The sequence below is a fragment of the Pithys albifrons genome, chromosome 5 (assembly GCF_047495875.1).
Source record: "Pithys albifrons albifrons isolate INPA30051 chromosome 5, PitAlb_v1, whole genome shotgun sequence".
NCBI lineage: Eukaryota > Metazoa > Chordata > Aves > Passeriformes > Thamnophilidae > Pithys > Pithys albifrons.
In genome coordinates this window covers 66,476,138-66,749,090 of record NC_092462.1, presented here as the reverse complement: position 1 = coordinate 66,749,090, position 272,953 = coordinate 66,476,138, and the positions used below count along the sequence as shown (strand labels likewise).

Sequence of the window (272,953 nt, the reverse complement as noted above, 5' to 3'; positions counted from 1 at the left end):
TTTGTAGGGAGGAGAGGCACTTATAGAACACACACAGAGAACACATGGCCTAGTCTGTCTCCTATACCTCTCACTAACCTGACTCCCTGCATTCCTTCACCACAAAGCAACCTTTGTATCTACAACCTCCTGCAACTCCTCAGCTTTAAAACAGTTTATTTGGTGTGCAAAAAACTGCGGTTTATGCATTTGGTAATATCCAAGTCAAAGTAATAATAGTTTGGAAAAAGTCTTGCCTCCTGTTTCCGAACCTCCAGGAGAAAGTGTTACAGGTGGTATTTGGAAGGGGGGCTGCTGTTCTAGGGGGCAGAAAATTAAAGTGCTTTTGAAGGGACAATAGGCAGCATGTCATAAAAGGTGAACAGATATCCAAACATTTTTCCTATGACAATAAAGGTGCTTTGTATCAGCAGCCAAATATTCCCTAGTTCAGAACATCAGTTTTTACAAGAATGTGAATAAGCAGCAAGAGTATTTGTAGCCTCAGGTGTTTCATCCGTCGGAACATGCAAAAGGGTGCTGAAGATTTTGGAAGCTTTAACTGTGATTATTTAGAATATGGGGACATCTGCTGGTCAGCCTGTTCCACACAGGCACCCACGCAACAGGATCCAGATGCTGAGCATGTGTGTGGGAGTCATTTGGGATAAATCAATCTTAAGTGACTTCAGATAGAAGTTAGAGATCAAAGCCAACTTCAGGTGGAAACTTAAAGGGATAGGTCTTTGAAACTTAAGACTCCTTTGGCTCATCTGTCTCATAAGTAGCAACGTTGTTTATCAAAACTACTCATTTGAATGTCTTTTAACTTAGATATCTGACAACCAAATCAACTTACATTTCTGTGTTTAAATTATTCTTAAAATATACTCTGAGGTTGAATTTACATAATGGACATCAAGCACCACCTAAATTTATCCACATCATGAAGCATTAAAGAGTTTTGAGCATTAAATACTTCACTTAGCAGCAAGCAAATTGTATGATGTTGCAATAGTTTTTATCTTATGAAATAGTCAACTCCTTGATGTCAGAAGGGTTTTTTTCCCTCTAGCAATGGGAGTGCTTAGATGCCCATGATTACAGGCCCTTAAATAGGAGAGCTTATAGTTCTTTTACTATAAATACTCAAAGTACCAAAATACCAAATACTACTAAAAGTTCTAGAGGAGAGAGCATTTGAGCTCGCTTTAAAACTGGGTGGGCTGAAGTGATTAAGTTCAGTAGGCTTCAGGTATGTAGTAAGCCTTGGAGGACAGCCAACTCCAAATCTATTCCTTCAGGGCTTCCATTCTTGTATCTTAATTACAGCATGGTCATTACTGTGCCACACTTGAACCTCCTTCCTTACACTGTCTGGTTCCTAGGAAGGGGGTAATCCAACCTCTTGGGTTCAGGGCATGGCCCTAATGGGCATGTAATCTTGGAGTCAATGTCATCTCATTCACATGTATCTCTGCTGGGGTTTGTTTGTACAGAAACGATGGTAGTATCAACCATTTGCAGGATTAGATCTCTGGATATGATAGATAGATAGATAGAGAGATAGATAGATAGATAGATAGATAGATAGGCATGAAATCTTGGAGCCAATGTCATCTCATTCACATGTATCTCTGCTGGGGTTTGTTTGTACAGAAACGATGGTAGTATCAACCATTTGCAGGATTAGATCTCTGGATATGATAGATAGATAGATAGATAGATAGATAGATAGATAGATAGATAGATCGATCACACAAGGGAAAGGCATCTAACACTTCTTTGAGTTACCACCTTCCCTGCCTTTTACAAGCCCTTTGTGCAAACTCCTCTCCGTACGATCTCGGCACAGTTGGTCCCTGCACTGGATGGGCACTGAAACACCGAACTGGAAAGCCTTTTACATGGATGAAATTCTGCACCCACATGGAAGGCCAGGGATGTGAAAGGGCCTCCACAGCAGCACAGAAAAGAGTGTTCCATGGAAACTTACTGAAGGGTTTTATTACAGGGCAAATATGGAAAGATGTACCAGGTGTGGCCTCATGAGCTGTATGTTTTAGGCTTCATTGATCATGTTGTGCTTTAATTTACACTGTGCTAACATTTATGCTGACTTATTTTTCCAAGGAAATGCCAGCCACACCCTAACCATGAGAGTGCTGCTGAAAATGTGCCATTTTAAAATTAAATATGGCTTAAGGGAATTAAAAATTTGATACTCTAGTATTAAAAAGCTTAATTAAAAAGGTTAATTAATTTTGTCTGCTATATAATAATAACTAAAATATTAACTACCTTAAAATATTTTTCTTATGCTTCTTAGCCCTCCTCATTACTTTGAACTTGCACTGGTATCTCTTTCCTTTCTTTGTTTCCCTCTCTTGGGTCTGCTTGTAGTTCTAAAGTTAGTTCAAAACTAACTTCTTTTAGAGATATTTTTTCCTTTCCTACTACTAAGGATGAAGATGTCATTAGAGAACAGCTAAAAACAGTTTCAGCAGCTCTGGAATTCATATAGAAGCAACTTGCAAGGACATAAAACTAGAAGGCAGACGATACTTAGGAAGTCATAGATGTTCCAAAGAATTGGATTTCCTTGGAAGAGCATTTTGGAAAAACAAACCCAAATCTCCACAGAGAATGTTGTAACATGAAAAAAGAATGCTGGTTGCTGGAGTTCCTTTGACTGAAGCAATCATTGCACCTTTGGTTGCATTCAACTGAAACTCTTATTAACCAGCTTGAACCATGTAGCTTAATTGACATTTCATCTCAGTCATGTGTAAAAATTTCCCTATGCTCCCTGAGCATAAAATCAATGTTTTTCAAACTTAAAGCCAAAGTGGCCTCTCAGTTTAATAGCTTGTATAAAATCTGGCAACATTTAGTATCAGCCTATACTGGCTGCTCTGTCCTTTTCCCACCTGCTGCTTCAGTTATCCTAATCTTTACTTTTTTCAGCTCAAGCAAACCTCCAATGTTTTTGTTTGGTTGTGGAAGGAAATGAAAGTAGACCAGAATACATTTTTCCCTCCATGTAGTTGTCCTATTGAATGTTTCTCATACATACTTTACACATTGTTTCTACATACGATTTTTGGTCCATTGGGAGAGTTCTCCCTCCCTCTAAAAAGCAGTGAAATTCAAAAAAGTAGCTCCCTGTGAAGAATATGAATTCATGTACTTTAGACATAGCTTTACCAACGCTGACCAACTTTAGTAATATTACACATAAACCATGAGATATTATTACTGCTTTTAATCACAGATGAAATTAAGGTAAGTAATATCAAAGACAAATCCCACATGAGTATTTCAGTAGTAATGTGGAATATGCATAAGCTCCCTTGTCCCACCTGCAGCAGAGTCCCAGATGTCAGTGAGAGAGACAACGTTTGGGGGCTGCTCTCAGGGTATTTTGTACAGATAATTTGTATTTGTTCACACACACCCTCCTGATGCTCCAACTCTGGTATGACCAGCCAGGGATGGGCTTTTACTTTGCTGGCACAAGGAAGTTCCTCTCCCTTTGCAGGCCCATGGGAAAAGCAGCAGAGAATTCACATACTGGCATTGTTTTATTTAGAGGAACCAAAATTTTGTCTGAGAAATGGAGTAAAAGGTCTGAGACCAAAACAAGGGATGACAGTAGGGAAGCAAGTCCTGCCCAATCAACAGATTGTCAGGACAGAACAGTTCTGGCAGGCCAAGAAAGACCAATCCTGATGCTATGATTCCCAGTTTATAGGTAAGAAAACTGACCTGGGACTGCTTCTGTGGAATGACTGCACCCCATATAAAGGAAAAGATAAATGTCCTCAGGCCAAATGTGTGACACGACCCTAGTGCTGTGCTTCTCTCAGGCAGCTGTAGGCAGTGGAGCAGCAAACAAGTCCTAATGCCATGTAAAGCACTCAGCTGCATAAAAACAATCGTATGGTATTATTTTTCTGATATCTAGTAAAGCCAAACTACAATAATTTGTAAATTGATACATTCACACTGACACTTCTATTTGAGACTGATTGATGTAAGTAGAGTCTGTTGTTGCTGCTGCTCGAGCCTGCTAAGAACAACTGACAGGGGATGAGTCAGCAAGAGGAACATCTGCACCACCTGAGCAGCACCACATTCTGACACCTCTGGGGGCACATTTTGCTGTTCATAGCATCCACCACAGTATTTTTCTACTTTTTGAAGACCAGTAACCATTTTCCAGTACAGGTGCAGATGGCAAGTGGAAACCTACTGGCAACAAGCTTGCCTTGGTCCTTTGCTCAGAGCACTCAGCAGCAGTGCAAAGATCTTGAAGGAGCCAAATACTGCAGTCTGAAAATGACAGTGTGGCTCATGTTATACCTTTTATTGTATCTGGAATGCTGCAAACCCAGCTGCTAAGAGTTAACAAAGACAAGTTCTTCATGTCTTAAATAATGCAGAAGTGCTTTTTCAGATTGTCTTGCCTTATTTCTGCAGCACAGTGTGCTACTTTTAGTGCATGTCACTACATAGGAACCCTCCCTTGTGTTTCAGCCCATGTAACCCTACCTGTGCCTTTGTAGTAGCATTGCCCTTCCTGCAGCTGGGTAGAGGCAGGGCAGGAACCTGGGCTGGCCAAAAACTGAACAGGGAAGATTAACACCATCATGCATCAGCTGTCACAGTCTCAGCCTGCAGAGTGGGTTGGCTGATTGAGCAGGACGCTGAATTGCCCCTCTCTCACTCCCCAGTTTTTCTCTCGCATTAGTCAAGTCAAACAGTATCTTCTGTGGCCTCAGAATAATGGGAAATGAGGCAAGGGGCAGGGGGAGGGCTGGAAGGGGACACTGGGAATCTGTGCCCTTGGGCAGGTCACAGAGTAGGACATGAGAAGAGAAGCGTAAAGGAACAGAACTCTGATGCAGCACAACAGCGAACAGGAGCTGATAAAGGCACCCTTTGATGAGGCCAAGCTGCTTGTGCCACTGCACCCGAGGGGTTACACAAACACGGTCAGGCAGCATTGGCAGAGAAAGAAATGACCCTGCCCTATCCCAGCCCCTGGGCAGTGCTGCTGCCCTCAACATCCCCATCCCTCTTGGCACTGCTGGTGTTACAGCCACGCAGAGCTGGAGGGGAACCCCATTCAGTTTAAAACAAAGCAGTATTTTTGCTGGGTTGGTTTTAACATGGATTCATTCTCCCATTTATTTTTCCAGACAAGAAGAGAGCTTTATGTGTTAAGTGCCATGGTGAGGAAAGAAAAGGAAGAGAGGTGCCCAGATGAGAGATACTCAAAGAGAAGACATTGCACAAGGCAGGTGACTGCAGCCTGCAGGTCCAGAGCAAGGACAAGAGTCTGCTGCCTGGTATGTACACACATCCACTGGGTTTAGAAGGGGTACAAGCAGGGAAATGAGTTCAAACTTCAAGGCTTACAGCAACAGTTCTTAAAAAATGTTCAGACATAATTTGCTAATCATTAGTAATTATACTAACACGTGTCCCATTGTGGGATGGTTTTAATTAGGCAGATCTATGTCCAGCAGGGCATTCTTGTCAGATGTGCCATAATCATTCTGAGTCAACACTTGAACTAAACCATCATTTTTAGTGGCTGAATTCACAGATAAGTTTATGCAGGGCCTATTTCCCACTCTGAACAGTAAACAAATGAAGATTAATTGCCAGAAAGGGAGAAGTAGGTAAGTGGAATGTTTCCTTGGTTGGAGCATATTCCACCAGAGGTGTGTATGGCTTCCAAAAGCACCCATCAGGTTCTGCCAGCTGGAGTCTATTTTTCTTCCCTGCTTCTGGATAACTTGGGGGTGGGAGTTCCAGACAGCAGAGGAGGAGAGTTCAGTGTTTCTCAGAGCACATTTCCGGATCCCGGAGGCAGGCAGCATTCTGTGCAGAAGTGCCCAAAAAGAAGTGTAAAGAAGCAGTTTTAAAATCATGCAGAAACGATAGTAAAAATGTACAGAAAATGACGACAGATAAGTTTACAGCTGGTGCTTTGCTTGTGGCGACTGTAGCAAACTGTGGGGTTATACAAGCTACACAGCTCTCCAAAGGATCCGGAAGATCTAAAGCGGTGATTGACAAAGATCTAATCAGGCTTCATATTTACACGATGTATCCGATCCATGCGCGCCGCTTGTTGTGAGCCTGGAATTCACTGCGACGCATCCCGCGGCTAAGGCAGCCCCTCCCGGTGTGACAGACAGACAGACAGGTGTCTGCGGTCCTCGGGCTCGGTCCCCGGGCTCGGTGCCGAGCGTTTATCGCACCGCGCCGGGCACAGTGGGGCCTGCCCGCCGCTATCGCCGGCCCGCAATCGCGATAAGCGCCGCAGGGGACGCGCCGCTCCTCTCGCGGGGATGCAGCGCCGCGACAGCCCCTCTGCCTGTGCCCGGAGATCTCCCCGCTCCCGGATTCCTTTCGGGCCCTCTTCCCGTTCCCGTTCCCTTTCCCTTTCCCGGACCCCTCCCGGCCCCTCTCCCCTTTCCCCGTTCCCGGATACCTCCGGGCCCCTCTCCCCTCTTCCCGTTCCCAGACCCCTCCCGGTCCCTCTCTCCGTTCCCGGTCCCCTCCCGCTCCCTTTCCCCGTTCCCTGCCCGCTCCCGCTCCCGCTCCCGCTCCCGCTCCCGTTCCCTTTCCCTTTCCCTTTCCCTTTTCCAGCCGCTCGGGCACCCCCCGGAGCTGCCGCGGGACCCGCCGGGGGCGGCCCGTCCGCACCGCTCACCGCCCCCACCAATGGCAGAGCCGCTTGCTGCGGGGCGCGCGCCCGCCCGCCAATGGGCGGCGCCGTTGTTGTGCTTGCGGGCCGTGGAAGCCGCACCCTGTCGGGCGGGGACCGCGCGGTGCCGGAGGGGGCGGCGGGAGCGGCGGAGGCGGGGACGGACGGGCAGGCAGGGACAGCGACAGCGACAGCGACAGCGACAGCCTCGCCAGGGGACCGGCCGCGGCGGCCCCTTCGCTCCGGCCCCTTCTCCTCTGCCCTCGGGTGAGCGCCGCGGCGGAGGCTGCGAGGGGGCGACGGGCGCTGCGGGAACGGTGGAGGGGGCGGCGGCGCGGCCGGGACGCGGGGCAGCGGCGGGGGCTGTGCGCACCTGGAAACCGGGCCGGGCTGTGTGCGGGGAGCCCTTTGCGCGTAGGGTGTCTGCGGAGCGGGGCTGCGGCGGGGGCAGGAGCGGGGGCTGCGCTGCGGGCGGGGCTGGTGCCATCCGTGCCCGCCGGGATGCTCCCGGCGCCGCAGGAAGGGCCGCTCGGCTTCGGAATGCCCATCGCGCCCCGGCGCTGCTGCAGCTGCCGGTGCTGTCCCCGCCGCCGACCCCTGCCCCGGCCGCAGCTCCCCTTGCCCCGGCTACGCTGCCGCTGTCCCCTTGCCCCGGCTGCCCCTGCTCCCCCTGCCCTGCCCCGACTCCGCTGCCGCTGTCCCCTTACCCCGGCTCTCTGCCCCGGCTCCCCCTACCCTTGCCCCGTTTCCCCCTACCCCTGCCCCGCGTCCACTTTCCCCCCGGCTCCCCCTGCCCCGCTCCCCGCCCTTGCCCCGGCTGCCCGGAGCGGCCCAGCCTCGGCCCAGCCGAGCCCGCAGAGGCCGCAGGAGCGCTCGGGATGCGGTGCGGGGTCTGGCGGGGCACCAGCACCCGCAGCAAGCGGGCAGTTGTTTTGCTCCTCTGTTTTAGCGTTTGCGGGGTCTGCTTTTGATACAGACTGTCACATGTCGTGCTGCACGTAATTACTGCACACTCTCTGCGCTGCTTTAAGGCTGATTCTTAATCAGTGTTGGCTTTACTTAAAACTAGCAATTAGGGAGGGGGAAAATCCAGTCAAGCTGGAAAAATATCCATGTCCGTGCTGAGATGGGGGCTAGGAATAGCACTGCATTTAAATCTTTCATGAGATGCTGCTGTAGCTCAGTGGTGTAAGCTCGTTGCTGGTTTTGTTTTATTCTCTGCTTTTTGCAAAGTTGCTGCATATCGTACCATTATCATATACCAGGGGCATTCTGTTCTCTTGCACCATGACTTAAGTCTTCATACAGAGCTTTACAAAACGTGTCTTGTCTTCAGCGTATGAATTTTCAAACTGCAGTTACTGCTGGATAATTCCTGTATGCTTTGCTGAAAGCTACAGGTATCTCCATGCACACAGGCTGTTTACAGCTCTGGTTTTGGTATCGTGGCTGAATGTGCCACTGGAATTCTTGACAGGTCTTAATGGCCTCAAATTTGTTGTTTGGGTTTTTTAGTGTGTTTTTTTTTTTTAATAGAGCAAAATAATTTATTTCTAAAATAGACTTCTATTTTTAATTAAATATATTGATGTAACAATTCTGTATCTCCATAAGGAAATACTCTTTTAAGAGCAATTGTATAATAAGTGAGGGAAAAATGCAACTGTGGACTAGACTTCTGGAGCAGGTGCCTTTGGTATTTCTTTATAGTCAGTAAGCAGGTTTGATGCCATCTTGTACAAATAGTCTTAAGTTAAGGTCATGATCTGTATAATTTGCCTGTTACAGAATTTAAGCTTGATGGTTTTCTTAGAAGAGTTTTGAGGGAGAGGCAACTGCAAGATTTTACATCTTTGCTGTAGCAAGATAATTATATATGCATAACTGTGTTTGCATGTTGAAGTATCTCATAGTTTTACTGGAGATCTGTTTTCCATATGAGGTTCTATGCTGATAATAGTGTTTTTTAGCCAAAAACTGTTGTTGATTGAACGTTTTCTTCTGTGTTTGACTATTTTAAAATGGTGTGAGAAATCTGAATGTTTGTGCTTTATCTGAAGCAAGTGTTTCTGCTGCGTGTTGTACCAGTGAGTTCATTAGAGTGTGGCTCACTAATGCTGTGGAGTGAAAAAGGTCATTTACTGAATCAGTATTTTCTGTGACAGCTCTTTTTAGATGGCTCCAATAGAAGGTGACTCAACTATTCTTTCTGGTTTGCCATCAGTGTTAAATATCCTTTGCATGTGTTGGTTGGGGCTCTGAACAACCTGGTCTAGTGGAAGGTGCCCATGGCAGGGGGCTGGAACTGGATAATCTTTAAGGCCCCTTTTAACCCCAGTCAGTCTGTGAATCCACGCATAGAATTGGATCATTTGATGATCTTATGTAGCCAAAACCCATTAAAGCACTGAGAGACTGAAGAAGGAAGGATAAAATACTTCATTCAAGTTTTGGTTTTTGAAGGGCAGTTTCACAGCATGAACTGCCTTTGACAATGCTCATCCAACATTCTGTGATTTGCTATAGGAGGAAAAAACCTGATTTTGAGGTATATTATTTTGTTAATAATTAGAATAAAATAATAGAACTGGAGGTTTCCAAGTGGAAGGCTGGTTAGCGTGTTGATGGTACTGTGCATGCAGCTGGAACGTGACAGGTGCTTTCTGGGGAGGCCAGGCAGCAAATCTGGTACCCGCTGCTTTTCTGACTGGTAGAAATAGTTTTCTTTATTATTAAAGAACTGTAGCAGTTGTGAATAGTGTAAATCCCAAAGTGTTGCTATGCAAATGAGCCAGGCTTGCTTTGAGGGAAAAATGCAGAGTAACAAAACTTGCCCAGGACTTCTTTGAAGGGGAGAATGTCAGTGTCACTTCTGCCATGCAGCGGAGACACCTGAGGCAGGAGGACATGAGGTAAAAGTCACGGTGAGTTTCTGACCTCGCTGGCTCCTCAGTTAGAGCTCACTCTTAGACCATGCTGTGTGACAGAAAGCAATTTCTGAAATAGCACCGTGTTAGTAATTCAGAGTAACTAAATATTTCTGAGGAAATAAATTCAGAGAAACTAAATATTTCTGAGTGATATGTGCTATACATTTGAAAAGTGATTGTAAGCAGATGTGAACGTAAGTTTGCTCTGCTTATTCCATTGTCCAGGTCATTTCACATCTGCTGAGGAACCTGTCACATCTGTTCTGTTAAATCATATGTCTTCTGTAGTAACAGATTCAATAGCAGGTATATTTTAAAAATAGTAGAAGTTCCCAGATTATCTGAGTTTGGCAGTTCCAATTCATACAATTTAGTCAGCCTTCTCAGGGGAACAGGAAATTATTACCTAGTCTTGCAACTTGTGAGCATTTCTCTTCAAAAGTACTGGGTTTGGTAGGGCTGAGAGCAGTAGCTCTGCAAACCTTTTAGTAGAGAAAGGTATGAAATGTGAAACATGTAAACCAATTTATTTCCTGAGGAAAGCTTCTTTTCACTAGAGGTAGTCTGCTTAAAAAGTACTGGTGTACAGATGTTTTGATCTATGATAATTTTTACCCTGAAATTGCCCTTTTCTAGGGTTACTTTTTCTATAACTTCGAAGTCCTGTATGTACAATAACAGGATTCTGTAATAACGTACATTAACATCTGTTGCCATCTCAGCAAGCACCTGTTGTTTATTGAGAATAGTCTTGATAATCTTTAGTCGAATTGGAGCAAATAATTGATTATTTCCTCACCACTCAGAGGATGTTGTTGACTGCAGTCTTGTCAGTTCAGGAATTTTAGTGGTTGGTGGCTGCAAATGTTGTAAGGGAAGAGGCTTCAGGAAATGCCCTTTTTAGAACTTACTGCTGTTCCAATCAGGTACCAGCTGAGATGATAAATAAGCTGAGATGATGTCATTTGCCATGAGGGCTCTGTTTGAACATTCTATCCAACGGTCCTGGTCTTGGATAAAGCCCAAGTGTTGCTCCTGCTTTGGGGAGTTTTAAAATCTGACTTGTTCACCTCAGCGCAAATGAAGTTTCAGTGCAGAGCTGGATTTGGACAAGCACTGCCTGTGGGGGTGGCTGAGCAGCCCCTGAGATTGCTGGTGCTGCTGGATTGACTCTGTGACTGTTCCCAGAAACTGAAAACGTTGTCCTTGAAGGTGTAGCCAAACAGGAGCAACAACTTCTCCAGCACCTTCCTCACCTCCCCCCTTTGACCTTGCTTACTAGATTGCATTCTGAGAAATGATCTCGGCCTGCTCTGCTGGATGCAGTTCTTATCTAGTGAAAGATCAACCTTCCAGCCTCACATCAGTTTTTCACTGTCACTAATTTGGGTGGTTTTCTTTGCGGATTAGTTAAGACTCAGCATACCTGAGAGCAACTCTGAATTCAGTTTTAAAATTGCGATGTTAAGAGCTACTCTTTTAAACTGGGATTTGGAGTTTCTGTGCTCTTCAGACTCATCAAACATTCCTTTGCATTTTTAATTGACTCATGTATTGGGTTTTGTCCAAAATTACTGAATTTTGCACCACATTATGGATGATTTTCAGATCTTGACTCATGAAGTCTGAAAAAATTAGAAGTAAAATATTTCAGAGTTTGGATATTTATTTTTCATTCATAGGCCTAACTGACTTGCTGTGAAGAGGTCATGCAAACAGGGAATAGTAAATGCAGTTAATCAGTAACACTTTATGGTATCTTTGATACTTTCACATCAAATGAGTAGATGAATGTTGTGATACGGTTATGCACTAAAGATTAAGGGGAAATAGAATTGCTATACCTGAGATCTTTAAGTTTTTGTTTGGAATCAGTAAACTCGTAAAAGCAACTTTGGACTAAGAACTGCAATTTGACTTGGAGCCATAGAAACTTAGTTTATTTGGGGTTTGTTTTTGTTTTGTACCTACAAACTTTAAATTTTTGTTGTGGTGCTTTTTATGCTTTTCATTCTTATCTGTTTCATATCTTGATTCTTAAAAGATCTGATACACTATTTCATCTCTATTGTGACTAATGCCAGATTAAACCAGAAAGTGCTGAGGGAATCCTTGACCCATGAAGACTGCCTTCTGTTGTGAGGGTTTTTTTGGTTGAATGTTTTATTTGGGTTTGTTGTTTGGGTTTTTTTGTGTGTGTCTTTATATGCACATGAGCATAAAGTTACTGTTACTGCCTTGTGGCTGTGGAGGTGAAGGATAAAGCATACTGTGATTTTAGTGTTTTAACAGATGAAGCAATTTCTTCTGGTATTGTCACTGCAAAACACTGATCAAAAGCTATAGAGTATGTATGCTTGTGAAACATCTATTCCATCAAAAGTTCACTGAAAGAAGACATTGCTGCTGTTCTGCATTAACTGAGAGATGCAGTATACTTGTTTTTTCTCCAGAAAATCTTGTCTAGCTGAGCTTTGTGTACTGATCTTGAGTCAGCACAGCTTAAAGTATTCCAGAGTTAGGGGGACTTATTTTATTTTTCTCTTCAACTTCTGAACCTGTTAGTTACATTCAGCTGAATTTAACAGGGAAATGGTGACTTCAAACATAAAAAGTTTCTGCTAGCAATGAGATAATTTGATGGCCAAACTTGTGCTCTCACTAAGAGGGTTGTGGCTCCCGATTTGTTTGGAGAAGCCAGAGCTGTGCAGGTGTCCCACACTTGCCAGCCAGGGGTGTGTGGGGAGCTCTGATCCTGTCAATGTGTGTTTTACCTCCTGTGTGGTTAACCTGGGTGGACCAGCACTCAGGTGAAGGGAGAAGAAAGAATGGACTCATGCAGGATGTAGGGGGGAATATCACAACTTGGGATAAAAAGGATAAATAGGGAAGCATTGGAGACTTCAGTTCACAGGAGATGATGTTTCATTAGTTCTACCATCTCTCTCTGATTGCTTTCAGTTACTGGAAAGCTGTCCATGATTTTCAGGTAAAATTCTACACAGCTCATGTGTTGCTTTATTTTTAAATGTCTCTTCAAGTTTCCATAGGATGTGAGTAATAGATTCAGTGTAAAGCACAAGATTCTATTTTACTTCCAAAATAAATTTTCTTTTCTTACTTTGAATATAATTCCCCCCCCCCCCCGCCCCGTCCTTCTTGGGCTTAGAGTATAATTATTTAGATGGTGAATATTCAAAGATACTCTGGTAATTTTTGTTATAACTGGTAACTTAGAAGCATTTCAGAATAATTTTGTCTTTTATAGTTGAATTCAGGTTAAAGTGGTGTTTGTTTTTGTAAACTGTTTTTCATTAAGTGTTGGTGGCTAGAAATATAAAGTAAAAATTTGTTTGGTTATGTAGAACAATTGTGGTAAAATATTACATTTGAATCTTATTAATAAGCAGGTAAAATTAATAATTATCTTTGATGTTTGCTTAGATCTAAACTGTACATAGGAAATTAATGTTTTTTCCCCTGTTTGCTTATGTAGCAATTGTGGTAAAAATGTAGTAAGTTCTTTAGAGCTTTCCCAGAGCAAGTGAGTCACACATGGTTTGGATGGAGAGGGAGATGAGGTGTCTGTCCTCTATCTAAAGGAAAGCTCTTCTGTGTCAGGGAAGGTTTTTGCATGGGTTTCCATGCCTTGCAGAGGACCATTCCTGTTCTCTTTCATTGCTGCTACTTGAAACTGAATGTCTGTCCCTGTGGTTTTCCCACTTTGCTTTCAGTCTGTCTCAGAACCTGCACTAATCTTAAGGCTGCTGAGTTGTGTGGATCATCTTATACTGAGCTTCTTACCCCTCTCCTGGAGGGAGTGTTTGTGATTCCAGCATGGGGTAGGGATTTTTACAGGTGGGATGTCCACTTCAAGATCTGCCAGAGTGCCCTAGATCAAGAATAAATACTTTCTTTGACTCAATTCCAGTCTGTTAATGGAGATGTTGATTTAAGGCCAACAAAATCCCAGCAAAGATGCCTTTGCTTCACAGAGGAGGAATGTTAGTCCTTCCAGTATCCTCCAGGTTTCCCTCACTGCAGAAACTTGTGCCAAAGCCAAGAGCGGAGAACACAGTGAACAGTTTGCTGCACAACTTGGAAGAAGGTAGTCTCTCAAACTGTCCTCTGGCCTGCCCAGCCACCAGAAAATAAAGAGCATTTTGGCAGCTTGTCAGCGAAAGCCAGAAGTGATGAACAGAAGGCTGGGCAGCAGGGCTAAAATCTGAGTGCCAGCCTGCAAAGCTGGACTTAGGCAGTCTTGCAAATTATGAGAGCAACCTTATTAGTTGGACATTCTGGCTGGTGGAGAAGTTGCCTGAGCCTTGGAGTCTTCATAGGTCAGTGCTTACCCCTGAAGTGGGGAGAGACCCCTCGATGGCTCAAGCAAAGCTTGCAGTGTCAGAAATAAACCTTTGTGGCTGTGTTTGCCACTTCAGCTGCATGTTCAGTGGGTTTAGGATCCTACCTAATGTGAGTGTGCTAAAATACGAGATAGCTGGTCCCCCAAAAAGGCTGACACTACTGTTCTTCTTGTCTTCTTCATTCACTCATCAACATAAGTGTATGTATCTATTTTGTATTTAAGCATTTATTAAAACAACCCCAAAATACAAAGAATGTTAAAGACTGCATCATGAAAAAGTATGTGAGTAGTTCATTAGTTAGGATGTCATGGGTTTATGTTCAAAGTGTCACCTTTTGAAGGTGCTGAAGCTGATTTTTGCATTCCCCAGCTTTCAGGTCATTAAGTCTTTGCTCACATATGTTGTTGTAATATGTTCGTTCTGTACCAACTCTATTTTCAGAATTTCATTACACCCCCAAGTCAAATGGGGGCCCATTATTGAATGTTTTCAGTAGTGTGGCTACTGGTGTCACTTAATAAGGCAGATTGCAGATGCCTCTTTTTCTTTGCAAGGCACCTAATCAGGACTAGACTCCTTCCTAAGTAACACTGTTACCAGATACTGGTATGAAAACCTGTTGTGATACAAATATTTAATGGTAGGAGGAAAAGGTGAGGTGATTCAATTTGAAATTTTATATTTGCTATTTTGCATGTTTAATTTAGTCTTTAATTTGATGAGTTAATCATTAATGAATAGGATAAATTCAGTTAATTTGCCTGCAACTCTAGTCTAAATTTATTCTTTCAAGGATTTGATGTTCTGACAGAGTAATCTGGTAATTTTTCCCCTCCCTCTTCTCTGTTGCTATAGTAATCCTAAATTTGAACCTTATTTCTGTAGACTTTTTTAACCTTCAAGTAAGTTTTGTAATAGCTGTGCAGTGTGTTCTCAAGCCAAAATATTGATAATACAGATTGCTTTTTTTTCAAGGGGATGTGTCATCTGAGGTGAAGCTGAAATTAAGCAGCTTTACCTTGCCTTTTTCTGTCTCTGGAGAGGCTTTCTGGCATTATTCTTTTTATTCATACATTATTTAGAGGAAAAACAAGGAAAAAAGGGCTCAATTAAAGCAAAAAAAGAGCAAATATGTGTGAGTGTCATGCAAAGTTGTTTATAATTGTAATTACAGAAATGGACATTCAAATTGCAAAGTCCATAATGTAGTTTAGCATCCAACTATTCCTACAGTTCCAGTTTTACAGCATTATTCAGGGCTTATTTGATGAAGTGCTTTCAGCTACTTTTGGCATGGCTGAACTTCTGATACAGCAATAATAAATGCAGATAATTCTGACAACTGTGTAAAATATTTATGCTCTTACTAAACTTGGATTTTTTTACATATACAAAAAGGGGAGCTGCAAGATCTAACGAGGTTAATAGCAAATGGAAGAGGAGCATCAAGAGTAAGCAGAAAGCCTGAAGAAGACTGTTTATCTGTCTTGTCAGGAAGCAAGAGGGCAACGAAGGAAGAATAAAAGTAGTTTAGGTACTTGTGAAAGAATACGTGAAAAGTTTCCCTTGATTTCCGGTGAAGGCAGCTTTGAACACGTGCACACTGGCAGAGAGGTCAGCTGAAGGGAGGTTACAAAAATGATTTCTGTAAAGATAAGGTTGAACTTACAGGGTCCAGAGCAGTGGGACAATATAATATTTACTCATGAATTTTGAAGTGGGTGTTCTGTGTAATCGAAGGCTCAAATGCAAGAATTGTTCCTGAATGTCAAGGCCAGAAGTGCATTGGATGGCTGGGGAGCAGTGAAAGTAGTCACAGCATGAAGAGGGAAAGGTGATTTGGGATAGTTACTGCATCATTAGTGTGATCTTAGTATAGACATTTGTTTAAATTTAGAAAGAAAGGCTGTTCTGTGCGGAGTAAGATGAAAAGGATGTGAAGGGATACAGCTCTTAATAGAGAAAGATGTTTTTGAGAAATCTAACACCTCTTTTTTGTAAGATCCCTGACTTCTTGGAGAGGATACATGGTTAGAGCTGACCTCTTTCAACTTAGAAGTCATGTAATGTGAAATATCATCCATATGAAAACTACAGTGATGAAAATTGATTTTAAATGGTGACAGGATGTGTCAAGTATGGCTAGAACTGGGTGACCAGAACATGTATTGGAGCTATGTAAGCAGTGGAATTTGTCAAGGATCAGTTTCAAGATTTAGGACCTTCATTAAAATCCCTGATCCTTCTGGCAATCTCATGTTTTCTCATCAGACATCAAGAGTCATCAATAGAAACTTTGTTCTGTGCAAAACTTTCTTTGAGACCTTAAGACATGAACAGTAGAAAAAGAAGTTGTATTAACAAGTTGTAAAGGAACAGAAAAAGAAGTTGTATTAAGTAGCATTAAAAGAATTATAACACTTCAGGATGACAAACCAATCAAGTTAGCAACTGAGAACAGTATTAGGGTAACAAGTATACTGTTGTTGTCCTGCTAATATTTTTCTTTAAATAAAGTGGTGTTGACTTTTTCTGGTACTTGTGAAAGCGTATCTGAAATGTTGCATTCATTTCCTATCGCCCATCATCAAGTAAAAAGGACATTTGAACTGAAAGAGGTCTGGGAACTCATTCCTGGAACTCAGAGAGTGTCTTATTTAATCCAGGGAAACAAAGTGTGAAAGAGGTGGCTCTTCATAAAACTGAGTGAAGCAACACAGGTGGGTAAAAAGAGCTTTTTTTGCTTTAGGTATAAGAACAAATGGGTATAAACTATCCAAGAATAAACCTAATCTGGAAATTAGAAAAGATGGTTCCTAAGCAACGAAGGCATAGAAGTCTGCAACAGCCTTCCCTCAGGAGCAGTGGAATAAGCTCCCTTTAAGATGGAGCTGGTTGCTTATATAAGGGGGAGGGGGAGGGGATACAGTGTAGTTTTCCACTGTACCTTGGGGTTTGAACTGCTTGACCCAGGACAGGACATCCCTTTGTTCCCATCATTCCTGTCTCATTAGTTAAAGGGGATGGGGTGACTTGACCAGATCCTACCCAGGCAGCAGTGGGTGTGTGGGTGGCTTTCCTTGGCAGATACACCAGTTGTGTTCTGAGATACACAAATGCACATACCAAGGAATAATAGGAGTGAGACAAGGAGGATGTTTTAAGTCCTGTTTGATGGAACACCACATTGTATGTTTTGCTGTAGCTGCAATACTCTGTTTTGCATTAAGAAAGCCCAAGTCAACACAGAGTAATTCAGCAGATTTAATAATGAGCACTGTGTTGTTGTTTTCTCCTTCTGCCCTGTGTGATTGAAGGAGGCTGCCCCACAGCACGTGCACAGCTGTGTCACTGTCTTCTTATTTCTCTGAGAACGCTCCTTTGAGCTGCTTACAGAAAAAAACCCTGATGCAAGCTGAAGGGTTGATGTGGTGGAATTGCTCTACACCACGTTGCTGTGTATTGCCCTGCTGTTCTGTGCATTGTCCTAAGACACTGTCCATCTAATAAGCTTGGAATATTATTTTTTGAGGAAGGATTGTGCTTTTGATTGCACTGAGACACACTCCTATATCTCTGTCCTATAGAAGATTGGTGGTTTTAAAAGAAAATTGACTTGAGAGAAAAAGATTCTGGTGTCTTCTCCCTGACAGAAAGACAGTAATTGGCAAACTGAGAAATTAAAGTTGCCTGAGGTTACAATATTTTTCTAATTTATTCAGTTGTTAGGACATGTTAAATCATGATTTAATTCCTGCTGAGGTATTTCAGACCCAGGAGGGAACTTGTAAGCACTCATTTGTGCAATTGTTTTGTCTGTATTGGTGGCTTGTAGTACTGGATGTGTTTTCTGTGTGTGCAGTAATTCAGTAACTGGTTTGTATTTTTGTCTTCTTCATCTCTGTGTTACTTGTTTGTTCTGTGTATTCATATAGAAAACTTCATTTCAGGAAGGAAGTTCAAGCATGGAAAGTAGTTTGGTTAGGACGGGTTAGAAATTTTATGAAGTTTGAAAGGTTCCTTCCTGCCTGTGTTTAATGTGTTTTATTGACTTCCCTTCAGCTGTTAGTTGAATTTCCTGTTGATTTTTGGGTCCAAATAATTGCCAAAGCAGCATCTAACCCTCTGTGTGCTTACATTGGTTTTCTTTATTCACAAATGTAACAGTATTTTAATGTTTTCAGAGCTAATGTAGAAGACTAAGGACTGGATGTTATCCCTTTAAATTGCTTTATTCACACATAATGATTAATATGAAAGGTAAAAAATTACATAGCATCAGTTACTTAAATGTCACTTTCCACATACCTCAGTGTTAGTGTTAGCTGAATTATGTTCCAGAATAAAAATGATTAACAGTTATAATTTTGAAAGCTGATAAATAACAATTAATACTTTAAAGCTTGAGTAAGTGTTCATTGTTATGACTAAATTGCATTTCATCTGTTTTATTATTTAGACAGTCTGTGGAACAGGTGGGAACTCGAGTGTCATGTATTACAAACAAAAAAATCCAAAGTCAGAAACTGTTGGTAGTCTCCAAAGAGTGGATGACTTAGCAGATGTCATCCTAAAGCTCTTGCAATGAGGAGAATATCTTTATAAATACTGGTATTTTGAAAAAATGTATTAATGTGTGTGAAGTAAGAAAATTGTATGAGGTGCTTATCTTGACTTTTTGTTCTTAAAGTCTGCTTTTCAATTAGACTGTAGAGGATTTGTGGTAACTGGAAAAGTGTCAGATTAAAGTAAATAATGTTATTGCCTTGGAGGAATAGAAATAATGACTGAAAAGTAAAGCAATTTTTTTTCTAATTTGGTTCATGGACATGACATTGGAAACTTAACAGTTTCTCCCTTCTGGTGAACCAGGTAATATGTTTGTTAACTGAAAATGTACTATTAAACACTGGAGAGGAGAAAATGCTTTCTGGCTGTATATGCATGTTTTTTTTTAAAAAAAAATTCTTTTGTCTGTCAGAATTGAAGCTGAGTATTGTTCAGTTGTCTTGAACTGAAATAATATTTTATTTATTGTGTAATCTAGAACAGCATCCCCTGCAGATGTGGCCTGTGTTATTGCTGGATCTGAAAGGGATCTTGGAATAATTTGTATTTTCAGCAGAATATTCAGATCTGGCATTTTGGTCTCTTATTTCATGAGAGTAATTTGCAGCCACAGACACAGTACAATGATGGGACAATAAATTTATGTTACCATTAATTCCTTCCTAGTTATGTTTGAGGTAACAGCCTTGTGTGGCTTGAGAGTTGGAGAAGAGCAAGGAAGTTGAGGATGACATAAAGAAAGTTCAGGGATAAGGTTGGTAACAGACTCATAAATAAGAATAATTTAAGCTAGTGAGATATATTGCTAATATTTCATTGAACATCTTCGTAAAACCATCTGAATTTTAGTGATCTTGACAGAGATTCATGAGATTAAAGGGGGGGGGGAGGGGAAATTTAAAGTATTAACCTGTTTTGTATTACCTGAAATTCTGTAGTGACTGGTACTAACAGGAAATAAAATAGCAAACCAGTATGAGAAAAGAGAGAACATTGAGGTTGGTTTAATTTTGAGAAGATAGATGAGAAAAATTTGAGTAGAATAGAAAAATATGTTGATAGACTAAGCTCTGAAACAGTTTTAAAAATCTGGATTGCATTGCACAGAGGATTTCTCTAGGACTTTTTTACACATAATATGTTTAAAAAACACTTAAAAATAGAGTCCCATTCTGTATTAGCCCTCGGGACTTTCTGCTGTGAGGTATTGTTACAGTCAAGGATTTAGCTTGAGTGCAAAATAAGATTACACATTCTATATTGGTTACGCTTGGAATACTGGAACATAAATTGATAAATGAGTGTGTGTGTTATTCTGTTCTTAAAACTGCACACAGGAACAGAGTTAATCAGGATATTTGGAGGGTTAGACCACCAGTTTGAGTATGACAGTTTTTGCCCCTTTAGACAAAGTTTTGACATTTACATATAAAACGCCAAATGGTTTGACTCTGACAGCTACAGAAACTCTTCTACAAAAGGGAACACTACAGAATCTATTCCTTATGAAATCAGAGCAGTTGACTAAATGAGCATCAGGCTTAATATTTGATCATTAGAATTTTCAGAGGTTTTTTTGGTTTTTAAAAAAGAGGGAAAAGTTTAAAACCTGAATCCACTAATTTCTGGCTTCGAAGGCTGCTGAAGTTGAATGGCCAGTGTAAACTACATGTATCTTGTGTGGGGACTTTTGGAAGAGCTGTCATGGAACATGTTGGTTTCTGGATATGCACAGAAAGGTGACAGTCTTAAAAGTGGAACAGTAAATGTCATTTATCCTGTGGCCCTATAGAATACATTTCTGTAGGATTTCTGTTGGCTTTCATAAGCTTTGTCAGATGCTTTGTTACTGAGAAACTCACACAAAAAGTGGGAATTGTTTGGGGCCTCACAGGCATTTAGGTATGTGGACATGTTAGATCCTGTTGAACTCCCTTAAGTGCAGTAACTTCTGTGACCGGATCTGTTGCAGGTTTGGATTGGGGCTGTTTCCAGGCCCCCCACCCTGGTGTGTTGGGCACATCACTAAGGGGCCACACAGACAGTGTGGAGGCTCAGCCGTGTGGCCACACAGTGTGGGGAGAGCTGTCCAGGAGAGTGTGAAAATAACACTGTGCGCTGGAGAAAGCGTGATACATATATATGTATCTATGGCCAAACTCCATGAATACAGATTTGGGCAGGGCTCTCCCCACATGGGTGTGCCCTTCCAGCCTGCACAGTGGATTGTTTAGGTGAGGCACAGCATGTGCAGAACTGGCCCCACCGTTTAAGTCCCAAGGTCCATCTGCCACGGCCGAGCGAGCTTGGACAGTGACAGGGAAGTCCTCGGGACTGTCACAGCACCCGGTACTGACCGGGGCTGACCCTGCTGAGCATCTGAGATGTGACGGGATGGGATGGCAGGGAGGCATTGAACTGCCAGGGGACTGTCCCTACTGAGACTGGAACTCAGGTCCTTGGGATTCAGAGTCCAGAGTGCTCTCCTTTACACCACGGGACCGCCCTAGAAAGCATGATAGACTGTATGGAAATGACGACTTATAGAGTAGATGTTTCTACATGTAAAATGTAACTGTTGTAAAACCAAATACCACCGTACAGCTTTAACGTAAGTGATTACTGTTTCCATTTCACCCCGTTGTTTTGCCCATCCCCTTGGAGAGCTCCTTACGGATTTCTGAGGTTTTGTTAAGATCAGTTGGACTCCACATGGGCAGGAGCTGCTGGCCTGTATCCAACTGCACGCTGTTTGGGAAATGCTTTAAAAGCTGGGTTCGGAATTCTGGCTTTGAGTACCACATTCACGTCACCGGGTTTTACCATTTCTGATGCCAGTAGTCTTTCAATGAACTTGAAAGAACTGCACACACCTATTTTGGCAATAAAACAGTGGCAGTTGGGTTTCTAGGAAGAGTTCATTTTATAGCTTGAGTCAGGAATGAAAGTACTTAGTGCCATGTGAATTTTTCAGGACTCCTGTCTTGACTTCCAACTGATTTGACACATCTATTATATCCCCGATGTTCATTATTTTAACTTAAATTTCTGTTTCTGGGTTTATAAGCCCCACACTGGCTGGGTGTAACTTTTATAACACAGTGGGTCTCTGGTTACTACTGGGCAAACAGAAACAGGTGTATTGATGTGGTTTTTTTAGTTTTCTAGCTATTGGTAGTGGTAAGGTTGAAAGATGGGAGCATATCTGAATAAAAATTAATAATGAAGGTGATACTATAGTCAGTGGAGTTGTTTTTAGACAAAAGACAGGTATGTAAAAATGCTGGGATTTTTTTCTTATTAATCTTCAAATGTTTGTCAACTAAAACAATCCCTGCCTAAAGAGGTTCGTCTTTAAACTGAACGCTGTCTATCCATAATCTGGAAGTTTGGGTACGTGTGGAACAGGAGCCTTGCATGTTTTACACTGGTACTTGAATTCAGTAAGTGCAGAATGCCCAGAAGCACAATTTCAATTCAGTTCTGTTGGTTTTAATAATGGTTTTAATTAGTTTTGTAGAACACTAAGGCCATGCAAAACTGCTGTGACCTTTGGATACTCTGGTGTGCATGTCTGTCTTTAGGTAATGTTTGGGTTTGGGGATGAGCCTTAAGGAGGGCGCACTTGTGTGCTGGGGATGGGTGCCCTCCAAGCTGTGTGTGAGAGCAGTGGGGAAAGCTGATGTGCTTCCCCCAGGGTTTCAGAGTCGTGGCTGAAATCCGACCCAAAATGGAAATGCATCCAGCTTGGCCTCTTCAGGGAAGGCAGCCTTTGTGATGGACTCGTTTTGCACCAGCAGAGCACGAGCTGTTCTGTCAGTTGGACTGGATTGTGGTGTGCAAGGCTCTACAGACACTCTAATAATTAAGTATCGAGCTTGGATTAGTCCTTGTCCTCCTTCAGTGCAAACAGAATCTTTACGCCATGATTGGTGCATGTCCTTTTGTGTTTTGTGCATGCTGATTTATTCTGTTCAACCTCCAATTGAATAACCATCTGGAGACTAGGAGGGTACTGGTTAAGAAATAAAGAAATAGGTCTAGCAGAAAGTGTGAGCGTGGCTGTGATTCCTGACATGTTGAGGTATGGACTGCCTGTGACTCTGAAAGTGGTTTCACTAAAATGGCCATTAAACTCTGTGCTGGCAGTGACGGGAGGAACTTGGACTACTGCACTTCTCCCCAGATACAATTCTGAAACCCTGTAGAGCAAAGTAAATAACATCTTTGACACTGACAGGTGGAAACAGTGAGAAACTGAGCTGGGAGGGAAGTTCTGGGATTGTGTGATGTTGGTCTGTGCAGCCACACTCAGCTGTGTCATACTTGCCTGACAAGGGAGTCAGCTCCATCAGGGAGATGGTTTTGTCGTGGTGTTTCATCTGTTACCGTGTGGGTGGGTGTGACCCTGGAGGTTTACCCAGAAGAGGAAACTGCATAATTTTGGGGTGGGGAGCATATTCACACTCGCTTGGGGAAAAGAGAAACAGGGATGAGCTGTGCCTAAAATAGAGTTCATAGGGATTTCTTGACATACTGTTTCCTGATACAGAACAAACAACAGTCTAATGCAGGGAAATGAGACCCAGTAACACTTTTATCCATAGTTGTTGTGTTTTAATTGACAGATTAAAGTCATCCAGGAGCATTGTGAGAGCTGGAAGGGAGAATGCTCCTGACTTTGGGAGCTGTGCAATGGCATGAACTTTCTCACTGTCACTTTTAAGAATTCTATGAAGATAGTGTTAATATCCTTTATATAGGGCATGCATTTTAAACACTCTCCAGAAATTTTCAGTGGGTGTAAACCACTTTGTCTTCATCTACCTGAAGGACTTACAAATGCCTGATTAGCCATCATATGAAGTAGGTTTTTTGAATTTGAATAAGCCTGGCTGTTGGCTGTCTAGTTTGGAAACAGAATAATGCATATGCAGTATTCACATTTCAAAGCTGTTTTTATGTGCAAATACAATATAAAATCTCTCATGGAGGGCTTACATCAAAATTACTATTTAGGCTTGCATTCTCCAAAGTTTTACCTTCCTCCTGCATGCAGGATTTTTAAACTCGGACCACTTCTACTGTGTTGAGAGACTAAATTGGTCCCATAATTTGTGTGGATTTCCCTCCTTCCCTCTGTACCCCCATCAAAACGGGGAAGTGCTATGAAAGAACTGGGGGAGGTGCCACCTAAGAGAAGCCCAAGTTGAACATGAAAGAGAAATTAATGAAAAATTCAACACCCCTTCTGCCTTCCTCTGCCCCAAATCAAGTCTACTTGAAATCTCCAGTCTTCGTATTAGTCTCTACCTCGTTTATGCACTTTAATTCAGTGTCTTTTAGCTTGAACTGGTAACACACCCATCACAACATTTGTGCTGCTTTTATATCAAACTTGCTGGTTCCAGCATAATGCCCACACACTCTCTAATCACTGGAGCAGTTTCTGAGTTACTTGGATACTCCGCCAGAAAAACATGGTGGAATTCATGCATCTAGTCATGAATATTCAGTTTAGTTCCATCTTAGAAATCTCATCCAACCAGTCTTATAATAATGAAGGATTTTTTTCTTGTGAGGCATGTGCTGTAGGATCTCCAAAGTTGTAGGTGTATCAGTCATGAATTCACCAAGAAACTTCACCTTGTGGCTCTGGTGCCAAGTGCTGGCACTCTCTTCTTGGTCAGCCTCTTCATCCTTCTGGTTTTGCACTTCAATAATCTTTTGGAGCAGCTACACTAATTCTTTATAACTTTCTTAACATTTCCTGAAAAGCACAAAGAAATTCGTGTCCTTCTTAAATTTAATGGTGGGGAGTTATTAGATAATTTTGAGTAGCCACAAATGCTGCCAGAACATGGTTACGATTTATGATGTCCTTGCCTAAGAAAACCAGCGACAAAATGAGGTATTGTATAAAAAAGACAGGTTAGTCTACCTCTGATTCAAGTAAAAATTTTATTGTGAAATGTAAGATCTTTAAAAAGGAAAAAAAAGAGGAGAGAGTGTAAGCTGAAAACTAATTACCATTGTTGATGGACAGGCAAGTTACTTTTATTTTCTTTCAAGACTGTACTTTGGAGCAGGAGCAGAGACCAAGATAAAAAGAGTTAATGAATGTGGTGTCTTAGCTTAACAAAATTAGATATAATTTATACAATCTTGCATTAGGGACAGTGCTCCTTATTGTAATATATAATGAACATACTAATACTTGATTTCAGCCTGGAGAGCAAAACTGCTGTGCTTCAGCTCTTTTAGTTTGCCCTTGCTTGAGTAAGAAGTCTTGTCTCCAAATTAGGAAGTGTAAGAGCTGTCATTAAGGTTTAATAATTTCTGGTGAATGAAGGAGTTGAACGAGAGTATTTCGATTTTGCAGTCCTTTTTCCAGAACTCCTTCATAAATCCCACTATCAGAGTAGACTGAAAAGCAGAATCTGACAATTCGTGTGCTTGGTTTTTAGCATTTCAGTTTGTTAGTAGATTTTCTTGATTAAAAAAAAAACAACAACAAAACAAAACCCATGAAACAAACCCAAGAACTCCACTATTTACTTATTTAACTCCAGTAAATGTAGACTCCTTATTTAGATGTCTTGTGGATAAAATACCTACAGAATCTTTTCCTACTATCCTATTTAAACATTCCAGTTTCAGCTTCATAATGAACTGTAGCAGTAAATGGAATTTTTTCCCTTTAGGTGTGGTCTTTTCCATACAGGAGGTGAGATAAACAAGGTGGGCCTTGGTGTTTGTGTTTCTGTGTGTCCGTGGGCAGCTCAGAGGGGTCCTGGGCATGGACCTTCCCTGTTCCTGCTCCGTGGGGTTCGTGTCCTCGGGTTGTCCAGTGTGGGGTTGTCCTTTACAGTCTGGTGTAAATTCTGTGGCTGACCTGAACCCTTGGGATACAGTGCTTTTAAATTTGCCCTGTCATTGTCCATGCAGTTATATTTAAAACTAAAATGACCTGGTTTGGAGTTTTTGTATCTAATCTGTTTTAGTGTTTACCCCAGGACATCTTCTGTTCCAGAGGGTAGTACCCAAATGAGTAAGTCAAGAGATTCTTCATCCCAAGTCCAGGGATTTTTTTCAGCATCTAACAGAAATTAACTTTTAAAAAATTCAACCAAACCCCAAAAATATCTCTCATGCTTGCATAGAGTGAAATTGTGGCTTAACAAGTCAACGGTGGTGTCTGTACTATTTATGTGTAACTGAGGGAAAAGAATCTGACTACTTTTCTCTCCTCTGTAAATAAATAGTGTCATGCAGCTGTTGTGGAAGAAGTTACTGTTGCAGAGGAGTTCACAGGGTTAAATTTCATTGTTCTGTTCGTTTCCAACTCGCCTCAGGAATCTCATCCCTTGCTATTCAGTCTACATGAAAATAACTGGATCCTGGCCAGAATGGGGCCACTTTGCCTGTGCACTGCTGCATTCAGCTGATGCTTTATGCATCACCATACTAATAATTTTAGATGTGAATAATTAAAGTTACTAAAATTTCTGGCATTTTTAAAGTATCAGGGAAGTAATCTATGTTCCTGTTGAAAAATGAGTTTTAATTTCTTCTGTCATTTGTAGGAGCTTTTGTTAGTCACAGCACTTTTTGAAAGCTTCAGCAGTGGTGAACATTATTTTACATTTTAAACATAAGTTTTTCAATGTTTTTTGTATCTGTTATAGCATTGGGTTTATGTGTGGGATCTGTTTTTCCACAGACACTGATCTAGTATGTCCTTTTTGAAAAACCTAACAAACATTATAATAAAATTGGATTTTCATGTCTAGTTTTACAATGTCCAGTCTCCTTTATTTAAAAGAAGGGCAGTGCTGGATAGACAGTACCATCGGAAAATATTAACTTATAAAACCTTATGGGTAAAGTGAACCAAGGCTACTGTGGTCGTATTGCATAGTGGAGGGGTCTTGTTCATTTTGCTGACCTTGAGGTGAAAAGAAGATCTTGAAGGCAGAAGGAAGCTTTTCTCTCCTCTCATCACTGCACCTACAGCAGTGTGTGTGTGACTGCCCTTGGGACAACGTGCCCCTCACACTGTGCCGTGTTCAAAGGAGCTCTGGTGTTTGCTGCCTTCTGGTAAAGCTGCTTATGAACCCCACAGTTCCCCAGCAGTGCTGCAGCCTCCCCATTGCTGTGGGGAAGAGTCTGTGCCGTGTGCCCTTCCTCAATAGAATCACAGAATCGATTGGATTGGAAAAGACCTCCGAGATCATCAAGTCCAACCCTTGGTCCAACTCCTGTCCATTTACCAGATCATGGCACTCAGTGCCACAGCCAAGCTCAGCTGAAAAACCTCCAGGGATGGGGAATCCACCACCTCTCTGGGCAGCCCATTCCAATGCCTGATTACTCTCTCTGGAAAGAATTTATTTCTGATCTCCAACTTCAATTTCCCCTGGTAGAGCTTGAGCCCGTGCCCCCTTGCCCTATTGCTGAGTGCCTGGGAGAAGAGACTGAACTGCTGAACTGCTCCTGAACTGCTGTGTCAGGAGCACCCCCAGGTTACAATGGAGATGGTAAAACCATGTCCTCGGTTGTGGGTCCTGACCTAGTTCTCATTTCTGTCTAAAGCCCCCGGTGCAACCACTGCCCCGCTCCGTGAAGCAGCCTGAGGCTCTTCTCTGGTAAGGGCAGGTGGCTTTCCTTCTGGGGACTCTGTGCAGTACTCTTCAGGCATCTGGGGACTTCTGTGGCTTTCAGTGTGTTGTTTTCTAGAAAAACATGATTTCACATGCAGGTATGTGGAAATGGTGGACGCTTTCTCTCCTGATTAATTACACTGGGAAAATAGACATCTAATTTTGCTTCAGTACACTGGTGGCTCTTTGTTTGAGAAAGTGATTGTGTGCATTTGTGCTTTTCACAAATCCAGTCTTGGAATTAAAAGTCTAGCAGCTTTTCTGTCTTCCTTTTAAAGACAGTGTTCATGTTTGGGTCAGACATGCTGATCAGTTTGTCTCAGGCTTTCTAAATACTTGTTGGATAAAGCTGGGGCCCTGCCCTTGGAAAGCTGGTGATCTGATTTGACCTGTGTTCAAAAATCTCCAGGCACTGGCTCATTAGCCTGTTTGGTGTGAGGCTTGGGAAGTGCATGTGGGTTCACAGAAACCTAAAAATAAGCAGTATTTGGGTTAAACCTCTTTATTTGTATAGACTTGTGACCCTGATGGCAAAAATAAATGTCCATTCATTTTCTGGTGCTGCTGCCACCAACCATGAATATTAATAGTGGGAAAGTACTTGAATTTTACATTGTCTAGGCCTCAGATACTTTCTACACAATTAAAGGATGAAGGGGAAGATGAGTGACTTGACTGACTCTCGCTCAGTACTGTCGTGTGGCACCTCTGTGACATCGGAGTGAAATGTCGCAGCAAAGGAGGCTGCAAAAACACTTTACACCAATATTTGCTGTTCAACAAGTTGTCAATGAGGCATGGAGCGACTGCTTCTCTAGTGCAGCCCTGTTCTACATTCTGTTTTTATTCTGTTAACTTTAAAAGACATTAACCTAAGCATGTCAGTTCCCGTGGAGTAAACTGCTGAATGCATCAAACAAGCCAGTGAGACAGGCTAAGGGATTGTGGAACTTTGTGCTTGTCATAACTGAAATTTCCCAGGTCAGGTATGTCTGAATCATTCAGGAGTTTGCTCTTTGTGCTACTGAAGATTATTACAAAATAGTAAGAGATCCTACCTGTTCTGACAGAAAATTTATCCTGATTGCAGGTCTGATCAGTTTGACCTGAGTGTAGGAGAAGGATTAAGGAGGATTTTTGGTTCTGTCTCTGAGTCTGGCATTGTCTCCAACTGTCACCAACCTGCAGCAGATGAAGGTGCTATAAAAAACCAAACAAAACCACAGAAAGGTGCTGGAAGACTGGAAGTGCTTCGGAAGCTGCAAATAACATAAGCATGTTGTACACGCGGAACTTATTTTTCACAAAGCCTGAGAAGCAAGGGCAGGTTCATAGATTTGAGAGGCAGACGGGGCTCTGATCTCAGTGCAGACAGGTAGTAGAAGGTACTCTGGAAGTTGGATTAGAACTTGTGTGTTATGCAAATTTTCAAAGCTGAGTTATTGGCTCAGTATTGTGTGTGCATGGTTAGGAAACTTCCAGCTCTGTTCAAGGGCAAACGTGTCTGTTATTTGCTCCCAAGTGCTAAATGTCTCCATGCTGTGGTTAGCAGGACTGAAAAGGCCCTGTCACCTCTATGACCTCTTAATCTTTCTGGTTCACTGAATTTTCTGATTCTGACTTATAGTCTCCAGATCATGTTTGAAGCCTTTTCCTGAACTCTGATATTTCATGTCTATGATTGAAGCATGTTCGTGAAAAACAGAAATAATGTTCTAGTAGTGTTCTTCTCAAAGTGAGAGAAGGTAATTTTTATACTTGTGGGTTGGTTCTTTTAAATTTATTTTACTGTTGCAATAGACCACCTGGCCACAGCATAATCTTTGTGATACCAATATAGTGATTTATTACAATTTTTGAATTTACTTCTAATTATGCCTTTTCAGCACTAAGTAATTCTGACTTAATTTTTGTCTTCATTTGTACTCCCTTGCATTAGCTGTATTAAAATGAGTTTTGTGATACTAAACTATTACTAAGGGAAAAACACAGAATTAGGTGACGAACTTATTTGAATTGTGAGTCAGATTTCTGAAATAAAATTCCAGGCAAATCAGCTTCAGTGGCATTTGGCAGTGTAATTATGAGGACTCACTTGGAGGGTTCTTGAAGTTGAGGTTCAGCGTGCGGGTTTTAATCTCAGTGCTGGAGTAACTTCATAAAATAAATTTATCTGAAAGTCATGATACTGCCTTGAACTATAACACACCAAAGCCCATGTTTTTGACTGAACTGTAAGGAATTACTCCTGGGGCTAATAGGCACTGAAGTGGAGAGAAAAAGTGTCTCACTGCAATTACCACGTGTAACCATTGGTGCTCCACTAGTGTAAAAAGTGGAAAAATATATAACAGCTTGCAGAATTCATGCTTGCACACTGTGCCTGGAGAAATGCAAAAGACACTGGTGAAACTCCTGTTTTGTCATTTGCATGCAAATTTTCTGATACTTTTGTGAAGAAGCTCTTAAGGTTTCAGCAGAAAAGCTTAAGGCATCCGAGGTTTAAGGTACTTATGTAGAGAGTTTCTTCCTGTTACATGAACAGTGTGACATTTTGTGTTATCACTTTCCCTAATCTGTCATTCATTTAGGTACTGAGCTCTTGCAGAAATGCTGTATAAGAAGGGTATGGAACAAGTAGGTTAAGTTACTGAGTGAAAGAAGGGAAAAAGCAAGGTAATTTTGATGCTGGGTTAATGAGCAGGTTTGAAGCTGTTGGTCTTTATCAAACTCTTGGAGAAATGGCTGTTCTGTCGTTTCTCCTGTAAACTGTTTAGCAGGAAAATTAGAGAAGAAAGGATCTGAAGAGGGAAAGGGAATTTAGCTTGGAATTCCTTATCATTGTAATTAGCTTGGAGCAAGCTGTTTCTTGGAAATTTCATCTTTCCAATTTAAATTAATAAATTCTGTTAGAGAGGATTTGACATGAGAATGGTACCAATGGTGAGCGTGGGCTGCAACTGTACCTTGCAGTGAGGGGAGGAATAGCACAGTGTGCTGTCCTGTTCTCCCTGTACGTCATTCTCAGCTTCCTGCTGAGTCCAGTCTCTGGGATACAATGCTTTTCCAGGTCAGGGAGGAGACGGGAATGATTACTGTTTCTAAAAGTTTGCTACTCTTGGCCTTTTGAATCAGGGAAATAACCTCTCTGTATCTTAGCTTCTAATACAGTGTTAGTGCTGGCTTCTCTCCTTTTCTGTTTGCAAGGACTGAATTATGTATTCTGAGCCATAGATACTGAAACTTCTGCAGAATTTAGACAGCTATATTTAACAATATCCCAGCTGAATCTGCCCACCTAAATTCTGGCATAAATTTTAGGTGGGCTTGTGCTATGTAGAATCATACGACATAGAACAGCCCAGGTTAAATATTATCTGAGCCAGCCTGTTGTGGGAAAGGGAGCCTAGGTGGCGTTATCTAACACCCTACCCTGTCATATCCTGAAACCTCCAGGTGATGGAAATTCCACCATTTTCCTGGGGAGGTTGTTCCAGTGGTTGATTGTTCTCAGTGTAAAAAAGTTCTTTCCTGTATCAAGGTGAAACCTCTCCTGGTGCAGCTTACACCTGTTGCCCCTTGTCCTTTCCACGTGGCTCCTTGTGCAGAGGGAGCCTCCATCCGTTTTGTAGCCTCCCTTTAAATACCATAAAAGTGCCATGAGGTACCCCCAGGCATTCTCTTCTCCAGGGGGAAAGGACCCAGTTCCTTCAGCCTTTCCTCACAGACCAGATTCTACAGTCTCTGGTCATCTTCATGGCTCTCATTGTACCCCCTCCACTCAGTCTGTGTCTTTTCTTGAACTGTGGAGACCAGAACTGGACACAGCACTCCAGGTGTGGCCTGACAGGACAAGCACTTGGTAGACTGGGCTGGTCACATCTCTGTCTCTGTTGATGTCCCTCTGGGTGCATCCCAGCACCTGATTTTCCTTCATTGCTGCAGCAGCTTCACTGCTGACTCTGCTGTCCCCCAGGAGATGCTGAACAGTGGGTCCTGCTGTTGTTTTCTGGGGGTCCCCCACTTGTGCCAGGCTGCCAGCCTGAGTCAAACCCATTGATCAGCCCTCTCTGAGTGCACCCCAGTTTCCTGCCTGTTCTGCACACCCCCCATCCAGTCTGTCTTGCTGGTTTGTCCAGGAGAAGGTGGTGGGAAAGTGTCAAATACTTTGAAGTTTTGTTAAACTTACATCTGCTGCTCTCCTCTCACTGACAGATAATGTAATTTTGTTGCAGGTGATCAGGTTGGTCTGGTATGATTTGCTTGTGGTGAATCTGCTCTGGGTTTTCCCATCACCTGCTTCATTTGACTTTGATAAAGCTGAACAGCAATTATGTTGTTTTACAACCTGATGTAGTTACATGGTGGCTCCTTAAATGTCCCGTTAGCACAGCAGCCTGGAAAGCCTGTTTTTTGTGTAACCTTGGGACCACTCACAGGCCACTGTGCTGGGTCTCTGATTTCAGTGTTTTAGAGAAGGTGAAAGTGGGAAATAGTTGCTTATGGACTCTGTGCCTTTCCAATAGACTTGGTCTATTTTTGTCCCACGTTCTCTAACACAGATTGTTTCTTGAACTGTTGTCATAGACACTAAGGCTTGATATTACAAATGTAAAATGCAATACTTTTGGTCAGATAAACTTACTGTTGGATTTCTTTAAATTTCAGAGTCTAATATTTAACTTGCAGCATCTCTTTTAATAAACAAAATGATGGTGCCTGCATTCAATACTGTTCTTGTTCATGAAATAATCTTTTCCTGTTTGAACAGAAAGAGCAGAGGAAATTCTGTAGATGCATGAGCTGGGAACATTTGCTAGAAAATAATGTAATTGTTCATGATATTAAGTACGTTGTCTAGTAAGTAGTACAGTCATGATTTACTTTCTTTGTTCTTAGACTTCCTAAGATAATGCCAGCTTTTCCTTTTAAAAGTTCAATAGGAAACATTTAAAATGGCAAGAACAAATTCAGTGTCATCAGTGCCAAAATGCTGTCACTGGAAATGATGGAAATTTTAGTGCGAATCATAAATAATTTCTCTGTTACAAAGTTGTATTAATTTTTTTAATTAGAAAGTCTGGCAAATGTTATTCTCAAGTAAGGAAAAATTGAAAAATTACAGAAGGATTGGAACATTGAGTGAAGTGCTAACAGTGCAAGCTTACAAATTTTTTCGGAGACACCAAGTGATAATGAAACCTTATTTTCTGTAGAGGGACGTTCTGCTTCCCTGCCATCTCCCCCCCAACTCGATTGTCACGCTAACTCCGTCTGTTTGCAGTGGCTCCCTTACCCCTTGGCTTTCTTGCTGCCCCACCCCAGTGCTGCCCGACCCTTTCCCTTCCCCTTCCTTCCTCCTGTCACCCCATGACTTCCCCACTCAGTAATTTCAGCTCTGCAGCTTTCTGCAGTCCCCTGACTCTCCTTCCTGGGCCATAAAATTACTCTTTTTCAGTTCTTTCCCTGTCCTGCTCTGTTTGTATCCAGCACAGAGCTCCCTTCCCTTCCCCTGCCATCACACTGCTCGACTTGTCCCGTGCATGAGATTTTAGGTAACTTTTACTCCTCAAAGGCTGCTGGTTGCACAACAGGAAAGAAAACAAGTTATTTTGTTTTGTTACCTCCTTATCCCTTCCCCAGTAACTTCTTGTCAAATCTATTTTCACCTCTGTTAGTTCTGCATAGTTCTGGTGTGAGAGGAGATCACTTCGTGACAGAACTGTCAGAAAAAAATGGATACAAAGGAAATTAGTGTATCATCCTCAGGATAGTCCTTGAAAGCGACGCATTCTGCAGCTGAGTGTCCTGATCATTGTTGCTGGTGACTGGGATTGTATCAGCAGCTGCAAAGTTTGCTGCTCACTTACTTGGCAAATTTGGCAGAATTGGTCCTGTGCAGGTATTTTGCTTCCATGTTATTTTGTACAGAGAAACTGTAAGGTACCAAGAAGAGAGCAGGTTTGGGGTTTTTGTCCTTCTCTGAAATGACTGGGTTTTGTAAGGTTTTGAACAGATAACTCTCCTGAACTTAAAAGAAACCCCACAAAACTGTTGTGTGTTCTTGTTTTGGGAGTTTTTTGTGGTTTTCTTGTTTGTGTTGGTTTTTTTTGTTTGTTTGGGGTTTTTGTTTGGTTTGGGATTTTGTTTGTTTACTTTTTTCATGTGGTGTCTTGTGAACTGACAGTGTATTTTGATTCTTTCAGATGTCTCTCAGGTTCCCTTGTTGCCTTAGCACAACCTTCTTCCTGATTCTCAGAGTGTGTTTTTGTTCTGACCTGGCCTGAGCGGACCTAGAGCTGTGTTGGTGTGGAGAGCTGTGCTCAGTCTTTGGTGGCAGGAGCCTTTGGGTCAAATTCCATTGACTGCAGCCCTAGTGAAAAACAATTTCCTCAGGGTGTGGGGAGGAGCAAAAATAACACATCACAAACTTATTACAAAACAAACCCAACGTTTAAATGGTTGCAAAACTTCATTTTTTCAAGAAGTGTAGTTAGCTGATCCCTACGAGTGTACATGTTGTGAGACATTTTAGATCTTCCCAATGTTCACACAATGTTCATGATGGTGGTTCGATGAGAAACACTGAACCTACAAGCTACTGTGGGCAGAAGTACTTAAATCTGTCCCAACATCCATGTATCAAAATGAGTTAATATTGAAGTTTTGAGTATATTTATTAACTACAATAAAATCCCAACCCAAATCCTTTTTTTTAAATTATATAATTGTTTAAACTTAAGGGTGGGGGTTTTATGAACCTTTAAGTTATTGTGGATTCTTACTGAGTGTTATTCACTGTTGTACCTGTTTGTACCTCTTTGACTCTATGTGCGTCATCTGAGTACTGAGAAATGTAAGTTGTTTTAAAAAAATTGAGTGTTTTCTTCTTTTTGAAGGTTAATGTTAAAATTTTTATGGCATTTCTGTTCTAAAACTTTATTCTTTTGTTTAAACTCAACTCTGTAAGACCACTCTACATGATTCCTCTTAATGGAATTGTTGGGTTAGAAGAGAATGGAGAGGGAGGGGGTTTTGAATGATGGAAGTAACCTGAAATACTCATACCAATTTCAGATTTTTTTCTTGTAAAAAGTGTTCAGTATCTGTAAGTGAACTATAAATATTATCAGGCTGTTTTCCTGAATGTGTTTCACAAATAACCTGTTTATAACACTTGCACACACATCCACATGCCCCGTGTGATAAATACATGACACTGTCAGGCACATGGTGTGACTCCTGGGCACAGTCCTGTGCCAGGCCAGGAGCTGGGATGATCCTTGGGGTCCCTTCCAGCTTGGGATATCCTGTGGATTGGCTGATGGCTCTGGTTTGACCACCACAGTGTTTGTGTGTACGTACATAGAGAAGAGTGGATGCCATTGCTTCTGTTGGTGCTGTTGGGATTTTCTCACAGATGTTTATTTTTCTTTGCCCCACCCTAGTACCAGTTGCTGTTCCCCTATCTGTCTGTGTTTGACAAAAACTGCTGCTGACAGAAGGGGTTTTGTGCACTTATATTTTCCAGCCCCAGCGCTTTCAGTTACGGGTGTGGCTTTTTCTGACACGGTTGTGTCAGAGCTGCCTCTCACACAAAGCCCTTATCGTGGCAGAAAGTCCTTTGGCACTGCAGCTTATCTGACCTGGGAGCTGTGGTGCACCACCAGAGAGAAGCTGTCTGTACTCAAGTGGGTGTGAAGACTGCCTTAATTTTCTTCCCTTTTTTTTTTAAACTGCCTTGGCAGCCCGTTGTGATTTTCAGTGTGACCTTCCAGTTTATGGAACCATTGGCTGTTCCCCAGTGTGTGTTCAACTTCACTGTCCAGATTCCTTTTATTTATTTATCGGTATCCGTATTACTGAAGCTCTTACTGGAGAGTTCATCCTGCCTTACTCCCAGAAGATTTTTCAAGGAAAATCATAAATATGTTTCAGTGGCTTGCGCAAAAATATTCTTAAGCGCATCTGCTTCTAATCCCAAAGCCAATACCTTTAACATGTGTTGCTGACAGACATTAAAACAAACACTGTTACAGTTATGTTAAAACAATTAATTGCTAGACCTTGGTGAGGGGATGCCACTTACTTGGGTGTCTGCAAAACTGAGCAATGAAACTGATATTTGACCTTAAGATATAAAATGACCACTTAATGTTAAACATTGTAGTGGCAATAATTTCACAAGAAAATCGTACTGGTGAAGCAGTAATAGCTTCCCAGAACCTTCTTGAATGTCACCTTAATGCTTGAATGGAAGAATAATGCAGCTTTGGCAAGACACTGATCCCATTTTAATGTTGCCTGTACAGGCTGTTATGGGCCAGCTTCTTCCCAGTGTGAGAAACAGTCAGGTAATTGTGTGCCATTCATTTGGAAATAGCTCTTGGTACTCTGAGAGTATGGGATTAGTGTGAATAATTAAATGCAAGATTATGTTTGCAGATGTGTGTACAGTTTAATGTATATAAGACTGTGCATGCACATACACAACATGGCAGTATAGTCTGAAAACTAAAAGCCTTAGCAGGCAGGAGAGGCCACTGTTCTCTGCTGGTGCTGAGCTCGAGCTTCATAGTTTTCCCAGACTTCCCTTTAAAGTAAAGGCACGTTTGGGGCTCCACTCAGCAGAATGCAGTATAAATTCTGATCTACTTCAGTGGTCAGTTCATCTTTATTTGTGGTCTTGCCCTTGTATTTGTTCCTAAACTCCCTGATTTTTTGTGATGCGCAGAGGCTGGTGAAGTTCAGACTTCTGTTGGCCCAAGGGAGGTGTTACTGTAAGAGAGAAGACATGTTTGGATCTGCAAACTCGTTTTTCAGCAAAACCCTGGGTGCAGAGATGTTAGTATGTCTGATGGAGCTCAGAGGAGGGTTGTGAAATGTGTCAGTGGGCCTCCAAAAACGTTTTTGAGGTAGGAAATGGCAGATGGTGCAGTCTGGAGGTTGTGAGGAGGAAGAGAACTTAGAGGGGCTGTGTTGAGGCATCTGAAGCTGCCAAAGAAGAGGTGTCTGCTTTGCTGTAACTTCACTTCCTTAAAACCTTCTAGGTCTAATACCTTGAAAGGTTTTCCATGTGGATAAAAGCATTATTTCTTCTTGCTATGCACTCTGTTTCTTCCTGAGTGAAGGAAAGATAGTAATGAAAAAATAAAGATGGGTATATGATCCTACACAGATTAAAAAAAAAAGAAAAGCAATCCACCTTGATGTTTAAAGCCTAAACTTTAAATACTTTAATCAGTGCAGAGGTGTCTGTGTGTGTGTTTATTTAGTAACTCAGTGGGTGGAAATCACTGAGTGCCTAAAACTTGAGTGTCTTAAGTGCTAACCTAGATTTTTGTAGTAGTTTCTTCTGCAGAGTCAAGGAAAATACTTTTATTTTGCTTACTGTGTTCAGCTTTCTCAGTTCAGTGGTTTGTTCATTCTGAAATAAGAAAAATGTTGAATTTTGAAACTTACTTTGTAATGTAAGAATTAAAGAGGATGAGACCTGATTCTGGGGCCTTGAAATAGATAATTTTCTGCATAGAGATGATCTTATTTAATTTGCATTTCAAAATAATTATTGTGAACTTGCCTTTTTTGTGAGTGTCCACATCTAAAGTGGTTTTAGCTAATAACTATGCAAATAAATTACTAAGGAAGTTAAAATCCACAAGCACGTACAGTTTAAGACAAGTTCCTAATAAAAATCTAAAAATAGTGAAAGAATAGAGATGTGCATCAAAATTTACTCTTTATAACATGTAGAAGATTAATGATTACTTGCATGAAGACAGTCTTTCCTACTGCATAGCAAAAAGAATTGCAGTCACTTGATAATATCAAGAGATTTTTCTGGTACTAATCCTTGCAGAACTCCAGGTGTGTAACAAAACTGACTGTTTAGATCAGGGTTCTCATTGCAGTGTGACCTCTGACTCAAAATCTGTTATTGAAATCAGTCTGTTTGCCCTTCCTGGGACAGAGAGCTGGATTCTCCTACTTTGTTCTCTTTATTTAGTCTTCCACCTTCAGGAAAAGACCTACTAACTTTACTCAGCTCATTTTCTTAATGAAATTGTAGAATGTTACGATGACCAGTGGTTTCAACCTTGCTTGTTTGGTGTATAGTGCAAATAATTGCAGTTTGCTGAACTAGCACAGCATTCAGAGTTAAATATTCCCATTGCAGCTCAGTGAAGTAGAGTTTGTGTTAGTGACATTTGTTTAGTCATGCACAATATGCAAAGAAAACCAAACTTTACTGCAAAAGCTTATTTTTAATTTGAAGTGCCAGATGACCAGGAATCAGGCTTTTGAATCTCAAAGTGTTGCAAGGGTGGCTTTGTTGAACTGGTTGCTTGTCAGTGGAGGGATTCAAAAAATAAAGATGATTTTGGAATGAAGGTTGTGATATTGTGCCCAGAAAACTGGGATGATGTTACACAGGGGTGGTTGTGAGTGGGGGAAGGTGGTGTGTGAGCAACACCAGCTGAGCTTTCAGCCTCTCACCTGCGGTCACTGACTGGAACGTGCAAAAATGAAACGAACCTGGCCGGGGGTGGGGGCTGTGTGTGCCTGTGCTTCCAGATCCCCAAAACCACTTGCTGATACACTGATGTGCATGTTGTTAAATGGGAAAAGCAACACCTCGGGTTGCACAGTCAGTATTTTTGAATTTGTCTCCAGAAACATGTTCACAATCTGAGCATGTTTTGGTGGGGGTGACTCTTCCTATTAATGAACTTGTATAATATCCTAATTTCTGTAATTATTTAAAATCTGTTTTATGCAATATTCTTTTTTTTAAAGTCTGCTTTAACTTTTTTAAGGAATAAAAAGCCAAAAAACCCCTCAAACTAATGAGTTTAGACCTCATGTGTCTTGAACTTCTGCAGTTGTCTCTGAGAAGGTTGAAAGGACTTCCTTGGTTCTGAAAATCAGGCTGTTTAGACAACTTAAAAGAACTGGGGGGAGTTTAAATGGGAGCTTTTATATCAGTTTTGTGTTGCATGTGCACATGTATCATATTTGACCTCTCACATACATTAGCCTCCTTTTCTGATCCTATATATAAAAATCTTTTTTCCTGCTCTAGAACATTGTTGTCCAGTTGCACAAACAGTTTGTGTTTCAGAAGCCGTGCTAATTTTAGGTGGAGTCGAACTGTTACTCTTAAACAAGAAACACTTATGTAGTTCTAAAATCAAGCAAGCAAGGAAATAATTTTCCTTTTTTCTGCCCCTCTTCATAGGTTCCTTAAAACTGTGCTATGAATGGTGATTCTGGTGTGGGGGTGGTGACTTCACCCCCTCCTACAACAGCCCCTCACAAAGAGAGGTATTTTGATCGAGTTGATGAAAATAATCCAGAATATTTGAGAGAGAGAAATATGGCCCCTGACCTTCGCCAGGATTTTAACATGATGGAGCAGAAGAAGAGAGTCTCCATGATACTTCAAAGCCCGGTAAGAAAAGAAAATTCTCTGACTTTAAAGTGATAAATTTAATATCTCTGTTTTCAATGTCAGGATGGAGTTGTAGAATTTTGTGGCATCTTAGATCCATTTGTGCTTTTTTCTGGTTAGCTTTTCCTGATTTTTTTTCCTCATGCTTTCTGGTTGAGTTTTTATTGTCTAATCATGAAGCAGCTCCTCAGTCTTGTTTTCAGAATTCTCTGTATATTCATCAGCTTTTTTTTTCGTATTTTCCATCTAGTCCTTGTAAGTAATTTTTTTTTGTTTTCACGTATTCATTTAAATGTCTAAATGTAACACTTTTTAAGAGTAGTTTATACAAGATGGGTCTGTCCTGTACTTGTTTTTTCATGTGTGATTCAGAAATAGGAAATATTTTTGTATATCTCTTTCTGAAAAGGTGCACAGTAATGAACTATGAATGACTGACATTTAATATTGAAGACATTCCCTTGGGGGAGAAAGTACACAAACCAAAATTTCTCTCATACCCTTTGTTCCTTTTGTAATAACTGGTGGGTGACTTTAGATACAAAACATTTCATGACATAACTTCATTAAGAACAGCGATGTAGTGGTATATTTACAGTTTTTCTGTGTTAAGGCAACCTATTTGACGAAAACAAGTCACTAAAAAAATGATAATCATCTAATGGTATGTACTTCTCTTTTGGTACAAATTGCACTGTTTTGGTTAGAAGCAGGAGCTGTCAGCAATATCAGAGATAAATATATCAGAGAGAAAATAAATATTAAAAAAAAATGAAGAAAAAAACAGGAAAAATGTGCGCAACCCCTTGTTTAAGCATGTGTTAAAAATTCAGTGGCCATTACTGCTCAGGTCCCTGAATGCCTTCTTGGCTCTCAGTTCCTTGTGAGCCGTGATGACAAATCTGCTTTTCCTTTCATGTTTTGTGTTCAAGCCGATTGTACATTCACCTTCCAGAAATTCATATTCGTAAGTTCAATGAGTTTTGGTGTTATTTGAAGAGAGAATGCTGGAATTTCCATTAAATACCCAAGTGACTCATATAACTGGAGCTCCAGAGGGGAATGTTTCCAGATTACATGTGCACCCAGTGGTTCTGCCCTGGGGTGTTTCTCAGCAGAGGTGTCGGATGGTTCCATCTCGGTGCTTAAAAAGAACCTGAGTGTGAAAGGTTGGAGTTCATTTGAACATGCATTACAACATGCAATGTGTGTTGCCAGGCCTTTTGTGAAGAGCTGGAATCGATGATCCAGGAGCAGTTCAAGAAGGGGAAGAACCCCACGGGTTTATTGGCTCTACAGCAGATTGCGGATTTCATGACAACGCACGTACCAAACGTGTACCCTGCGGCCCCTCAGGGCGGGATGGCTGCGCTGAACATGAGTGAGTGCACCTTCAGCCATCAGAGCTGAATTCTTCTTCCTTTTTTGAAATGAAAAGTACTGTGAGGCTCAAATGCTGCCCTGCTCTGCTCACAGAAACATTGCTAACATGAAATGAATTGATTAGTTTCTGAATGCCACAGTGGTATGTGATGTGATTCATGTATATAATTTATACCAAAAGCTATTTCAAGTGTGGTATCTTAATTGAAAATTAAGCCTAGTAAGTCAGTGCTAGTAAAAAATTTAAAGATTTAAATATTGCTAATTACCACATGGTTTGTCTGCAGGAAAGTAAAACGCTCATTAGTAGTCTGGTAACAGTGAAGGTCTTTAGAAACTAATTATTTTTGCCATTGAAATCCTGTTTGCAGCTTTCTCCTGTGAAGTGAAGCTTTAGACAAGAAACATAATCAAGCAGAACAAGGAAGGAAAACAAAAACCAGAATGTGCGATGCATGTACACACAGGTTTTGTGTTCAGATAACATAAATCCTTGCCTGTGCTCCAAAATAAATCTTTAGTTTAGACTGTAGCATGGCCTGGTTCTGCTTTATCACAGTTACTGTAACCACATTTCTAATTGCACTGTAAGTAGAACTACAGTATTTGTGTTATTTACCATGATGTTCCTCTCTCTGGCTTGTACTTAATTTTCTTAATTGAGTGAACCTGTGTGTATCTGTTTAGATGTGTCATTTTTCTTGTCAGGAATACCAAATCATATGTCTCAAAAAGTGGAGTATTTGGGGTCACATTTTTCTGTTAACAATGAAGGTGTATTTTACACAATCATTGGTTTGAGAGAGGAACAAAAGTGTTTTGCTAAGGAATGCACTGTCACCTTAGCTCTAATTAATAGCAGGGAAGGAAATGAATGCTGCATCTACCAAAGCTGAATAACCTTCCTCAAGACTCATTATTTTTGTGGAATATGAATTATTACATTATAGTAGTGAAAATTTGCTGTCCATTTCTTAGGCAATATGTTGATATAAACTAGTGAGAACAACTACTCTAATAGTGGGGCCTGTTGGTAGGTTTGAACTGATGCTGAATGCACCACCCCTTGTGCTTTTTCATCCCTTCTCCTGTTCAGGTCTTGGCATGGTGACACCAGTGAACGACCTGAGAGGGTCGGATTCCATCGCGTATGAAAAAGGGGAGAAGTTGTTACGATGTAAATTGGCAGCTTTCTACAGATTAGCAGATCTTTTTGGCTGGTCTCAGCTTATTTACAATCATATAACAGTGAGTATTGAATCAAAGGATAACTAAACCAATTGTTTTCACATACAAGAGAATTGCTCCCCTCCCCTGGCATTTTCTCTTTGTGTGTAAGAGGAGCAAAGTGGCATTGAAAGCAGTATAATAGTGAAGAGATTTGTCATTGCATCTCAAGAGTAAGAGCTGGAACAGCTTGGATGTCAGTTACCACAGCCTGAATAGAGTCTTGAGAGAGTGTACATGAAACTTCTTATGAGAAAATTAAGATTCCTGAAAGACTCAGTCTTTTAGTATCTTAAATGCTTTAAATAATTGTATGCATTATTCTGCAAGGTCATTTTTTAGTTTTCTTCATTTTCTTGTGAAGTACTAAAATATCTTCTTAGTCATTCAGTTGAGTTTTATAATTCAAGGTACCAGCCTTTCTGAAAAAAAGCCATAGTATTCCTGACATGAGCGAGCGACTTTGCTTAATGCAGCGTGCCAACAGTTTTCCTTGTGACTGAGTAATCATTGGCATCCATAAAAATAATGACAAGGAGGTCAAATCAAGGAGGTTTTGTATGCCGGAAGAATGATCAACATGAGTCTCATGAGTAGAGTCACAGCTGTGGTGTGCAGCCCAGTCAATTGTTGTCCTAACAGAGCTGAATTGTTGGGTTTTTTCTACATGGTAGAGGTTGTCCTTTATGTATTTTCAGTTCTTCTGATTGCAATCCAAACGAATTATGGTAATCTTACTACTGCTGCTTTTTGTGATTTCAAAGCATATTATCTGTGAACAGATGAAGATGATAAATGATACATGTAGGCATAGGATGAAGGCAGTGTTGGTTTGATTCCTTTTGTAAGGGAACGTATCCAACATAATGGTTCTTGTAAATGGCTCTGTGCCACCCACGGATTTTTCATACGTGACAGGAGAATTGATTTTGTGAAGGGGACATTAATGCAGTGAAAAGATTACTAAGCAAGCAAGTTTGGAGATGGCTTTCTACTGTAGAGTTAAGCCCTGGGAACGTTTGTGTGTGTAGATAAAAAGGTAAATGCAGTGAAGAGTGCCACGCCTAGGGAGGGGGCTGGGGCAAGGGTATATGACTGGGGGGGAATGCCTTGAGTTTGCTTTTTTTGGGGAGAAGCACAAGGAAGATACAAGTAGAGATGATACCATTTGAGGTGGAAGACAGTCAAAGCACTTGACGTTTGAGATTCTGAAAATGGTTAGACAGTTTTGAATGGTAGAGGTCCTGGAAAGCTCTTGGTTTGTCACAGCAGTCCCAAGTCATAGTCCTCCTGTCTTTTGCAAACTCCTCCAGTGAACAGCATTCTGAAAGGTGACTGATAGGTGTAATTTATCTTCAGAAGCTGATACAGAGCAAGGATGTTATATTTACAAAACAAGTCCTGTTCATGTACCCATGCATTAAGTAGTTGTAAGACTCTCCTTTGGAATGTAGTGAACGCCTACCACTTGATGCAGAGCTGGAGTTTGACTCCAGGATTTCAGATTTTTGTGAGCGGATGCTGGAATTGCTGGGTTATTGCATTCAAGTTAAAAGCTGCCAGTGCACTTCTGAAGTAAAAGAAAAGATGCAACAGGAGAAAGAAATTGTGAGGATATGAGAGTATATATCAGTATGGGCATATCAGATGAGGTATCATTGCTTTTCTGGATCCTTACCAATCACTGACAGCTGCTGGTGTGGAACTGCTCAGACTGGTGCAGCCCTGATGGAGAAGCAGAATTACAGAGCATCAAGAGCTTTCACATCAAGTATAAGAATGTAGAGTAAACCGGAGTACCTTCAGGGTTTTCATGTCAAGTACAATAGAGTGAACTTGGGTGCCTCCAGGGTCAGGCAGAATTTGAGATAACAGGTTTGCAGAAGGTACACATCATTCACCATTGGTGTGCTTTGAGGGCAGGTGCTGTTTATTGGATCTATTCCTGAAACAAGGTGGTTTATGAGTCTTGTTGCTTGCTTATCTTGCATTTGAGCCTTCTTATTAGCTCTTGGGGCATTTTGAATAATACCTGTTCTTTGCCTTGCATAAATAAGTAAAAGGTTTTCTAGATCATTTACGCTTCTGTAATGGAGAGCTATTTTGGTGGCTCATAAAAGTGCAGTTTAACTTCAACTGACTGATTCAGTTTAAGGTTCTTAGGCTGTAGCATGTTCCCAGCTTTTTTAGTTTTAAAGAAAGCTAGATCTGTACTAGAAGCTTTTGGATGACTGATCAACTACTTATTTTAGGATTGCTTTTCCCTGCAACATAATTATACCAAAGCAATATGTATTTAATGTTGCAAGTAGTAGAAGACATGAGGTAGTAGCAGCATAAAGTAGCTGCATCTCAGGGAAATGCAAAACTCATAAATAACTTTTAATTAAAAATCCCCAAACAACAAACACACAAAAATACCTAAACTGAAACACAAACCACCCAAACCTAAAAGCTGGGTTGACTCATAGCAAAGTAGGGAGTTGTCTCTCGTGTCCAGTAAAACATATGGAGCCTTTTAATTCTCCATCGAGAGACACCTAAACTACCTAGGTGTCCTGTACTTTTCATTTTAGAGACTTTTAAGAGATGCATTGCAAGATATGAATGAATTGAATCCAAAATTATTTTGTGTTACAAACTCTGATTGTGTGCATGAGATGAGAGTGCAAAAGCATAAGTGAAGGTTGGGATGCTTGGTAGAAAACCTGCAAATGTGCCGTGCTGCTCACAGATGTCTCACAGGAACAGCATCAGTGATAAAACCCTGCTCAGCATCAAGATGTTTTAGTTCTGTGGGCCAAATTCTTGCATTTTCTCACACACTTCTATTTCATGCCTTGTATCTTACTAGGATAGAAATACAGTTGGAGTGTAAACTCATTTTACTAAAAAAAGTCACTTTTTTCCCCATTTCTCCCAGTATTGTTCCTTTTATCCATAGTAGGTGAGTTATCCCAGCCTGTAAGGATTTACTACATTCCACCACTATGAAGGACTCTGGCACGTACCTGCCATCTGGTTTTGTTCAGCATGAGTTAATTAACTGTGCTGTGCTGTGTGTTCATTATCTGTAGTAGCATACATGATATGTGTGTGTTACAGGCATACTTGCCCATTCCATACTCAGGAAGTGAGTGAAAGTAACTTCAGTGGTTTGGGGCCTTCTCATATGCTTTGCTAAAATATTCTTAGTAACTCTTTCTCTGGTTTTATCCTTAGGCCAGAGTAAATTCTGAGCAAGAGCACTTCCTCATTGTACCTTTTGGACTCCTCTACAGTGAAGTCACTGCATCTAGTCTGGTAAGCAATTACTGATTCTCATAGTCATAAAATATCTATATCTATCTATCTATCTATCTATCTATCTATCTATCTATCTATCTATGATTATATATGTCTGTATATATATATCTCACTGTTTAAATTCTCTCCTAGAACATATTTTACTCTTGTGTAACATGTTTAGAATAGTTTTTATTGAACATGGCTGGTTTTGGTACAGCTGAGGTATCTCAGAGAGATTTCTTTGCCCATGTTCACCACCAGGTGTCCTCCCATTGATCTACCTGTAAAAAGCCAGGTCATTTGGACAGTGAGTCATCTCATGCCCTTGAAAGCTGCTGGCTGTTGAGTCAGGCTTGTCTGAAATTAGGCATTTCAGACATAAATGATGACATGGTTTTAGAGCCTCAGCAGTAGCTGCTGAATTAAATCAGATTTTTGTGAGTATTGATTCATGTGTGAAAGTATTTCTTTTCGTTCCCAGGTTAAAATCAATATTCAGGGAGATGTAGTTGATCGTGGAAGCACTAACCTGGGAGTAAACCAAGCTGGTTTTACCTTGCACTCTGCAATTTATGCAGCTCGGCCTGATGTCAAGTGCATCGTGCACATCCACACGCCGGCAGGAGCAGCGGTAAGCACAGTGCTGGTTTGTCATCAGCCCTGTTCCCCCCACCCCTCCCAGCTGGAAAATGGCTGGCTCCCCTTAATCATAGCTGTACTTCCTTTGTGAAGGGCAGGAAGCCTTTAAGTCTGTCTTCAAATATGTGGTTCTGTTGAATCAATCAGATCCTCCTTATGTGCGTGTTGTCTAACCTGAGTGCTTAGACAGTAAATTGAGCTCTGTGATTGGAAAATACAGATTTCATTTATGTGTCCTTTACCATAAAAGACCGGATCTTTTGACAGCGACTTACAAAAGCTTTAGCATATTTTGTTGGTTTTGTAAAGCACAGTTTATCAAGGTTTTCTAAAATATGTGAAACTTTTCCAATGTTTCTCATTGGAGCAACTGGGTACAAGTCAGTTCTCTTCTTTGGAATGTTTTGAGAGAATGGCTTTGAATCCACATTTGGATTATTTTTTTATAATTAATTGATTAATCACATTAGTGCAACCATTTTAAGGATAAATGATCAAATTCCTAAAATTACGAACTATAGAGTAGCCTTTTAAAGAATATGCTTTAACTTTTCCTGCAGTGCTGCAGAATTACCTGTGTCATAGTTCATCAATGAAGTTCTTTAGGCAGGGAGGCAGGAAGGGGAAATAACTGAGTGAAGTGAAAGGAATGAAGAGTGCACTTGATTTTGGGGTTTGGTTTGTTGTTTTTTTTGTTTTCCCTGAGTCTTTTTGTATTGGTGTTGCTGTCACGTAAAAACAGCCACATTGAGTCAGACCCAGATCAATGTGGCTTTTGTATCCAATCCAAAAGTTATAAAAAAAATAGAGGTTTTAGGGATGGATTCTAAGACCACTAGATATCTACCTGTACGGATAGATTCATATAATATATAAAAATATGTATTTTTATTAGAATTCTTATATTAGTATCTTTTTCCATTTTTCTGTTGCAAGAATTTAAGTCGGTTGTTTTAATATGTCTCAGGTTTCTGCAATGAAATGTGGTCTTTTGCCAATTTCTCCTGAAGCACTTTCTCTGGGGGAAGTAGCTTATCATGACTACCATGGTATTCTAGTGGATGATGAAGAAAAGGTGGTTATTCAGAAAAATTTGGGGCCTAAAAGCAAGGTCAGTATTTACATATGGAATTAAAGAAAAAGATGGGGGTGACAGTGTGTGTGTGAGAGGTACATTGTTTATTCAAGAGCAGATGTTCTTTAACCAAGAAAATACTTTCCTTACTGCTGTTTACTTACTTTGAATGTCTCTCTAGGTCCTTATTCTCAGAAACCATGGCTTAGTATCAGTTGGAGAGACTGTTGAGGAGGCCTTCTACTATATTCATAACCTAGTGCTTGCCTGTGAGATCCAAGTAAGAACTTTAATATGTTGTGCAATAATAGAGCCTACTATAGTAACCTTCAAACAGATTAAAAAATGTGCACTTCACTGGTTAAGATCTTGATCGAAACTGACACAGTGATGTGTGAAATCATTGCATTGTGTGAGGACATCCAAAACATTGGCTTCATCAGCACTATTGAAATACAGTATTGGAACCATCAATTTGATAAATGCTCTGATTGGAACAGGTATTTTGAAAGACTGAAGACAACTTTTATGCCAGCATAGTAATTTATTGAACTTTAAAATGAAGTAGATTTCTTCTGGATTTATGACACGTTTTTAGGGGGGGTTTGGTTGTTTTCACAACATCTCTCTCAAGAAACCTAAAGATGACTTTCTTGTTTTTAAGGTACGTACCCTGGCCAGTGCAGGTGGACCTGACAACTTAGTGCTTTTAGATCCTGGGAAGTATAAAGCCAAGTCTCGTTCCCCTGAGTCTCCAGCAGGTGAGGGTACTGTGTCCCACCCAAAATGGCAGATTGGAGAGCAGGAGTTTGAAGCTCTTATGCGAATGCTCGATAATCTGGTAAGGCAGGAGTTTTTGTCTGATTGTTTCATGTTATAATGTATAAATCTATTTGGGATAGTTTATGCAGCCTGCAGTTTGTTCTTTCCCAAAGATAAGAGCCCTCAGGGGAGGAGACAACATGAACAGCATCACAGAATGCTTCAGATGTTCTTTGTGCAGATAGCAGATTTGCTTTTTACTCATAATCTGGCTGTAATTGGTGAGATCAGAGGGGGTCTTGTGGGATTTGGCACTTCTAAATCAGAGTATTGGAGTGCTTGCTGCTCCTTAGTCCATGTCCCCCCAGAATGGGTAAAACTGTGTTAATGTTTTATCAGGTGCAGAGTCCAGCATGATTTGACTTTGTAAGACTCCAGTAGAACATAGAAGAGCTCAAAAGACAGACTTCAAGTAAATAAATAAATGCCTTCAGATAGTATGGCTGCAGTAAAATCCCATCTGTAATGAATGACCAGATACCAACATTTTCTGTCCAGCTTTAATGAGAAAGATGTGTCTGTGCATGGCAGACTCCCTCTGTCACTGACTGGTATCTTCAGTAGATACAGTTGGATTTCACTTTCTCTGGGAAATACTAGTTTTATGTTTCTTACTGCAAACAGAAAGAACGTAGGAATAGAAAGGAGTTTTCAGTCATCCAGTACATGCCTTTACTTTTACAAGTAGCCACATATTGGGTAGTTAAGTATATTAGGTAGTTAATTATATTAGTTGATTATAGTTACTTAAGATGCATTTTGGTCATGGATGGAGCAGCAGCCCAGGTAATGCTTCAGCAGTGCTTAGTGCATGAAGATTAAAAAAAGCTGCATAGCTGGGACTAAAGTTTCATTACAAATAGCTTTATTGGTTAAAGAATTTGGGTGCTTTAGGAGGTACACTATTCGTTCACACTATTTCTTTGAGCCAGTTTGAAAATCTTTTATGAGTGGAAATTTCTTAGAGAAATTATTAAATGTCCTTTTTGTATGTTAAATGCTGAGCAGAATATGAAAAAAAGCAGGAGGGGACATGACTAGTGTGAATAGGAAAAGCTAAAGTTGGATCAAAATATAATTCAGAGGAAGTGGGAGGAAAAAATGACACAGAGAAGATAAGGGAGAGGAGTGAATATGGCTTTAAAGGCGGCATTCTCAGAGTCTTCCCTGGTACACAATATTTTGATTTCCAGATGTTGAAATGCAGAAGAGACCTTTTTATCTGCCCTACATTTTGTATCTTGTAGGTGCTTGTTTAGGTCCTTGATTTAGACTTGTGAGAAACAGTCAATACATTTCGTTGCAGTTTAAAAAAAAAGGTGTAAATGAGTAGTTGCAATATAGTAGAAAAGTTATGATTCTGCATTTGGACGTAAATCCAGCTCCAGAGACTTGAACAATTACTTGAGGATTCAATGAAAAATACCTGGAAGCACCAATATATTTTTTTTCCCTAAAAAAGACCGGTCTAGTCAAAAGGAATTATTTTTAATCTGCTTAACATAATTACACAGGTGGTAATTTTTTGCTTGACTATGAGAAGAGGCAGACCCATAGCACTGCTCTTTGTGAACTTCTCAATAACCTCAAGGACTTTTTGCAGGGACTACTGTAAATTCTTCATAAAAGCTTCATATGATGTTTTTGAAGTTCAATCTACCAAAAATGCTGACTCATTATGGATAGTGGTTCAGAAGTTCATTAAATCAGGAAGGATGATAATGTAGCCTTCATTACTGTGTGTCATCCCCTTTGGCGTGACTTTGCCCACCATAACTGGTGAGCAGCAGGTAGAGAAAGGGCTGTGTTGTAGAATGGTTTTTGCAATCATGCAAAACTTAGTTGTCTGTTGAAAGACTTGAAGGTGTAGAATCCTAATTGTGCTGCTCTCCTTCTCCAGGGTTACAGAACTGGCTATCCCTATCGGTGCCCTGCTCTGAGAGAGAAATCTAAAAAGTACAGCGATGTTGAGATCCCCGCTAGTGTCACAGGTTACTCCTTTACTAGTGATGGCGAATCAGGCATTTCCTCCCCCCTCAGACACAGTTTTCAGAAACAGCAGCGAGAGAAGACAAGGTGGCTGAACTCTGGCCGAGGGGATGATGCTTCTGAAGAAGGGCAGAATGGCAGCAGTCCCAAGTCGAAGACTAAGGTGTGGACGAACATTACACACGATCACGTGAAACCCTTGCTGCAGTCTCTCTCGTCCGGTGTCTGCGTGCCAAGCTGTATTACCAACTGCTTGGTCTGTGCCTACCTTACTGTTCATAGTTAGATGATGTAGAGCAACTTGGGGTGGCTGGCACTCAGAGGCTTTGGGAAGGAAATGATAACTCTCCTGATTCTTCTCTTCTTTCTTATATATAAAAAAATTAAATGTGTTTTACTAACCATTTAATTTGTCTTTGATTAGATGTAAGCTGTAAAAATCATTTTGCTTATTAATGCTTAAAACTGCTTAAGACTTCGAAGCTTTTAGTCTTCTAGTTTTCTCCTGTCTTTTCAAGCTAATGACCAAACAGATTGAATCATAGTTTTGACTGAATGGATTCTGCATTTAAATGGTTTAATTAAGGGTAACTGTGTTAGGGAGCTACTAATTCTGTCTGCATGAAAGCTTTTCAGTTAAAACAAAAATTAAACTAACAGTTCAATGTACTTTTGTACAAGTATATTAAAAAAAAAATCACATTCTACCCTCTGTTACATATATCAACTAAATTTGCAAGCTGTTTTCAACCCTCTCTGTGTATGAGAGGGTAGAATTGTTCAAAGTATTTAATTTCCCCCCACACACACCTTAAGCAGTTTTTCTTGCCTAGTTTCTCGGCTCCTTTTCCTGTCCTGTTTACTACACTTCTGTCTACCCCAAAGCCTCTGAGTGTTCACAACCAGCTGCCTTCTGCATGTAGTGTTGCATGTAAGTAGATGGCCATAACTGGAAAATGTTTCCTGAAGTACAGCTGGGTGCGGCATGACTAAAGTGCAGCTCAGGCCATCAGCAGGCACTACTCGATAGATTCTGCAACCGATGCTTTTCTTTTGTTTATCAATGCTGCTTACAGTTAAATTTTGCACTGAAGGGTATGTGAATTGAAAAGCAAAAGTATCAAATGCTTTCAGATGGACATCGTTAGCTGTTGGTGTGTAACTGTGGGTTTGGTGTTTTCTTGGGCACAGACAGAGCGACTAAACTGAAGGCAGGGCCTTGCACGCGTCCAACCTTTTGTAATGGTTGGCCTCGAGCTGAACTGTAGGGTTCAGCAGTACTTTGGGAGTTGTACTATAATAGTCCTGTGGTTACAGGTGAGTCTTACAATATAAAGATAGTACTCTAGAAAAAGAAAAACCATCATGTTACTTTTTTCCAGAACGCCCCTTAATTCTTACTTATCCATACAAAACTTGGCCACACCTCTGAATACACTCAGAGTTCTCTATATTTTGAATATTTTTATGGAACAATTCCTCAGGCAATGTGTGTGTTAAAATACATAGTGTTAACATACAGAAAGTCCTGAAAAAACAGCAGTTAAATACTCTCTGGTATTTTTGTGGTGTTCCTTTTGGTTTAAGAAATTAATAAACACATATGTTGTTTGTACTATCAACATGGCACTAAACTAAATTATCGTTTTACCTTGGTTACAGATTTACCTTGATGAAACATAGTTTTATTATACTGATCTATTATGGTATAGATTTACCTTGATCAAATACAGTTTTACCATAGCTTAAAGCTGGGCATGTGTGGTGCTCCATCCTCCCCCACCCTCAGGCCACACTGATCTGAGAAATGGTGGTGATTTTTTGAGTGACCTTAAAACACTCGTTTCACAGCAAAATGTTTGGAGCAGTTTGTGCCTTTCAGTTTCAGCTCACAAAGTAGGTAGTATGTCATATTTGAAATTACCAGTGAAAAATAGAAGCAAAATTTCTTTCTCAGAAACTAACCTTGTTTAGTGATATACTGAAACAGTAGAAAATTTCATAGAGTACAACAGGTTTGTGTATTTAAATTTTTTAATGCTTGTTATTAACCTAAAGAAAAAGTAGCTTGTTATATTGAGGTTGTTTTTATATATGTTTTGACTAAAAACCTATCTTTAATAAAAAGCTGGAGTAGTTTTTATCTGAGAAGATAATCATCAGTGAGTATTTCACAGCTCCATGTTCATTCCATTTTTTACTTTACAGTTGCAAAACATTTTAAAATTCTGTTGCTTTTTGAAGTCTGACAGTTTCTGGCTACCTTATTATTTCTTGAAGTTACTCAGGAAAAACGCATAGCATTTGCTCTATAAACAGGTTTGCTTTACTGTTCAGTGCATTTTCTATGCAATAGTGATTGGAAATTAGGGCACTAAAAGTAAAGTGAATATACCAAGATAAAGAGTTAACTGTGCATCAAACAGAGCCCCATACTAAATGCACGGATCAAATAAAGCAACCTTCTATGAAGAGCCCATGAAGCGCTTAAAGCTTGTGTTTGGGATATTTTTGTAACCTTCTGAGCTATGAGTTATAAAATATTCGACATCACCAAACTGTTCCTCTAGGTTGCTGTGCTGGTACAGCTCTTTGTTTGTGCAGAAACTAATTCTGGTAACAGAACATTTTGCTGGAGTAGCTTGTTTTAATGCAAAACTTTGGTGATGCCCACTCTTGCTTCACAGTACAGAATCATTCACTAAACCTGGTTAGTGACATCACATTGCTTTTCATACTTCTGTCATCTTATGCTTTAAGTTTGCTTTGGTGTTTGTTGGGTACCAGAGGATTGAATCAATGATCTCTATGTCTCTCTCATGTTATTTTGTAAAAAGTCCCCAGTGCACAAAATGAGAACAGCAGTGGCAGGGTTTTAGAGCTCGTGTCTTAGATCTTGCTGTGCTTCTGTTTGGGTAAGGAATAGTGTCCTTTATAAAAAAATATGAACTCATTGTGGAATTTCTGATAAAAATGTCCTTAAAAATGCGTAATTATATTGGCATTTTCCTGCTCCTGTATTAATATGTCAATTCATAAAGTGAGAAATAGATGGTTTTTAGAAACACGAAACACTGCAGCTGTCAGTGTGGTCAAGTGCACAGAAAACCAGCTGAAAACCCTTTGTCCTCTGAATTGCACGTAGCTGTAGTAATAACACAGTTCTGGGTGGAAGTTATTTGCAAGTTCACTGACTCTCTGGTTGTTGTTGTTACTACCTTGACTTATGATTCTGATCTCTGGAAGTGTATTTAAAGGTACAGTTTATTACTGATGAAGAAAATTACTTTATTAGAAACAACTAGAAGGATGCAATCATTGGTTCAGTTCTCTGCTCTGTATAATGCATGATCAACTGTGATGTGAATTTGCTCCTCTGAGTGTCCATAGCCATTACAGCACTTCTGACTCTGCAACTGTGCTTGATGTTACAGTGGACTAAAGAGGATGGACATAGAACTGCCCCCTCTACTGTCCCTAACCTGTTTGTTCCATTGAACACCAATCCAAAGGAGGTCCAAGAAATGAGGAACAAGGTTTGTAATAAAAGTAAAATAACTTTTTTTTGGTCATCGCTACATTTAAGTTGTGTACTTGTAATGAACTAACTTGGCAATAGTGAAATTTTGAGGCTTCAGTAACACAGTTCTGGTATTGTCCTGTCCTTTAAAATTAACACTGAAACAATCCCTAAGTGTTCTGAACTTACCTTAGCAAAAGTGATTATTTCTACCCACAACATGAAGACTTTCGTTTTTTCTTAGACCAGTTGCTGAGTTCCTCTGAAACAGCCAGCCCTAAAATTATGGTAGTAATTCTGTTTGATATCACAGCTTTACATTAATGACCTCTTTTGGTTTCACCAGTTGAAACTGTGGCCTAGACAAAGTAGTCTATGGATCTCTCTCCATATGTAACGTCAGAATCACTTGAAATGAGAATTACAGTGAAATTTCCAAGTAGTTTCTTGGTGTTTGAAACACAAATGTTATTTTAGTCAAAACTTCAGCAAAGTGACCAAGAGAAGCAAGACTTCAAATTTTATGCTTTGACTGTCATGAAAAGGGTGGTAAATTAGAAACAAATACAAATGGTGCAGGAGCTTCATGCTTTCTGAAATGCAAAGTTTTAATACTATGTCTTGTTGGTGTATTTGTGTGCATGGAGGGTTTTTTTATAAATTGAGTGTCCTTGGTTGTAAAGTAAAGGTCTTTTGGCTGCATGCTTTTCTTTATTTACTGGAACAAGAACAATATTTTAGAAATAGATTTCAAGTCAGTTGTTACGAAGTCTTTGCCGCTGTAGGATTTTTAATGTAAATAGATAATGCTTAGGTTTAAAAATCCCCTTTCTGTTCCCATCTTCTGTATGGAAAGAACTGGGAAGTATTTAGGATGCAATAAAAGGAGTGTTTTTGCATAAACTGACACTCTGGAGTTCCCACTTACATGGCCTTTTGAGAATATGGTCCTGACCAGATGCAAAACTGGGATATTGTGCAGTGTTTTACTGTAAGTTCTGCAGGAAGATGATGTTGTGGTGTAATATCAGTGACCGGTGGGTGATGGCAGAAACCTGTAACTGTAGACTTACACAAGTGTGACCTCTGTGCTTGTCTTCTCTGCTCACTTTACACAAACTGGAGTTGTCTGTTACATGCTCTCTAGAGTTTTACCATGATCTAGTACTAAAAAGCAAAGGGCAGCACCTGCTGTGGTACTTGAAGACTAAATTCTGAGAAATGTGATGAAACAGCCAGGAACCTGAACACTTACCTTGGAGTGCTGTTTGTGAGCTCAGCTGCATTTGATGTGTAGGGCCATAGCAATCAATGCTGGTTGCAGCCTGTTGGCAGGTTCACTCACCCCTTTTTCAAATACAGAAATGTGGTCAGCTTTTCTCTGTTGCTCATATGATTGTGTTCTGCTGCTTTCCTTTACAGATCCGAGAGCAAAATTTACAAGATATTAAAACCGCAGGCCCTCAGTCACAGGTTCTTGCTGGGGTAGTTGTGGACAGGAGTCTTGTACAGGTGAGAGTGTAAAATTCCTGAAACTTTTAGCTTTATCTACGATATCCTCTGCTTTCACCTAATATATCACTATGAAATTATTCTTTAATTGGCAGAGAGTAACTGTTTATAAGGTAAGTCTTAGAGGTAACACTGTTGTCTTTGCAAGAGTGCTCAGGGTCAGAAATGTAGAGGCTTCAGCCATGTAGCCCAAGCATGCCTGTGGAGGATGCTTTTTGGTTTTTTTGCTGAATGTAATGCATGAAATTCAGAAGGCTTATTTATATGGGTTAGATTCTTGTTCAAAATAGTTGGGCTTTGTGACAACTTTGTTTTCTGAGTTGATGTATCTTGAAGTATTAACACTGGGCACAGCAGGCTCACTGTGGGGCAGTAGTGTTTTGTGTTAAATATGGTTTTTTTCATGCTTCATAATATTTTATTTGAAGAGCAGTTTGGGAAAAAAGCTATATCACATCAATAAAACTTAAAAGCAGTATATCTGGATGTACAAAAGACTATAAATCATAGCTCAAACTAAAGTAAGAATTAGACCTGTACAGTTATACTGTATAGCTGAATAACTTTAAAGCTTTATATATGTGAGTGCTTCAACTGCCCCAGATAAGTATTTTCTGATATACTTTTTAAAGTTTGACAAGTCTTACCATGACCATAACATTACTCATGCTGGGTGTCATATCGTGTGCATGTCACTTCATCACTTCATTGTCATTTGCGATTTCATCTACCAGTTACTGTTTCTTTGCATGTTTTTAGCAAGCATCACAATGCTTTTGGTTGATGTTTTCGAGCCCGGGCTCGGTTTGCTCTGTTTACTCAATTTACTGTTGCAGGATGCTCCCCTCTCAGACTGTACGGAATCTATTGAAGGGCTCGATCTCACAGAGCAGGCCTTTAGTCCCGCTAAATCTCTGTCTGTTAGAAAGGTACTGCCCTGTCATACTGCTCTAAATACTGTTGTTCACCCTTCATTTGACCTCTCCTTACCCTGACCTTTTCCCTCTGTTAGCCAACGACTTGGGTAGAAAAAAGATGAAAGTAGATTGATCTCAAAAATGTGTATATGCAATGATACAAACGGTTACTTTACCCTGTTAAAGTGTCTTTTAAGGATTTTGATCTTTTTATTTGTCTGTAGGAGCTGGTGAGGAAACACTTTTGATGTTCAGGTGCTGCTGCATATAGTGGGTTTCTTTGTGCATGCTGTTAGTGTTGAATTACTCTAATTTGAGATCAATTTAGAGTTAGCTTAATCTCAGCCTGAGTACAGTAGTGTAATTCCAAGGATGCCACATCATCAGTGTGTGTTCTGCTGACAAGCACATCAGCTCTTGATGCCACATTGCCAGACATTTGGCTCCCTTGAAACTTCCTCCACTTACCTGCAAGAATTGCTAAGTAATGCCCCACACTTCCAAAATCAATTGGTTTTGATTGTAATCGTGCTTATGCTTACACAATATATGTTAAATACAGACTAAATTCCAGAGATGTGGGACGATGGGATCAGTCCTTGGGGGTGACTGAACAGGAGCAGCTCAGCTGCAGGCAGCATGGCCCACACTGTGTTTCTTTCCCCAGTTTCAAAGCTGTGTCACAGGTATGGCCTGACATGGAAGCAGGGTGTGTAAATAAGCACCAGTGCCTCCTCTGCTCCAGTATTTTATCTAGAAGACTCTTAAATCTTGGTTTTAGGTGGTGCCTAACACCTCATCAGAGCAGCTTTCCCATTAAAAATACCAGAATACTTTGAATTACACCATTGTTGGAGATCTCATGGTTTTGTAATACTTTCTAGTGTAATGAGCCAGTTTGTGTTACAGATACTTGGATCATACCGAGAACTGGATAATGATGGTTTTTAGACTGCAGTTTGTTTTGTCCATATTCCAAAAGGAAAAATACTCAAACACCATTTCCGGATTAAGATGGAAAAAAAAAGCCAAATTCTTACAGGAAGTTCATGCCTTTTATTCTCTGCTGAGTAATTTTTCACTTTGAAGGTATTATTTTTGGTAGTCACCCATTGGTTATCACAACACAGGCAATTTCTTTCATCAGTGATATATTTCAAGTATTATTTTTGAACAATGGCATCCCTTTTCTATAAAACTAATCAGATAATTTATGTGCCTTTTTATAAAGGGCAAAGAACCACCAAATGATCTGTTTGTTATCTGATTTTTCCTAGTGATATCATGTTAGAGTTTAGATGTTCAAATTATTTGTTTCCTTTTTTGTGGTGTCATGAAAGTGCTTTCTGCCTGAAATACTGTGTAAAATCAGAGCACAATGTAAATTACAGAAGTGGCCTACTTCATAGACTTTATTTTAATATGGATTGTGATCTGAATGCTTAATAGTTTCCTGTTCAGGGGGAAAACCAAAACTCTAAAACCAAACAAATAATCCCCTCCAAAAACAAAGAAACCCAGCCCAAACCAGAAAACCCAATGAACCAAACAACAGCAGCAACAAAAAAAACCCCAACCAAACAAAAAACCCCAACAACCAAACTAAAAACAAACCACCAGAGAAATTTCCTGGAAAGTCGTGTTGTGGAACAAAGGAAGTGTAAGTGATCTCATGCCCACATAAACTGCACCTGAAAATTTCAGTGCCACTTTGAGCAGAGTCCTGTACATCAAAAGCCTTACGGACTTTTAGGTACCAGATAATTACAAATTCTCAGTTGACAAATTCTCTGGCACTCAATTATGTTTCAAATAAAAAGTTTCATCGAATTGCAGTAACACTTAAAATGTGTTGTTTTCATTTAACATTGAGATTTATATCCAATACCAATGCACACTGTTTTGGGTGAAAAGATCCCTGTTTGTGTACAGTATGCATGTACTGCTTTGAGTCTCCCGTGCCTGTGGCTGCAGCAGTGAATATTCCATTGTGCCTGTCACTTGCTTTGTCCATGTCCTGAGAAGTCCTGGCCATGTTGCAACACAACCTCCTTGTGCATCATGTAATTTTATTCTTGTTTAGACTTTCTTAGCCAAACTTCTGCTGCAGTCCTGGCTGAATAAGAGAGAATGTTGGTTTTTCTTACTGATGGCCATCCTGTAGTTTGATCTAAAATAAAATAAATGCACATGAATTGTCAAGAATTTTAAGCAAAAGGGATTCACCCGTTTCGTGTCTCTTCCTTTATAATAGAAATTCTGTGGCTTTGTTCGTCATGAAGAGCCTCTCAGTTCTGCCCCAGAGGTGGCACTGGGTTTGAGTGGCAACTCCTACATGAACAGTAGTTCAGGAATCTTGGTGTTTTGGATAAAGGCACTGCATTAATGTCAGATTACGTTAGGAGTGATCATTAACTTAGGCAATTATTACAAACCTGCTGTCTGATTGAGAGAAGAATTGGCATCTATAAGGTGCCAGTTTTGGTCATATTTATCCCTGAGAACAAGGTGAGGTGCTTGCCTGTTAAATCATGCTTAGTTTTGAATTTTTCTCCAAAAACAAGATTTGGTGTAGAAGTTGCAAAATTACATGATTATCTAAAATTTTCTTGTAGGAAATGAAAGCATGAGCTCCACGCTTAATATGAAGGTATATTATGCATCATTAGCTATAAATTACTTTCTCTTTGGATCTTTGTGGGAGTGTATGCCCCTGCAAAACATGTCTGAGTGAGAGTACATGGAGTTCATGAATGTAATCTATGCAGTGTTTTTTACAGTGGAGAAAATGCTGTAGATATTTACGGGCTTATGTATGCAGTCACACTTCAAATACTATTAGAATCAAAATACTATTAGAATCATCATCAAAATAATACTGGTATCAGCATAATCAAGATGAAATCACTGTAACATTAGTTTTTTCATGTTATCTTGTGTTGAAACAGAATGGGAGTCTTTTTATGGGAGTTTATTCCCTCTCTGCAGGCTCTTTAATACTGGACCAACTCCAGACTAGTTTTCTTGTTCAGCTTTTCTGAACGTTCATGGAAATCTACAAATGGCACAGACAGGTTGATAGCTCTGCAAAATCTCGCTTATTTTAGTGTCACATTTGACAATTTAAAATATGTCCTGCACTGTATTTTTAGTCCTTTGTGCTTGTTTTCTTTCTGCTCCATGTTTCACTTTGTGTAGTGTATCTTTATTTGAATTCTTGGAAAGCTGCTTTATGGCCTATTCTGTGAGGTAAAATATCTCTGCATCTTAATTTGTACATAGTTTAGAGTGATCATATTACAGAACTTACTAACATATCACTATAATTTATTTCCCACATTGACCCCGTGCCTCTGCCAGTATAATTTTCATTAGTGACCTTTGAACTGCTTCTTCTTGATACTGAGTGAAACTGGATGTGTTAGTCTGGATCAGCTTTTAGCAGATCAAAAGTTTGCCTTTCTAGTCTCTTGTGTAACTTTCCTGCTTTTATGGTCCAAAAATCACAAGTGCTTTTTCTTTATAATATGTAATTCACTTACTGTTGTTGCCTCTGATCTCCTCAGTATTTGTTCTCTTGGGTCAAAGCTATCAGCAAGTACAAATACTGCTCACTTTGATTGTGGGTGGATTTTGTGTGGATTTGGTTTTTGTTTCTTCTTTTATCTAGTAATTGTGATCAGCTTGATTTGCGCCTTTTATTCTCAATAGTTAACAAAGATACTCTCCTGAGGAGGAGAACACACCGTGCCAGTGCATGAGACATCTTGCTGCAAACTGCCTGTCTCGCTGTTCCTCATTGTTAAATCAGCAGACATTCAGTAACATTCTCTTTCATTAGTTCTTCTACCCAGGCATTCTGGATTTAACTTGCAACATTCAAAGAGTCTAAACATTCCAGGGATACCAATGGCTACTGTGTGTCTTGTTCCTCTGCTGCCTTTTGTAATCCCAGCAAACCCTGGAAACTCCCTGAGATAGGGCTTTACAAACCCCTGCCACTTACTGCTGGGTTTCAGTTTAAAACTGTGTGCATGAGATAGAGAGGGAAATACAAACTTGCCATGGGCACCAGTTTTCTCCCATCGTTAAAAGCTGTAGTTTTAGGGGTGTTCTAAATTTTCTACGAAACAATTAGTATTTGTACAAAGATTGATGTTTCTGTGACCTTTTTAAGCATTACCCTCTAAGAAAAGCTGTGACTATCAAATTGGTGTTTCATGGAAAGAGTTGAGGAAAGGCTTTTGACATTCTACTGATGTTCTGCTTTGAAGATGAAGTTTTCTCCTCTTTTGTGGAGAAAGGGAAACCACCTGTTTCTCTCTTGCAGTTCCTTTCAGGGTTTTGCACTGGAGACTTGTTATGCTGTTCCTTTTTTGCTGCTTCTGGCTGGTGTTTGCTTCCTGAAGAGTAGCATAGATTCTGACAACCAGCTGTTCTTACCTCCCTGGATTGCTCTGGACCAGACTCCGGAGATCTCTCCCGAGTCTTTCAAAGTATCCAACTGATCGTGTCCTCATGGCATCTGGTCATTCTTGTCTGTCACCTCTTTGGTGCTGACAACAAGCCCAGAGCAGCTTTCGGCATCCAATACAGCTCTGCCTGATTTCTTCATCAGTTTTATAGTGAGGATCCTGAGCTTGTCCATGGAGTATGGACACAAAATGGAACATTTGTCTCTTGGTTCAGGCACTGGGTATTTGTGAACTGCGCTTTTTAATGCTTTCTTTAAATATTGGTACAAATAACATTTGACTATGGAGATGACCTGGGCCAATCAGGAACCCCATACCTGTTTGGTAACAGAATTCAAATACCTCTTTTCAATCATCAAGATAGTTTGGAAATCACGAGGTACATTTTCAGGCTGGTGTCAGTAGAATTCTGTGTATGCAGTGGAAAAAACCTAAATGCTTAAATAAGTCACTTGAGAGATAGAGCAGCTATCTCCAGGCAAGCATCTTCCATACAATGAAGAACCAGTGCCTTTAGTCTTTACGCTGTGATTAGAGAAGAAAAATAAAAAACTTTAATGTTAGAGAGTCTGATGCAGCTGCTTTTGTCCACTGGAACTTACTGTACTTAGAATTGCTAATGTTATATTTTTATTTGTATAACTTTTTATCTGGCTTATATGACCAATGTTATAATGTAAATATGCTAACTTGTATAAGATTACAGTTAACCTTAATTGCTTTAAAATGCCTCGCAATAAACTGTTAATCTGGCATATACAGAACACATACAAGATGGCTTTTTACTATAACATCTGTTAGGTGTTACGTAGTAGCTGCAAGAAATGGCTTCTCCATTATTAAAAAAAATACAAAGCAAAACAAAAACCCAAAGCAAAAATAATAATAATAATAATTTTAAAAGCCAAAACAACAAAACAAACCACAAACAGAAATATCTATAAGCTGAGTCCTGTAGTATTCTGTGCCCAGACTGCCATGCAGGTGGGCCTGGTATCATGTTTCTTTTGTGGGGAGAAAAAGAAACTTGATATACTGTTGTGACTTCATGTACAATTCAGCTGGACTGTTTGGCTTCTGTTTGATTTCCTGCTTAATGGTTGCTAATGGTGGAGACCTGTCTCCTCCTTTGTATTAACCTGCTGTGAATTAAATAAAAAAAAAATCTGCAATAGATTTTTTTTTAATCTAGTAGAGAAAAAAGTAGCATTTTTCAGATTATCTTTTTGTTTTGTTTTTGTTTGCTTTGTAGCCTCTGTACTTCTCAGGGTTCTGCAAGCTACTGCTTGATTGCAGATGTGTCTTGATTTTCTTTTGACAGGGAGAATTGGTGACTGCATCAAAGGCAATAATTGAGAAAGAATATCAACCAAAAGTCATAGTGAGCACAACAGGACCAAATCCCTTCAATAAACTCACTGACCGAGAACTGGAAGAATATCGCAAAGAAGTAGAGAGGAAGCAGAAGGGACCAGAAGGTTGGTTTCTCTGTGTGTATTTGTTCTGCAATAGACTATAATAACAGCAAGTTTATTACCAGTTTGAAGGTGGGTTACCTGCAAAGGCCATGGTTAAATTACCCAGGTTTCATGTTTCAGTTTTTCCAGTGTGAATTAGAAATTTGAAAAGCATATTGGGGATAGAATGTGCCATCTAAGTGTTAGTGGAATATTCTGTAAAACATGTAGATCACATTCTAAAATTACCTTAGTAGACCAACGAGGCAGTAGGGCCAGTTCCTGCTGCTATTAGGAAGTTGAAAACTTGAAACTTAAGTAAAAAAACCCACGGGTTTTTTCTCCATAGAGTTGCAGATTGTTCTGCTTTTGTTTCCCTTGGCCCTAGAGCTGGGCTGGGGACAGGCAGTGGTGGTGCTTTATGGCAGCAACACTGCAGGTTTCTAACTCACTGAAGTTTGTGGATTTGAGAAATCACACGAGGAAGGTACAGAATGACATTTGATTGCTGCTTGGAAATGGCACATCTTGGGCACTTTCCCCAAAATGGACTTTCTAAATCATCATAGAATTAGGACAGATTTGTGCTGTAAGAAGAGGCTGTTGCTGCATCTGAGGTGGCTCTCCGGCTTTACTTCTGTATGATTTTAAGGAATGATACAATGCTCATCTGTTGTGAGGTTTTGAATTTGAGTGATGCAGGAACCAGAAGTGCTGTTTCTCTTGCACCTGCTTTGTGGGACAACAATGTAGGAGCCATTGTATAGGTTGGGTTAATGAAGCCCTGGGTGGGATGGGGTGGGATGCTCTCCTGTCATGACTGTTTAACTGCATACCTTTATTCTCTCAGTAACAATGCCACATCCTTCTTAGATAAGGTGTCAAAATATGGAGAGACTGTGTTACTGAGACAGACACCAGCTGGGGAACAGAGTACAGTGCTTAGAAATCAGACCATCAGTGAGCAAAACACGTCAGATAAAAAATCTCAAGATTTGAAAGGCAGATCAAACACCTTTCAAGGAACAGATACGAAGACTTTACAGGATCGTGACGTATCATCACTGTCTAAGTCTTTAGATAACACTCAGTTTGCTGCTGCATGGGTTTCTTGTCAGACCACGCAGCAAGTCGTCACACATCTAAATGGAGAAGAGCCAGATGGGCAGAAGGCATCCCATAAGGAATTTCATACTGCAGTGATCAAAGCACTAAGGTCCGATCCTGACCTTTTGGCTGAGGCCTCAGGTATTACTAACATGGTTCAGCTGCGCTTGCAATCCAAGGAACAACCTCTTTACCTACACCATTTGGAGATTCTGTCAGTTGACTCTCATCTGTGGGACTGATTTCACTTTTAATTGTGTAGGTGAACTGGATGGAACAATGTTTTAATGTTGTTCCTGATACATGGTGTACTCCGTTAATGTTTTCCTTTGGATCTAGGCCTGTTTAAAGGTGGAAGCAAGGGGGACCCTCCTTACTAATAACAAATACTCAAACCAATGTGAAATCTGTTTGGAATCATATAATTACTGCATGTTTTTCTGATTATCTGTGCAGTCTTCTTTTCTTTCGGGATGCAATTTTGTTTACTCAGAGTTTCAGCAATACAAAGCAAGCAAAAGAGCATTATCTGGTGTAGGCCTGATAGCATATCCCCTCCTCCATATTTATTTATATTTTCCTTGTGGGTTTTCCTCACAAGTTTTCTTTAGAACAGTGCGATAATTCATAAACAATTACTCTATTCATGCCCTCTTAATAAAAAAAAGAAAAAAACCAAAACCAACACCAAAACAAAACACAAAAACCCACACAAAAACCCCCTCAAACAAACAAAAAACCAAAACCACAAAACAGAAAAAGCTACAGAGCACAACTGTGAGTGTTAGTATCAGATTATCACAGAATCACAGACTATTCTGAGTTGGAAGGGACCCACAAGGATCATCAAGTCCAACTCTTAAGTCAGTGGCCCACATAGGGGATTGAACCCATGACCTTGGCATTATTACAACCAAGTTTTAACCAGCTGAGCTGATCTCAGGGTCTATCGTTTAATATTCTTTTGCTTGTTTTGGTATTATTTAATATCCTGGCTGAATTTTGATTCAGAAAAATGTATTGGTGTCTTGAGTGCATGGAGCAAAAGGACACTTGTTTTCTCACATGCTGAGAGGTTTAGTCTGCCCTAGTGATGTCTCTTTGCCTACACCTGCAGAGCCCTCAGAAGATGGCAGGCCACAGAAGGAGAGAAGCCCCCCTGAGCACCCCTCAGCTCGCACTCCTCCCAGCACGCCCATTAAAATAGAGGAAGGTACGTTCTCCTGCTTTGGGGCTGGGGAAACCAGTAACTGCATCCCTAGTGACTGACGCATGACAGTACATGAACTAGCCTCTAATAACAGTAAATTATTTCTTCTATTTCATTGTTATACTACCTAAAATATACTCCACTGAACTGTGAGTATAACAGGAGTTATGTTTACAATAATAAAGAAGTGTGCATTAATATTAAGACAAATTTTCATTTCTTCAGAATTGCCTTGTCATCTCTTGGTGTTTCTCAACTGATTTACCTTTTTGTACATTTTCTGTAAGAGAGAATTGCTCTTACGAAATGAAACAGTGTCTGATGGTGAACCAGACACATATCTAGATACTTTGGTAAATCTTCACTGGTTGCACATTTCTTAAACATTATTGTACTTGGATTACACCTCAGTAAGTATTTTTTCTGACTCAATTTGAATCTAAATTTGATTATTTGCTCACCTTATGCAGTAGTTTTAACTGAAATGAGAGCAGGGCTGCCAAAGACAACAATTTCCTCAAAAAAGGACAAAATGACAATCTTGAACAGGTGTAATCCAATTATTGTCTTGTTTCCTTTACCTTGTACATCGTATATATCACCTGTCTGTTAGTCTGCCATTCACTACTTCATCTCATTCTGTTTTCTACAAGAATGGTTGCAACCATTCTTCTAACACAACACAATGGCTGTGATGAATGCATAGATTCTCTACTTGTGCTTTTTTCTTCTTGTGGCTGCGTTACAAACAGGAGATGGATATGCTAAAGAGTACCTGTTACCATAGTAAGTATCATTCCATACTCTGACCTGCTTTTGTGCTTTGCTTCACTCTTGCATCTTTGTTTACTAAGGCTTTTGTTGGTTTTGCTTTTTTTTTTAAAAAAAGCAGGCTTCTTCAGTTGAGGTGTTGGTTTCTTTAGTTCTCAATTTCATGAAATTCCAGATAGTTGCAGATGTCGTGTTAAACTGCACTTCCCCTTTGAGAGACTGTGAAAGTCACCTTACGTGTTTCCATATCTGTGTGTCCAGTTCCTCAGTTTGAAAAGGAATAGTCTGAAGCTGTCTGTGAGATATAGCTGAAATGGCCATGGGAGTTTCTGCCCCAACAGTTCACTGCTGCCCACACAGTTTGGGCCTGGCAATGAAATGGAAGAGTTCCTAATCCATTCCAGTGCAAAAGTGCTACCACTGACATGGATTTGAACTTACCCAGCAGACTTCTGCACGGAAGTGGATATGGAACTATTTCTGTTTTCTGTCAGCTGTAGGGGAATTCAAATTCCAGCCAAGGAATAACAGCAACTCCTTGGTGGCAGCAACTTCTACAGCTGTTTCAGCTATCTCTGCAGGCTCCTTCGGATTATGCTTTGGAGAAATAAAGATGTTTTTATGTCCTGTTATATCCGAAAGTCAGTGTGTTTGTCATAGGTATGAAAGTCAAAGTACATCTTAGATACCTGTGATGTTACTGATAAAGTTCTAAAATCTGAAAGTTCTTTCAAACAGAGAATTGTGTTACACAAAGTGTAATTTTTCCAGGACAAACATACAAAGCTTATTTTAGAGAGTAATTGAAAGTTCACACCATGACAACTTTGGCTGGGGGAGGTTCTGTTGAATGACCGTGTTCTCTGTCTACGGCCTCTTCTCAACTTTGATTCATCATATTCTTTCTATTTAAGTGTAGTTGAAGTCAGTCGAGTGTTTTGTGTTAACTCAGTTATAGCCTAGTTTGTATGTTTGTCCACATCTTTGTGTTGAGAAAAAACCAACCCCATAAACCTTTATTTTCATAAACAATGTGAACTGTAAACACACACCAGTATTGACATTATGCTTCAAATATCTAAGCCACAGTAAATGTATATAAAGTGAGAATATGGACATAGAGATAATTATTCTAAAAAAACTTTTAAAATGTTGAAGTGCTGCTGAGTTCTGAAGCTGTAAATAGGTTTTGCAGCAAGATGTATTTTTAAACCTTCCTAGTTACATTACTGAAATCCATCCAATAGAGTAGCAAAGTGTTTACATATTGTATGCCAGCTTTATTGAATGTGGAATTTGTAAATCTCCCTAATTCCAGTAAAATACTGCCTGTAGCAAACTAGATAAACAGATGTTTGCTTGATTCCAGCATCATGTTAATCCATTTAATAAGGATGATGGTAACTTGACAAACTGGGAAGGATTGTAGTCCTGTATTAATGAGTTATAAACCCATTTGTATTTATTCAATGCTCAGGCCAGCTGGCAAATGCTGTTTGAATGCCTGTAGCGTCCTATTCTTTAATTTGAAGGAATTTCTAATACCTTTTCTAAAACTTCAAAACTTTCTTTTTTAAAAAAATAAACCTGAGTGACAGTCCACTGTGGTGCCTGTTCTGAAAACTGGACCAACTAATGCATAGAATATAGTATTTTTCCTTGGAAGGGACATACAGTGACCATCTAGTCCAACTGCCTGACCCAGTTCAGGGCTGACCAAAAGTTAAAGCATGTTATTGGATGGCATTGTCCAGGTGCCTCTTGAACACTGACAGGCTTGGGGCATCGACCACCTGTGTGGGAAGTCTGTTCCAGTGTCTGAACACCCTGTCAGTAAAGAAATGCTTCCTGAAGTTCAGTCTGAACCTCCCCTGGTGCAGCTTTGAACCATTACCACACATCCTGTCCCTGAATCCCAGGGAGAATGGCTCAGCAGTGCTTTCAGTTAAATCCTGAAAAGTTAAATGAAATCCAAAAGCAGTGTAGTGGTAGTGAAAAATTGTAGCTGGTGTTTCTCATAAAATTATCTCCCATACCTACACAGGCTAAACTAGAGCTTCAGGAGGCAGCTTGTACTGTTCATAACTGCTTTCTCCTTTTCGCTCTGATTTAAATCCTGCCTGCATTATAACTTTTAAACTGCTAACTTGTGCATTCCGAGTGTTTGCCACTGGATACTAGTGTGTGGTGTTTATTTAACCTATTAGAAGCTCATGGTGCTCTAGGCAAAACGTGTTTGTTTGCTAGAATGTATTCACAGAACAGAGCCCTCTAAAATATAGCACAGAATTATTAATCCCCTCTGGCAGAATCAAAAAGAACACTGTTGTTTTCATGGGAAAAATGGGAAAGTATCGAGCATCTTCTGTAAATTCTCGTGAAAGCCCTCAGTCTTTTCAAATTAAAACAAACAAGACTTTGAAAGGGGGGCAAAAATAGTTGCCTTTCATTTGTGCCTGACAATGAGCATGGCCTGGATTTTGTTCTAAATTCCTCCTTACGTAACATCAGTGGGGATGGATCTGACAGCTTTACAGGGCACTCCACACAGTGCTCCCTGTTGAACAAATGCACTGGGAGCAGCTTTACACAGAACATCCCTAAAGCACCACGGAGGATGAGGAAAGTGTTACAGTTGAGGGGAGAGTGGGTAAGTTCCCCTTTGGACCTGCAGTTATCACTGGACTTTTGATGTTCCTTTCTACAGGGTGAGTTTTGCTCTTAGACATCACATACATTAAAAAAAACCAAGCTGTATCCCATAACCTGCTGAACTCATTTAGTTTGATAAATGACACAGATTGTACTTATAGGAATCCATAATATGTTACTCATATCTTGCAACAAAAAGTGAAGCCTTTGTGATAGGAAATCACATTTTGAAGCAATATCAATTAGATCTCATTGGCAATCCAAGAATTTGTAAATTAATGGATTTGCGTGTACCAGGTCACTGCAAACCAGCAATGACTTTGATTCTTTTTTCTTTTGGTGGGATGAAAGTGTGGAATTGCGTAAGTCTCTATTCAATGCCAACAAAAACCATAGGTTTCATTCCTGCTTTGCTGCACCGAAATCTCGTGTTGCTTGCAAATGTCACGAGTGAAATAGGAGAGAGATCTGAACAGTTACTTTCTTGCTGATGGAATTCAGCTGTATCTGTTTGTGCTGGAAGCTTAAAAACACACAGAACTTTGGAATATCTTACTTCTTCTGTGCTCAGAGCTGGAGGAGAACGGCCCTATTACAAAGGCTTTTATGCAAATTAAATACATTAGTTTTTATAGAGCGCACTCACCACCACTCGCTTCGCTTTCCCCGTTCCAGGGGCACTTACTAAACTGACTGTGTCACTGTCTGTCCGTCCACCAGAGACACGGCAGGACCAGACCTACAGAGATGACAGTGATGCTGCAACTTTCAAGCAAACCCTCCCAGATCTCACCCCTGATGAGCCTTCGGAAGCACTCAGCTTCCCTCCCTTAGGAAAGGAGGAAGGGAGATGTGACCAAGATGTGCCCAAAAGCCAAACAGAATCACCTGCAGTGGAAAATAAGGAACCCCAGTCCCAACCCGCTGAAGAGCCAGCGACACCAACAGCTGAGGAGGGGACAGCAGCCGATGCAGGTAGTGATGAATCTCCAGGGAAATCCCCATCAAAAAAGAAAAAGAAGTTTCGTACTCCTTCCTTCCTGAAGAAGAGCAAAAAGAAGAGTGACTCCTAAAGGCCAACCCACTGCAGAAACACTGTCATATTTTAAAATCCATTAACCACTAGAATGTACCAGATCGTACTTGAGTGTTTTGTCTTACTATGTAAATGAATGCCACAAATAATCCAACCAGCCCCTCAAGTCATGGCTTGATTGTTTAAGGTTATAACCAGAAACTAATGTCCAAAAAGGTGCTAAATCCTGTGTGTTCAGCAGCTGCCACAGATCTGATCCTAAATTTGTAATCAAATGTAAATGACTTCCATGTGGAAGACATTGGTTCACTATCTTTAATTTAAAGTCTGCACTGCTTTGCAAAAGGATATTAAGAAAAAATCACAATTAAAAATAAAACACCTGATGCTTACCACAAGAAGTGTTCTTTTCCAATATTCTCTCACAAGCAAATTTCTTCTTAAATTTTGACTTTCAGAGAGGATGCTTTTGCAGTGGTGTTCTCAAGGGGGGTGTATTCTTAAACTGACATGTAAACTTCTGCAAACTTGTGAGTACTGGTCATGTTTTGGCCAAGCTTTGAGGCTCTCAATTGCTTCCTCTCTCTCCCTTTTGACTGTTGTAACAAAATGAAGGTGTTTTTCACTTTGTTTTATTTTGTAACTGGTTGGTGAAATCATCTTTGTCTAGGACTGAAATGACCATGGTGTGTTCTGCTCACGTTGTGTTCTGCGTTCAAGAGCCAGTCTTGGTTTTTTTCTTTCTAGTGAATTATAGTTTAAGGGAAATCTGTCTTTTGCTCTTGCCTCCCTGAGTCATGTGGTGATTTGGCTGTTAAAAAAGGTTAAAAAGTAACTGAAGTGAAAGTGTTTTGGAAGTTTTTCAGCCGGTGGTGTGGAGCATGGGGAGGTGTATTTTGGACCTTTGCACAGGTTTTTTTTCCCCTTTAACAAATCCCTTTGGTGCACAGGCAACCCTGCTGTGCATGAGCCCCATGTGCAGCCTTTTGTGTTTGTTCCTTCCCACTTATAAAAATGTAAATGCATTACACTGAGTATTTCACCTTGTTTTATAGTAATTATTTTCACTTACAAAAGCTGGCATTTCTTTAATTTTTTGTTGTTGTTGCCAGCGGTAAAGTACAGAAATCCCAAGTAACCTTAAAGGTGTATTTTCACCGTTCACTATAAATGTTTGTTTAACGTGTAGCATGGCAAATCACTCTCGCCACTGAGTTCACTGTTTCCCAGTTATTGCCATGCTTCTGTCTATCACTAATTGTAAAAGTAGTTTAAGATCAGGTAGGTCGAGCTTGCGGAATTCTCCGGAAAGCGCGTGCCGTTTCCTTGGCCAAAGGCCGGGTGTCAGTGACCATTCCTGGTGTCTAGAATTTGCATTTTGGGTTAACAGCAGCAGAGCCCAGCACCCCGTGGGGTGAGGGCAACATACTGACTCACAGTAAGTGTCTGTAACACACCAGAACATGGATGTAACCTTTTAGGACAATATTCAATGTCGCAGTTGGTAAAATAGCAGAGAACTAATGCCTTACATTCATGCAGCAGAAAGCGCAGAAGGCCGGAGGCAGCTTCGGCCTGTGTCGGGATGGGAGGTGCCGATGCCTCGGGCTGGGCTCGGGCAGTGAAGGGCAACAGCCAGAGGTGGAATTAGAGCTGTCAGGCTTCAGGTGAGGAAAGAGGTTTTGAGGTGGTCCTTGGTACCGTGAGGAATGTGACGTGGCCTGTTGTGGCGGGCGCAGGGCGGGTGGGATGGAGCAGTCGGGCACTGGGCAGGAGCCCCGGAAAAGCAGCGTTCAGGCAGGACTGCATGGCACAAATGGCTTTCAGCTTCTACTCTAACCTTGTATGTCCTTGTACACTAGGAAGCAACAACACTTATTTTGCTAAACTGTGTTTTATTGCAGGGTCGTAACTAAATGACTAATTGCTGTATGTTTCAGTTCTTTACTGGAGTCCCTCCGTTTATCTTGACCACATATGCAATGACTCTTAATTTCTAATTTTGTAGTTTGTTCTTTTAGTTCTTTGTATTTACAATATGAAATGTAGTCATGTATGGTATGGTTACACACTTTGGGGCAGAATAAAGTCCTGTATTTTTCTTTCTTGTATCATTAAGTTCTACTCACAAATAAAACTCTTGAAAAAAACCATCCTGCTCTGCTTTCAAAACTTGTAGTTTTATTCTACAGCTGTAGCCTGTTTAATTCACTTTTTCTTTTAGTGATTAATGTATAGATTAATGATTGCTTTAATGTATTCTCAGAAAATACTCAAATTGGCTACTGCAGGTCTCCTTCCCTGGTGTCCCAGCTGAGCAGGGCTCCTCCCTGCACCCATTGTGGGGTCAGCACTGTGGTGTCATCTGTGGTTGGCTCCCTCAAGGCGGCCTTTGGCACCTTGGCTGAAGTTCTGGACCCACTTTGGCTCAGCCTAAAAGGGATGTTCAGTTTAGATGGGTGTGAACAACTTAATTAACTGACCATAAGACTGTACAATGTAACCATTTATTTGTTATGCAAAAAGAACAGTGCTTGGTCATCAAAAACATCACACAGGATTAGAAATATAAAACATCTCTCCCAAGTTGTGTATTAAAAACAGTCCATCTGTGCCAAAGTACCACTGGGGCTCAGGAAGCCTCTAGTGCTTCTTGCTTTTGTTTAACTGTCTCGTTTGAAGGCGCTGGTGCAGCACTTGCAGAGATCTTGTACCCGTTGTACAGAAACCCATCTGAGCAGCCCTTGGGGTTCCTTCTGTGCCAGCTGAGGCTTCACTCAGAGACAGCAGCAGAGCAGCACCTGGTGAGTGGGGATGGCTCCGGGCCTGTTGCTGTTGTGCCAATCTCTGCTGCTGTGATGATCTTAATGCCTTTCTCAGCTGTGTGGGGTGGAAGGGGGGGTGTGTCTGTTTTGTTTCATTTGTTCCCTTTTTTTTTAATTTGCCAAGCCCACCCATTCTGGGAGGTCACCTTAAACATAACTGCTGTATGTTGTTGCTGCAGCAAATGGTCATCTCCTTCCAGAAGATCAAAATCCTCTTTTTCCTATTTGCTCAGCAGAGTCAGGTGCCAAGAATGAGGTCTTGTACAGGTCCTTGGAAGCTGGTGAGAGTTTTGTGGCTCCCTCCTACTCCTCCTTTATCTGCTGTTTTATAGACCCAAGTAAAACGAAGGGGACAAGGAACAAAACTCCACAGGCGGTGAAGCAAATCTCTGCTCCAGCCAGCCAGTAAACTGCAAGGGAAAAGGGAATTTGGCTCGTTAGTGCCTTCATCCTTCCAGATGTGTAAATGCTTCAAAGCTGCTGCTCTCACAAGGCAGAGAGCACAGAATTCCAGGCTCTTTGGTTGGGTGAGCCAGAGCAACATGGGAAATGGCTGCAGTCAGGAACCAGGTTCTGGCTTTGCCTCAGTCCTCAAGCTCGGAGTTGCCATGTGGTTGCTTCCCCTTTCCCCTCTCCCCTCCTCTCTCCCTCAGCCCTACATGGCTCAGGGGAATTTCGCCCATGCAGGGGGGTCCTTGTGCTCCTTGGGCACTTGCACCAACCCAGCGCTGTGGGGCCAAAGAGGAGGGAGCAGAGGCCACACTCACCTGCAGCTGCCAGGACAGGTCCCAGGGCTCTGGCCAGCGCGCCCAGGCTCCGCAGGATCCCCATGACTCGGCCTTTCTGGCTGACAGTGCCTGTGCAAGGACAGGGGTGTGCTGGGTGGAGGTTTTGTTTGGGACAGGGCACTGCTGTAGTTCTGGGAGCCTTTCTTTGGAGGTGCTTCCCACATGCTTCTCCCCTCCTGTCATTTCACACCTGCTGCTCAATCTGTGCTTATTTGCCCTCCAACCAAGACAAAAACACCAAGGCTTGTCCCTGGACATGCACTTGTGACAACTTGTAGTGCATTCTCCTCCACCTCCCTGAAAATAGACCTAACCAAAAAAAAGCTTTACCTTGTACACAAGATTTTCTGAGGAGGCACAGGTGTATGATAAACACAGAAGTGTGAATGCAAATTAAATAAGAGCTACCCAAGTGACATTAATGAGCAAAGTTTTCCACCTCAGCAAGCAGTGCTGGCAACCAGCTGACCCCAAGCTACAGAGCTGTGTCCTCCACAGATGGCAACACAGCTACAGCTGCGTTGCAAGGTTACATAGCAACCAGGGCCAGAGGGTTTCAGGAGGTCCCTTAGAAGGTCTTTGCTAAGGAATTAGGAAGAAACTATTTCACTGCTGGCAGGGATGGCTGGTGTCTCCTTCAGAGAACCCAAGTCATTCTCTGCTCACTGCTGTCTGTGGCCTTTGCCCACTCTTCAGCTTCCTAATCACCACCTGCAGTTTGCCCATCACCTTGGAACAAGCTGCTTTACCCAGTACAAAATTAAAGTGTGATACTGATGGTCTCTCTGAACAGATCATTGCTGTTTGTGCTGAAACAGACATGAAGTGGAGGCAGTTTTCAGAAACAGCTGTCCAGGGGTGCCCTACACTCCCTTGCTGGATGTTTTGGAGTTTCCCAGGTCAGGACAGTGTCAGGATATGCCCAGCAGCCCCACTTAGCTTCCCTTCCGTGAAGGACACTCATAGAAGGGAAGGGCTGTAGCACCTCCAGCCTAACACAGCTGGTTTCCCTCCCCCCAGCCAAGCCTGGTGGAACAATATCCATGGATCTCACGCTGTGCTGGGACAGAACAGCAGGGACATGACTGGCTTTAGCCTCATCCTGCAGGGATGGGCATTGCTGTGGGGTCACACACGAGCAACATGGAGCAGCAGTTGGGGGAACACTTGAATTTCTGCTCTCCCTGTTAATGTCCTAAGGGAAACAGGCCTTTTATAAAGCCAAGCAGCAGCCCACGGGTCTAGACTTGGATCCAAGGTGGACCTGCACCATGAGCGATCCTGTTGATGCCTCACTAAACTTGAGATCAGTCCTGTATTTGAGCCAAGTGGAAACAAAGGTCAGTGATGTGGCCAAGGGTGGCCAGTCAGAGCAGGAAGGACACTCACCATAGCCTGACACCACTGCTGACAAACACGGGATAACAATGGCTGCAGCTGGAAAAACCCACAAAACAGACTGTTAATGAACAGCAGAGCTCAGAGCACTTAGAAGAGCAACAGTGAAAAACATGTGGCCTAAACTCGTTACCACTGCAGAGAAATATGCTGAGCTCTGGGGCACTCTACCAACACTGAGTCATCAGGTTTAATCCAGTTCAGTAATGAAAACACCCCCTCCGAGCCAACCTGCAGAGGAGCCCAGAGCCGGGAGTGCTCCAAGCAGATGTTTCTCATCAGTGTCTCTCACTCCGTGAGCCCCTGGGACAGGGATGGACAGGTCAGAGCAGCCAGCTGGTGCTTTTCCAAAGCACTGTGCTCGTACCAGGTGGAGCAGGGAATGGCTCATGTTCCAGACAGACAAGGTGGCTGTACCCAGAATGACAGTGTCCCTGTACATACAGCTTTACCGCATTCAGGGATGAGAGAGAGAGTCACGTTCTGTCAGGACAGCCAAGTCTGAGAATAAAAGGTTACAAAGTCTTTGGACACCAAATCCAAGAGCTGTTCAGCAATTGCTGCCCTCTTACTGAAATGGGAGCCTTTTCTGCCAAGAAGGAAGTGCCTTAAGTATGCAAAGCAGAATTGTTCCTGGGAAGGAAAGGACAACTGGAGAGCAGGAACAATCCACACGTTGTCTCAACTGCCCCAGCTGCTGGGGCAGAGGGAGGATGAGAGGGGGAAGAGGGCCCTCCACAGAGGCCTTTCTGGCTGGCTTGATTAGATGGAGTCTTCTTCACAAGTAGGGGGCTTAAGAATGCTCAGACACAGAGAGAATGAACACGTCCTCACCTCTCACCTGTCACAGACACAGCTGGCCATAGACAAACAAGCTACTCAATAGATGCGTTTTGTGGTTTACAGTTTACTCTTAAATCAAGCTGTACTAGGCAAAAGAGAAGTCTTCTACTTGTGTAATTAGTCCTATTTGAAGCTTCTTAACAATAGTTAGCATCACTGAGAATACCTGAAATCTCTTTTCAGACAGGGACTTCAGTAGATGGATCCAACTTCATTCACAACTGTTTCCCTGAATAACAGGTTAGATTGGCAGAGTAGCATTTATGTAAACACTTAAACATCTGCCCCTCAGTCTGAACTCTGGCCTCAGCCTCAGAGTGTGCAGGTCTCCAGCCCGAGGCCTAAGAAATAATGCAGCCACCACAGGGAGACAAAGACATGGGGCCTCCCTTCTAAGCTGAGCTATTTAGTGACTATTTTGCTTCTAGGGCTGATAAGGGGAGAAGAGCTCAAGAGCTCCCCAGTGAGACAAGACCAAACAGGAGCACTGGGGATGCTTCCAAATATCACCATGACAACTTTCTGTGATAGCAACAGCACCAGAAAAAAACAGATCCTGTTTCTTCCATATTTCATAAACAGAAACATCAACTTTCTGATACTTATCGTTTGAAATTAGGAGTTCATCTTTTTTAACACGGTGAATAAATGCATGAAGAAAAATCATTTGTGCTTAGCTGGCAGTGCCTTTTGATCAGCTCACCGAAGGAGTACAGCAACAGTCCAACACTCAGCATGGTCACATTTGCAGCCCATCCAATTAACAAGAAAGCTGGAATCAGCAACAGAATGGCCTGCAAAACCAATGAGTCACACGGTTACATCTAAGCCCTGCTTGTTAAAGGTGTCCTGCCAGTTCTCTGCCGCTGGTGGGACAACACAGAACTTAGGAGCAGAAAGCCCTTTCTTCCCAAGCAGACATATCAAAGTCACCTGGATGGCCACACACCAGCACAGTGCACTCTGCTGTTCCCTCTCACTGTCACATGATTGCAGACAACATGCAAGTTCTCTCTAGCACAGATCTACCGTTCTGGGGGGGGATTTTTCTATTGTTCTGTGTTCACTGAGACAGAAATCTACCTTTAACTCTTCATCTCCTGAACTGGCACAAGAGAACAAAAAGCTTGTGTGCAGCAGGACTACAGCTCATCTGCTTTTTCTCAGCAGTATTGGCTGATTTTGTCTTTAGATTTCAGATTCCATATTTCTGTAGCCAAGAATTAAAAATGGTAGGGAGGGAATGGCATCTGAAATTCAATCCCCACTGCACTGCCCATCAAAAAAATTCTTCATCTCCAAGAGCTGGACTTAAGTTCCCCTATGGTGTTCCCTCACTTACAGAGCACCTGCAGAAAAGGCAGATCAGATCTGCTGTGTGTTTGACAAAGGAGGGTATTCACTGCCACTAAGTGCCTCATTTTGAAGATTCAATCATAAATGACCTACTGTAACCACTGTGCTGAGAGGCCACGTTTTCCACACGCTGCTGATTCACCAGTTGCCAGAATAACTGCAGCAAAAAGGGGAACTCCCACAAAACCCATGGACAGCCAGCAAAGAGTGGGCAGCAGACCCCAGTGTGCACAAACCAGTGCAGTGCAGCAACACAGCAGGCTGGCCCTGCACACGGAGGAGGCTGATGTGGAGGATAAAGCAGCAGGAACACAGAGTGTTCATCACAGGGAGATGCTTCCTCTGTGACACAAACAGCATGCCATTAACTTTCTCCTGCCAGGGAGCAGGGTGGAGACTGTTCCACCAGCAGAAATAACTTTCAGAAAAGCTGAGTCAATTCACAGGAACACAGTGCAGTTTGGAAATCGTTTCTTACCACCACTGAAATCACACGTGTCAATGCATAAAACACTGATAGAAGCTTTCACAGGCCAAGCAAACTTCTTGCCAAGCAGCCAGCAACAGTTCAGAAACACCTGAAACCTGCTTTGTTTAGCTGCACACACCAATGTAAAGGACATCTACTTCTCCCACAGCTGCATAAGCTGCAGGGAACTGTTCCCTGACATCCCAGCACAGCAGCTGGAGCATCTCTGAGGAGAGAGCCAAGCAAAACAAAGGGATGTACATTTTTGTCAGTGAAACCTCAGTCTGAACATCGGTACATGTTTTTGTTACGTGTAATGCTGATGATGACAAACCAAAGACTGGAAGAAGAATCTATTTCCTCTGCCCACCAGTGAAATATACCCTAGAGAAGGCCTGTCAGGCACGAAGATGGCCAGACTGAAAATTAATTTCCCAGAAAGAGAGTCAGAGATCAGCTCTGAAGCAGCTTTAGTAGTTTCAATGTCTGCACTGCAAGAGAAATCACTGTAACAAAACATAATCTTCATAGCACTTTATGTAGCTTGCACAGATGGACAATCTGTTCTCACTCCTTACTGGAATTAAATATGAAGAACACAAAGTTTCAGTGATATTGTTGCTGATATTTTAAGAAATGGCTCTAATGTTCCACAGTTTAGGTAGGCTGGTAAGTGCCCAACAACCATGATCTTGAGCAGTCATTCAGCTGGATAGATGACACAGAAATTTCATTTGACAAACACAGTTATAGCCTCCAAGTACCCTCCACTGCACTTCAGACTGAAAATTAACATTTCGGGTTTGGGGGGGAAAAGAAATAGAAATGTTATTTTTGTTACCCTTTTTACAGCTCTGATTTCATTTCCTGGCTTGATGCGGCGAGCGTAGCCTCCCTGGACCACAGCCATTGTTATTCCAATAAAGAAAAACATCTTGCCCTGCTGCATGCTGGAAGTGAGGCAAAAACACAGAGTGTGGAGTCACGCACAGAGCATTCCGCCCTGGGATTCACCGGTCCCATGAGGAGCCTTCCCTGAGCCAGGGAAAGACAAAACTGGTGCTCACAGGAGCAGTGGAAGTTCCTTGCGTGCCCACACCAGTTCCCAGGGCAGGCAGACAGCAAGGGGAGACACCTCTGAGGTCCTGTGGGGATGGGACAACTGCTGGCAAATACTGCAGCCCCCTCCAGACTGCTGTGGGTGACTGAGTGTTTCTGGGGGACCCCACAAAGGGTCACCATGGAAATCACCTGTTCCACATGCACAGGGGCTGTTGGTTTCCAAGGAGCAGCTCATGCAGGGTTTGGTTAAGGGGCCCAAGGCACAACTTGGGCACTGCCATGATAGTGGATCATGTGTTGCACCAGGAACATGGTGACATCACTCCCTCCACTCTCCAGTATTTCTTCAGTTTTCCTTCTCACCTCTCTTACCTACTAAACTATGTGGCCATTCTCATCTAACAGGTCCCACCTCCATGCCCAGCTGCTGTCCCACAGCCTGTGCTGCTGGCACTCAGCTGTGCACCTCAGTCAGGGCTGAACAAAGTTTAATACACCTGAAAGCCCTTTCTTGACACACATGTATTAGTTAAGCCACAAACTGTAATGAAACACAGACAGGGAAAGATGAGACAACCCCCTGAGAATTGCTCGAAGGGAAGGCCACCACAGGAATCAAGTTGCAAGTTCACGTTCCTGGCTGGAATTCTTCCTATGAACTGTCAGGAAAAGTATTTCAAGCTGAGCTGCTCTTAGTGGATGCTGCTCCCTTCCTTCTCTAGTGTGAATAAAGGAAATGGAACTCTCTGACATGACTGTGCCCCATATGCAATGCAGAACTCTGATGAGCAAATATAATCACAGCTATCGCTCCATCCTTGGGCTCTTTGAGCATCAAGATTTGTCCTGATACTGAAAAACTGTTCTAAGCAAGAAAAGGTTTTACAATAATCAACACAACTAGCCCAGCTACACATATTTCAGGAGCTTTAATTTTTGTGTATTGATTTTCTCTAGTTATTAGGAGTTGTAGATTGAATATTTCCTCTCATGACAAACAGTGTGCCTGTATTTTCATAAGTTCTTCCCACAAAGCCCAAGTGTCACTGAACACAAGGGCTGATTTCAGAGTGGTCTTACGAATGTCATAAAGCCTCTCTTGAAAATACATGAAGAGATCTTCAATCAAGATTTTTGGAAAATATCCTAGACAAAACACACAACATTTATATTCCAAATGTGCTTTACCTGCTGAAGTGGAATCTCTGGTGAGTGAGAAAACTCAGTGTATACTCCAAGCCAGAAAACAGGAAGAGGTACAGGAAATAAGCCAGGCCCAAAATTTTGAGGTTTTGAAGATCTAAACAAATAAAAAAACCAAACACCAAGGAGGTGGGGAGTGGGGGGAAAAGACATGGTAGTGTTTTCCAAGCATAGCTTGAGAACATAACCACAACAGTACAGGAACATTTATCAGCTGTACAGGGAAAAGTTCTCACCTCAGATGCTCATTCTAAATATCCATACACGACACACCAGAACATGATTTCTGCCCACTACCCCTCCTTTCTTATGTAGGGAGGAGAGACAAAAAGCCTGATCTCCCTCTGGGTCACCCTGGTCTCACTCTCCCAGCCCAGCCCCTCTGCCTCACACCTTCACCTGTGTACAGGGATTGAGTGAGTGATACTAATCCATACTGTATTTCACCCAGTGCCTTGATGCTGCTCTCAGATGGTACTGACTAAATCACACTCTCCCTTTTTCCAGGCTACAAATGGTCTGTGCCAGGTTACCTTACTTATTTTCCTGCCACTGGAGGCTTTGACAGGTTTTCTCTAGAGAGGCAAATATTACACTTTTCCTGATGCAGCAGTGAGGACTGAATGATCAGCTGGTGTACCTGGCAAATAATGATTTATTTTCTACAGCTTAAAGAAAATCATATAGAGAATGAATCAAACCCTACATCTTCAAGTCCTGAATTCAGAAATAAAATTCCAGTCTGAAGTTTTCTCGTTTGCAGCTTGAATAAGAAAACTCACATCTCCCTTACTCATGCCTGGATCTATCTTTTCAAATTACTTCCCTTACTGCAGCCTGCCCTGTGCTGTCTGCAGAGAATGCAAGTATCATCATGCCTTCAAAACACTCATCTCCAAAACCTTCTTTGGGGAGTGACAGCACCAAGGTCCATGGAACTTGCAATTCCCTGTCCACAAGTTAGTAAGGTGGGTTTTAAATGAGCAGAGTGCTGCTTCTGAAATGGTCTGAGTAAAGTTTTCACTTAAAAACCATCCCCACAAACAAAGAGGCACACGGTGTTATTACAGTCAGTAAAACTGTCACGATAAAAAGCCAGGTAACACTTACTCTCCTCAGAAGGGGATTCCTTTCCTCGGGTGACCGCAGAGAACTGAAACAAAGCCAAGGGACTGAGCAAGTCAGCTGCTGCCTGAAATCCAGATGTCACAGAAGAGACCTGATCAAAGGCAGAAAAGGGGTTTATTTATAAAACTAATGTGATAACCACTGCAAGGCATTGACAGTAACTGTCAGTTGTGCTTCTACACCTGCACAAATCATCTGAGATGAAACAAGGCACCTGGCACTGGAACTGAGGGGCCCCCAATAACAACCCAGACCTGAACCCAGACCTGGCTCCAGCACTGTAACTGGAAAACAGAGCATTGGTAGCGCCTTTCACTGCAGACAGAAAACAGATTCTTCTCTAGGTCCTTAAAGGGCAGAAGAGGATTGTTCTCCACCTCTCTTACTCGAAGGTGACTTTATTTGGTTCACCTTTTGCATCATCCTTCATGTCCAAAGAACATTAACTGGGAAAACAATGACACATCTGCCTGCAAGCTCACAGGACACTGAGAACTTGTTCCTGTGCCTGAGACCAGCATGTGCAGCACATCAAACACCAGCCTGTCCTGGTACTGGTTGCTCTTTTAGCCAGCCAGTGACACCTCCTGGGGAAGAAAAGGAAAATATAATTTTAAGAGACATTCCTTGGAGATACTGTAGAGAGATTTCCAGAGAGATTCTGCCCAGCCACATTGTGTGCCTTTTAAAGAGAAAAAATTATTTTGTAGTGTTTCTGGGCCTTGCAGTCTGTACATCTCACCCTAATTATGCACCCAGTGTCACTCTCCCTGCTCCATATCCGCAGGCACTTAGGACAGGCTTAGTCTTCCCTCTGTAGGGAAGTTAAATTTTCAATTGTTCATTTGTTATTTCAAAATACGGAAAAGTAAAGAAAATACTAAAAGTAATAATGTCTAAATACTTAAGGAAACAATTCTTTTTCAAGTAGGAGAATTTAGCCTGTCACTTTACATGACAGTCACAGGAAAAGATAAGACAGATTCAGGAATCCTGAATAATCACACATAGTATTTCATGTTTTCAAAGCACTGCACAGGCTTTATCTGATGAGCTTCCTTCTCAGATAGGGAGGGAGGGAGTTATTACCCCTCTGACAGCAGAGATTAAAGGTCCAATTATCAGCAGAACTTAATCTGAGCGCATGACCTGAGGACTCTTATGGACTGGATTTAACAAAGCTGTAAACAAATCAACCTTCGATATGGTATTAACACAACCCCTGTCTTGTTTTGATGGCCAGAGCTTCTGTGTGTCTGACAGCAGAGCTCTGGAGCCCTTTAGTCACAGCAGGAACCAGTTCAATGCACCACGCTGGGCTTGTACAAAGCCATAAAGTTGCTGATCCACTCAGAACATTCAGGGCTATTTATTTCCCCTCCCACTCTGCATTGCAGGGAGTAAACAGACACGCCCAAGAAGTTTGCTCAGGCTTTGGAGAAGTCTGTAAGAGGATTTCCTGAAGCTGGCTTGTAGCAATCCTCAGCTCCTGCATTTGCTGGCACCACGGTGTTTGCACCACAGCAGAGAATAAAAATCCCCTCTAGTTTGTACCCATTTTGAATTATTATCCATGTCAGGATGCCAAGCTGCTTTGTACTGCAGGGTGATTTTAGTTTGGTCCAGAGGATATACATTATATATGTATACATTTAAAATTTTAAGTGTTTTATGAAATATACATATATATAAGTATTAGATCTTTTTAATATAGGTCTGTATGTGTGTGTGTATGTGCACATAAATTTCTTTCAATTTTTCCTATCTTTGCCATAGAAACAGTGGTCAGGAAGTGACTTCATCCACTGATTGATAACAAAAACATTGTCCTAAAACTTACTGAAGAGCTTCACCACCCCCAAATAACAAACACTGCCAATTTCAGTCCATGTCAGCAGCTCCATGAAGTTCAGATTCTTTGCAGGTTCAACATCTGCAACATCTAATTTGTATTTCATTTCTGTGCTTATGATTTATTCTCCAAAATGGCTCAATTTTACTTCATGATCCCCCCAAAAGGCACCTTGAATGGCAGACATTTTTCACAGTGTCTCTATTTATTCTCTTTTCCTCTAATGCAGAGACACTCAGGAACACGTCTTGAAGGCAGAGTTAAGTCCAAATCAGGAATGCAGCCTGGGCCTTCCCAGCTGCAGCCTCACCCTCCACACCAGACACTGTTCAGGATGCAGAGAGCACAGCTCTGTCTGCCCACAAATCTGCTCATGATGCTGCACAGCCCTGCACAGTCCTGGCACCATTAGCTGGACACCAGAAAAAAACAGTTGTAAGACCCTCCCTCCACCTAGGAAGCCTTGGGCAGGACTAGCTTAGCTAAAAATTAACTCAAAAGCTCTTGAAGGAGACAGATTCCACTAGAGACCTTTCTATTCCTCCCTTCTCCCAAACAGGTCACAGCAGGAGCTGGTTTGGCTACTTCAGGTAAGTCTGACAGGGTAAAGGGACAGTTCTCTGGTCTCTCTTTAACTGATCAACTCATGGAACAACTGAAAAAAAGAGGAAGGAGAACAGTGAAAATTCTATTCTCTTTGGATGAAAACTCATCTTTGTTCCCCCTGTCCCCCTTCACCTTCCCCTTTCTATGAGTTAATTCCAACATGAATCAACATGAAATACTTTTCTCCTGTGAAAAGTGGACTGATAGAGAAACAAGGGTACAATGAGAACACAGCAAATCTCAAGGAAACAGATGTTTGATCCCACTGGCACATCTTCCTACCAGCTATCATTATCATTTCCCCCCTTTTACAGCTTTGGCCTTCCAACAAATTCCACTCCTATATGGCAGCAGCACCTGCTCCAGCTCAGCTAGCCAAGTTCCAGAAGGGCAGCCAACACACCTGCCTTTCCTCTGTCATCCACAGGCCCAGAAAACTGCTCCCCTCCCACTCAGAAAGTGAGAGAACTACCCAAGAAGAGAGCAAAGCAGCCTGATAAGTGAAATTACAGATCTGCTGGAACACACGGATCAGAGAGGGCCACTGCAAGCTGAAAGCAGATGGCACACGAGCTCTGACACTGAGACCATCCACCAGAAGCCCCAAATCCAGACACACCACTCTGCTGTCAGCAACCAAACACTCTCTGTATTCTGCATGACTGGGACCTGGCCATGAGCAGCACCTCATGCAGTCCCCACTGCTGCTCAGGGACAGAGCCTTCTGTTCTCACCAAACTCCTGTGCTTATCAAAATTCACTCGTGTTGGCCAACACAGACCAGCTCAGAAGAGCTCTTAAGAGGATAGCAAAAGGGGAAGGGATATATTCAGTCATCTAAAGCCTTTTAATCACTCTACAGCAAAGGAGGAACTTTTTATAGAATTTGCTCTGCAGCACTTTGCTACATCAACACATTGCCACCACCCCAGAGTGTGCAGCTCTAACTAAGAACAGGATTTTATCCAGAATGGTTAGAAACAGCCAAATAGGAAAGAGAGGAAAGAGGAGCAGATGACACATAGAAAAATCGTTACAAAAAATAAAATAGCTGTAGTGTTTGGGAACACAATGTGAGACACTGACTTCACACAGGACACAACCTGCTGGGAAACACTCAGGGAAGGTCTAAAGCTTTGCCCTGGCAGGATCATTGCAGGGCAGTTTCCTGAACAGTTCCAGTGTCAGATGGGTTTGGCCATCCAGAGACCAAGCACACCAGACAACTGAGTGAGTGTGGCCTGGAAACCAGGGATGACAGCAAAGGCCCGATCCGTGAAAACCTCAAATCAAGCATTGCACCCAGATACCTAGGGCTGAATCCAGCCTCTCACTCTACAAAGGAGACTGTTCTAAGAGACTTTTAATAAGGTATCTCTTGGACAGTGTCCAATCACACAATATAAGTGTTAATAAATGTTTGCCCCAAAAATGCAAACAGTCCCTAAATTTTAGCACATGTCGGAATCTTTTATCTGTAGAAGAAAGCACAGCTTAGAAATAAGTAATTTGCTACTTTAGTGTTCAAAGGATTCAAAATGACAAAATCTTCTGACTTGGGAGGGACCCACAAGGATCACCAGGTCCAGCTCTTCAGTGAATGGCCCCTATGGAAATCAAACCTTGGTGTTATTAACACCATGCCCTAACCAAGTGAGCTCATCTCAAACAAAGACAAGGTAATAGTTAAGAAAATTTCAAACATGTCCTGACGAAATGGAGGAAAATCCAGTCTCTGATGCAATTCCTTTTAAGATGAGCTGAAATTCCTCCCCAAGGAATCCTTGTGGTCACAGTTTAAATTTTCACTGTCTCCCTCACATGCTCCCATTATGTTTTGAGGAATTTAAACCTAACACACCAAAACTAGCATTTAAGCAGGCATGTTAATTATATAGACTTTCTCATATTACACTGGGCTAGGAGATGGGACCATCCCTGGAATTGTTCAAGGCCAGGTGCGATGAGACTTTGACCAGCCTGGTCTAGTAGAAGGTGATCCTGCCCATGGCAGGGGGTTGGAAGTGGGGGATCTTTAAGATCCTTCCAACTCAAAACATTCCATGATTCCATGATCATGCAACCACTGACACCAGCCTGAACAATAATCCTAATCCCAGGAATGAGTTAAATTTCTGAGAAACTGGCTAAGCCTTTTTTCTTTGTTTCCATTATTTCAACAATTCTCAAATCCTATTTTTACAAAAAACCCACGATCTTGAGACTGGTAGTCCATTTACCCGCTTTTCCTTGGGGAGTGTCTCTGGAAGTAGGAGGAAGATGAAAATCAGATCAGCCACAGAAAACATGAGTGCAACCAGTGCTGAGCGGAGGTAGAAAACTTCTCCTTTCTGTGTCTCCATGGCGAGGTAGGCACCAATCATGGGGCCCAGGGTGAAGCCAAGGGAGAAAGCAACACCAATCATTGCCTGCAGCGACACAGTGAGCACAGACACAGGTTTCAGACACCAGATTTTTCATTCAGGTAGCTCAGCTCTACAACAATTTGAATTTCCTGACATTTGCCTTAAAGAAATGCAATCAGACACAGAACCTGGCCACCCCCACAATGCAGGGAGTGCACAGCAAAGAGAGCATGAGGTGTGAAAAACCTGTCATTTCCAAATCACCAATTTTGTCTTCTGTCCAGTCAAGGAAGTGGCAGGAACAGGCAATGGCCCATCACAGTTTGGGAGCAGCATCAGGCAGATGCAATTTGGTTCCCAGATAGCAGAGTGAACATGCCTGCTCTGCTTTGGAAAAGAAGAGGATATAGGCCATATGGATGTAAGCCATGCTGCACTGAGTGACTTACTCTTAGGCCCTAAAAATAGGCCCTGACCCATTTTATTTACAATGCTGTATGCCTATCTCTCTCCATAAATAAAAATGTATTTTGGCTTACCAGGACTATAATAAATTGCTTGGAAAATCCACTGGCTATCACTGTGAAATCTAAAGCTTTCCCCTCCCAAGAAGCAGCTGTCCCACACAGTGGCTTATAACAATCTGCTCAGAGAAGTTTGGGCCCCCACAGTTTTTAAAAGATATAACTGGTAATTCACAGGCCAAGCTCAGCCTGCAGGGTGTTTCCATCTGGGCCACTGCCTTCTGGAAGTGGACAGGGCAGCTACTCACACTACTTGCTGCTCAGTCAGCCCAATGTCACATCCTTTACCCACTGAGCTCAGCTCCTGAAGCCAGTGCAGCGTCCCGGGGAAGCCAGTGCAGCGTCCCGGGGAAGCCAGTGCAGCGTCCCGGGGAAGCCAGTGCAGCGTCCCGGGGAAGCCAGTGCAGCGTCCCGGGGAAGCCAGTGCAGCGTTCCGGGAAGTCAGGAGGCACACTGTGCTGTGCTGTGCTGCTGCACTTCCACACTTTGAGTAAAACAGGTTGGCCTGTAACTGGCTTCCAGCTACCAAAATTGGGTCATAAGACCTTTTGATTTCTATGCTATTATAACCAGAATTAAATTATCAGCAGGAGTAACAGATCTGACACTTAAGCAGATGGAGTTTTTCCACCTCTAGAGCATCTGTGTTTCACTTGTAGGTGAAGGTCATTGGCAGGTAAAGCCCAAGAGCTCTCACAATATGATCTGGCACTTTGCAGAAGCAAAGTAGCATGTAAAGCCATGTTTTCATTTGACCAATAAATACACACCTGGGGAAGACACAGTGAGCACCTAAAATCAATTAAAAGTTACCCAGCAAACCCAAGCACATCCCCCACACCTGTAACTCACCATGCCCTTGCTCCGTGCTTTTGGAGAGTGCAGGTCAGCAATGATGGCTGTGGAGAGGCTGACATTCCCTTTGCTTATTCCACCTATGATCCTGGAGAGAAGAAAAACGCCAAAAGTCCTAGAGGCAGCCCATAGTGAGTATGATGCTATCAAACCCATCTGCAGAAGCAAGAAAGGTTTTTTATAAAGCAAAGCAAAGGTGATACATGATTTCTGCACATTTCCCAGCCAAACATTTAATTTTTCTGTTTATTTGTTTTCAATGGCTGCTCCAAAACCAATATACTGAAACTGCACTATGTCCTGAACAGTGATATAAAAGATGTAGAAACAAGTCCATACAAACTTCACGTAATCACGATATTTCTAACAAAATCAGAAGAGCAAAGTTCAGTGAAAGTGAAAGCAAACATTTTTGTACATCTCACTTCATTTGTTGATAATATCAAGAGAAACCTGAATTCAAAATAAGAAAAATGCACAATTCTAGCTCTTAAATTTCATAATCAATCATAAGAACAAAAGCCTACTTAATGAAATCCCCACAAGCCCAGAGGATATGGGGATTTGTGTATCCTCCACACCAGGCTCCATCACCTCTGTGCTCAGCAGTGCTTCTGCCATCAGAAACCCACACTGACCAGCAGCAGAGAAACATCTTGGAGAACGTTCATGTTCATTAGAAATACATCCTGCACTGCTGCATAGCACTTCCTAACCAGCAATTCCCAGGCTCTGTGAAACAGATCATGGAGTGATCAGCCCTCATTAGTCACATGGGGAACTAAAACATACAGGGATTATGCCTAACATTTCTAAATGGAGCCTCTGAAGTCACAGTCCCATACACAGGGGAAAGGGATTTTGGAAAACCACAGTAAAAGGTGAGTGTTTTGGTGCCTTCTCTGTGCCATTCTGGATCTGGGAAACTCAGCTTAAGCACTCACATTTGGAAGTGGCCGAGTGACTTGGGCAAGAAACAGGCAACAACCAACAGATCCTGAACATTCAGTTCTGGAACTGGATGGTGACTGTCACAATTCACACACAGTTCAAGTTTTGTGCTAACCACAAGACCTTTCACTGTGTAGTGAGATGCCATGGCTAAAAATGTGACACGTACCACTGTCATCAGGATGACAGGCCTTCTGCCCAAGTGGTCTGACACAGCACCAGTGAGGGGAGAGGAGAAAAACTGCAGGATGGAAAAGATGGAGCCAATCAGACCTAAAAAAAACAAGATAAAAAAATATGTACCATTAGACTTACTGCCTTCATCACACATACAAAGACAGCCAATCTGTTCTAGACCTACCAGACTTTCTCATTAAAGGCATGAAATTAAATGTAGAAGAGCAGCTATGAAAAACAGCTTTGTCTCCAAAACTGAGCCACTCTCAAAACACCAACCTTGCATTGTTATTTAACTAAGGCAGCAAATACAGACCAGATACACAGACAGACCAAAATAACAGCCATGAACTGGATGATTTACTGGTTACTTCACTGGTGAGAAGGGGTTTGAAACCCATTGGTTATAATGGATGATTTTCCAGTGCTTTCCCAGCTGACTTCATACATTTTCTGTTCTTAAACTAGAGATAACACAGTCTTTAATAGTCACAGTTCTCTTAAGAATTCTTTGATTTTTTTGAACCTGATTCTGTCACAGTAAGTTTTTCTTTCCTTTTTATCATGGAAAGAAGGACTTAAGCACTGCTGTTGGTGAGGCACCCTAAGAGGTATAAGTGATTCCAGTAGACTCCAAAAGTCTTTGAAATCTGCCTCCAGCTTCTGTGATCTTTAATTCCTCTTTTCTCTTGCCATTTCTAGCTTCACACACTTAATAATTTGCGCTACACTCTCAACAAGCAGGCAAAAGATGCCTTGCTGTCAGTTTTTCTCTAAAGGAAAAATTGGGTCAGATGTCTCAGATCTTTCAGCTATCAAAGATTTAAAAGGCAGAGGAGAGAGAGACCAGAAGTTCTGCTCCCTTCAACTTTGAGGGAGGCAGAATATTGATACTGAACACCTTGTTGAGAACAGCTGCTTGTGATAACTCAGACCTCAAAAAGGCTGTGTAAAAAAATCTTACAGACTGGTACACTGGCAGTTTATGGCAGACAGTTCTCTTACTTGTGTTTCTAGCACTGTTAAAACACCCATTCATGCCAAATATTTCACAGCTGGCATGCAGCAAAAGGCCTGTTCCACATGGGGGAAGGAGCTGGGAGCTGATGGCGAGCACAGACTGGCAGTGCCTCCCCAGCCCAGGTCCCACCCGAGTGGGTGGGCTGGGCAGAGCAGGTGCTGCTGGCAGGGCCCACAGACAGTCCCAGGCAGGGGTTATGGGTCAGTTCCATCCAGGGAGTCCAACCTGGACCAGCACGAGTCACAAGACTATGGTGTAGGCTGGGGGACAATACACCTCCTGTGTAGGGCCAAGGTCCTCCCAAGAGATGGGACAGACAGCCCTGGAGACAAGGCCCAGGTGCCAGCTGGGATACAGCTCCTGAATCATAGGGCAGAAAACTGGTCACAGTAACTCAGTGCTGGTGCCCTCAGGGCCCTGATGTGGGCAGAGAAGGTTTCTGCCCTGCAGAGGTTGCAGTATAAGCAATGATGAAAGAGAGAAGAATATATCCTGCACTGGGAGACACAACAAGATGCTCCTGTAAGTACCTCCCAATCCTATGCTCCTTGTGGCAGACGAGGGCAGTGAAGGAGTACAGGCTGCAGGAAGACCGCAGTGGCCTCTGCTTAACATCACAAGTATAATTAAACTTTCCACTACAAACATTTAAGGTGCATTCAGACAAGATGGACTGAGACAGAAGCTGACTACAACTAAAACGCCTTGTCCATTTTCCCTTATTTCTGCAACCTTAGTCAACTCTCCACTGAGTTAATTCAACTCAATCTGGCAGAAAAATAACCCAGAAAAAAAAAGAAACAAGAGGAAAATCTCTGCTGATTTGACAAATCAAATAGCTCATTAAGAAAAGCTGTCAGAAAAGTCAGCAGAAGAGATAAAGTCAAGTATGAGAGACACTGGGTTAATTCAGCCACTTTGCACCCTCACTGACTGTACTGCCAGGTAATTAGTGAACAGTCTCATCACTACTCAATATTGCTTCTAAATACTTCCTTTTAATTCTTTTCTCCTAGAGAGACAAGACAGCATGGGATACCAACTTCCTTTCTGAGACAAGCAGTGCCTATTTTTTTTGCAGTTGGATGCTGTGTTTTCTTCAAAGGGCTAAACAGTCAGCCCAACCCCTCTGGAACGAGCAGGGAGGTAGAACTTCTCCCCTGGAGAGCAACTGAGCCAAGTCAAGGGATGCAGCACTCCAAAGAGTACATGATACAGCAGGTAAAGGGAAAAGCAACAAAGTGAACTCCACTGGGAGTTCCCAGCCCCTTGTTTAAGCAGTCTGAGATGGTGAGAAGGTGCAAGGCTTGCACTCAGGCCTCAGAGGAGATAGAAAGCAGCTTCTGAGGGGTTAAAGAATAATAATTCCTAGCATTCAAAGCCAGTAATTTGACTAAAAAATGAGCACAGACAAAAACATGCCTGCAAGGAAACTGTGGGAAAGAGGAAAAATGCTTATAAACTTTCTAATGCCTGTTGTACCCAAATAAATAACTTTAAATAGTAACAATACATTCACACATATTCTAATGAAGTTTTATGGTTTGTTTTATTTTAAAAGCCTTTTGTTAACCTTAGGGGAGGCCTCAGCTCATTAAAAGGAGAGAGTCCAGAGAGCCTAAGTAAAATTAACCCAGACACCCTCACATCTTCATACTTTCCAATCAGAGTTTTCTCACAACTGTCTAGATGGCAAGGAGCCAAAAGTCTCTGATGTGCAACATGACATATATGCTGCTGGATTCCCTCACTGCTCCTGCTGTAGTTCATCCAAACCCAGTGACAGCAAATGCTTCTGGGCCCTGCAAGGCAGCAGCTCTGCTGCTTTTAATAGGACTAATGAGATTTAGAAGCACTGCTGCACCATACCTGCCCAAGGGGGAGGCAAGGCTGGAACTCAGGAGTTCCTGTTTCAATGTTTCCTGCTGATTGAGCTCCAGTCATGTGCAGATCAGTTGTGAAGGGAGAGTAATTTCTGTGACTGCTGGGCCTGGCAGAGCAGGACCCTGACCCTCAGCTGGCAGTCTGACAATAAGGAGCAGCAGGACTGTATTTCTGTAACAATCTGTAGAACAAACTGAGTGAGATCACAGCATAATTCAGGTTAAAAGGGACCTCTGGAGGTCACCCACTCCAACTGCCTGCTCTTAGGGTCAGCTGTGAGGTCAGACCAGATCATTCAGGGTTTCACCCAGTCAGGGTTTGACAATCTGAGGATGGAGACTACAAAACCACTCTGGGCAGCCTGTTCCAGAGAACATCCTCATGGTGAAAACATTCATCCCCATCTCCATTCTGAGCCCACCCTGCTCCTACACCTGTGGCCTCTCCTTCTCCCCCCAGGCACCTCAGTGAAGGGCCTGGCTCTCCATTCCCTCCCCACAGGTGCTGGAAGGCTGCCTGGCTGCAGCACAGCCCACAGCCCCAGACTCTCCATGTCCACAGCCCTGCACTGAACTCCCCTCAGTGTATGGATGCCTTTCCTCATACTGGGGACCAAAACTGGCTGCAGCGCTGTGATGTGCTCTAACAGATGCTGAATGGAGGCAGATGGTCACTTCCCTTAACCCACTGCCTCTGCTTCTGTTCATGCAGCCCAGGAGCTGCTGGCACCTTTGCTGCCAGGGCTGGCTCACACTCAGCTGCCCTCCAGGACCCCCAGGCCTCACAGCAGAGCTGCTCCCCCCAGCCAGTGTCCAGGCTGTATCACTGCAAGGACTGTTCCTTCACACAGGCAGGACTTAGAATTTGTCCTTTCTGAATTTCATAAGCTTCCTGTTAGCCCATTCCTCATGCCAGTCTAGGTGTTTCCAAATGACAGAGATGTCCAGCTCTTCATTGCTATCAATGTGGTGAAAACAAAATCATTTATAGTCTAAGAGACACTTTCTGTGTTACTTAGATCTGAACCTAATAACAGGCAAGTATGCCTTCTGTATTTCTCATCATTCTTCACATCAACACTGCAAATAACTTCAAAAAAATGTTTTTTTCTTGGCTTTTTGTTTGATTTCCATACCTCCAAACAAGACACTGTTGTATTTCCTCTCTGGAGGTATTCCGGCCATCCCTGCAAACCAGTCCACACCACGTTGCAATGACAAATAGAATCCATCCTGAAAAACAGATAACAGGGGAATAGAAGCAGGAACAGTCCCTCTGTTTTATTTTCTAAGACAGCATCAAAGCTTAGTGAACTAGAGACAATTTTAGATGGTTCCTTCCCTCCTTCTCCCCCCAAGGGAAAATTTCCTCACTCACCACTTGTCATAGGCTAAAAATAGTTTCAACTGTGAATGATAATAGACAGCAGATAATTGGGTGTATGTTGTTTGGGTGGAGCAATGTCTGAATTTGAATATTTTTAAACTATCAGGCTTGCTATTTGCTAAATCCTGATCTGAACAGGCGTGCCCTGAATCTTTCAATTAATAAAGCAACATGAGACACATTCTATCCCACTGCACATATCTTATTCAGCCTGGGAGAACAAGGGGACTGTAGGTCCAGAAAGAAAAGGTGGTGCAAAAAAAGAAAGATCCCTGAAAGGTGGAGGAAGTCTTGAAAAGAAGAAGGGGACCCTGAAAAGAAGGCAAAAATCTTGGCTATAGGAAATAGACTGGAAGTGGGTGAAGACTGCAGATCACTGTTAGGGTTAGAAACAGGGGTGTGAGAAGGACAAAGCCCACAGCTGCAGTGGAGTGGGGTTAGAAAGGGTCTGAGAGAGAGATGTGGGCTGCAAAAACAAGTCACCCATGACAAAAACTTCATCTTGAGCAGTAACACCTGTGAAGGGTAAGGAGCACCTGCACAGCTGGGAACCAACAGGATTTTGTGCTCTGTGCTCCCAGATCAGCAGCCACCTCCCTGCTCTGAATGGAAGCCGAGATGGAACCCGACACTAGGGGTAGTATCAAGTGGGGTAAAAGCTCTCATCTCTATGGTTTTTAGACAACCTCCAGGATGCAGATCCATTACGAACTGTCTCATCAGTGAAAGACACAAAAGCACTGGTATTTACAAGGAGTAGTCCCTAAGAAATACCTGAATTTTCCTCGAAACAAATCCCTCATTTTAACAAAAAAGCAAGAGCAAAGAGTCTCAAGCAGGTTCACAAATAAATTCAGTCCATGAACCATTTAAATGTGTTGGATAATTATTAATCTGCTACAGTTAATTGGTTTGCCCCAAGGCAAGTGATTTTTCTTCCACTCCTCCCTAGAGATCCTCACATTTCTGTGGGCTGACTTTCTCTGTTGCTTACCTGAGTCTGGCTGTAATAATCAAGGATGGAAGGAAACAGTGGCAAGATGAGAGCAAATCCCAACAAGTCGATGAACAGTCCCAGGAAGACAATTGTAATAACACGATTGCAGTTCTGTTCTTGCTTGTTGTCCATGGAGCTGGTGCTGGTTCCTTTCTCTTGCAGAGCCATGTTCCCAGGTGCTCTGCTTCAAAAAAAATTACATTTATAGCCAGTCAACAGGAAGCCTTCTGCAGGCCTTTCATAAGAGTATCTTGCTGATTTTTCTTGCATTCTCCAGACATCACAAAAATAAATATAAGCTCTGGCTACATTAAGCTATCTGCTTTTCAAGGGAACAAGAACCTCAACTCCCTAGTCTTTGTTATCAGCTCAGCACCAAATCTGCTTGCATCAAGAACAGTCTACAAGTGCAATAAAATAACAAACTCTACTGTAAGAGAATCTCAAACAAAACACAGAACTAAGGAGCATCTGAAGTTTGTCAACATGTGAGCAATGCTAATACAACATTCCCAAATGTTTTCAAATCAGCATTACAGTAAAATAGGTAAGAAAGGGCACTCTACTCCAAATACTCACATTCAAGTAATAGTTTACTTATGCCGTCAGTGTATACTAGTAATAACCAAAACAAAACTTTTAAAAAGGCAGATTTCCTAACTATTGCACAAATACTGTCTTCAAGATAAATCACAGAGAGCAACAGCAACTCAAGAAACAACATAAGAAACTTTTGAAACTTGATTTTATTCTTTATTTCCATGAGCCAGGGCATCAAACAGTTAAGGCAGTATTTTTATTTTGGCAGAAATACCAGAACTATCATCTCTCTTTGATAATACTCTCAAAATCCTAAACAAGGATGCAGGCCATATATCACTCAGTATTTAACAAATAAAGAAGTCAGTCTCTATCCTGAAATAACACTCCATTTCAACATATATCAAAATCCAGGAGTAATACATAAACCATGGATTTCAAAAAATTCAATTTGTAAAACAAGACAGAATATCTCAGTCATAAACAATCAAATTTGCAGTACCTTCTACTGCAAAAATCCCTCAATGTTTGTAGCACTAAAAAAAGTAAAAAGTAGACAGAATTTAATCCAAAGCCAATTAATAAGAAAGTACTCACTGACTCTGATGAGTCAGGAGTGAAAACAGTGAGTAATTCTTGATATAAATTCTATTCCAGACCAGACATACCATATTACGTGCACAAGGCACCTGTGCATAGAACACCATATTACACTAATTGTAGGTCATAACACCTTGTCAAACTCAGCAATAAATATTATTGTGACATTTTCTTACCCGTGGATTCAGTTTATTAGCACTGAAGCATTGTTAAAGTTCAAATGCCATGAGGTAAATAAGCATGGAAGAGGCCCCTGCAATCCACTTATTACACTGCTGGCGTAATGCTCTTAACCAAACTGGTCTGATCACTGGCTGATTTACGTCCAAGATCCTTTTATTTAAAATGGTAAAACATCATGGCTACAAATACTCAGCATTATTTGCTTACCCAAGAGCATCTAGAGCCAAAATAACCATTCCTTTAAACAAATACTCTCGGGCCCAGCCAGCAGTTGAGAGATGGGCTCATTGTGGGAGATTCTATCGTTTATCCTCACAATTTGTTTATTCATCCACTGAACTGTATGACTAAGCTGAACTTTATTCCAGGGCTATTTGGAGCAGGTAACACCCTCACACCATCCCTCACGAACACTTTGGCCAGAGTGCAGCCTGAGCCCTTCCACGCTCCCACTGACCTTTCATTCTGCTCCGGTTTTGGCTGTGTGGTTGCAATTTCCCTTACGCAACATCCCAAGGCACTGCATGTTTCTGCCTGTGCTCCATCAGTTCTCTTGCTCCAGCCTCCCTGTAATTTTTGCTAGGCAGGAAGCGACCTAACACGGGCATCCTGTCAGCAAAACCAGAATTCACCTCCACCAGGACATCTGCTTTCTGTGAAGTGTGCTGGGAGAGGGCGAGCATTCTGAGTTTAGGGAAGTTGTTTCTGTGGACATGTGTGTCCCTGGCATTCGATGTCCCTGGCTCTGGCTGGCCCTGGCTCGGCTCTCTCCGTCTGTTTCATCCATCGCCTCTGCCCCCGATCTCCATCCGGGGGGCCGGGGGTGATGCCGAGCCCGCCGGGAAGGGATGGGCAGCACAGCTGGCCCTGCCCTAACGCACAGACCGAGATTTGTCATCTTCCAGAAGCATGAATTTCATCCTTCTGCAGCTTTCTTACCTCCACTTCTGCCCCTCTGAAGTTTCCTGGGCCGGCTGTACCTGCTGAGCCTCGAGAAGGCACCTCTGACTCCTTAACACAGCCCCGATCCAGGTCAAGGGCAGGCGCTTCGGGATGGGGAACAAAAACCAAACAGCAGTTTCCCAGCGCAGCCAAAGTGCAGAGGACGAGCGGGGCCGGCGAGGCTGAACGGGAACGGGGCGGCCCAGCGGGATGAGCGGGAGCAGCCGCAGGAACGGGAACGGGGCGGCCCAGCGGGATGAGCGGGAGCAGCCGCAGGAACGGGAACGGGGCGGCCCAGCGGGATGAGCGGGAGCAGCCGCAGGAACGGGAACGGGGCGGCCCAGCGGGATGAGCGGGAGCAGCCGCGGGAACGGGAACGATGCGGCCCAGCGGGATGAGCGGGAGCAGCCGCGGCCCCGTCCCCCCGGGATGCGCCAAGTCCCGCCGCCCCTCCGGGAGCCCTGCCCGGCCCTACCGGGGCACCTACCGGGCTCTGCGGGGCCCGGAGCCTCCCCGGGGATGCTGCGGGCGCGGCCGTTCCTCCCTGGCCGCCTTCCTCTTCCGGCGGGGATGGAGCTGCTCCCGGGGCCGCGCCCGGCGCCGCCGAGCAGGGAGCGCGCCCGGCCCGGGACACGGTGGGAGCGGCGGGGCTGGACAGCGACCAGCGCAGCCGTGCGGGCGCTGACCCGCCCGCAAACCACAGCCCGTCCTGCTGCGGCAGGGACAGTAAAAAAGACAGTTTTAAAGACTTGTTACAACAGGGGGATATTCGTTTCATTAGTTGCTACAGCAGCTGTACTTTGATATACGGAAAGTTCCTGGTACCCGGCAAACAGAAAAAGGGAGTTGCAAAAGATGTCACTGTTCCTTACCAAACTGCTCCCTTAACAATGTTTGTACCCCGGAGAACATGAATAGATTTGATACTGACAGCAGCATCGAGCACTCGTCCCTTGTGCAGCCCTGTCTGGTTCCACTTCCGCAATTAAACCCGGAGTAACAGCTACAACTGCACTTAGACACAGGCATCACCACCGTCTTAAATACGTGAGAATCTGCCAACAAAGTGTGTGAAGCAAATGAAAAGACTTGTGGTTCTCTCCAAGGCGATGCAGTCCAGTCAGTGGAGTGTGTGCACTCAGATACAGACCTTTCACTCAGTGACATCTCTGTCCTGGCTCCCCAACTGATTATGCTTGGAAGGATTAACATGCCAGTTGGATCAAATAGGGAGCTGCTACTCTCATGTTTACCTGAGAATTTTATGTACTTGGTTTGGTGTGAGAGAAGAAATGTGGCATATTCAGTACATACATTCCCTGAAAACGGAATGATTATGCAAGGATTGCAGCCCAGTTGGAGGCAAACTTCTGCTATGAGGTGGTCCAAACTGAGCAGGAATTATAATTTAGTGTCTGGAAAATATACATAGGTATATTCTTCTGGCTCCTAATCATCACATAAACTGATCAGGCACCACCTGAATTCAGACCCATTTAAAAAAAAAAAACAAAATAAAACAAAATCCAACTTTTCCTGTTGTTAAACCTACTGGCCTAAAGCTCCTGCAGATCACTGAGCCCAGCAGAGTTACTGCAGTCACTCATGTCATACAAACTCGCATGTAAACACATTGCAGTGTTTCTAGAACCTGATAGGTCATTGCCCACTTCTTCCCAGTCCAAAACCTTGCACATGTGACAAATAATAAATTTGGTTTCTAGGCTACGTTTATTAACACTGGCTTTTTTCCTGCATCAGTCTTGTTTTCTTACTGAAGTAATGCCTCTCTTACTCTGGCTTTTACTTCCCTGCTCTATTGTTAAAAAGCAATAGTGTTACCAGTATTATCAATATTTCAAAGGATTTAATGCCATACAGAGTCTTCATCTCCATCAGTATTTTAGACTCAGGCAGTGCTGAGATTGCATGAAAGATTTTGGTTTTCCACTCCAGACCTAATTTACCACAGAAGAAAAAAAACCCACCCAAACCCAACTCTTCCCCAAACCAAACCTTTACAGACAACCAGTCATTTTAACCAAGCAGGATGGCATAGCCAATGCATTTAGGACTGAAATTGTACTTGTTTAGCTTAGGAGACAAACTTGGAAGACTAAAAGGAACACATTCATGGAATGTTTTTGACTCCCTGAATATATAACACACCAATCTCAGAGTTATGATAAAGCTGCCAAACATTCTGTCAGAGCTTTTATCTTTTCCAAATGCCAAGTCAGACGAAAAGAAAGGGAGCCCCAGCAGTTCCTGTGGCTGACACAGCCTCTGCCCAGAGCTCCACTTTCGCTCTGCAACGCCAAGCTCAGGAGCAGCCCCAGTACGTCCATCCAGCAGAGCTGATGGCAAAAGGTGGAGGCTCACGCTGAGTACAGACACACCAGGGTGTATGAGAACTTCTGCAAGGCATGACTGAGAATATCAAACTCCATACCAGTCTCCAACTGACAACCAAAAGACCCAACACCAAGGGAGCTTCTCATGCTGTCATGAATAATTTATGCAGTTTCTAGATGAACAGCTTTGTTCTCACCTTATTCTTTACAGTATTCATATTCAGAGTAGCTATTCTGGGACAGCTGATGTTGGCAGATAAACTACCTGAACTAAGGGCAAAATGGTAATTTTCCTTTTTGTGACTTGATTGTAGTTACAGAATAGTTTCTTTTTTTGGCTAATTATATACAGATTTATAATTGGCAACAGATGTGTCAAAAGGCCTGTTATGACAAGTCCTGGTTTAAGAGCAACAAAGAGACAAGACAGTAACTGCTAAATGTTATTGTGTTCAAGAAACTCTACAAGAAAGGGTCTGCCAACACTCAAGCTTTTCCAAGCCCTTTGTATCCAAATGACCAGACCTTCCTCTCACATCAGAGCAGCAATGATGCCTGGTTACTGTGGCACTGGGCAATGGCAAAACTGTCAGACCATACTGACAAGCTGGTCAGTATGGTCTGAGGCAAGCTGAGGCAAGACTAGGTAGTCCTGCTTTCCTAGTCATGCAAAATACTATGTGTTGAGCACCACAGCTAGTCACAGGCTCACCATTTAAATCTGATTTTAAATATTGGCAATACAACTTGTAAAAAATCATTTTCATTCAACAGGATTTCAAACAGCTACTTTCAGTCTGGCATTCCAGAACAGTCATGTAAATTTATCAGGTTTCCCCGTCCTTTATCTTAGTTCATCAGCAGCACAAGATATTCCTGTTCATTTTCTTGTCCCAAAAAACATCCTTTCCCACAAACACTATTGTTGTGTCTCTACCCTATTTCTTTCTTAGCCCCCTTACTGAGGAATAACAAGCAGCTGCAAGGGGTATCAAAAATCACTGCCCCAGGATCAAAGTGCCTCTTTCAGCCTCCCTGTGATTCAAATACCCTGCTGGATAAATCGTCTGAAGCTACTTGCTGTTGGAAAAATAAAGTCAGATAAATAAACTATAATATTTTTAAAGAGTTTATGATACAGATACACACACACACACACACACACACACACACACGCACACACATATATATAAAATGTGACTAAAACTCCAAACTGAAAGCACTGATTTATAGCATGAAATAGGAAGTTAGCTCCTTCCTTATTACTTCATTTTTAAATTCTAGGCTTGAAATACGGAAGTTTTTGTTTTAAAGAAAAAAATCCATACTGTGCCAAGTGGAAATAAACCAGGAGGCATAACAATCTTCTGAGATCCCTTGAAAGTTTCAGAAGAAGGCTTTACTGATTTGGGAAAGATTAACTGAGGATGTATTTGTTTCAGAAGTGTGAATGGATTTCAAATACAGGAAGGAATCTGACTAGTTTTTACAAGACACAGGTATCTTCCCCAGTGTACTTAGGATCCTGCCTATTTTAAGACTTAATGCAAGTGCTTTTGCAAGCCAAAAAAGCTGATGAAAATCACACATTACTTGCATTGCTGAAGTCACACTGACAGTCTGTAGGAACTTTTTTCTTCAAATAAAATTCATTTCTCTTTTAAGAAACATACATAGATAAACGTTTAACAAGACTTACCTAACCCTGGTTTTGTCATTAGAGACTAAATGTAAAGGCTGTTTCAACTCATCCCCTCCTAGTTTCCGTCCTGCTTCCAGTACAAGTTTCATCTGAAAAAACCCAAACCAAACAAAAAAACAGGAAAAAGAAAACATTCTAAGCCAGTCTGAAATAATCAGGCCTAACTGTTAAATAAGATTTACTGACAGTGTTTAATTCATGAACAGCAGGTAGAGCATTATGATGTCTGAGCTCCCTTAGGCCAAAGCGCAAGAGATCAGATCTAGGAACAGTGTTTGAAAACAGGAGGAGCTTTGGGGTTTGCTTTCCTTTTTGTGAAGAATCATAGCCCTTAGCTCATTCTCTACACAGGTCTTACTTACAGTTTGTCCTTTAGACTAAAATCATTACTATAAAAGGGAATTTTATTTTTTAAGAGTTTTCCAAGAAAATATTACAGTTTTGTTGAATGTGTAACAACTATCACTGCACTTATCAAACAAGTAGTGAATACCTGAACAGTGAACCCGATTTAGACTAACACCTCTAAGTAACTGTGACGCTCTTTGTCTCATTGCAAGGTTTCTTCACAAAAATGAAAGTGTTAATAGTGTATTTTAGCTCTATTGGAAGAGCAGATGTTTTCCAAAGTCATGCTGGGCAGTTACCAGTAATTAGACATACATGATAAAATAAGTGGAAGACAGTAAGGATTTCACTGTTCCCTTAAATGAGACAGTTTCAAATACACTGAAGAATTCTCGTTACTCACCCCAGATTATTCAGAACTTCAGAGCTACGCTCAATTCAAAACTTACTGAAAAAATGAATGGACATACAGCTTTAATAAAGGACTTCTACTTGGAAGTCAAATCTATTACTTTACTGAATGCATGATTTAGAATGTTCTGATGCTACAAATTAAAATGTTACTGTTTAAATTGCAAATATATTACTATTATGAGAGCTGCCTCCAATTATTCAATATTAAAAAAGGTCATGGAATCATAGAATATCCTGAGTCGGAAGGGACTTACAAGAACCATTTAAGTCCAACTTCTGGCCCTGCACAGGACCAGCCCAAGAACCACACCATGTGCCTGAGAGCATTGTCCAAATGCTTCTCAACTCCGTCTTGCTTGGTGCTGTACCCACTTCCCTGGGGAGCCCATTCAAGTGCCTACCCCCACTCTGGGTAAGAGCTTTTTCCTAATGTCCAGTATAAAACTCCCCGACACACCTCCAGGCCATTCTTTTGGGTCCTGTCACTGGTCACTACAGAGAAATCAGTGCCTGTCCCTTCTCTTCCCGCCACGGGGAAGCTGAAGACTGCAGTGATGTTTCCCCTGTCTCCTCTTCTCCAGGCTGAGCAGACCAAGTGCCCTCACTGCTCCTCATACAGCTTCCCCTCAAGGCCCTTCATCTTCGTTGCCCTCCTTTGGACACTCTCTAATGGTTTAGTATCTTTCCTATATCGTGGTGCCCAAAATTGCACACAGCATTCAGTGTTTCAATATTCAATATTGCGGCCCCAGAGCAGAGCAGAGCAGGACAATCCTCTCCCTGGACCAGCTGGGGATGCTGTGCCTGATGCCCCCAGGACAGGGCTGGCTCTTCTAGCTGCCAGGGCATTGCTGACTCATTTCCAACTGGCCATTCACCAGGACCCACAGGTCCCTTTCCAGTACCTCATTCCCCAGTCTGTCCATACATTCGGGATTGCTCCATCCCAGGGGCAAAATGTGGCGCTTGCCCTTACTAAAATTCATAGGGTTGGTGATTGTCCAGTCCTCTTGTCTCTCTTCAGGGCCCCTCTGCCTTCGACGGGGTCGACAGCTCCTCCCAGTTTAGTGCCTTCAGCAAACTCAGCACACTTTCGAGTCCTGTGTCCAGGTTGTCACCACAGTGTTGAAGAGAACTGGCCCTAAAATGGAACCCCACGAGGGACTGGCCACCAGCCCAATGTAACAAAAGGTTTCTGCTGTACAGTTTTTTTTAATGTGTATGAAATTCAAGTTAGTCTAAAATGTGGTCACACACCTAAGAATTCTGATTACTACTAATAAATAGAAGCATACCACTTACGAAAGTGTTATTTTTATTTTCCATATGAAAAGCTGTGGATTTTCCCAATAAGCAGGTTAATTTTTCAGACAGATCTGATGGTGGTGTGTCCTCAAAGGGAATGCATCCAAAGAATGCAAATAAAATCTGTTCAAAAGCCATAGGATTGGGTATTTTATATGGCAGTAAAATTTGCTGTATACAGTCCCAATTAATTCTTCCATTTTTTCCTTTTCATTGCTTTCCATTCACCTTCCTGTGTAGCAAGGCTACCAAGAAGCTCTTTCACTTTTCTTTTTCTGGCTGAATCTCTGTAAAACAAACAAAGAAAATCAACATATAAAATAATTCAGAAAGATTATATTAGGCATAGTAAGTAAATATACTAAAAGAACAATTCTTAATTCATAAGAAGCCCACAACTCTTAAATTTCACCAACACACACTTTAAATAAAAACATTATGCATTTTCTTTAACTGGAGAAATAAAACTGCAAAGTTGAAAACACGTCAAATGATCTCTGTTGAAAATCTTTGGTTTTGCTCGAACTGTCCCATTTTATTTAAGTTTAGTGTGGCTGATCATTGTGCCAGCCTTGGCACGCAGCAAAGAAACGAACACACAGCAGAACAACCCCCAGACTGCTGCTGCAGCAATGGCCACATTACCTCTCCATGATTTCTGAAAGTTGCATTCTGGCCAAAAATTGATTATCTTTCCGAATCTCACGAATGGCTCCTTTAAGTTCACGTTTATGCCTCTGAATCAGCTGCTTTCTCTCTTGCTCCTTCTTGCTGCTTGCCTGCTTTCTCCCAAACTCTAAGCTGAAATGAGAATGTATGTGTGAGCACAGAACACCTCAACAAACACAACATACCCATGTTAATGAGTGAGGTTTTGTACGAATACTTAGTATTTTAATTCCTGCACATTATATAATTAACTTGCAAAACAAGTAGCCCCCTAATGAACATACTTGCAAAACACCTGGCAGACCCAGCTGCACATTTTCATCATGCCAAAAACCAGCACACAACATTTACTCTTCACTCCCCTTATATACAACCCACACTTTGAACAGACTTAAAAAAGTTAGAGAAAAAGAATAAAACATGTCTGGAGAAAGATAGAATCTCCCAATATATTTTAAATTTTTGCAGACCTTCTCTGTAGATGTATTTTACAGAAAAAGTCTGATCAGTTAGTGGAGGAAAAATGCGTATGGCAGAGGAAAGCTGTCTTCTTAAATTATTAGAGTAAGTAAAGCAGGCAATTTGTGCCCCTGCAGATAAACAACATGGCTAACTAAGTCAGCAGACAATATAAAGCAGAGTTCCTGAAACAGAGCACTGTCCTATTATCTATAAAACTAAACAAGTGTTATTAAAATCTGATTTCAAAACAGAAGAGAAAAATAGACATGATCATCGCAAGCTCTGTAAAAAAGGGGGAAGAACCCGTTTTTTGTCACTGCTCCTGTCAGAAGGTAGAAAGCTGCTTGACTTGGGGAATGAAAGGAGTGGGGCAAGAAGAGGAATGCTTCATGTGACTGATGGTCATGGCATGTGATGCAGAGTACAGGACTAGTCTGCCTTAATTTCTGCACTGAGGTGCAAAAGCATCCCTCAGTACTTCCACCTTCCATTCTTACCTTCATATATTTCATATACACATGAACTACTTACTCCTGTTCTGACTTGAGTGCCTGACAGAGCATTCAGTAAAGCACCTGCCTAGGTAATAACAACCAACTCATTGTCTTGAAATTTGCTGATTTACAATCAATTATAGAAGCAAGAGTTGATTTCCAGTGCTATTTTTGCCCATAGATAATGTTTGTTTTTAAAATTCCTTTTTCCTTTTCTTCCCCTTCCTACCACCCCAGTTGGTGGCTCCTTGTGAATTAGCAGAAAAAAATCTAGCAGAAAAAGTTATCTGTTTTGTGTCCAGTTTTCCAAATCCATTCTAGCTTGCTACAAATCTTAATGTTTAAATGCACTTTTCCAGTGTTCTTTACTTACACTTTCACAATTTTAGGTGTGTACTGTTTCAATGGCACTGGCTTCTTTTTCTCACGTATCAGTGGGGTATAGTGTTTTACTTTGTTCTCCAGCTCTTTCAGAGCACTGTGATAGCATTCCTGAAAATGCAAAACAAATTACATTTTTAAAATCATATTGAAGACACCATAAGTCACAAGGTACTGTAAACTGAATCAACAGTAGTGTTCTCCTCTTATGTTCTTTTCCTGGGGAAAGTCATTGCTATTTATTAGGGCACTGCTAACACTGACATGTTGGAATCCAGCCTGGGTAGTTTTAAAGCTTTTGGAACTCTATTAAGATGGTATCATGGACTATAAGAAAGGTCTATAGGTAGTTTCACCTCACAGAGGAAGAAGCAAAACTAAAGCCAGTGTAATTCAGACTCTGACTTTCGGGGTAATTTTAAGAATGATTATTTTTTTATGGTAAAAATTATAGGCCATTTAGCATCATTTATGCAATAAAACCTTGCTCTCTAAGGACATTTCATGATGCCTCTTTCAGCAGAAGACAATTTTAGTACATTTAGACGAGACTGATTGAAATTTTCAACCTCACTGCTGGAAAATGAGCAACTTCCCTGTTTTAAGTAAGGCAGCTGACCAGGTGTACTTATATTAGGTTTACTTAATCAGTTAGAAATTTTACCTCACCAGTTTGGTAAATGCATTTGTTTTATCAAGGTCTTACAGACTCTTCACAAAAACACAAGAGCAACCAGATGGCCAGACTATTCTTATAAATTATGTCACTCATGGAATGCTACATTATTACAAGCCAAGTACTATTCTCTTTAATTAGAGGGGCAAGACATGATACCAAATATAAAAATACCTTTTCAGAACATCCTCTGCTCTTTGGTTTTTCCACAGAAACTTCACTACTATTTTTGCCTGACCCTTGAAAAAATCTCATGATGCTCACACTTGTTTTTTTGTTTGTTTAAGCAGAGATGAAGATCACAGGATTTATTAATAAAATAAACATATCAATTATTTCATTCCTGAGGAATACCTACCTGCATTTTTTCAGGATATTCATTCACTGGCACATGTTGTGTAAGGAGAATTCTGACAGGATGCATTATTTCATGGAACGATGGTAAAGACTCATAGAGAGCTGCACATTTTTTAATAAGGTCAAAACACAGAGCTAGACATGATAACCTGTTAATGCACGAAAAATTAACAATTTCACTCACAAACACTGTAGTGGATTTTCAAATAAAATGAATTAATACATTTGGGACTGCTAGCAGAATCTATTTTAAGACTTCTTGACAGAACCATTTACAACTGGAAATAGTTGCTAATTCAGACTAAGAATTTCACTCTTCTAAGCAAATACCCAAGAAACCATTGGCAACAATTCCTTATGTCAGGGCACTAAGCACAAGCCAGTATTGTGTCTTTATCACTTAAGAGGTGTAGGAAGTTTTTATCCTGATTCTAAAAGTGTTCTGGTACTGGTTCTGAAGCTCTAAAACTTTGCTGAAACAGAATTAGTAATTTTGGTTTTCAGTTTTCTTTTAGAAATTAACAAAAAGCTTACTCATCCCTGAAGTACATTATACTCTTAACACATACTCCAGGTGAAAAATGAGGCTGGACATGGTTAATGAACATGTTTAATGATGGTCTTTGCCAATTTCAGTGTTTTACTATTTATGTTCTGCTTTCTAACATGGTGTTTGTACATACATACAGTTATTTGATTCTGAGGAGCTCAACAGTTCAAAGTACTGAGCGCCTCATCCTGATCAGTTCACAGCAGAAAACAAGTGGAAGGTCTGAGCACTCCAACAAGTTCTCTGCACAATGTTCTGGCAAAAGATTAGTGTGTTTTCTGTGCTACAAAGTAGTATCACAAAACCAGCAGAATTATCCACTACTCCTATTTTTACTCCTCAAGAGCACTGAGATTACCCAGCAGGTGATCTGGTATTTCTTACATTCACAGTTCCTACATACCTGATATGATTCATTTCTGTTCTGCTGGTTTCCTTTAATCTAGTGACAATACTCAAGGGCAGATTTTCCTTCTGCCAACTTTCCAGATCTTCCTTATCACACACCAAAAGCAATTCTAAATTTTTCCCCACTGGTGTAAATGGGTGCACTACAGTATAGCCTAAAAAAAGCAAGAACAACAATCATTAAAGAAGATCAATTCTAAGCATTCTTTCTGAAGAAAGCCACACAACTCAGTTTGCATTTTTAATCATACTACTTTAAAATATTTTTATGAGTATCAGTTTTTTCTAAAACAATGAAAAGCACTGGAGCATGGGTACAATCACAGGTCAGTGCTCTAGTCATGCTGCCCAAGTCAGAATCCAAAGGCAGGGACTAGGAGAACAAGATACTGCTCACCACAGAAGATCAGATTTGAGACTAAGGAACCTGAATGTGCTCAAGCCCATTGGACCTGATGCATCCAAGGATCCTGAGGGAACCGACCAGATGAAGCTGCTAAACCACTCTCCATCATATTTGAAAAGTTGTGGCAGACTGCTGAAGTTCCCAGTGACTGGGAAAAGGGAAAAACAACTCAGATTTTTATGAAGGGAAAAAAGGGAGATCCAGGGAGCTACAGGCTGGTCAGCATCACCTCTGTGTCCAGCAGGATCATGGCGCAGATCCTCCTGGAAACCACGTTAAAACACATGCACAACAAAGAGGTGATCTGTGACAGCCAACAGGGCTTCATTCAGGACAAATTGTGCCTGACCAGTCTGGTGGCCTTCTATGACAGGATCACAGTGTTGGTGGATAAGCTGATGTCATCTACCTGGATTTGTACAGAGCGTTTGACACTATCCCACATCCTTGTCTCTAAACTGGAAAGGCATGGACTTGACAGGTGTTACACTCAGTATGACTCAGTAGATAAGGAATTGCCAATGGCCAAATCCTGGGCTGCATCAAAAGCAGCGTGGGCAGCAGGACAAGGGAGGGGATTCTCCCCATCCAATTCACTCTCCTGAGACTCCACCTGAAGGAGTGTGTTCAGCTCTGGGGCCCCCAGCAGAAGGACACAGACCTGCTCAAAAGGGTCCAGAGGAAAGCCAGGAAGATGACCAGAGGACTGGACCATTTCCCATACAAGGACAGGCTGAGAGCTGGGGTTGTTTAGCCTGGAGAAGAGAGAGAGGGCAGAGGGGAGAGAAGGCTCTGGGAAGACCTTACAGCAGCCTTCCAGCATTTAAACAAGGCCTATAGGGAAGACAGGGAAGAACTTGTTATCAGAAAGTGTAGTGGTAAGATGAGGGATACCAGTTTTAAACTGACAGAGGGTAGATTTAGATTAGCTATAAGGAAGAAATTCTTCACTATGAGCATGGTATGGCACTAGAACAGGCTGGCCAGAGAAGCTGTGGATGCCCCATCCCTGGAAGTGTTCAAGGCCAGGTTGGATGGGGCTTTAAGTAATCTGGTCTAGTAGAATGTGCCCCTGCCCTTGGCAGACAGGGTAGAAACTAGATGGTCTTTGAGGTCCCTTTCAACTCAAACCATTCTGTGATTGTTTAACTCATTCTCTGTATGGGGAAAGTGAGGATACACGGGTTCACCTGCCCTGTGGAACACAGGACGAACAGTTAAACTGCCAGTGAGAATGGAGCACTGGATATGCTTAAGAGAACAAGGCATGCATGGGACTTTCCCATGGAGTTACAAGCAGAAAGCTTTGACCTGGATGTGGTCAAGAAGCACAGTGAGCTGGAGCAGGGAAAGCCTCCAGGTGCAGTTCATCACTGAGCCTCTCCTGTGGGCTCACAGCAGGGCTCCTCAGAGACACACTGTAAAGTCCTCTCCCACTCCAGGTAAGGAGGAACAGGAAAAGCATGGGAAGCAGAGTATCTACTGGAGCAGAGCACACAGAAAACACTAAAGAATTCCTATGCTTGTGATCATAAGCTGATCTGTGAAACTACCTATAGAGCAACACCAAAGAAGCATCTGAGGAATGCCATAGCTAAGGGACAAAATGATTTCCAGTCTCTGTGCTGGACCTTTTTTCTTCCCTCTTTGTTTTCCTTAGTTCTGCAAGCTTACAGTAGAATTTACTTTCAAACTAACTTCACATACTATACAACTTGAATATGTCTCTTCACTGACAGGCCAGAAGACAGCACATTTAAATAAAGGTTCTTTAGGTTTGAGATCCAAAGTTGTGAAAGATTATGACACACAGAGACTTATGCAAGATCAGGAACCAAGATACATGAGTTTTATTATCAGTTTTACCTGTGAGAGGATAGCAGATCTCATTAACAATTCCATTAGCTAAGGCTATCAACAGCCCTTCCCACTCCCTCCACCTACAGCTTTCCTTCTTTCAGGTAATAATTGAGGGGTTTTCAGTACAAATCAGACAATCAATCTTTTATGAAACTGTATTCTATGTACTTTTTCATGTGAGAAGCTTGCAGATCAAGCTTATAAAATTAAAGCAGTACGAGTTATATCTGCTGACGACTTCTAACTAGTGCGAAATAATTTACAGAAATACAAAGAAGTCTTTTTTAAAAGTAATGATTGATCATCAGTTACTACTAAACATTTTTCAAGTTTCTTATCTGATCTCGCAGAATCCTCTATTTTAACGGTACCAAAAACCTTTGTAGATCAAATATTCTTAAGAGAGTACACAAAGGAGAAAATACTTTGAGCACTACGTAACCCACCCACTCCATAACCTCTTCCCACCTCCTTCTAAGAGTTCAGCTGCTGGTCTTCTGAGAATCCAGGGCTTAGCTCTGATGTAGCCCAGCTGTGTAACCTTGGCTCACACTTCACAGGAAACTGCTAAGCTGGGAGAAGCAGATGGGGAAAAGTCTGTAGGGTACAGCCATACAAGAGAATAAAGGTGGAACTGCAGTGCTAGGCTTGTTGAGAAGAGGGATCATGAGCAGCTCAAGAATTTAAAAGAAAAACAATAAGGCAGAATGGAAAGGCATAAAAATTCTGAAGGGAAAAGAAGGGAGCTGCAAAGACTACCACTACTGCTGAAGATGTGATGGAATACTGACAGAAGGTGAATCTTCCTCATCAGACAGGTAACTCCCTAAAGAACACTCTTCAAATGTCTTATCAAGAGTGATGAGCATATTAATGCATAGTCTGTAGTTCATTAAATCCCAGCTGTCTTGTGAGTTTGCCAAATAATTGAATCCTTTTCACTTGATAGTATCATGCCTACAGCACCTCCTCCTGCATGCTGTGACAGTGCCCAGAGATACTAACACAGGAATTAATTATTATGCTCTAACAAAGTTCCTCATAAGTGAATTATTGTCACTGAACTTGACAACAAAGAAGCCCCAGAACTAGAATAACTTAAAAGACAGAAATTAATCCAAAATAAAAAGCTGAAGAGAAAGACTGGCAAAGATAAAAAAATTGCAACCAGATGGATCACATTGAAAGATCATTTTATCCTCATTGCTGTCTGTGCAAGCTGCTAAGTTTACACAGTTATGTTACTAATCCTGCTTGTGGGAAGAGCTGCCCTCTGTTACACTACAACAAATCCATGTCAAATAAATAAAAAGAAAAAATACCAACTTAAAAAATACCAACTTTGTGATGTGCTCGTCTCATTTATCTCAGTGACATGGGGGGATGTCTGCAGCATTATCTGCTGCCTCAGTGCAAAGTTACAGGGTTCTCACCAGGAATCCATCAGGAACCATGAATTTCAGAGCACAGTCCAATCACACAGTATTTAGAATGACAATATTGCAAAAATACTGCACTGTGGCCAACATGACTTCATTTCCTTTAATAACTTCAGTTCTTTCCTTCCTGCCAATAACACTGGAGGATCTAGTACATAGTAAGATACCCAAAAATCAAGGTTGTGTTTGGCTAAACTAGCAGATGATTTTGGCCTTTTGTTCAAAAACAGTGAAATCTATGTGAAATATTTGTATTGGATTTAAAGATAATACTAAACTTTAAAATAAATACTCACTCACTCTGAACAAACTCACCCTGGGCCTGTTTTTTGGGTAGAGATATGTGAAGTATTCCAAGAAGGAAATTAATGAGTTCTGGTACAAATCTTTTGGAGAGAGAGACGTATTCCAGGAACAAACAGCATATAAATAATCCTTTAATAACATCTTGCAATGTTGTAATGCGACACTGGAAGAGATAAATAGCACAAAATTATTCCTAATTAAAAGTCTATACATCAAAAATACAAGATCTCCCAAAAGGATGAAGTATTAACTATGTTGTAAACCTCTGAAGTCTGTAAAATTACTCCCTTTGACCTTAGATGGGAACTATTCTGACTTTCCCTTGCCCTCACTGAGGAGTTTATGCAGAACTGAGTAAGAAGTTTGTCACCAAAAGTTTAGCCACTAGAAGGTGCTAAACCACAAACAGTAAGTTCTTTAGAAATGAACGAGGGAAATGAAAGGCTCAGAGCAACTTGGCAGCAACAGAACAATTAGCTCAAGAAATACACCAGCAGGATACTAGGATAGAAAAATAAGGACATATTTAAACTCAATGCACTGCATTAGGTACATTTTCAAGGAAAACAAGTATTTCCAATTTTAATGTAAATAATCTTTCTTAAGTATGAACAAATGCAGCATATGGAAGAGAAACCACTAAAGAATTAGTTCAAATTGCATTCAGTTTGTTCTATTAGTCCTATGTAATTTACCATAGAAGGGATTTTTGTGTGACAGCTTTAAAAATTACCAGATATGTTTTTGTCAGTTGGACTGTACTCTGAAAGGGCATTTCCCTCTTCACTCTCTCTTCCAGTTACTGCCTGTGACTATACCAAACACAAAGCTGCCTTGTCAGTACATTTCACTATAAACAGTAATGCTAACATGTATATTTGGAGTCCTGGGAAGAAATAAGAAAATGAAGTTGTATACTGAGATACAACATCACAGACATACCTTAGTAAGGAGCTGACTCATGTACATAAAAGCAGGTGTTACAACTGGATGCCAGAAGTCAGAAGTTGGAAACAGCAGAGATATAATTTTCAAATAAATAAGCTGATGGCACATAAAACAAAGTAAGGCAATATACAGTTAAGATCTTAATCCCAGGATCTTGACTTTACACATATGTAACTCTGAACGAGTAACTGCCAGGTAGTAGTCACAAATACTACAATATACATAATTTTGAGAATCTGCTGAGATACATGACCTGTTTATTGAAACAAAAGGGAATATCCATTATGAGATATCCATTATAGGTCTAACATTGCATTAATTGAGCAAGGCAGCTCAATGAATAACTAAGGAGTTATGCCTCCCAACCCCATTAACTCCACAAGGACCTCTGACTCCCTTCAGCCAAACACAACTGCATATTCTCACACCATAAACACACCAGCAAGTGGGCACACAGGACCTGTAACACCTTCAACAGGCCCTTACCACAGACAGTGAAGTGACCAGGACTTCCAGGCCCAGCACACACCACCAAATAACAGCTGCAGCTCAAAGAACTGGACAGTGGTAAGGTATACTTTTGCTGAAGGGGACTTGCCAGAGAGGTACAAATGACTCCCTGTCAAGGCCATAAGGAAACTAAACATCAGATGTGGGCTAATTCTGAAATTATCTAAGTGGATATGTACATAGTAAACTAGATGCAAGAGAAGTTGTATTGTTTCAGCTGTTTCTCTCTATAAAGCTTCCGTGGTAACAAATATTCTCCTGAACTGTTTTGTTTACTAAATGCCACACTCCAAATTTCAGCTTAAGATTAACAGTAGGCATGTGAAAATTCTCTAAGACAACTGGTCTATTCATTCAAACAAGTGCTTGAAGAATAGGAAGTGATATCATTTTATCTTCAAAGATAATGATGGATTGCAACCTGGAAAAGGCCAGTGATGGGAATGAAAGCCAGAAGTGTGACTGGTGTCATAAGGGTGACAGTGACAAATTAAAAATAGGAGTTAAAAGCCCTCTACAATACATTTCCTGCCAAATCCAAAACATCCTGAATAAAGACCCTTCAAAAGAACTCAATATAAACATCTTCCAAGCTGCAAGAACCAAGCCTTCTAAGCAAATCCTTCAGTCTATTTTCTTTCAACAGCCTAATTATTCCATTAGGCAGCAGCAATTCATCAAGCTGAGAAACAGAAAAGTAGCTCCCTTCGAATAAGACTTATGATTTGCCTTTGAAACATTTTACTACAATTAAAAAAATTCATTTTCCATACAGTCCATTTCTGAATTCCCTAACAGCCACTTACCTATACACTGTAAAAACAATCTGATCCCATTTAGCATGGCCAGAGAAATTGGGATATTACTAATTTAAGAAGGAAAGATCAATTCTTCCCAAGTCACTATTTTGGCCATTATCATATATAAAGTACTAAAAGATGTTTTATTTTTATACTCATAATAATATTTTCTTGGGGGTTTTGTTTTTAACCCACGAGATATTGCACTTCTATGGAGCATTTTTTAAACACTGGCACTTAAGTCAATTAGAGAAATCAGGACATAACTGATAATAGCACTTTTTTCTAAAACTAGCCATTTAAGTTTCATCAGGAAAACAAAGGATATTCTGCTATGAAGATTGGAATGGCAGTTTTAGGATATTTTCCCCTTACTTAATATCCCAGTCACACTTCTATTCTGAATGTGTGTGGGTTCTTTTTTTCTCAGGGGTGGGTTTTTTGTTGTTATGGGAATTTTTGTTACAACTTACCTCAAGAAAGACAATTTAAAATACTGAGAAACCCAAAAAGTCACAGATGCTAATAATTCACTACATACTTCAAAATTCTAAATACAATGTAATGTCATCCTGCATTTATTGGTGTTTCTGTGCTCCTGGAAAGAGCTTATCCCAGCCCTGTGCATTCATTACCGTTTCTAAACCTGGGAATGGTGCACGGCCTTTGGCTTCAACTATTTCTTCCATATCGTGAGCAATGTCTCGAAGGATAAACCTAATGCTGTCACTGGCTGCCTCAGGAAACATCTGGCAAAGGTTGTACAATGGCCTATTAACAAGAAATTTAAGTCATAATCAAGTTACATCATTGGTGCTAACATGATGTTAATAAGAAACTGATTTTTAAGCACCTTATTGTAGCAATAACAGATTCCCCAGGACAAGTTATTCTTTTCTAGAAATAGCCACTCAGTATACAGATTATAACACCTTAGTTTAGAGAGATGTGTATTTTTCCATTAGGCCTTGTGAGATAGTCTTTGAGTTGTTGGTTTCTAAATCTTAAATAAAAAATAACTAAAAACTTTAAAATACACTTCCAAACCTTTGCTATAGTTATAACACATCCTTCTGGCTCTCCTAACTTGAGATGTTAGTGCACTGAAGTATGTCAGGTTATACTAGACAGCCATTCTAAACACTCTTAAGCAATATTAAACAACATGCAAGGCAGCAACATGGTTAGCAAAATTACTCCTGAAAACAAGACAAAAACCCCAAACACAGCTATGCCAGCTCCTGGGCTGTGCCTACAGATATGGAGTCTGGAATCTGCATCTGTTTGGTCAGACTTATTTCAGTATTTTCAGTTAAATATGTCTGTAGTTATATTAATAAATCCCAGTTCTAGAACACAACCAAAATGTGTTTACCCTTCTGTACAAAGCCCCAGCATGTGGGGCAGTATCAGTAGGTCAGTGCTCTTGTTGACAAATGTAACAGGGCAATAAAAGCTAATTCTACACGTGACTGAATTTTAAAATCTCACTGACTTCAGCACAAAGTAAAAAACATATGCTGAGAAGTACATAAAAATAACTCCTTGAAAGAAAGCTGTCTATCCTGCAAAGTCAAGACAGGAACCACAGAGTAATTACGCTTGGCAGGGACCTTTGGGGATGATCTGATGTAACCCCCTGCTCAAAGCACGCCCAACTTCCAAGATGGATCAGGTCACTCACAGCTTTGTTGAGTTTTGTGTATCTTCACAGCTTCTCTGGGAAACTCATTTTAACATTCAGTACCTTCGCTGTGAAGAATTTTTCCTTAAATCTAATTGCAATTTCCCTTCTTGTAGCCCCTGTACATGGACTTTCATCCTTTGACTATACCTCTGAGACAAACTTGGCTCTCTTGTCACAGTGTAACTGCCTGTCAGGCATTTGAAGACAACAGTGCCAAACTGAGAACTTCCTGCTAAGTGTTTAGTTGGAACTCTTGTATGAGCTTACAACCTTCCTTACTTCCATTTGCATCTAGTTCCCTGAGTGAATTCACACAATGAAAATCCATGGAAACAGCAGACACTGCAAGGCAAACTGCACACTGTCACTGCAAAGCCTAAAATCCTTCATCAGCAGTCTAAGGAACTTAATACACAGAATTTTCATGCATATATGGTGTTACTTATCCACTACCCAGGAGAAGTATTTTGCAGGCCAAAAAATACATTCTGAGGTTTTGAAAATATCTTCATATAGTTAATAGGTCAAGCAACATATGAAACAAAGTTAAAACATTATCAAGGTGGAGAGTTACCAGCTGCCAGCAAGCCCTACAGAACACTTGAAAAAGTATCATTTATGCTTTACTCTGGGTAGCTTTTCTCTTTGAATCATAAAGGGGGAAAAGTCCATAAAATTTAATACTTACAGGACCAGTTTGTCAATTGTTCTGAGCTCTGGTAAATCCAGAGTTGCCAGCTCTCCAATATATTCCAAAAGGAAGCTAAACAATTTCTGTAAAAACCATAGCATGTTAAAATTATTAGTTTGGTGTTTTTTTTCACTGTGTTCTTAAACAGCACAAAAGAACAGTTATACAGACTTAGGAAACTAAGAGTAGTATGTTGATTCCACTGCTATTCAAAACACAGAAACATGTGTGTTTTATACTGCTTCCTGAACACTTACTAAAATTCACTCTGGAATCCAAAGTTAATTTTGAATAAAACAACAAAACCCCCATACTTCCAGCTTGGCTTTGTTTCCCACTGCAAGGCTTGGATGATTGCATTTCTGAATTCTCTCCAGTATAATAAGCTGTTGTTCTATTGTTCTTCCAGCCAATAAAGACTTAAATGTCTCGTAGGACTCAGGAACTAAAAAATAAAAACAAAAAATGACCAGACAAAAATCTCAAAGTTCACATCTTTAACTTAAATGAAAGTGTAACAAAACTTCCAATTTAAAAATGTTATTGTTAAAAAAAAAGATACCACATAGGTTTTAAATAATCACCTTTTAAAGACTAATAACCTACCACTATATATGTAGCATTTTATCTCTGAATAGAAGTCAGGAAATAAAACCCTGACATACATTTATTTTTCTACAAAAGTCCACATTCTACCTGGTTAGGGTTTTTTGAGTTATTTTAATGTGACTGCTTTCTGGTTAAAACAAAACCTGAATGCAATTTAAAAGGCTTTGTATAGTAAGACATCTCCTTTCGATCAAAAAACACATGCACTTAAGGAAGTTGTTTGAAAGGTTGTTTAATCTTGCAACAGATACTTTTGTTAGAGACATCTACAGTAGGACAATAGTTAGATCCATTATGTACTTAATATTAATGAATGTTTTGTGTACTACTTGAAATGTGCCTCCTCCTTCCTGCCAGGCACAGACCCAAAACTAGTCAAATTTTGAGTGTCTAACAATATTGTGATGTTACATTACAGGGATTAAATCTGCCTCTCCAAGCATCTTCTGAAAAAAATGTCAGTTCAAACACTTAAGAAAGTAGCCTATTCTCATTAAAGTATAGATCACAGAACACTGGTCTGGCTTCCCTTAGGTAAAACAGCAGCACTCTGGATTGGAGGCACTCCTTGCCTGCAGAAAGGAGCACAGACACTTCTCCCTTGTGGTCATCTTTCAATTCCAAGGCTGCTCAGAGGGGTAGAAACAGCTCTGGAATGAAACAGATCTGGTTCCGAAAGCATGACTAGAGCTGATCCCTAAGAACAGCAGTTACTACTCTCAGAATAGCAGAAGACAACTACGAATGTAAGTTGAACGTGAGATCCTACAGGGCAGAGAAAGAGACGGGTTGTTATAAATACCCTGAAGACCACAGGGATCTCTGGATCAGTCTTTCCCTTACCAGCAAATGTATAGGGCAGCTCTGATTTAGCAGCTTCCCTTTTTGGATCTAGTTCCTCCACATTCTGTGATTCATTTTCGTTTGTCTTGTGTTTCTTCTCTTCTTTATTCCCTGAAGCTTCTTCTTCACTCTCAAGGTCAGATGCAAGATCAGAGTGGCTATCTGCAGCATCATCCTCTTGATCTTCACTAGCAGATTCTTCCTCACTTTCTTCTTCTTCTTCATTCTCATTATCTTCTTTCCCATCTTCCTCATCTTCTTCCTCCTCCTCTTTTTCTTCCTCCTCATTTTCAATATTAATTTTTCCATCCTGTCAGCAAACAAGCCAGTTAAAACACTGAAAAGGTGACAGCATCTACCCAGAAGCATCATGTAAAGCTATCCTAAATAAACACGAACAGACCAAGCAGTGAATGGCAGCAGTGCCAGCCAAGAGAGCATTTTAAGGAGAAAACATAGACACACATCCTCCTCCTCAACTCAGTAAGCAGCAGGACAGAAGGCTACTGTGATAGCATGAATATAGTCAGTAGATTGAGGAGAAACAATTATTTCCCCTTACTCAACACTTTTAAGACCACACAGAACACAGTGCCCAGTGGGCCTTCAAATACAATAGAGATATCCATAAACTGCAGTAAGTTCAGGAGAAAGCACCAACATCACTGGGGTGATGGGCACCCACCCTGTGGGTGCTTAGCCAGGATATGAAGAAAAACCTTTTCACAGGAAGGACAGTCAGTGTGTATCTCCTGTGCAGCCTCCATTCTTGGAGATTTTCCAAGAACAGACTGCATTCTGAGTAAAGTGGTGATTTCAGAGTTGACCCTGCTCTGAACAGGAGTTGGACTAAATGCCTTCACAGATTTCACTTACAAACTGCTTTTCCTTTCTTCATGGAACTCTGAAACTCAGAAGTTTTAAGCCTTACCTTGTATGACAATAAACGTCTGTCATCTTTATCCAGGATAAAGCCATCAGCCAGATCATCAGCTGACACGTGGCTGGGTTTCTTCTTATCTGCTTGTTCATCTATGCCACGCATTCGCCGCAGTCGATCTGCCTGTGTTTAACATGAAATAACACACACAGATGTGAGCCTTCTACACCAGTCAGGGAACTACACCAAAATGAGAGATTCCTCACATACAATAACAAAGAAAATCAAAGAAAAGAGCCAGTTAAGTGGGATTACTCAAAAACATGCTGAAAAAAACCAAATCAGCAACTTGAGAAATTATGGGGAAGAGCTGAAGATACTGAATTTTTTGTGGGGAGTGCAATCTGCTAAGAGCACAGGCAATTGGATTAGCTTACTAGGAAGGCTTTAAAACTGGGTTTATCAGAAGCATTGTGTTCTCTCATTTTAAAGTCTATCTGCTTTGCTTATGGGACATCATTACCAGAAAATAAAAGCTTCTAAAGCATTTTGTGATTCTGCAGTGTTTGTCTGTTTCTTGTATGTGTAACAAGCTTGTAGCAAACACAACTCTATCTGAAGATTTTTGAGATCAAATGAACATCAAATAGGATGAACAGAAAAGAGAAAAAAAAAAGAATAATTCTCTCTGTTGTGCTATTTCATACTGAGCTGCTGTGAGGTAACTTGAAGGTACTGAATTCCCTACAGTCCTAAATGTGTCCCTAGTACACCAAATCAAAAATTAAAAAAAGAGTGAACCATTTACCCAATGATTTATTCTTTCCCTAAGACTCAGAGCTCCATGTAATAGAAGTGGCATGTAACACTTCCCAAGAGAATCCTACTCCCCTGCAAAGCAAAGCTTCCATGCTACTGCTGAAGACTCTTGCAACATCAGAAGGAAACAGTAAAAGACTTCTCAGTGTATTAGTTCAACTGCTGTGCAACATAATGCTTCATTGACGTAGAAGCACCTCTCAACTCTGAATAACTTCAAACACTTAAAGGCAAGTGAAAGTAACATTACATTTTTATTGAAGAAAGACTGACTCATTTCATAAACTTCCAGTCACATACTAAGCCTATGGGGTGTTTTGTTGTAATATCAAATTACAAACACAAACAGAAGATTTCCTGAATTCGCCCCCTTACAAACTGCAGTTCAGTACAGCCACTATCAGCCTAAGGTCAAGCAATATAAGCAGTCCCTCCCAAAAGACAGGCCACAAAACAATCTCGGCCATAAATGGCATACCTCGAGCTTCTGGAGCCGTGCCTGCTCCTCTTTTGCCAATTCTTCTTCTGTCTTCATCCTTTCTGAAGGCTTTGCTTTCATCTCAAATCCAAGTTCTCGAACAATCATATCATATTCATCAGGCTAAAGAAATATTTATGTAGTTGTTTATTATCTCAAGTTTCATTATTCTGCTTTGCAGCCACCCCTCTGCCAGAATAACAGCTAAGAAACAAGACTGTCAAGAAAAAAGGAAAAGGCTGCTTCCAAAGCAAGCTGCAAGAACATTCAACTCAGTATTAAGACAACGAATGGAATGAACCCTTCAAAAGTAATTCTCCTGGAATTTCCCCCTCTCCTACTTCAGTTATTCACAAATATGAAACTTAAAAATAATAGCTTAAATCAAAACTGGTTTACTTATTATTTGAAAAAACTTTAAAATACTGTTTATCACAAAACATAGGTAGAATAATTTGCATTTAACTTGATACTGTCAGATGGGCTAAGCCTTTGCTTTTTCAGTTACATAAAAGACTAATTAAAAGAAATTAAAAAGGGATGCTGATATTCAGTGAGTTTCAGCATAATAAGAAACATCTTAAAAACAAAATACAAACTTTTGATCCAGTATCTTCTTTTGTACTTGGAAATCAGTTTTAATGCAAGATTGAACTAATTAATTCATCTTATAAAAACTGAATTGTACTGCAAAGCAATAAACGGAAATTCAAAATGTTCTGCAAGATAATACAAAATTTCTGCAAGAAAAAAGTTCAATACAATACCTTAGATTCTTAGATTTAAAAGTTTCTTTCCCTTAGTATAAAATTAATGATAGAAAAAGAGTGAGACCATAAGGTATCTATTCAAAAGTAAAATACTTCCACTCCCTTTTTGGAAAGGCAGAACACAATTTATAACAAGGAAATGTCTGTTGTCAAGTACGAGCTGTTTTATCCAAGGAACACCCTGAAGGCCATCAAACTAAGTCAGTGTTCTCAACAATTTTACTTCTTCAAGAAAATGTACAGTGCAGTGCAGCCTGCAGCCTCTTCCAGACTTGGTAACTAAAGAAAAGCAGCACGTAATTAATATCACAGAAATCATACAAACCCTGCAATCCCCCAGCTGATCAGCCTGTCTGAACTGCAGGTTCCTTCAATGAGAACAGCAGGCAACATTTTGTCTTACAGAGAGATGAGCTTTGCCTTATTCCTCAGCCACTACAAGTCAAAGCCAGAAGTTTGCAGAACCAAAGACATTAGTCCAGCCAAAACCTTACCTTGGGTTTTTCTGCTTCTCTGTCCTTTCTCTCTGACTTTGGAGGTTTGTGGGCCATAAGGGCTTGGATTTCCTTCCAGTCCTTGTCAAGTTTTTCTGTGAGTTCTAATGCACTTTCTCTCCGAGTTTGCCTCTCTTGCTGGAAAAACAAAACAAAAGCAAATGCAGCAGTTCTGTTCAGATGGACATGACAGAGCATTTGCAACATAAAACCAAAATGCTGTCCTAAGCAAATGAATAGTTTTAAATATTTAACATTTATAAACTGCCAGCATTCTTTGTGGAAGAAGCAGGATGAAGCAGGATGGAGCACAAAGGTTGCATACAGAGACCAAATTAGGTTTCAACAGAAGGGGAGATTTGGGGATACAAAGAATGGCAGATATTCAAGTCATATCCTAAAATGCCTACAAAGTCAGACAGACTTTATTCAAGCTGCTCAGACTCTTCTTCTAGGCAGCTTCCTCCTTTGTTTTCTATTCCACTACTATTCCGTTCTGCAAATAGAGGAATTGTGACAGCTTCTTACATCATGCTCATTAATACTTCTGAGCTAAAAACTCACCTTCTCTTGTTTAGATTTGGCTATCATGTCTTCTATGAGTTCTTTCCTAGATTTAGGTTTTTCCTCCTCTTGATCTTGCTGCCCACTTGATACTTTTTTACGAAGGAGGCCTCCACCCCCTCCAAAGTGAGCAGCAGTTAATTCAGCTGGGAAAAAAAGCAGAATGTGAATCCTTTTCAACTCCATACATGACTCCAGGAGAGCTTCTGCTGGAACAGAATCTCCCTATTCTTTGAGAATGGGAACAATTGGAACTATCGAACCAATCATGCACTGTACCCATCCCTGTGGGAATGGCCATACCAAAAGAGATGGTCAGGCACATAATTTACACTGACAAACATTTTGTATGAAGTAGAAATATGGTTTTTTCCAATATTTATTGAGCAGTTGGACTCAGAGGGGCAATAAAGGAACCAGAAAACTCGCACTTCAGACTCTGGCCATAGGGCTCAAAATACAGGTACCTGTTTATGCTGAAAAGCTCAGAGAGTAAAGAAGCTTGACAGGCAGGTATGTCCAACTTAACACCTGCCAAGATCCAGAGAGCTGGTCTGTGTGTGGTTAAGAAGTAATCAAATCTGGGTTAAACATTCCAACCAAGTACATAATAATCTTCCTCACTGAGAGACAGTACTGAACAAATGATGTGTGTTTATCAACAACAGAACCAGCAGGGGGGCACCAGCTGACAGGTCCTACCTGACAGTGTTCCTCTTTCTTCTGTGTCACTGTCACTATCGACAATATCATTCAGTTTTTCAATTTCTGCCAAAGATTGGCCATAGTGAGTCAATTCCTCCTCTTCATTAAGATTATAGATATTCTTCTTTCCATAATTTTGCTAAGAACAATAAAACAAACCCATTAAATATCAAAAGGTTTTCAGTTCCCAGGCAACAAATTAACACAGCCTGTACTTTTAGCACGAGTTGTGGAGATTCTTATTCCAGTGTTCTGCTGGAACTCAACACTCAAATAAGATCACTACCAGACTAATACTTATATTCAAATACATTAAATCTTAAGTGAGAGAGTATCATGTCTCTCTTATACTAATCTACAAAAGGACTAACTCAGGAAGCCTAAGGAAGTTTAACTTTTATCTATATATCAGTAGCATCAATTTCAAATGACTTCATTTCAGGCCTAATGAATCAGACTTTAACCAATACAAATTAGCAGCAGAGCATGATTTACACTACTCCATTCTGGAGGCTGAGTATGATGAGGGAGAAAAGACAATACCTGCACATACAATTCACTTTACAGAATGACAGGAAGTTACAGAGCTCTTCTCAGCAAATGAAGTGGCTGCTGTTCAACAGCTCTACTGGAATCAAAGTACACTTGACAGTGGCTGACATTTCCTAATGCAATTCACAAATCATAGCAGTTAGAAGCAGCCAAAGAAAACCAAGTAATTGATGAATCTGCTTGTAACTGGCTTCCCTGCATGTCAGTGATCAAAGAAATCTCTTCAGCAAAACCAGAGAGATTTCATGAAAAAATTTTGACTTCCACAAAAAGTTCCTTTTTCATAAGTTCCAAACATATAAAATCAAAAATAAAGCATTACCCTGCAAAACCCTCTGTAAAAGGGGCACTCCCAGCCTAAGAAGTTAAGGGGTTTTTGTGGATTTGTGTTTGGTTTTATTTTTTCTTTAAATTCCTGTAGTTTACCTGTCTTTCCAAAGCAAATCGTCTGATCATCTTTTCCTCTGGAGTTATTTTGGTGTTATATTCCCCAAAACGTTTATCTTTAAATACATTTGTCTTCTCTCTTTCTTTATATTCTTTCAGCAACGTGTGGGTGCGCTGGAAGGAAAAAGACAAAAGGAGATAAAATTAAAAAAATAAAGAGAGTACCTGCCTTCAAAGTCAAAGCAAAAAGGGCTCCATGGTATCCTGTCAACATAATGAGCTTTATGTTGCCATCATATCATAATGATAATTATCAGAATGCAATGAAAAAGAAGGAAAAATAAATGAGAAAAAAAGATGGGAAGCTCATACAATATATTCATTGTCACTAAGTTCTCTTACAAGCTGCCCACGCCAAGACAAAACAGGCTACGCTGTATCTCACCTTTATTTTACCACACACAGAAACTGTGCATTTCCCCTCAGGAACTCTGACTTGTCTGCAGCTTAGTAAACAAAGAACAACATATTAAGAAAGCAAAGAAGCCAACACAAGTCAGCTGAACATCTTTTGGTCTTTTCATCTAGGAGATAAAACCCCCAGGTGGGCCTCTAAGTAGCTCTGTGCTTTGGTGTAGAGCACAGGGAGGTCAGGCATCAAGGCAGGAAAGGGAAGTTCATCACACCCATATGAGGTGGTTACTGTGCTTTAGTCATGATACAGGTAAGGAGACAGGTTTACTTTTCAATGCCAGGTTTCCTTTTCAATTCATGACAAGCATTTGATTTACCTTACTATGAAATAAAATCCCAAACCCTTAAAATGTGATATAAAACATTTTAAAAGTTTTGTAAAATCTTGACAAATAATAATGAAGACTGAAAGCTAAGTTGTAATTTCAGGCTGAAAATATTATATAGTTTCTAAAGCAAATGTTGGCTGTATTTATGTTGAAAGACTATCCATTTTTATTGAAACACGTTAACTGAGTCTCTTGGAATGACACCGTTGCCATTCATATCACCAGAACCTCAACAAGTGCTGCACTGCAGGAATGACAGAATCACAGAATGGATTGGGTTGGAAAAGACCTCTGAGATCATCAAGTCCAACCCTTGCTCCAACTCCAGTCCCTTTACCAGATCATGGCACTCAGTACCATGTCCAATCTCAGTTTAAAAACCTCCAGGGATGGTGAATCCCCCACCTCTCTGGGCAGCCCATTCCAATGTCTGATTACTCTCTCTGCAAAGAATTTTTTTCTGATCTCCAACTTCAATTTCCCCTGGCAGAGCTTGAGCCCGTGCCCCCTTGTCCTGTTGCTGAGTGCCTGGGAGAAGAGACCAACCCCTACCAGGTTAGAACTTCCCTTCAGGTAGTTCCAGACAGTGCTGAGGTCACCTCTGAGCCTCCTCTTCTCCAGGCTAAACACCCCCAGCTCCCTCAGCCTCTCCCCACAGCACTTGTGCTCCAGTCCCTTCACCAGCCTTGTTGCTCTCCTCTGGAAAAGGCTTGGTTTCCTCCATGCAGCCTCTGCAGCCTCACTGAGCCCTCACAGCTTTCAGATGCTGCTGTAAATGACACCAAAATTCATGTTTCATCTACTACTGTGCCAGTTCTACCTTGTATTTACTTCTTGCACAAAATATAATTATCATGCAGCTTAAACATTGTATATGTACTTTAGTAACTCTTAATACCTTGGATATTGAAAAACACTTTTGTTTATCAATTATCTGATTATGTCTCTTACTGATAAAAAAATCACTTAATACATCACCTCTTACATGCAAAATTATAAACTCTCCATTTGCTTTTGCTGCACTTGCCCTTTCAGTGCTTTAGATGTTTGGCAACAGAATGTCTGTAACATGTCAAAGAGAATCAAAGAGGCACGTTTTCAAATTATATTTTTTTCAGTTTTAACTCAATCTACAGAGGTTTTTACTTCTTTGCTGGTTTGTTTGAAGGGACAGATCGTTTAAAAAATCCAGTGTTTCACCCAAGGATAAGGCAGGCTGAGGGAGTCCCAGACACACAGTACGACACATTCTCCCTTATGCATTACAGGTTTTAGTCAGGTAGCTGGTGATGGCAGTAGAGAAAGAAAAAGAGGCAATTTTAAAATGGTACAAGGGTGGAAAATAAAAGATTTCCTGTTGTTAAGTTGCATTCTCATTCTTACGAGAGCAGAGGCCAAATCACTGCATCCCAACACACAACATGACTACTGAACCAGTGCAGGAATCACCTGCATTTTTTTCTAGATCAGTGGTAGTTTCTTTGTACTTCTCCCTGCATTCTGACTTTGGTGCCCTCTCGAGTTTTCAGATACACCAACACTGCAGCATTTTCAAGAAGGTTAATGTCCTGTGATCACCAAACCCGAACTAACGACCACGGGTCCTGTATGTGCCTGCCGAGAACACGTGCCATTGTATTCTGGACATGGGTAACTTTACAGGAGAATCATTCCCACACAAGCAATGAGGAAGTGCTGCACTGCAGAACGCCGTGGGCTGCCCTGGGGGGGGCATTCCCAGAGCCCCCATTCCCTCCTGAGCAGTGTGAGGTGACAGCGCACCTGAGGAGGGCGGCGGTCCCTCATCTCTCCCGAGAGAGCTCCAGGCTTATCATCTCCTCCCAGACAGAGACCATCCTTCCTCCCTGCTTGGGATGTCCCCTTACCTTCTTGATGGCCTTGGAGCGTGAGACGCCAGGCAGCCCCACATCATTCTTGGTCTTCCTCCCCAAGATGTCAAACTTCTGCCTGTTGACTTTCACCTCAAAGGGATTGCTCTTGACCACGGCCATCGCCGACTTCACGGGGCCCTTGGAGGGCACCGACGCCTTTCTCTTCCTCTTGGCCGCCTTCCCCATCTCTGCTCCGGCTGCCCGCGGGGGGAGGCAGCGGCTCGGCCCGCACGAAGCGCGGGGTCAGGGCTGGGGGGCGGGGGAAATGGCGCCGGGGGGGGAAGCAAAACCTCCCGAACTGATCGCTGTGCTCCGGGACAGCTCTCGCGGTCCCGGTGAGAGCCGGAGGGCCGGGAAGCGAAGGAGGGAGCGGAGGAAAGGCTGGAGCGGCTGGAGCGGCCCGACCCCTCCGGTCCCCTCAGCCCACCGGGCCCGGCAGCACCACACGCGCACCGACCGCCTCCCACCTCTCGCGAGAGCGTCGCCCAACTACCGCGACATTTGCCGCTCTTCGCCCCGCCCCCTTCGAGCCGAGTCCAGGGAAAGCTTGTGGCACTACATGTCCCAGGATGCCTCGCGCGGAAGTGCCGACCTCTTCCCAGTGCGCTCCGCGCTCTGCCTGCTGGGATTTGTAGTCCAGCTGAGGTGAGGGGGCGGCAGCGCGGGGCGGTGCTGCCTGAGGCGGGCGGAGGAGCCATGGCCGGGGCGGGCGGGCGCTGCTCGCTCCCCGCCTCCGCCCTCGGGGAGGGGGAGCGCGGTGCCGGGGCGAGCAGCGGGTGATGGGGAAGAGGCGAGCGCGACGCTGAGGTCTTGTGGGGCCGGATGAGCCGAGGCTTGGCGCCGCGGCGGTGGCGGGGCTGGAGGAGAGGGCGAAGGAGGCTGTAGGGGCGGCCCCCGCTCCGGCTGCCCTGAGGGGAAGGAGCCCCCGACCATGGAGATCGAGAACATCGTGGCCAACACGGTGCTGCTGAAAGCCCGGGAGGGTGAGAGCGCGGGGCGAGGCCAAGCGGGAGGGCGAGGCGGGGCGGGCTGGGGGCGAACGGCGGGGAGGAAAAGGGTCTGAGGTGAGGGGGAAAGGAGCGGCGGGGAGGGGGAGAGGAAGTGATGGAGGAGGAGAGGGTGGGAGGGAGGAGAGGCTGCCGGGCAGGGGGTCCGGCGGGCCGGGACCCCGGGGGGGGCGGCGGGACCCTCCGGTGAGTCCCGGGCTGAGCCCTGAGGCACCTGCCCCGCTCCTCCCGCGGGATCGGTCCGGAGGTACAGCCTTGTGGCTTTGCCTTTGAAAAAAACACCCCTTCTTCCTTCCCCCTTGCTTCAAATTGTGTTTTTACCGGATGTTTTAAGAAGGTCGTTCGTCTGTAGTTCTCGGTTTGTTTATAAATACATATGCATATGGATATAAGGGACGAAGTGACATAAATCTTCTCTGGAAAAACCTTGCACTCCATCTTGTTGGAATTCCTGCCTGTGGAAAACATTGCTGAATGCGACCCGTACTTTGCAGTGGAGTATTTTGTATTAACTTAATACAAAAGTGTGCTGTTTTCCATTAGATTAGTACCTACAGTTTTGACTCCCCAGAACACCTTGAGCTGAAGAGTCCTCCCCTAAATTAACAAACGTTTTGAATAGGTAATTAATTTCAGTATCACACGTGGTTGCTGTTTAAAAAAACATCCTGAAGTAAGATTGTCCTACTGCTTTTCCATGTATATAACTGTCCATTAAACGGCCACTTTAAAGCCTCCCCAGATTACCAGCAGAGTATGTTTTTCAACTAAACGTGCACATTCTTTTTGGAATGGATCCTACTTTTCTTAATTGTGTCGAGAAGTCCCATTAGTTTAGCTGGAGCTGTTCAAAGTGAGTAAGAACAACAGAATCTGCCTCTGTATGTTTTGCAAGTTCCTCCAACTCTAAATGGGTTTGGCACTTACGCCATATGTGTATCCAGTTAAATTTGCCTTAAGCAGCAGGAGAGGAAAATCAGCTTTTTGACTTTGAAGTGGGGTTTATAAACCAGAACAGTGATCACAATTTTGGGCCTTTTCCCAACCTGAGCTAAAGAGACCACCTCAAACTGGAGAACGTGTTTTGGCTGGTTTCACTGACGGTAACATGTCTGTGGTGGTGCTGCCTGAATTTGGAATTTGCATTGAAGTGATCTGAGAAATGAAGGGAAAGTGGAGTCTGGCTCAAAACTTTACTGTGCCCAAACCCTCACCACAAAGAGTGGAGTGGTAATCTGGAAGGGCTTTTAAGTGGCTGCTTAATGCCGGGTTGCCTCTTTAGTTAAGTTTTCACTATGTTTAAAATAAATTATAGTGGTAGAACTGACCAAACAAGATATTTTAATGAAGTAAATGAAAGTCTGACAGCAGCTGATGTGAAGATCAGTTCTACCTGATGTGAGACTTATAAAAGTAGAGGTAATAAACTCTTACTCTTTAGTACCTTCACTTGGCCTGGGCTCTTTTGTGAGCACGTACAAAAAATGTGATTTTTGGCTTTGAAACTCTAGAACTCCATTGATAGTTGGTAGAAGGTTTTTAACCTTTTCAGGTCTGATTTCCTGTGCATGGGGTACTTTTTATGCCACATTTTTCAAAACAGTCCTTGAAATAAAAGTATTTTGTGACTGTTGCATGCTCTGGTTGGTCTGGGAATGTTTAGTTTGTTCCATCTGTCAGGACCACTCCATGAAGTCCCTGCCCCAGTTCTGTTCTTGTGTGCCCAACAGGCTGCAGGCAGTGGAATCTGCAAAGTTAGTATGTGAGAGACTTTACTGAAATATATTCTTTGCTAAAAGGGCCTCACAACTGGGACAGAAGAGCAGACTTTCCCATTCCTGTTCTCTCACTGTATTGTGTGTGGAGAGGTGGGATAGTATGGAAAAGTGCAGAATTACTGTTTCTCATGGAAGAAAGTACAATCCTAACCCAGTATAAAATAGCAGCTTTACATATTTTCATGTATAGGCTTGAGCCACATCAGTAATCGTTCTTCTCAGTGTGGATAAGAGAAAGTGTTGACCTGGATAAGTATTTCAGTTGTAAAAGCAAATGAAATAACATGTAAACTACTGTGCTCTTATTTTTTAGTTTGCAGTGACATGTCAGAAGAAATCAGTGAGGCTTAATTATGGCTCACATTGGTCAAGTGTAACTTGAGATTCTTTTCTGATGAAGATAAGGGTAGTAACAGATTGTACACTTGAAGGCATCTTACAAAGTCTTCTAACCCAGACACTTGCATTTTCCTGTTGCAAGTGTAGAAACTGAATTAAAGCTGTTGTGTACCTGTCCACTTCTGGTGTCTCTGTGACAGAGGCTTGTGAGGAATTCAGAAATCCCCAGGGAACAGCCCCAAATCACACCTGAGCACACAAACCAGGCCTAACAGTCAAAATCATGATCCCAGATTTGTACTCATAATTTTCCTCTTCTTTCAGGTACTCTGATGCTTCTGGATGTAAATGTATTTAGGAAGTGAATATAATTTGTGTTTTTACACTCATAGGTGTGCAGAATCAGCACTCCTTGAGCAGCCAGGTTCATGTCTACTGTTTTAATCTGATTTGATATGTAGAAAGTAAATTTATCTCTGTTATTAGAGAGTGAGGAACTGACTGGTGTGCTCAGATAAAATGCATCTTTTACTTCTTTCTTCTCCTGCAGAATAGACACAAAGTGGTATTGCTTCTGTTTCTAGACTAACTACCTTCTACCTTCTCACTAACAGTCTTACTGTTAATTTATTTCATTAATAATTTTTATTATTATTTCTAATTCAATTTGTATGATGATAAGTTCTGTTTATAGGAGTTCACTAATCCCACTCTTCAGGCCATATCAAACCCCAGCTTCCCCCAGCCTCAAAACTTTAAATTTTGTCTGTAAGAGGATTTTTGCACCTTTTAATAATACAGATTATTTTAACAGAAGCCTGTCTCTTTCCATTAAAGACTTGTAATATCTCTGTAACAGCTACAACAGTTCTTTATGTGAGGAAGGAAAGCCATGAGGATTCCTTATCTTCTTTAAATGTGACTTGGTAAATAATCAAGTGCCAGTTCTTTGCACGTGTGGGTGTTGCTGGTGGGTGACAATAAAGGACTCCTGAGGACACCTGCTACTAGAAAATGTTGTGATGGCACTGAGTGCCCTTTGGTACTTCATGGGTGAAAGATTTGGGAGTCAGGAGCTGCACTGGGAGTGTTTCTTTCGTTGTCCACTTTTCCAGTTGACCTGCTAATGCTGAGAGCTGTCCTGTCCAGTGCAGTGTTGTGGGATTCCTCATCCCAGTTTCTGGAATAAGTGAGTGGCCACCTGTGCAAATCCAGCCCTTTCCTCTTGTATGTACAATACTTTTTGAGGGAAACATCTATGAGAGAAAGAAAAAGGGAAAACTTCCTCTTAAGGTGAGCCCAATGGTGGAACAAGCACAGGTGACTCAGTAGAAAAACAAGAGATTATAAAGCAAACTCAGTGTTGCTCTTGTGAGCACTGAAGTGCAGGAACTGAGATACAAAACCAGGTAAGTGTTCAGTGATAGTGATGTATGTACTGAGACAGCTGGTGTGAAAGCTCCAGTTCCATGTGCTCCTTACTTAGGTTTTCTCATTTGGGGATTCTTAGGTGTAAAAATGGAGTGTACAGCAATATGACTTCTAGGAGTGTACAAGAGCAGAGGAGTTAACACATTAATTTTTTCAAAGATATTTGAAATTACTATCTCTTGAAGGACATTGAGGGGAGAGAAATAAAACATGGTTATTCTGAAATAAAAGCTGAAAGTTCACCAAAAGATACTTTTTTTATATTCGCTCTTCTCTTTATGTTTGTATCTTCTGTGTTTTGTAGTTATTTCTATCACTAAGTAAATCCTTTGAGTGTATGTAAGCCCCAAGTTCATTTCAGCATCCCACACATAGCCTGTGATGTTTTGAAGGACAGAAATTAATCACTGTATGTTTTAAACTGCTTAGGAGCCTTTCTTTTTTCATTGCCTAAAGTAATAGTCTCCAAAAACACACCCAAAGGGTAGATATGTAGTTCCTTTGAAGTCAGTGGCAGTTTCTCCAGCTGAGGATCCGTGCCAAGATCTTAAACATCCCTGGTCCATTTGCATCCATTTAAAATGCATTTGTGCTGCTATGGCAGGAGCAGTTTGTGAATGGAAATTGGGTCTGCTGTTAGGCATACAATGTCCTCTGTGTCATGATTGATTTTGGCCAAATTAGGATCATGCCTCAAACAAATTTTCTCCCTGCTCTTGGTTGTGTCGGTTCAAGCCTGTGGTTGCAGAATGGCTGAGGTGGTTTCCAGCTGGATCCATGAACCAATCTGGGGTGTGTGGGGGTTTTGTGGTGGTTTTTCCCTGTGTTACTGGGTGTTTTGGGTTTGGGGGTTTCTTCCCAAATTAGTTTTCAGATGGATCAGTCAGCTCCTGCAGATTTGGTAATTGCTGGGTGCAGCCCAGGGGTGGATTTAGCAGGGACCTTTGAGTAACAGAATGTGAGCAGAGGTTGGTTTAAGTCAATCCTGCAAGAGACTGTTTCACATTGGAATTGTGTTATGAACAGAGAAAATAAGCGTTACACTCAAATAGCAGGTTAAAGAGCAGTTGGAATAATTCTGCAAGTGAAATACATCCTAGTTTTTTTTGCAATAAAGGGTAATAATTCAGTACAGTGTGGGTGATAATACAAGGGAGGTATCCTATAATGTATGTTTATAACTAGGGAGATAATTCTAAGGAGATTGCTCAGATTGCTGCGTTTTGGCTACTGAACTGAACTGAAAATCTTTAATTATGTAAGGAGTGTGGGCAAGGGAGGAACCAAGGCACACTCATACCCAGAAGGTCCATTCACCAGCAGCAAATATGATCTAACAGGAGAGTGGCCGGGGTTTTTGTAGGCACTTTTAATTGTTGTCAGTTCTTCCCTCATTTGCCTCCTGTGTTCTATTGCACTCCCTTATTGCATTGTGCTTTAAATTGCTGTAAACTCATGGTGGCAGGAAACATGCCTTCCTGTGTTTGTACAGAATTATGCACAATGTCTGCCTTTTTGTCCTTTATTTAATGAGCTGTAAGAATGCATGTGGGCATGTTGGAATCTTAAATAATTACATTTACTAAATAAACACAACACTAGAGGTCTCGTTATTGGTACACACACACACACTGCTGCTTTGGTTATTTCAAATGTGGCAATTATAGTAGAGGTTTTACAGTCTACTGATGGGAAATATTTTAATATCTGTTGCAGTGTTGATGTACTGTCATGATAAAAAAATCCCTGTTTGCCAAGGAGTCCTTGTTTGTCTGTGAAATCAGTTTTCTTACTGCTTTTTTTTTCATCTAGTAAACCCTGCTCATTAATTTGTTATAGACATTTCAAAATTAAATGTATTCACAGATGTTACATTGTTTGACTGCAGGATCACAGTGCTAAATTCTGGTTCAGATGAGTTACATTTCCTTGAGTTGACGCAGGGCTTCATTCCGTACCTCAGTGCCGGAGTGCAGGAGCTGCTCAGCGTGTGTGCACTGGCATTCCTGCCTGTGCACATGATCCATGGAGTTGTGTGGAGAGCTGATGTGAAGAACCAGTTGTTCGAGTGGTTATAGCTGTGGGAACAATAAGGGATTGTGCACATAAACAAGCTGCACAAGTGTTCACGTAGAGAGCCGGGGTTTGAACTGCTTGCAGGGTTACTGTGCTGACAGGAGATAAGCAAGAGGACTTGAGCATTACCTTGCTGAAGTCCAATTCCATGCACTTGAATCCAGGAGTGTGAGGAATATTATCTTATTAATGCCATAACAATCTGTAACCTGTAGGTATCTTTTATGTGTTTATTTATTGTACTGCTTGCATTTTTGCTTCTGTTTGTGTTCAGAAGTGCCTTGGCCTTTGTAATGGTGATGAGTTTGGTGACTACCTTGTGCTGAAACATGAATGTTCAGTCAAGTGATCTTGTAAATTTACTGAGGACCAGCCAGATTGTATGTATCATATGTCTGAGGGGGGAAAACAAGTTCTTTCTCCACAGGGAAGAGTTGGCACTCCACTTAGCCTAGTTGTTAAGCTGTGACCAGGCTGGTTTAGAAGGAACAGAGATGTCAGAAAGTACATCTGACCTGCAGAGTGGAGAAGGTTGCAGTGATCACCCGAAGCAGTACTGCATGAGCTGTCTAGAACTGGAAGCACAACAACTTTCCTCAAGTGGTGATATGTGTGTACTTGTCTTGTAGCCTGAACTTGGTGCTACTCCAGAGTCACAGCCTGATCTGAGATCTGAGGTATTGGTTCTCCAGTGTTTTGTGTCCTGAGGGTGGATCTCGCCCAGTGAGGGCACACCATCAATATTTGTTCCTTAGTGGGCACTGCTTATAAACGTCTGTATAGTGTAAGGCCACAGTTAAACAGGAATGCTTTCTTGGTTTTTTTTTTAGTGGAAGGTTTTAATTCTTACTTTGAGTAGTTTGAAGGAAAATGTGTCAGAAAGTAGGAGACGATTTGAATTCATGTGAGTCTTAAATCTGTTGGGAAACTTGTCTGAAACTGTCTCCACTATGGGAAAGGCATATTGTAATGCAGTGTATGTACCTGGGTTATCTTCGTGCATCTCAGTGTAGATGATGTGGAGATTCTGTATCAGTTGTTTTGCGTTTTTTCCTTGAACCAATTGATTTGACTTATACAGCTAAAGGCGTGCTGTGGGTTGTCATCTTGTTGCAGTTTTATGCTTTCAGAGCTTATCTGGGTGTGGTCCAGTATGAATTTCTCAGCTGGTATCTGACAGTCTGGTTTGTGGAATCAGTTTTGCAAGAATGGAGTTGTAGCAATCGTGCACCCCAGTGCTGTGGAGCTTTGTGCTTCCAGCCACAGGCACAGCCACGGTACCTGCCCTGCACAGGCAGGAGAGCTGGAGATCCCTGAACAGCTCCATGGAGGTGGTGTAGTGGCCACTGGGTCTGACCACATACAGTCTGTGTGCATTTATTAGCCAAAGACAGGACAGTGATTCTCACTATTTTCACTCTGTATGACAGAATCCAAATTTTCTGTCTCAGGAAGAATGACTTGGTAATGTTCAGTGAACATTGTGCTCAGCGAAATGAGAGTCAGTCTGCAAACCCTTTCTGTAAGAGAGATCACTGTGCCTTTGGGAAGGCCATCTGATGACTTGAAATATATTCTTATTTCTCGACATAGTTTGCTTTGTTTTGTCACAGCAGTTTCTTTTCTCTGCAACTAGTTGTGGTTTTGCTGGTGAATAAGCCAACCACTTTAGCTTACATACATTTTTCAAATATTTCTCTGAAGTTAAAAAAAAAGTTGAAAAATTAAAACATCTAAACAGCTTTCCCGTACCATATTCTAGTGCAATGACCTAACTGAATTTAGTATGTATCTTTTTAAGAAGTGAGAGCCTGTAAAGAGGCAAAGTTGAAACTGTAGCTCTTCAGAAGCAGTTTGAGGAGGAGGAGAAGGAAAGGTTCTCATGCTCCTGCAAATGTAATTGCTGTCTGTGCTCGCTGTAATGGTGTGTTGCTGCACCCACCCTTCTCTTTGTACGAGATGAGTCGCTTCAAGTTGGACATTGTTCTTAGCCAGCAATTACATCTGAAAGAGGCAAAGTGGTAATTCATCTGGGCCACAGAGGTCAACCATAAAGCAGATTAACCTAATGGCTTTGTTGCTGCTCTGTTGGAAAGTAAAAGCTGTTGGTCTTTCTGGAAGAATTTTATCTGAAGTATTTTGGACTGAGATCCAGAATAGAAGCTCTGAAATCAATATTAAACACTTTCAAACCACAACTGTTATAATTTGATTTGATACTTCTTTTAAACTGCCTCTGAAATGGAAAAAGATTTTGCAATTAGAGAATAATATGACAAACAAATTGGCCTTTTGCCATAACTGTTACCAGAAATGGCTCTTTACATTACTGGGACCTACAGACTTTTTCAGTGCATTTGTCGTAAATTCAAGAACACTCAGTTCAGAGAAAAGGGAGAGCAGGTTGATTTACTTGGTACTCCTTACTTAATTCCTTTGTATCATTAATAAATTATATGCAGTCTTTATTGACTTCTATAGGATGGTGAATTCAGTTGCGTTGTAGTATGTGGTCTCTGTAAAATGAAGTTTATAATGGTCACATCATAAGTAACTGGCCAAATATTTGGGGCAAAATGCAGCACTTGCATGTGTTGGATGTGAAGTGTAATGCACCAGTGATCCTCTTTCTTGGGGGGTTGGAGTAGTTTTGGGGTTTTACTTTGGCTGTGCTGGAGAAGGTGGTGTACTTGGTGTATATCACAGTTCAGGTTTGCTTTTTCCAAACAGCATTGTGATACAAATTTGGATTGGTTTATCATTCTTGGTCAGTACTGATTGTGTGGTGACATGGACTAATCAGTCTTTCTGGACACTTTTTAAAAGAAAAAAATCAACTTCTGAGGACCTTCTGTGTATTTTTCAGTTACGTGGCTAAACCTGACACTTCTGACCATTGTTTTTCATGATCACATAATAATATATACCCAGGCCTTGCTATTCAACATATAGGTACAGGCTACCTATGTCAATATTCCTTGGTTTTGTTTGTGTTCATTTCTCTTAGAAAGGCTCTTTACTTTGTGTTCTACTTTTCTTCAACACATATTCAGCTTCCTAAGATCAAAAATATTTTGTTCAAATAGTGGGAGTTTGTTTTAATGATGATGTTTTTAATGATGGTAATTACAACTTCATTATTAATTCTGGTACTGCATGAAGTATGGGAAGGGAAGTGGATTCCAAATGTTGGTATTTTGAAACATTTTGGAAAGCAAATGACCTGCAAAGTGACACAGGAAATGAAGTGCAGAAGGTTTTTTTTTCTAGAGAATAAGTGTCAGTTGGAAAAATGTCTGCAAGACAACGTTTGCAGGGTTTTCATTCCTTATTTGTTTACTTTTTTAGGGATACTGGAGTTGGGAATGTTTTGTTGCAGAAGCACAGGGAGATATTGATGTTCCTGTTAGCAAATCATGTACCTTTGGTATGGGCTGAGGGACACTGGGCTGGGGCTGCTCTCACTGCAGTGGTGCAACTGGTCAAGAGGCTGAATGTTTGAGTGAAGGGAGCCTCTTTAAAATACACATTTTGTTATTCTGAAGTTGTTAGTTCCTTTCTCTCTAACGATTTAATTCTGAAAGAGTTGAGTACTCTGTGCAGCTTGGTTTCAATTCGGGTTACATGGGGTAACTCCCTTCCTTTTCTCTCTCATTGTGGTTAACAGAATGTACTGCCTTGGTGCACTCAGAAGGTTCCTGTGCACGTTTGCTGCTGTTCTGTCACGTGAAAATGTCTGGTCATATCAATGAACAACATCATCTTTTAAAATAATTTGCAGCAAAAAATTACTCTTCCGCGGAAATGTTTTGCATTTGAAAAGATAAATATGTTCCTGTGTTCTCTGCTTTTCTGATGAGATTGGATGTGGCACTCAGTGCCATGATCTGGTAGTCACAGTGGTTGGATCAAGGGTTGGACTTGATGATCTCGGAGGTTTCTTCCAACCCAGTTCATTCCATGATTCTGATAAGTGACATCTTCTGTAAATGAGGTTACCCTGACATGGAGAAGCCAATGTGCTAAAAGTCCAATAGAACAGAGAAGATGTAGCACAGATATGTTTTTTGAGAAACAGTGGGAAAAATACTGTAGCAGTTTTTTAAAATCCATTCAATCTAGTGCTGTGAAATTTGAAGCATTGCTAACATCTCAATTCTGTAGCAGCTCAGCTCTTCCTGACACCCTGTGTCCTGCTGTGCTCTAGAAGAAATGGTGTGTATTTGAGCTATGCCCTCTCATTTTTAGTGGGCTCTACTCTAACTGCTATTACTGCCCTTAGGAAAAGGAAGAGAATATTTGTGTATAACATGATTATCTAAGAACTTTGTTCTTAGTGTTTTGTTGCACAACTTTAATGTCTTCCAATATTTACCATGGTTGAGAGATAATTCTCAATTTTTTTCTTTGATGTTTCAGTTTTGTTTGTAATTTTCAGAACACCTAAGTATTTGCCTTGTCTCTGCAGAGATACTCTGTATACACAGCCAAAATGTGAGATACTTGTCTTGCAAAAGACTTTCTGCATTTTTTGGTGTTTCATGTAGAAGTTCTTCTGTATTAAGTTTGTTGTTGGTTTGGATATCCTTGCAGATGGATTTCTTTCTAGGCATGAACAGTAGTCTGACACATCTATGCAGAATGGACCTAATTTTATGCTGTTAATGTAATGTTTACTTTTATTCTGACTTAGTATAATTTTTTACATTACTCATACTTTTCTTCTAGGCAAGCGGAGTGGGCGTAGTAAAAAATGGAAAGAGATGCTGAAGTTGCCACCTGTGAGTCACTGTGAAGGTATTAGATCCTCAATTGGTAAGTGTCCTGTGGAGTGAATGGTCTGTCTGGGTGTTTTTGGGTGGGAAAGGTGGTGTCAATGGAAAGGGTTCTGTCTCACTTCCCAGTTCTAATTAGCAAAAAAAGCTATTAAGCTTTTAATATGATGAAGAATTTATGAGAAAATAAATTTACAACAAGATAAAAGCTGTATCACAGCTCCTTGTTTGTTAAAGGAAACTGTTCCTAAAGGATAGATTGACAAAACCATGAATTAGAAAAAGGAGTCATGTTATGAATTGAATGATAGGGTGATATATTTTACTCTTTTCCTCAATGTCTTGAAATAATTTTTTAACCTTTTGCATTATTATCCTGTATTCCCTCTTTCCAAACCATCTCGTTTGCTTTGGTATTGCTATTTCACAATACTCTTATTTTCTGCACCCTAAACTAAATGAGATTCAAGCATATAATTCCATGTGTTTTTAGTAAATGTGAGAGTCTGTAAGAGACAGATGTGACTGAAGTGTTTCACTGGTCTTTGGGATCATTGCATACTTATGGTATCTTTGCTAAGTATGTAAAGGTAAAATCTTCACACTTTAGTGATGTTTTTCTGACCTCAAATGGGAGTAAGGACCATGATATTACAAAAATAAAATAAATACTTATTGTTTCTTTCCCAGAAAGAGACTATAGCCAGCTTTGTGACAAACAGCCTATAGGAAGACTTCTCTTCAGACAGTTCTGTGATTCCAGGCCAGATTTGAAAAGATGCATTGAATTTCTGGATGCAGTGGTAAGGAGTGAGGAACTGAAGATGGCTGCCAGTAGGCAATTGTTTATACATTCTTGTATGTGGACACTTGGGTTTGGTGCTGCTTTCAGCCAGAATAGGTTAATTTTCTTCCTTGTAGGTCATGCTGTGGTATGTTTTGGACTTTTGACGGAAACAGTGTTAATAACAAGAGTGTTTTAGTTCTTGTTGAACAGTAATTATGCCAAGGCCTTCTGGGTTCCTTGTGCTGCCCTAGGAGTGAGAGGGCTGGGGGTGCACAAGGGGCTGGGAGAGGACAGCCCAGAGAGCTGATCCCAAGGAATATTCCATACCATATGGTGCTGTGCTCACCAATGAAAGCAGGGGGAAAGAAAGAAGGAAGGGTGGGAAGTTAGAATTTGGTGTTTGTCTTGCCAACTGGCTTATCTGCATGATGATGAGACTCTGCTCTCCTGGAAATGGCTAAATGTCTCCCTGCCAATGGGAAGAAATTAACTTCTTACTTTGCTTTGTACATGCAGCTTTGCTTTATCAAACTGTCTTTGCTTTAAGCCACAAGATTTCTCACTTCTGCCCATCTGATTGTCAGTGGGGGGAAGTGAGCGAGTGTCTGTGTGGGGCTGAGCTGCCCACCAGGGTTAGCACAGCAACTCATTGATGTTCTCTGTGTGTGCCTGTTCCTGAATGCTGCGTGCATGGAAGGGCAGTGTGATCAGATCTGTGCCAGCTGGAGAGCTGTAACTTCTGAGGGATGTCAAAAAACTGGTGCTGTCACTGAAAGGAAGATGTTTAATATTTACTATAAAATCTCAGCTGTTTTGCTATGGTCAGAGCTACAGAAATAGGCATGATGGGAAAGAGAAGGAATTTCAGGAAGACCTGCTGTTCTGAGCCTTAGGATGTCTGTAGGATGTGTATGAGTTACTGTACTCAGGCTTGAAAATGTTATAACCATAGACTTGGAGATGTTGCAACTTGCATGAAGCCCTGGGCTACACAGCATGTGCTAATTAAAAACAATACAGTGGAGATGAGAATTTAGGGAACCATCCATGGAAGGAGAAAAAACAGATTTTTGGAGACCAAGGGAAAAGGTTTTGATACGTTTGCCTGCTGGTATCTAATGCAAAGGAATGAGGGGAGGAAGGAAGTGTGCCCACAGCCATTTTGGTAAAAAATCCTCAGACAAAACCTGCTTGGAGAGGGGGAAAGTAATGAGAAGATTAGGCAGGCACACAACAGCCCTTAAGAGGAGAGAATCTTAGCTCAGGGCTTTGTATTGTTTGTCCCTCACAGTTAATCCAAGAGCAATAAGATATAGTCTTAAACTGATATTGCTGCCAAAAGAACATTTTTTCTTATTCCACCCATTTTCGTTCTTGCATTCAGGGAACAAATGACTGAAGAAGATTGAAGTAGGGTAGTGCTGCTGCTTGCATGCATCCCAAAATACAATATCCCAATGCAAGGTGGCTCTGAGAGAGGCAGGATGTAGGGAAGTGAATGGATTATTGCTGTGCCTCCCTTTTCACCGTATCTTCCCCCTGTGGGAATGTAAGCTAAGGTACTAGATCAGCTAAAAAGGAATTTGAGTGTCAAATGAGTATAATTGCTTTATATTTGTTAGTGAATCTTTATTGACTTAGGCCTCCTCCACAGGTGCATTTCACCATATTTTTATGACTCTCGGAAGCTGTTCTAGCACCAAATTCCAGAGGCCAGTTTGACAGTTGGAGACATAGAATGGTTTGAATGGAAATCCAGAACAGCAGAGCCAATATCCTGAAGGGAATGTAAAGCAGAGCCCCTAATGGTGCCGCACAGGGGGGAGGCCACTGGCAGCTGTGGATGGCCCTGAATGGTTACAGCTTCTGTACACATTTTTAATCCTTAAAAGCTTAGTTATGGAGTAGCAGGATCTCTGGCAGCACAAAAGACAAACAGTGTTAGGCATGACTAAGGCAGGTGTGTCTTTGCTCTACAGATGTCATTTTTAAGGTAAAATTGTCTCTAAGAAGTAACAGTGTTTCACACTATCCGAAAAATTTGAATTGTTTTGAAATATGCAGCCTATAATGTTATGTTGATTGCAACACTTCTCTGAATTAACAAAGACTGTCATAACTGAGATAATCTAAGGGTTGGTTTCACAATTTAATTTTCTATTTTTAAAATGTATTGTTTAACTTGCATTTAAAAAATCATGGTGAAGAATTATGCTTGGGAATCACTGCATGCATCTGCATCCCAAAATACAATATCCACGTTATATCTTAATTAACAGAGCTTCTGACTCTTTTATATGAAGCAACGTGATTTTAGCAGTGTGATTATTTCAGGAGTCCAAAATCAAGAAGTAAAATACTCTGTTGTCTTCCTGTACTGATTACTAAGACTAGTAAGCTCCAACTCTGGAGAAGGTGTGATCTGAAAGTCCGGAGTCAGCTTGGCTTTACAGAAGGGAAAGTTGTGAAATAATTGAATGTAAGTGACAGAAATTAAAGTGAGGAATTACAGTTATTCAATCTAGTGACTCATTTCACTAGCTGAGGGCAAGGCTACTCAAATATGAAAAGGAATGGGTGACAGCTCAAACTTCCCTCTTAAGTTCTGTGAGTAACAGAATTAATTGGAAAGCCCATCTGTCAAACTTCCTTTTAAATTCCAGTATCCACTTATAACAGTTTGCCTAAAACTGTATTAAATCAGTGACCTCTTTCACATAATTAAAAATGTTAAAGGTGCTAAGTGCATTGCTGAACTTTTGGTTGATGAACTTTTCTGACCTGCTCAGGTTCTTTGGTAGTTGCAAAATAATTCCTTACCATTCGACTTTGGTTTTGCTGTTTTCATTCCACAACAAAATGGCTTGCAACTGTTAATGGATTTGAGTGCTGTGCTGAAGTGGGTGATACCATAATGTCTCAGCAGAAAAAGAGTTGATGACTTAGCAGTGAGTCAGCATTGGTTAGTTGTGATTAATTGCAGAACTGGAGATCAGGGATTCTGTTACTTCCAATATTGTGTGTGTGTGTTTGGTTCTGGAACTGTCATTTTTCAGTGTTCTAGTTTTCTTTATAGGGGCGGTCCCCTGGCGTAAAGGAGAGCACTCTGGACTCTGAATCCCAAGGACCCAAGTTCCAGTCTCAGTGGGGACCGTCCCCTGGCAGTTCAAGCCTCCCTGCCATCCCATCCCGTCACATCTCGGATGCTCAGCAGCGTCAGCCCCGGTCAGTACCGGGTGCTGTGACAGTCCTGAGGACTTCCCTGTCACTGTCCAAGCTTGCTCGGCTGTGGCAAATGGACCTTGGGACTGAAACGGTGGGGCCAGTTCTGCGCACGCTGTGCCTCACCTAAACAATCCACTGAGCAGTCTGGAAGGGCACATGGGGAGAGCCCTGCCCAAATCTGCGTTCCCAAAGTCTGGCCATAGAATGTAATACAGTTTTCTTTATAAGGGTAAATAACTTCTGATTAGATCAATCACTTGGAACTTCCTATGAAGTTCATAATGATGGTTGTCCCAATATGCTCAACTGTTTGTGATACAGTGCTCCATTCTGGAAGTCTGCCTTAGACTCTGTTCCTAGGATGTCCATTTACATTCTGAAATATGAACTTTGATTGAGTTGGCCCATCTTACGAACCTAATACAGGTTGCTGTTTGAGATTGCCCTTTTTAAAGTCATTTTCCCCAGATTCTGTGTTGTCTCTAACTTCTGTTTGCTTCTAGATTGTTCCTTGAAATTATGAATAGTTAGTAGTCCTTGGAGTTTTTCAGTAGTAGTGTCTGTGAGATGGTTTGTTGATTGTGGGCTTTTTCCGTGAGTTGCCACCTCTGGAGCTCCACTCAGCTGCCAGTGGTTCATCTGCAGAGTGCACTGCATTGCACAAGACTCTTTCTCTACATCTCAGTATCAGACATCACTAAGTCAAAATCTTACAAATTCTCTATCCACTCAGTTTTTTCAAAGATTGAAGTAGGGTTTGGTTTAGATCTCATTTATTTCCGGTTAACCTAACCTTATAGAAACTAGTTTTATATTGGTTTTATTCAAGAGTGTAGCTGAGAAAAATATGTGAAGGAAAAAAGTACAGGGAAGCAAAAGTTCATTATTGTATTCTTATTTAATTGTTTTCCATTTGGATCATTCTGTCCTACAGTGCTACAGAAATACTATATTATGGTAATTGATCTGATTTAACCTCCAGTTTGCAGTTTCTGTAATTGCATTTAGACTAATTGTTAGGTTTTGTATGTTTTGCAAAGATTAAATTCCATATACCTTAAGACTGCTTTTCATACATGTTTTACTGTATAGCCTAAAAATCTTTAAGTAGATTTTAAACAATGAGAGCTTTCAGTTTCTTTTAAATTAAGAGTATTTTCTTGTTGATGATAAAATTTACCTAGTATTATGTAAAAGACTTAAGTGCCAAGTAGCTCCGAACAAAATTTAATTTCCAATTCTCTTCCTCTAGGCAGAATACGAGGTATCTTCAGATGAAAAGCGTATAGACTGTGGCCTCAAAGTTTTAGAGACCTACTTCACTAATGGGGTAAATATGTTATATTCCTCAAGTGTTTTGTAAAATGTCAGATAAATAGATCTCAATGGTTGCATTGTTTTTTAGTAAATTGACTTTTAAACTTCATTAGTCTCATTTTTATCTTTTTGAGAGCTATGCTGCCTTCTAAAATTCTGCTCAATCAACTTGAGCAGAAAACTTGACTGATCTCTGCTTTTAAGACACTCTGCAGCTACAATTTATTCTCCATTTAACACAAAGAAAACTTAATAACAAATTAATTCAGAGTTTTGTCATCTGAGGATGAGAAGTTCTTGGGCTTCTTTCAGACTCCTGTGGCTCAGATTGCTTTACTGTAAGTTTTCTGAATTGCTGCAGGTTTTCATAAAGTGAGATGCTGTTTTCTTCTGGAACATTCTGTTTTCTTCTGTTTTCCATGGTCATCATTAATAGCTGATTTTTTGCATTTACTGGGAGTCTTTGGTATCCAGTGGAAGCTTTTCTGTGGGCATGTGCTTTCTGTGAATAGATGCTCCTTCTGCTTTTACTCTGGCCATCTTTTACAGAAGGTCTTGAAGATGCCTCAAAAGCAGATAGAACCTAAATTTGCCACATCTCTGATGAGAATTTCTTTGGTGCTACCATAAGTCATGTGGAGCTTTTTTCAAAAAAAACTCCTAGATTTCTTTGGTCTAGTTTGAAATAGTTTCCCAGCTTGTGTTTGTGTTTCTTTTTCCTTCTTTCCATCTTGCTAAGTGAAATAGATAACTTGCTTTTGTGGTGGTAGACTTAGGGAAAGAAAAAAAACCTTATTGCCAGCTTTGTTTCCCCAGATACTGAAATAGTAAATAACTGTAAGAGCTTTCAGTGCATTGTTCTATAATAGGGAATAAATAAAAAGTTTGCTCAAATATGACTTTCTTGATTTTTCTCTTTAGCCAAACCATTCCTTTCCTTTTCCTGTATTAAAAGATTTAATTTCACTTTGAATACAAAGCTTTTTCTACTGATTTAGAAAATTGCTTTTATTATTGTTTTTCTTTCCTTTTTATTATGTTAAGTCTGCAGCACACTTGCCAGAAATACCTCAGGAAACAGTAAATGAATGTAAAGCAAGACTGGAAAAGAACCCTTCCAAGGATCTTTTTATGGACTGCACTAGGTAAGCTAAAAATGCCTAGTGCTAAGCTTGAGTGAATCACTAGAGAATTCATGTGTTTATAAGAAAAATGAAAGATGAAGTTGTTACACCCAGAAGTATTTGGTCTCTGAAATGAGCAGAGGTAAGAAATTTGGAACAGATTTATTGAAGGACTAGGTTTCCTTCAGATGTGATTTATATGTTTGACTTTTGCAGAGCTTTCTTTAATGCTATTTTTGCATAAAGTCACAGTGTTGTCTGCTACAAGGTATTCTGTAAGTTAAATAGTATTTCTCTTTACTATTCTTTTTAAAATGTACTTGTGAAAATGTGAAGTTGTTAACTAGAACTTGAAAGGTTTCTGGACAATGTTCTTGCAAGCAGGTTAAACTAGGCCAGCAGTTGTGTTGCACTTAAGGTGGCTGACTGGAGGATCCCTTGTGATAGTTAGCACTGAACAATACACCTTGGTGTTGTTCTGAAGTCAGGAGTGCTATTTTACACAACAGTAGACAGGGGAGGCTTTTCCTGGAGGGATGGTACATGTTTACGAGTGGTGCAAGTCTTTTGAAGCGCTTGTTTCTCATATTTCGGGTTCTTCAAGGCGTGCTAGGTCATGTCTGAAGGATTGCTACGCGTTTTGTCACTGCTTGGGTCATCTCTCTGGCAACAAAAATAAGCATGTCTTGTAACAGCCTGAGATTAAAAGATTGAAAGGGATGTGTGAGAACAGCTAATGAAACATGTCTCAAATGGAGTGTCTCATGTAGGTCACCCCTTTTCCTCTCTCTGTTAAGTCCCTTGTTACAGTTTGACTGACTTGTTTTCCTCACTCCTCCCTCTGGAGGGTGTTTCGTTTCAGGGAATGAATGATGAGGTACCTGGTGTTCAGGTTTGGATACGGCATTTAGTACTTCAATTTCAAATCCCAGAATAAAGTTTACCAGTCTCTAAAGAACGTGTGAAACTTTTTAAATCCTTTCAGAGGTTGTATTTGCAGGGTCATTCAGACATAAAATAGCTGCCTAGAGGCTGATGTTTAGGTGGGCTTGAAGACTGTGAGAATGCAGAGGTCAAACAGCAGTTTGGCCTGCTATGACACTTTGTGAGATATTGAGGTTAAAACCATTGTAGAGCATCCCCTGCCTACAGCCTCATCAATATGTTCAAATACATGTTGGTAGGTTGATAGCCCCTCCCCTTCATCAGCTTTTTCAAAGTAGGACTGATCTTTTTTTTTCTGTGTATTTTTCTGCTAGAATTGTCCATGAATACCTAAGCAAAAGACCTTTTGAAGCTTACCAAGACAGTGTGTATTTTTCCCGTTTCTTACAGTGGAAATGGCTGGAAAAGTAAGTTTATTTATAATGTTTGCGTTATAATTTAGCTTTGCTTTGTGCCAAATTCTGCTTGTTATCCTAGAAATGCTGTAGAGCCCTAGTGAGTGGCTCTGCCTGTCTAAGAAATCGTGATCTGAAAGACAAGATGTAAAGGATGGTGTTGATGGGACAGCAGGAGAACCAATACTCCAGTGGAACTGTCTGGTTGTCTTTAAGTGGTAAATTTGTATTAGGTAAATGCAAATTCATTATCATATGTTTGTCTGTCAAGTGTGCAGTGGAATACCAGTCTTTCCTGGGAATGCTCTCATGCTTTAGTATCAAATTTGGTCTAATCTAGTTATATGTCCCACTGGCTGACTGGGTAACTAATCAGTTTTTTACGGTGGTGCAGACACAGATCTAGTAATTACACTATGGTAAGGTTTATATATATCAGAATCTAGTTTGGGCTTTAAAATCAATACTAAATGAGTGTCCAGACTCTTTCAGAAGGCTGAGATTATTAAAAATTGATTCCAGTTCAGCCTTGTTGGGTATCGTGCTCACATGTTCAAACATTAAGGTTGCTCAGCATTAATTTTGTTGTAAATCCCAATTATCTAATGTCTTTGTTTTACTGAATTGGAAGCAAAAGCAATCAAGAGAACTGGGGAAGTTTTTAAAATTCTCTACTAAATGAACCTCACTGTGTTTTCCTGAGAACAAAACTGCATTAAGAATGAACACTCATTTAAAACACAGAAAAGCTCACTGCCATGTAATAGCCTTGCTCTGACCTGTTTAGGAGAGTTAGAATGGTTAACAGCTCTGCTGCCTCCACTTACCTGTTCCACTTCCACTACATCAACACCTTAACAATCCAGGTCTTGAATTGCTCTTGTGTACCACAACTCTTTCTTTTTCGAAAAAGCAAAGTAAAGTAGAAGATGATTTTTGTAAGCATGATCCCATAGCAATGCAGTCTGCATGTCAGCCTACTGAGCTAAGGGGGCACAGGAGGTGGTGAATGGACTGTGATGAGAACACACGAGGCTCTAACTGTGAACAGCAAAGGGACGAACTGACCAGCTCTTCCTCCTGCTGTTGGCCGTGTCTGGTGACCACATGAGGGAGCCCACGTTTCCAAACAGCACCCCTTGGTTCGGAATCCAGCTTGTTACAGCACTGCCTTGGAGAGGCCAAGGCAAACGTGTACAGAAATGTGTCATAACACAGAAAGGAGAAGACTTAAGGCAGACCTCAGGGTGGGGAGGGGATTACCAACGTTTGTAATTCCTGTTGCAGTAATTGTTTCTTTCTGTTAATCAGGCAACCAGTAACCAAACACACATTTAGGCATTACCGAGTACTGGGCAAAGGCGGATTTGGAGAGGTGAGTACAGAAGTACCTTGGTGTGAGGCAGTTCTTAAGGGGAAAAATTGGTTAATACAGAGGAGAGGCTGTTTAACTCTTGTTTCCATCAATCTACACTTGAGCATCACCTGGCAAATTGTTGTCAATCAGAACTCTTTTAATGTGTTAATTTCAGAATTGCAGGTTATGCACAAAGCTGGAGAAAACTTCCTCTGACTGACAACAGCTGCTTCCATTTAGAAATTTAATTTGGCAGTGAAAATTTAGTTTCTATTTAATAGTTATATAGAATATTTGTGAACCTAAAAAAAAATCTATGTATGTTTTATTAATTCTGTTGATAATTCTTTGAACTTTTTTCCCCCCCATGGATTTTAACCAGAGCCTGTATTGAAGGGGAAGGAGGATTACTATTATTTTTCCCCTGTTTGATTATGATGTGGATATTTGTCCTCCATTCTGCTTGCCTGGACACATACTGTTACCACAGTCAGTTGTTTCACTAGCACAAGATCCACAGTTTTACTGAACTCTTCAATCCCAATAAATGGGTTTACCTCTGTATGTCACTTTTTTGCTTCTGTTACAGCTTTTGGGACCCTTGAAAGTGGTTTCATGAGTGAGAACATGAAAGAGTTTGGAAAGAGAATGAAATTTAATCTTTTTAAAATGAAAATTGTAAAAAAAGCCCCTGGCATCTCTGACACACCATCCTTCTTTTTCAGGTGTGTGCCTGCCAAGTACGGGCAACGGGAAAAATGTATGCTTGTAAAAAGCTGGAAAAAAAGAGAATAAAGAAGAGGAAAGGAGAATCAATGGCTCTAAATGAAAAAAGAATTTTAGAAAAAGTGAATAGTAGGTTTGTAGTAAGTATCAACTTCTGATCTTATTTTCAGAGATGCCTTTCTTTGTTTACTTTATTCAGTCTCTTCCAGGAGCTTGTGGGCAGAAGACTCATTTTTTAATTGATTTAGAGTGCATCACTGCTGAGAGAAATGATTGATACAATAATAAGTATGTTTGTGTGTGATTGTGAGTAGTTCTGTGCAGAAGACTTTTTTAATCAAATATGGAATTGGTTTTAGCCTTCCTGTTTTATTTCTCACTTCCAGCCAGAACATTAGGTGTGTTTGCAATGTTGATGTCCCTGAATCTTTGTTCTCTATTTAATAGTTGAGCTTTTATATCCCTGGGTATTTTCGTAGCATTTGTTACTCTGTTGCTTATACATTTCAAGGTAAACATGACATTTTAATAGTATATTGATTCAGGTTATATTGCTTGGCTGTGTGCTGAGGCTTTAAGAGGTGTCTTGGATGTGAAACAATTAACTCTTTAATGGAACTTCCCTGGAACTAAATCTTAGTTTTACTGTTGTAACCTGCTGCTGTTATGTAAATTATGGTCTGTCAGTAGCTCTGATTACTGAGCATTGAAATGAATTAGAATGATCAAAGATATACCAAGCAAAATTTGCCCCTAGTAATGTTTATTTTTTAATTGAAATGTTGTCATCTAAATGTTAATTTTGAATGCATTTTGCTTTAGTTTTAAATCCATTTGCTGATAAATTTTGTATTGCAGTTCAGAGTGGATTTTAAAGTTTTAGAGCATGGTGAAAGTTATTTATAAATATAATGTATAATATATTTATGTATGTATTTTCTGATAATCTTTATGTAATAAAAAGCTCCAAAGAATGTTGCCAGCTAGAAGAAAAATTAAGAACCTGCTGGCCACATACATTAATATTTTGAACTATTGAAAATTATGGTTTTGTATAAATATGCTAATGTTATTTTTGCACAAGGCTTCTGGGCTTGAATTGATGGAAACTGAATCCAGAAAATGCCTGAATTGATTCATAAATTACTGTAGCAGTGAAACTTCAATTTTTGAGTGACATTTTTTTCAGCATATGGAAATACTGTAAATCATTAATTGATCAAACTTGAAATTGAAATCACTTTATGGAACTGAGCATGAGTTCTTCTCCTCCTGTTATCCAATGGGAGGTTTTTGATGCAACAGGGAAGAAAGATCTCGGTCCTGGATCTGCAGTAATGCTGGGCTGGGAGTGGATGGGTAATTTGTCATGCCTGTGTCACGAGTAAAGTCATTAATAGCTGGACACATCAATTAAAACCACCGAACACAAATCTTTGCCCCGAGTAGCTGATTTCTCTATTTATTTCATTTTATTATTTAGTATTCAATTTATGCTTCTGAAGAAAGAGTTTGGACCTATTACTGAATTAGGGCCATCATTTACTTGTCTTGCATTTAAAATACATTTGTATAATAAAAAAATCCTACCAATCTTTATCCAGCTGGCTTACCTAATATAAGCTAAGTATATATTTGGATTCCATTGCTCTCAGTACAAGTTGGGTAATCTTTGTAGGCAATTTTGAAGCTCCTGCCAGATAATCATCAGCACAGCACAGCTTTTTCTGTTGAAAATGAATTTGTAACTTCAACAGCATGTGTTAAATTTTTAGTATATTACATTGTGTTAAAGTGAGCTGGGGTTTTTTTGATCTCAAAAGTCTACTTTAAAGCTGTAAATATGCTTTAAAAACTTTTACCTAAAACCTGGAATAAAAAGTGTTGTTCTTCCTTGGCTTTCAGCACCACATTCCAAATACAGAGAGAAAAAGACTATAAAGAGCTGTACTGACTCTTTACTGTTGGCAAGCTCCAAATCAGAGAAATATGCAGTTACTTGTGGGGGTAGGAATAGAAACTACATTTGATCTTAAATGATTTCCTGAAGTTCTTTAATGTAGGGCAATTTTGAGTCTTGTAGAAGTTCAGGAAGATGGTTTGGCAATGCTTAATTCCTGAGGTACTGATGAAATGAGGTTAATGCCCATGTTATCTGGACAGAGCAACACAGATGACATGCAGCTGTAACTGTGTTTTCTGGATGGAGCTCTGTGGCATCTAAACACATTTGTCACTGGGTTTTGTATGGTGGTGTCAGGTTTGTCTGTAGAGGGAAATTACTCTGTAGTCCTTTGTGTCTTCAAGTACTCTGCAGGAGTGATTTTCTACTTGCTTGTTTTGTTCTTTCTGTTTTAAAAAAGGGATTCATATGTTGATTGTATTGGAAAAAAAAGCTGCAGGTTTATGAATGCATAATGGTCATCTTCTCTCCCTGCCCCATTTCCAGGTTAGTTTATCCTATACATACGAGACGAAAGATGCCCTGTGTTTAGTGTTAACCATAATGAATGGAGGGGATCTGAAGTTTCACATATACAACATGGGAAACCCTGGCTTTGATGAAGAAAGGGCTATTTTCTATGCTGCAGAACTGTGCTGTGGCCTGGAGGATCTGCAGAAGGAGAGAATTGTTTACAGGTAACTCATCTGCGGTCACTGGTACCTTTCCATGTCTGTTCAGCATTGAATGTATCAATTGCTTGTCCTTTCATGGCGTGTCCTTCAGAATTACTGAGCTTATTTGTCTTCTTACTGTTAATTTCGGCCCAGGTGCCTGATACATTTTAAAATGTTATAAAGCTGATTCAAGATTTGTTTGTAAAATGAAAACTAATTATGATTTACAAAGCAAATTAATTTTTTAATTCAAATAAATAAAATTTAGGCATATGGGATTGTATTTCTGCCCACTCTAACGTAGTTTTCAGAGGGCTGTAGAAGTCCATGTCTGCATTGCATGTTGTGGTCATGAGGGTGAAACGATAGTCGTAGTCCACATGAAAATTTTTTCTTTTCAGGCTCCTCCAATAAACACATTATTGCTGTTGAATTAATGAAACTATCAGCAGCTTTTTGCACTGTAGTTGAGACTGTATGATCTTACTGCTCTTTTCTGTCTCTGTCCATATATTATTTAACCCCTGGTGTGCATTGATATTACAGAACAAGCAAAACAACCTTTGTGGTGGACCAAGAACACTATATTCCTGGTGTGTCACACCAAGTACCACTTCTTTCAAAGATTTAAAGTATAGTTTTAGGCTTCTTGCTCCCAGGTACAGAAGGCCAACACACAGAGCAGAAAGCAGCAGAACCACAGAGTAAATCAGGCTTATGCTGGGGGTTGGATGTGGTTCCCTGGAGAACTTTGCCAGCCTTGCAGTGCTACACAGTCTGTTTTGGTGTAGATGTAGGATGGGAGCAAGGATGAAAGATTTGATCAGCTACAAGTGGGTCATTTCACATTGCCCAGCTGAAAAAACTGTTTGAAATACAAAATAACAACAAAAAACCCTAAACAAAACAAAACCCCCAGACCACAGCCCTCCTTGTTAGCTGTTTGTCTGCAAGAAGACCTTCAGACTTGTATTTCAAATCCTAGTGTTCTGTCTTAAATTCCAGATCTTGGAGTGGTCATGGTTTCTTCTGGAGTGGTCTTGATCATTTAGATCTCTGCCCTGTGTGGTGCTATTGTATGATCAGTATCCAATTACTGAGAAGTCACATAACCTTAAAGTTATGAGGATGGAAAAAGGCAGTTTCCCAACCAGTTCTGAGTGCAATTGCCTCTTAATTAAAAGGGGTTTTTTTGTCTTCTGCTTATAACAAAATGAAGACCTGAGAGGCAGTTACCTGCACATGTATTAGCAACTGAAGAATTTGTATACTCAGAGAATAAAGAAGGTCTTAAATTTAATCATCATACCTGAAATCATGATGAAACAATCCAGTACAGGACGTACTAAGGAAGTTTCTGCCCAGTATGTAAACAGATGAAAAGAAACTAATTAAACCATGTCAGCACAACTACACTTAAGTGCTAAAACTAGAAAATGTTAAATAATTTCATGCTCTTCATAGAATTAGTTTCACCCTGTGCTTTTTAATACTGACTTGCCAACTTTTTATAGAAGAGTCTTGTTTCTTCCCTTTTTTAACAGTAGTTTTTTTCCTGATGGTCTTAATTTCTCTCTTCCATATGTGTTTCTTTTTGTACCGCCTATTTAGGGATGCAGTTGTAAATTTGGCAGCTTTAAAGACAGAAAGGTGATAAATTACACAACCAAAATGCTCTATCGGGCATCTTAATGGAAATACATTTAAGCAGCAATGCAATGATTAGATATGATTAGTGAAATAAAGAGCTTGGGAAAATTTGCCATAGTTATTTTATTCTCACTACAGAAGCTACTCTGGCAACACACAGTCAGTTTTGTAGGAAGGGAGAACATGATGAAGCACATACTCACTGATTCCATGATTTATTTTTCAAAATTATGGTAACTGTATTTTACATTCTCCAGGACAAGAAAATACAGAAGGAAAGTTTTTTCTTATTTTGCTGTTTGTCTGAAGTTAGAATTTGTTCTTTTTCTTGTTGCTGTATCCCAAGATCTATTACTCTGTTTTCTAGCTTCAGAGGATTTTTAAACTCTTTTTAGACAAATAGCTTAACCTGTTGAAGTGGACTTTAATTCTGTAACATACTGTTTTAAAGTATTTTCTTGGAATGCGTTTTTGTGGCTATCCATCTGTGTTCCCAGTAAAGTGTACTGTAGAGGCGGTGGAAGAAGGGAAATTCTGAACACAGTAAAGTAGAAATCCTTGGTGCAGACATGTGTAGGCAGGTAGTAGTAAAATCAGTCCATGTTCTGTTCTAAAATGGCAGGTTTAATATAGATCTGTCATGTTAAAATGTGTTACAAATGTGATATGTTTGAGATTCATTGCAATCAGTGGCAAAGTAACTCATAAAGTGGAAAAACAAGCCCTAACTTTCCATTGGCACCAGTTTTTATTGTGTGTTTCTTGTGTCTTTATCACAATTGTTACTGTATTTCAAGCAGTGGTGTTAGGACTGTCTGCAGGACAGTGGAGTTGGTTGTGCTGTTCTGTTAGTGGGGTTCCCACTGGATAAGAGAACAGGTGCAGAGCTGGAAGGAAGGCCCTGCACTGCCCTGTGACAGCAATGGAGCCAGTTTGCTTGTTGAGTGGGAGCTCATGAAACTGTCTGTGACTGGTGAAACTGTCTGTAACTTCCCAGGTGCTGCTGAGAATAGAAATATAAGGAAACAGAGGCAGTAATGGAGGTAACTCATCCATCTGCTGCATTGAAGGTCTGGTCATACTTAGAGCTACGTGGTTTTACCTAAGACAGAGAAGGGAACAAGTGCCTGCTTTCCAGAGGGGACTTAATTGCTGGAGTTTTCCTGCAAGAGTTCTCTGGCTTCTCAAGGATGGTAGTGGTTTTTGCCAAGTAAGTTGCTTGAATACCTCACAAACCCATGTACATGCCCATAGTGACAGTGAATGTGCCTGGAAGGTAAAGATCAGGCTCAATTGCCTGTTGGAGCTGTAGTGGATAAACCCAGGTATCTCCTTGCCTGCCTCATCCCTCTGCTCAGAGTAGACATCTGTGCAGTGAAATCTAGGAAGCCTTTTAGTCTGGAAAGTTTCTCTGGAGGAAGGCTGGTGTTAGCTATACCATAAATAGATCAGTGCTTGTGTAGTCCAAATTAAAATAGAGAATTTTATCTAATTTTTAATGACCCTCTTAGTTTTCTGAGCTTTGCAGTCCTCCAGCCTTTCTCTGCTTCCTAAGGAAAAGCTGCTGTCTGTGTTGATAGAGTGACACTGCCAGCTCTTGCTCTGAGCTTGGCTATCCAGTGCAGGATGGGTGTCTGTGTATCCCAGCAGAAAGTGGGACTTTGGCCTCTGTTGTGGTGTAAGAAGGGCAGAGAGAGAGGGCTGATAGCCCAAATCTTACGTACCAGAGCTGGGATTTATAGCTGAATGCTCCAAAAGCTGACAGCTCTGTGCTGATAGGCCAAGAAACTGTAGCATTAAAGAGGTGGAATTTTGGCTGGAAATGAGTTTTACTATGGACTGACCAAAATCATGTCAGACCAGAATGAGGTTCTATTAAGCAGCAGATGTTGCTGTTAAGTATTCGGTTTTAGGCTGGGCTTTAATCAGCCATTTTGGAGATGGAAATCTTTAAACTTGTTTACTTGAGTTAAATTGAGCATATAATTGTGCTTTGAAGCAGGAGTGTTTCTACCTAAAGTTTGAGTTGAATTTTCTTCTCCTATTTTTCAAACTGATGTGTAGTTTTGGGGGTTTTTTTGGGAGGTTTTAACTCTGATCTATCCTGATTTGTCTGATATTGTAGTCTTATATCTAACATCGAATTATTAATATTATGGGGAAGTATTAGAAGCAGAGCATCTTTCTGACTTCTTTATACAGCTAATCTCATAAGATACTGCAACTGTAACATGAATACACATAGAACAAAAGGGAAAAAAGTATATAGATTTCTTGGTAAACAAGTGTGTGTGTATTTATCTCTCATTTAGAATATGAATTCTAGAGTCATTCTTCTTTTACATTATTCAGTCTTTTCTGCTAGTACTGAGTGACTTCTTGTCACAACTGTATGTATACCCATATGTGTATATATTGTTCTTGATAATCTATTCCAATAATAACTGACTTTTTAGCCAAATACTGGTTTTTACTTGTCTATTTCTGGCTTTATTGTATTTACAGTGGAATAAATCTATGAGACTGTATTGCAGTCCACATGCTTTCTGTTGTGCAAATAAATATACCTAAAATGTACATTAACAATATACATTATAACTGATTATCTACATTATTATAATAAATACTGTACATTGTGTATTTGGTGCATATATTCCACGGCTATATGTGTCTGTATGTCCTCCCTGGAATAAGCTGGAAGATAATTCCCAGAAGTAACCTCTGAACAGCTTCTGATTCAGCTTCAGCAACTCCCCAAGTTTTCCTGGGGTGGGAGGAAATCCAAATGTCCACCTCAGTTTCTTCTTTTGTTCTCAAAGTACAAATGCACAAGAAGATGCAGAACTGCAATACTGAATTAACTCCCCTTTTACTATTTCCTGAGTCTTGCTAGTATTTAATAGATAAAAAGTGTTGCTTGTGAAATCTGATGTTTACAGAGAAGTAGTAGAGACTCCTGGAGATTTGATTGCAGAGAATCCTGGTAGGTGAAGTGTCTAGTAAGGTTTAGAAATTGCACATCCAAATAAAAGGCATGGAGTTTGAATGGGTGACACTAAGCCTGTGCTTAGTCTTGGGAATATTATTCTTTGTTGATATTCTGACACCCTGCAGTGGAATATAACAAGGACTCGGCATCAAACTGCAGCAAACAGGTTTTACCACTGGGGAGTTGTATCACTGATACTCTCAGGAGAAACGTCTTTCACTAGGAGCACAAATGTGAGTGTAAGTTGGTGGTTCCTTCATATCAGGATTTTAGAGTTGTGTAGAGAAAGTTTCTTATCTATAGAGTACAAATTGCTTTTTTTATTGTAAATAGATTAGAGAGTTGAGGGAAAGTGGATCCAGAGTTCTCTGGTTAAACTATTTGTATTATAGGCCATCAACTTCACAACTCCTTTTTGTAAATAGGTGAGAACTGGCAAAATGGCTTCAGTCAGAACCAAGAAGTCTTGTCTTGTCTCTGTTGTACTTGATAGCTAATAACTTTGCCTTTGTTTAATTCACGTTTCTATTGTTTAATTTGTAGAGACTTGAAGCCTGAAAATATACTTCTTGATGACTGTGGTACGTAAAAATTAAAATTAATTTTGAAATCAGGAATTACACCTCTAAATAATACTGTGCCAGAAATCAAGGAGATTTCCTCATGATAAAAGGGACCTATTTGTCGAATCTTAACTTCAATTAACAAAGAAAATACTGCCCTTGGATTTTAGAAGGCAGGGGAAAGTACTGGGACTTTGGGAGTCAATGATGATGTTTGAAGGGTCAATGCTCCACTTTAAAATGGCTGCTTTTTCCCTTTTGCTCCTCCTTCACCCCCTTCTCTTAATTTAAGATGGCTAAAGCTTTTATATGGATTTTTTTTGTTTGTCTTCTCTTCAACTATGGAAACATGATTTATTGGATGTGAGGCCAGAACTTTACTTGGTAAACCAGAATGTTCAGGCAATAAGAAGAAAAGAAATCTGAAGCATTTTTGCTGTAACATTTCAATTGAAAGAGGTCTCATAGTTACTGGTACAAATGTGGCTGGAAAGAATCAGGGAAGTACAAACAGTGTGAAGAAATATTTGTAGTCTTTTGTTTTTCAGAAGGCAAATTAATCTTCTTTAATGAATTTGTATGCAAGTCTTTACCAGAGTCTTTTGAGTTGACTGTGGAACATGTGCAGCAATTCTCTTCTAAGCTGGGGATGAATATTGCAAGTTTGTTCTTGTAACTGCTGAGCATTTTAGTGAGGGAAAAACTGTTTTTGAGGTCATTAACACAGTATATTGTTTTTCAAGTCAGCATGTTCTAACTGATACATTTCAAGAAGGATCATGCTTGGGAGAAGTCACTTCTCAAGAGCTAAGGGCTTTGCCAGACATCAAATACATTCTTTAACTTTTCTCTCCAGCAATGTCTTGCAAAAGCTGACGCTTCTTTGAGGAAAAATGTAGCCTTGCAGGACTGCTTTCCCTCTGCCAGGGGTATTTGGATCTAGTTCCAGAGAGCGGAGAGGGGTCTAATTAGAAAATTGCTTCAGGAGCTCAGATAATGCATTTGAAAAGGGATTCATCAGATCTCAGGGAATAGAAGAACATCTGAATGTATTTAAGAGCGTTTGCTGCTGCAGAGCATTTAGTTATTTCCAACCAGTATACAGAGTGGCACTTGACTTTCTCCACACTCACTCTCTGTCCCTTGATTATTCATCATGTGTAAATAAGAAATTAATATGCTGTTAACAAATATTGATGCTGTAGAGTTTTTTGTATGCCAGAGGATGTATGCACAAATACACTTGTGCATTGGAATGGGCTTCCCAGAGAGGTGATGCAGTGTCCACCTTTGGAGGCTTTTCAAACAGGAATGTAAAAAGCTCAGTACTAGAGACCTTCTAAAGTCCCTTCCATCCCAGATCCATCCGTGCATCTGTGGTGTTTCTGTAAATCACAGTACCTCTGTCCTTACAAAGAGTATTAGAAATGTGTGGGGTTTGTTCTGTCTGGGTTTCTCTTTCCTCCGATGAAGCTTTCTGTGACAGATGATGGACTATTTTTTCCTTTAAAATTTAATTGAAAATATAATTGTCCTTTCTTCTGTCTAGATTTTTATATTTTTATTTAAAAAGTGTGTTATGGATTTTTTACATTAAAATGTCAATACAGTTCTTGCCTTGAAATATCTTGCATGTGCTTGAAACAGTTCCTGAGTCTGTCCAAGAAAGAGCTGTATCTGTCTATGGGAATGGGAGGGAGGGTGGGCTGAATTTGTTGCCATTGCCCTTCTTGGAGTGGTTCCCCATCTGGGCAGTGCTGGTCATGACAAATCAGTCTTTCACCACGAGATTTGTACATTGTAGGTACTGGTGAAAGTGATGTGAGTAATGGGGAAGGTAGAAAACTTGAGAAGTTTGGCTGGTAAAGTGAGATAGAAGCTGTTATCTACTTGGAGTGATTCATGAGAAGGGGAAATCCTACTCTTGAACTGACATGAATATATAAATAATTCTGAGTAGGTTGTTGACTGGGCTGCTTTTGTTTTGGGGTGGGAGTGGGGATAGCAATTCCAAGTACTCATGCTTGGCATTGTTAGGGTACTTTGTTAGAGGAAAACCAGGCTACAGTTTTCTCACATTTGGAATAAATTAAGTAAATGTTGAAGTTTTATTGGGAAGTCAGAAAGCTGAGTTTTTGTGGTGGGAGCACAGAATGGAAAAATACCAATGTCTGATGCACAGATACAGAATCTGAAATGAACAGTCACCATTTCTATGTGTCCTAGAGCAGCAGCCTGTGCCTCAGCTGGGAATTGAGTGCTCAACAGCAAATCTTTTGCTGTGACCTTCAGGAAATCAGTTAGATCTGTGCCTCTTTTTCTTCACGTATTTAAGGAGGAGCTGAATAACAGTAAATCATTCCTTTCTAGTTAAGCTGACTAAACTTAGTGCTATGAGTATATGAATGCTTTGTTATTTTGGGGTGGGTTTTTTATGAGGTGTTCTACAGATTTTTTTGAGTGATGACACTCTTATTATTTGCTGACAGTGTATAATTTATTTAATATAAATAGGGCACATCAGAATTTCAGATCTTGGATTGGCGGTGCAGATTCCAGAAGGAGAAACAGTCCGAGGTCGTGTTGGTACCGTGGGTTACATGGGTATGTACAGTATCCTTTGGTTGTTCCTTTTTACCAGAAAGTTTGCTCCAGGAATATGAGAATGACTTGTCCAAAGAACTGTATTGGGCCTGACTAGACATGTTGGGGAAGGAGAGGTTTTAGTACATAGTGGTTGGTTGTAGTAGTCCATTGTAGGCCTCCTGATAAACATGAAAACTTAACTGAAAATTCTGGCTTTAGTCAGAACTTTAAGAAAGTACCTATTTTTTTTCTGAGTTTCAAAGAGGTTTAAGGTTACAGGTAAGCAGATGGATTACTATGACAATGCATTCCTTTCCCTGCTTGGAAAAACTTCATTCTCAGTTTGTAAACAATACTGGACTCAAGTATTAAAGAACTTAAGTTCTTCTCTTGAATATAAAGAGTCCTAACTGTGGAAAATAATATTTCTTCAACGTATAAAGGAGCTACAGAAACCTCTCTGCACAGAGCCACAAGAGTGTCTGAGAGTTTTCCCAATATTTAATTAGTCAATTTAAAGTGAAATGTCATGGATGGGTGTTTGGTTTTGTTTTGTAGCTCCAGAAGTGCTCAAGAACGAGAAGTACACCTTCAGTCCAGATTGGTGGGGTCTTGGCTGTCTGATCTATGAGATGATTGAAGGACAGTCTCCATTCAGGAAACATAAGGAAAGGGTCAAACGGGATGAGATTGACCGGAGAGTAAAGGAAGACCAGGAAACGTATTCAGACAAGTTCTCAGAGGAGGCAAAATCCATCTGCAGGATGGTGGGTGAAGAGATGTAGAGGTTTGAAAATTAAATTTCTAATCCTTTTAAAGAGACCAACTACATTATTTTAATGTCTGCTATTGAACATTTTTCAAAGCTGGAGTTCCTACACCGTCTTTTGGTTTGCATGAAAGTTTGTGATTGTTCATGAATTGAACTGTTCAGGTATCTAACTTGGAGAATTCAGAACTTTTTTCAAGATGAAGGAAAGCTGCGTGAATTGATTGTTCATCAGATGAATGAAATTGTCCAGTACTGCTTGGACCAAATGTAGTTACAGATGGAGAGCAGCAGCCATGCTCAGCTTGGATACTGCATGGCAAGAAGTGCCAGAATAGTACACTAAGGAGTATTTATAAGACAACAGGGGTTTTTTTATCTTGCCTGTTCTTAAATTTATACAGAAAGCTTCAAAAGTTTTCTCTACTAGTTGATGCCAAATATGTGCATTACTTAAGCCCATAAGAAAAAAAGTGTGTATTTCCTGAAAGCAAAGTCTACTGCAAAGTCTGTACTGCAAAATCTATTCAGCATGGCATAAATTAAAATATTCTCTTGTAACTTTGGGTATAATCTCCAAATCATCTGCTTTCAGAGATTCCTTTGTCTGCTGAAAATATATTTGTTCCCAGAATGTTGTTATTTGGATTTCCAATTCATTTTGATACATGTTAAATTTTATCTAATACAAGGCCAAGTAGCAAAAACAACTAATTGAAAGACATTGTATGTAGATTTTTTTTTTAATTGTGGGATTATATCATGGATCAGCTTTTTTTTCCCTATCTTTGTAGTTACTTGCTAAAAATCCAGGGGAGCGACTGGGTTGCACTGAAGATGGAGCTGCTGTTGTAAAGCAACATCCTATTTTCAAGAACATCAACTTCAAGAGGCTGGAAGCAAACATGTTAGAACCTCCGTTCTTGCCAGATGTAAGTAGGTGAGACAGATTTGATTAGTATCTAAAAAGGCAAGAACTGTCATAGTTCTGTGTCAGAATCATATGAACACAGAGGAACCTATAAAGTCAGTTAAATTTGTAGGAGAATGCCACTGTGGCTGTTGGTAGCTAATTGTTTTCTATCATTTCATGTGAGATTATGAAATTACATACAGTAGTGGTATTTTTCTAGGGAGCTTTGAAGCTGATTTTTTACCTCTTATGAATCTACTTCATAGCTCAGATGCAGAACAAATGAGGAATAGCTTTGGAAAAAATACTGCAGTCGAAAGGAGGGTGATGAAGGTGAATGAATTATGACAACCGTTAAGAAATCCAGAGAAGCTGTTTCTGGTTTTGATATTTCTTTTCCATTACTGGAAATGGATGGAATTGCTCAGGTGCCTGGTGATGAAAGGGTTTTAATTTTAAGTTTGTGTGTTTCTGTTTTGTGGCATAGTGTAATTTGATCATCAGTGTGAAATATAAAATTGCAGACATTTTGCTCCCTTTTTGCTCATCTAGGGAAACAAAAGACAAACAAACAATCCCAACCCCCTGAACTTTAATGACTTGATCTTCTCTTGTACTGCAGCCCCGTGCCGTGTATTGTAAAGATGTCCTGGACATCGAGCAGTTCTCTACGGTAAAAGGAGTGAACTTGGATACTACAGACGACGACTTCTATTCCAAATTTGTTACGGGTTGTGTCTCCATCCCTTGGCAAAATGAGGTAATGTGTGTTTCATAAAAGATTATTTTCCTTAGCACAGCAATATAGAAGATTTAATAACAGAAATAATTAGTACTGATTTTCTCTGTAAGATGTAAAGAAATTTCTGCTTTAGACTTTTTTGCTGAGAGACTTGAGAAAAAGAGTTCTTCCCAAAATGTAAACAACTTCCTAAAAACTAAGATCTGTGGTAAATTTGCATAAATAGAATCTGACATCTTGTCATCAGAGGTACAGCATTCAGAACAGCAGGACCACCTTTTTCTTGTCCTTCTGTCTCGTGTTACTCAGTATCGCTGTTCACAGGAGAGGGATGGAATGCTGTTCTGAGTGTTGAAAAGCAAACAGGCACAGAGCAAGCCTTTTGTACATAGTGCCTGTGTATCAATAGAGGATCCAGGTGATGCAGTAATACAGAAGTGCAGACTCATCTTTTCCAAGGTTTCAAAACAAACACTTCAATATCAGTTGAGTCAGACTTTTCTCTTAAAGTTTTTTCATGTGCCTAGTGAATAAGTATTCCAGTCTTCTGCACAGAATACTAGAATTTTACTACCTGTGCATGCAGTTCAAATCCTCTTTACCATTTCAGCAAGAGGACTCATTAACAATTACTTAAGATCATAGTTGTTATGAATGCCTTCCCCCTTTTATGTTACTTGAAATTAGTATTGTCTTGAATTCTAGTAGTGTAGTTTCTTTCCCAGAATGATTTTATTATATTGGAAGCTTGAACACAATAGATGAGCAATTTCTCAAGCAATTTGGAGAAAAAAAGTATGTTCCCTTTTGTTTTCCTTATGCATTTTTTGCATAAGGAGATTTGAAAAGGTGTCATTTGACATAGAAGGTCTTCACTAAGAAACAATGAACCTTGGAGAAATAACTATTTCCTATGCTATGTTGTAATTCTGAACTTTAGAATATGATCTAGTAATGAAAAAATGCACTGCACCTTAATAATGCCACATAGAGTGAGAAAGTTGGAAGTAGTTGTGGAGTTCTGGCAGTGGCAATTCCTTCTATTCCAGGCCCTAAGTGTGCAGACTTCATTGTACATTTGCGCTTATTTTTGTATTTTAATTCATGTTACTGAAGTTTCCCTCAAATCTTTTGCCCTTGGTCACTTAAGAATTCCTTTTGCCCTCTGATAATGTACCTAATGCATTGGTTTACAACAAAAGCAGAGTGCATTTCTTCTTATTCCTTTTTATTCCCTCTCTCCCTCTACAAGGTGTATTCATCTGGCTTCGTGCTGCTGGGACAGATGTGTACCACTGGCACTCACAGATAATTGCCAGCTAGATGTGGGCATGAGCCACTTCCCCCTTCTGACCCTGCCTGGTGGTTACATCTTGGCACTCACTTTTTGCTGTCCTTTCTGGCCCAGTAATTGTGGGTTTATTTCTTTTGTTTTCTGTGTACAAAATCCCTTGCTCCTCTCCAGAGACCCATCTTCATTATATCCTTTTTTCCCATGTTATGTTTATTAAGTTCAGTCCAGGATATAGAGATACTAAATGTCTTGGGCTAAACTGTTCTGAAATGAGCAGAATCCTTGAAGGGAAAATCAAATTCTGGTTCTAAAAACTTCTGCTTATTTCGTCATGGACATAAGAAAGGCAAGAATACAACCAAAACAAGAGAGCACCTGCGTTCTTACCTGGGTGATGGTCTCTCATTGCTGTACTTCAGTTTGCTGAGTGCACAAGGAGAGTCTGTGGCCTTTGTGCCTCCTTTCTGGAGCTCTGTAAGTGGTGTAGTTTGGCTGATGAATTTAGAAGTGTTAAGAGTATCCAGCCAGAGTAAATAGATAATACATGGAAATTGTTTGAGAGGCTTCTGTGGCTATTTCATTTCTATTTCTTGTGTTTCCAAGATGATTGAAACGGGATGCTTTGAAGATATCAATGCGTATGAAACTGATGGTACTGTGTCACCGGACAGAGAGAGGTCTCCTAAGCCAAAGAGAGGCTTCTTTCACAGACTCTTCAGTGGAGAGGTATGGCTATTTCTTTTCTTTCACAAGAAAAGTAGCAGTAAGACCTTCCATTCAGGTTTTTTATATTATTTTTTGATAGGAAAAATCAGTTGTTCACTGAATACTGAAACTAATGAAATTCTGGCTTTGCCCCTCCAGTGCATTTCAGAAACTATGGCAATCCCTGTAATTTCAGGAGGTTTTCCTCCATCAGCATTCTGCTTTCCTCTAGTTACCTGGGAAGAAGGTAGTGGGCGCTCTTCAGAGTTGTGGTGCAGATCTTTCTTTTCTAAAGAAGTTAATTTGGGTCTTGCTCCTTATGTATTTTGCCGTTTTTTAATGAAAACTTGGGAGATGCCTTCAGAGACAATTAGACCCTCTGTAAAACCAAGGAATAAATAAGTAAATAAGTAAATATATCTAAATAAGTAAAACCAAGTATATATCCAGTAAATGAGTAGAAATATCCCCAAAATGAATGAGCGGGAAGAAGCATCATGAAACAAATGTTGAATTATCTTAGGTTGTTTAATGCCTTTACCAAAACAACAAAATATCTTTACATAAGTGATAATGCACAGCCTTTTCTTACACATGTGACTTCTACTCTTTAGGAGACGTTCAGAGAATTGAATAATTACCACCTAAAAGACACATCATGTTTGTCAATGGGACGTAAGAAATAGGCTGTTTGTAAAGGTTTTCAGTTGAGGATGTTAGACCCAATTCTGCCTGCTCAGTGTGCCTGCACTTAGAGTGGCTTTATCCTGAGAAGTATAAGTATGTTCCAGCAGAAGAGACTTTGGTAGAAATTACCTTTGCTTTCAAGCAGAAATGGAATTTTAAAATAGCCAGGAGCATATCATTAAGTAGCCACAGTAGGGCTGTGTATTAAAATTGCATGAAGAAATCTTTTGTGTTCAGCTGGCAGTTCACCTTTCTAAAATGGTACAATGCTAATGGAATGTATAATAGTACCATCATTTTCAGTTCACCTTTTCAAATTCTCTTTTCCCTCACTTACAGTAATGGAAAAGGAGGGATGGTTGAGTGTACTAATAATCTCACACAGCTGAAGTTAAAGCTTGGGTCGTACTGTGGCCTTTTCCAGCCAAATCAGCAGGAATTTACACTGTCCCAAGATATGATTTTATGTATTGAGAAAGAGTCCTACAAAAATGAATATGGTTTGAGAGTTTTCAGTTGATTTGAAAGTGATAAGACTGCAGTTAATTGTCTTGTGAAGTTAAAAGGAGGAAAGAACTTAAGTGAAACTTGAATGACTTGCGATTTGGGCTTGGATTGTGGCATCCTTTGATTTTCCCAAAAAATTTAGTTAGTATGCAATAAAATGTGCTGGAGAAAGACCCACTCCTCCAGCCTTTCTGTGCCCATAAAACACACAAATAAACAATAGTGTCTGTTCTGCAGCTGAGTTGTCTGTCTGTCTTCTCTTGCAGGTCTGCTTTAAATCTGATTGCAGTGATGATGAGCAGGAGTCCTCCAGACTTTAAATCATTTTACTCTCATCAGAAAGGATGAGCAAACTTTAAATGTTTTATATCTCTGTAGCAAATTGTATTATATATATTTTTTATCTGAGTTCAAGAATTTTTGTACATTTGTACTTCATTTGTTTTAAGATGTATATTTTCACTAAAGCTTAATTGTACAAAAAGCAATGAGTGCCATTTGAGTGAGTGTGTTTCTGTATGTATTTGATTTATCTTGATTATTTTTCCCAGTGGAATGAACCTAGAAATACTAAAAGGATTTTAAAGTACAGAGATAATATCTATGGCATCTATGTAACTTGACTTTGTATGCTCCTGGTAAAACTCTCCTTGTTAATTAGGATCTTTATTAGCAGTTTTCTTAACTGTAAAATTGCTGTGCTGATGAATTTAATAATTCTGGTATTATCCAGCAGCATGGCAATGCTATTACCCAATATATCTCGCAAGCAACTGCTAAGAAAAAAAAAGGCAATTCAGTGCACTGTGGCCAGCTATTAGGAATTGCTCTTTACTGTCTGGCTCTGTAAAATATCTGTCTGTATTTCTATATAAAGAGAGTTCTGAACATTTAGCTTAATCCTGTAACACACTGTAGTACCCCGTCTTCTCTTCCCTACCCATCTCACACATCCTCTCCATACAGTTTCTTGGCATGAACCACACAAATAGACCTAATTTTGTAACCATATTTTGAGAAGTTTGTTATCTTTACTGAAAAGATTTCTTTTTACCTGTGTGGACACCTTTTTATTTTTTTCTGTAAATGAAATTGTTTTTAACTCCATGTAGGATGTTATAGTTTTATAATGGGTTAAAAAACAAAGCATGGGCTCTTTTTACTAACCTCCTTTCTGCTTATTATGTCGTAATACACAATGTTATGAGGTTGACAACATTCACTGCCACTGAGGGAAGGGCAAGGTTGTTTAAAGTAGCAAATTTAATTATGTAAATAATTTTTTCTTATAAACTTTTAAAACAGAAACACTAAAACCCGCCTTTAAATGATTGGTTAACACAAATGTGGAGCTGGTATTCAAGTTTCTTATGATTACTTGATGTTCACTGGTAAAACTGATAAAAGCTGGTCAAACTTCCATTCCTCTGGGCTCACATATGCCAGACTCTTTATTTGTAAAGTTTCCAGTAAAACCATTAATCTGTGTATGAGAGTCCATTTAAAGAGCACATTTTATTACGAGCCTTTTCTCTTTTCAAAATCTGAGTTACGGACTTGAAATACAGTGGAATGCTCTTGGAGTTGGAGACATGACTTCAGTTACATATTTTGTTCTGTGTTCTGAAGATTTGTCTCCACTGAACATGCTTTTTTGTTTCCTTTCAAATCTCTGGGGCACCAACCAGACCACACATGATCTGTACACACTGAGCAACCGAGTCACCCCCCCCTCAGATGGGTCTCTGCTTGTGATTCACAGACCCACTGGAAGAAACTTGAGCTGCTTCTGAGAAACTCACAAGATACATTTGATACTCAAGCCTATCATCAGGTTTCAACTCAGTATTCGGTCTCTAAAGACAAATGTTTTAATGGATTAGAATTTGAAAAAAGCTGGAAAACCAGTGTGTTACAGAACCCCCCTGGGGTCCAGCTGGTGTCTATCTGAAGTTGTTCCTCTTGGCTACTGTGCCACAGAAATGAAGAAAGAGAGAGACTTTTCCTTTGTTGCCAGTGCATTTTTCCTGCAGTCTAAAGCAGCACACAGGACAGCAACTGCTGCAGAAAGTACAAAGAGAGAAATTGGCAGAGGGAGAGACTGTTTCAGTGAATTACTGGAAGATGGTCTGATGTAACAGGGAAGGGTTGGGAGGCTTGACAGAAAGAAATATCTGAAGAGAGGGTGTTGGCTGGAACCATTATGTGTGAGACAATTTGCTGGCATGGTCTGACCTGACCCTCTTTATTTTGTATCACAGTAATAGAACGGCTCTAAAAGATGGGAATGGAAAAATGGGGAAGTAACAGAAGTATTTTATAAATACCCATCTGGTTGGAGAAGTCATCCTTTCCCTGATTAAGGGGGTTAATTTCTTGCTGTTCTGAGGCAAAGGTGACTGTATTAAGACTGGCCATACGGGGTGACACTGGATTTAAGGTCTACATAGAGTAACTTGAAATTTGGGCAAGAACACCATGGACATAAACTGAGTGAATTTTATTGAGAAAATACAGGAATTGGCTTTAACAAATTAAAAAAAATCTGAAAGTGTATCATGCATTTCAATTTTCTTTCCACATTAGATGGAGAGAAATCTTAAATTAAAAAATTAATATCAATTTCTCTATTTTGGAATATTGAGACAACACCTTTTCTCCTGGGGTCTGTGAAGACAAAAGGCTAGATGAAGAGAAAAGGGAAACTGTTCCAAAGAAGTGGTTATTCAGATCTTCTTTGGACAAGGAACTCCTAGTAAAAATGTGGAGGATTTGGTTGTTTTTATGAAGTTTTATTTAGCTTCATTTCACAAGTTTTTTCTTAAGTTCTGGATAAGATTATTGAATTGGTTTTGAGTGAAGTACATGTTTGCAGGATTAGGACCTAAATTCCATTGTTTTGGGGGGTTGTTTTTACTTGGTTGGTTGGTTTTTCCCCAGTAGGCTCAGGATGGCATTTTTCTACTATAATTAACTAGAAATACAACTACATAATAATGACTAGATATTATCTCATGTGAATCCCCTAAAGAATTAGAAAAGAAGCTGGAAGGATCAGCGTAACTCCTTGTATGGTACATGGAGATGAAAATATTTTGATGTTTAATCAAGGTGACTAACATTGGAGATGTATTTTGGAAGTGGGGAAGGGGTAAGGAGAGGGGAGAACACCTGAAAGCAAAATACTGTGGTGCAATAAATTGAACATGAACTTAGCTCTTGATCTTTTTAGGACACAACGAGACAAAGAAGGGGTTGGCAGGAGGTTGTGTTTACTGATTAGGTAGCCTTTTATTTCCATTAAGCTGTTGTGGGAGGAAAAAAAACCCCAAGGTAAATTCTTGTCATTCAGTATGACTTCTAGATCCATGTGTTAAAGGCTTTAGTAGCAGTGAGGCACCAACAGCCCAACTGTTTTGCACTTGGGCGCAAGATTGCACTGGTGGTGCAGGATTTGGGGAGTTCTATGGAACTCCATTGAGTTATTTGCAGGAGATCGACCCTCCTTTTCTATGGCTTGTTTCCAAGCATTTGTATACACAAGTCATACTGTCTGCTTATGCATACCTCATCAATCTAATTAGCTAAAATTCAGAAACTGAAACAATATACCAGTGTCTTACTGGTTTTCTTACTGCTCTTGAACGTTGTGACCCACAGAATAGGTGCCTTGGAGTTGTTTTTCTCATTAAAAAAATAGTCAGCTTCCTTCCCTTGGCCACCCCAAGGTGTGGTGTTCATAATACAGATGGTGTTCTGTTTCTGGATTATAACAACAGAACAGTCTCAGCTGAAAAAATGAGAACTTAATAATAAATAGGAAAAAACTGTGGTATTTCTCTAACAACAGGAGCATTATTGACAAATCTTAGCCTTTCATAGATGTTGTCTTTGTTTTTTTCTCTCAAATCATGCTTAAAACAGAATAAAATTGTCTAATTCATATATCAATGATAGAAGCCATTAAATACAACTAACAATCCATTTTTAGAACACATTCCAATTATTTTTCAAACAACACCGATGCAAGAAGTTTTCCATTGCCGTTTGTTCAAACAGAGAATACTTGTTTACAAGTTAGTAAAATAAGTCAACAGAATAATTTTTTTTATTGTTTACAATTTAGTGTTTATTTAATATTGGAATTATCACCTTCATTTTAGTATAGATTTTCAGAAAATACTTCTTTTTAGAACATACTCAAAAATTTGAATTACTGGAAAGCATCTTTAAGCTGAATTCATGTTTACTTTGATTTGGATTACCTGCCTGGATTATTTTGGTGCTTATGATGTCTCTTCTGCTGAATGTATAATTCCTTTTTATTTCATAATTGTTCTTGTGGTGTAACTTAAGTTTTGCACATGAGATTTAGGTAAATTTTTGTCATGTTCCAGATGTATCCAAAACACCAGAATTCTTTCCAAGCATAGGAAGCTGACTGTTAAGTGTGGTGCGTTAGTTCCAGTATTTCCAAACCACTGACTGTTCCTGTGTGAGCTGTTTTCCTGGATGTCCCAGCGTTGTAATTCCTGAAATAAAAGCAAAACACTGCCGCATATCTCAACCACATCTATTACTGTCTAATGTGATTTATTTACCATGTCTGCCATGGTATCTGGGATAGAAAAAAAAAGAACCATTGTAATTTTAAAAAGAAATCTACAATTTTTGAAGCAGAAAATACATCTTGCATACTGTAAGTTTTTTATCAATGTAAGACAGTGGGATCCAGGAAAGAGTGTCCTAGTTCTGTTTTATTGGCTCAACTGATACCTTATCTCATGGTGTGGGACCAGATTTCTGTGTAAATTTCCGTATGCAAAGATAATTACTGGGATGGGCTGTTTTTCATTAACATATTGACTGTACTTTTATGGCATGAATTGAAGGAGTAAGCACTGAAATGCTCTGCAAAACAGCTTCAAATTAAGTGTCTTTAACAACAATACAACTGTGCTATGAGATATTGCAGATTATCTGTGAGTGTCAAACCACGTGGGCCAGCAGTCTCGGGAAGTCTGTTGCATTATTTGAGTAGGACCAATTACCTGCTGAATTGTTCACAGAAATACTGGCCAAAGTGTGACTTCAGGATGGCAAAAAATATTCCTGACGTGCTTGTCCAACCTGTTCTTAAAAACATTAAATCCAGAGATAACCTTACAGACAAGGTAAGAGCGTGTTTCTTTTTTTCTTCCTCCTGGAGGCTGAGATTAATTCATTGTCATCCACTAAATTTCAGGTGACCTTTTATGAACGTGCTGTCAATGCATTGAAATTGTGACTTCATTTTTCTTTGAGGTAACACGGACTTTACAGAAGTGCCAGTTCTCTAACTCTGCCTGCTTTGATACCTGCAAAACCATGGGCCAGTAAATTCGGACTGGGAGAACCTACTGATAAAGGAAAACCTGACACACCTGAGTTGTCTTGCAGTTGTCTCAGCTCCTGGTTAAGGAGCCAGAGGGCTCCCACTGCTGATCCAGTTGGGAAGGACAGGGAGAACAAAGGGGTGTGCTCGTGGGAAGGCAGTGCCTTGGCGCTCCTGCCGGTGAGTCTGCAGCCCGTGGGGGACTGGCACACATTTGCTCTAAAGCTCCGGAGCAGCTTGCGAGGACTGACCGGGTTGGTGGCTTCTTTAATCTTTGATGAAAGCTTATGCTCTTCTTAATGTGCTTAAGTTTATTTCCAAGTGTGGAGAGGCACATGCGATTACCACACAGCGTGTGCAGCATTCCATCTCTGCTGTCACCTTCTATCAAGTATCATTTGCTAAATAAAAAATTCATGATCAGCCACCTGTTCCAGAGAAACCCTTCGACAAGCTTTGTCAGGAACAATACTTGTTTTTCCTTAGAAGCTCACATTTTGTTACACATGCATAATGAAATAGGGGGTTGCTAAGTTGAGTTGCTTTCAGTAATAAGGATAGTTTACTTCAGAGGAATGTTTCAGATGGATTGTCTTTATTAACATGCTCATGCAATTAACTGGCAGAGCCCTGTTTTCCTGAGTGTTTGGCAGAAATGTGATCTGTGCAGACTTTTCTGGGCCTGAATACTCAGAGACATGAGCTTCTTTCTTTTGTTCCTATCTGCCAACAACAACAAAGTTCGATTGCTGGAAATTTATTTTCTGAATAGTTCCTAGAGCTGTTCTCCATTCCCATTGCTGGAAGCCAGTTTCACGTCTTTGAGATGAGTTGAATTACCGGTTCTTCCCAGCTGTCACTTAGAACCTGTCTCAGCGGCCGTGTGTCCCTCACTCCGTTCCCGTGCCAGCCGCCCCGTGTGTCCCTCACTCCGTTCCCGTGCCAGCCGCCCCGTGTGTCCCTCACTCCGTTCCCGTGCCAGCCGCCCCGTGTGTCCCTCACTCCGTTCCCGTGCCAGCCGCCCCGTGTGTCCCTCACTCCGTTCCCGTGCCAGCCGCCCCGTGTGTCCCATCGCCCGGCGCTTCCATCGCCGATTCCCGGCTGTGTGTTCCGGCCCCGCCTCCCGCCGCCAGGGGGCGCCGCGGAGCAGCGCCGCGCGGGAGGGGGCGTGGCCCTGCCTCTGATTGGTCGCTCCCCCGTATCCCCGCCCCCTTCCCGCCCGCGCGCAGGGCCGCGGCGGCGCGCGGAGCCCGCCGGGACGCCCCAAGATGGCGGCGGGGCGGACGGGACGCGGCCCCGAGCGGCGCCCGCCCCATTCAGCGCGGTCGTGACGGGCCCGGCCCCGCCGAGCGCCGGCACAGCGGCGGCGGCTGCAGCGGCGAGCCCGCGGCAGCGGCCTGAGACGGCTCCTGGGCCCGCCGAGCCTCCGCGACAGGGCGGGTCGGAGCGCGGGCCGGTGCCACCGGCGCGGGCAGAGCGGACATGGCCACCATGGAGAAGCTGACGAAGGCGTTCGAGTCGCTGCGCTCCTTCCAGCAGCAGCAGGGCCCGACGGCCCTCCCCGAGGAGCCGCTCCAGAGACCGTGAGTGCCCCGTGGCCGGGGCGGGGGGTCCCGGCACGCCTGTCCTCGCTCGGCCCGGCCCGGCCCGGGCAGGAGGCGGCTCCGCTGGCTGTGGCCGTGCCGCTGCCGCTGCTGCTCCCGCCGCTGCTCCCGCCGACTGTGGCCGTGCCGCTCCCGCCGCTCCCTCCGGCTGTGGCCGTGCCGCTCCCGCTGCTCCCGCCGGCTGTGGCCGTGCCGCTCCCACGGCCGCTGCTGCCATTCCTGCCGCTCCCCTTGGCTATGGCCGTGCCGCTCCCGCTCCCTTTGGCCGTGTCCGTGCCGCTCCCGCCGCTGCTGTTGCTCCTGCCGCTCCCGACTCGCTGCTGAAGTTTAAGCGCGGAGTAACTTTCGGGGCAAGCACGTCTGAAAATGCAGCAGTGCGGCCGGTGAACGGGAGATGCAGCGATGCTGTGGTGGTTTCACAGGCTGGTTCTAGGAAGGAAAGCCTTATTTTCAGCTAATACACTGCTGCAAAAGGCGAAACCCGTGAAGCATAACTTAAAGCACTACTTTTGAGCTTTTCCCTTCTGGTAACTCCCGAAATCCTTCCTCACAGAGCTTGTTTTTCACTGCTTGATTCCTTCTGCATGAGTGTCTTTTCCCTGAACTCTCTCCAGCTGATTGTGCAGCTTTCTTGAAATAAGGACTCAGGGCTGAGCAAGAGAAATTTCTTCCACTCTGTAGTTCACTTTCCATGTCTTTAAAGGTGTCCGTCATCATTTGGTTGGTTTTCTTCTGTGTTATCAGTGCAGCGCTCTCAAAGTTGGTGTTGAACTTAAACACAAACTTTGACATTTATGAGTTGGAAATTGAAATAGTGTTGAAGTCTGAGCTGTCATATGTTTGGAAGGAGTTGTGAATGTCTCTTTGGGATAAACTTCATTTAAAGTCTTGTACTGTGATTTGCTGCACAGAGACCTAAGAGAGAAGTTTAGATATTCCTCATAGTATTTTACTTTCTTAAACGTAAGGGACAGATGCATTAGATCTGTGAGATGTTCTGGTTTCCCATCAGGAGGCATTACTGGAGGACGAGGAGCTGTTCAGTACCACAGTGCTACCCGTTGTATTTGCATTCTCTAAAAATAGCCTTTATTGAGCAGGTGCAAAGGCCCAGGTGGTTACAGGATAAAGACAGGAGTCACACTGTTGCTTTTTCTCCAGCTATTGGGGAGAGGAGCGAAGCAGAAGGGCCGAGGAGCAGAAGGATGAGGAGCAGAAGGAAGGGCCGAGGAGCAGAAGGGTGAGGAGCAGAAGGAAGGGCCGAGGGAGCAGGTAGCTCCTCGATTGGCAGTTCCATCCCGTGCTGGCAGAGGCAGCGGAGCAGCGGCTCTGGGCTCTTGGCCACCTGCTCCCACAGCACACTCTGATACAGTTGCCAACTAAATTATCACCGTTGGTACTGTTTCTGGTTGGAGAGTGTTGTTTCAAACAACCTCAATGCATTTTCACGCTTGTGGTACATAATAGGTGAAAAAGCCTCATCTCCATGATCTAATTGTGTTTCGATGCCTTACTGGTGTGCAGGGACTAAGGTCTGTTTTGTTCATTTTTTATACTAGTACTTTGTGTGACAGGGAGGGTGGATGAGCATCTATGTCCAGTCTTTCCTATATGCAGTTCAAAAAGTCTGTCTAGAAAGTTACTGATGAGACAGATTGTGGTTTTTCAAGAGGAAATCCTGAAAATTATTCATGATGCTTGCTAAGGGATATTATACTCAGTTAGGGGGTCTAAATTTAGGCATATTCTACTCTGAACATTAAAAAATTAGTGTTGTAGTTGTCCTTATTGACTTTGCTTTGTGTTTAAAAATAGGCTGTGTTTTCAGGAAGCTGATGGGATTGCATGCCCCCAGGAGCAGCAAATTCAGTGGCACCACTGAGCCTCATAAAGGCCAGTGAAAGGTTGTTGTGGCAGCCTTTGCTGAAGCTTCCCAAACTTCTGGGGAAATCACAGGTGACATCTTGAACGTATTTCACAATACTGTCTGCATTTATTTTTTCTTGTTTGTAATGGGCTGCAAAGGGAAATTATGTTTGGGGAGAAGTGTTCATCTTCCTTGTGGTTCTGTGTAAATAACACCTAAATATTTTGTAGTTCTGTGTGGCTCCTGCCCTCCTACTGAGGACTGTCTCCTGCTGTGAAATGTTTTAAGATCAGAGAGATTGGGGTAGAGAAGAATTTATTGTTTGCACAACATGTATCCATGTTTTTCTTCACTTTACTGTCAGACAATGACTCCAGAACTTTTGATAATACTGATATCCTGTCTTTACTTCTTTAATTAAAATATTAATCAAATCCAAGCTTCTACGAGGAAGGTCAGAGCTTTTTCTGGTTTGAGAGATTTTAATCAGCAGTAATCATGTGTTGTGCTTATATTACCCATTACAGTCAGGTGTCCATGCCCGACCCCCTCTCGTGTCTCTTCTGTGTTGCTTTTTTCCTCTTCTGTGTAAATGTAACATGAGCTCTCTGTCATTTTGCTTCTATACGCTTCTGCTGAGCTACCTAATTTTCTTCTTAGCCATTTTTAGCTTTTTCAGATTCTTAAAATTGTTTGAAATTGGGTGTTTTGTATTACAAAGCTCCCACTGACTTAAAATTTTATTATTATGATGTAAAAATTCAGAGTTTACTCAGTGAAACTAAAAGGTAGATGAACCATCACACATCCTATATTTTACATTTTATTCATTTTTACTTTTTATCAGTGAGCTGAGAGAATGACTTGCTAATGTTTCTTCTGGAAAGGTATTTAGCTTTTATTTGTTTAATCCAAAGGTAGGATCGTCACATTTTCTGTTGTCAACTTGTTCTAATAATCAATTACTGTAATTGTTTATAATTTGACTTTTTTTTTTTACATTTGATGCTAAGCATTACCTGTACAGCAAAAGGTGCTGCAAAAGCCCAAGTGCCCTCCAACAATATGCTTTTTTCTATACTCATCAATTTTTCGGGGTTTTTTATGTCTGACTGGAGCTGTGTCTCAGGTTGGTTTGATGAGTGCTGTGTGGTTGCATATGTATTTTTTGCTTCACTGAAGGCTCATGAATAGCATGGGTAAGACGTGTTGCCCTGCCTGGCACTCGTGGTTCCTGGTGGGTTTTGTGGAGTTCCTGTTTCTGGGATGTGTAGCAGACCCATTGGAGTTAACCTGGCTATCCATTATTGCCTGTGTTACTACACATTGTTTCATGTGTGCCCCATATTTGGACTCAGTTTCTTTCATGATCCCCTTATATTTCTGTTTGTTGTTAATGGAATAGTTTTTAGTTTCCTGTTATTTTTTTCAAGATTAATGTCAGGCCGTTTGGTTTGGCCCTTTTTCTTATTGCTGGTTCTTCTTTAGAATTTCTCTGCTCTTTACATATCCTCAATTTTAAGGTCTAATAAAAACGAGCATTGTTGAGCTGCATCTATTTGTAGTCAGCTCAACAGGACTCAGAGGACAAAATTATCTGGTCTTGATGGTTTTCTGGTGTTGCTCATTAATCTTCCAGGCCAGGGATGGGCCGTGCGAGTGCTCAGGAGATGAAACTCCTCTGCATGTGAGGCGCAGCTTTCCTGTGCAGAACTGTGACTTCCAGTCTCTCCTGCCTTCTGTTGTTCATTAGATATGTGTGACTGATTCATCCAATGTGTGATGCTGTTGTTGCCCCCCTGGGTATGCTCATCAGCAGTTTGCCTGAGGACTTCATAATATTTCTGAATAGAGCTTTTTTTTTAATAAAATATCATGTGTTTTCTCCAGATACTGTTCTGTTACCCTTCTCCCTCTGTAGGCACAGAAAATATGTGCATGTGCATGATGTACTTGTGTTTTTCCTTCCACCTTTGACTTCCTTAAATAATTTTTAGAAGTTAAATTTTCTCTAGCCAGGCCTTTTTTAATTTTTAAGTTACTTACTTCAGCAAAGTGGTAGATTTAGTGTTAGTTGAGCTCTCTGTTAGCAGAAATCTGCCCAGGAGATTGATCTCGACTAGTCTGAGCAGTATTGAACATGTCTCCCTTCCCTGCTCAGGGCTATATTGTGTGTAGATGATGCATAACTTTATTCTAAACCCAATCTCATTCAGCAACATCTTTAATGTGTTTTGTATCTGAAATATTGAGCTCATGGGCAAGTTGAGATGTGCCTGTTCTGGTTTTGGGTTGAGTGTGTTCTGAAAATTGTCCTCATAAGAGATGTGGGCAATACTGTGTAAAATCATCATGGAAGGTGAATGAGGCACCTGTTCATGTCTGTGGTGCTGATGTGATTGTAGAATCAGTTGGGCATCTTGGGGAGTATTTGGTGTTTTGTTCGAGATATCTGAAATGCTGCTAAAGACTGGTGCTTTTTCAGGATGGACACAAAGGCCTTGTGGGTCTTGATCAAATTCAGGTTGTTTGCTTCTACTCTGCCAGTGGCTTAAGAGCACAAGTGCAAGGAGGATCCTCTCTGGGGAATGCTGTAGCTTGCCTAAATAAAATGCTGCCAGACCCCAAACCATGGTGGAAAAAATGGCATTGTTCAGTGCTATTCCTTAAACTTTTTAAAATGGAAAGTATTTCTAGGGTGAGATGAGAAGATCTTTGAGGGGAAAACAGAAGTCTTGGGAGGATTGTAACACTTTTCAAATCCTCACTTCCAGTTTGATGGAGGAAAAAAGGACAGGGATACTGGACAAGAATGACTGTTTTCAAAAGTTGTACTATTATTTGAGCTAAAGCTTTAAATATTACAATATAATTCTTAAAAAAATAAAAAAGGTCTAACACTGTGTTTTGAGTTATCTTAATTTGATGTGCTTATTGGGTGCTTGCTGTTGGTCCTTGACGTTGTGGTGATGATAGTAATGCAGCTGAAGGCCGTTCACATAGTTTTCCAATTTCTAGTTCAGAAACACTGTTCTGCTATTTGATGATTTTTGCCTTTTTTTTTTTTTTTTTTTTTTTTTGCTAAGACAGAAAATTAAAGATCAAAAATACAGATGATCCATTTTCACTTGAAAAACAAAAAGGAGAATTGTCTGTGAATGTGAGTGAAGGAGCTGGTAACCCCTTGTGAAACAGACTCGGGAGACGTACTTTGGGGGTGTGGTTTTGCTCCAGTATTGCTACTGGTTAATTATTTAAAAGTAACATCTGCTTTCCTGGAAGTGATTCTGTGTCAGCAAAGTTGAGTAGGAGATGCTGCACACTGAAATGAAATTTCTCAGTCGTGGCTGGGATCTGTCTCGCCCTCATTTTTCAGTTCCTCTGTTGGGGGTGGAGCAGTGAAGAGCTGCTATTCCAAGAGCTTATATCATGTTGAAGTGAATGTTAAACAGATTTTGCAAAGTAGAAGCTTTTCATATTGTGCTCTGCTTCGTTTGTGGTTGCATATTCTTTGATTCTGTGAATTTTATTCTCTTTGTCGTACACTCTGGGCTATTCCAAGAGTTACTACAGGGATGTTATTCTTGATGGGCAGAGACTGTGCCTTGAGCTTTTCTTTTCTTGTGATTACCATTTGAAGGAATGTAGTCTATGATAGGATTGCTTTGTCATCCTTTGCAGTTCAAATGCAAACTGGTCCATTGAGCAGAACTCTTTAAATTTCAAGAACCTGCCAGACAAAAAAGTCTGAGATGATGCAATGTGTGAGGAAAGTCTTTTCAAAAGTATTTTTCGGTTTTATGGCTCATTTTTCCCAGTCTTTTTCTTTCTATCAGTTTCTTCTATTTTCACTCTATTCTAGGTCTGCTCCACTTTTTCCTCCTTTCCTTTTACTCTTCTCCATTTTTCAGTTTTTGACAAATACTTTCTTGGTGAAACTTACGGAATTAATATGATATTCCCTGTTAAACGGTTTATTGCCTTTCTAAGCTCTTGTCCTTCCCTTTGCTTCTGTCCTGTGTGCTCTCAGCAGCAGCTGGCAGAGAGAGTCATGGGACTACAGGTAGTTGGTCTGTGGCTGTTCATCTGATGGCCAATAAGTGCATCCTTTTCTTGTATAATCATCAGACACTGCACTTAGCAAGGATGTTTAAATGGTCACTTTTGAAGTCCTGTCTCAGACTCATCATCATTGTGTTCTTCCTTTAGAAAGAAAGAACTTTCAGCTACCAAGAAAGATCGGGTGAACCACTGTCTAACAATATGTGAAAACATAGTTGCTCAGTCTTTAAGGTAAGATAATGTCTTTAATTTACTGCATTAGAATGAATAGCAACTTGGGAGTTTTGTCTATTGGGAGGATTCCTGATAATTGCTGGGTTTAAATGCTGAACTTCTGTTTAAAACTTCTCTTCTCTTGTATAAATGTGTGTAATGTATGTGTAGTTGGATTATAAAACCCCTTCAAAACCAGCATTGGTGTTTCTTTTTCACAGTGCACACTGTCATTTTGTAATGTTTATTTGTTTAGAAATTCTCCAGAGTTTCAGAAGCTGCTGGGCATTGCCATGGAGCTCTTTCTCCTGTGCAGTGAGGATGCAGAGTCTGACGTCCGGATGGTTGCTGATGAATGCCTTAATAAAGTTATTAAAGTAAGGACCAGATTTTGCCTCTTCTTAATGCAGAGTCCTGTAAGAATTCACACTGATGTGCTTTTAGTTGCTTTTCTTATTTTGATAATATCTCATTATGTAAGAGGCTAAGGAAGCTTCTTTACTGGATTCTGGATGTGCTCTTAGGAGAGCTGTTTATGCCCAGATCAACATATTTCACTTGTTTGCTGTCATTCATTGTTCTGATCTATTCTTTTGTTCAGTTCTTCATTAACTTTTTTCTCTTCAAGTTAATCAAAACAAGAATGTTGGCTTTTCTAAAATCATCTTGTGTGGGAGGAATGCTCTGTTACTGTTCCATAAACATAAAGAGGGAATGGGTAAAATATTATTAACAAGCTGATTGAAAGATGTAGTGCCTTTTCATTCCAGACTAGTAGGATGCACTAATTCAGGTAATGTGATTTGCTGAGACTTGGAGGAGGAGATTTTAGGCAGTAATTAGAATAAATATGGTGCTCTGGAGGTTGTTTATTCCCCTGCTGTGATCGAGAATGAAGGGCTTGTTGGAGAACAGCAGATGGGCGTCACAGGAGGTCAGGCAAGGTCTAAATTGTGATTCAAAATACCTTAAAACGAACCTTTTGAGTAATTCCTGGGAGCTGCTGCTTTCAGGACAGGTTTGCCTTCACTTGCGCTTTTTTTTCCCCCCTGAAATATTTGAACTTTAAGTCAACGTTAGGTACTTGCATAATTGATTTGGTTGATGCAAAGTTTAGGTGCTTTAGAAATACACAAATAATAATTCTCATTAGCATGAAGGGGTGTGTAGAAGCAAGCAAACTAAGCATCTCTATTTTTGTATGGATTTCTCTCAGTTCTATTTATTTGATATCTGAATTAATTAAGTTTTGGGAATTGAGCCTGTGGCTGAGAGTTGTGTGGAGAAAACTGGTTGTGCAGTGTGTTCCATAATGACTGGGAATGAGGAAGTGCAAGTGCCTTGCTTTTTGTTTTGCCCTGTAGCACTTTACTCCTTTCACTTTGATTTAAATGTTTCTCCATTTGTGGGATAGCACTCTGTGAAATTCAAACGCTATTATTTAACTTCATTTGCTTTAAAAGATGCTCTGAAACAGTTTTAAAGAATGCAAACTTAGTTCCTACTTTCCATTAACTTCCTGTGTAGGCTTGGTATAAAATTTACCTTATAAATTCCCTAATCTGCATAGAGTTGTTGCTTTCTGACATGTTTCAAGACAACTTGAAAACCTTTAATTTTATTTTTTAAATGTTTGTATGGTAGATTGTTTTGTTTTAAAGATGAAAGTGATTTTAAATGGCAGTTTTCTGTCAATCATTAGACCAGTTGGTCGCAGCTCTGAAATCACAACGGTTGTGACATTCCAGCCCCACGGATGTATCCCACTGTTACCAAACTGGCTGCAGTTTGTGTTCTGTTTCTGTGTTTCATGCTGTGTGTAAGCAACTTAATCTTTAGGCAGACACTCCTGTGTATAAATGCAGAGACAAGAAGAAGTTTTATTTTTGGTTGTGCAAGTAGCAGTGATGCTTGTAATGAGTGGAACGGAGGTGTTGGACCCCTAAGCTTGCATTTCGGTCCAAGTTCAGCTTTTTTTTAGTTCCTCAGGCATTCTTAGAGGCTGATTCTTTTGCTAGGTAGATGTTTTGTATTTTCTCTCTTGAAATATGGGAATATAGAGGGAAAAATTGCTGTGTGACTGTGTCTCTCTCTGGAGTTTATGCTCGTTAGTAAAAAACTAACACTTCTTTGTAGGCAGGGCCGAGCACAGAGTTGTAGATAAGAACTCTGTAGGTCATTTCTAGGTATCCCTACACTTGCCTGTCAGAATCTTGTAGGCAGCATAAATAGCTCAAAATTTAAATGACCTTGCTGGTACCTTTAAAAGAAAGAATACCAAGTGGGGACTTTCAGGTTTCTCTGGGTAAAGTCGGGCTGTCTTGTTACTGAAGCTGTTGCTCAATGTTGTAGCATTCTCTGTGCCAACAGTTCTGGTGGGATGTTCACACAGGCTGGAGTACAGTCGGTCTCAGTAATTGCATTCATTATTGTAGTAATTTAGAGTTGACTGTGCTTGTAATTTTTTTCCAATCAGGATGACATTTTAAATTCTAGCCTGCTAAAATTATAGGTTTACACCAGCAACAAGAGTTGCTCTAGAGGGTGTGGTGGTGTAAGGACAACTTGGCCTTGAACCCAGATAGGAGCTTGTGCCTTTTGTGTTGCTTGATAACCTTATATTTAGGGGCAGTGAACTTCTCATAAAACCCCAAGTTTTGTGAAGTCAGTCCTACCTGCTGTTGTGTAGGGACCTGCAGTCTGTAGAGGGGATGGTTATGTTGATACAAAGGTATGACCCAGGTAGGATTTGTCTGGGGAAGGTAACACAATTTTGTTATAATGACTGGTATAACTGGGGTGGATGGAGTTTTGGGGCTCAGTGTGTGCCATCAGGTTTTGTAGTCACCATGAGTAATCCTGGGAAGAGGTGAGTTTAATGGTTGGTGGTCAGGAAGGCAGGCAGAAAATTATAAATCAATAAATTATTGAGCAGGGAGTAAAGAATGAAATACTAAACATTATGGCACTATGTGAATCCACAGTGCAGTCACTTTGACACGGTGTGAAGCTCTCAGCTCATCTGAGGAAGGGGTGGTGGACTGTTCAGATATAGTAGTAGGCACTAGAAAGAAAAGTGGAAGAGAAAGGGTAACCATATATATACAAATTATTCTGTGTGAAGAACTATTTTCTTTTTTTTTTTATTCTCCAATACTTTAAAGATCGAGAATGTCAGAGCTGAGGTGAAGAGGAAATTCCTACTGACCAGTGCTCACTTTGTTTTACATACACTGGTTCTTTGCCAGAGTGCAGGTTCAAACTACAGGGTGTGCTCTGTCACTGTGTGCTTGATTAGATCCCGGGTTGTGACACTTCTGTTGTCCAGAACACTTTGTGGTACTAAATGGATGCAGAAAATGGGCTGATTCATGAAAGAAGGGGTTTTCAAGGGCTGTAAAAGGTAATGGTACAAATACAGCTTCAGTCTGAGAAATAGTAGGAGGCTACTTTGCAGTGGGGGTGTATAGCAGGGGGTGCCTCTTGCTGCTTGGTGAATGCTATTCTTGTGTTCTCATGTTCTATTCCTGAGTATCCCTTCCTGGTGATTGCTGGAAAGCACAATCGGTTGGTTGGCTCTGGTTGTATTCTGATCCCATATGGCCTTCTGTAGGTAGAGTGGATAAAGCAGTCAATATTAGCTGCAAATAACTGTTAGAGATTGTGGAGTTTGTCTGCATTTGTGTGAAGGATAAAGGTGTTCCTCCTCAGTATTTATCACTTTCCTGGTTATGCATCAAATACAGGGACGATTAGGTAGTTCCATTGCAAGGGTAAGGTTGTTCCTTGTAACCTGCCTCCCCTCTGATACAGTTTGTTCTCAATGCATTTTATTGCAGGCTTTGATGGATTCCAATCTTCCCAGGTTACAGTTAGAACTCTATAAAGAGATTAAAAAGGTGAGTGAGTTTCTTTCATGTCCTTCTGAAATATGGTATTTTAATATATGTTTTTGTGTATTGGAATGTAGTATTAATGTATATGAATAGTTTGTCTTTTAAGATCAAGGTCAAAGCTTCATTCTGGAAGAATTTATAAATGTTTAATGTATTTTTCTACCGAATTCTTTCCTGTTGGGTCTGTTGTTTAGATTTAGCCACTCCTGAAAGCTTATCTGGCAGAAAATGTGTGAGCATTTGGTGTGAGCAGCAGTCTGAGTTAACCTCAGTGACTCCCAGCCCAAAGGAATAGGGGACGTTCATAATGTTTGCTCCACTGACTGAGCTGGAAAGAATCACTTGAAGCAATAGGGTGGTGAAAACTAGATGGAGGACACTGACATTCTTGATTGATGCAACCTCTTGGAGGAATCATTTGGTCAAGACTTGAAGACCTGATACAACTGCTCTGTGAATGTGTGATTTGTACTTACAGCTTCTTACAGAGACATAGGAAAAAGTACTGAAGCATCTCTGTTGGCACCTAAAGCCACAATTCAGTTTATACTCACAGGAAGAAATTTAGTAATAGCCTTTTTGCAGTCTGTGACTACAGAAGAGAAATGCTGTGTTCAGGACAATATTACTGAAATCTTGTCTCTTACATCTATAAACATATAATCAGGCTTGTATAGAGAGAAAATACAGGTGTTACTTGTCAAACAGTAATAGTATTGCTTTTTGTTATTTTAGAAGGGGAAGTGCTAGAACTCTAGAAAATTAAGGAAGTCACAAAAGCAACATGCATAGTTCTTCTATCAGATCTGCACTACTCGTAGGCCCTGTTTGTTATCTTACTATATTGTTGTGCCTGAATGTCATGCAATATATGTGAGGGTATGGAAATGGACATTTATCTAATTAACAGAAAACAGCCAACATATAAATTATTCTAAAGTTTCTGCACTTTATGACCAGGTGCAGGAGGAAATATTTTGTTGTTCAGGTGACGTGTTTCGTGGTGCTCCCAGATTCATGACAAGGTGTAACAGGGGTAACATGCACAGCAGGGGCACCCAGCAGACTAAATTTTGTTTGTGTATTGGTTGTATCACATTAGAAGCCATACCAGAATCTGTTGTTTGGCTGTGAACCTAAAAAATGCACATTTTGTAATTCAGATGCAAGTACTTTTCACTTGTCATGCTAACAAGACTGCAAGCCTTTGATACACTAACGAAATAAATGACATTTTTAAACATCTCAGCTCTGTCTTCAGAGGGATTGGATTTGAGAAGCATTTTGGTTGGGTTTGAACTATATTAGGTAGACACTATCTCCTAGAGATCTGTTGACTTCCTTATTTCCAACAATACCAAGGAGCTGGACTATATCCTTAGACACTAATTAATGCAAGGCCATTTTGGCTCCAGTCATGTGCACAACTGCAGGTGTCAGTACAGACAAATAGAAACTGAACTTCAGCAGTCAAGCCATTATGAAGTGATACAGATCAATATGTTGATTTATTTCCTTTGGTGTGCTCAGAAGCTGAATGTTACTTATTTGCATATTTTCACTGTTGTCAATTTCATGCTGCATTTATATCTCTGCAAGTGTTCCAGTGATTTTTAGACTCTCATATCATGAGTCTCTTTGTTGATTGATGCCTTTCTCTGTGATATTTTAAGCACATTTCAGCAGAGTGGAGATCTCAGGCATTTCCTTCTCTTCTGTGGTGTTCTTTACTATTCATTTTGGGTCACTCAGAAAATTCCTAAAACCACCTAAAAAAATGAAGGTAGTCATGGGGCTGATTTGACTTCTTTTTGGCTAAAGGAAATTTATGGCTTCCAGACACTACATTTTTATCTGTTTAAGTAAAATGTATAGTCTTGTATGCATACTGTATATTGTGTATTATAGGCAGTTTTAATAAATGATTTTGCTTGATGAAATGTGACGATTACATACTCTGTCTAGAATGGTGCCTCCAGAAGTCTACGTGCTGCACTCTGGAGATTTGCTGAGCTTGCCCATCTAGTTCGGCCTCAAAAGTGCAGGTAAACACATCCTTGTAGTGAACTTTGCAAAGAACCTTTAAAAGAAATGGAGATGTTAACAAAATGTTTCTGTTGTGATGTTTTAAATACGTAATTAGGGGGTTGGAGAAATTCCTACCGCCTTATTCTCTCTGGAGCAGCTTTATTTGATTAGCTTTTAGTGGAATTTTGGTTCTGTGCTACACGTGACTGTGGGGAAGAGGGAGAAAAACTTGTGAAGACAATAAAGACAATGACTTGTGTTTTTAAGTGTATTGGCTTACATTCAGAAGACTATTTTTCCTGTTCTCTTACATTCTATATAGCTAACAGGTACATTTTTGTATGATTTAATAATACCACAGAATTTGAGAATGAATTAAAAACAATTACATGGGTGCAGTTGTTCTGCTCTGAGATTGCTGTTTCTCCTTTGCCGTTCTCAGGCCGTACTTGGTGAACCTTCTGCCCTGTCTGACACGGATAAGTAAGAGACCCGAAGAGTCGGTGCAGGAGACTCTGGCTGCAGCAATACCAAAAATCATGGCAGCCTTTGGCAATTTTGCAAATGACAATGAGATTAAGGTACCTTTCTTTACGCTGTTAGTGCTTCCCATTATATCCCAAAGCACAGTAAGCTGTTGGCATTATCAGTCACATGGTACAGAAAGCAGTGTTACAGCTGTGTGTCTGAGTTAAGGCAGAAGTTGCCCTTGGTTGCTGCGCATGAAGGAGTGCTTAGAGGAAATGAAAAATACACTTGCTGACTTAATTCACTTCTGTCTTTTCTTTTTCATAAAAAGATAAGGTGGGTATTTTTGTTTCTAGGTTTTATTGAAGGCCTTCATAGCTAATCTTAAATCCAGTTCCCCTACCATCCGTCGCACAGCAGCAGGATCAGCAGTGAGCATCTGTCAGCATTCACGGAGAACACAGTACTTTTATGCCTGGTTATTGAATGTACTTTTAGGTAAGATGATGGGGAAATTATTTTGCTGTATGTGTAAGTTTCATGACATTTTTTCCATGTAAGACACTTCCTGTATGTGGGAGGTTTTCAAGTAAAGCAAGGATACTTAGACTACCAGTGACTCTGCTGATGCTTTCTCTGTTTTGTGTTAAGCTAGATGGAGATGTTTCTAAAGCTACTTATATCTCTGTTGCAATGCTAATCAGTAGTGTTGAAAAGAAATAGCTGAACCTTGGGAAGCAAATAGCTTGTTGGAAAACCAGGTGGTTTAGGGATCCTGGGAGAACTTGTCAGGATCAGGAATCTGAAGACTTGCATGGTTTGTCAGCTTGGTTGTTAGTGCAGCAGATCTGAGATGGAGAATATGACTGCTGTGTTCTGGGCCATAAACACCTACCCTGTAAGCCGTTTAGGAATACCACCTTGTGGATTCTGGTCTAACTTAAACTAGAATTGCAATTATTTTATGTAACAATACACAATTTTGCATCAGACACAGTTTCTATATTTCTTCAGCTGGGAAGTTTGCATGGTCTTTGGGTTGTTTTACAACTCATGATAAGAGGCTTCTTTGGATTTCAGAGGAAATTTCCCTCATTTCTGTTGCTGAGAATGGGCTCTTCACTATGTAGATGTTGTGGTTTACCCCCAGCCAACAGCTGAGTGCCACACAGCCACTCACTCACTGCCCCACCAACAGCACTGGAGAGAGAATAGAAGGGCAGAGCCCAGAAAACTTGTGGGTTGAGATAAAGACAATTTTATAAGGAGAGCAAATGCTTTGCACACAAGCACGAAAAACAAAGAATTAATTTGCTGCTTCCCATGGGCAGGAACGTGTCCAGGTATCTCCAGGAGAACAGGGCCCCATCACACTGATGGGTACTCAAGAAGACAAATGCCGCAACTCCAAACCTCTCCCTTTCTCCTTCTTCCCCCCAGTTTATATACTGAGTGTGATGCCATGGTATGGAATATCCCTTTGGTCAGTTTGGGTCACCTGTCCTGGCTGTGTCTCCTCTCAGCTTTCCAATGTTCTCTCCAGTGTGAGAAGCAGGAAAGGCCTTGGCTCTGTGTGAGCACTGCTCAGCCATAACAAAAACATCTCTATATTATCAGCCCTGTGTTCAGCACAAATCCAAACACAGCCCTATACCAGCCACTGTAAAAAAAAAATAACTACCTGAGCTGAAACCAGCACAAGACTATAGTGCAAAAGGAGAGGTAAGAAAGACCAGCAGATACAAAAGATACTATCATGTTAGCCTTGCTGCTTCAAGGGAGTGTGAACAATTCAAATGCCACATTGTGACTTTCCTCCCTTAAAGACAGTGTGATAATGTCCTGGCAATGGTATGGAATTCAGACAGAAGCACCAATAGGAACTCCATGAACTGATTCTCATTTTTTTTTGTGTTTTCCTCTCTCTGTGTTGTGTTTTTTTACATAACTTATATTTGTTCTTAATATGTTTTGGGGTTGGCTGCAATTATCAGGTAGATGTATGGAACAAGGTTCCCAATACTTAAAGGAGGGGACAAAGTCTAAACGTGTTTCATTAGGATCATAGTGCATGTGTGTCAGGGAATGATGTTTGGCCATAAACTGCCAAGTGAAGACAGGAGGCAGGTGAGAGGAGCAAGAAAGTTTAGATCATTTGGTGAAAGGTTTCAGGTATTAAAAAAATCCAGAAAACTTGTTGTGTTTTTATGGAGTAAAGAGAGAAAGGGAACAGGGAAGGTGAGACAGGGTCCTTTCACCATTCTCCTGTGTTGCTTAATTAATTGTCAGGAATATTAAATACATATTTTCAAATTTTTCCACATTTAGAAAGTGTTCTGAAGTTACTGCTAGGTTTTGGTTATTTTTGTCTGCTTGTATTTAGAAAAGCTGTTATATGGTCTACATGAAATAACGCTTGTGGTGAAACTAAACACTGTCAGTAAGTGATTGGCCACTTCATTTCTACCCTCAGGCTTGTTGGTTCCTGTCGAAGATGATCGTCCTACTCTTTTAATTCTGGGTGTTTTACTTACACTAAGGTATCTCATTCCTTTATTGCAACAACAAGTAAAAGATACCAGCCTGAAAGGCAGTTTTGGTGTAACAAGGAAAGAAACAGAGATTTCACCTTCACCAGAACAACTTATACAGGTAAAATATGAATAATGACCCCTACCTGAAGAGTGCTGATTGGAAGGAAAATAAATGAATCTCGATCCAGCATTAGTTTGATATTGAACATTCTGAATTCTCAAATTCATCTTGGTAAATGATCGTTGATCCAGTGATGGGAATTACTGATATGTAATGACCAGAAGTCAGCAGTGCTTGTTAGGTGCTCCCAAAGGAGCCCAAAAGTTATTATGTGCTTTTAGATGTGATTCTTCCATCCATAACAATAAAAAGAAGCAAAGAGACTTCTACCAAAAAGGCAGTTAAATGGCTACAGTTGATTGACACATTTTCTCCTTGGAAGGGTATGGTGAAGATCAGATATAACAAACATCAGTTATTTTTAATGCACCTCTGAAATTTAATGTTGTAGATGACAAGACTTGTAGTATGTTGTCTTCATAAACTTAGTCCAGTCCTTTGTTGGGTTTTAGGTTTATGAACTGACTCTGCATTACACCCAACATCAGGACCATAATGTTGTAACTGGAGCTCTAGAATTACTACAGCAGCTCTTTCGAACTCCACCCCCTGAACTCCTCCATGCCCTGACCAGCTCAGGGGGCATTGCTCAGGTCAGTGTATCCAAAGATGAACCTGCCAGCAGGAGCCGCAGTGGGAGCATTGTGGAACTTATAGGTAAGCTGTATTTTTGATAATTGGAGTAAAAGGAGGTGAACATACGTCATCATCAGCTCTAGTTCTCAGTGTTAGCCAAAAGCATGAAGGATAAAATGAAACATAGGAAGTTATGCATGGTTTCTTTTTTCCCCCACGTACAGTGAAAATTTTTTCCCTCCTTTAAGTGGGTTCATTGAGCAATGACAAACTTCAGAGGTTTCTTTAGAGTTTATGTTCATGGTTTTGGTTTTTTGTTACACAAAACAAGTTAACTGTGCTGGCAGATTTTTTTTTTTTTTTTTTTTTTTTTCACAAAATTGGTGTTGTTTATACCAATCATGTGACAACTGTGATTCATAGAAGCTGATCTAATCAGAATTTGTATTAACTGAGCTCTCCTTGTTGAATACCAAAACCAGCATGAAATTAAACCATGACTTAAGTTCATCCTTAACTGTTAAAATCAGCTATGAGCTTTCTTGTCTGTGAAGTGCATGTTCTTAAAATTCTCTTAACTGCTACTTACTTGTTTGAAAAGAATCAGTCTCTGATTGGACTTCTGTATTTAACTAACAAATCATTAAATATTTCTGCTATTGAAAGGTAAATGATTGGCTGGAAGCAATTATAGCAGGAAAATTTAGAAATTATGGTTTTAAAAGCAAACTTTGCACAAACGGCATAGAAAATTCAAAGTAATCTGATGGGGAATGATCAAAAACCCTTGGGCTTCAAAACCAACAAGTTTGCTGTTTCTTTCTGGCTTTGGTTTTTGGTTTTTGTTTGGTTTTTGGTTTTTTCCCCCCTTCCCATTTGTGGCTGTTAAATTCCTTCATGATTTCAGCAGCTCTGTCTTTGCCCTGATGTGTTACTTTCTGTGATTTGCAGCTGGAGGGGGGTCTTCATGCAGCCCTGTTCTTGCAAGAAAGCATAAAGGTGATTATTTTTGAAAACAAATCTTTAATTGCATTCCTTCCTGATTTATTGGGGGTTGCTTTGGGTTTTTTTCTTCCCCCTCCCCACTTCATTGTCTTGCTGAACTTGGGTCTTCATTCACAACTGGCTTTTTCAGCTGAGATTAATCACTGTAAATATTTAAAGAATTCTGATGCAATTCCTGATACTGCAGTGAAGACATTCTAAAATTATTTAAAGCAGTATAATTTTATTTTTGTTGGAGTTCACTGTCAAAGTTATGGTGATGATTATTGATGCAGTTTTCACTTCTAAAGAGCACATGGAAAAATAAACTCTATGAACAGGGCATTCTTTTTGATGGTAATACTTAATCTTTAATGTAACTCACAAAATACTTAACCTTCCTGATTTTTGTTAGGCCTCTTTTTTTCCTCTGTAATTCACTAATGCATGTGTGTGTTTGCATGCTTTGATATGATTTTTTTTAATTTCTTCTATTGGTGATTAATCCTATACATTTTTTGCCTTGCTGTGTATATTTTAAGTTTTTTCTTCAATAGGTAATTCATTTAGCAGGATTTTAAAGAGTACAATTTGCTCTGAAGTATTTTTTCCCACTTTATGCATGAAAGTACTTCAAATACGCTTACACTTTGATTAAAACCAGTCGTATTACTAAGACAGAGTCAGACCAGACACAGCCAAGTAACAGTTTCATCACCTGCGTTAGGTGAGCAAAATGTTGCTATTGCAGTGAAACTACCTGTGAGTGTAGTGCAGTCAGTGCACGCATTAATTAGCAGAGAGATGTGCAATGCTGGAAAGACAAACTGCAAGAAAAAGTAGTTTAAATAAGATAATATGACCTTGAAGGACCATTATAGCTTATACTTCCTCTGAATATGTCCTTCCATCTCTGTGGGTAAGGATCTCACAGTACTTGAAGTACCTGACCTGTGTGCTTTAAGAATATACCTAAATATGAAAGAGTGGCTAAAGCTGAATGAAATGCCTGTGAATGCACTGATAGTTTTTAGTTTAGAAATGACAGATTGGAAGAATGGATGTTCTGAAAGTCAGTGTTGCTGCACCATCCAAAGGTGAGACAGAATGCAACAAATGAGAATAACAATGCACAAGACCTGTAAATGAAGAATAGTAAACCATCACTTTGATACTTTCACATCTTAATAGTGTTCTGTGTAAGTATTAATAGTAGTGGAAATTCAATTAAAGTACTTGTTAAAACACTAAACTTTCAGTTTTTATCCTTTCTCAAGACTTTGGTATGAAGATTTTGTGGTCTGAAACAATGGCATAGGCCAATTTGAAGAAATCTCTTCATGATTTTATGCTTTGTACAGATTTAATTTCTTCACTTCCTGCTGCTCTCCATTGTAGAAAGAAAGGAAAATCCACGTCTATTCCCCGTTCCTCATTGATTACAGTCTCCTGTCCCATAGAGTAGTAGTTAATGGGTGAGACTTCTCAAGCTGTAATACTCCCTGAGGTGTAGGAGTGTAAAGTGAGGCTATCTACAGAAATCTGTGTGTTCCACATCTTGGCAGTGTTACTGTGTCAGACCAGCCTCAGTTCTGAGCAGCTGGCCTGTGTTGGTTTGTTTATGTTTCAGCTTCAGAAGGTTATTTGCAAAAAAAGGCTGAAAACTCCTTTTGAAATGAAAGCCTCTTTTCTGCAACTTAACTGATTTTATTTTTTTAATCAAGTAGTGGAAAAGTCTCCTGCTGCTTTTGTTATATACCCAGTTAAGCATACAAAGCCTAATGTGCCTAATGACTATTTTTCAGTGTCCTTCCTCTTTCACTTACTTTTAGAGATGGTCAGCTGTGGAAAGCAGAAGAATATGCTTGTTTGTTTCAGTGAAATGGATGTAAATGTGAGAAATAATAGATAAGAATATAATATATTTCATACTTTTTGTTGGGAACTCTTAGCAGGATTTTACTCGTTCTTTCATAGGACTGTGTGGTTCTCAATTACTGTTATTTTACATAGAATGTGTATGGAAATGCCATGATTACTTTGCTGCCTTACAGGTGTAACATAAAACATATTTTTTGGAGGAAGATAATTCTACCAGTGGTATTGCTATATATGTAAGCAGTTGTGAAAGAGAAATCCATACAAAATTCTGTTAATGCTTTTTTTTGCCTCCTGCTAATTTGAGTGAGGTGCAGTAGAATTCAACCTAGAGTTATCCAAACATCAGTATCTTGCATGGTGAATCTTAGACTACCAGTGCAGTTTATTTAAAATGACTGAACAGTCCTATCTCAAGGCAGTTATTGTGAGTCCCTCTGTCTCAGCAAGTGACTTGCAGCCTCCGGAAGGATGGGCTCAGCAGCTCCCTCTGCACTGTCCTGTCCCACTGACAAACTTTCAGTGTAGTTCTGTCCTTGGTTGGCTTCCAGGCAGTGTGCATCAGCAGGTATCCTTCTTTCCACTGCCTGCAATTTGCATAGGTAGTGCTCTGTAAGAGGACTCTGTGGTGATTGTGTTGGGCTATAAGAGGTTCTTAAGTTTCTTATGGCAAAAGCCTCTCTGAAGAATTTTTTGCCTTGGAAATTCTACTCTCTTAACGGTTGTTGTCCGTGGTTCATCACCCTGTCCTGCTTTGTTGTCTTGTGCTCCTGGTCTGCACTGCTCTTCCCCCAGGCATTTTCCATTCTGTTATCACTGGAGTTCCAAGCCCCAAATTGCCAGCAGTCTTTGATAATTTTCTTACCCTTAATAAGGGAGGAAGAGATTATTGTGGTGCTTTAATGACCTTCTGAGTTGAGGGCAGACATCCCAATGCCAGGTATCCTGTCCTTAATAATAGGACATAAATGATGAAATTAGTGGGATCTTAAATACAGTCCACAAAAATAAACTATAATTAATATGTTTGTAGATAGTTTCCTGAGTGGTTACACTGTTAAATAAAATTACTTAATTCTGTTTCCTTGTCACTGCTGTTTCTTTCCTGATCAGAGTGAGGGACTGGATGTTCACTTTCTTCATTCCTTTATTTTTTCCATTTATTGCCTGTCATAGCTATGAAAAATTTATAGAATAAACTGTTTAAACAATAGATTTCACATCTAAATTACTACAACTCTTCAGCATTTCAGACTGACTTATGATTTTGGAAACCAAAAAGTTTTCATTGTATCACTTCTAAGGTAAAATACTTCTTGGTGAAGAGGAGGGTTTGGATGATGATTCTGAAACCCGGTCCGATGTCAGCAGTGCATCATTTGCAGGTACCTGCCTTTCTTTTTACCAGTGCAGCCAACAAATGCATTCTTTTACTGTTCTGTGTGAAATATGTAAGTGATGTGGTGATAAGGAAGTGGATAGGCACTCAAAAGACACGTTAACAAAACTGAAACCGTACATATTCCTGAATATAAAACTTACTTACCTAATGTGGTTGACTGTGGTTTTTTGTTTTTTTTTTAATGGAGAGACTGTCATATTGAGTTACTGGTATAGATGGAGTGGCATATTACAGATGCTTATTTCCCTACCTGTAGTTTAACTGTTTGGTTACACACTTTCCTTAGGCTAGTTTAACGTGTAACTTAGTGTGTGGTGCCCAGATCAAGAGTTTAAACACTTGATTGACTCATAAATGTCTGTGTTTTGCAGCTTCTGTGAAGGGTGAGATAACCAGTGACCTGGCTTCTTCATCAGGTGTGTCGACAACGGGGTCAGTGGGGAGTTCAGCCGCTGACCCCGCGGGACACGACATCATCACTGAGCAGCCCCGCTCGCAGCACACGCTGCAGTCGGACTCTGTGGACCTGCCAAGCTGTGACCTGGCAGGCACAGCCACCGAGGGTGATGAAGATGAGGTGCTTAGTCGAAGCTCGAGCCAGATCAGTGCTGTCCAGTCAGATGCCACTATGGATTTGAATGATGGCACACAGGCTTCCTCACCAATTAGTGATAGCTCTCAAACTACTACAGAAGGTCCAGACTCTGCTGTGACCCCCTCGGACAGCTCTGAAATTGTAAGTGTGCACCGGGCAGAGGGGGGATCTCCTTCCACTGAGGGGCCCGACATGTCCCAGAGCTCTTCCATGGAGGGCCCAGACTTGGAGTCGTCCACTTACTCGTCTTCTACTTTTCAATCCTCAGCTAGTAACAGAGGAAAGGTTAGCAGCTCACACCTCTTTTGGAGAGCTTGACCTCCTTTTAACACTTTCACTGCAGCAATAGTTAAAAACTAGAAAGCTGTAATCAGTGTGTTCACTGGGCAGGTGGTGTGAAGGCATTAACAGATTGTCACTCACTGAAAAATGGCAATATCAAAGTCTTGACGTAAATGTATATCCTCTTAGTAGCATATCCTTCATTTTGTATAGCTATATTAATAATTGTTTTGGTGCAGGAGGATTAGTGGAAGTGTTAAAGGGTGAGCAGTCTATTTGAAATGATAAAAGACTGTTTTTGGAACCTAATGCTTCACACTGCCCTCTGCCTGTGCTTTTTCACTTGGCAATACAACTCATCTTTTTTCCTTTTTATTTCATCTTAAGGAGATTTCTTCTAAAATGGGCAGATACTGCATGATTTACTAATGTAACAGTTACATATCTAATAAACACTTGAAATGTGCATACAATATAGCTATTTGAAGGCACTTGTCTCTTGGGCAAATGTATTTTGAGGTTGTAATAAACCCAGCAAAAATACAATTACTGGGAGCCAGAGTAGAAAATGCAAAAGGGAGAAGACTTAGAATTTCTTAAGTTCTTTTCAAACACCATCAAACTTTTGATTTAAATTTTCTGACAGTAACTTTAGAAGAGTGATAGTCTCTTACCACTACAAAAAATAGTAAATTTATAATTATGATAAGCAAATATTTCTGTGCATATATGAGGATTGAAGAACCAAAGGAGTGATGAAAATTGCTCTCTGAATTAAATGAAGGCAGTGCAGAAGCCAAAGTGAGCAGACATTTGTTGACAAGGTTTGTTTATTGGCAAGATGCATTTCTTGCAAGTTCTTTGTCAGACATATGTGAGTTTGCATACTGTTTACAAGCAGTAATTACAAGTGAAATTACATTTTTGTAATTGACAGACAAAGTGGTTGTACCCACTCTCAGGCTTTTGATGAACAGTTTCCAGGTGCTCGTAAGTCAGGGAGTGACTGAAGAAGTATCTTCCTTCTGATAAAGTTAGTCAAATGGTTCAGATATTTTTTTTTATTTCGCTGTATTTTATCCTTAATTTTATGGTTATTAATTTTAATTTTTATGGTTCTTGTTCTGTATACCTACAGCCTATATAGTGCCTTGGTACCAAGGGTCAAATTCACTTCCAGGAGTGTCCATTTGAGTAGTCTCTGGTTTAGAATGAATAAATTAAAATAATTTTAAGCTCATTTGTCCTTTTTTGTTCTAGACAGTTTGACTTCACATACCCAGGACAAGTGAGGTTATGGGAGTGTTTGACAGCAAGGAACAAGTTCAATTTGTGTCAGTGAAGGTGTTAGTTGTGATTTGTAACTGCTGAAATAGATATTTGTGTTTGGGGTGAGAGAGCACGAAGAGCTGCAGGAGAGCAATGCACCAACTGTTCCACTTTCTCACTGTTACCAGCCAAGTTCAGGGCTCAGCCAGGGACTGTCACATGGAACTGTGGCTTCCAACAGCCCCAGGCCTGGAGGAGCAGGGGAGGTGCTTTGGGGCTTGCATGCAGCTTTACACTAATATTTATCAGGCTCATTTTTGCTTTCCATTTATTTCTAGATTACTAACGCTACATGTTTGAGATTTAATACTGTGTGTTAAGGCAAGTTATTGAAAGTCCTGTCCTTACATTGTGTAGGTTTTGGAGGGAGCTGAAGGACAGTATTCTGGAATGCAGATTGGGCAGCTACAGGATGAGGAAGATGAAGCTGCAAACATTCTTCAAGATGATTCCTCAGAGTCCTTCAGAAATTCTTCTATTGGTATGTCGATAAATATGGGAGTGAGGCAGACAGATGATACCGTTCAGGAGCACTTCCAATGGAGTGAACACTCATGTAATGGATAGAAAAAAGAAATAACTGGATTGAAATAAAAAATACAGAATATATTTCAATGCTTGTAATGAATCACTTGTTTTGATCACTGCTAATTTATTTTTCATGTTTGTATAATTAAGTTTAATTAAAGTGCTTTTAGTTTGCATCTGAAATGGTATTTCATAAATTACCCTTTTCTAAAGCTCTTCAGCAGCCTCACCTCTTGAAAACCATGAGCCATAGCAGGCAGCCTTCTGATAGCAGTGTGGATAGATTTACATCAAAAGAAGATGCAGCAGATGCTGGTGATCATGAAAACAAGGTGAGAAACAGTCACAGTGGTCAGTTCTGAAGTTCAGAACAAATAAGTTTAAAAGAAAAATTTAAAAACTGCAGTTATAATCAAGTAAATTAGTGGTGTATGTGGGGAGCCTGTAAATGTGATGTACTTCATTAGAAGTCAGAGTAACTAAGGTTACTTAGTGAATCCAAGTTACAGCCTGAATTTCATTCAACATAAAGTGAATACACAAGTGTCAGTATCTGTAATGCATTCACCAGCAAAGCCATAGCAGAACATACACGGCTGAAAACACAAATCCTTTCCGTCTATCTGAGCATTAGTAAGCTGTATTTTATACTTTATTTTATATACTTTATTACTCAAGATACCTTTATGCTGTTTTCTGGCTGTGTAGTAACATCATGATTTCCTCAGGTGTTAATATCTTAATCTTTGAGGCTCCTGCCATTCTAACCAATGGTTACTGATTTCCTCTTAATGCTTTTTTTGAATCTTGTTCTGAGCTGGGGCACAAAGAGTTCAGTTTGTGACAGGTGGAGTTAGGTCAGCTTGGTCTACTGTGAGAATTCTAAGTGTGAAACTACAGAAGGCAGTCATCCTTCTCTGGAAACAACTTAGGAATTAGTTGCTTTTCATACAAAGTTTCCAAAGATCATCATTCGGTGACAAAAAGTGTTTTATCAGACTCTTCAGATGCAAACAGCAAGTCTAGATAGTTCAGAAAAATCTACAGAATAATGTCTCTGTAATAAAATGGAACCAGTTCTGATACTGGATATAAAGTTCCCCAAAACATTACGTTTTAAGGCCTTTTTTGAATATATATTAAACTTGTTGTGTTGCAACCCTTATACATTTGAGAATGAGCAGTACTTCTAAAACTTGTTGTGCTTGGTATTTTATTTAAATTGAGTTAATTTTTCTCTATCTAAAAATTGTGCTTTGCCTTCAATAGCCCTCCAGGGTAAAGGGAGACATAGGGCACTACACAGATGGGGATTCTGCTCCTTTAGTGCACTGTGTCAGGCTGCTGTCGGCTTCCTTCCTTCTTACTGGGGAGAAGGGAGGTAAGTTTGTCTTCAAGATTCATTGGTTCATTGTGTCTCAATGTCGAAAGCTGGAAATGTGATCAGTTTGCTCTGTCTTGTTTCTCACTTTATTGGAGATTTTTTCATGGGAGAGGGGGTTCTGTGACAGTCCCTAAGACCGTGTCTGCATGTTTTTGAAATACCTCCAGGGGTAGGAACTCAAGCATTTTCTGTCATTAAATATGACTGAACTAAGATGTTTTATTCTTTTTCCCTTTTCTAAACTGTTAGTTGCTCATGTGGTCTGATAACGTGTTTTTGGAGGTAGATTACAGGTGTATATAAAAATTTAAAATATATTTCAAATATAGTGTATTTGAGGGGGGAAAAAAAGCACAGCCACATATCACTGCTGCCTCTGATAAACTGGACTTGCTTGCTCTGCTCTCATGTTTTTGTCCAAGCTAAGCTATTCACTTTAAACAGTGTTATTAATTAAATTAAAAAGAATTCAGGAAACTTTTAAATACTCTTCTTTTATGCTGTTTTAATTTCTCCTTGCAGCTTTAGTTCCTGACAGAGATGTGAGGGTCAGTGTGAAAGCCCTGGCAGTAAGTTGTGTTGGAGCAGCTGTTGCGCTTCACCCCGAGTCTTTCTTCAGCAAACTGTACAAAACACCCCTGGAGGCAATGGCAGAAGAGTATGGTATGTTGCAGTTCACATATTCCATTTTAACAGTGTGTTTGGGTTTTCAAGCAAGTGAGGCAGAATCTCTACTTAGAACTCCACACCCAGTTCAGCATTTGTGACCATGGCATGAACTGAATGAATGTGCTGTCTGTGTGAGTAATGTGTGTGGTGAGGGGTTTTTTGTAGTAAAAGTAAAGTTTCAGTGGATGAGCTTCTGAAAAGTTGAGGCTGTTTTAGTACAACTGCTATGTAGAAGTGGTTTGTTTGACTTACTGATGGTTTCTTCTAATTTATTTCAGTCCATTTTATAGCTGGTTTCTAAGCCCTTAGTTTCATTTATATGAATGATCAGCAGGGACCTGGAGTGTGCAGCTGGTTTGATACATTAACCAAAATGCTTCTTAGATTTCTGCAGAGCATTTTATGTACAATTGAAATAAATCACTACTGTTTTTACATATGTGATGATTGGTCTTAATGGTGTGAGATCTGTAGACTGAATGCAAGGATCTCAGAAAGGTAGAACTGAGATGGGTATATTTTGAATATGTGGGTTATCCAATCTTGAGACCTCCACTGAAACATTTTTAGGGATCAGTTAAATCTAATACTAGTGTTTTTAAAATAAAGTAGTTGTAACTTATTTTCTTAGAGGAGCAATATGTGTCGGATATTCTGAACTACATTGACCATGGAGATCCCCAGATCAGAGGAGCTACTGCCATTCTGTGTGGAACAATTGTCAACTCCATTCTAATTAAATCACGCTTTGATGTGGAAAAATGGTTAATGAATGTCAGAAGCTCAACAGGTAACAATTTATTTTAAGGGGGTCTTTTTTTCTTTTATTGTAACATTGCAATGTTTCATTTCTCTAAACTCTTTTTTTTTGTAGGAAATCTCTTTTCCTTGGTAGACTGCATACCTCTGCTACAGAAAACATTGAAAGATGAGTCCTCTGTTACGTGCAAACTGGCTTGTACAGCTGTGAGGGTAAGCAGTAGCAATTTATTTGCACCATCACAGATCACAGGGCTGTGATTCACTACTAGGATCCTGCTACGTGCAGATGGGTAAACGTGGAGCAAATAATTATTTCTTCCTCAGGAGCTTTATTGTAGAAAGTATAGATTCAGGCACAGAAATGGAGGAACAAACAGATGGAAAATAATTATGTTGGTTAGATCGTGTAGCATTATAATCTAATTGTGGTATTTCTCATTTTACATGTATTGATATGAGCTGTAATGTCACACTAACCAATGGTAGGATGAGTGCAATGGATAGAAAGGACATCCTGCTAAACAGGAAAGTGTGAACATGTAACAGTTAGTTGTATTTGGAGAACTGAAATTAAATGTGAGAAATGACAGCTAAAATAGTGATGTTTTTCTGAAACAATAATTTTTAAAAGTGAGGAAAGTCTCAGGAAAGTAAGCATTTCAAATTGGGTGAAAGATCCATCAGGCAATTGTTAAAATAGGGGTGAGAGTCGAATTTATGAGTGGAACTTAGAGCATGTTAATTTTATTTCTGTAATGAAATCTGTGGAAGGTATTCTGTGAAAAAGCAAAGGGGTGAAGGAGTGAGCTTTTCCTTGAGGGATTTTTCCAATAAAGTAGAACAAGGACAAGTTGGAGGCCCTGGGGAATGAATTCATCAAGGAGAGGCACAGGTTGGCTTGACTATGTTGCAGCTTAAAGGCCAGTAAGGCAAGGCAAAGCTTTTAGTAAAATGTAGATAGTTTGTGTATGGAAAGTATATCTTGCATGCAAAGAGGAGGGTTTTGTGATACAGCTGAGGGAAGGAAATCCAGTTAGTTAAATGAGGCTTTTTAACCTACTGTTCAATGATGTTCATGTTTGTGTAGTGGTTTAATGGTGATTACACTTATGATTGTGGCTTTTTAGAAGACTTCACCAGAATTGTTCAGTTCAGGCAACTTACTAGTCAACTTTGGCTCTTTCTTTCAGTATATAATGTGGGCTGACTTCATACCTTTTGGCAAAAATGTTCTGAGTCTTTTGGGCTGTTAATCCTCAAATAAGAAAGTATGTTTTGTGTAGTTATATAGGACATAGAAGTGTGGAGTTCTATAACTTTTTCTAAATGTCACACATTGTGCCTGTAGTTGAACAGCCATTAAAATCATAGAATAGAATCATAAAATGGATTGGGTTGGAAAAGACCTCCGAGATCATCAAGTCCAACCCTTGCTCCAACTCCAGTCCCTTTACCAGGTCATGGCGCTCCGTGCCACGTCCAGTCTCAGTTTAAAAACCTCCAGGGATAGGCAGTCCACCCCCTCTCTGGGCAGCCCATTCCAATGCCTGATTACTCTCTCTGAGGATGTATGGCTTTTTCAAAAACTTCGGAAATCAGAACCAGGTGCTAAAAATACCCTGTGGAAATTAGGAGAGTGTTTGATGAGAATATACTGCTTGTGGTGTTTGACCCCTGTGAGTTTTACACCTTGCTCTTTGAAGGATTGTCCTTTGATCTGTGAGGCTTGCATTCCTCTCCAGAGTTCAGTTTCAGCAGCAGGTTTAGGAGTTCACATGGAGCTGGTATTCTGGCCTAGCAAGTACCTGGCTCTAGTACTTTCTCCTACCTCTTATGCAATAACTTTTTTTAGTATTCTAAATGAAACAGGGTTTTGGTTGATCACTTCCATAATTATATTCAGAGAACCAACTGAAAGTTGTTTTTTTCTTTTCAGCATTGCATCATGAGCTTATGTAGTAGCAGTTACAGTGAACTAGGTTTACAACTGATTGTTGACCTCCTTACACTGAAGAACAGCTCGTATTGGTTGGTAAGGACAGAACTTCTGGAAACACTTGCAGAGGTGGATTTTCGGTAAGAGTTTATATTTTTCCATGGGTGCAGTAGCTGAAGTGTGGAAGTGTTTAGGGAACTGGAACGATAATGGAGCAATTTCTTCTGAAGCATTAATTGGTTTAACAAGACTAATTCAGATCAATCAATCCTATATGGAATGTCTCAGTTCCTTTGTCAGGTTACCATTGACTTCACAACTAAGCCCAATGCTATAACACTGTATAGGATTTTCTAGTTCATTGGTCTGTTGTATCGTCTTCTGTAAATGTGTGAGCAGGGGGATCATATCATCTGGAAACTCACTGGGATTTCATGTCCAGTTGTGTGTGTTTTTAAAGAGAAAGTCCCTGACTTGCTCTCTGTTGTCAGCTCTCTTCAGTTGCTCAGTTTTTGTTATACTGAAATGGGTATTACTTGGTTTCCTTTTCTTGCATTCCCTCATTCTCTACTGGTTCTTCCAAACTGAAAGATAAAAGATGTTTATATGAAAATTCTTCAAGTTATCCTTAGTCATACAAAATTGGACTCTTTCTGAGTAGTCATGTTTGGGGTGTGTTACCATGTTTACAAAATAGTCTGATTATTCTGTGCATGGGAAAAAAGTACAGTCTCAGTGTATGAATTGTGGTTTTTTTACAGGACTACTTTTCTTTCATTACACTCCCCAGATAGTAGTTTAGCAAATAGCTTACCTTTCAGGTAGCAAAAAGTGTTTACTACTTACATTTTCCCCGCACCAGTGTTCTTAAAAATTAAAAAAAGAACTCTCAGGAGTTTAAAGGGAACAATAAGATGGAAGGGTGACTAATGGAGTCTAAATTCTATTTTATCATAGGCTAGTCAACTTCTTGGAAGGAAAAACTGAGAGCTTGCACAGAGGTACTCATCATTATACTGGTGTAAGTAAATTATTCAATCATTATATTGTGTTTCTGGATTAAAGTACCAGTGCAATGTCATCACTTTGTTTTTAAATTCTGTCAACACTGAAAGTTGGTGTAAGTTTGTTTTGTGTTCTAAAACTTACTACAATTGGAAATATACTTTACTTTGTAGATTCAATATCTTATGTTCTCTGGTGTGTGTCTTTTGCACTTGGGTTTTTTTAACTTAAAAGAAATTTGGCGTTTATGTAGTTAGTGTGCTTGGCAATGTCAAGGTAAAGATGGTCTTACAGACTTGTATGGCAGATGAAATCTCACTTGTTAAGTCTCTTTTGCCAATATGGTCAAATAATGAGTCTTTTCAATTAATTACTGTGTTAACTTTTTTTTAGCTATTAAAGCTTCAGGAGAGAGTACTTGATAATGTTGTAATATGTCTGCTTGGAGATGAAGATCCAAGAGTGAGACATGTAGCTGCAGCTTCATTAATGAGGTATATGTGCTGTTTTTATTTATAGAAAAAAAGTTAGGTAAGAAATATATTTACGTGTACCTATAATGAAATTAACTTAGGTGTTTTTTATATACATACACACATACATATGTACATGCATATATGTATTTTTTTTTCAATGAGAGATGTTAAGCAGATGCATCTTTATGGTTCCTGAAATATGCATCATTCTGACTAGTCAGGCAATTGTACTTTGCTTTCTGTTAGCATTACAATTACATTTAACTGTATTACTTTCTGAGCGTCAATTTCAACATGACTTCAAGATGTTTTCTGCATGCTGAAGTGGTTTATTCGGTATCTTGACAGTACCTGATGGACTTAAAATGTTCAGTTCTACAGAGTTCTCCAAACTCCCAACCATTGCAGTTTTCACATGGTCTCACAAGCAGTCAGTGTATCTTAAAATTTCTGTGCTGATTAGGGTGCAGTAGCAAATTTTGTTTAAAAAGCAGCTGTTTCCTATAACCTACCACAGTTACAGTTGTGCACATAAATGCACAAAGTAAGTATTGGTTGGTAGTTTATTAGAATTCAGAGACTAAAATTTTATGCTTAAACGAGTTGGGAGCATGTGATACTGAGTTCCTGGTATGTTAGGTACCTATATCTGAGGAGTCTCCTAGTTTTTTCAGACTATTGATTGCTGTCCATTCCTAATAACAAATGAAGGACAACAAAACCTTTAAAGTTCTGATACTTAGAAGCATTTCTTTGCAGAAACATGTCAGCAGAACAGTTGTGAACTGTTGCATCACAGAGTTTGTTGCTTTTATTGAGGGACTTGATTTTGAAATGGTGTTATTTGGTTAACTGAGTGGTAACAAGTTGGAGTATTTATACCTTCGTGCTGAAATAGTGACAGCAGATATGTTAAGGGTTGGAAGAGTCTTAATTGCCCAAGAAAGCTACTACAAGATTTCAGAAACCCTGTGAAATATCCAGCATAGGCAGTCACTGGAAGAACAGTCCATGAAATTAGAAAAATGTGTACAGTAGTTTTTTACTGTTGTATAAGTTGAAAAGATCAATGTTCAAGAAGACCAGATTTTATTATATGTTTAGGTTTTGTTGCATAGAAATCAGATGATAGGAATTTGTCTTCCCTGTAGAAATTAGTTTTCAGTTGATGCAGATATTCATGGGGAAAGTACCTGAGGAGACAGAGGAACACCAAGGGAATACTCTAGGAAAGTGTTTGTTGTAGTATGTATAGTTTGGAGCAATTCCTTTGTCCTGACTTGAGCTCCTTGATTATAATGAAGAGCAATTGTATAAAGATGAATTCAGTCTAACGAGTTTTGGTAACAGCTTTTATTTACAACTTGATATTTGTAATTAGTGTGAGCAGCTTTCTGAACTGTATATTAAATGTACTTTAAGTGTACTTTAAATTGTATATTAAATAATACCTGAGTAACACTTTTTCTTTTTGACAATTCTCACTAAGGCTTGTTCCAAAGCTGTTTTATAACTGTGATCAAGGACAGGCTGATCCAGTTGTGGCAGTAGCACGAGACCAAAGCAGTGTCTACCTGAAACTTCTGATGCATGAAACACAGCCCCCCTCTCACTTTGCAGTGAGCACTATCACCAGGTATGTTGTGTCTGGTCTTGCTTTAAAAGGAATGTACACCCAAATTTCAATTTGTAAAGCCTAGAATTGTGGTTAAATCCTGCAAATTCTTGTGCTTGTGAATTCTCTTTCTAGTCTGTAGGAGTAGTTTAAGCTCCACAGAAACAGGTTAAAGAATAAACTGGTGTTTGAGTTACTAGTTATGTGCTCATACATTGATTGTAGGCAGTAATTGTTTTGAGATAAAGTTTCTTCTCTCCCTCCTGTAGTAGTCATCTTACTTGTCCATGAAATTGCCTAATTAAGTGCAGCTTTTCAGGCTGATTCTTGTGTATATGTTATAGTTCTTCAGATATGTTGGCCTGGATTTCCAGCTCTTCACATCCTGTTTAATAATTGTGGTTCCAGAAGTCTGTACTCCCTTTATAATTTAAAAATAAATTGCAATTTTGATAGTGTGATCTAGTTACTGTATTTTTGCTGCCAACTATGCTTTCTCTGTTTAGATATTTTGTCTTACAGACTGTATGGGTTGTGTATGTTTATAGGGGCTCTTTGCTTCTATCAGTTTGTCATACGAGTTTTTAATTATGTGTACTTTTCTGATACATGTCACTTAATATTTATATACTGTACTATGGAAGCAATAGAACTTTGTGGACATGGTGTTACTCTGTATAGAAAATACTTTTTTTTCTACAGCAATAATTCAAATTCTGTAAGCATGGAAAAATGTTAGATGGATTTGGCAAAAGCAAAGACTAATATTAAATTGGAGGTGATTTCTCAAGTATGTAGTTGGATATTGAAAGTTCATGTACTGTTTCTGTTTGCTAACAAAGGGATTTTCTTTATAAATTGCATTTTTTAATAGAGAAACAAAAATATTACAATGTAGGATGATATTTAGAGTGTATTCAGATTTTGTATGCTATAAGCAGTCTGTGAAATACGTAATAGTAATTTAAATCATAATCATTTTTGATTGGGATGTTTCTTTTTTCTGAGTACATGTTTTAGTGGTATAAATATTTTTATTTCAGAACATACAGAGGTTACAATATGCTGCCAAGTCCAACAGATGTCACAATGGAAAACAACCTTTCAAGGGTTATTGCAGCAATTTCCCATGCACTGACAATATCCACTACAAGAGCACTTACAGTGAGTTTTCTTATATTTGAGATTTCTTGTATATGAGTTCCTTTGAGTTTTCCTGCTATGGTAGCTGACTGTTTCTTTTCTGTTTTGCATGCCTGCTTTAATTTTTATTATTTCCTGGCTATCTCTGTGTCTGCAGCTTTTGTACTGTGACAATGGCAGTAGTAATAGATCTAATTCTCACTCCTAAGATACCATGTTGCTAACTCTTCCAGTGGTGAAACTAACTCAGTTCTTGGTGTTAACTTTTCAGTTTGGCTGCTGTGAAGCTTTGTGTCTTCTCTCCACAACATTTCCAGTCTGCACCTGGAGTGTGGGATGGCACTGTGGGTATGTTCCCTTGTTTGTTCAATAAGCTTCTGAAAGTCATGTTTGCAAAATGGAAGTTACTTATTTAGGCACTGGCAGTCCTGGGCTAGGTATATGCTGTGTTAGGCTTACCTTAGCAGTTATTTAAGAACTCTATACAGAATACAGAAGATTATAACATCAGGTTGTCAGGATATTTATTAAGTGTCAGCTCTTTGCCAACCCTGGAACCCCAGTGTCTGTCACAGGGACTGTCTGCAGCTGCTGTAAGAGAAAGATACATATGGTCAGCATTCATCAAAATACGTAATAGGAGAAAACTTTCCATGCTTTTGAAAGCATGTTTATCTTTGGGATGTTGTGTCTTGTAATATCTGTTTAAAATCAGAAAGTTTTAATTGTCATTTTGATTTCATGTTGAAAACTGGTGGGTCAAGGAAGCTGATTCATCATTGCTTCTATAATAGTGTCAGATGCATTTAATTTGTTCTCGTTTGGCTCAGTGGATGGGAACAGCAAATCAGATGTCTGTATTACTGAAGTGTTATATGTAGGTAATATCTGGTAGCCCCAAAGTACTTACATTCTGAGGAATTTCTTCAGATTGTGTCAGCCTAAAGCTTTGATTATGCCTCTAATTATCAGCGTGCTGTGCCCTGTGACCTGTAAAAGTAGCTACTGGAGACGTGCACATGTGGAGCTGTGTCTTTTTGAAATAGATTTAACATAATTTGTGTTGATTTTCTTCATTGCTGTCATTGTCTCTCTGCTCTTATTCTACTTGATTGCAACATTTTGTCCTGCTTTAAAAACAAAACCCCAAAACAAAAACCCAGCCCTCCCTCAGTGGCTTCCGTTTCTGGGCCATAGTTGTGCTGTGCTCTGTATGTGCAGTGTAAAGGATGTCTTGAGTTATAGGTCCAGTTTTAACAAACACAGCAGTTTGGGTTGTGAGCAGTACTCGGCTGGAAAACAAAACCAATGCACAATTCGCAACAATATGTCTTGTTCTCTACCCAGCTTAAAAAATGCTACTTTGAGATGCACTGTTAATCAGTGATGCAGTGACATAGCCCTTACACTTTACTCTCATTCCTTCTTTACAAATTTTTGGCCCATGTTCCTACTAATTTGGATTTTAATTTTATTTTTGTGGAGTGATACGGGCATTTATCATCTGAATAATGAAAATAAAATAAAATGGAAAGTCACATGAGAATTCTGCCAAAATTCCTTTCTGTCATAAGTATTGTTGTTCTTATGATTAAGAAGTTATTGGAACTGCTGCATTCCAACTCTGTACAGCTCAACATAGATTATGTCCTGGGTTTCTAACTGTATGTAAACAACAGTTGCCTAGGAAAATACTTAAATAAATAATTAAAAAAGACACTGTAATTACCTCTGTAGCTTTGTCAAAATGATACCTATACTTAGTGCAAGTTTTATTTTCTCAAATGGCTCTAGTTTATTACACCATAGTTACTACTTTAGAAGATTTTTTTCTTTGTTAAAAAATAACCTGAGAGATTCCCTCAGTGTATAATTCACGTAGTATTCTGCCAAACATTTTGATGGTCTCTGCCTACTTCTTTTGAAACTTGAGTTCTGTGGAAAAATCTGATTTTTTAATTGTTGTCAAGGAAAATACAAAATGCAGCAGTAGATTACAATCTTGCATAGCGTCCACTCACAAATCTAGAGGATTTGATGGATTGTAATTGTTTCATTAAAATCCTGTCACTTTAAAGCAGTATCTTGTTACATTGCAATAATGCAGCTCCTGTCTCTCATCCATACCTTGCATGTGCACAAGACTTAACTGGAAAGAGTTCAGGACCATAGAGCTTAGCAAATCAATACTGAATTCTTCAGTCTATCAGTAGATGTCACTAGTAGCTTTGATATTTGCTATTTACAAAAAGGCTGTTCAAGAAACCAGAATATTGTCAGGTCTCTGTTGCAAATTGATTTTTCAAGTCATACTTGAGTGTTAAATGTGTATTTCTGTAGTACTGATTCCATTTCTTTAGGTTAGCCATCTACTTGCCTATTAGTCAAGACTTTAAATTTACTAAAAGGGGGAAAAAAAGTCGTGACATTCCAAAATTAAACTTGCAGTGTTTCCCAGCCAAGTTCTTCAGATGAAGCTCAGAAGGGCTGTGCCATTGGTATGGCTGGCTTGGTCCTGTCCCTGCTTTCCTCAGCGTGGTTCCCACTGGACCTCTCAGCACATCAGGATGCTTTGATTTTGACTGGAAACTTGCTTGCAGGTAAGGCAGGACAAGAAGAGTATGATTGTCCTAGTATTTTTACCATTACTATTAGAAGGTCCATATCTCATTCTATTCTGATTGTATGCAATGAGATACTTTCAGGATTAAGCAGAAGAAATAAAGAAGGAACTTGCTCCCAGAAGGTTTGAAAAGATGCTGCCTCTTTGTTGCAGATTTCCTCTCATTGCCAAAGGCCATGTGCTTACTATGCCTAGTGCAGGCTGGGTACAAAGATCTGACATTTTGTTGCTGTTGTTTAAAACTATTCAGCATTTTCTGGATATGAATTTCTGTTCATATAGAGATGATAACCATATATGCCTTTAAAATTTTCTGATGCTTAATTCCAAGTTTTATCTTCTATTTCTTGAAATAGTGTAATTCTAATTACAGCAAGTGCTCCCAAATGCTTAAAGAATCCCTGGAGTGCTGAAGAAGATGCAAACCAAGGTGCTGCAAAGCAGGAGGAGCCCTGGCCAGCTCTGGCAGATCGAACTCTTGTCACTTTAGTAGAGCAGCTCTTTTCTCATCTGCTGAAGGTCATTAATATTTGTGCACATGTAATGGATGATGTTGCTCCTGGCCCAGCAGTAAAGGTATATACTAAAAATAAATAAATACATCCGGGTGACTTACATACTGTTGTGCTGTATAGTATACTATACTACATATAGTAAAGCAAGTAACATGAAAAAACCCATGCATATCATTCTTCCACGTAACAGGTTTTTCTTTAGTTCTGCCATGTTTATAATATGAACCTAATTTTTGAACCTTTTATTCCTGGTGACTTCATGTGAAACGTTAATTCAATGAGGAGTATATATAGTAGTGAAGTTTTGGATGGCATTCTCTGGGAAACATGTTGACTTTTGGGTTGGTTGGCTGACTGTATTGCACTGAGCTCCTTTCGGGGCCAAAAATAACTCTTCTGAATATCCTGTAAAATATTTTGACTTCTGAAATAACTTATAGGAGGTACTTAGAGCTTCAGGGGGGTTTTGTGGGGTTTTTTGAGGCATATACATTTAGAAACTGATTTAAAGACACTGTAAGTATCACGAAGATTAGTAATTTCTTTGTATTTTAAACGTGTGAATATTATTTTGGCGTTCCTTTGTCTGGAATCAAAAGAAACTTTAGTCATTGAACTCTAATTCTGTTTCATTGGCTTATGGTGAAGTTGAGAAGTAAAGTAGGGAACATACTAAACTACTTCCTTTCCACACTGGAAGTTCATGTCCTGAACCTGAGAGTTGAGACATTTTAATTTAACAGACAGTCAAATAAAGGGGAGTTTAAACAAAAGATGAATATGCTTGTATTTGTGAAGAAGAAGAAAAGCTACCTGTGCTTACAAAGCTAATAAAGCTTCTTTTCATTCTAGGCAGCATTACCTTCTCTCACAAACCCACCTTCTCTTAGTCCCATTCGGAGAAAGGGGAAAGAGAGGGAGTCTGTGGAACAGGCAGCTGTGCCAATGAGCCCTAAAAAGGGAGGTGAAGCAAGTCCAGGTAGGCACACACTGCTATGAACCCGACCCTCTGCCAACCCCACCCACCTGCGGTTACGGCTCAGAGTAAATAATTTCTGCAGGTTTAGTTTGCAAGGCTGTCAGACCTGCTCTCACAAGTCCCTTTCAGTACTGCATTGGTGGAAAGGCAGCTGTGGGCCGGGGCTTCTTCACAGTTTTGGTTTTTATGAAAAGTATCTGTACTTTTTAGAAGCAAAGTACTGCTGAATCCTTCTTCTCACTTTTTCTAAATCTACTCAGCTATTGACTAAGACCAATAGTTTATACATGTGTGTTACTTAGAAGAAATTTGGAAGTTGCTTTGCAGCTTTTGGCGGGAATGGCTTACATTGCTTTTGAAATGAGATTCTGAGTCTTGAAAACTTTTCTTAGTAATGAATGAAGGAAACTTCTGCTATTTGTATGTGCTCTTCAATAAGAAGCCCTCTGGGTTAATTTCTCTCACCTCAGTGAGCTGGTTTGTAGGAATGCTCATTCATTTTCTAATTGTGCAGTGTGTATTTTTGCAGTTTGAAATAGGCATGTGGGTCAAAAATTTCTGCTGTGTAATAAAGCAGACGTGGTAAACTATGTTGAGTGTACATGTCATAAGCAACATAAAAAAGGTATGTTGTGCTAATCTATAATATACTTTTAAGCTGCTAGGCAAACTGATGCTACTGGGCCTGTTCCAACAAGTAAATCGTCTTCAGTTGGAAGCTTTTATCATCTTCCATCATACCTGAAGTTATACGATGTTTTGAAAGCAACCCATGCTAATTATAAGGTACTGCATCATATGGTTTGATTGAATTGCAATTTCGTTGGATAATCACTTTGTTTCTTTTAAACATGGCTCTGCTCTGTCAGCTCATTTGCCTGTGTAAACAATTTCTACAAACAAAAAATAATTTAAAGAAAGATCACAGTTACCACCAATAAACCCAAAAGCTTTTCATAGGTGTTGTCACCCCATTGCTTGTTTCTCTGCTGTCACTAATGCTGGTACCAAATGACTCTTTGCTTGGCCAAATGGATGCCCATGTCTATTCTCTCCACAGTTTATTACAGGATGGAATAAACTTTTCCTCATTAGTTCAGGCAGTAGAAGATGCATTCTCTAGAGACTTGGTCAATCTGATCCATACACTTCTATGACTGTGTTCTTATTACACCTACTGTGTTTCTGGTAAATGCTTTTGGACCCTGAGATAGCTCAGTTGGTTAAACTGTGGTGCTCATAACACCAAGTTACGGGTTCAGTCCCTGTATGGGTCACACACTGAAGAGCTGGACTCAATAATCCTTGTGGGTCCCTTCAAACTCAGAGTAGTCTGTGATTCTGATTCCTTATCCATTGTTTGTCAACATCCCAGGTGATCTCACTTCCTCAATCTAGAAGATCTTTTTCCTTTTCTTAGTCAAAATGGAGTCCTGCCTTTCCAACTCATAAGGCATTCTAAGCTGTTAGTGATGTTCATTGAACTGCACTGACATGTTAGGAAAAAGATAATTTTGTGTCAATATCTACTTCTTCCTGTAATTTGTATCTCCTTGTCAAGTAATTGTTAAGGAAAAGTGTGGTTTTGCTTTCTGGGAACAGGTTACTTTGGATCTCCAGAACACTAATGAGAAGTTTGGATGTTTCTTACGGTCTGCCTTAGATGTTCTATCTCAGATCTTGGAACTTGCTACTCTTCAAGACATTGGAAAGGTATAAGATTTGTTTGGTTTTTCTTTTGTATTTAACTTGTTTAAGATCTCTGGCCCTTACAGGGAGAAAGCACATATCACTGATTTCAAAATTGATACCCTTGAAAAAGACAGTAGTTCTTGAAGTGTTGTGTGCCACAATGTTGGATAAAGTGCTAAAGCAGATTTTCCAGGTTAAATTACTGCTGTTGAAAACCAGAATAATTTTTTTACTGCTTAGATTTCATGGGGGATTTTTCTTTTCCGGCAAAAATGATTTGCCTTCAGTAAATTTTGCCATATTCTTATGTTTAAATATATAAAATGTCAGATGCTGTACTGTCCTCCTTCCTCTCCTGTGTCTTGATATTTTTTTCTCCTTAACTGTGGTGTTAGGCATTGTGGTATTTTAAGATTAGGAGACAAATCTTGCACTTTTATTTCTTTGCATACTTCTGTGATTTCCCTTAAATTAGTGTAGTTTTACTGAGTATAAAAACCTGTGCTACTGTCCATTTTTCATTGTAATGCTTTATATAATGTAGAAAAATTCAATTAGGTGTAGGTGCACTCATTTTTCTGATTTTTTTTTAGTGTGTAGAAGAAATTTTGGGATATCTAAAATCATGTTTCAACAGAGAACCCACAATGGCAACAGTTTGTGTACAGCAGGTAAGGAGGTAATTTTTTGTGTTACTTGAAGATTAATTCTGATGTCCTTTGTCTATCAACTGGACACTAAGACTGGCCATTCTTTTAACAGAAGAGGTGTGAGGAAACCTTGACCCAGGTGGAGCAAACAGAGCATGTTTTCTTTCAGTTTCATTTCTTGTTCTGTAACTTGATACCCTGAGTAATACAGTTTCTTCTTGAACTGCTTCCAATTCAAAGAGTTATTTCAGCTAATGATTGTTTCCCACCTTACCAAAAGTGTTCTTTAGCCAGTTACATGCATCAAAAAACCCTGGAAAGCAGAGGGCTGCCTTACTGATGGATTTCTTGCAGGCTGCAGTTAAACATTTTGGTTCAAGTCATGAAAGCATAATTTTGGTGAGAGGCAGTCTTCAATAGACTGTTTTGAGTTGTCACATGGAAATAGCTTCAATTGCAAAACTAATATCTTTTTGTGTGAGGTATGGATTGTTTAGTTTTTCTGGCTTTTTTCTGTCTTTCGGTATCTTGACTATATGATACACAGCTTGCATTTTGCCTTTTCCTCTGAAGTCCTTTGAGAGGATGAGGAGTCAAGATGTTTTATGTTTTTTGGTTTTTGTGGTTTTTTCCTTGAAATGTTAACTTTTCTTTTTTCCTTCCAATTTTCTCTCTAGTTATTGAAAACATTGTTTGGGACAAATCTGGCTTCTCAGTACGATGGCTTGTCTTCAAACCCCAGCAAGGCTCAGGGCAAAGCTCAGCGCTTGGGATCTTCCAGTTTGAGACCTGGGCTCTATCATTATTGCTTCATGGCACCATACACACATTTCACACAGGCCCTTGCTGATGCCAGTCTGAGGAACATGGTTCAGGCTGAGCAGGAGCACGATGCTTCAGGGTAACTTTCTGCCTTTATAATAAAATGTATTTTGAACTAGAGTCTCTTGTTAATGTTTTGCATAAACTCGAGTATCACAGGCGTGGTGTGTAACTTGAAATTACAGACTTAAGCAGAGTAATTTGTCTTGGTTGGGACATCCTGAATGCAATTATCACTAATCAAAAATAGCATGGCCAGCAGGACCAGGGCAGTGACCCTTCCCCTGTACTCTGCGTAGGTGAGGCCACACCTTGAGTGTTACGTTCAGTTCTGGGCCCCTCAGTTCAGGAAGGATATTGAGGGGCTGGAGCTGGTCCAGAGAAGAGAACAAGGCTGGAGAAGGGACTGGAGCACAAGTGCTGTGGGGAGAGGCTGAGGGAGCTGGGGGTGTTTAGCCTGGAGAAGAGAAGGCTCAGAGGTGACCTCATCACTGTCTAGAATGACCTGAAGGGAAGGTGGGCCAGGTGGGGGTTGGTCTCTTCTCCCAGGCACTCAGCAATAGGACAAGGGGGCACAGGCTCAAGCTCTGCCAGGGGAAACTTGAGTTGGAGATCAGAAAAAAAATCTTTCCAGAGAGAGTGCTCAGACATTGGAATGGGCTGCCCAGAGAGAGGGTGGATTCACCATCCCTGGAGGTTTTTAAACTGAGATTGGCTGTGGCACTGAGTGCCATGATCTGGTAAAGGGACTGGAGTTGGAGCAAGGGTTGGACTTGATGATCTCTGAGGTCTTTTCCAACCCAATCAATTCTATGATTCTAACATGTTTTCCATGTTTTCCAAAGCTAAATCATTAACATGGATATCACTGAAGTTTTTTAGAAGTATCATAATTTTAAATGCCTGTATTCAAAAGTATTTCATTACTTTGATAATTACAGCATAGCCTAAAAGGAAAGGCAGAGGGATGACTAAGCCAAGACCAGAAATTCTTTCTCTACTATATGTTTGTTGTCCACAAATCTGTGTGATCTGATCAAAGTGTGCTGTAGGTTGTCCCTGTTGCTCTTTCATTTTACTAAGGTTCTTGAAGCAGTTAAGTAGATTGAGAAAAGCTGGCATTGGCTAAACAGTCTGCAACTAGGGACAGTATGTTTTGGTTTGGTTTTTTTAATGTGTATGTGGTTTTTGGTTTTTTGTAACAGATGGTTTGATGTGCTGCAGAAAGTTTCTACACAGCTGAAAACCAGCATTTCCAGTGCAGCAAAGCATCGTGCTGATAAGGTACTTGTATCTGTGTCCTCCTGAAAGAGCTGTACCTTAGATTTAAAATGTTTTTCCTCCTCTTAAAACTAATTTGGTTTTGAATCAGAGACCTGTTCAGATGTTAGATTACTTTAAAATCTCTCTATTACAGAATGCTATTCACAATCACATTCGTTTATTTGAACCCCTTGTCATAAAAGCACTGAAACAATACACAACAACAACGTCGGTACAGCTGCAGAGACAAGTTCTAGACTTGCTTGCTCAACTGGTTCAGCTGCGGGTTAACTACTGTCTGCTGGATTCAGATCAGGTTGGTACCCCCCTCATTTGCAAATCTGTCAGACAGGGATCTCACCAGCAGGCTCAGTAAACATTTGCAGTCAAAGTATTCCAGCAATCCATTCACTGTACTATGGGTGAAAGCAAAAGCTTAAGGGAGGGTGAGACTCAGTTTCCCTCCCAGCCACAAAGAGCTTCAGATTTCTGGGGTTTTTGCATGTAATTTACTTTATAAGTTCTGCAACAACTTTTTAAGGACTGTTCATCAGATTGGCTTTAGGAATAAAATGATGTGGACAATACAGTCAGTGTTGTTAAATAAAACTTCGTTTACTTATGGAAATACCTTCTTTCCATACTAAGAGTATGGACTTCCTTCTGACTGATAAGGAGCATCATGGTTGACAACTATCATTTGGTGTTAATGGTGGTGGAGGGAAAGCCAGTGGCACCAGCAGTTTGTGTTGTTGCCCATGTAAACAGTAAGTTTGTAACGTAAAATTTAAATGGTTTATTTACAAGTGATTTATTTATTACAATATTTTCAGGTGTATTAACTAGTGCGACTTGCAATACATAAATTTTCCATAAATTTATACAGAGATAATTCTTTTTAATACATAAATGCTTTGGATTTTATCTTGGTTTAGCACTAGATTTTTGGCTGATTCTTGTTGACTGCAATGCCTCAAATAGTGTGTTATATGAGTGAAAGAGAAAATTATACTTAAAAATGTACAGACTGTAGGTAAAACATGGCCTAAGTTCATGCAAGCTGTAATAAGCTGTGACATGAACAGAATTCTTCATCTGTAACTGCAGAGGGAATGTTTCATTTTAGAATGAACTGTAAGCATAAATGATTTTCAGTGCCCCTCTATAACTGTCAAAATGGTTTCAAATAGGAATTAATGTCTCAGTTCTGATGCACACTTTATTCTCTCTGTAGGTGTTTATTGGCTTTGTGCTGAAGCAGTTTGAATACATTGAAGTAGGACAGTTCAGGTATGACATTGGCACAGACCCTTTGAACAGTGTGGGTATAAAACTGTCTTGTTCTGAAGCAAGAAGTGACAGTTTTGCTGGTCATTTCTGCCTTATATAGAAAGGGAGAATTCCCTTCTGAACCATATGCTTGTTTTTCTCTCTTGCTCCAGTGGTAACCCTTTCAAATGTTTTAGATTCCATGTGACTGAAGAAGTCAGGAAGTGACATGGAAAAAAATAATCCGAAGCTGTGTTGTTCTGTTTGTCCATTTTGGTATTGGGACCCCCTGCCAGAGCTGTGCATTCAGGAATCAGAATTTCTTTACTAAATTCAGTTGCTTAAGGGAGAGCTGCTTCTTTGTTGTGGATTCAGAGTGAACCCTTGTGTATTCTGGTCACCTGATACACTTTGTGTAGGACCTAATAGATAACAAAGCAAGACAGTGAAATTTTTATTGTCAGTTATTTCTGGTTTTTCTCACACTTGAATTTGTATGAAGAGATAAGTTGGTTTCCTGCTCTGTGCATCTCCTACAGAAATACTTGTGTGTGTGTGTCATGTGCATTAGATAGTATGTTGTAATATTAGTAACTGTAATGGTCAAAGCTTGCAAGAATCCCCTGGGAAAAAACACAGTAGAAACAGTGCACAAAAATTATAGAAATGGTGTATGAAGGCAGAACAACACATTCTTAAACAAACCCAAACCTGACCCTAGAAAGGTTGAGTTTTCTGAACAAAGCTGTGCAATTCAAACTTCACCCTTTAATTTTTTGTTTTGTTCTCAGGGAGTCTGAAGCAATTATTCCTAATATCTTCTTCTTCCTGGTGCTGCTGTCCTATGAACGGTATCATTCCAAACAGATAATTGGAATTCCCAAGATCATTCAGCTGTGTGATGGTATCATGGCCAGTGGAAGGAAAGCTGTTACACATGGTAATTCTACAAAGAAATTTTAGTAAAAAAAGACGCCAGCATTAGTAATAATTCATCAGTAAACCCAGTGTTGACTACTAAGCTATAGAAAACTGTAATCATACTGATTGTTCCAGAAGACACTAGCTTTTAAAATTTAAGACATGAAATAAGTCCCACTTAATTCCTTCAGGAAGTTTTATTATACCTTACTAACAGTGCTCCCCACATTTTGCATTGTACATAATTACAACAAAGCTTTTACTTGAAACTTTATTAGGTAATGAGTTCACAGCATAGCAGTATGTTCAAGACCTTTATTTGAATTTTTAGTCCCCTTCTATTTTCAGCCTTTAAGTAGTAGAAGCATCTCTCTCGTATTTTCTCTGCTGAGAAAATACTTTATAAAAATATTTTTTATCTTTATGAGAATGGGCAAATGTATCCAAAATATAAACTTTCTAATAGAAGTAAAAAGATAGCTCTTACTGTGCATGATAAATTTGGGGTTTGTGGGGATTTTAAGTATGGGTAGAATCTTTAATAAACTAGCCCAGCTTACTTTTAGTAACTGACCTGTTAGCTCAAGAAATCACTGTTTAAGAGTGACTTGTGTCATGCTAAGACAAAACTATCTTGTTTCAGCAATACCAGCTCTACAACCCATTGTTCATGATCTCTTTGTGTTGAGAGGAACAAACAAAGCTGATGCTGGGAAGGAGCTGGAGACACAGAAGGAGGTGGTAGTGTCAATGCTGCTGAGACTCATTCAGTACCACCAGGTAAGAAAGGAGGACAAAGGGTCCCTGCTTAGGGTCTGTAAAAGGGTAACATTGCTGTGACTGCTAAAATACTTCAGGCAATATCAATGATTCTCTTTCTATACAGACTGGAGTAGCCAAACTTTGAGTGGTATCTTCCCCTATAGAGAGAGCATGCAAAGATCTTGGAGAATAGGGGAAAGGTTCTGCACTACAAATGAGTATTTCAAGGAATAGAATTTTGTAGTCAAGTCTAGATCACAAAGCACTGAAATGCTCCAGTTTGGATCATGATCTTGGCTGTGCTGCAGACAGAATAAATAGAAGATTAGTGGAAGAGAATCATAGAATTGATTGGGTTGGAAAAGACCTCCAAGATCATCGAGTCCAACCCTAAAAGAAGCAACCTAAAATAACGGGGGTCAAATGGAAGAGAAGACAAGTTTAATTAGGAAAGATGCTGCATAAAGATGATTTAGGTATTGCAGTGCAATAGCAGTATCTTGAATAAGACTTACTTGAACAAAGTAATGAAGCTGATAATTAGGTATTTATCAGTTACTACTTTGACCCAGACCTTGTGAGTTTGGAAAACATGTTTCTACTTTGTAGGAGTATAACAATGACTTTCTTCAATACACTTTGTTTAAAGGAAAAACATAAAAGTAATTTTAAGAGAAGTGGCATGATCAACATGGAATCTTATTGCTTATTCAGGTGCTTAACAAACTTAATGTTCCTTTCCTTTCATCCTTTCAAAATGCAATTTTAGTGTATGCTAATTTGAGCACTGTATTTTCTGAGAATAGTTGGAAAAAAGTCAGTACATCTTGTCAAAATAATTTGTTAGAACTGCGTGTTCAGATTGGGGTAATTTTGTGTATCCACATTTTCTTTTGAATTTGTAGTTTTATAATCATAAAATGACTAATATAACTATAAGAAATGACACACTGTAGACACATGATGTGAAATAGTGAATAACTGTGTTACATAAGGCACTGCAGTTGCTGGCAGATCTCCTTCTGACACACTTAACCTATGAAAGGCCACCCATGCACTGCTCTTCCCACACCATCCCATTTGTAGCTCTTACTCTGCCCTGTTCTGCTGGTGCAATATGTATGAACTAACCCTGGGCTAATCTGTTGTTCCCTGGCCGTGACTGGGATGTTCTGCTGTGGTGTCCCTGTGAATTTGAGAGATTCCAAGAGCTTCAGCCTTTAACTTTTTCCTGTTACAACTGTAGCTGGCCACACATGAAGCTCCAGAGTTCAAGTCATTCACACCAAAATCACTCCTATCTCCTCTCATGGGAAAGCTTTTTAGGAAGAAAGTCACCTGGGAATCTCCCTCTGCCTAGCCTGAATTACCTGACTTTCTTTTACACGTGTTTTAACTTGTTTTCTGAAGCAGACTCTCCTGTCCCACTTCCCAGTTAACATTCTTGCTGCTGTGCCTTTGGCCTGTCTGTCTTTCAAAGCACAGTCTCTGTAACCCTCACACCCATAACATTCAGCTCCTGGAAGCGATCCTGGCTTAGTGTGCCCCACTATGTTGTGTCCTATAAACTTTTATATGGAAGTGACATATCAGGTGAATGAGCTTCATAAAAATGTCTGTTCTCTTTCCTTGACCAAATTTAAACTTTATTGGAGCTAGAGTAAAGGCAGAGTATAAATGTGGAAAATTGCTCTCTTTCTTCCTTCCCTTTCTGTTAAATAAGTGATGCAGCATTTAGATTTATGACCCTTTTCCTAGTTGGTTGAGAGGTCTCTTGACAAATACCATTTAAAAAGGATAAAGAAAGCATTTTTTTTCTATTTTATAAAAGTAACTGGAAAATTCTTAAAACCAACAACAAAAACAACAAAAAAGTCATAACTAAGAACAGGCTTTTAACCTGAAAATGGGGTTTTATAAATGTTGTGTGATGTCTCATGTGGGATTTTTTTTTCTTCACTTTTTGGCAGATGGTTGAAACAATGACTATTTTTTCCCACTGTAGTATTGCTTGAATGTTTCCTGTTAGTAGTGGTGTTTACTTACATTCTTTTGGACTTTTTCTCAGGTGCTGGAAATGTTCATCTTAGTATTGCAACAGTGTCATAAAGAAAATGAAGACAAATGGAAGAGATTGTCCCGGCAAATAGCTGACATTATTCTCCCAATGCTTGCAAAGCAACAGGTGGTTATGTGATTGTTTTAAATCTATAGACATCCAAAATAATTGCTGTAATGTATGTGTCAATAATGGCTTTGGGTATTTGATTTTTATTTTTATATGAAGACAAATTTTCTTGATATTGTGGTTGCCATATCTGGAAAAAACAATTATGCAAGGTAAATTAAGTCTTTGAAGTGATGAAGTTCATATTTAAATGCATGAAGTATGTGCTCCATGATGGAGACTATCCAGAGGAAGCTCATTCTATTTCTCTTAGATACATGATTGATACATGATTATATCAGAACACTTACTGAATGGCCTGAAGATTGTCCCATGTTTCTAGAATGTCCAAATTATTGTTTTCATAGCTATAGTGGCTCTGATTGAAGACCAGAATACTCAAAGCCCTGTCCAACCTGGCCTTGGACACTTCCAGGCATGGGACACCCACGGCTTCTCTGGGAAGCCTCTTGCAGGGACTCACAACCCTCCGCATAAAGAGTTTCTTTCTATTATGTAATGTAAATCCACCCTCTTTCACTATAAAGCCATTACCCCCTGCTGTATCACTACCTGCCCTTGTAATAAGTCCCTCTCCAGCTCTCTTGTAGGGCCCCTTCAGGTACTGGGAGGTGCTCTAAGGTTTCTCTGGAGCCTTCTCTCCTCTCTAGGCTGAAAAACCCCACTTCTCCCAGCCTGTCTCCATAGGACAGGTGCTCCAGCCCTCTGAGCACCTTCATGGTCCTCCTCTGGACTGGCTCCAGCAGATCCATGTCCTTCTGCTGGCAGCCCCAGAGCTGAATGCAGCACTCCAGGTGGGGTCTCAGCAGAGTGGAGGGACAGAATCACTTCCCTTGACCTGTTTCCTGTGCTGCTTTGGATGCAGCCCTGGACTTGGGGATTTTTTTTTCCTTTTTTTCTTTTTTGTCTAACTTCCTCTTTATAAATAAAAATGTTTTAAAATGGAACTTCCTGTATTTCAACTTGTGCCTATTGCCCTTCATCGTGGTACTGGATACCACTGCAAAGATTCTGGCTTTTGCTTCTGTGCTTGTGTTGTCTCCTTTGCCTGCTCCCCCTGGTCAGATACTTGTGCACATTGGTGAAGATCACCCTGAGCCTCCTCCAGAGTGAACAATCTCAGCTACCACCTGTGTGACAGATGCTCCAAGCCAATAACCATCCATGTAGCTTTCTGCTGGAGTCCCTCCAGGATGTGCATGTTTCTCTTACTGGACTGCACAATGGGGAAGGAGAGTGGATGCTTCCTATCTGAGAAGTAAAGGAGACTTCTTTTAGAAACAGGATTTTCAGTGCTGCTCCCTAAGCAGTAGAAACACTTACTTCAAGGATAAAAAGTAGAACTAGTAAAATTGTGCCTTTATGTTCTTTGCTCTGTGATGGAAATTCCCCACTCCTAGAAGAGATCTCATGGCTGGGGAGAGTGGACAGGATCAGAAAACAGTTTTTGAGCAAAGCTAAAATGTTGGCAAGTTGAAATTTATATTGTTTTGTATGACTGGGCATGTGCTCAACTGTCAAATTATTTAACCAGGATAAGGTCATCTAGATTTGTAGTCCAGTCCTTTGCTTTTCGCAGTTGATTGTTTCAGAATTTATCTAAAAAAGTGTTCAAGTAAGCTGTCCTACCTCTGTTGCTTTAATACCGCTGTGGCTGTGCACTTTTCTGATGATTAGGAGGATTTTTCCTCCCAGTTACCTGCCCAAGTTTATTCATGACCAGCTTGGTCTCTATAAATAAACCTGGTAGGATGTGCAAGGAGGAGAAAATTTTTAAATTTTATAACAAGTCAGTCTTCTGGTCTCATTCTCTGTATAAGGCCTTTTTCTCCTAATAACATGTATGTGGTATGTATGTTGGCTTTCATATGATAGATTTTTGTCCATGTTTTCAAAACTGATGTGTAGGAAGGCCTGCAATTTGCCTTTCATAGCTTTTGGTTGCTCTGAATTTTGTACTGTAAAGAGCAGCTTTGGTACACACAGGTTGTTATAGAAATGTTTAAAACATGAAATGGTAATTTTGTGTTGGAGTTACCTTTAGTGGATAGTTACAAATCAGTTTTGTGGTTTTGTTTCACAGATGCACATAGACTCTCACGATGCTCTGGGAGTATTGAACACTCTGTTTGAAATTTTGGCTCCTTCTTCCCTTCGCCCTGTGGACATGCTTTTAAGGAGTATGTTTGTTACTCCTAAAACAATGGTAAGCAATTGTTTCCAGAAAAGAGAGCATCTGGTGGCTTTCATGCAAAACAAAAGAGCTTGTGTTTCTCTTTAATAATTTGCTAGTGGTGTTAAAGTAACTGCAGCAGATTTTGGGAATTAGTTAAAACTAATACAATTTACCAACTGGGAGCACTTTCTACAGGAATGTTCTGCTTATGGGTTACTTGCCTTCATTTTATGTTTTGAGGATCAGGAATAGAGAGGAAGGTACTGTTATAATAAATTCTAGAATTCAATTTGATATGTAAATTACATTTTTCTTATGCAAGTATTAGTACTGCTTTTGTAGCTGAGACATTGTTTAACAGTCATTATAAGCTTCACAGTTACCACAAGAATAGCATTTTTTGGAAGATCTGAACTTAAGTTACTTCCTGTTTGTTCCATTCTCAAAAGGGTCTGATTTTTTTAGAAATTAATGAAAATGTTGATTTTCTTTTAACTACATTCCTGTGTTGTGTTGTTTAACCTCAAAAATATTGAATGTTCTGCATTTTCTGTTTGTTTTAGGCATCAGTAAGCACTGTCCAGCTATGGATTTCTGGAATTCTAGCCATCCTTAGGGTTCTGATTTCACAGTCAACAGAAGACATTGTTCTATCCCGTATACAGGAGCTTTCCTTCTCACCTTACTTGATTTCATGTCAAGCAATTAACAGACTGAGATGTGGAGAAAATAACATATCCACAGCAGAGGATAGCACTGAGGGCAAACAGACCAAGTACCTGCCTGAGGAGACATTTTCTAGGTACACTGTCTTACAAATAACTTAGGGGATGATTAAGGTTTCTAGCAAATGACAAATACATTGTGCATTATGTGACATGTATAGAACTGTTTCTGATAGGAATAAAGTCTCTTAATAAGTTGGTATGGAACGAGAGTGTGTAAAGGAAGGAATAGTAAGATGGACAGGGATGGAGATGAGCAGGGACTTTGGATTGTTCTGGTGCTTCTTCTCAAGCCAAGTGAACTACCTGATGGAGCTGTTAAAATGGGTGAATCCTGGACTTATTAAAATCAGGCCTAAAAACTTAAACCCTTTGTTTCCTTTGTGGGGACTAAAAGACTAGTCATCCTCTTAAATAGGAGCCTGGTTTCTGTACTAAAAACATGGCAGCACTGGGATTCAACTCTATTATTTCCCATTTTTCAAGAGCTGGTTTTGTCTAGTTAGCTTACCATGTTGAGGTCCTCAGAGGGTGACAAACTTCAGGCAAAAGAAGTGTGGAGAGATGGCAGTGGTATTATGCTGACATGATGTTTGCCATTAAGGCATTGCTTTTGTGTGTGGGAAACATCTGAAATAGCTATTTATTTAAGAAAGTAGAACTTTTGTTTCAGAAAATAAGTTTTTATGCAAGGATGGAACTTCAGATAGGAATAAAATGCTGTTTCTTATCATTGAGCTCACTGTGAGGGTGATTAGTAGAGGGAAAAGGGGCTTCTGGACACCCATACTGTGACCTTATGCCCAACAACAGTGATGTGAATAACAGTTATGGCCTAGAGCAAGGATGGCTTTACTCAAATGTGCTTTTTGGTGCTGCTTTTGACACCACCCATTGCCCCAGCTGGAGGTTTGCTACAGAACCTGTGTAGCAGTGTGGATAGATGAGGCTGAATTACTCTGACTTGCTGAATTACCCTGCTCAGCTGAGCTGTGGTAACTCTCATGGTTTGCTTTAGCTCAGTGCAAATCACTGTAAAAGCACCATAACATTTTGAATGTTTGCTTTATAAGTGAGGTGGGATGGTGCCTGAATGCTATCACAACTTCAGCTGAAGAGTAAATAATCCAATATGTAATTATTGATGTGCTTGTGATCCTATAATATCATACTTGGTTTAGGTCAACCTGTTCTGTAGTTTTTCATTTAGTATGCTCTTTAGGAGGAATGGTCAAGGGCTTCGTGGTTTATTTTTGAAACCTAAGTTTCTTAGGTAAATCTCACCTTTTTCTGAAAGATGCTGCATTGATAGTTTTCCTGTTGATTGTATCCATGTTTTTTCCCAGGTTCTTATTACAACTGGTTGGCATTCTGCTGGAAGATATTGTTACCAAGCAATTAAAAGTGGACATGAATGAGCAGCAACATACTTTCTACTGCCAGGAGCTGGGCACGCTGCTTATGTGCTTAATACACATCTTCAAGTCAGGTAATACTTGAGGCATTGCCCCTGTTGTACTATGCAGTGGCAGAGTGGTTTTTCAATTCTAAGACAACTGTTGAATGCATTGAACTACTGAGAAGGAATATGTAGGTGCTGAAGATGTTATATCTTATTCCATATAAAGAACTTCCCAAACCTTTTGCTTGTGTTTGCAGGGCACGTTTTTCATATTTCTTCTGTCTTTGTGGAACAAAATATAAGTAATGACTTTTCATCTTTCAACTGTCTAAAATCTTCCAGTCCAATAAATGCAAAGCATTGCAAATTAGTGGCTGTATTTCTCACGGTTTTCCTCAGTTTGAAGGTTGGTAGGTATGTCCAGGCTTAAACTTTACTGAGTTACAGACCATTAGTTTAGACTCACAACAAGGTAGATTGAGTTGTTTATCATAATGAATAAACACATACAAAACAAAACAAAAAAGTCCCCAGTAAGATAGGAAAGGTAGCACTGTTCCAGCTGGCTGGTCTTGAAATCCCATCTTCAGGTTTGGAAATTCTGCCTTAGGTATCTTCTGCTGCATAGCAAATAATCTGTCCCTTCGGTAATTCTTTAGTCCTTAGGCTGATGCTTTAGTCCTGTTTTACTATTAGTGGCACTATCTTCTCTTTCTTCTTTTATTCCTTCTTTACTATGACTACCCTTTTTGAATTCTGATTTTCAGCCTACAGCTGAAATCCAGCCTTGGATTAACTGTAGTTGTCTCCAGTTTAAAAGGTCTTGGCACAAGTCCCTAGTTCTTCATAGACTTCCCTGCAGATACAGGACAAGGAACTCTGCATTCCATTGCCTCAGTCTACAAATGGGAGTTAAAGTACTTCACTGCTTAGCAGATGGGAATAACAAAAAATCGCATACAGAATACTGTTGTTAGACATTTAACTTGATTCAGTACTCCGTTGTATCTCAACCACCTCTAATCTTTTTTTCTTTTTAAGCTCTTCCTACAGAGCTCAGTTTAAGTCCTTTCTTGAGAAAAAAACACTTAGTTCCGTTCCTGTCCTTGCTATCAGCTGCTTCTTTCAAATACAAGTATTGTTGGTGTAGACTTAAAATAAATAAAGTGTAGATGGATGTGTTCTGGGCCTTCAACTGTTCTCTGTTGAAACTCAAAGGTTCTCTATCACGGATTAACTTTCAGTAGCTTCATTCCTCCTGATCTTCAGTGACACAAGCAAGCAGAAAAGAGAGAGGGAAACCAACTGAATTATGTTTAGAGAGTTTGTGCAGCTGTGCTGGATGATGTTTTGACTTGCCAGAAGAGAGCTTTGGCTTAAGAAATGGAGTCCTCCAAACCAAGGTTCTTAGTGCAAGAATCCAGGACTGTGTGTGAAGAGGCATAAAATTTGGTAACAGTTACCAGAGCCTTCCTTGATCTTTGTTTTAAGTGTGCTTTGGGGCACAGAACCCTGGGTGCAGTGAGTGACAGCTCTCTTCCCATGTGTCTGTTGCAGTAATAGTTGTTTATATTATTTCTGTTTAGGAGAAACACCTGAAAAAATATTTAACTAATAACTTAGGCCAAGGTGTTTTGGATTAAGTGATTAATTGGTGTCAAGCCAGGAGCAATGAAATCAGAAAATCAAGCTGGTGGTTGAACCTGGGGAAGTGAGTTCTTCCACAGTGGGAGCTGGGGATAAAGGAAAGGGAAGGCAGCTAGTTCTGCTGCAGTGACTGGCTTCCAGGCTGCACTGGGAGTCTTTCCAGGAATTATGTATAAATTTTAATGCAAAATTAAAATAAAATACTCATGCAGAGGACTGGGATGTGTGTCTTACATGATCTCTTGAAATTAATTTAATGTAGAACTACAAATAACTTAGAGTATAGTATTACTACCAGTATTTATATGGCGTAACAGAGTAGAAGAAACATTATTCAGACACCTGAGGTGTGTTTTCATGTCATAACATTCTTGTTTAGGTTTAGGATTAACTAAGTGCCTGGTTTTGTAATACCTTTTTTTTGTTCAGTTGAAACCTCCATACTTATTTTCTCTTCTATTATTCTCTTACATAGTTATATTCTAACTACAGGAGTAGCTTATAGCAACTTGTGTCTGGAGGAAACATAGACTGTATTGTGTCATTTTTAACCACTGTTCTACTTGGATGTTTCATCTTCTCACCTGTTAAAGTTTTTTCAAAATGTGAGCATTGCTGGCTCCTGTGTATTCAACTGTAGGAAGCTACTAGATTATAAATGAACATTTTCAGTGTGCTGCTTCAAAGTTAGTAGAGGTAAAAGACATGGACAAAGTGAAAAGATGAGTGTGCAGTGGCTTTCATGACTGTAGGAAGGCACTAGATGGTGCAGTTCCTGACAACGCAGGAAGCTGGAATGGTGCTAGCACTGCTTTGCTAGTAAGTGGAACCAGAGTTTTGAGACTCAGTTATTTTTCCCATTCTTTGCTATTTACATTGTGTATTTATGAGTTCTGGGGGAAGCTTAAACTAGTCCACATGGATGTGGAATTTACAGCTTCATTCTTCTGTATCTCTGGCAAGGCAAGCAAGTAACACTGCAAATGTGCTTCCTTATTCTGATTACCTCTCAGTTTCTGACTCTGCAGGAATGCTTTTTATCCCCCTCTGATCTTCTCATAGAAACTCAAGAAGTCTTACACCTTTAGACAAGTTTCCTTGTTTTCTCCCCCTTTTCAAATTTCTTGTTTTCCCACCCTTTGTTTCAGCATATGAACACAGAATCAGCAGATCAGAAAGCAAGATTCTGCTTTTGTGCTGAGTGTTCAGTTTGCAGGGCAATGGCAGAAACACTTTTTGGACTTTAGAAATTGGATAGAAGGATATAAGTTTAGTTTCAATTAAATGTATTTGGAAAGCTGGTCACTTCTGGTTTACACACTGCCCTTGGGCAAACTCTCTGACTTGCCTTAAATTTGTAAAACCACATAGAATATATCTTTCTTGCAGGAATTCTACCCTGAATAATTTTGAGACTTTAGAATTTAGACTATAGTTGCTCTAACATGCTTTTGTTGTTGTTTTCAGGCATGTTTAGAAGAATCACAGCTGCAGCCACCAGGCTTTTTACAGGAGATGGATCTGATGGTAGTTTCTATACCCTTGAAAGTTTGAGTGACCTTGTTCAGTCTATGATTCCCACACATCCTTCTTTAGTTCTCCTTTGGTGTCAAATCCTGCTTCTTGTCAATTATACCAACTACAACTGGTGGTCAGAAGTACATCAAACCCCAAAGTAAGATGTGGTTTTGTTCCCCAGTAGTAGCAACATGTCTCATGTTATTATATTTGCTAAAATCTTCTTGAAACAATCTAGTTTCTTTCTGCTAACTCTGTTGTCCCATTGAATGGTACTACTTGGATTCTGAAAGGTAGTTCTGCATTTACTTTATGTGTGTATATGTTCTCAGTTCTGACATTGTATGATTTGCCAACATTGCCTCTCTGTTTTGCTGGGTTGTGCATCACTTCCAGTTTGACACTGGACTGACTGCTTGAGTGTACTGGTTTGGTTTGAGAAGCAGATAGAGTAGGTTCTGTTATCCTCACAGAGGTGCAATAGCCTCTGTTTTTCTTTCAAATAACACATTTAATTCTTTAGACTGTCTGGAGTAGTAATAAGCAATACTGCAGTTGTTAAAAAATAAAAATCTGATGGAAAGCCAAGTGTCTCCTTCAAAACAGTGTAATGTTTGAATGAACTTTATAGGGAAATATATGTTATGTAAGGACTTTGGTAGGACATTCCAAGCACTTTGGTTGTTAACGATTCAGTAGCTGTACCAAGAAAATATAGTAAGAAAGTAATAACAAAGTATAATGTGCTTCTTGCAGGCAACACAGTCTGTCTACCACTAAATTGCTTAGCCCTCATTTATCTGGAGATGGTGATGAGTCGGATTTGGAGTCTAAACGTGGCATGTGCAATCGGGAGATAGTGAGGAGAGGTGCACTCATTCTTTTTTGTGACTATGTTGTAAGTTGTCAATTATGAATTTTATAACTACAATTTTGAGTTAGTTTATGATGCTGACAGTCATTTATTACTGGTGTGTGTTAACGAATCTGTCTGGTTCACAAGTGAAAAATGAAGACCTGTGAAATGAGTAATTTTATTTTCAGATGGTGCTTGTGTAAGCTTAGATATGACCTCATTTAGCATTTTTTCCTCTTCTGAGAGAATTGGCTTGGCTTGTAAAGGATACCTGGTGGGTATCATATCCCTTACTTGTAAGGTGCTTGGAGCACACTCAGTAGCTTCAGGCTTTGCAGCATCAGTAGCAGTGCACAGTGTCCAGGAGACAATGATTTTTTTGTCTCTACACCTTAGGAGGAGAGGTTTTACATTAATGTTTAACTTTCATTTTGGTTCTCTAATGACAGCAGTTCCTGTGACTCTGGGCTCTCGTTGCCTCAATATTTTAGGTCATTGGGAACTTTTGAGGTGAATCTTCTGGTAATAGTGGTTTGCATTGCAGAGCAGTTTTGAGGCAAGCAAACTGCATTCCTTTCAGATTCAACTAAACCAAAAATTGTGTTTAAGAAGCACTTCAAGTATGAATGGACATTGAGTCACCACAGTCAGATTAGAGGTAGTCCAAGGTAAAATCCTCCAAAACCTCTTTGCTGGGGCTGGACAGCCTCTCAGCATAACCTGGTTAACTCTGCAGATCTTTTCATGTTGCACTGCACTGCTTGTCCATACACACAGAGCCTCTTTAGGTTAGATATTAATTATTGACAGATCTCTTTGGATTTGGTTTCCAGAAATTAATCATCTTGTATTAAAGGCCAATAATAATAAAAAAATCTTTAGGAAGAAACCTAAATGTAAATTACATTTTACAAGACAACTCTGTGCTTGTTTCTTTCAAACAGCATTTCATTAAAAGCAACATCTTTGAATTGACCTTCTCAGTTTACTTGTTTCTAATCTGGGTTTTTAGTGTTTAAAAAAAACAATTTGCGTGTTCATTATAATATTTAATTTACAACAAGATCAAAACCATTTGGAAAATACATCATGTAAAAATAGTTATGGTGATTTTAAATAGTTATGGTGATATTTATGCCATTATTTCAAAGTAGCTTTCAAAATTATATATGAGAAACTTCATGTTGTGTCATGTTTAGTAACTAAAATTTTAACATTGGTGTTACTGGGATCAGATTTTAATTTTTTTTCCATTTAGTGTCAAAACCTACATGATTCAGAACACCTGACCTGGCTTATTGTGAATCATGTTCAAGACTTGATTAATCTGTCCCATGAGCCTCCAGTACAAGACTTTATCAGTGCTGTTCACAGGAATTCAGCAGCCAGTGGTCTCTTCATCCAGGCCATTCAGTCACGGTGTGAGAATCTTGCAGCTGTAAGTTTAACTTTTTGAGTTTCGTAAAGAATAAAGTTGCTTACATTTCAGCATAAGTTTACCTGGTAAGTATGTAAAGTCTGACATTTCTGGGTCATCTATCAACTTCTAATTTTATTTTTCAAGTCAGTTGTTTAAAAATGCACACAGTAAACCTTAGAGTCTAACAACTTCAATATCAGATGTGTTCCAGTCCATCAAATCTATGAATTGAAGTGGAGACAGTTAAAGCTGCTTTTCTTCCTTCCTGGGTATTACCCCACATAATCAATACCTGAAGGGTAAAGGAAAACTGTAACTTTTATCTTTGATTTCAGAGCCTTGGTAGTATAAATAACAAACTACTAACTATAGAGGCAGTAGTAGGAACCAGTGCATCTTCACAGGCCCTGAAAATATGAAAACTATTTGCAAGATCATGCCTTGCCTATTGACCTGTCCCAACAGTTGCAGCCTCTTGATGAGGGACAAATCACTAAGAAATTCAGGGTATGATTTCTGTTGATTAGTTTAGTTTTCAAATTAAAAGAAGTGGACAATGTTGTATGCAAGGATGCATAAATCCCTCTTAGTCCTGGGAGCCCACTAGGTGGGAAATGTAATTTGCTAGACTTTCCCAGGAGTTAATTGTGGGAGATGCCACCTGTACCCTGAGTAGCCTCAGTTTCCTGTCTCTTCCCATTGTCTCTGCATATCTAGTGCAAGTGCATTGGTGCTTTAGGCATGTGAGTAAAACACTTCAAAGTTACGTGAGATTAACCTGGGCTTCAGTACCTGAGAATCAATAGCTAAACTAAATGTGTTTGAATGGAATATATAGTCGTTCTGTGAGGTGTTTGGTGATTATCAGAAAAGACAGTAAAATAAAAATGTCTTTATATTTACAACTTGCTCTAAAGCAAGACTGGCTTCATTAGTCAAACTAGTTTTTTGCCTTGAATTATTAGTACTGAATTGGTGCTTATATTTTAAAAAATAAAATTTAAAACATTCTTCCCAACTCCTTTGAATGATGTGTGGATGTCACTGTTTTTATAACTAAACATGCATAAAAGTCCCTAGTGCTAACCTGGATTTCTCTGCTGTCTCTTTTCTTGACTATGCTCATGTTCCTGCCTTCTTCCAGCAAGAGTTGAAGCTTCTCACTGTTCTCAAAGCATTTTGCAATTTCACTGAAGTCTCTAGATTTTTTTCTCTTGAAGTTTTGGTCCCTGCTTTTTGCTTACTCTTTGTAAGAGTACACTTTTACCAAAAAGGGTGGTCCCGTGGTGTAAAGGAGAGCACTCTGGACTCCGAATCCCAAGGTTCTGAGTTCGAGTCTCAGTAGGGACCGTCCCCTGGCAGTTCAAGCCTCCCTGCCATCCCATCCCGTCACATCTCGGATGCTCAGCAGGGTCAGCCCCGGTCAGTACTGGGTGCTGTGACAGTCCCAAGGACTTCCCTGTCACTGTCCAAGCTCGCTTGGCCGTGGCAGATGGACCTTGGGACTTAAACGGTGGGGCACAGGCTGGAAGGGCACACCCATGTGGGGAGAGCCCTGCCCAAATCTGCGTTCGCCAAGTCCGGCCATATATACATACACTTTTACAGTTATGCATCAAATGACTTAGTGTTCATATTAATTAAATAACCAGTGACTCAAACCATTGATGTACAGATAATTGCAATGATCAGCTAATTGTCTGCTGTATTTTTTTCTAAATGCCTTTTGCCTTAAGATCTTTGTATTCCGGTTGATTGTACTTTTTTTTTTTCTACTTCTGCATTTTGTTTTAACATGTAGCCCACAACTCTGAAGAAAACTCTGCAGTGCTTGGAGGGGATCCACCTGAGCCAGTCCGGGGCTGTGCTGACGCTGTACGTGGATCAGCTGCTCTGCACCCCGTTCCGGGTGCTCGCCCGCATGGTCGACACCCTGGCCTGTCGGCGCGTGGAGATGCTGCTGGCTGCAACACTGCAGGTGAGCAGAAATCCATTGCTGTCAACAACATTGGGCAGTGCTAGCAAGGTAATCAAATACAATGATTTAAATTATATAAAAATAGGATGTTGAAATGATTTCATTGGAATTTTTTTATTTGATGTATAGATATGTGAATGTTTACATTTCACTTCATCTGCCTGTAACTTTCTTAATCTGTTAAAAGTGTCTGTGGGGTTTATACATATTTCTGTCCTGTACAATTCTTGTAATTCTTTCCTATAGAACAGCATTGCTCAATTACCAGTTGAAGAATTGGATAGAATTCAGGAGTACCTTCAAAACAGTGGATTAGCAACAAGGTAAATAATACCAATAATACCAATATGTGTTAAGATGTCAAACTAACTGGTATTCTACTACTAATTGTGCTGTGTTTTCCTACATTTGTGGTTTTTTCTTAAAGATCAGATAGTGGGTCTTTTTTGGAGGTAAAACAGGAATTAAACCTCTCAGAGGATGCTGCCATATTGTGGCACAGGGACAGTTGTGTTGGCTGCGTTAAATTTGCAATAAACTTAAGAATTAAAGCAAGCTAAATGGTTGAAAGCATCAAATTCTCTGTTCTGCATCCCACTCAGTATTTAACTTTTGAGAGACAACAATCACAAATTAATTCCTTGATGAAATCTGTGTTAGTAAAACCAACTTTATTTTCCTGAAACATTACAGAATGTTGTGAGTCCAAGCTAGGTGGGCTTGTATTTTTTGGTTTTGTTTTGAGGTTTTTTCCCTAGACTGCTGTTAGAAGCAAATTACTCAGATTTTTAAAAAAAAACTTTAGTTGATGTTGGAAAGATCCTAATTTACTACTCTCATTCTCAGTTCTGTTTGAGGTTAGTATCTGTTGACTGAATTGAGAAATAAGTAGGGGCAAAGAACCTAAAACCCAAGGCTGCAGTAGGTCAGTAGTAATGTGCTTTCATAAGTAACATACATTTGAATTTTTAAAAAAACTCAGAAAACCCCTTTTTTGAAGTTCTTGGTAGCAGTAGTGGAATTTAAAAAAACAAACAAAAAAAAACCACCCAAAAGAACCTTACCAAAAAAAGAAATATCCCTGACATAAACCCACGGAATTCTTAATATATTTTAAACTAAAGGTCTAGTTTTAGTGGGTTCTTGATTAGCATCTGTTAGAATATGTTTGTCTGCAATCAAATAATCTGTACATTAACTGAGATTCTTTTTGCTCATTAAAAAGATTTACTGCATAAAGAAAACTGAACAGTTTATGCTTAAGTATTGAACTAAGTTAAATTTAAATCTTTATTGCTCATGGTGCTGAGTTAATTTGTTTTGGCCACTGATATCTGGAGAAACTTGCAGTTTGGCATCATATGGCTGCATATATCCAACAAATCCTGTAGACCCTACTGCTTTTCTCTCTTGGGATTGGAATTTACTCACTGGATGTCTTCCAATTTTTTAATTATTTACAAAACTGAATTAGCTCTCTGCTGATGTGCTCTTCTGTTTTCAGACACCAAAGACTGTACTCGCTCCTGGACAGGTTTCGTCTTATGGTGGCACCAGACACAACTAGTCCTTCACCTCTGGTTACCTCACACCCTCTGGATGGAGAAGACCAACCAGCTTTAGAGAATGTAATTCTAGACAAAGTAAGATTATGTTTAGAAACAGTCACTAAAAGTGCTTTGGCTATAAACAAGCTTTAGTCATTACAAAATACGTAAATGCAGCATATTTTTACTATGCTGTTAATATTCTCAGAGTTGTCAATGTATCTTAAATATAGATCAGTGATTAATTTAATAGGTGTTGGCTGACGGCTGAATTTAGGATGAGCACTTGTATAGATCTTTGTTATATTGACAGTGCTGTGAAAAATTTACCAAGTTTGGTTTCTTTGCCTAACTTTAATGGAAAGATTTATAGAAAGTTCAGTAGAGACACATAAATAATCTTGTTTTCTTGAAGTGTTTACTACAGTGATTAATTTTATTCATTTGCTGAAAGTTGTTAGTTGTCTCTTGGAAATTAAGCATTACTTGTCCAGCTTTGCCTTCTCAAAATTAAATTAATTTCAGAGAACCATAACTGTTTCTGTCTTCCATATATTTAGATGAATTTATTTCTGAGTGGGGTGGGAGGCTAAGAGCAAGTCTTTTGGGGCCTGTGTCTGTCTTCTTTTTTTCTAGTTTGTCCCATGGCACAGATGATTTTTCATTTTGATTCCTCCATCCTACAGCGAAACACAGTGATAGGAAGTGTGTGTAAGTGAGATGGCAAAAATTATTCGATTAGCTGACAGTTTGGACAAGTCTGATAAGCACTCGATGAACCCATTGCTTTAGGGGAGAGATTGATAGTTACTTGGAAAGCAGGAGAAAGTGCTGTGCCCAGAAACGTAACCCATAGCTGTCTGTCTTCAAATTAACCAAAAAATCTCCTTTCTCTCTCCCTGTAAATGCTGTGCAAAAGAAGTAGGTTTTGGATGCCTCCTCCACAACCTCTGCATAGTTCATAGAATCAGAGTATCTGAAGTTGGAATGGACTCCTAAGGGTCAATGAGTCCAACTCCCTGCTCTCACAGGCCTACCTAAAACTGAATTGTGTGACTAAGAGCGTCGTCCAGGTGCTCCTTGAACTCTGACAGGCTTAGTTGTGTTCTAATCAATAGCAGCAATTTTAGGTTGTCCACTTATGATCAAGAAAACATAGAAAAGGGATAACTGAGCCTCTTCATATCCGTTATTTAAATGAGTTATATTATTAACTAATTCCTATAGGGTCATGGCAAATAATTTCAGGAGTAAATTTACAGTCAGGCATGATGGTCCTAATTTTTTCCAAGGAGTGTTAAAAGATAGATATTGTCTTTATCTGCTGATTTATTTGAATCGGAAGACTTTTCTTCCTTGGTTATATTACGAGGGTTTTCACTATTACTTGTATATTTGTGTGACTGCTGAGTATTCTGTGCTTTTTTTTCTAGATAGTCTCCTCAGCTTTAGCATCTCAATACATAGACCTGCATTATATATCAAGATTCATTTTTCCACATTTCTTCTCTGGACTTTATGGAAATAGCTTGTCAGTGAACATCCATTAGTCCAGTTTCAGATATTCCATTTCCATTCACGAGTTGTTTGTTTTGCTTTGATTTCTTCAAGTGGGTTTTTACATTAATGTAGCCTACTGATGTCCTAAACAGACATTCAGTGCCAATGAGCAGTTCTCCCCCTGCCCCATGAACTGTGTTATTTTCTGAAGACAAATATGTAATACATTTCTCTTTTTAATTATTAAAGGACTGGTATGTATCTCTGGTGAGGTCACAGTGCTGCATCAAGTCTGACTCAGCACTGCTGGAAGGCGCAGAGCTGGTGAATAGGATTCCTCAGCCTGACCTGAACTCCTTCATGACCAGCAAGGTAATTTCTTTGTCAGATGAAGTGGATATAATTAGCTCATGTGTTCATATTGGTGGTATTAACAGATTGCATTCTCAAGTGTTTACATTCTTAAATGTAAAGACTTCAAATTTATATGATACTGGTAGTTCATTTTGGAAACTAAAATATTAGATATTTGTGTAAAACAGTAGATAGCTGTAGCAAAACTGTTAATAGTAATTCTCTTGTAGTACAGGTTGGGTGTATGGAGTGGAAGGGAAGGTTGTTTACATTCTGCAAGCACAATAATCCAGTTTCACCATTTTACATAAACCACACAGTCCATCTGTTTCTGTAACCTTTTCAAAATCCGTGCTGGATGACTTGCAGTATGTCAGTAACAGGCCACAGATAGTGAATCTGGCATAAAGGACAGCTTGTATCTGTTGCTTTCTTCTCTGAGAACATACTTTATTCAGTTCTTTGCATTGCATTTGCTGCTGGTATGCAGAAACAGTAGTGGGGAAACTGTTTCTAAAATGATGTTTGACTTGTTTGTTTGAAAGCTTATTACTTGAAGATTCCATGTGTATGTGTTGACCTTAAGCTTTTTTCACACATTGTCCTGAAAATCTGAAATAAACATATTGATTTTATCTTTCACTATGGTTCTGGTTGGAATTTAAATGTGAGACCAGTGTGGACTTCACTATGGTATTGTTACACTACAACAGAGCAAAGGTCATAATAATGTTAGTTAATTGCTAAACTGTAAATTTGCACCATGAGTTTCTCTTTAAAAGCAATTTCTTTTTACTTAATATTTGATTTCAGGAGTTCAACTTAAGTTTGTTAGCACCTTGTTTAAGCCTTGGCATGAATGAAATCTCAAGGGACCAGAAGAGCAGCCTCTTTGAAACAGCACGGAGGGTAACTCTGGATCATGTGTCTTCTGCTGTACAAAACCTTCCTGCCAACCACCAGGTTTTTCAGCCACTGTTGCCAACTGAGCCATCAGCCTACTGGAAAAAACTAAGTGATATCTTTGGTAATAAAAATAATGGTATTTTAAAGTTTATTCTCTCCTCTGCAAAGATCCTTTACTGATGTCTTGTGAATACGTGAACTTAATATTTTAAAAAATCAAGATACATGGCGTAAAAGTGCGTATGAGATAATTCTGAAAAGCATTTATTGAAGGGAAAAGACTCAAACTGCTAGATTTCATCCAGTCTTATTTTATAGGAGATGAGGGGATGTATCAGTCTGTGATGACACTTTGTCGTGCACTGGGTCAGTATTTGTTGTTGCTCTCAAAACTACCAGCTGGTCTTCGTGTTCCTCCTGACAAAGAGGATGATATCCTGAAATTCGTAGTGATGTCAATAGAGGTAAGAAATTACAGCATAATTAAAGGTATGATGAAATGTTGGGAGAGGGAATAATGTTGTCTTAAACTGAGTTAACAAAAATTACCTTTGCTTAGAATTACCTTTGGTTCTCTGAATTTGCTATTAATGGGAAATTTCTATTTTCGTGCAGGCGCTATCATGGCATTTAATGCATGACCAGATTCCATTAAGTGTAGATCTTCAGGCTGGCCTGGACTGTTGCTGTCTGACACTACAGCAGCCTAGTCTCTGGAATTTGCTGTCTTCTGCAGCTCATGCGACATATGCTTGCTCCTTAATTAATTGCATCAGATTTATCATAGAAGCAGGTGAGTGCAGTTTGAACAGCTAGGAGAAAATTTTGTTAATAAATTGTCAGCCATCACTATCAAATGCTGAGTGAGTGTCTGGAATATTTTCTTTGAGTCCTTGTTAATTATTTGTTTGAGAAATATATATTTTTACTACTTTAATTTCTCATTTAAAATTTTGTGTTTACTTTTGAACATGGGAGGTGCCTTGGATATGTTAAACATTTGACTACTATGTGATGTTGATTAGAAAAATGGAATATGAAATATGCAATAGCTGTATCTTTCAAATATTTTTCTCAAATCCAGTTGCTGTGGAACCTGGTAATCAACTTCTTAGTCCTGAAAGAAAGAAGAATACCTCAAGACCTTTAAGTGAAGCTGAAGTTGATTCAAATATACAGAGTAAGTAAATGGTGAATTCCACTTTACCTTAAACTTTCACTGAAGAAATATCTGAAGGTACCCTTTCCATTACGATTATTTTTAACAATAAGATTTCATATGAGACCTTATTTGTATTTGGTAAGTGTCTATTAAATATAGATTGACATGTTTTTGACAGGTGCAGTTGGGTTTTTTTGAAAATTAAACATTAATGCAGATTTTTCTTTTGGGGGATTGTTAGCTGTGCAGCATGCTGAGGTTTTTGAAGTGTTGTGGGGTTTTCAAATTTCATGAGAGACAGGTAGAATTGTTCATTTTTCCTCTGAAGAATGGCAGATTCATTATCTGCCCTTCTACAGCCTGGGACCAACTCTGTTGAAGTGAAGGTCAAGTGTACTCTGAGCGTGGACAGTAACATCCTCCATATCCAGCTGTCCTAGTTAAGTAAGATATCACTTACATCTACATATTGACCTGCTTCTCAGATTTAGCATAGAGACCGAGACTGTATTCTCATAAAACAGATTAGTTTGGTCACTTTAAAGTCCCATCAATGTTCAGTGTGGCCTGTTCTTGCTGGGGTTGGCCCAGGAGCTGCTCTGCTGACAGATCTCAGGTACTCGTGATCTCCAGCCCTGAGACTGGCAAACAATGCAGGCCATTGCAGGGAGGTTATTGTGGTACTCATCAATTAACTGAAATATTCTAGAACTTTTCTTTGTATGTGTCCTAATTGTGGTTTTGTTCTTTTTAGTTGACTTACTCTTTTGTTAATAATTCTTTGGGTTTTTGTCTTTCTAAATCATGTGTTTTTTGAATAGATTCATAAAACTGAATTTCTTTCTCTCCCAACAAAGAAAGCAAGCACATCACTGCAGCGTGTGAAATGATAGCTGAGATGGTGGAATGCCTACAGACTGTGTTGTCACTGGGGCACAAAAGAAACAGCAGTATCCCTGCCTTTCTTACTCCTGTCCTCAAGAACATCATCATCAGTTTAGCAAGGCTGCCTCTAGTGAACAGTTACACAAGAGTCCCTCCCTTGGTATGTTAATTATGCTTTGTTTTCAGAACTTTCAAAGTTATTGAAAAGCTTTTTGAAAACCAAACATGGTGTTGCATCTTAAGTTCTACATCAGTAGGACTTCAACCTTAAGTTAGTTTGATCAACCTCTTTGCCTTTTTAAACATTGAATAGCAACGTTGTAAAAGATACCAAATAAGAGTTCACACTGGACTCACAGATTTGATTAGCAAGGAGTGTAGATGCTCCTTACCTTCTTAGGTGAAAACATATCTAGGTGGTAGTTTAAGAAAGAGCAAGCAGTGACATGGGTGCTTTATAAGGGCTTATATTTCATACTGCTCAGTGGGATGGCTTAACCTGGAAAGAGTACAAAATCAACACTAATAACTTCTTTAGCACACAGCATTTTCTGCCATGCCAAGCACCCAATGTTGCAGTGGTGCTGAGGTGTCTGACCTAACCCAGGCATTTGTGGGTGGTACCACACGATGGCATTCCATGCAAATACCTGTGGATAGTACCGTTCTTTTCTAATTCATCTTGGGTCTTTTCGCTCATGTAACGTGGATTTGAGAACATCTTGTGATTACCTCCATGTATTGTTAGCACTGTGAGATGACTTTGTTTCAGTAAACTTCCAAACCTTTATCAGAAGCATACTTATTAGGTAGAGCAAAAGAGGATTCCTTGATGTATGCAAGGTCATCTCTCAGGCCTTTCTGTTCCTTAGCAACTGTTTTTGAGGGGATGTCAACCTTTTTGATTGGGACTTTTTTCCCACTCTTGGATCTATCTGTATGCCTTTCCAGGTGTCAGTATTATGTGAACTGTTTTCCCTGAATTCCCTTTCAGCATCATTTCTGCACAGTCTAGGAGTCACCTGGCATTTAACTTCTGAACTGAAATATATGACAGGAACTTACTACTTTTATGTCTGAACTTAGACCGTAAGACTGAGTAGTTTATCAACTGTAAGAAATGTGCACACACCCCCCCTAAAATTAGAAATACAGTATAAAGTGTATAAAAACTGTATTAGATGTTTAAACTTTCTCCAAGTTTTGGATAATTATTTTATTTACTGATGTCTCATTGCTTTTGAATAATACCTTATATATTTAGAGCTGTCATGTAAATACTACATCTGGTTTGGATCATTAAACTTTCATAATATTTCTTTAGGTCTGGAAATTAGGCTGGTCACCAAAGCCTGCAGGTGATTTTGGCACAGTTTTCCCTGAAATCCCAGTAGAATTTCTTCAAGAAAAAGAAATTTTTAAGGAGTTCATCTATCGCATTAATACACTTGGTATGTAGAAATTAAAATTACTACACTTGGTTCTGATTGGGCATATACCCATGTCATGAAGTTGCTGAATATCTGGTACTGTTGGCTTACTTTTACTGCTTATGTGGGAGACAGATAATATTCAGAGCAGTTTAGTAATTGTGCTGCAGTAATTCTTACATGTTGTTCAATGCAGAAAATGAATTATAGAAATAAAAGCAAAAGCTATTCCAACTTAGGCAGATAATTTCAATGTACTCCTGCAGAATGGCCACTTGTTTTCTGAATCATAAAACTTGACAGTATTTTTGAGAATATTTTGCTTCCCCTCAACTTTTTTTCTATTAATGCATAGCTTATAAATAGAATTTAGTGCCAAACTCTCAACATTTAAAATGAGATGGCATCACTTTAAAGCTTCTGGGTATGTTAAGGTTTGCTGAAGGAGAGCAGTGAGGCATAAGAGTTCAAGTCTTTGTCAACAGATGGGACTGTCAGGGGTAATGCATCAAATTTTCCATATGATTACAGAAATTCTTTGGTTTTTTTTGGGTCCATCCATCCACTCCTTCACCCAGCCTAAGGGTTAATACTTGACTGATCTGTGGTGTAGCACTTTGATCACTGTGATGTCTAAGATACTATTCTCATTTTTTGTTCTGTATTGATATCATTGCTATAAACTGCAAGGTATTGTTCACGAACCCTCTGCAGCCTTTTGTAGGTAAAAATCTGGTTGGGAAAACTTTGAGAGGTGCTTGAATTTTAATGGTCTATTTCTAGGCTACTTGGTCATTTTGCTTTTAGGGCATGAAGATTCCTTGGATCATTATGGGTTTCTCCGTGACTTTGTTTTCTGTGAGAATTGGCCAAATTTCTCTATTATTTTCTGTTTTGTGAAAACCTGATAGATCTCAATGCTTTGGAAGTTGACAAAGTAATATTTAAGTGTCTAAAAGCAATAACCCAAACAGGACCTTTCCAGTAATAATGTGCAGAACCTTCTAAGGAGCTCATCACTTCCAAAAATAGAAAAGTTTAAATGTCTGCTCTAGTGATTATACAGAATCACAGAATACACTGAGTTGGATGGGACCCACAAGGATCACGGAGTCCAACTGTTATCCCTGCACAGGACAAGCTCCAGAGTCACACCCTGTGCCTGAGGGCATTGTCCAAACATTTTGTGAACTCTGTCAGGGTTGGTGCTGTGACCACTGCCCTGGGGAGCCTGTTCCATTACAGAAATGCCAAATTGAATAGGAAATGGTATAAAACTAAATGTTATAAAACTGTGGAAATTATGTACCATTTTTTTAAATGCTGTTCCACATTTACATTTGTATTAAGGCATAAATGGCTATCTCTGATTCCACAGGATGGATCAGCCGTACTCAGTTTGAAGAGACTTGGGCTACTCTGCTTGGTGTGCTCGTAACTCAGCCTATTGTAATGGACCAAGAGGAGAACCAGCAAGAGGTAATGGGGTTTTTAAATTAAATATTACTTAAAGTAAGAAAAATATTTCTAATAAAACTGTAAAGCAGAAAAGAAATGACTAAAACTAAGATTTTTTTCTGGTTTTATTTCCTTGTCTTCATATCCCTGTGAGTAGGGAGACATCCATCTTCTGTCTTTAGGCTTCTGCAAGCATGTAAATAGTGTGGAAAAAAATAAATTAAGCTATTTCAACTTTGTACTGGTACATCACTCAACAGAGATCAAAGTTTGCTTGATTAGATGTTTGCCTTGAGGCACTGAAGGAACTCCAAAAACTTTAAGTGTGAGAGAACTGTGCCTTTAGGAAATATACTAGTTAACTGTAACTAGTATGTATTACTGCAATTACCTGTGCTATCTAATAATCAAACTTCAAGGGGAGTTTCTCTGGTAAGATTTTTTTGGTAAGATTCTTGACTAGAAATTAATTCACTTGGAGATGCATGTTCATGTGTCTCGTGCCCAGTGGTAGACTGTATATCAGATATCTGGGCTTCTAACTCAGGAAAGTGTTCAAAATTCAGTGGAGGGCATTTGGGGATCAGAGCTGAAGAAATTTATAGCAAGTTTGTGTCCAGTTTATGCGCCAAAATATATGTGTTTATATACCAATTTCTATACCAAAATATTCATGTCCAAAGAAGGGCAACAAAGCTGGCCAAAGGTCTGGAGCACATGTCTTATGAGGAGCAACTGAGGGAGCTGGGAGTGTTTAGTCTGGAGGAGCCTGAGGGGAAACCTCAATGCTCTTCCCAACTACCTGAAAGGAGGTGGTTGTAGTGAGGTGGAGGTCGGTCACTTCTATCAGTTCTCAAGTGAAAGGACAAGAGGAAATATTTTTAAGTTGCCCAGTGGAGGCTCAGATTGGATATTAGGAAAAAAAATTTTACTGAATGAGTGGTTTGGCATTGGAATAAGTTTCCCAGAGAGATGGTGGAGTCACCATCTCTGGAAGTGTTCAAGAGGCATCTGTCTGTAGCACATGGGATTTGGTTTAGGGATGATTATGGTCCCGGGGTGGTGGTTGGTCTGGAAGGTCTCTTCCAACCTTGATGATTCTGTGAAAAGCCAAGATGAATTTATCTATCATGAGAGAGATTTTCCCTCTTCAAATATCTTAATCTGCCAACAGACTGATTTTACTAGGTAGGTTCTACTTCTCTGACCTGAAAGGTTGTTTTCCCAGGCTCGTTCGCAGTCCTGATGTAGGTGCAGGAGCCTAAAGCATTTTGAAGAATTCAGAGGGTAGATGTCAATGAATTGTGGATCCAGGGTAGCAGACAAAGGGGTTTGTTTCCCTTCCTACCTAGATCTCAGACTCCAAAGAGGAATAGGGAATCATCATCCCTCTTCCCGGGGTTAGTGTTTTCTGTTAGTTTTGCAGGATTGGACACCTTGACTTCTTTCTACGTAATGACCATTTTGGGTCAGACTTTGGGCAGTTTAGCTATTGATAGTTCCTTATTTGGAGTGTAGAGAGTATTTATTTGTGGAACAAGAGTAATATCACTCTTTCCTTTCCAAAGCAAACCAGTATGTTCAAAACCAACACTATTGTAAGTTTCAGTATATTAATATTTTCTGAAATAAAAATACAATTTTTTTTTTAAGTTGAAGATTTGTTATCATCTTATACACTTTCTTGTGGTGTGATGCTTTTTTCAACAAGTAACTAATGGGTACCTGCAAAGAAAGAAGCTAAACACTTGAAAAGTTCCAAAATGGACATCATGAGGTTTTAATGCTGTTGGGATAAGAGAGGATGCATGCAAAGTGGCTCATGGGATGGAAGGATGTGTTCCTGCTGCAGTCAGTGCTTTGTATGCCTTGTTTATGTCAGATAGATCTCTGGGTGGGAAGAAGACTGGATGTCAGGCTTATTAATGATACTTCAGTGAAAACTGAAGGCCTTTGGCATTCTTTTTTTCCCTACAATTCAAATTACAGTGAGTTCATTTTACAGGAAGATACAGAGAGGACCCAAATTAATGTTCTTGCAGTACAAGCCATAACCTCCCTGGTGCTGAGTGCAATGACAATACCTGTTGCAGGCAATCCAGCAGTCAGTTGTTTGGAGCAGCAGCCCCGCAACAAAGCTTTAAAAGCTCTGGACACAAGGTATTTTTTTTACTTATTTTCGAATGCATCAAACTTGTGATTAATACATAATTGTAATTGCTTAATCAAGCTGTAGCAAAAATATGTATACTATTTTCTAAGCAAGAGTATATATAGATGGATGTGTTTACATAGAAGTTCCATGGACTTAGTTAGCATCATGAACCTGCTGAGTTAAAAGACTATCTGAAAAAGTCTTTTTACAAGTCTAGTAGTGTGCAGAATGTATTTCTCAACATTTTTCAGTTTTAGCATCCCTGATAATCAAAATAAGCACAGACACATAACATTGCAGAGTAAGTCTGTAAAAAACTCTTGAAGGAAAAATCTGCCTAAATTGATTTCTGTCGGGTTTTCAGGTTTGGGAGGAAGCTAAGTGTTATCAGGGGAATTGTTGAACAGGAAATCCAAGCAATGGTATCCAAGAGAGATAATATTGCTACTCATCACTTATACCAAGCTTGGGACCCTGTTCCATCACTTTCTCCTGCAACTACAGGTAAGAGCTTGTGTGGGGGTGGGAAAAGGGGAGAGTGAATTTCTTTTACATATAAAAAGTAGAAAAGATACTCTTAGGAAAATTTGTTTGAAATCCAGTTTGCAGAAAACAAAGCCATTTTCACATCTACTGTTTTATGCACTTAAAAAAATTAATCTTGTGTTTTGTTATAGGTGCTCTTATCAGCCATGAGAAACTCTTACTGCAGATCAATACTGAACGAGAAATAGGAGATATGGATTATAAACTGGGACAGGTTTGTTTAAAGCTCAACTTTGAACTTGACTTTTATTATATTTCTTCCAGTTTCTGAAAAATTAGTTAAGAAGAATTGCTTAACATCAAATGGAAACTAAAAGCTCTGAGTGATGCAGGTTAGATCATAACTGGGTGTCTCTTCTCAGCCAGAAACCTGTGTGTTGCCTGTCATTTAAATGAAAAATGTATTGGGCTTTTAAGATTTTTCTAGTCTGACTGTATGAGTGTTAAATGTGCTTCTTTGTTATTTGTTCTTCTTTTTTGTGTGTTTTGCAAGGTCTCTATACACTCCATATGGCTGGGAAATAATATCACTCCGTTGAGAGAAGAAGAGTGGGGTGAGGATGAAGAAGATGAGAATGATGTACCTGCTCCTTCCTCACCACCAACCTCTCCTATAAACACCAGGTGTCTTTTCTTCTCTTTCCTTTGACTTACTGATAAACTTTTGCCCCTTCATGTTGAGTTCAATAAGCTGGGTTTATAAATTGGATGCTGGTAAATAACTGTGTTATTCCAAATCTAGTATTTTAGCAGGGCTTAATAGCCATTTTAACACCTGTCTGTTGTGCCTTGCAGGAAACACCGGGCTGGTGTAGATATACATTCTTGTTCTCAGTTCTTGCTTGAACTGTATAGCCAGTGGATATTGCCATCAAACCCCAGCAAGAGAACACCAGTCATTTTGATCAGTGAAGTGGTGCGATCAGTAAGTCTACATTATTATTCAGAGTCATAATTGAGTTTGTTACCCAGTACTCAGAGCTAAGCAGCTTTTATAAAGCATCTTTAATGTATGAAACACACTGAAATTTCCTGGCAGTGCTGTTGTATGGGCAGTACAGAAATATAATTTGAGCAACTACAACATAGACTGATTTAAGCTCTCTAAGAATCTGGATTGCATATTCTGTGACTGCCTTACAAATACTTTACTGTTACTATTTTACTTGACTGCTTGCTGAAACAATCCCTTTGTAAGAAAATGAAGATGAACAATAGTATATTAGAGAATTAAATTGACTATTGAAGTGTAGAAGCAAAGCTAAAGAACACAGGTGGAATATGTCTTGATAGTCATAATTCACCATCATAAAAGACTTAAAATGAAATATCCTTGCAAGAAAAGTATGTGTTGTGTGTTTTGGTATGGATTAGTACATTGTAAATGGCAGTGTTTCTCCATATCCCAGAATTACTTAGTGGATTTGATTTTGTAAACCTTTTAGGAAAAAAGGGACCATTCGGAGGTAATTGTTGTCCAAGATGAATTGTGGAATTAATTCTGGACAATAACAGTTAATAGTTATTTCAGACACTTGAGTAAATATTTACACATTTAATAGATAAATCGAGGAATCTTTTCCTCATAATTATAACAGAAGGGAGAGTCAAATTTTGGCTGTCTTGTAATGGACTTCTTTTTTTATATTCAATTCCAATTTCTGTACAGCTTCTGGCAGTATCAGACTTGTTTACAGAAAGGAATCAGTTTGAGATGATGTATACAACACTGACAGAGTTGCGAAAGGTGCATCCATCAGAAGATGAGATTCTTGTGCAGTATTTGATACCAGCTACTTGTAAAGCTGCTGCTGTTCTTGGAATGGTAAGAAATTCTCATGAAAGTTTATTGCAATTTCCTGAGTGTCTAGGTAAACTCATACTTAGCTTCTGCTGCACAGGCTGGTGTACTTGCTAAGAGGGTTTTGTCTCTGAGAATACCCCTTAGTCATCTGCATGGCTGTGAGAAGTCATAGGGTAATTATCCTGGGCTTTCAGAGCTTGCAGGCATCATCTCCAGTTGCCCCATATTCAAACAAAAAAAGTAGTTTGGCTTGAGATTTTTTTTTGAGCTTTGAGTGTAATTTGATGTGTTTTTTGGTCTGTCTTAGTTCAGTGTTGCCATTGCCCTGGACTCCTCATTTGTTACATTTCAGGCCAGAAATGAGGACTTGTGGAACAGCTTTTGCTAGATTTGTATTGCAGATGAATGGCTGGAATCTCATGGGGAGCTGGGACAGTGCATTTCATGAATCTGTAGGTCAGATACCCCTTTTCTTTCTCTCACTCTTCCCCACATTGTATCAGTCTGTCCTTAAACGTGTAGCTCAGAAGTGCTTCCCAGTGGATATTTCAGAGTGGAATTATTTAGGAAAAAAATCACTAATTTTAATGTAAAGCTATATGGGTAATAGTGATAAGAGAAGTTTTGAAAGACTTCTGGTGTACAGCTTTCAGTTGCAATTGTAGCAGCAACTGCTGAAGGGAAGGCTGTGAAAGTGGTAGCAAACATTCAGAAACAGTTTTAGAGATCAGCTTATTCTGACTAGGCTGTAATTTCCCACTCATGAACTAATAACACCTTCTCACAAGCAAACAGCTGAATATAACAACTTAGTGGGAGTAAAAAAAAAAAAAGTTGATTCCATCAGGACTGACTTGTTGTCCTGTGCTCAGTTATGTAGAAAATCCACTTAAAAAGAGCAACTAGAGAGTACACACTGTAAAACTGGCCTGTATCTTAGATAATTCATGAATACAGGGGCAAGGCAAAGCAAATAATATCTACTAAATACTTAAACTGTAAGAAAAAGACTTTTCAAAATGAACACTTTAGAATAGATTTTGCATATTCTGGTATGTTGTTGTACTTCAATAACAGGGAGTGAAGTATCTGATACCAGCTTGATGTTTGAATACTAAACATAGGCTTGTAAAATCATTTAGGTTGGAAAAGACCCTTAAGGTCATTAAGTCCAACCATTAACGCTGCCAAGTCCATCACTAAACCATGTCCCTAAGGATGGAGCCTAAGGAGGCTCAGGGGAGACCATGCTGCTCTCTGCAGCTTCCTGAAGGGCTATAGCAAGGTGGTGTTTGGCCTCCTTTCCCAGGCAGCTGGTGACAGGACAAGAGGAAACAGCCTCAAGTTGTGCCAGGGGAGGTTTAGATTGGCTATTAGGAAGAATTTCTTCACTTGAAAGGGTTGTCAAGCATTGGAACACAAGCAATGGAGTTGCCATCCCTGGAAGTGTTTGAGAAACAAATCGAAGTAACATCCATCTACTAGTTAATCTGCAAATCATCTCTTACCCGATTGCATTATATGGCCAGACTTTGTGAACGCAGATTTGGGCAGGGCTCTCCCCATGTGCCCTTCCAGCCTGCGCAGTGGATTGTTTAGGTGAGGCACAGCGTGCACAGAACTGGCCCCACCCTTTCAGTCCCAAGGTCCATTTGCCACGGCCAAGCGACCTTGGACAGTGACAGGGAAGTCCTCGGGACTGTCACAGCACCCGGTACTGACCGGGGTTGACCCTGCTGAGCATCCGAGATGTGACGCGATGGGATGGCAGGGAGGCTTGAACTGCCAGGGGACTGTCCCTACTGAGACTGGAACTCAGGTCCTTGGGATTCAGAGTCCAGAGCACTCTCCTTTACACCACAGGACCGCCCCTACCTGATTGCATTGGTATTGTGGCATTTGATTCAAAGTAGTTTTAAGCCAGGCTCTGGTTCATGCTCTAGTTTTTGCTCTTCAATTTGTTCCAAGTATTTCCACATTACAGGACTTGCCAGTATTTTATACCAGTGTGGACTCCTAATGAATTCTCTTGTTGGTTGCATTAGGATAAAGCTGTGGCTGAGCCAGTGAGTCGACTGCTGGAATCAACCCTACGGAGCACCCACATGCCAAGTCGGATTGGAGCTCTGCATGGAATTCTTTATATCCTTGAGTGTGACTTGCTTGATGAGACAGCGAAGCAACTTATTCCGATTATCAGCGAGTATCTGCTCTCCAATTTGAGAGGAGTAGCACAGTAAGACTCTTTCCTGCTTCGCCCCTGGTTCCAAACTGTTGCATGTCTGTGTGATGAGAAGAGTTTTCTGTTGTTTGTGGCTGTCAATATATCTTAGAGCCGGCTGCTGTATCAAGCAGGTTTTGGCATTTTCATTGAAAATGTCATCCAATTTTACATTTATTTAGAGAGCAAAATTATATTTGAGGGTGAGAAGACTGATAGTTCAGGCTTTTGTCTCTTTGGTAAATTGTCCTTAAGCCTCATTTTTCTGTCAAAAAGCACAGTCATGGAGTAAGACTTGCAGGATCAGTAACAAAGTTTATTTCTCCTAAACAAGCCAGGCAATGATAACTTGTGATTACATTGCCTGACAAGTCCTTGTGTTTCACTGGATTTTCATGGTAAGCTGTGTTCTCTTATGGCATCTTGGTTATACTTTTGGGGAAATTTCATGTGTAAAAATACTTGATGTTTCTAAGAATTGTTTATGGTGTCTCTGTTTGTGACATAGGCAAATTTGATGTGACCACTGATGTTTTTGCTTATTTACAGTTGTGTGAACATCCATAACCAACAGCACATCTTGGTAATGTGTGCAGCTGCTTTCTATTTGATTGAGAATTACCCACTTGATGTAGGGCCTGAATTCTCTGCAGGAATCATCCAGGTATGTTGTGATGCCTCCAGCCACAGGTCATGTGACCTGGGATCACCACACAGCTATCTTTAACACTTAACTTGATTATCGTGGCGTAGGTATGCTTTTGGGTTCAGCTTCATCAGTTTGTCTTACTACCTGATGGCATTCCATACTAGTTGCAGTGGTGTGGTACTAGAAGATGTCCTACATACACCTCAAAACCAGGCAGTTGTCTCTGCTTTATTTCAGATGTGTGGAGTCATGGTGTCTGGAAGTGATGAATCAACGCCCTCCATTATTTATCACTGTGTCCTGAGAGGATTAGAACGACTCCTCCTTTCAGAGCAACTTTCTAGGCTGGACAGTGAGTCACTGGTTAAGCTGAGTGTTGACAGGGTGAATGTGCAGAGCCCCCACCGAGCCATGGCAGCCCTTGGACTGATGCTGACTTGCATGTACACAGGTACTCCCTGTCATACCTCTGTGCTGAGAGACTGGCTTATAACAGTGCTAGTTTTCCTAATTTGTTGTTGTTACCAAGAGTAAAAAGGTTTTATTTTAACATTCACAGTGTACTTGTAATAAATTATTTTGGTTTAGGAAAGGAAAAAATCAGCCCCAGTCGTATCACAGATGCAAATCCTGGTGCTCCTGACAGCGAATCTGTGATTGTGGCTATGGAACGAGTGTCTGTCCTTTTTGATAGGTAAGAGAATAAAATGTTTAAATGGGGCACTGGGAGGGAAAGGATTCTGTTCATCACTGTGGGGTCACTTCTATATTTGACAGTTCTCATATTTAATTAATGATACTTCTCTCCTTACTATTGCTTAACAGTTACACTCCTAGTATACACAGTAAGGCTGATGGAATTGCTGAAGGCAGCACAAATGTACAGGAATGTAAATGAAAAACAGACATGTCCTAACGGATGCTGTGTGTTGCACAAACCATAATACTTCATAAATGTATTTCCAGCTCCCTTCAGGTCAAACTCTTAAGAGCTTTTCAGGATGTCTTCTACCTAATCAAGGATATAAATCCAGTTTACAGGAAATAATTTTTCAAACCACCCTAAGAGTTTAAAACTTTTTTCCCTCTTCCCCCACCCAAGGGGTGCTCTTTCCAAGACTGTTAAGTAATTGCAGTGGAAGGGTACAGTGAAACTTCTGTATTCACATGGAACTCATTAATGGAAACATTTCAAACCCCCTGTTTTGATCTGACAATCTCAAGCTGTCTTAAGTGAGTATAGCATGTTAGATTTTGTGTAGTAGTTTGTGGGTAATGGTTTACATTTTTTAAAGTATTCAGTGGTTTTTCCATAAAACTGGGTGAGGGTTTCACTTCTGCACTCAGTGAGACAGAACTAGAGCAGTACTTGAGTGCTTTTGAAAATATCACTCTGTAGAGTTAGCAAAATAAATGTGAATACTACAAGCAGAAACTTAACTTTTGCAGGGAAGAATCATATGATGACAACTTAACTTAATCTTGACATATGAACAGATGCAGCCTTTGTTAGAAAGACTTTCCAATCAGTATTATTTAAGCAAAATTGTCTTTAGGTTGGAGTATCTTTTCCCCTTTTTACAGAGCATCACAACTTGCTTTTCTTGTTTGGTGTATTGGTCATTCTGATCTTAAAAAAAAAATTGCAAAGATATTATGAGTGGAAATTATCATTCTGCTTATAAATGGTCTTTTCTTTTTTAGCTAGGAGTGGTGATCCCCCTGTCCTTTTTTGTTCTTGTTTAGTTTTTTGAGCATTCCTTTTGGTAAGTGTCACATCTGATTCAATTCCAGACCTTCAAAGAATGTGGCTATTTAAAAAAAAAAAAAGGAGGAGTGTAGGAGGAAGGACATACCTGTAACAACTTCTGACAGCTTTGATAGACCTCTCTGGGTCTGTTACTAAGATTACATGAAGATTTGGATCCATCAGTGTTGAGAACTTGCCTATCTAGAGATGAAAGTAAAATGTTCTTTCTATTGCCAGTTAAACTGGAACAGAATCTGTACTGGAATTTCAATCATAAAATATTTTCTTTTTTATTATTTTTTTTAGGATCAGGAAAGGATTTCCTTTTGAAGCCAGAGTAGTGGCTCGGATCCTTCCACAGTTCCTTGATGATTTTTTCCCCCCACAAGATGTAATGAATAAAGTTATTGGCGAATTTCTGTCCAATCAGCAGCCGTACCCACAATTCATGGCAACAGTAGTTTATAAGGTAATATTGATACACTTACTTTTCTTCATAAATGTTTCAGATTTCTAAATAACTGACAGCTCAGTCTGAGGGGCAAATACCAGTTTTGTTAATTAAATGTAACAGACCGGTTGCAGTGATTGAGCTGTGCTGCTGTGAGGTTTGTCTTTGGGCAGCATGGAGGACTAAATCACCATGTGACCTGGAAGCCAAAGCTCACAGCAGTACAGTTCAATCACTGATAATGAGAAAATAAAAGCAGTATTTCTGACCAGACCATGGATCTCAGGGAGCCATCCCAGGTCATCTGACCTTGTGAACCCAACAGTGAAACCCCCGTGGGCTCAGTTGGGCTTCTGCATTTTGCTCTTCAGCTCCTACTGTACTTGTGCATCACTGGAGGGTGCATGTGTACATCACATTTGGTCTATAAAAACAGGCACCGGACAAGTCTTGCATGTCTCTGTGATTACTTCAGTTTGGCACATATGTCATGAGTCCAGTTCACTAATTCTTTAGACTCAGAGTTGTCTCCAGGAATCTGGTTTGTGGACCTCAGAGCTTTGGAGCTGGAGAGAATCTTTACAAGAGAAACTAAACTCCTTCCCATGCCTTTATTCCTGTGTACAATATTTTTGCAGGTGTTCCAGACACTGCACAGCACTGGGCAGTCCTCAATGGTCCGGGACTGGGTGATGCTGTCTCTCTCCAATTTCACACAGAGGACACCTGTGGCAATGGCAATGTGGAGTCTTTCCTGTTTTTTTGTCAGTGCTTCCACCAGTCAATGGATTTCAGCAATGTATCCTAAAAAAGACTGAAAGAGTGCCATTTCTGGGTAATTATAGTGATTCTGTAAAGCACATTGATAGCCTTGAAAGATAAGAGTACAAGTTTAACACAAAAAAGGGACAGTTTTACTGCAGATAGTAGCAGTGTATATTGCTTTGTGCTGTTGGTACCTCAGGAATGAGGGGAAAAAAGACAATTTCTAAAGGGATTAGGGGAACAAAGTTATCTGCAACTGCTACAGTAAGATCTGTTCCTTGTGACTATGAAAGATGATTGGTAAAGTCCGTCCTTTGAAGCTTTTTAAAAGCTTCACCAAGATAGCACTACTGTGACCTTTAAAAGCTTTGCTTTGTATTTCTTCTGCAGGATAAAATATATTAAAAAAAGAAAAAAGTCAACAAACTCAAACTCAGGAAAATTATCCTCTACATACAAACTGTATTTTGCAAGAGTCCCGCTGGCTGTGCCTTGCAGGAATAGTGAGCTTTGGCAATGGAATGGCATTGGCCAAAATAAATTGGAACAGCCAAAAGACATACATAGGTGCTGTTAGTGCTAGGTTTATTTAAAAACAAATAAACCTCTCAAACAAACAGAAAAATAACTTTTGTGTGTTGTAACCAGATGTAGAAGTGGCTATTTGTCATGTTTGAAACTTCCTAATGACTCTCAGTCTCAGCAGTGCTCTTTGGCTCTCAGCAGTTGCTGATTGCATTGTTTGCTACAATGGATAAAGAAATACACTGCTAGATTGAAATTAATTTCTGGGGATTAGAAATTGAGTGATGTTAATGAAGAAGTAGGATTTATGTAGTTGAACTGGTAGATGACAGTACTTTGCACTTGAACATTGTTGGTTAACTCAAAAATAAACCATTTTATTGGAGAACAGTGTTTAACACTGCTATACCAAAAGATGAGCAACTTCTGTCCTACTAGGACCTTAACTTACATTTCAGTCTTCCACATATAATCAGCAGAATGGGAAAATCAGAGCAAGTGGATGTTAACATCTTCTGTTTGGTGGCCATAGACTTCTACCGACATCAGATAGATGAAGAATTAGACCGGAGAGCCTTTCAGTCGGTGTTCGAGGTGGTGGCAGCTCCAGGGACCCCATACCATCGCCTGCTCACTTGTTTGCAAAATGTCCACAAGGTCACAGCATGTTGAACATCCTGATGTGTAGTGGAACTGCATGACTAGTGTTGGAATATGAATTATGGGAAATGCAAAATCAAGAAAACGTCTGGGGTTGCATTTGTGATAAACATGGAGTTTTACTTCCAGCACGCATGGACAAGTGCTCTGCAGCACTGGATATCACCTGAGCAGTCCAGTGTAGTTCTGGCTGACACCAGGCACCTGGGAGTGGAAAGAAGTATGTCAGTGTTTTTCAAGTGGTGTTTGGGACTAACCTGAGACACACAGAGTAGCTGTAAATATGAGCAAGTACCACATGCAAGGTCACTGGTATTCCTTCTCTTCCCGGTGTTCAGCTGAAGCCCCTGTGGTGCACCGGTAAGACACTGACAGAATGTCACTGCTGCAGTCATTACCCAACTTCATAGTTTATGTACCTGTATATACTGGTGTGTAGTACAGAATAGAAATTGTTGTCTGATGTCTCTCCCAAGCAAGGAAAAGAGAAAATGGCTTTTATGATTTACAGTTCCAGCATGTGATTTCTCTCTCTGGACTTTCCGAAACCAGTGGTGTATGTGTTGGTGATACCGGAGATATGGTGCACATACGTAACCACACGTTTTTCTTTTTTCTTCTCAGGATTTAAAGTTTGAGTACGGTATATCAGTGAAAGAAATTTTAACTTAAATATTTCTATATTATGTACAGTATGTAAAATTTTAAGATGTGTGGTGCATGAGCTGTGCTGTAATTGGAGATGAACAGAAGCCATGCTACTGAATGTCTTGACATCTGTATTGTCCTCATTTTTTTTCCTTGTGCTTGAATTCATGTTCCTTTTGGAAATCCATCTTACTGTACAGATTACATCTTGTTTTGCATCTCACTTTTTCTTAAAGTGCTTTAAAACTGGAATATGTTGATTAATTTGTCTTGAGAAACTGTACTAAGGAGGCATTCTTGTGATCAACTTTACTGAATTATTTTGAGACATGATGGTAAAAAAAGAGGACTAGTTACTCTGGATCAAACTTTAGATACTTAAGAAACTGCTCTTGCTGCAGAGCATTTTAAGAGACAAAATGGTGCAAAGCTCCCCAGTAGTCAAACTTTCCTGACTGAGACCATGGAGTCACCTGAATTCAAACCACTCGCCTGGAAACAAATCTCTGGTGGCAGTTCAGAACCAGAAGGCTGCTGTGGTCTACTTGGGGACTGGCTAAAGTGTTCAATTACACAACCTCTTTTATTACCTGTTGCATACACAATGCTTTAGACACAAACAGTACAAATAGCTGTGAATTTCAGGACACTACACAGGGCCAGATTTAGCTTTTACTCACCACCCAGGGAGCACCATTGATTCCTAAGCTTTACATGAGGAAATCCAGCACAGCATTTGTCTTTAGTTGTATTTGTTATAATTCTTTCATTACAGAGAAATGATACCTTGGTTTTCAGTCAGATCCTACATTTAACCTCTTCATTTTCTTATCACACCTTTTGGTGACACTTGGAAAAATGAGATAGTGTTGTCAGGAGGAGCATGTACTGTATGTATTTCTGTATATAATGTATATGTTGAAATTATACACATGTGACAACATTTAATGTATACAGATGTGTATATTTGTATTTATTAAACCCATGTATTTAAACTAATTCCAATCTAGACCAAAAATTGTTGCTTCTGCCCATAAATTGATTACAAAGGAATTGTCCACTGGTGCCACTTCCTTTTAGAAACTGGTAGAGGAAATTGATAGTGTGGGCAGTAGAAACAACTGTAGATGTTGCTGTATTTAGCTCTCTACAGATCTTACTATCTAGAGCAATTATTTCTGCCCTTAGTTGGGTTACTCTTCTTTCTTGGGCCACGGCACTGTGGTGAATTTTAAAAGAAACTGAACAGGATTTCAGGAAAAAAATTAATAAAATAGATACTGTTTGAAAGTTTTTGAGTTATATTGGAAATTATCCTAATTCTGATAAAAGTAATTCCAGGCAGTGAGCTATATTGCCCTGTGTTTTCATTAAGGGGTAGTATAGATCACTCTTCCCTTTTGTAACCACCAATAATTGTTTTGTACTGTAAACCCACACACCAGTCAGTTTTTGTATGATATATAGTTTAAGTGAAGATATTTTTGTAAGCTATTTTCCAAAATTTAAAATAGATTTTAATATATTTTTTAAGCATCAGGTTAGTCATATTCTCACCATGTAACAGTATATGTTGTGTTATGAAACTGTTAAATTCTTCCTAATTTTAAGCTCCTCATGATTAACACAGACTAACTGGTTACTTTACCTTGGGATCAGGGAGCTAGAACCTTTATGAAACTTTCCAGACCAGTTTGGGACTTGCCATAGAATTTTTCCAACCACTGAAAAAATACATTGAAGTCACCATGGCTGAATTAAAAACATTAGATGTGGCAGACTCCCTTCCTCAAATGCCCATTGCCAGCCTTAGAGCAAATATTTGCATTACCTGTTTCAAGACAAGCTCTAGAGCTGATGCCATCAGTTCTAACCTCACACAGATTCATTGGTAGTAATGACTTCATCTGTTTTAACCTCTCTTGGAGATTTGTCTTAGTATATACACCTCCTGTAATGTGTCCTAAGTGTCTAAAGAAAGGCACCTCCTCTTAGGAAATTCTCTGTGACCTGAAGGGATTGTAGCTTAAGGGTCTTCCGAGTGTGCAAACACACTCTGGTAGTGCTTCACTTGCACCATCTCACTGCAGCACCTTCCCTGTCTACTTCCTACATGTTTGCCATGCCCTCATTTCTTTTGGAGTGAAATCATAGTCACAATCACCCTGTCTGCATTTAGTGACACAAGCCAAGAGGTGTGTCACAGGGGCAGCAGCACAGTGGGCACTGAGAGATACCAATGCTCAATTTAAAGAAAATATCACTTGTCCCTTGAGACTGACTTAACACCAGATTTTATTTCACAGAATGTTTTTAACTTGCTGTAGACAGAAAGCTCATTCTGAAAGTCAGACTGTTCATTTTTTTCATTGAGAAGAGGATAGAAATGTATTTGGGTTTAAGACTCATATTTGGTCTCCTGGCTAAATAGAGCAAACAGCATCTTTGCTGTGCTTTGTAGTGAAACTGGCTTTTCTGCATGAGAGGTATGGCAGGACTGGGAGCATACTTGTGACAGATTAATGTTTAAAACTTCATTTATGATTCAGTTGTCAGAATCTACTTTACTGAAAACATATAACATGGCCCTCCTCTAAGAACACCATATGCCAGCCAACTTGTTATAAATGGGTTTTGGGCCAGCTACCCACTGGCCCATTAAATAAAGTTTGATTTGTGTTTCATTTCAGCATGACCCCTCCCTTGGACTGAGTGCAAGAGTGGGGGGTTGGAAACTACAAGCCATTGTAAACCAGTTCTTATTTGCAGGATTCAAAGTTTTTTTTTAATGTTCTTTTCCAGCTGAAATTGAATGTGAGTTTCTTTAAATCTTCTCTAAAGTGTATACTCAGATGTCAGTTCTTGCTTAATGCATCTAGTGAGTGACTGTGTGTTACTTTGCTTTGGTAGGAATGCCTTCTCTGCACCAAGACATTGCTTGTTTCTGAACCACCAGCAGCATTCTGAAAGCACTGCGTAATGAGTGAACAGGTTTAGATCAAACGAAGGGGGGAACAAGTGGAACTTTTGGGGTTAAAAGTAATTTGTTGATATTTAGTAGATTTGCTTTAAGTAAGAGCATTCTGTCTCACCATTCTTTTTCAGTGGCTGTGAACTATATAGCAGATACGGAGGTTGTGTCAAAAACACCTCAAAGACAGTTCTCCAAGAGCAGCAGACCTCGTTTGTCACATGATTTTGTGGAGCTGTCAGGGCTAAGCATTTATACTTCCTAAAGAAAGGAAATTTTAAGATATAATGAGCAATAAAGATAGCAATAAGCAGTTTAATTAAATTCAGTCATTCAAGATTGTATCCGGTGGTTGAAAGGGATGGGGTGGCAGAAGATGAGGAACTGATTGAGTACATTCGTTGCAGAGATCAGAATTTGTCCATGTACAATCCCAACAAAACTTTCTACTAAAGGTAGAAATCAATAAAATGACAATGGTAGGTGCTTTGCTCTTTTAAAGCAATTTTGGTTATAGGGATACAATTGATGAAGGTTACAAGAGAGCAAAGTACTTTGCTAGTTTTTAGGTAGTTTAAGTATTTTGAAGTGAAAACAAGCTGCTGTAAAAACTAGAGTAAGCAGTGTAGCAAAATTTTGGGGAAATTATGTTAATTTTACCTAGTGCTAAGATTTTGGGTGAACTCTTTGTGCATGCTACCTAAGTATCCATTAAAAATCTTGAGAATCCCACAGTCACACCCAGGAAAGCTTCTAATGTATATCAAATTTTAGCTGTATTCAAGTAACTGGGTATAAATGCTGCAGAGCATTTGTGAAGCATGTGCTGCTTTCTGTCCTGTGCGTTTTGTGTGAGCTTATCATTCCCATCAGTCCGTGTATACACACCAGCAAGTTGGATACACTTGACAAGGATAAGGTAACGCACCCTGTGGTGGTGTTTAGTTTGAGGGCAATGATGAGCGAAGCTTGGAGCCCCAACCTGAAAAGAAACTGTACTCAAAGGAAAAGGAAAGCATATAATTTTAGATGTATGTTTAAGTTGAAAACAAATGCTGAAAATACTGCACATTGAAACTAAAAGAAAAAATAAAATATAATTATTACTGTAAGTGATTTTTCTCTGGTTATTTAAAAAAAAAAAGGTCTTGATGCATTCTTGCTAGAGTTTTCTCCCCAGTATCTCTTCAGCAACTATCAAATAAGGAGTGTTATTAAGATACACAAAAATACTTGAACTCTCTGGAAATGTAGGTACACTTCACAATCACAGGGTTCTTTGCTATTAACCAAGAACTGTCATAGTTGAGCTTTTAATTGTATCTGATAGTCCTGCTTGCCTAAACTTATCTGGGATTCTAGATGAGATCAGAAAAGGCAAAATTTAAGAGTACAGCTGTATTTGTGAATGAGAGTGTATTTCTCTGCAGCAGTCCTGGGGAGGGATAATGTTACACAGGAGGAGGAACGGTTTAACTTGCCGAAGGTTGGTTTCCCAGCTGTTAGGCTGCATCTTAAAACAAGTTTCTGGGTGGTCCTGCTGCTGAACACAGTGGAGGATCTCTTGCAATACTCAACTGCTCAGAAACATCTTGTTTTGATTAACTTTGCAGCACTTGGCTGTTCTCTGGAAACTCTGGCATAAGGCTTAAAGTAGTAGCTTAATGTAGAAAGCACGTGTTGGTTTTGTCCTCAGTCAAAATAACTTTTTTACCTCTCGTGTCTCCTTGTCGGCATTAGTAGCGAGTGACCAGCCATTCCTGTCACCTTTTAGTGTAGCCGTGGAGCCGAGGAACAGAACAATGCTGGGTAAGTTTCTTTGTCTTCAGAGTTGAAGGCTTGTTTAAATAATAAAGTCTTCATCTTTTTGTCACTCAGAGAAGAATACCCATTTATTTTCTGGAAATATTATCCCTAAAAATTAATTGTCAGGCACAGGGAAATGAAACATTGCATTTAGTAGACTACAACTCTTGAATTTACTGTAACTTTTCTGCTTTTCCCACCACCTCTCCTGTCCTGTATAGATGTTGGGCTTTTTCCCTTCTTTTTAGTCAGTACAGCTCTCAGAGTATTGCAGCCATCATTTGGGAATTGGCACAGCTCCACCCCACTTACAAGACAAAAAGCTTTGATTGCTTGTAGAACTATATGTAATTATACCATAAGTTTTGCATAACTGCGAAGAGATGAAAAGATTTGTAACTTGTAGGTTTGTTAAAAAGTTAGAAGTAGGAACATGAAAAAGTTTATGCAATATATAGAATGGTATGTTCTGAGCCAAACCTCCTGTTCTTCTATTGCAGCCATAATTTTGCCTTGATTTTGTTTCTGATCTTTCCCATGGTGTGCACATCCAAGCATGGCAGAGCAATCCTTACCCCAGGTGCTGTTTTCGTATCCTTCAAACTGCAAATGTCATGGGTAGATTTTGATCGAGTGCAACCTGATTGTTTTACCTCATTATTTACATTTTGGAGTTCTTTCAGCCAGGCCACAATGTTTGGGCTCCAAGCAAAATGCATCCCTGAGGGCTGGGTTTGACCATGCACCAGATGCCTACAGAGCTGGGAGTCAGGTTAAGTCAGACCATTTCAATATAATGGTTTTGCTAATCTAGCTCATCTGGAGTTACATGCACTGTAAAACTACAAATCAGTGTTGAAATAACGTCTCCAAATGAGAATCTTAGTCTCTTCTGCCCTTTTTTCCCCTTGAGGAAGAGGCACTAAGTGTGTTTTCATCTCTGTCTTGCTGTTACATGGCTCCAGGATTGAAGCATCTGTCGTGTGGTCCAATGGAAATGCAAGTGTAAAGCTTTGCTAACTTAACTTTTCTTGGTATGTCTTTTTAATGTTGATGTTTCAAATACCCTCTTTGGCATTTGATTTAACATCTATGAAAATAACCCAATTCATTGTTTAACTTTTGTTTCAGGCAAGTTTGGGCAGATACTCTTAATTATACTTTGTTCACAGTCATTTTTCTTTGCCTTCATAACTTCTTCAAACCAACACTGTTTTAGATGAACACTGGATACTGCAGAGCTGGGAGGTATTTTTAAGTGCTTTCGAGGCTTCTCATCCTTACATCTCTTGGTAATGTGGCTTAAGCTCATTCCTTCCCCTCCTGCCTTCTTTCCTCCTGCCCTGGCTCATTCCTTCCCCTCCTGCCCTGGCTCTTTGAGTAAATATTTCAACTGGCAAATGCTTTAAAATAAAAGTTATGTCATCAATAGATGGATGTGTGACTGAGTAACAGAGGGTGAGACTGAATGATCCAAAGTACCTGGAGCTTACAAATCAATTGGGGGTCCTGAAGAAGTGAGTCTTGAGAAAGGGACTAAATAAATCTGCAATTTTTTAATACTTAAGGTAACAATCTAAGAATATTGTTGAGGTATTTATCTTCATCAATACCAAAATCAAATGCTTTCACAAATGATATTTGCTGCTCTACTGCTTTTGTGGTTCTGTCGATGCTCACTGAAGGAACATGTTTATAGACTGCAGAGTTACTTAAATTTGAGCTCATGGATAATACCTGTTTGCATTCAGTGTGAAGTGATAACATTAAAAAATGTGATAAACATGACCTGGTGGCTGGGAAACATGCAGGCAGCACTAACAGTACAGAACTGCTGCTTCAGAAAGCATTCTCTGGCACCAGGGTACATTATCAGTGGTAAAACAGAGAGCTGTATTATGCTGACAGGTTAATCTTCCAACTCTACCACTGGCCTAGTGTGGGGTTTGAGAGTATCCCTGCGTGGGAAAGATGCAGCTAACTTGGTCTGATTCAAGTTGAGTTGTCTCAGAAGACAGGATTAAGCAACCCCCTGTTTCTGAGATCCGTAAAAATCCAAACTGCATATTACACCTTTTGAAAATAATGATGAATTTAGTGGTGATAATGGAGTGTTGCAAGAAATCATGTTGAGTTATCATGTTACACTTGAAAAAATTTGCTCCACCATCTGTACTGGTGAAAATCTGAGGGACTTGATTTGTTGCAGTGAGACTTAAAGTGCTTAAAATTCTTTTGCATTTTTGCTGATGGGTTAAATATCGTCAAAGTGGTTATTAATTATTAACTTCTTTGTGAGGTCTGGCTCTCCTTTGTCTGTGCTGCTTTTGTTCTCAGTTAGACTGAATTAACTCTAGATGAAACATAAATGCCAGTCCCAAACTAACAATGATTAAACTGCATTGTTCTGTGTAGCTTAATTACTTGAAAAAAAATCAGAACAGGAGATCAAATTTATTGTTTCATGTGTACTAAGTCGTAAGTTTTACTGGCTATAAAATCTCATGTAGGCAGGATAACTTTGGGAGCTGAGTAGCATAAGCAAGAATTTAGCCCTAAATTACATATTTTGAAGTGAGTTTCAAAGCTTGTCATGAGATGGGCATTCATTCAAAAGAAAATAATCAAGAGCTGACATTTTAGCAGGACCCAAAAAGAGGTAGTGATGAGAGTTGTCTGACATGCGTTTTTTCCCTGTGCTTTTCTGCTCTAAAGCTCCAGGATGTGATGCAGGAAGGAATGATAGAATTTGTGCAGCAGCCTGGTGTGTACATACATGAGTAAAGCACATTTTGTCTGCTGAGGGCCAGCTATGCACAGGGAAAAGCATCCATGTTTATTAAAAAAAATATTCCTGACCACAAGCAATTGGATGGTTCATTGCTGTCTGTTGAATATCACCACTTTTTCTCTGTGCAGCATCATCTGGATATATGATACACCAAGGTCCAGGCAGTTAGTGGACCTTGAAGGTGTTACCTTCTCCTTTGAGACCAAACAGCTGTGGTGCAGCCAAGGACAGAGAGGCACCTGTGACACTTCTAAGGTCGTTGCAGGACTGTCAGAACTGACAGCTCTGAGGAAGAGGCTGATACCTGAAGAGAGGGATGGAAATGCTTCATGTGCTGTGGCTGCAAAGTACAGCCCAGGGCCAAAGGAATGGCAGGAAACATCATCTTCACCTTCATCATAATATGCCTGAAAATGTTAAAGGTTCCTGTTGTTAAAGATTTGAGAGCATTTTTTAGTCTGCTTCCAGCTTTTGTGTTTAGTTTTTTCTTGCTCCATGGGTGTTTACAGAGCAGCAAGGAAAGGAAACACAGTTTTAGTGAGCTGTGATGGCAAGATGAAGGAAGCTTGCAGAACTTGAAACTGCTTCTTAGTAGTGTTTTTTACCCTTATAATTTGACTTTAACGTGAGTGTTCCTTTATATTTGATTATAAAAAGAATAAATACTTTATTTGTTCTTTGAACTACAATTTTCCCTGTAAATTATTACTCCAGAGTCAGCCAGAACTATCTTTCTTCTTTATATACTGGTGCCTTTCATCTAGCTGAGGAAAGCAAATGTGTTTTTTTCTCCCCCTCTCGTGACAATCAAAAAACCTTAAAGTTTTTCTGCTTTTTCTAGTTACAGTTGCATGTCTTCATATTACTGCATTTTTCTCTAGTGACAATCTGATGTTTTGAATTTTTACAGGTAATAGTCTTGCCTTATTTGGTTTCTTGATCACATTGAAGAAAGTTACTTGTCTGAAAAGATGTTATTTTTGTTACACATTTGTGAGGTACCAGTTTTCATATGTGACATTAAGGTTTATCAGACACTGGTTGCTTTTGGTTTTGTAAACTGACCTCTTGATATAATACTTTAAAAAAGGAAAAGCTTCACTGGAGGTAGGTTGTAAAAACTTGGTATGACACAGCTTAGTCCTAAATTTTTAAATGTTGGGTAATGTTTAGCAGTCCTGTCAGAGAAATCATTGGGAAAAGGGTTTTAGTAGAATGAAGATGGCTCCTGCCCAGAATGCTTTTGGGGTAAGGGATAGTTTCTTATTTCTGCAGTATGATTTGGTCTCTTCTAATCCTTGAGCTTTTCTATCTCAGCCCTGTGTATGTCCAATCCACACAGTGCTGTCTGTGCTCTCCCCTCAGTGTGCAGGTCAGTCAGAGCTGGTTGCTGGCTCATGTTTCATTTGCCCACCATGACCCTGGGTCTCTTTCTGCAGAACTGCCCTCTGGCCAGTCAGCCCCAGCATGTACTGGAGCATCTTCTCAGCTGCACAACTTCAGCATATTCCATTGCTGAATTCCAGGAGGAATCCTTCCCAGTTTGGCATCCTCTGCAAACCTGCCAGGGTGTGCTCTGCCCCATTGTGGGGGTCACTGATGAAGGTGCCTGCTGTCCTGGGCAAAACGGGAGTGTCAGACACAGTGTGTTAGCCCAGCCTCCCGCAGAGTCACGAGAGGCACAAGGGACCCCCTTGCTTTTTAAACTCCTTCTCAGAGAGGAGTCTGGATCCAATCCCAGTCCCAGACTTAGTCAATGCTTTATGTCTAAAGGATTTTATAGGTGTAATTGAACCTTTATTTGACTTTGTCCCACAGGATTAAGGATGATTGACTGTCAGTCATACATCTCCAGGCTTTCTGTGTCAGCTCAGCAGTTTGAGATAAGTTATCAGTAGTATCATTTGTTGGTCCCTTTATCAGTTACTTTCTGTGCCACATCCTCACCGGTGCCAGTTGTACTCAGGAGACACAGTTCTTCCCCAGGATATTTAACTTTGGGGTTGAGGAGTGGGGCAGGTTTCAGCATTCTTCCAGCACCAAAAGCAGCATGAGAACCCCACTGACAGGGTTGGAAATAGGGTGTTGTTCGTTGTTCTACCCCCACTCTAGGCAGAACATCCTGCTGCAGCTGGGCACGGTATTAACCCCTGGATTATTCCCTGAATGACTACAGTACACTTGCTGAATGTTGTCCATGTACTTAACTCACATATGTGGAGCTGAACTTAAATTTGGCCAGTTCAGCTTTGTCAGCTGGAAGAGGAGAGGGTGGGAGAATTGCCCAACTAATCAACACAGAGCTGTACCTACTAGAACACTTCTCTGTTGATGTAAAACCTTTTTTTCCTCCCCTGTTTTAGTTTATTTCCTTGAGAAATAAAAAAACCTGCTGTGAGAGGCAGGCTCTAGAAGGGGATGTTTTCTGGCCTTTCTAGATCTGCATTTTTATACTGGGCAAAGAACAGTGCAAGGCAACAGCATTAGTGAAAGGGAATTTTTCTGGAACTTGCATAAAGGGAAATACATTAAATGTTTATGACTGTCCCTAGGTTGTTGCCTACGTTGAGTTTTGCTGTTTGTCTCAAACCAAAAGGTATCAAGGCAACATAAGCCTTCATGTGTGTGCCGACAGTGCAAGGAGACACCTTTTACCTCTAGTCTTCCATCATGTAAGAACTTTGGATCTATAAAAAGCTTCCAGAAACCAACTGTAGTGCAACTTGGGGTATGTTAAAATGAATAAGTGAAAAAGCAAGACTACTACCCCGAACCTTCAAAGATGTTTTCACATCAACTCTGAACAAAGTGATGTTTGAATGATTTTGCAAAGTCATCCCTTCTCCACCAAATTTGGTGCTATTGGACATGAGCTTTGGTTTTCATCTCACTTTCAAAAACATATTTTTAGTACTTAACAAGGATGCTGAAACCAGGCTTTTTTCATAATAACTGGAAATAAAACCCATCAGTGCCAGCACAGACCCTCCCTCAGTGGAGTTGTGGGCTCCATGTCCTGCTGCTCCCCACAGTGCCCACCGTGGAATTCCCACCCTGGGAGAGGTTCTGCTCCACACTGGGGCTCGTGTGAGCTGGCACAGCCGCTGCCTTTCAGGCATGGAGAGGGAGAGCCTGTCGGGGGCTATTGGTGGCAGATTAAATCCTGAATTCACAGCCGGGTGCTGAAGTGGTCTCCTCCCGAGGTAAAGGCTTTCGTAGCTTTTCCAGTTAACTTTGAGTACTTCTGCCTTTCTGCTCACACAGTTTAGCTTTGACTTTCTTCTCCTTATCTGTCACTAGAGAGTAATTGTCCCTTTCATAAGGACCTTGCTTTAACCTTGAACAGCAGTTCCTGTGGCACCTGATGTGCATTATGAACTATATATACTGATGAAAGAGTGAGGTACAGTCCTAATGTTTTCCTTGATGTTTTCCTTTTAAATCTGTTTCAAGGAGACCTTTCAGATGGGACATAAAAGCTCTCCTGCTTATAAAAGCCCTTATGAAGTATTTTTATTTTGAAAATAGACATATTTAGAAAAGTAGGGAGAAAACATAGTCTTAGCAGACTGAAGCTGCAGTATCCAAGCTGTTTCCAGTTTCTGTTATCTGTCCTTTCTTTGGGGTTTAAACATGAAATGTACATTTCATTATTAAATGCATACAGAGCCTTTCATTCTGGGGAATACTCATGTACATCAGTGGAGATTTTTTGCAATATGTGGTATTTTGCAGGCAAAAGGTAGATGTTTTATGACAATACTTATGACAGGGAGTGCTGCAGTAAGATTATATACTGGAGAGGGAGAACTCTCAGGACATGGTTGAGAAGACTCACAAAAGGATTCAGACTGGAGGGGACCACAGAGGGTCACCTGGTCCAACCTCTGCTCAAGCAGGGTCATCCCAGAGCACATTGCACAGAATTGCACCTAGACAGCTCTTGAATATCTCCACCAGGAGAGACTCCACAACCTCTCTGGGCAATCTGTTCCACTGCATCTTCACTTCAAAGTGAAGTCCTTCCTCGTATTCCGGTGGAACTTCCTGTGCATCAGTTTCTGCTTGTTGGCCCTTATGCTGTTGCTTGACACTACTGTGTAGAGCCTGATCCATCCTCTTGACACCCTCCCTGCAAATACTTACAGACATTGATGAGGTTCCCCTCTCAGTCATCTCTTCTGGACGCTGAACAGGCCCTGATCCTCAGCCTTTCCTTGTAATAGAGATGCTTCTGTTCCCTGATTATCTTCATAACCCTTTGATGGACACACTCCAGGAGCTGCATGTCTCATACTGAGGAGCCCAGAACTGGGCACAGCACTGCAGGGGTAGCCTCACTGGGGCTGAGTAGAGGGGTAAGATCAACTCCCTCGATCTGCTCACAACACTATTCCTAAGGCACCCCAGGATACCACTGGCATGCCTGGCATAAGGGCACTGCTGGCTCAACACAGCTTCTCCCCCAGGAGCTCAGGTCCTTCTCTGCAGAGCTGCTTCCCAGCAGGTTGGCCCCCAGCCTGTCCTGATGCCCAGGGTTATTCTTTCCCTGGAACAGGATCCTGCATTTGCCTTTGTTGAATTTCAGGCAGTTCTGCTCTGCCCACCTCTCCAGCCTGCTGAGGTCCCTGTGAAGGGCTGCACAGCCCTCTGGAGTATTGGCTGCTCCTCCCAGCTTGTGTCCAAACTGAGGAGGCATCTGTCCCTTCATCTGAGTTACTGATGAATAAGGTAAACAATACTGGACCCAGTGGGGAACCCCAGGAGACACCAATGGTGACAGGTGTCCAACTAGACCCTGTGCCAATGATGACCCTCTGGGATCTGCCATTCAGCCAGTTCTCAATCCACCTCTCTGTTCCCTCATCCAGCCTGCACTTCCTGAGCTTGCCCATGAGGATGTTGTGAGACACAGTATTGAAAGCCTTGCTGAAGCTGAGGTAGACAATATCCACTGCTCTCCCCTCATCCTTCCAAGTAGTTGCTTCATTGTAGAAGGCAGGCAGGTTGGTCAAGCCTGATTCACCTTTAGTGAATCCATGCTGATTATTCCTGATTATCTCTTTGTCTTCCACGTGGATAGAGATGGCCTCCACTCAAAGAAGAAAACCAAGTTGTTCTGGAGCAGGTACCTTCTTGTGCTTGCACCCAGTGGCAAAAGTGAGCTGGCTGTGACAGGTGGATGCAACCAGAAATTCAGAATTCCTTTGGGAATTGAGGGCACAGTGAAGGCTTCTGGGCTTTCTGCCTCAGCTGAACTTGTAGGAAAAGAAATGGGTGCAGAAACTGAGCTTTATTCATCTCACAGGAGAAGCTACAGAACGGCCAGGCATGAAGAAAAGGGAAACACACACAAAAAATAGAGTGGATATGTCGTTAAGGGCAACGAACAATGCACATTCTCTAGCAGGATTAGTATGGGAACACGAACAGACTTGCCAAGATAAGGGAAAATCCTGTATTTGAAAAATGAAGGGGAAAAAATCCTCTAATGCAGTTTGATAGGAAAAGTAGTGACAAGTGTTACCAAGAACTGGGAAAAACAGCAGTTAAATGGCCAAGCTGTGCAAGATGCCTGATGGTCACAAATCTTGAAAGATGAACTCAACAGTGATCAATGGGAATAAAAACTTGAGCAAAAATTCTGTAGAGTGCTTGAACTGTTGTCAGTGATCTTTGCTGATGCTGTTTGTGAAAGCATAACCTGGGCAGATGTGAGCCCAGAGATCACTGCAAGTGCTGCCCTTCTTGGAGTATCAAGCCCAGGATAAGAAGTTCAGTGAGGAGCAGGATGTGTTAATTCTCCCTCAGCATTGTACTAATGCAGGTGTTTGATGAGCCATGGCAACAGTACACTTTCTTCTGCCCAGAATGCAATGCATAGATTCTCCTGTCCATTTCCCATAGCCTGCAGGACATATGTAAAACTGATGGAAAAGAAGTATGCAAGCAAGGAAAATTTATGAGGTAGCTCTGAGACATAATGAAAAGCGCTTTGAAAAGTGCTCCTAAGTTTGTGCAAAGGCAAGATGCAAAGATGCCATGAGGAGGAAGTAAAATGCAATGGGTAGAGTTAGTGGACAAGGGAAATGCAGGGCCATGCAAAGCACTGTGCTGAGATACAAGTGGTGACTTGGAGAAGGAGATGGTACAGTGCAAAGCAGCAAAAACCATTAGTGAGGTGCAGAGCAGCACTGCTGCCACTAACAGTGATACAGTGATAAACGTGGGGCTACAGAGACTCCTCCACCTGGTGTGAGAGACAGGAAACTTGCAGGAAGCCAAGCCAAGCCAAGTGAAAATTGAATGACAGCATGATTGTGGTAAGGACAAAATAAATGGCATACAGGATGTTTTGGAAATCCAGCATGCTGGAACTGCAGGCCACGCTGAAAACACAGGATTGCTTGACAAAATTAAATTAGAAACCTACCCATAGTAAACTGTGGCCAAATAGTTTTAATAATACAAAGCCAAACAAAACAGACCCAAATAATTCACAGAACAGTGAAAACAGCGTCATGGATTCACTAGTTTCTTTTGTCACCTCCCCCAGGATGCGATAGCTGTACTTGATTATTGAAAAATAAGTGCAGAGGGAAAGAAGCAGCACAGGAAAACTGAGATACAAGCACTGCCTTGGAAGGCACAGAGGTGAAGGCAGCAGCAGAGAATGGGGTTTTATGCAAGTTCTCCAGGGAACGGCAGGGCTTTCCCATGAAAAGCCTTCTTGACCTGAGGCCAAAGGCTTCAACAAAGGAGAGACTTCTGCTCCTGATACTACCTTTTTTTTCTCTCTTTTCTCCCCTGAAGAAAAAGAGGACTGGTGAGTGATCTCAGATTAAAGGTGCAGTGTTGCAATTTTGGGGCATTATGTCAGTTGTGAGAGATCAAGACTGTGAATTAAGGGGGGGAAAAAAAAGTAAATTCAGAGGCATTACTAGAAACCCCATTATTAGAAAACCCAGCCATAATCTTTGACAAATCCACGAATATTTGCCAAGCAAAGGAAATTCCCCAGTGCATATGACAGCTTAAGAGGCAGCAGGCAGTGCTCTGAGCATGATAAAAAATTAAAACCATTACAAGAGAGAGACCTGGGGTAGTATGTCCTGCAGAGCTAAAATGCTGCTCCCTGGGGAGCTGCAATGTAAGCCAAGCAGCAGTCTTGTTCTGGGGGAGAAAAAGAGGTAAAATCTGCAACAGATTGTGTCATTTTGCTGCAGGTGTACAGCGTGGGCCAGGAGAGGAGGGCTGACATGGAGGGCTCGTTGGCAGGGGGAGCTGATGCTGCTGCAGCGGGAGATCATCAGCCTGAAAGGAAAATTGAGCTCGTGTGGAGCTGGATGCTTTGCAAGCCAGTGTGAAGTTAGCAATACTGAAAGGAATTCACAGTCAGGAGAAGGTAAATAGATGAAATTCGGGGTTAGAGCTGTGCATTTATCCCTGCAGAGGGAAGATGGGATCAAGCACACATAAATGGGGAAAGTTAAGCTTACACTTGCTAGGATGGCCAAAGACTGTATGTCACCCTCCTGAATCCATGGGAGAAAAACTGATTGCTGCATTTAGGGAGTCTGAGGAGCAAGGCCATATAAAGTATTCAGAGAACTCAGTTTTTAGCTATAGTTTCCCCAGAGGCTGAAAGACCTGGTGAGAAGACTCCCTGCTCTGGGAACGAAGTGCTCAAAGCTGAGGGAGCATGTCCTGAGCACCGTAGGGCAAGTATGGCACTTCAGTCTGTGGTCCCAACAAGAAGAATTTCTGCCAATATCTATCTTTCTCTAAAGAATGCTTCACTACCATTAGATTATCTCCACAGGCATCCCTATGTATATACTACCATTGGCTCTTGCCTGTATATGCGCTGGACAAAATGCATGCCAGTGTATGCATATGAGCCAGTGATAGTTGTAGTTTCCACAATACATTACAATGAAGTGTCAGCACAGCACATTAAAGGTGCTCACCAAAATACCTGTCGGGGAGACAGGTGGGATAGAGAAACTGTCATGCTGAGCTATGTTGGGAATTGCTTCTCTGGCTTGGCTTGTGCTGGGGCCCACAGCAAAGCTCTGCTGTCCAAGGGCACGTGTTGGGCATGAGGAGTTAGTCCTGGTAAGGAGCTTCTGGAAGTGAAGATGACTTTGAGAAAAGTGCAGAAACCAAAGGTGATCTGGTGAAAGCCACATTTTTCAGGGACCTTTTGTTTCACAGAAATATGTGACCCTTGTGTTCCGTGACAGACCGACTGTGTTTGATGAGCCAATATGCAGCAGTGGATAGAATGGCTGGAGTTGCTCTCAGGATGGATGAAGGCATTCCCAGCAGCATGGGATCCTTGTGGCTTTAGGGCTGTGGCTGCCTTTGGGCTCAAGGTACATTTTCCCAGTTGCAGCCCTAAAAATACAGGCACACACAGGACTGTGACACTGCTATAGGTGAAGACACTACTGCTGTTGCAAAGCTAAGCATCAGCATGCTCAAGCAGAGAAAACTGCTTGGGCATGGCCTGCTGACTATGAGAAAAGGATCAGTCTTACCTAAACTGACCTTTTAATGGTCAATTTACAGGAACATACTTTTTATTGTCAGCTCAGACACTTAACTTACTGTCCAGCACTCCTTGGAGACAGACACCGTAACATCCACAGGATATGCTGATACCAACATCCCAGCCTTCTGCCCCAGGCACTGGGATGCTCACAAAGGGAGAACACAGACATGTCTGTGGCCAAATCCAAGCCCTGTCCACCTGTTCCTATGGCTGTACCTACTTGCTGTCAGCAATATAAACTCTGGAAACACCTAAAGCCTTGCCCGAGTTTGCTTCTGCAGTTCTGGGAAGGTTGCTTCTGCAAAGTCTTTGATACAGGGAAAATCAGAAGCACTAAACAGTGAGGGGTGGAGGGAATGTGACTGAGAAGGAGAGGAGAGCAGCTGCCTGTCGCTGCTATGCTGGCTGGATTGTGTCTAGCACCTGTCCCAGCTGGAGAACACTTTGTTAGGACTGACTAGAGGTACCACTGTCTATACCCTTAGCTCCCCACTAGTAAATCATCCCTTAAGCATTAATACAAGTTACTTGCATTTAGAGGTCTTCTATTGCTTTTATTTAGCCTGGTTTGAGTTGTCAAGCAGCTTATTACATTTTGCCCTAAACCCAGAGCAGCTGTGCAAGCTTTTGAGGGAGGGGATCCCTAGCCCATGCTTCCAGCCCTGCCAGGGATCACAGGCTCCAGCCATTGATGAGTTGGGGTTTGTGAAATGGCTTTGTCAATCCCACCATCGTGTTCTGGTCACCAGTAGACTGCTGTCTGCTGAGCCCAGGCATGTGGCTTGTGCCTGGGATGAACTCCAGTGAGCTGCAGGGTGGTCAGTCCCAGAACTACATCACTTCGGTGTTGGGGGAATTTTGCCTCTAGCTTCAGTCAGCATTTACAAGTCCTGTTAAACCTGACTAACCACAATCCAGGACTTCAAAAACATCAGGTGAAAACGAGGGTTCCCAAAACTGTAGTGAAGTAAATTTGTCTCTTCAGAATACAGTTTACGGACCAGGATTTTTTTCCTTTAAGAAATAGATGGATTTATGGATTATAGTTGCCAGTGTTAGTGTCTGCTCTTCATTTTTTGTACTTTCACAGCTTTCCACTGCAGATAATGAAAAGCTTGTGTGAAGGAAGTATTGCCACCTCTTCACTCGCAGGACTCAAGTGGGGAGGTTTCAGCATGCAAAGTTCCCCACCCCCTCACTTGCCATCAGCCACTGACTGCCAGGTCACATCTGCATTAAAAGTCACATTTATTTTAAGTTAAACTTTGAAATATTTAGTTAAGTTAAAGCTAAACTTTGAAATCTATTTAATTACACTTGTGTAAACCTGTTTGTGGATGCTCCTCTGTGCTTTATTTGAATGTTGCATTGCATTGGTTTTCCTTTTGGAAAGCTGAATCTGTTTAAGAGCATCCACATGGGTTTGCAGTTGGTTTCAATAAATAGAGTGAAACTCAAGTTTTGCGTAAATTGCTGCAGGTTTTGATGCAAACAGGGCTTTGGTGAAACTGAAAAGCTCCCTGATTCTCCTGAGACATCTCTCCCCCCTGTGACACCAAACGTTTTCCTGTGTTTTCATGTGCGCTACGAACCACTGTGCAGGTTCTCCAGTATCCGACTCTTTCCTGAAACAAGCAACCTACTTTGAGTTTAGCAGCCTCTCCCCTGCCCCTGACTGGCTCCTGCCCTTCCAATCAGGCACAGAGGAAACATTTAAACAGGCAGCCCCTGTGCTTTGCCTCCCTGGCTCTGCTCAAAGCAGGAATCAGCCATGCAACTCAGCCCAGGTAAGGCCACACTTCGCCGTCCCCATCGCAGCCATGTTACATTGAACAGGTTTGCCCCCTCGAAGTGCCCCTATTTACTCTTTGCCCCCCTCACTGCACAAAGAGGGGGAGAGAGGAAGCCCCTCCCGTGCCCCGGGAAGGCAAAGGCATGGTGAGAGCAACTCGGCACACACTGCGGCTTTGCCTCGGTTCAGCTGACACCAGCAGCATTCCCGGCTGAGGGCTGGGATGGGAGAGGCTGGGTGGGATAGGAAAGCTGCCAGGGGCTGTTGAACCAGCCCAGAGCCTTGTCCCACTTCTGCACAAGCCTGGTGAGGATACTCTGGGCGTATGGCAGCCCCCACTCACCCTCTGGTGCAACTGGGTGCTGTTTGCGCCAGGCAGTGGGGAATGCAGCATCAGGGTTGCTGTCGATGCGCAGATCCCTTGCAGAAAATCCAAGAGGGCATTCACCTCCTGAAAACCTCCTCTCTGCCTTTTTCACATGCTGCTAAATTACCCCGATGCCTGAGTGTAATCTGGCTGTTCCCTGTGCCCATGAATTACTCAGCAAGGCATGCAGGATCTCTAGCTGGAGGACAGTTTTTCCAGTTGTTTGTTTTGAAAGCTCTTAAGAGCAATATACTATCAGCTGAGGTTTCTAATTAACTCTGAATAGCTAGTCTGCTGCCACTCAAGTATAATTCTCATTAGCATCTCAGCTAACAAGCTTCAGTGTTTGCCCTCCTAATTAGCTCTAGTTAGAAGTCTTTCCCTATCCTAAGATATGCTGTTGTTAATTGCAGTTCCAATTGCTTTTACAGCAAACTCCTGGGAGACTGCTAAAGCTCTGGTTTCTATAGCCTGATAGATCAATATCTGGGATACGACTGCAGGTTCTTGATTCTCCTGTAGGCGAGTGTCTTTATGACATCTTTATGCAAAAGAAGGGGGGACAGAACTGCAGCTTTTAAAATGAATGAGGAAATATTTTACCTTTTAAACAGGTGGTAGAACTCGAAATGAGTCTGCTTTTAAAGCACAGTACAACTTTCAAAGCTAAGCTGCATAAAGGGCTCTCCAGGTTTTTCCCAGGCAGCTGTCCATACAATGGCTAGTTTTCCATGCCCACGGGTTTCTATGGGTTTGTGAGTGCCCCACAAAACGCCCTGTTGCTGCTGGCTTTCAAATCACAGACAGAGAGTGTGTCAGGTTGGCTGGTCCTTCTGGGCAGCTCGCTGAGGATGGTATATCTGTGGAATGCTCTTAGCACGGTTCAATGTATGGCTGCGAGCTGCATTAACCCCTCAGTCCCCAGGGCTCGGCAGCGCAGGGGGGCTGCGGCTCACACAGAGCGGAGCAGGATCTGGGGAAGGGGCTCCCACTGGAGCAGCCTGGGGCATCCAGAGGAGCTGGGCGAGTTTATCCAAGTACCTGAAGCTGTCAAGTGCTTGTCCCAGGGAAACAAACCATTCTGTGCACGTTCACAGATTTAGTTCTCAATACTGCTGAGCTTGTGAAGTTTTACTGGTGGACTTTTCACTCCAGACGTGCACAAAGCCCTCCTGTGTTGTATGTATTATTATATGGCGAACGCAGATTTGGGCAGGGCTCTCCCCCACGTGGTGTGCCCTTCCAGCCTTCGCAGTGGATTTTTTAGGTGAGGCACAGCATGTGCAGAACTGGCCCCACCGTTTAAGTCCCAAGGTCCATTTGCCACGGCTGAGCGAGCTTGGACAGTGACAGTGAAGTCCTCGGGACTGTCACAGCACCCGGTACTGACCCTGCTGAGCATCCGAGATGTGACGGGATGGGATGGCAGGGAGGCTAGAACTGCCAGGGGACGGTCCCCACTGAGACTCGAACTCGGGTCCTTGGGATTCGGAGTCCAGAGTGCTCTCCTTTACAACCACGGGACCGCCAGAGCCCTCCTGTTAACACTTCCTAAACTGAAACCCACTTTTTGCTGAGAGTTCTGAGATGGGTTTAAGGCATCAGATCCCGAGCATCCTACTGCTCTGGGTGGGATAAGAAAAGGGCTGCACTGAATCCAAGTATTGAATTACAGGATGCCTGGACTTTTCTACCTTGGTAACTTCTTGCTTCTATTTTTTGAAATTGAGGGGTAGTCTTGAAATTACCAAGGCAAACACAGTTAGAAGATACAGATGAGTCTTTTTTATTTGTCTTGGAGGGTGACTGTATCCTGTGATGCTTTATCATACTATGACTGAAGGCTCCTGTTTAGAGGACCCTTGCACCCAAGCAGAGTCCCCCTAAGCAACATCTTGGTGTAAGGAAGTGCCACATCAATCCAATTGTGGTATCAGGCTTTTATAAAGAGAGAAATTCTAGTAATGAATACTCTTATGGGTCATAACCCATTAAAAATTGAATTTAAATATGGCCTGCTCACACTATCAGCAATAGATTTAATTAGTCACAGATCTTTCAAATCTGCCTTAGAAAGATGTGTAAGAGCTTAGCTGGACCTAAGGTAATGAGCAAGTTGAAAGGGTGGGTGTATGTTTACACTATGTTGCATGCAGTCTGGTGCTGTGCATGTCAAGTGTAATATTCTGGTCACAAACAGTTAATTCGTAGTTTTTAGCTGTAAAAAAGTTAGAATTTAGAATACAGTCCTTGATGAAAAGCTGATTTTCTTGACTGCCTATATTTAATTAATGTGTTGGAAAACGAGAGTAGTGATGGTGAGCAAGTCTCAGTGTTTGAATCTATTTTAGTTGCATATCAAAGAGACATATTTAAATGAACTGCTTAACCTCTTTTATCTACAAAACTGGATTCCAAATCACAAATATGTCATTTACTGTGCTGTACTTTAGTTCCAGATGGCAGCATAAAGTGAAGCACATGATATGATAAAACTTTTTTAGAAGCTTTAAAGTAAAACTTGGGTTCGGGTTTAGGGAAAGAAAAGGAGGTATTTCCAATGAGGGATCTGTAGAATAAGTATTAAATACAGATTAAGACAAGGGATTGATCAAAGGCTGCAGAAAGAAGAATTCAGAACAAAGGGTTCTATTGGTAAACCAGAGATGCTTCACATGTTCCTGAGCCATCAGACAGGAATTTGCATGTCCTGCAATGCAGAGGAGGTGCTATTTTATTTATTTGTGATAATAAATTAATTCCCTCTGCTTATGATGTCCATTTTTTTGAGGATTTAAATGCTCTTAGTGTCTGGGGGAGAACCACCGAAGACCACCAGAGCTTGGGCGGGTGCCCTTGCAAATTTCTGAGCAGATAACGCCATGTATTGTCATCCCTGTCCTCTTTAACATGGTCTGCCCTGAGTATTTTTATCATCAGGCCAGTTTATGCAGTGCTGGCTTATTGCCACATTTGTCACATAAAGTATTTTTCTTGATGTGATTATAAGCTAAATTGGTGTCATGATCTTTTTTCTTAAGGCAAGCAATAAATTAAATTGTGGGATAGAAAAGTGGTGCTAAAGTACCATTTATGCTGACAGTGTAGAAAGAATAATGTTGAAACAACTCATAAACATACTGATGGAGTGGGTTCCTCTACCTCAGTCAGGTAGAATCTTGACTCCATTTGGTTCAGTAAATGTTGCTGAGTTTTTCTGAGTCTGAAAATGGAGAGGATGTTATAACCCTAATTCTCTGTTCTAATAAGGCTGTGATCCAGGCCTTTTCTTACAGCAGAACAGCCTTTCTGCATAGATCATTACAGAGGGCATCCCCTTAATTATTTACACTACACATACCAGGTGTGCTGATTATGAAATTTCCCTTGAGGCTCCAGAAGGAAATGAAATCCTAATAAATGCATGAGATAGTGGAACAATGCTAGAATCTCCTGGATGAAAATCAGTCACCCATGTCAGTGATCCTCCTTACAGTGGTTTTTAGAAAACATTACAGGAGCTAATCTTCTTAGACTTGTCATCCAAACTATCCTGGAGGTGTGAAGAAACTGCCCTTCCAGGGAATTTCAGTGCTCCTCTGGGAAACAAACTAAAGTAAGGCCAGAGGAATACATTTCTTATCTCAGGGAGGCGTGGGGGTGGCAGCGTTGATATTGATGTTGACTGTGTTTGTAATTAGTATTACAAGCAAAAAAAAAAAATTAGAAACATGATCATGAAACCCCCTGGAAAATCTTGTTTATCAAAATGCTGGCTGAGGAAATTTGAGAACTCTCTTTCAGAAATTTGGGCTGCTCTTGTTTTGGCAAAAGGAGCAATTTCATTGGGATGAGAGACTGGCATTTGTTTGAGACACTTGTTATCCAGAGAGTGTTCAGTGAAGTACAAGGCAAGTAAGTGCAGAAGTAAATGGAGAAATACCAAAATGGAGAAATAACAGAGGATCAGAAAAGGAAAAACACCCTGATGTGAGAGTCAACAGGGAAGGGAAGACCTTGATGTGAGAGACAACAGGGAAAGCAAGGTAGGGATGTAAAGCAATATAATATTGTTCTGTGATTCTGTGATTTAATGTAATGGGGAAAAGGCAACACTGTTTTTAAGCCAGAGCAATGTGCAGTGACCATGACAAACTCAGTTCTTTTGTCCCTGTGCAAACAAAAAAATCTCAGAGAGGTAGAATGGATAAATTTATGAATAATTCTATGAATTTTGTTGTTCAAAGTAACAGCTAAAAGTGTAAGATACTTGAAGAGAATATGCAGCTGATGAGAAGACATCATAAATACAAGCTCAAGGAAGTGTGTATCCTCTTCTATCATAAGGACTGAGGAGAACTCTCTGAAAAGCTGGTGTTGTTCAGCAGAAGAGCAGAATGATGTTAGAAGTAAAAAGATATCTTTCAGAAAGTGGAGGTCATGTTTGAACAGAGAAAATAGAAAAGAACACACAGGCAAGTTAAATAAAGCAAGTTAAACAAGGCAGGTAAAATCAATTCTGAGGAGCAACTTGCTAAACTCACAGAAACAATGAGAAAGCCTCTTCAAACACATGAAGGGTAGGAAGCCTGTCCATCAGCAGCTTGACAGGCAATTGCAGTGTAATAAGAACCCTCAAAGTACACAGGGCTGTTACAGCAAGGCTAAATAAATCTTGCTGTGCTGTTCATCATAAAGGATCTCGGGAAACTCTCTTTTGGAGCGTTTTGATATCTGGAATCATCTAAAGGCGTGTTTTAAACTGAAGTGTCAGCAGAATAAGTTCAGAACAATTAGATAACATGCATAATACTATTGATAAAAATAGGTGGTAGCCATGGTAGCCACCCAGGAGTCCCAAATGTGGAGTTCTTGAATTAATGGTTTCCTTTGATACAAATTAAATAATTGATGTGGCAATTGAGGGTGGTAAATGCAATTCATGTTTAAAGGGCTGTGTAAATCGAGCCTTCCTTGGTCAAATTTATGCCAACTAAAATGAAGACTTGTAAATGTGATATATTGGGTAAATGTCAAAATGAATTTTGTGGAAGAAGCTGTCATATATTTCTGTGCTTTGAAGCCCAGTAGTCCTTGGGCAGAGGTGATTCAGTTGATAAGTTATAACTGTACTTCCAGGGTCCCTTACCAATAGTCATCCAACCCCCTAAATAGTTAAGAAATAAAAGTGAGTTGTTCCTGTTTTGAACTGGTTATGAATCCAAGAGAGTTGACAAACTTACCAATATGAAATTTTCAATGTAGTTAAAATTAGAACTGACTGTGAATATTCTCCATTTTCTCACCTAATCTAGACATCTGCAAAGTAATGCATAAAAGGAAAACAACCATGCACAGAGATGTAACCATTCAGGAAAATATCTTAGTGTCATTGGGAGTAACTCTTGGAAAATATCAGCTCAATCCCTGGTAGTGATCAAGAAGATAAATCGCGTGTAAAAGACTTTAAAGAAAACTTTTTTTAGAAAAAAAAGATTTGTGTGTAAATCCATGATGTGCCCAAGTGTTGCACAGTGTGGTAAGTGTGACTGAATGCTGTAGAAGTAGAAATAGTACATATAAAAGCTGCAAGAATCCTCATAGGTACAGAAGAGTTTCTGTGCCAAGAGATTTAAAGGTAGGCTTGGAGAGGAACCTTGGGGTCACTGTGTCCAGACCTCCACACTGCTGGCCCCACGGCAAACAGCTTTCTTAGTGTTCCTCAGCTGCTGCCAGAGAATTGTCTGGTCTCTGGTTTGAACACATTGAGGTTGTTCAGCTCTGCCTACATGTCAGTAGACACCTGTCCTGCTCTTGTCACACCACCTATTGTGTCTTCCCCACCTTGTTCAGCAGTGTCATTCATCCTGAAAACTGAGCTAGATTCTGAAACTATTTTTTTAAATTTATTTTTTGGGTCACATCTGATGAATTACCTGTTGCATCTGAATTACCTGTCATGTCCACCTGAAAAGTGCCTAATTTTTCCTTCCCTGTCTCTTTTTACATTTGTGACAATCCTTTTTCCTACTTGTTTTGCCATCAGGGAAGTGAAATTTTTGAGGGATTTGAGGGACATATGGGGAGAGGTAAATATGTAAGTGTCTGAGGTCTCTGCTGTTTCCCATTGTCCTTGTTAGAGGAGGGAAGGCACAGAGCAATTTTTTGCTCCTACTGCTCAGAGAGATGAGTTAATCATCGAGAGAGAGGAGTTCATGATTAAGTTCTGTTGCAGAATAACTAGGCTGACAAAATCCCTCATGTAGCTATAGTTAAAGGGGCTCTTTGCTTTTGTTGTGTTAGTTTTCCTTACAGAATAACTTTATTTGAGAAACCATTCCATACCAGTGCACCCCCTTTTTTCCACAGTAAAAGTCAAGTCTGTGCAACAATGACTCAGTCATAACAAAACTACTACCTCACTGTAGATATAATTTTAATTGAGTAAATGGGACAACATTTTTTATATAATCTGTGAAGAGAAATAAATTCTTAATTTTCATTGCTTGATCCATGTTCTTTGCTTGCTTGCAATGTTCTTGAAATGCCTCACAAAGCAGTGGCAGATGCCTTCAGTGATCCACTTAACCATTTTACGTCTCTGCTACTACAACACACACATCCTAGCACTGCTCTCTGGGAACTGGGAAGGCTCTGTCCAGCCTCTGACTGTGAGACCAGGAAAATGTCAGAAGAGGTGAGGTGAGGCACCCTGTGTTGCTGTAGTGTAATTTAAAAAAAAAATTAATTAAATAATGTGATCATGCAAGCAGGATTGGCCAGCATTGCTCTCCAAATAACAAAAGCAACATTAAACTTTGTAATGCTCCCATACCATTGCAAAACCTGAAGAAAAAACAGTTGCAGCAAGTCAGTGGAGACACAATTTTGTGGTGTTTCTTCTGTAGCCATCAAGTGCTTGGCTGGAAGGACAATAAGCTCTGTGTGTGTCCTTGTGTTCAAATGTACCAAAATGCAGGCTCCTCTCTTCTTTTTCCTTAGAATAAAAAAAAAAGAACTCCAAGGAATTAGATCTCTGTGCTACTGTGTACTTTCTCCTAGTACAAGTCTCCCAAACACCTTCTGGTGCTCCAGATACAGGACATCAGATTCCAGCAGCCTCTGTGTTCAGAGCTGTGGGGGTCCAGTGAGGAGGTTGTGTTCCTTAGCAGAGATGTTTTAATTATCACCTTGCTAAGGTGAGTGGGAAATTCTGTCTAAAAAATCACCAGTGTGGAATGATGTAGAGTTTTACCTCTCACTTTCTTATTCTGTGGGAGGAGGTTTTTAGAGGCACTTGCTGTTCACTTTTAATGCTGTTGAATAAACTAATGACTATGTCACCAAGATGAGTCTGAAATCTAAATCAAAATTTTCTGTCAGACTTTATTTCTGAAAGGACCTGAAACAAATTCTGGAGCTCTTGCACACATCTTGCTAATAGTCTAAAATGAATTGCAAATATTTCCCTATTATCCCTGTTTAGGGGGATACCTGCTCTGTTTTGTCAAAAAAGTGCCACTTTTATACCTCTTACATCCTATTTTTAAGGTTAGTATGTGTCAGTAAGATTAAAGGTAACTTATTTTCTCAAAAGACCTATTTGCAACTTCCAAATAGTGCTACCTGCCCTTCTGCTTCTTTCAAATGCATATTTAAAGAATTGGAAGAAGCAACAAATTTGAAGAAAATCAGCCTTACAGTATTTAAAAACACATGTGTAGACTTCCTGCTTAATTATAGACTTTTTCCTAACAATTAAATACAGTTATCTGTTACTTTATTGTGTTGGGTTGTGATAAAGACACATTGACTAACAGCTACTCTAAAAATTCCCTTAAGAAATGCCTTAAACTTTTGCAGCCAAAGTCTTTTAGGTGGAGGATGAAGAAGATGCAGGAAGCTAACAAGGCATGCAGTCATTAGTAAGAGTTTAGAAACTTTCTATGGCCTGTTGGTCTACAGAGAGTTTTATGATCTGGACAGGGAGTCAAGGACCCCAGACTATTTTTAACCTCAGCTTAAACAAACACTTAAAAATTCAAGGCAAAAGCACTTTGGTGCTGATAAAAGAGATTTTAGTTTGACATTTTAAGCCTAAAGTAAGGTTAGGACTTCACATGGTGGGACCAGATGTATCTCTGGTGATTGCAAGAGGACTTGTTTGCAGGATCTGGTTCCCTCCCCAGGACTTGTCCTGGTATCTGCTCAGACTCCTGGAGACCCTTTTCCCACCCTCACCCCCAGCCAGCTCTCACGCCATGTCCCACGAGCAGCTCCCACACCCAGCAAGCTCCAAACCCAGCCAGGTGAGTCAAACCTGCCCCTGCTGCTGAGGTCTCAGCCCACAGCCCTGCACTTGCTGCTTAAGATACAAATGATTGGTGTGGTGGTTTTCATATAATAACTTAATGGTTTTAATACTCATCTCAGAAGTGGTCCAACTTGGGTTTGGGTCCTGCTCCCAAGGGATATTCAAATGCACCTGTCCCTTCCCAGGCTGTAGGCAACCTCTCAGCCCTTCCTATTGAAGTTGTGCCATGGCTTGGGAAGGATTTGCAGAGCTGGAGAGGAGAAGCAAGTGGGAGCCTGACTGTGGCCTACCTAGAGGGAGGTGGGGAGCAGGATCTGGCAGCATTCCCAAGGCTGCTTATTGTATAATTTGCATTAAAACATTTCTGGATAAAAATCAAAACCAGCCCTGGAGGCAGAGTCCAAACCCAGAGCCTCTATCCACAGGGAGAGGTTGCAACCACCTTGCCCTGGCGGCGGGTGCTGTGTTGGTGCCACCCCAACCACACCCTGCTCCTCCAGCCACGTCTTTAAATGAAAGCTGGAGTAGCTGCTCCCTCACACTGGCACCAGAGCCACGTTGAGAAGTGGTTTCTGTGCTCACAACCTCCCAGTCCCAAGTGAGCTTCACGGGCATAAGTGCTAAGAGGTTCAGGTTGGCCACAATGTTTGGATCTCAGCATGGAGGAAGAACTTGAGGTACCCAAATACCTTCTTTTGGTGAAAAAATGGGTTCCTGTGGGTTGTTAGGTTGGAGGAGGGGAGAAGTCATTGCTGATTTAGCTCTGCATCTTAGAGTTGGAAATTGTTTCCTGTTGTGATGCTCTTCAGGTACTTGTGTGGCTTTGAGGACCTTGCCCAAAGTGGCTTGAGAGTGTTTCATTGTGAGATGTGACTGACTGAAGGATGTGCAAGGTCGACTTCAGCTCTGGAGTTTCCAACTCTCTCTAGAAAATTAGTTCAGTTTCACAGTCATTTGGAAGCTTTAGAAATTTTCCCCCTTGCTTGTCTCTGGCTTCTTGTGTCAAGTGAAGATAACAATACCTTCAGGACCCACCTGATTTTAAAAAGGGATTCATGACCCTCTGAAGGACAGCAGGCTGAGCATTGAGTGTTAACTTGCTAATGGAAAAGTTGGGCAGATGAGAGAAAAGTCTGGAAAAATTATGCCTGCTGGTGCCCTGGGTGAGGCTGGAATGTCTTTTAAGGAGACACCTTTGCTGGCCATAGGAAGA

General features: G+C 40.4%; 5 protein-coding genes across 26 annotated transcripts; 3 read left to right on the top strand and 2 right to left on the bottom strand.

Annotated features, from left to right (window-relative positions):
* The first annotated feature begins 6,798 nt into the window (after positions 1 to 6,798).
* On the top strand, positions 6,799 to 69,917 carry ADD1 (adducin 1). 14 transcript variants are annotated; one of them, XM_071556915.1, is made up of 18 exons: positions 6,799 to 6,970; positions 38,472 to 38,684; positions 39,903 to 40,065; positions 41,164 to 41,315; positions 44,517 to 44,597; positions 45,064 to 45,213; positions 46,189 to 46,332; positions 46,478 to 46,576; positions 46,961 to 47,137; positions 49,019 to 49,363; positions 52,542 to 52,643; positions 54,050 to 54,139; positions 54,976 to 55,068; positions 60,853 to 61,009; positions 61,862 to 62,236; positions 63,213 to 63,308; positions 64,058 to 64,091; positions 67,449 to 67,540. In XM_071556915.1, coding segments are annotated over exons 2-18 (2,454 nt in total). In that variant the 5' UTR covers positions 6,799 to 6,970; positions 38,472 to 38,489; the 3' UTR covers positions 67,450 to 67,540. The 14 variants fall into 14 exon arrangements, with proteins under 14 accessions (XP_071413016.1, XP_071413012.1, XP_071413014.1 ...); XM_071556913.1 differs by lacking the exon at positions 64,058 to 64,091 and adding an exon at positions 54,235 to 54,252 and having other exon boundaries at positions 6,801 to 6,970; positions 49,019 to 49,270; positions 67,449 to 69,917; XM_071556911.1 differs by lacking the exon at positions 64,058 to 64,091 and having other exon boundaries at positions 67,449 to 69,917.
* Positions 69,918 to 70,255: 338 nt separating this feature from the next.
* MFSD10 (major facilitator superfamily domain containing 10) lies at positions 70,256 to 94,353 on the bottom strand. Of its 7 annotated transcripts, none has more exons than XR_011697952.1 (14): positions 93,718 to 93,802; positions 91,453 to 91,639; positions 90,208 to 90,304; positions 86,160 to 86,263; positions 85,037 to 85,195; positions 83,535 to 83,723; positions 78,819 to 78,927; positions 77,694 to 77,805; positions 76,285 to 76,393; positions 74,322 to 74,412; positions 72,767 to 72,814; positions 71,357 to 71,446; positions 70,736 to 70,999; positions 70,256 to 70,644 (listed from the first exon to the last, which is right to left on the bottom strand). XR_011697952.1 is itself a non-coding variant. In XM_071556909.1 (14 exons), exons 3-14 carry the CDS (start codon positions 91,621 to 91,623, stop codon positions 70,893 to 70,895), a joined length of 1,386 nt encoding a protein of 461 aa, XP_071413010.1. In that variant the 5' UTR covers positions 91,624 to 91,639; positions 93,718 to 93,824; positions 94,208 to 94,353; the 3' UTR covers positions 70,256 to 70,892. The 7 variants fall into 7 exon arrangements, 6 of the variants coding, with proteins under 6 accessions (XP_071413010.1, XP_071413011.1, XP_071413007.1 ...); XM_071556909.1 differs by adding an exon at positions 94,208 to 94,353 and having other exon boundaries at positions 70,256 to 70,999; positions 93,718 to 93,824; XM_071556910.1 differs by lacking the exon at positions 93,718 to 93,802 and adding an exon at positions 94,208 to 94,353 and having other exon boundaries at positions 70,256 to 70,999.
* Positions 94,354 to 99,794: 5,441 nt separating this feature from the next.
* NOP14 (NOP14 nucleolar protein) lies at positions 99,795 to 122,745 on the bottom strand. The gene is made up of 18 exons (XM_071556904.1): positions 122,278 to 122,745; positions 119,628 to 119,762; positions 118,647 to 118,788; positions 117,945 to 118,090; positions 117,381 to 117,518; positions 116,117 to 116,239; positions 114,871 to 115,002; positions 113,940 to 114,249; positions 112,802 to 112,932; positions 112,485 to 112,570; positions 110,745 to 110,880; positions 108,794 to 108,895; positions 107,861 to 108,014; positions 103,836 to 103,995; positions 102,884 to 103,031; positions 101,842 to 101,960; positions 100,489 to 100,644; positions 99,795 to 100,130 (listed from the first exon to the last, which is right to left on the bottom strand). Exons 1-18 carry the CDS (start codon positions 122,467 to 122,469, stop codon positions 100,031 to 100,033), a joined length of 2,610 nt encoding a protein of 869 aa, XP_071413005.1. The 5' UTR covers positions 122,470 to 122,745; the 3' UTR covers positions 99,795 to 100,030.
* Positions 122,746 to 123,008: 263 nt separating this feature from the next.
* GRK4 (G protein-coupled receptor kinase 4) lies at positions 123,009 to 164,150 on the top strand. Of its 2 annotated transcripts, XM_071556901.1 has the most exons (16): positions 123,010 to 123,266; positions 133,643 to 133,729; positions 134,380 to 134,492; positions 138,954 to 139,031; positions 140,063 to 140,163; positions 141,402 to 141,494; positions 142,794 to 142,857; positions 143,565 to 143,705; positions 146,015 to 146,205; positions 151,367 to 151,404; positions 153,901 to 153,990; positions 154,531 to 154,739; positions 155,536 to 155,673; positions 156,277 to 156,414; positions 158,294 to 158,416; positions 159,856 to 164,150. In XM_071556901.1, exons 1-16 carry the CDS (start codon positions 123,215 to 123,217, stop codon positions 159,907 to 159,909), a joined length of 1,710 nt encoding a protein of 569 aa, XP_071413002.1. In that variant the 5' UTR covers positions 123,010 to 123,214; the 3' UTR covers positions 159,910 to 164,150. The 2 variants fall into 2 exon arrangements, with proteins under 2 accessions (XP_071413003.1, XP_071413002.1); XM_071556902.1 differs by lacking the exons at positions 158,294 to 158,416; positions 159,856 to 164,150 and having other exon boundaries at positions 123,009 to 123,266; positions 155,536 to 155,681; positions 156,277 to 156,413.
* Positions 164,151 to 166,230: 2,080 nt separating this feature from the next.
* Positions 166,231 to 249,292, top strand: HTT (huntingtin). Of its 2 annotated transcripts, XM_071556899.1 has the most exons (67): positions 166,231 to 166,546; positions 172,644 to 172,727; positions 172,966 to 173,086; positions 176,549 to 176,608; positions 178,571 to 178,650; positions 179,076 to 179,214; positions 179,458 to 179,599; positions 181,575 to 181,753; positions 182,209 to 182,413; positions 183,284 to 183,331; positions 186,499 to 186,579; positions 186,968 to 187,332; positions 189,160 to 189,283; positions 189,544 to 189,662; positions 190,600 to 190,711; positions 191,237 to 191,377; positions 192,015 to 192,173; positions 192,258 to 192,355; positions 194,082 to 194,221; positions 195,039 to 195,102; positions 195,480 to 195,580; positions 197,052 to 197,198; positions 198,221 to 198,341; positions 198,592 to 198,668; positions 200,769 to 200,920; positions 201,317 to 201,519; positions 202,311 to 202,437; positions 203,096 to 203,223; positions 204,040 to 204,150; positions 204,723 to 204,800; positions 205,457 to 205,680; positions 206,807 to 206,885; positions 207,019 to 207,180; positions 208,099 to 208,154; positions 208,925 to 209,073; positions 209,698 to 209,834; positions 211,885 to 212,001; positions 214,088 to 214,210; positions 214,744 to 214,982; positions 216,252 to 216,394; positions 219,422 to 219,629; positions 220,229 to 220,370; positions 221,587 to 221,766; positions 223,550 to 223,726; positions 223,973 to 224,049; positions 225,231 to 225,369; positions 227,023 to 227,145; positions 227,941 to 228,154; positions 228,352 to 228,497; positions 228,649 to 228,826; positions 229,118 to 229,213; positions 230,053 to 230,240; positions 231,405 to 231,531; positions 232,889 to 232,989; positions 234,974 to 235,128; positions 235,488 to 235,627; positions 235,801 to 235,883; positions 236,163 to 236,293; positions 236,465 to 236,594; positions 237,339 to 237,494; positions 239,519 to 239,709; positions 240,244 to 240,358; positions 240,581 to 240,794; positions 240,932 to 241,037; positions 242,400 to 242,562; positions 243,183 to 243,343; positions 244,293 to 249,292. In XM_071556899.1, the coding sequence occupies exons 1-67, from the start codon at positions 166,446 to 166,448 to the stop codon at positions 244,504 to 244,506; spliced, it is 9,291 nt and encodes a 3,096-aa protein (XP_071413000.1). In that variant the 5' UTR covers positions 166,231 to 166,445; the 3' UTR covers positions 244,507 to 249,292. The 2 variants fall into 2 exon arrangements, with proteins under 2 accessions (XP_071413000.1, XP_071413001.1); XM_071556900.1 differs by lacking the exon at positions 183,284 to 183,331.
* Positions 249,293 to 272,953: the final 23,661 nt, after the last annotated feature.

Excerpts from the sequence above, each read along its gene's own strand:
- NOP14 (XM_071556904.1), bottom strand. The coding sequence starts at position 122,469 with ATGGGGAAGGCGGCCAAGAGGAAGAGAAAGGCGTCGGTGCCCTCCAAG. Across the intron at positions 103,032-103,835 it reads ACAGAAATGAATCATATCAG|GTTATCATGTCTAGCTCTGT; the intron begins GTATGTAGGAAC and ends GTGCATTAACAG. Across the intron at positions 101,961-102,883 it reads AATATCCTGAAAAAATGCAG|GAATGCTATCACAGTGCTCT; the intron begins GTAGGTATTCCT and ends TTGCATTTTCAG.
- ADD1 (XM_071556911.1), top strand. The coding sequence starts at position 38,490 with ATGAATGGTGATTCTGGTGTGGGGGTGGTGACTTCACCCCCTCCTACA. Across the intron at positions 45,214-46,188 it reads ACACGCCGGCAGGAGCAGCG|GTTTCTGCAATGAAATGTGG; the intron begins GTAAGCACAGTG and ends AATATGTCTCAG. Across the intron at positions 52,644-54,049 it reads TCCAAGAAATGAGGAACAAG|ATCCGAGAGCAAAATTTACA; the intron begins GTTTGTAATAAA and ends TTTCCTTTACAG.
- MFSD10 (XM_071556909.1), bottom strand. The coding sequence starts at position 91,623 with ATGGCTCTGCAAGAGAAAGGAACCAGCACCAGCTCCATGGACAACAAG. Across the intron at positions 78,928-83,534 it reads CACTCCCCAAGGAAAAGCGG|GTCTCTTCTGTGACATCTGG; the intron begins GTAAATGGACTA and ends GCCTTTGATCAG. Across the intron at positions 71,000-71,356 it reads ACCTGTCCTGGCAGCTGCAG|TTTACTGGCTGGCTGGAGCA; the intron begins GTGAGTGTGGCC and ends TTTCCCTTGCAG.
- HTT (XM_071556899.1), top strand. The coding sequence starts at position 166,446 with ATGGCCACCATGGAGAAGCTGACGAAGGCGTTCGAGTCGCTGCGCTCC. Across the intron at positions 176,609-178,570 it reads TCTATAAAGAGATTAAAAAG|AATGGTGCCTCCAGAAGTCT; the intron begins GTGAGTGAGTTT and ends TACTCTGTCTAG. Across the intron at positions 179,215-179,457 it reads CAAATGACAATGAGATTAAG|GTTTTATTGAAGGCCTTCAT; the intron begins GTACCTTTCTTT and ends TTTTGTTTCTAG.
- GRK4 (XM_071556901.1), top strand. The coding sequence starts at position 123,215 with ATGGAGATCGAGAACATCGTGGCCAACACGGTGCTGCTGAAAGCCCGG. Across the intron at positions 123,267-133,642 it reads GCTGCTGAAAGCCCGGGAGG|GCAAGCGGAGTGGGCGTAGT; the intron begins GTGAGAGCGCGG and ends CTTTTCTTCTAG. Across the intron at positions 151,405-153,900 it reads TATACTTCTTGATGACTGTG|GGCACATCAGAATTTCAGAT; the intron begins GTACGTAAAAAT and ends TAATATAAATAG.